General features: G+C 33.9%; 24 protein-coding genes and 1 non-coding gene across 43 annotated transcripts; 19 read left to right on the top strand and 6 right to left on the bottom strand.

Moving 5' to 3' along the window:
- The first annotated feature begins 23,664 nt into the window (after window positions 1-23,664).
- Window positions 23,665-26,431, top strand: LOC146531045 (uncharacterized). The gene has a single exon (XM_085199791.1). The coding sequence runs from the start codon at window positions 23,894-23,896 to the stop codon at window positions 25,958-25,960; it is 2,067 nt and encodes a 688-aa protein (XP_085055917.1). The 5' UTR covers window positions 23,665-23,893; the 3' UTR covers window positions 25,961-26,431.
- Window positions 26,432-28,494: 2,063 nt separating this feature from the next.
- LOC146531044 (small nucleolar RNA U3) lies at window positions 28,495-28,695 on the top strand. The gene has a single exon (XR_014878876.1). It is a non-coding gene; the product is annotated as a small nucleolar RNA U3 (small nucleolar RNA).
- A 3,236-nt stretch (window positions 28,696-31,931) lies between these two features.
- On the top strand, window positions 31,932-34,998 carry LOC146531043 (uncharacterized). The gene is made up of 2 exons (XM_085199795.1): window positions 31,932-32,085; window positions 32,638-34,998. Exons 1-2 carry the CDS (start codon window positions 32,071-32,073, stop codon window positions 34,489-34,491), a joined length of 1,869 nt encoding a protein of 622 aa, XP_085055921.1. The 5' UTR covers window positions 31,932-32,070; the 3' UTR covers window positions 34,492-34,998.
- A 3,493-nt stretch (window positions 34,999-38,491) lies between these two features.
- Window positions 38,492-39,709, top strand: LOC146531042 (uncharacterized). The gene is made up of 2 exons (XM_085199837.1): window positions 38,492-38,625; window positions 39,212-39,709. Exons 1-2 carry the CDS (start codon window positions 38,614-38,616, stop codon window positions 39,566-39,568), a joined length of 369 nt encoding a protein of 122 aa, XP_085055963.1. The 5' UTR covers window positions 38,492-38,613; the 3' UTR covers window positions 39,569-39,709.
- A 5,599-nt stretch (window positions 39,710-45,308) lies between these two features.
- LOC146531041 (uncharacterized) lies at window positions 45,309-47,339 on the top strand. Its single transcript, XM_085199824.1, has 3 exons — window positions 45,309-45,413; window positions 45,882-46,439; window positions 46,978-47,339. The coding sequence occupies exons 1-3, from the start codon at window positions 45,402-45,404 to the stop codon at window positions 47,206-47,208; spliced, it is 801 nt and encodes a 266-aa protein (XP_085055950.1). The 5' UTR covers window positions 45,309-45,401; the 3' UTR covers window positions 47,209-47,339.
- A 5,047-nt stretch (window positions 47,340-52,386) lies between these two features.
- Window positions 52,387-53,856, top strand: LOC146531040 (uncharacterized). The gene is made up of 2 exons (XM_085199842.1): window positions 52,387-52,518; window positions 53,144-53,856. The coding sequence occupies exons 1-2, from the start codon at window positions 52,507-52,509 to the stop codon at window positions 53,375-53,377; spliced, it is 246 nt and encodes an 81-aa protein (XP_085055968.1). The 5' UTR covers window positions 52,387-52,506; the 3' UTR covers window positions 53,378-53,856.
- A 2,802-nt stretch (window positions 53,857-56,658) lies between these two features.
- LOC146531039 (uncharacterized) lies at window positions 56,659-57,663 on the top strand. The gene is made up of 2 exons (XM_085199545.1): window positions 56,659-56,670; window positions 56,782-57,663. Exons 1-2 carry the CDS (start codon window positions 56,659-56,661, stop codon window positions 57,661-57,663), a joined length of 894 nt encoding a protein of 297 aa, XP_085055671.1.
- A 5,215-nt stretch (window positions 57,664-62,878) lies between these two features.
- On the top strand, window positions 62,879-64,074 carry LOC146531038 (uncharacterized). The gene is made up of 2 exons (XM_085199833.1): window positions 62,879-62,934; window positions 63,432-64,074. Exons 1-2 carry the CDS (start codon window positions 62,923-62,925, stop codon window positions 63,930-63,932), a joined length of 513 nt encoding a protein of 170 aa, XP_085055959.1. The 5' UTR covers window positions 62,879-62,922; the 3' UTR covers window positions 63,933-64,074.
- A 1,167-nt stretch (window positions 64,075-65,241) lies between these two features.
- On the bottom strand, window positions 65,242-66,676 carry LOC146531037 (uncharacterized). The gene has a single exon (XM_085199834.1). The coding sequence runs from the start codon at window positions 65,769-65,771 to the stop codon at window positions 65,301-65,303; it is 471 nt and encodes a 156-aa protein (XP_085055960.1). The 5' UTR covers window positions 65,772-66,676; the 3' UTR covers window positions 65,242-65,300.
- Window positions 66,677-68,586: 1,910 nt separating this feature from the next.
- LOC146531036 (uncharacterized) lies at window positions 68,587-69,507 on the top strand. The gene is made up of 2 exons (XM_085199544.1): window positions 68,587-68,598; window positions 68,740-69,507. Exons 1-2 carry the CDS (start codon window positions 68,587-68,589, stop codon window positions 69,409-69,411), a joined length of 684 nt encoding a protein of 227 aa, XP_085055670.1. The 3' UTR covers window positions 69,412-69,507.
- A 2,447-nt stretch (window positions 69,508-71,954) lies between these two features.
- LOC146531035 (uncharacterized) lies at window positions 71,955-73,406 on the top strand. Its single transcript, XM_085199835.1, has 2 exons — window positions 71,955-72,025; window positions 72,873-73,406. The coding sequence occupies exons 1-2, from the start codon at window positions 72,014-72,016 to the stop codon at window positions 73,284-73,286; spliced, it is 426 nt and encodes a 141-aa protein (XP_085055961.1). The 5' UTR covers window positions 71,955-72,013; the 3' UTR covers window positions 73,287-73,406.
- A 9,561-nt stretch (window positions 73,407-82,967) lies between these two features.
- LOC146531034 (uncharacterized) lies at window positions 82,968-84,595 on the top strand. The gene is made up of 3 exons (XM_085199838.1): window positions 82,968-83,088; window positions 83,795-84,019; window positions 84,243-84,595. Exons 1-3 carry the CDS (start codon window positions 83,077-83,079, stop codon window positions 84,360-84,362), a joined length of 357 nt encoding a protein of 118 aa, XP_085055964.1. The 5' UTR covers window positions 82,968-83,076; the 3' UTR covers window positions 84,363-84,595.
- Window positions 84,596-86,097: 1,502 nt separating this feature from the next.
- Window positions 86,098-87,553, top strand: LOC146531033 (uncharacterized). Its single transcript, XM_085199825.1, has 2 exons — window positions 86,098-86,247; window positions 86,470-87,553. The coding sequence occupies exons 1-2, from the start codon at window positions 86,113-86,115 to the stop codon at window positions 87,034-87,036; spliced, it is 702 nt and encodes a 233-aa protein (XP_085055951.1). The 5' UTR covers window positions 86,098-86,112; the 3' UTR covers window positions 87,037-87,553.
- Window positions 87,554-88,408: 855 nt separating this feature from the next.
- Window positions 88,409-94,740, top strand: XRCC1 (DNA repair protein XRCC1). The gene is made up of 11 exons (XM_085199794.1): window positions 88,409-88,581; window positions 88,914-89,024; window positions 89,458-89,544; window positions 90,123-90,290; window positions 90,492-90,675; window positions 91,113-91,496; window positions 91,900-92,065; window positions 92,675-92,883; window positions 93,179-93,522; window positions 93,934-94,047; window positions 94,267-94,740. Exons 1-11 carry the CDS (start codon window positions 88,531-88,533, stop codon window positions 94,423-94,425), a joined length of 1,977 nt encoding a protein of 658 aa, XP_085055920.1. The 5' UTR covers window positions 88,409-88,530; the 3' UTR covers window positions 94,426-94,740.
- Window positions 94,741-95,178: 438 nt separating this feature from the next.
- On the bottom strand, window positions 95,179-98,748 carry eIF3f1 (eukaryotic translation initiation factor 3 subunit f1). Its single transcript, XM_085199822.1, has 6 exons — window positions 98,588-98,748; window positions 98,240-98,386; window positions 97,391-97,614; window positions 96,199-96,324; window positions 95,858-96,010; window positions 95,179-95,397 (listed from the first exon to the last, which is right to left on the bottom strand). Exons 1-6 carry the CDS (start codon window positions 98,694-98,696, stop codon window positions 95,323-95,325), a joined length of 834 nt encoding a protein of 277 aa, XP_085055948.1. The 5' UTR covers window positions 98,697-98,748; the 3' UTR covers window positions 95,179-95,322.
- A 524-nt stretch (window positions 98,749-99,272) lies between these two features.
- Window positions 99,273-100,377, bottom strand: LOC146531030 (bolA-like protein 3). The gene is made up of 3 exons (XM_085199841.1): window positions 100,146-100,377; window positions 99,883-100,032; window positions 99,273-99,524 (listed from the first exon to the last, which is right to left on the bottom strand). The coding sequence occupies exons 1-3, from the start codon at window positions 100,191-100,193 to the stop codon at window positions 99,387-99,389; spliced, it is 336 nt and encodes a 111-aa protein (XP_085055967.1). The 5' UTR covers window positions 100,194-100,377; the 3' UTR covers window positions 99,273-99,386.
- Window positions 100,378-100,570: 193 nt separating this feature from the next.
- LOC146531029 (ribosome biogenesis protein BOP1 homolog) lies at window positions 100,571-108,798 on the top strand. Its single transcript, XM_085199789.1, has 16 exons — window positions 100,571-100,766; window positions 100,841-100,954; window positions 101,079-101,156; window positions 101,249-101,591; window positions 101,952-102,114; window positions 102,596-102,737; window positions 103,131-103,313; window positions 103,714-103,863; window positions 104,265-104,432; window positions 104,766-104,940; window positions 105,229-105,447; window positions 105,868-105,971; window positions 106,422-106,595; window positions 107,892-108,037; window positions 108,222-108,371; window positions 108,595-108,798. Exons 1-16 carry the CDS (start codon window positions 100,689-100,691, stop codon window positions 108,746-108,748), a joined length of 2,541 nt encoding a protein of 846 aa, XP_085055915.1. The 5' UTR covers window positions 100,571-100,688; the 3' UTR covers window positions 108,749-108,798.
- A 25,439-nt stretch (window positions 108,799-134,237) lies between these two features.
- On the top strand, window positions 134,238-148,837 carry LOC146531028 (rho GTPase-activating protein 4-like). Its single transcript, XM_085199787.1, has 15 exons — window positions 134,238-134,396; window positions 137,719-137,902; window positions 139,968-140,146; window positions 140,408-140,604; window positions 140,805-140,933; window positions 141,339-141,584; window positions 141,743-142,027; window positions 142,254-143,101; window positions 143,517-143,590; window positions 143,955-144,012; window positions 144,436-144,466; window positions 146,228-146,283; window positions 146,788-146,913; window positions 147,409-147,587; window positions 147,843-148,837. The coding sequence occupies exons 1-15, from the start codon at window positions 134,330-134,332 to the stop codon at window positions 148,010-148,012; spliced, it is 2,829 nt and encodes a 942-aa protein (XP_085055913.1). The 5' UTR covers window positions 134,238-134,329; the 3' UTR covers window positions 148,013-148,837.
- Window positions 148,838-149,053: 216 nt separating this feature from the next.
- Window positions 149,054-157,844, bottom strand: chn (zinc finger transcriptional factor charlatan). Of its 7 annotated transcripts, none has more exons than XM_085199799.1 (6): window positions 157,668-157,844; window positions 151,420-151,709; window positions 150,872-151,237; window positions 150,170-150,724; window positions 149,751-149,989; window positions 149,054-149,509 (listed from the first exon to the last, which is right to left on the bottom strand). In XM_085199799.1, exons 2-6 carry the CDS (start codon window positions 151,684-151,686, stop codon window positions 149,110-149,112), a joined length of 1,827 nt encoding a protein of 608 aa, XP_085055925.1. In that variant the 5' UTR covers window positions 151,687-151,709; window positions 157,668-157,844; the 3' UTR covers window positions 149,054-149,109. The 7 variants fall into 7 exon arrangements, with proteins under 7 accessions (XP_085055925.1, XP_085055927.1, XP_085055926.1 ...); XM_085199801.1 differs by lacking the exon at window positions 157,668-157,844 and adding an exon at window positions 157,511-157,646; XM_085199800.1 differs by lacking the exon at window positions 157,668-157,844 and adding an exon at window positions 152,368-152,512.
- LOC146531026 (regulator of G-protein signaling 17-like) lies at window positions 152,303-162,989 on the top strand. Of its 6 annotated transcripts, none has more exons than XM_085199830.1 (8): window positions 152,357-152,443; window positions 158,774-159,007; window positions 160,404-160,492; window positions 160,685-160,693; window positions 160,911-161,000; window positions 161,086-161,147; window positions 161,760-161,926; window positions 162,230-162,989. In XM_085199830.1, exons 3-8 carry the CDS (start codon window positions 160,404-160,406, stop codon window positions 162,464-162,466), a joined length of 654 nt encoding a protein of 217 aa, XP_085055956.1. In that variant the 5' UTR covers window positions 152,357-152,443; window positions 158,774-159,007; the 3' UTR covers window positions 162,467-162,989. The 6 variants fall into 6 exon arrangements, with proteins under 6 accessions (XP_085055952.1, XP_085055953.1, XP_085055956.1 ...); XM_085199828.1 differs by lacking the exon at window positions 152,357-152,443 and adding an exon at window positions 157,982-158,133; XM_085199829.1 differs by lacking the exon at window positions 152,357-152,443 and adding an exon at window positions 158,242-158,259.
- An 821-nt stretch (window positions 162,990-163,810) lies between these two features.
- On the bottom strand, window positions 163,811-171,858 carry LOC146531025 (uncharacterized). Its single transcript, XM_085199779.1, has 8 exons — window positions 171,605-171,858; window positions 171,424-171,525; window positions 171,243-171,338; window positions 170,649-170,864; window positions 167,312-169,826; window positions 166,874-167,026; window positions 166,166-166,315; window positions 163,811-165,062 (listed from the first exon to the last, which is right to left on the bottom strand). The coding sequence occupies exons 1-8, from the start codon at window positions 171,677-171,679 to the stop codon at window positions 164,875-164,877; spliced, it is 3,495 nt and encodes a 1,164-aa protein (XP_085055905.1). The 5' UTR covers window positions 171,680-171,858; the 3' UTR covers window positions 163,811-164,874.
- Window positions 171,859-172,059: 201 nt separating this feature from the next.
- On the top strand, window positions 172,060-175,756 carry LOC146531024 (uncharacterized). Its single transcript, XM_085199793.1, has 4 exons — window positions 172,060-173,736; window positions 173,820-173,877; window positions 173,997-174,035; window positions 174,290-175,756. Exons 1-4 carry the CDS (start codon window positions 172,429-172,431, stop codon window positions 174,931-174,933), a joined length of 2,049 nt encoding a protein of 682 aa, XP_085055919.1. The 5' UTR covers window positions 172,060-172,428; the 3' UTR covers window positions 174,934-175,756.
- Window positions 175,754-178,456, bottom strand: Aven (Apoptosis and caspase activation inhibitor). Of its 2 annotated transcripts, XM_085199812.1 has the most exons (6): window positions 178,290-178,456; window positions 178,104-178,207; window positions 177,795-178,000; window positions 176,683-177,454; window positions 176,289-176,411; window positions 175,754-176,203 (listed from the first exon to the last, which is right to left on the bottom strand). In XM_085199812.1, the coding sequence occupies exons 1-5, from the start codon at window positions 178,313-178,315 to the stop codon at window positions 176,317-176,319; spliced, it is 1,203 nt and encodes a 400-aa protein (XP_085055938.1). In that variant the 5' UTR covers window positions 178,316-178,456; the 3' UTR covers window positions 175,754-176,203; window positions 176,289-176,316. The 2 variants fall into 2 exon arrangements, with proteins under 2 accessions (XP_085055938.1, XP_085055937.1); XM_085199811.1 differs by lacking the exon at window positions 175,754-176,203 and having other exon boundaries at window positions 176,257-176,411.
- A 2,232-nt stretch (window positions 178,457-180,688) lies between these two features.
- Window positions 180,689-269,015, top strand: DAAM (disheveled-associated activator of morphogenesis-like protein). Of its 7 annotated transcripts, none has more exons than XM_085199781.1 (21): window positions 212,986-213,170; window positions 218,808-218,987; window positions 234,323-234,478; window positions 244,939-245,067; window positions 258,025-258,192; window positions 258,690-258,908; window positions 259,267-259,407; window positions 259,652-259,880; window positions 260,255-260,482; window positions 260,841-260,971; window positions 261,591-261,740; window positions 262,476-262,631; window positions 262,921-262,995; window positions 263,102-263,422; window positions 263,502-263,641; window positions 263,888-264,049; window positions 264,438-264,617; window positions 264,922-265,045; window positions 265,282-265,524; window positions 265,870-266,052; window positions 266,586-269,015. In XM_085199781.1, exons 2-21 carry the CDS (start codon window positions 218,940-218,942, stop codon window positions 266,886-266,888), a joined length of 3,486 nt encoding a protein of 1,161 aa, XP_085055907.1. In that variant the 5' UTR covers window positions 212,986-213,170; window positions 218,808-218,939; the 3' UTR covers window positions 266,889-269,015. The 7 variants fall into 7 exon arrangements, with proteins under 7 accessions (XP_085055911.1, XP_085055907.1, XP_085055906.1 ...); XM_085199780.1 differs by having other exon boundaries at window positions 218,802-218,987; XM_085199782.1 differs by having other exon boundaries at window positions 212,989-213,128; window positions 218,802-218,987.
- Window positions 269,016-272,158: 3,143 nt separating this feature from the next.
- On the top strand, window positions 272,159-285,687 carry LOC146531021 (uncharacterized). The gene is made up of 12 exons (XM_085199543.1): window positions 272,159-272,302; window positions 278,765-278,846; window positions 278,922-279,107; window positions 279,543-279,669; window positions 279,956-280,038; window positions 280,479-280,609; window positions 280,843-280,925; window positions 283,463-283,522; window positions 283,829-283,870; window positions 284,107-284,303; window positions 284,799-284,934; window positions 285,570-285,687. The coding sequence occupies exons 2-12, from the start codon at window positions 278,772-278,774 to the stop codon at window positions 285,653-285,655; spliced, it is 1,206 nt and encodes a 401-aa protein (XP_085055669.1). The 5' UTR covers window positions 272,159-272,302; window positions 278,765-278,771; the 3' UTR covers window positions 285,656-285,687.
- Window positions 285,688-288,358: the final 2,671 nt, after the last annotated feature.

Below are 288,358 nucleotides of genomic sequence, written 5' to 3'. Positions count from 1 at the left end.
GCAACCGTCGCCTGAAACGAATTCCATTAAGCTAATTACTCTTCATCGTATCGTATTTTCGTAAAAAATGCAATAAATCCATTTATTTAGTTCTTAGGCGGATATAGATTGAAAATTCTTACTGTACATGGAGTATTGATTTAACGGTGTTTAAATATGTAAATACAGTCGTTGCTCAGACAGCTTAAACATATTATTAGCGACCGCCTAAGTCAGGGTTGTCATCAATTTAATTTGTATTTATAAATCATATACTTTTTTGCAGCTTTTAGCAGAGGGAACCTGGTAACGTAGGGTTTAGACACTTAGTTCCCATTTAGAAATTTCGGTTCTTCGCTTTATCTTATACGGTTATTATAATTTATTTATGTTGTTAACATTGCTGTAGTCTAGCTTTTACGTAATAGTAGTATTGGCCAGCCCTAAGAAGGTCGTCTTAAATATACTTAGAAACTAGGACAGGTCTCAAGGATATGCCAAGGAGACACTTAGAATTAGGTAATCAGACCCAGTTACATTTTATAAAAGTTTGAAATAATATAAGCTATATTGTGCAGTAAACGTCGTCGCCGCTAGCTCTACGGGATAGTGTTGGGTTCGAATCCCAAATGGGGATTATGTTTATTTGATCTAAAACTTTTTTCTTGCCACTGTATCTCGCACATAGCAGGGTAGGCAAAGGGAACCTAGTGTTAAGTCACTTCTGTTTCCCACTTTCCGCCGAGTTCTGGTATCACTGTGCGAAAAAAGGAGAACAAGGTCTTTTAAAAAATTTCGTGGGTTCCTTTGCCTGCTATACGGGTGAAATCATGAAACTGCTTGTTTAATGGCTTGGTCAGAACAGAAATAATTCTAGGAAAGATTTCATATGCAAAAAATATTACTTTAGCAACAATGTTATACGAATATCTCTCTTTTATTACTTGTCCCCATGAATCTTGACACTTTCCTTAAGGGGGTTCATAAATTTTTTATTGTCTCCTCAAATATAGATATATCGAGAAACTTGTTAAGGAAGATAATATGTATTTTATGTTCAATAAATACTACCTACTAGAATTTCTTTGTACAGATTATATGTAAAGACGAACTTAAAAATTGTTCTTGCTAACAATGTAATTTGCTTTAGCCTTAACCCTTTAGTTAGGCGAAGGTATTATAAATCATTCATAGATTAATTGTATTTTATGAATGAAAACGGTATGTCAAGATCACTCTCAAGATCCATCTCAAGTTGAGAGAGGTTTATAAATAAGAGCCTTAGTGTCTGACTCAAGATAATTCAAACTTAACTATCCGCCGGATAAATGGTCGTGTAAATGTATTTTTTAATTTTCAGGGTTAATGTTTTGTTTGTAATTTTTTTGGGGTGGGCACAATACTATTCTGAAGTGGGCACGAACCATGGATATATTAAAAGGCTCCTCAGATGACGATTGAAAGGTATACGCAAAAGCATATTTATTAAAAAAAAAATGAATTAAAAATTAAAACACAAGTAAAGCCACATACAAAAAACTAGTCAAAAATCGTTTGAGTTAAACCATTAACCTGTTATATCAATAAGTATTGTCCGCCGGCAGATTCAGTAACGCGGCTAACCGGTGAAAGCTTCGTTTCTCTCAGTGAATGTGCTTAAATAAACTATACACAATTACCTTGTAATCGGAATGCAGTATTTGATAAGTGAATGGGTTTTTTTATTTATCTTTTATTTTTATTTTATTCCTCACGCTGTGCAAGTAGTATGCAGAGGAAACCTAGTAAGAGACTCCGCTGATCCACTTTCCGCCAAATTCTGGAGGCATTGCGTGTTGAGTGGGGGAAATTAACGGCGGACATAGCTTACACCTGATCGAAGACATGAATAAAATAAATATTACATTTTCCCGATTGTTAACGTCTTTATATTGAAAAGATTATTTTTAATAGTTTAGATGTAATTTTTTTTAGTAAGATGAATTCGATAGCTCTATAATCTGTAGAGTTTTGTGGTGTGTGCAGACTAAGTAAGTAAGACATTCCATTCATTTCTATTCTAAATTTAAAGATATATATTATGCATATTCATCAGAGGCCGTCATAGCGCAGCGCTACAGTGTCTAACTGTAAGCACGCCTCTTGTGGGTTCGATTCCCATTTAGGGGAGTGAACTATTTTCGTTTCTCCGCACTGGGGGCAAGACGTGATAGTCACTTAGTGTTTTCTTCTTTGAAATCATAACCGGAATCAGGGCCGTGTCGTCATAAATGCAATGTTATGGCTCCAAATTGTTCTACATATAATTCAAGAAGTTCTTAATAATTTTATTTAATTTTTTTCTAGAAAAAATATTCCACATAAATTGTGGCCACTATATAAATTACTCAATCTTATTAAAAGCAGCGGAATATAATCAACATTCGTGTTGTAAGAAAGAAAAGAGAATCAGGAAGCACAAATTACTTTGAATATTGGAAAGCCAAATATGAATCATCAAATATTTGCCAGAATTTCATCTTGTACTGTTGTGTAACATCTTAGTCATTTATCTGAAAGTTCAAGAGAGTCACTTAAATATAAGCAAAAATTAAATAAAATCAATTTAGTTTCACACCATTTTGCTCCGAATACTGGAGAGAGTAACTCAACGCCGCGCTTTGCCTCGACATCAGCAAAGAAATGAAAATTTAGAATATTTAATTTCCTCGAGTGGGAATCGAACCAATAACCTGCCAGCGTTTGCAGTCACACGCTACTGCCTCTGCGCCACGACTGGCCTCATATAATTTGAAGCTAAAAAGATATTTCGGAAATCATAATAATCTTTGAATAATGTATCATACTCGCCATTATCAATCAATTTCCGCAAAAAAATATTTTAAGTGCTAAATTATGTTTTATAATACGATAAAAATCAAATTACAAGAAATTTAATTTGATAAAAATATTCATTGCTTATAAATTATAACGTAATTTGAATTGACTTGTAAAAGAAAACAATTAACTTTTAAAAAACTTAGCGTTAAAACTTATCTATATATATAAAAGTACTTGTCCTCACTGACTGAGGTAAGACGCACGCACAGCCGTAACCGATGTGCGTAGAAACGTGAAATTTGGGCAAATGTTTACTTTTGTAATCTGGACATCCACTAAGAAGGGATTTTGAAAAATTTTAACCCTAAAGGGGTGAAATAGGGGTTGAAAGTTTGATTGGAAAAATCTTTAAATCGCCACCGATTTTTATAAAATTTGAAATTTAGACTCTTAAAAATATTTCAATGAACACGTTTCGTGGTTTATTAGAGTTCACCCCTAAATAAGCAAGCGAAGCTGCGCGCGTCCGCTAGTCTTGTAATAAGAATAATTTTATGAATGATGGAAATGCTAACAATACAAAAAAGATTTAGCAAGAACTAACTACGTTTGTACTGTTAAAGCTTTGTAAATGTGAAGAAATTAACTAAGTTAGCGTCGTTGAGTTCCGTCACTCACACAATACCTTCAGAATTTGGCGGGAAGTAGGAAACGGAAGTATCTTAATCGTCACTAGGTTCCCCGGGTTCCCTATGCCAATCCAGCTATATGCGTGAAGCTAAAAAAACTAAATTAGTCTTTCTTCTAGATGTAAAAATAATAAAAAAAACCAGAAAATATGTTCTTTTTTTAAAAAAATTAAATAAAAAACATACTTTCACAGATAAACAATCATTTATCGAATCTAAACCAACATTCATTTATAATCACTTTAGAAAATAACAGAGAGAAAAAACCCACTAATTCATTAGAAGCTAGTACTAAATAGAACGGTCTCACGTACTTTTTGCGTCTATTTGTATTATAATTTGTACTAGACATATGAATTACTGTATTTTAAATTATATTTATATAAAAATAGAGTTTAAAGTCCATTGATAATTTTGTATAGCAGTTAAAGCAAGACGAACAGATTGACATGCCTTCTTCACACGTATTTGATAAGTTAATTATTACAGACCGACAGTAAGGCTCTCCGTGTGATCGAACTTTGCTCTACTTTTAATCATTGTTGTAAAGGAAAAGAGGGAAGTATGTTAATCTTTTAAAACAATGGCTAAAATTTAATTATATTTCATGGCATTTGAATATATTGCAGGTTGAATTGAAGACTAGTCGTGGCGCAGAGGCAGAAGCGTGTGAGGGTAATCGCGACAGGTGTGGGTTCCATTCCCGCTCAAGGAAATTAAGTGAGGAATGTAGTGTCTTCAGGTAAAGGTTCACTCTGCCTATCCTGTTACGCGGAATATAGTGACAAGTTAAAAAAATATGTATATTTGGAATACAATATTTATAAAAAAGGTACTTCCCCAGTCTAAATATGCAAAATATACAGATTCGTAATAAACTTAAGTTCTTTTTTAAGGAAAGGTCATTTAGAATATAAGTATTAAATACTATGAAATTGGGTTTATCCATTTAAACGCAATAAGTATTTTTAAGCATAGTGCCAATAATAGGCCGTTCTACCTGATCACAGCGTCTGGCTGTAAACGTGACAGTTGTTGGTTCGATTACAGTTCAAGGAAATGGATTTTTTTCACTCTATTAACAAGATAGACACAATAAGTGGTTCATAGAATTGGCTGAAATTTTACGTATTTATATGTGAATATTGTCTAAAAATTATAATGTCATAAGTTTACGATGACAAAATATTTAATTAGCAAGCGGGCGAAGCCGCGAGCGTTTCGCTAGTATATTATATAAGGAAGTAAAAATAAATTTCACTTAACAAAGACAGGTTCACATCCATCCACAATAGAATAAGGCCTAGGAAATTGAATAGAGGACGTATTAGATTCTGCTCTTGTCTGGTTTGCCCGGTGAATGACCGGTCCAGCAGCCAGCTTAAAATGGACTGGTTTTCTTCATCATATCTATCTATAGAAAGGTCTTTATAAATTGTTCCCATTAGAATACGCTATGGCGTTTTGAGCTGACCTTTATCTTGATAATAATAACACGATATATTATTTAGGTATTACAAATTTAGAAGAAAAACTGTTTTAAGTATTGCTTATATTATACGAAAATTTCATCAAAATCTGTTCGATAACTATTTCTTGAAAATCAATTATAATTATTACTTCCATTTTTTAGTACGCATAGAGAAGCCACGATATTCTCCATAGCAAATGTTGAAATCGAACACATTAGCCACGTCGATAGCTTATACCGATATGATTATCATATAGGGGAAACTGAGTACAATAGTACTACTGTATCAAAAGTAACAAATGCTCTGTAGAATAATGTAATTAAAATTATTGTGAATTGACAGCTTAGATAAAACATAGAGGTCGCCGTGGCGCACGCATACAAACACACAGCACGTATTTAATATCTTAATCCCCTTGCTTTAACGTGTTAACAAACACGCAATATTAAAAAAAAAATGAATTAAACAGTATTTTCACACTAGGTTCCCTCTTCCTACCCTGTGTGGCACAGTGTGAAGCTAACAATAAAACCTGTACTTTAATTTTAGGTTGTTGCACACCGCACTTACCGCGTTTGTTATTTTGGACTCGCTGACACTTTTGTCCCCAGTCTCCCCCAGTGTAAGTGATATATAATAGATTTACAGTCCAGTATTCTAACGGTGGTAATGTGACAGATAACTGAATGCGGTTTTTGCTTTAACAAAGCCATATTGATTTCCACGAACACATTCTATATTGATGTCAGTCTGTGTGGACGCATTCTATGCTAAAGAGGACAATTTAGAGGTTGCCAGATAAATCTTAGTGTTAAGATATGAGGTTCCATTCCTATAAAAAAGGGAAAACTAGGGAACGGAACCCTACTTTTCGCCGAATTCTAGAAACATTGCGTGTTGAATGGCGGTACTCAACGCTGCGCTCTGCCCCGCTGCCAGAGCAGAGAAATGCATATACTAAATTGCCATTTCATTATGTACCAGGTAAATTATTACTAAATTATTAATTATAGGTATTTGAGTTTACTTCATATTTAGATTACAGCTTCGGGTAATAAGGCCGCGAGCCACACTCCATGTTTAGAAGTTTGACAATACTAACTTACAACACAATTTGAAATTCACGATAAAACAATGAACTGGTTGAATTATCTAAATAACTGAACCACACCCTTGTTTAAAATAATATTTGTTGAGCAATATATTTGTAAGAAAAATATATATAAAAGGTGTTTTTTAGGGTTCCGTACCTTAAAAGATTCATTATAGAATATATCATACCGATTTCTTTTAGTGTTTTGCATCTTTATTGAAAGTAGATAGTTAATTTTGTGTAAGGGCACCTCGTTGTCCTGAGAGAACCTTTAAACACTGTGTTTCTCACCTTCCGTCCAATTTTTGTGACATTGCATGTTTATCGACGGAACTTAACGCCGTAAACGAGAAATTATTCCCAATGAAAATCGAATTTACAATTGTCGTGTTTACAGTGCCATTGTGCCACTGCGATCTTAAATATGTATAAAATATTAATAAAAGTATTCATAAAGGTCTAAACACACTCAACACACATGTTGCTCTAACAAAAGGCAGCGTGTGTCGAGCATTAGCATTTCAATGATATACGAGTGTGGTACCTGATGTTTCGGAAAGTTATAAAATATAATAAGCAAGGTTCCTGGGTGGTCCCCAATTAATATGCCAGCTGCAACAGTAATACAACGAAAGTTTATTACTTAGATGACCTAGTAATTAAGGAGTGAAAGGATAATTTTATTTTCCTTATGCATATGTACATATATGTTGTAAAGAAAATTTTGTAAATCATTCCACTTTTATCCTTTTGTTTTTATCGGAACTTAACGCTGTGCCACACCGGCAAGTTCTATAAAGAAAACCGCGCCATAGATTTTTTTTAGTTTAATTTTTTTCTTAGAGTATATAATTGAATTAATTTGAATCAATAATTACTGTGTTCAATTTTTATTTTTCTGCTACGTTGTAAAACATGGTTCGCATTTACAGACAGACTACGCATCACTGCACTACGATAGATAATTATATTCTTCTATATAATTACATCTCAATATATCATTTATATGCAAATTGTAATTTTTTTAGTACTATTGGACATATTGATTTTTTTACTTAAGTAATATATAATCGGAGCATATATATACATTGTTATAATCAATAAAAAATGAGGCCATTATATTATTCGATTTCCACTCTAGGGAATGAAATATTTTCATAGCATTTCTTCGCCCAATAAGTAAAAGCGCGGCGTTGAGTTGCGCCACTCAAAAATCAAGAATGAGTGGAGTGATAAGAAATGAAGTGGTCTTAGCACTACACAGTCTCTCCTTACCTTGCTATACGAGATACAGCGTGAAGCTAAGACAAACAAACCATATAAAAGTTACATTGTATCTTCTCTATATTTGTAGAGCGGTATATTTGTAAGGGACGAGCAAACACCATACAATTATACAGTGGGAACGCGGCACTGCCAGAGGAAATGAGTGTAAACAGGTTCCCATCGGAAGTCTAACCGTATGTAAATCCGGCGATAGGATGGCGTTAATTAAAAAATAAATTTTAAAGTCAGGATGTTAGTAATTTGAAACTTAATTTTTTTTTTGATGTACCTGTTATCGTTTTGACACCGTCGTTTAAGTAATATGAGCAGCCGATATTCTTTAATAAAGCCATATGTTTTTTTTTATGTATCTATAGTTGATCCAGCGCGGTGTTGAGTTACGTCACTCAACACGCAATGTTACGAATTATGGTGAAAGGTGGAGAACGAAAAAATAAAAATATTCTCCCAAATAGTAATTATGTACAATATCATCGTCCCTTTTGTCTATTAAAATAACAAACCTTTATAATGGACACAATTTCTTAAAATAATGTTTTTTTAATCTGTGTCTAATAAAATTATTATTTTATTAAAAATTTTTAAATAGTGAAAATTGGAAAACGAAAGAAAAAATATAATTGCTTCTAATAGAATTCGTATTTTTTCACATAAATATTAATGATGTATATATGAATGAATATAATAAAAAAAAATTAATATATATATTTTCCAGTTTGTCTTAGTAAGGAAAGTGAATAATGGAAAAACAAGAGATAGTTAGGTAATAAAAAAAAACCCGTTATTCTCCTAGCAGTTTTACACGTTTATACATCATGAAGTTAATAGCGAAAGACAAGTTATAATTAAAATTGATTTTACGACTGTTTGAAAAGATTTATTTTTATTACAATCGTAAAAGTTAGTATTCTAGTGTTCTAGAAATGTCTAACGACGTGTCGAAACGTAGCGCGCTCCACCTTGGTCGCCTTATATAGCTCCCGTTAGAGTAAATGTCATAACTATACTAATCAAACTGAGATGGACAGTGTATGTTATATACTAATTACGTACAAATAATATATATTTAAAATTATATTTTAAACGTGATGTTATTCCTATTATTTATTTATTTTTACAAAAAGAAATACGACTATGTGTATAGAAATAACTAAGAACTCTCAGTTATTTCTTTATTAGGCTACTGCAAGGTCCTTTGCATCAAATTACGAAAACATGAACTATATGAACAGCTTAAGTTATATTAGGCTTATGATATTAAATAAAAAAAATTAATATTTAATATTAGGCAAAGCGAGGTGTAGAGTCCCGCCATTCAACACTAATTGCATCCAGAATTCGACGGGAAATGGGAACAGGAGTGTCTTAACAGTAGGATCCCTTGCCTACTTAGATCAGTTTGTGCGTTTTAAACAATGTAATTGCCTCTAGTGAATCTTCAAAAATAATAATTTATAAAATATATTTTATCTTAAAGTTCTTGTAACACATATGGAAGCTGTTATTACATATATTTAGTACGAAACAGCATTCGTTTCAAATCTTTGTGTAATATTTCATCTAACATTACGTACGACTACAAGTAACACTATAATTAAACATTACTATCGCTAGATCTTTAAGTGTCTATAAAAGATAATTTTTTAAGACCGTCTAATAGATGTTGAAAAATATAGCAATTAAAATTTTACAACTGACGATGTAATTCATATAGTTTTACTTTTAAATATGGTTTTGAATTGATATCAGGCGTCATTTTATTGAGACTAAAGTTAAAGGTACATATATTAAGTATCTATACCTATTCGTGAAGAGTATGTATTGAGTCTACAGCTTCACGCTGTATCCCGCAAGCGTGAAGCTAAAGAAAGGGTGAGGCAGATTATATGATACGTTATCATTTTGCTACCTATAATGAAGACCATATAAGAATGATAATATATATTAATATGATTAGGTTAATAAAAGTGACAATTAAAATAAAAATATATCAATACTTTATATAAGTCATGTAATTTAATCATTTTTTAACCGACTTAGAAACATAAACTGTCAATTTGACATGTTTATCAGATTTTCGACATCGGATAATTTTTAAGTATCATTTAAGTTTTTAAAAGAGATTTAGAGTTTTGTAAAGTCTGTAAAAGTTCTTGTAAATAAATAAATAAACCAACTTCACAATTTCTCCCGCACACAGCATGGTAAGCATAGTGTTAAGACACTCCGTTTTCCCCTTTTCGCCGATTCCTGAAGACATTGAAGAAATGAAAATATATATTTAATTTCCTCGAGTAGGGATCGAACCTACAACCAGTCGCCATACAGTCATACTTTGAATCCCTGCGCCACGACTGGCTTCTAGCTCTCTTTAACTGAGCTCACATCGCGTGTTTCTTCATTATTAATACATAATATGTTTTTTTTTCGTATAATCTTGAACAATACGCGAAAGTGACAAGATTATTATAGTAAATGACGGTTGTATGACATTTTATGTTCGCTTCATATGTATTTGTTGAAGTTACTCAGTTTCACATGCAATTCCCATGAGTCGTTAACCCATTATCATAGTCCAAGTAATAGTTTTCCATAACATCTTATGTAAATTTTATATGAGCGAAAGCATATTTTTTGCATTCCGTTGTTAAAAGTAAATTAAAAGAACATGAGAAATTCTCATTTCTGTGTTCATTTATTTTTAAACAGATAGAGATACAAGCGGCCTATAGGTTTGTTTAGTTAATGTGACGTTGGCTTTTCTTTGCACTGATTCCCTCTTATTGGGATCCCCCTTTAAGTAGAAAATGTGAGAATCTAGTGTTAAGACACTCCGTTCTATTAAGACACTTGCGTTAGCCACTTTTCTATGAATTCTCGAGGCGTGGCTTTAATATAATATAACAATTTAAGCGGGCGAAGCCGCGGGCGAGTCGTTCAGTATCGATTCGTTTCGCACCTGTATATAGTTATACTCCTGCTTTTCTAAATTCATAGCATCTAAACATCCATAATTAGTAAGGGCTGGCCCCTAGCAGTAAATATTAACTTCATTCGCATCCATAATTTCCTCTCGCTATAAACAATAGAGTAGACGTAGATAAAAGTAGTGCTGTAAGATTGTAAATTCAACTTTTTGTATCAACAGTTTCACTTGCGGTGAAAGCACTTCATATTCTAGATATTTTTAACTTGTTACGATTAAAGTTTCTAAAAGAATTTTATAGTTACAGTACCTATAAGGCAATATTGGGTTGAGCTTATGAATAAAAACGTCTATTGAACCTGTTGCATATTTTCTATTATAGATGGATATTGAAAAAGTGAAAATAAATAATATTAATGTAGTGATTGTGAATTTGAATTCCATTTTTAGCTCCATACTGTATCCTGCAGGTAGCAGGGTAGACAGGGGGAACCTAGCATTGCATCTTGACCGGCGCAACTTAACGCCGAGCTTTGCCTCGACACCAGAGCGAGGAAATGAAAATATAAACGTAGATAAATATTTCACTTCATCAATGGCTTTAATTAATATTGGTAATATATAGGAGTCATACATACTAATTAATTTTAATGAAATTAATATTTGAGTATAAGCAAAGATATAAATAAGTAATACAAATTAGTAAAACTGGCTGACTAGTATTATTGTAATCTGCTTAAAATCGGTTCAGACAATCCGCTTTGGTAACTATATAATTGGATTTTCATATTGTGTACTGCACGTTTCCATTGTGGGCCTACTAGAGTCTAGGCAAACTATTATTTTTTGTTATAAAAAGTTAAAATTTATATTTCTGTATTTAATTTAATAGTTTTCTTTTTTATATTTTCAATTGTATAGTTAATAATAGTAAGTTCATAACCAAATCTAAATATTTCATTAGAACATTACAAGAACTTCTGCATCCTCAAGTTACATAAAATGTCAGTTGTGTCAGTCAGGAAGATACCATCGGCGAGGACTTCTACAGGAATTCTACAGAGAAATTTAATAGTTGCTCTTATGAATCAGGACTATAATAATAATATCATTTACGTTAAACATGTCATTATAATTATTAAACATTAGATTTTAGAATATTTTAAACAAATAGGTTAAAATAAAAATTTTATCAATTAGGCCATTACACAGTGTCAGTAGTGTCAGTCCTAATGTTGAAATTTTGAGAAAAGTTTTCTTTCATTAAAAAATACAACTCTCACAGATGTCAGTGCCAGTCAGTCAGTCAGTGGACACAATTCAGTTCACAATTCCTTCGTGTGTTTTCCATACAACGTGACATTGGCGAAATGAATTGTGCTCAACTGGCACGCTCGAAACGCCATATATCGAGAAATCAATCACAATTCAGTATTTCGAGTGTTTACTCACATGGTCGCGGTCACGGGGACTGCCATAGACCATGGTGGAGTTATTAAGTGTGTGTGAAATACGTTTTCACACTCTACCGGCTAGTGTGAACTGAATATACCACGTTACTAAGAGCTGTTTATGGTGATTTTGTATTGTTCGTATTGGATAGTGTATAAATCAAAATAAATCAGCTTCACGCTGTATCCCGCATACAGCAGGGTAGGCAAAGAGAACTTAGTGTTAAGACACTCCGTTCCCCACTTTCTGCCGAATTCTGGAGGCACTGCGTGTTGAGTGGCGGAACTCAACGCCGCTTTGCCTTGACACTAGAGCGAAGAAATATAAATGTAAATAAATATTTTATTTCCTCGAATGGGGATCGAACCAACAACCGTCACGTTACAGTCACACACTTGTGCCGCTGCGCCACGACGGCTTTGGATTATAATGGACTAGCGGCCCGCCCGCGGTTTCACCCGCGTGAACTATGTTATTATTAATTTCTGTCTCCATGACTACGTCCTAGTGACGTCTGTGCAAAATTTGAGACTCGTAGCATTTGTAGTAACGAAGTTTCATACAAACTTTTGGCCCCAAAAACAACCTCTTAGAAGTCGAATATTGCAAATTCCCGTCTTAGCGAGCACCGCAACGTCCTATAAGTAACTCGTATGCAAAATTTGAGATTCCTAGCACATGTAGTTTATGAGATTTCGTGATGAGTGAGTGACCTTTCGATTTTATATATATAGATTAATGAAATTTGGGTGGCGAGAATCTTTCTTCACACGTTTCCTTATAATATAGATTTTTTTAACTTCATAGGTATCCCGCACATACCATTATTGTTAGGCACATGAAACTCACTCGCTACCAGAGGCAAGAAATGAAAAAAATAATATATAATAACCATCGAATTTACAGTCTGATGCTGCCTTGCCAAGATTCTGTCAACCACTTTCTATCATATAATAAAAAAAAACATATTTAAAACATACCTATGTCACTTTCCATAGACGCCATCATCAATAATGTTACTTTCAAAGATTACACGTACAAATGATTTAGCATTGCATAGTGATTGATGGATTCATTGAAGCTGGTGATTCCCTTCGCCATCGGTTCATGTCTACATCGATTTTCCTGTTGCGAGTTATTAGATTAAGGCCGTGTGACTGTAAACGCGAAGGTAGTGGGTTCGGTCCCAACTCGCGGAATGAGTTATTATTTATTCATATTTTCCTTTGTTCGCTTTGGTAACGAGGCACAGCTCGACGTTGAATTCCGCCACTCAACACGCAATGCCTCCAAAATTCTGCGGAAAGTGGTGAATGGAGTTTCTTAACTGGAGAATATTAAGTTATATAATACACTAGTTGTCGCGCGCAACTTTGCTTGCGTAGATTTTGAGACCAATAAAGAAAAATTCGTTTTTCCCCGAAAGAAGTTCAAGGAATCCTCTCCTCCTCTTAGTGCCCCCTATATTCACTAACCTACCTATATAACATTTTGAACTTATTAGCTCAGTAATTTCATCTGTGGCTTGTCTGCCAGTTTCTAAGATAATTTCCCTGCTAGAAACAAAAAAGAATACTTTTACTTTATTAGTTAATCTAGAAAGTGTGAACTTAATATAACAAATCTTAAGTCAGATATTTCACAATCTTTATACCAAATTCTAAAATAATTAATTAATCATATTAAAAGTGTATGAAGGCACGTCCATCCATCACATTAGTGCTATTGCTTCATTACTTCAGCTTTCCATAGATCAATACACATTACGGGGACTACCCTGCCCTGGTTGCCCTGAACCATTAGTTACACCGACTATACGATCATCCATCTTGTGAAGAAAGTTTTATATACCTATTCTAGATTACAAAGTAAACGTCGGTATTTATTATTATAATGCATGTTAAGATTTGGTTTATATATTTATTTATTTTACAGGGACAGGGAACCTGGGAACCTAATGTTAGGATACTCTGTTTAAATTAAAATGCTTCTGTTCCCCACACACTATCCACATTTGATTTATGTAATTGCAATGATTTATAAATAATATAAAGTCTATATACCCCTAGTTTTGATTGTGACGCGGCGGTTATGGGTTCGATTTACAGTCGGGGAAATCAATTATTTTCATATCCTCGCTTTGCTAACATGTTAAAGTTAGGCGTTAAGTTCCGCCACTCAGCATATTACGTGCTGAGTGGCTGGTGTGGTTACCGCTAAATGTGCACATTGCTATCTGGGGAAAAAAGAGTAAAACTTTTTTTTTTTACCTCAAAACTATAAAGAACTTGAATATGGTAGCTTCTTCTGGATATAAGTTCAAATCTCAGTCAAGGCAAATATTTGTATTTAATATATGTAAATATTTTATTATTAGTAGTTATTATAGTATTTTATATAGTTTTGGTTTTTATATCTCGATGAATTTTATTTTTATAAAATTCAAATTCAAAATATTCTTTATTCAAATAGACAGTTATTATAAGCACTTTTGAATCGTCGAATGAACATATGAACAAAAAGCTACCACCGGTTCGGAAAGCAGATCTGCTGAGAAGAGCCGGCAAGAAACTCAACAGTTGCTGCTCAACAGCTCAACAGTATACTCAGACCCATAAAGGATTTATTAACTTTTTGGAGGCGAAAACTTGGTGAACAAGCTTATCTTTATTTCTCGTTCCCATCATATATATCATCAGGAGAGGTAGAAAAAGCGCAGTATCGAGACACTGTATTCCATTGTCATGTACAGAAAATGCAGCAACATCTTTTAAAACATGCGTGATACAGAAAAGAGAGAGAGAGAAACTGATTTAATCTTTTTAAAAATATATGATAGAAATTAATTTGAAGGTGTTTTGAAGGTTTAATGCAAGAAAAAGAAAAACTAAAAGGAAAACTAATTTCTTTAAGCAAGCAGTCGGTATACAGTAGCTGCTAATATAATGTTCGTGTTCAATGATCATTGTGTTTATAATTTATCTGGGAATAGCGTGAGGCGGTGGCCGCTTTATTAAAGGTATTATCCGTTAATAAAAACGTTTCCAAGTAAATTACGTAACACAGAAAAATGGTTATTATACTAGTGCTTAATAAACTGTTTTTGATTTTTTTTCAGCTTCACGCTGTATCCCGCATCCCGCTGAATTCTGGAGATATATTTTTTTTTTATGAAAAAAAAGACAAGGCAAACGAGCGTTCGGGTCACCAGATGATGATCATTGCTGCCCACGACCCCGTGCAGCACCAGAGGAGCTACAGGTGCGTTGCCGGTCTTTGAGGTGGAGATAGACGCGCTTTTTGAAGGTACCCATGTTGTACCGACCTGGAAACACTGCCGCGGGTAGGCTATTCCACAGATATTGCGTGTTGAGTGATTTAATTCCCCTGAGTGGAAATCAAATCCACAATCCCCCCTGGCCCCTGCGCCATGACAGCCTCAATATAATAAATATATATTTATATTTTAAATTTTACGTAAGTATTTGTTTTAATCTCATTCATCATATATTTGTGCGGCTGAGTCGTGTTGAGATACAATTATGTTATTTTATAACTCGCTTTTACTTTCACATTTACTTTCTGGTGTAATGATGTTGGAGTGTTTTTGGTTTTTATAGTGCCTTATATGGTTTGGAATTCTGGTCATCTCTCTCCCTACAAATATATATACATACAGGAATTTGTGTCAAGACACTGCATTCTCCACTGTCTGTCTGGTTTCAAGATATTGCATATTGAGGGACGGAACATGACTGATGATTAGGGACACGGCTTTGAACTCATAGTCACTGTCTTAGCAATTAGACCTGTATTATGAATATATCTTAAATCTTAATTCAAATTACAAATACACTATATGTTCTTAGATTATAAGGAAGTAGAGATTAGAAATGTATTTATTATAAAAATCAATTTGAAATAAATTCCTATATATTTCTTTTATACTAAATTAGGCAAAGGTTGCGTTACCAGAGCAACAAAATCAAAATAATTAATTCCCCCAATCGGGAATCGAACCCACAACCGCCACGTTTACTGTCTATTGTCTAAATTCAGCCCCATTCATATAACGTACCATAACCACCGTAACCAGATTAATTTGTAAAACGGCAAACTTTATCTGGGACTGGCGTGTAATTTGTGTAACAGTGCATTTATACGCTTTACATATCGATACTATTAAACACAAACACAAAACACTCTTAAAACTTACAGTATAAAGCATAAAATCCCTTAAAACCATTTCACACGTGTCTAGATATATATTTTCTCTCGTTTTTTCCATTATAATAAGAGAGAGATGGAGAATGTCATCAATATGTATATTTCAGTCAAAATCTCGCGGTTTCCTTGACATAGTTGTGCTTAACTGTACTGTATGTGGTTCCGTGATCTTTATCGTGTAGTCTTACATGTTAAGTATTGATGACATAAAAATATATTTATATACATATTTTAAAATTTGAATTATACAATAATAAATACATTATAAGATATTTATAATTTAATAAATTCTTACTATGTTTATAACAACTTAAAAATTCAATAAAATTTAACCGCAAGGAGCAAGCAAGCAATAGCAAAAAAAGGAAAAATTCCATTAAAATATAAATTGAATTTTCCTGTTATACGCATAAGATATTTTTCTCATATTGTTTATTTTTTGTTAAGTTTTTAAGTTTTTATATGACGCTTCGAGTACTTTGAAATATTTCATAGTAAGTAAAAATGTTCGCGTTGATGTCTTTTATAGGAATACGGAATAGCGTGTCATTTTTCTAAAGAATAACTGGAACTAATGTATACCATCATTAAATATTGCTAAAAACTGGTCTCTTTTAACAAAATCATATTTCAAATAAAACGTGGCCCAACTGAATGTAATAAAATCCTTACTGCTTACAATTTAAATTTAATATGAAGAATTCAAAAATAAAATGTTAATTTATACAGACAAATTACAATAATATTGTTGATTTTAATTCAAGGTTATTACGTCAAACTAACACTAAGTAGGTTTTTCATTAAGAATAACTATTTGCGTTGAACAAAACTATTATCACAATAAAGATGGTAATGTAGAGAAAATAATAAAATTCGTAAATTCAATTATAATTTAATAAAAATTCCTACATTCATTATTTAACGATATTTTTTTTATTTTGTATTAATTTTGATCTTAAATTTCCATTGAAAAACGATTTCTTATTACATTTTTGGCTTGAAAGTTAAAATAATCGATTGAGATAGATTTAGATTGCATCATAGGATAAATTTTTTAACCCAAATCAAAAAAACAAAAAAAAAACAAAAATATTAAATAATTTATTGACTAAACTAAAAAAATAAAAATCTCAGCACTTCTTGCACACCAGCTATGGAGCACGCATCGTATTATTAACTTACTTTCATTAAATGAGAGCGCAGCAATTAACTAGATGTTAGTGTAAGCAAATTGTTATTATGCACGTTATTATTATTTCTAAATAAATTGCAATCTTTCATACGATTTGATATTTCATCATGATTATAGCCGTAGTGGCGCAATGGTACTGCACCTGAGTGTATATGTAATTGTTGTGGGTTCGATTCCCATTCTGAGGAATTAATAAATTTAAAATAAAATAGGGAATAATATATTAATGTCATGTAATTTAATGTCTAAATTGTTAGGCTCTGGTAGAGGAGCTGATGAGCCGCTACCATGCCATTATGTCTTCAGTTAATAAACTGATGACAGTATTTAAGATATTAAACCATCAGAGTTAGGGAGTCCAGTAATACCTTTAACGATATCTGACCATCAGCTAGATAATTAGCTTCTTTTTTAAAAGATTTTTTTTATTGGAAACTAGAGATTGCTTCCATTTAAGGGTACTCTATAAATACTACTGTCTGTGACGGTGAATAACAATATGTTAAATACTAGCAACTTGCTCGTGGCTTCTCCTGCTCAAGCAATGCTATTATTTATTTAGTTAATTGACCGTATGAAATCATAATTCGATGCATTCGTTTCGTGGACACTTACAAATTATTACATTTATATTGTTAATGGGACAAGGAATTTTCAATATCAAAGAAAATGTAAAGAACAAAGCGTATTGTGCCTTTATTCTCCGTATTTTTCAAGTTGCTAGAAATATATAGAGAAAATATTCACAGTTTCCGCTACTAACTCTAATGAACTAGAAACGAGTTGAGTCACTATTTACTTAGACTCACCTGCTAAAACAACGCGTTATGACAACCAAAAGAAATAGTCTGCGTTATGTTTGTTTAAATAATGATTCACACAGTATTCTTATCGCACGATCAATGAATGTAAAACTAACTATGTAAATAAGAAATAATAATATTTGAACTTGAAACGTTGTGGGGAATCTTCGTCATTGACGTGGATATTATGACGTTCACACAGTTTTATTGTGCATAGAAAGCCCGTCGTTGAGTTCGGCCGAAGAGAAATTCTGCGGAAAGTGGGGAACGGAGTTTCTTAACACTATGTTCCCTCTGCCTCGTCTGCTATATAGGGGGATACAGCAAGAAGCTGATTTTTAAAGAACTCAGTACTATGCAGAACTTGAAACATTGTATATTGACTGGCCTAATTCAACATCTTGCCTTGCCTGGCTGGAACCTGAAAATGAATTATCTATCCTAGAAGGAAACCCCTTATCAACTAAATAAAATCGTTAATGACTTAAACCAGGCCAGCATGAAAATTGGATTACATATGAACCTAGAAAAAACAAAAGTTATGACAAACCGCAGTGAAACTCCAATCTTAGTAAATAGCACTCCATAGCATATACCTAGGTAAGCAGATGTCTTTCAGTAAAGAAAGAAACAGTGAAGAAATAAACCGACGAGTAGCAATTACCTGGAACAAGTTCTGGGCACATAAGGAAATACTCAAATCTCAATTTCCTCTGCCAACCAAGAAAATAGTGATGGACACAGCAATATTACCATGCCTCACCTACGGGTGCCAAACTTGGACCTATGACGTCAAAACTAGAAATAAAATTCAGATTACCCAGAGAAGAATGGAAAGAAGCTGCCTAGGTTTAAAATTGAAAGACAAAGTTAAAAACGTCGACATTCGAAGAAAGACGAAAGTATGCAATGCTTTGACTTTTTCGCTGAAGGCAAAATGGAGGTGGGCGGGCCACTTAGCTCGATACCAAGATGACAGGTGGACCCTAAGGTCAGTAAGGTGGTCAGGACCAAGAGGCTCCAGAACGAGAGGCCGACCAAGAGCCAGATGGACAGATGAAATAGTAGCAATAGCGGGTGGAGGTTGGCTAGACACAGCTAAGGATAGAGAATCGTGGCATGCCTTGGAGGAGGCTTTTACCCAATAGGGGTCCATACAATTAAAAACAATTTAAATAATAAATAATTTAAAACGAAACTAAATATAGGAATCTAAAATGTAAATTGTAACAAATTATTTATTGCAACAAACTATTAAATGTAACAAAATGTCAATGTTAAAATTTTTATAAATATGTATCATTGTTATGTAATGGGATTATACTTACAAACAGCTGTTCCATAACAAAATGATGGTAATAATGGTGACTAAATAGAGAACAACTACAAAAGTGGGGAACGGAGTGTCCCAATGCTGAATTCTCAGTATCCCTCTGCCTGCCACCTTTAAATAATAATTTGATAAATCAAAAAAAAGTGTCTAATATTCCACCTTCACCCAATGATTCTTCTATTTCCCACGTTAGTACAAGACATAGAACAATTACGTTCCACATTAAATTCATTAGTTCTTGTGAATGCAGATCGATTGTGATATCTCGTGAGAACTACCGCCAATATACTCGTATATTGCTTGTTATTTATAATTAATTCAATGTCAAGAAATATATTTTATTTGTATTTTAAATGTAAACTAAATGAATGGTTAGGCAAGGGGAACCAAGTGTTAAGACGTGAGTGAGTTAGAACGTGAGCGGAACTTAACGCCGCGCTTTGCATCATTACCAGAGAGGAAATGAAACTATTAAATACGAAAATATTTAATTAAACTATTAATTGCCTTTGAATCGAGGAAATCAAACCTCATTGTGACATATTTATGTAAAAATTTTAAACATATACTTTCAAATTTTTCCCGAAATAATATGAGGGAATCCAATAGTAAAAATTAAAAAATTAAAATAATGAACATTTAATAATTTCTATAAATATTTGAAAAAAAAAACATACGAGTATATGTCAAAGTAATTTTTGGAAATACCTAGTTAAAAAATTAAACATCGTATGTGGGGTACCGGAAGTGACATCGGGCATGAGGGCAACCACCACCTGCCACACATGTCTACTAACTCGAAATGGCTCAACCACCAAAACCTGCGTTGCGTTCGTATGTAGCATAACCATATTTTTGTATAGAACACAGGAATTAAACTTTTGATAGACTTTTAATACATTTTTATTTTCTTCTTTCATTAATTTTTTGTTTCTTCGTTTTTTTGACTTCCAAAGATTACATAATTCACTTTTTAAATTATAGTTCTATGATAAAGAAAAACGAAATCGTACTAGGAGACATCATTCTTTTTTTCCATGATCCATTTTTTAGATACTAAGCGGTTGATGGCGACCTGAGTCGGTATCGAACTCAAAACTACCAGTTACACTTCCTAACTGAATACGTCTGTACAGTTATGTCTACATGCATATTACTATTTAAAGTTTTCATATTTCACCCAAAACAACAACCTATGTATCGCGTGGACAATCTATATCTGCCGAGCCATGAGTTCCACATAAACCGCTCGAGCTCGCTCCCCATTCAGGCGGCGTATCCGTAAAAGGGTCTCCTCCCGATAAAAAAGGTTCCTCTTGCCCCCCATGTGCATGATACAGTGTGAAGCTTTAAAAAACTTTTTAACTTTTTATCCTGTCTTAAAAATCTTCATATGCTTACTAGTGGCATGCTAAGACGACATATGGACTGTACTTAAGAGACGCGTGCGCACGGTTTCGTACCGGAACCGAACGTGTCACGCTAATTAACGACCGTTGTAGCTTCGTGATATGACGTCGTCAAACGGTAAAGCTCATGTTATATTATACTCTATGTAAAAAAAATCTGCTTTACGCTGTATCCCGTACACAGCAGGGTAGGCAGAGGGAACATAGTGTTAAGACACTCCGTTCCCCAGAACTCAACGCCGCGCTTTGCCTCGACACCAGAGCGAAGAAATGGAAATATAAACGTTAATTAATATTTCACTTCCTCGAGTGTGGATTGAACCCTTTACCGTCGCGTTACAGTCACGCCCTTGTGCCGCTGCCACGACGGCCCCTATATTCTATGTAATTATAGATATTTACTATTTCATAGTAAAAAATAAACAATTATCAAATATTTTACGAATTTTGGTTTTGTAAATACATACAGATATAATATTGATAATAGATGTATCTACAGAGATATCTCTTATACATCTCGTTTCTATCGTCCCTTACTATTCTTGACCAGTTCGTTGACAACTTTGAAGTACTCGTACTTGTTTACTTTAAAATTATAAATTTTAGGAATATTTAGTTCGTATGGGACTGTAATTTCAAGCAGATTTAGGTACATGCTATAAAAAACAACGTTAGACAACCTTTCATCATATGTCCATGAGGACTCAGTCAGGTCAACAAACTCTATTATATATAAGCTTTTCTATTCAATACTAACCCTAATCTATTCGAAAACTGTATTGTATTGTATGTTCCTATCACAATTCAAGAAAGTTTCTTTATTCATAATGTGAGGGGAGAGTATTAAAAATAGCTTTACTTTTTCTGCAAAAAATAAATAAATAAAAAATAAATAAAAATAAAAAAATAAAATAAATGCATGACGAAATAATTTTATTTGTGACATATCCTAACGTGTTCTTAAAGCTAAATAAAACTAATTTCGATTGTGTTTTCTCTAAATTTTATAAAAATACAATTGAAAGTAACAATTTTATCTATCAAAATATAATTGCAATTTGTTTAAAAAGAGAAATAGCTATTTTTATTTGTAAGGCGCTTGTTAAATTAATATGAAAACAATTCAATGTAATAATCAGGTTAAGGTATACACGTATTTAGTGCACAAAAACGTGACTTTGCCCTCTTGTCGAATATTATGCGATTAAGTACGGCTTCTGATTACATTTTTTTGGATTCTCTACTTATAGAGACATGATATTATTGTAATGTTATCAACTTTAATATCTACTAGATCATAAATGACTAATTTAATAACAATGTAATATATGAATTGTTGGCTTATATATATTTTATATATTAATATTTCGTACATTTAATAATCAAAAGCGTCTTAGTTTTTTAAAGACATTAATAAAAGTAATACCGTCGCGCGCCCAGTTGCACAAGTGTGTGACAGTAACGCGATGGTGGTGGGTTCGATCCCCACTCGAGGGAATTGATTATTATTTATTAATATTATCATTTCTTCTCTCTGGCACCAAGACAAAAAACTCGGCGTTGAGTTTCGCCTCTCACCTATCAATGTCTGCCAAAATTCAGCGGAAAGTGGGTAACAGAGCTTTTTAACGCTAGGTTCCCTTTGCGTACCCTGCTGTGTGCGGGTTATAGCGTGTATCTGATTTAGTTTGATTTAAAAAAACGTAAAATAATATAATAATATTTGATTCACGACCGATAAGTATCGATACTCGATATATTAAATTTAACCACTGAGTATTTGAAACTTTCCTTTTGTAACATTAGCATCCATTCAATAAGTAAAAGCTGTATAAAATTCTACCTACATCGATCAAAGTAGTGTAATGACACTCCGTCCTGTCAATTTTAAGAGACCCAAAGCCCACAAACGCGTTTACAACTTGCGCCTGCGCCTCGACGGCCTTTAACCTGCGACATAGAAATCTAAGAAAAATAAAACTTACTTTAATATTTTTTCTATTTCGCAGTTAATTTGTTCGAGATTGTTCTAAATGGCACTGAAATATTTAATTATATTTCGAGACAACCTTGTTCCCGCTTAACATTTAGTTATTGACAAGTTCAAGTATCCGAGTATCTCTAAAACAAATCGCATTTGTCGCGGTTTTGATTTAAAATTGACTGCGAAATTGCACCTGCATGAATTATTGATTACCTTTATTAACTTAAAGGTCTTCGCGTTCGTTAAACAATGATAATGGGTTCGATCCCTAGTCAAAAGAAAGAATTATTTTCATTTTCGCTCTGCCACGACAAATGGGTGACGAGTTCTTCCACTTAATACAAAATCTTTACTGACAACATTTTTTAATAAAATTTTTTAATTTAATTTTATTGTTATATTAAAAATTGGTATGAAACGGATTGTAAGTGGAACATCTTTTAAACACCATGCTTTACATAATATGTATAATGTAATTTTAGCAATATTGTTGCGTAGTATAGAAATGTTCAATGCGCCCAGTGGCCATAAGTTTGGTTTCCGTGGAAGAATTAATTACATTTTAACCTAAATAATATTTTGTTAGTTTTCCTGACTCTTCTATAGGTTGGGGGTAAAATATCAATATACTCTACTCTACTAATTATTGTTTATACAAAAGAGGGACATGTCCTTTTGTAAACTTTTTTTGTTTGCTGCTATAAAAGATAGGTACAAGCATTGGCAACGTAGTGTTAAGACATTCTGTACCCCACTTTCTACCGAATTTACTAGAGGGAGGAAATGAAAATATTAAATATTTCATTCTCTCGAGCAGGAATCGAACTCACAACCGTCGCGAGACTTAAATATTTAAATTAATATACAGATACTACAATCTACATATACTTTTATCAGCAATTATGTCAAAGAGAGAATAGATTTACGTCTAACAAAAGAAAAATCGAATTGCTCTTTTTGGTTGTGGCCTAGAATTACGCTTGTCATTTTTATTTATGCAATTATTAATCTACTTTTATAATTATCTTGCACAATACTCATTTAATTTAGCCTTATTGTACACAATGATGGTAACATTATTTGCTTAATAATAATCAAAGGATCGGTTATGAGAAGTTAGCGAATACGAAAGAGGTGGAAGGTGTTTGTTGACGCGTGACGATATTGGGCAACCCCCGGGGCGACAAAAGTGCGCGCACGCCGTCCCGCGCGACACTAGCCCGCGCCATGCCGCGCGCGTTGCTGCTGCTGCTGCCGCTGCTCACGGCCCACGTCGTGGCGCCTGCCGAAGTCTTCGTCATCGCAGACACCGCCAACCAAACTATCACTATAGCTGAAAATGCCAAAGAAACTATTGCAGAAGCTAACAATATAACTCTAGCAAATGACACCTTAACCGACGTTGAAGGAGATGACCACGAACCAGTTGTGAGGAAGAAACGGACTTTCGGAGATGTCGTGTTTAGAGGATTAGCTGATGTTCTCGGTTATAGTGTTGCTCGGAAACCACCCCAAATACAGTTTCCACCACCGCTTGCTCCAGTACCTGGTATAGATGAACCACTTCAAGTAAATATACCAATTGCATTCGTTCCTGTGGCTGCCGCGGCGGCTGCCCCTGCGCCGGCTCCTGCTCCAGCTGCACCACCGTGTGGTGCACCTCGTGCGGCTCCTCAACCATGCAGGGCTCAAGCACCTCCACCACCCCCTCCTCCAAAACCAAAACCACCACCACCATGTCCTAGACCAAGGGCTAATCCCCGACCTAAGCCTCGTCCGACACCACGACCCAAACCACCGCCACCTCCTCCACCACCACCACCATGCGGTAGTCCTCGCGCTAATCCTACGACCCCATCACCATGTGCACCACCACCACCGCCACCACCTAAAGCAGATTTTAACTTGGAAACTATCACATCAAACTTCCGTTTGGATTTTAACTTCAACAGAGCCCCTGCATCGGCTCCTGCTGCTGAAGCTCCAGCAGAGGAGGAACAACCAGTTGAACAAGAACAAGAACAATTTATACCAGTGGCTATTCAGCCACGTGCAGCAAAGTTGCCCCAGGAGTCTCCTCGAACACCTAGAGTTTATCTAGATGCTTTTGTGGTAAGAAATGGAGTGCCACAAAAAGTTCATACTGTTGACGCAAGAAATCTTAATCAGCCACAAGCTGATGATGATTACTTAGCATATGATGAGCAACAGCAACCTCAGCAAGATGATGATTACGAATATGTGGAAGAGTCACAAGATCGCGCAAAAGCTGTTCGAGAATTTGGCGATGCTGTAGGTCGATTTTGGGAACAAAAGCAAAAAAAGCCTAGAAAGAAAATTCCAGTAAATGATTACCGTAATGTGCATTTTGGTGACCGTGAGTTGGCTAATCAGTTACGCAGACGAAGTGATGAACAACTACAGTCCTTGCAAAGAGAACGACCCAACTCTAATCGCATTCCATTACCAGAAACTGACGAAGAAGATGAAATTACTACCACAACTCAAGATCCTCGAAAACGTTTAAAGCCTCGGGTTTTGCCACCAACAGAAAAAAATCCAAACGAAATTGATACTATTACAGTACGAGTGCCACCAATATATAAAGATAAACATCCAAAAAAATTACACCGTGAGCGTCCATATCGGGACGAAGAAAACGATAACGACGAAACGGTATCTGACTATGAAGAGCGAGAATATTTATCTGATTCAGAAACAGATAACACTGAAGAAGCACCTCAAACGGAAAAACCTAAACGCAAGCGGCGTAAGAAACAAAAGCGGAAAACCAGGTCAGCCCCATATGAGGCGTACACGGCTGGGGATTACGACTACTATGGTAAGAAACTGCCCATCTCAAATGAAGAGCAGTATTTTAGAGGCTTAAATATTCCTCCACCAACTAAAGATGCCGATGTGATTCGATTAGAAGAGAGTAAGGATGGTAATGGTCATTTCTTGGATGACCACGAAAGACTTAGAGACGATCCTGAGAGAATTAAAAGGAAAAAGAAGAATAAAAAGGACAAAGAGCGCACAGACGAAAGAGAACGTGCAGATGAATCAGAAAGATCAGACGAAAGAGAACGTTCCCGAGAAGATACCGAACGCTCAGGGGAAAATGAGCGCGCCGATGAACGAGAGCGGACAGACAAATTGAGCCCAAATGCACGTGTAAGGGAGTCTGGCTACCAGAACAATTTCGTGCACGCTACTAATGTACAAGTTGATGATCCTCGGCCTCTTGTTTCGAACGTTAAAAAGAAAGTTACAAACACTAACAAGCCCTAAGACCTAAGCTAGCGCTGCGAGCGAGCACCCGCCATAATCATAGTTATTTATTTAAACAATTATCGAACGTAAACCATTTTGTAACAAAGATACTAGACCTAAGAGTTCCTGTATTCATGTCGAAATAGCGACCTGTGACGTATTAGTTAAGTCCATGTATTCATATTTTTACTATCTTATTATTTTTATACTTAACGATAAGCAAATTGTGCATTAAGTTTCTTAATAAAGCCTTTCGTCAAATCTATTTCATTATTAGTATTGTGGTGGCATCGAATCAATTGCTGGAGCGTGAAATTCGATTTTCACAAGGCGACGGCAACGTGGATTTTGTGGGTGAAGGTCCGCGAGATGAAATAGAAAACGGTGTGATTGCAGGTCGTTGAACCGCGACGTAGATAAATATTGAACAAAGTATATATTAATATCTGAAGGAAAGGTATCAATTATAACATTTCTTTTTAATTTTTATACATGTTATTATTGTTATTATGTGGAATATATTTCAACCGTACCGGAAGTTAAAGAATATGAGACTTATATTGTCTAAGATATCGTAGATGTTACAATATAAAATCAATTCAGGATAACATTCTATAAATATGAAGTAACACTTTAAATGTTAAATTAAATTTAATATTGCGAGGTTTTGCTTACCAATCTCAAGCTATATAATAATAGAATCACGAAATTCTATTTGTCGAATCGAAATCAATCAAAAGAACTAAAGGACAATGAAAGACAACGTGTCAGTGTTACATTGAAAACTGACAGACGTCGAGATGTCTACAAATTACTCAAATAATTTAGAAAAACCTAAACAAAAGATTAACACAAAATTAGGTAACCTACGCTTGGATTTGTTTTGCCCTCGCTTTTTTAACTAAAACAAGAATAGTTACTACACACTATTTTTTTAAATTATAGTTTTTAAACTCAAGAGTGATGGAAATAGCACTTAGAAATCTAAATGCTATTTATTTCCTTCACTTGAAATTTTATTAGCAAGAGTCTTAATTAAAAGGTAAATATTTAAATAATAATGAACATCGTGAAATTATAAAAATTGATTTAATCAATGATAGTTCAAACTTCAGATATGTAAATAAAAATTTGATTTTTGTAATATAAAGATTTGTCGTTTTCACTTTGTATATTATGTAGACTATTTAGACGTCGCGTAACTTAACGACACCGTGTATTGAATTTTGAAAATTAGACAGTAGTACATAATCTTGAAAACTTTCGGTGTTATAATGTTTTATTTCTTAAGAAAATAAAAAAAACTAAATAATACACTACACAAAATAAATCTGTCAATGGCCTGTCGCTTTCTACGTGACCCGTTATTAGTGTAGGTCACGCGTACTCACAATCTAACACGTTTATTGAAAATATAACTTTATTCTATTGCAATAAGGATGAAATTACTATAAGACAGAGTGTATCAAGCGTCAGTAGTTTCGCTATGGAAAGGCCTTGACCGCGGCTAATGCCGAATTTTTTTGTACACGTGTCTCTTTGTAATTCGCAAATAGGTTATCAGAGTCGATAGTCGTTGCAAATTGAACAATAAATTTATAATAATGGATAACGTTTATTTAATATGCCTATAAATATGTATAAGCAGATTTTAATCTAAAAGACAAATCAAATAAGTTTTAGACATTATGAAAAAAAGATATACTTATTATTATTAAATTTACCTAAATTACAGATTTCTTATGTTATATTAGTAACATGATGAATCAATTCTTCTATATAAATAATAAACAAAAAAACAAAGGTTAATCATATACCATATACCTTTTATTAGATTAAATAATTCGGGAGAATGATCACCTCGATCACGCCGTAAGTGGCGAAATCAGTCATCAATCACCTGGAGTCAATGGTGAATGCAGGCCATGCGGAAGTATTTTAGGTTATATAAATCCCGGCCTATAAGGACAGGCTCGACTAGAATGCAGCATGTAAGAGTGCCATATAAATGCTCTGGCCATACTTTTAATATGGGGAACCTTCATACAGATTTGCTTTTTGAGGTTACTCCGAGATAGCGTGATGTTAGTGACCACTGCTCACACCACTGCTGACCGATGTTTAATTGTAGTACTAGTAACAGCGACAAGACCGCCGGATCACCTTCAATAAGCTTCTTCTGCGCCCCCTAGATGGCGTTGTGCTATACATAGTCATTGCTTAATGGACTCTATCATTCTATATCTGCCATACGTCTAGTTGGCATATTGTTTATTATTTATTATACAATAAACGGTAAGAAATAAAATTATTTTATTCTTCAGATAACAATATTTGACGTATAATATAAAAAAGTTCACAAAACTGGTTTCAACAAAACCGGTTTTTCTTTGATATGATAAACAATCTGTTACCTAGATGGCGCTCAAACTTTATTACCAGTTTGGTAATTGGTACGTAAGATGGCAACGTACCATTTTGGACGACTCCTGAATCACGGTGGCAAGATTTTCTCGCGAAGAGTGACGACCAAAATTTTCCAAATTTTCGACAAGACTTTACTTCATAGGATCATTTCTATAGTAAGCTCTTCACGAGATCCACATAACATGTGAGATCGTGCCAGCCGCGATGAGGAGATGTGGCGTGGCGCCCTGAGCGTGAGGCGGGCGCGGCTTCGGCCGACAGCCCTCGATGATCGTTCACTCCACCACTTGTGGTGGAGCGTGGGGCGTTGTCGCTGTCTGAGCGGCTGGTTTTATTGAACCCCTTTAAATTATATTAATAAAGCTATCTAAGATAAAAAGATCATCTACATTGTTTAACTGATGTTGCATTCATTTATAATTGTTTCTTTAACATTTCTTTAACATTTATTCAGCTAATCTTCATCCCTCCATAATATGTTACTTTAATCATTAATAATTATAATAAATTCTTAAAGCTGTCGTGGCGCATCGACACAAGCATGAGATAAGTGATTCTAAAGTCAAGTCGTTTGAGTTAAACCATGCGTGCCACCAATAAACACGCAGTGCCTCGGGAAATTGGGAAACATAAGTGTCGTAATTGGAAAATGGAGTGTCTTAACACTAGGTACTACCCTGCTATATACGGGATAAAGCGTAAAGCTAGAAATATCATATTTTGTGAAAGTTGCAAAGCAGAAACGTACAGTTAGTAATTTGCTTATACTTTTTAGAAAGGCGTTTTAAATAAGAAGGTTTGAAAAAAATTTATAGATTTGTTATAAATACCAAAAAAGTTATATGGAAAACAAGTTTCCACCACTAATAAATCTTACCGGAATTAGATCAAAAAAAATTAATTCATGTGAAAGAATTATTACTATAGAGCAATATTTCTACTTGGAAGCTTTGAGAGCAATATATTTTTTGTAGTTTATTCTGTATGTGGTATATTATGTACGATATAATTTGTACATCATCTTTAATATTCACCTATTGATCACTTGGATTAAATTTGGACAACATTGGCAAACAATAAGAAGCCGTCTCTACATAGAATATATGACATTATTCCCCAATCTCTTTGTTTACGTTTATGATTTGTCAGGTTTCTTTTTTAATCTACAATTTCTCTATATTTTTGTTATTTCTATTTTAAATCCTTAAAAATTTTACTTTCATAGTAGCGAGTTAGAGAATTACTTATTAATTAATTAATATCATTTCTTTATTAACTCTAGCACGTATTTAAAGATCATTTAGCATATTAATTTTTATTGTGCTATATAAGTACCTGTAAAAATATATTAATAACTTGTATGCTGGTATGCTGTTTCTTATAAGGAAGCAGTCATTTGAAAGTGAGAATATATATTTAAATATCCACTATAATACTATAGACTTACAACTTTCAAACTAATAATAGTCATGTAGACTTTAGAGCAATTAATAATATCTACTTGAATTCTTTATGACACTTTTTTAGTATTGCGTTTTGTCTCGCTTATAGCAGGGTAACTGAGAACGTAATTTAACGCCGTAGTTTAATTGTCAGAGCAGGAAAGTAAACTTGTTGATTCTCCCGAATGGAGATCGATCTATTAAATTTACAGTCAGAGTGTCTCATTGCGATATATTTTTGTAATTTGCAATAAATATTTTTTTTGTTATATAACTCTATCGGTATTCGTATTGCTTCAAATGTATTATTTTCCTGTTTTAAATAATAAGTATTCAATAGCCATACCTGTTTAAGTTTTATGCGAAATACATTTTATTTCACAATTATATTAACCACAAAGTTTCAAGTCATATTAACATAGAGTACAGAAGTACAAAAATATATTTGAGAGTATATATTTGAGAACTTATCTACTTTCATTTTCAAAATAATCGAAATCCTAAACAGAAATGAAAACTAACATTATGTTCCAGGTGTACATGCAATGTACATTAGATGAGTCATAATGTGGTTAGGCTAACCAAGCTCCCAATATCTAATATCTTCATCTCTTCGTCTGGTAACGGGTCTCGTAAATTGGATTGGGATTAGAGTATCATAGAATTAGGTTACATGGGTCTGCTCGCCTCGTTCTGTCACCAAAGTAAAAGCATCGCAATTGTGTGATAGAATCACTCCAGACACAATACCTCGGAATTCAGTGAAAAATGGGGCACGGAGTGTCTTAACACAAGCTTCCCTCTGGCTACCCTGCTATACAGCGTAAAGCCGATAAAATAATTATAAACTTACTAGCGACCCGCTCGCGGTTTCACCCGCGTGAACTATGTTATTATTAATTTCTGTCTCCATGACTACGTCCTAGTGACGTCTATGCAAAATTTGAGACTTCTAGCATTTGTAGTAACGAAGTTTTATACAAACTTTCGACCCCAAAAACAACCCCTTGGAAGTCGAATATTGCAAATTCCCGTCTTAGCGAGCACCTACGTCCTATAAGTAACTCCTATGCAAAATTTCAGATTCCTAGCACTTGTAGTTTCTGAGATTTCGTGATGAGTGAGTGACCTTTCGATTTTATATATATAGATTATATATTTTTATAGGTACAATATAGTCTGCTGTATTCCATTGTTTTGTCTCAATAGACACGTATAACAGAATTATTTCTGTGAACAAATGAATGGATAAATATTACCCACCATCAACTTATTCCGTATTACACAACATTACCCCATAAGCGCATAAAACCATTAAATTGTATCAACAGTGATAGCAAAAGCGAAGGAAAGTGATGTTGGAATATTTGGTAACATACTGCGTGAGGACGCATATCAATGAACTGGACAGACAGGGTCGGGTCCCATGAGGAAAAAAGTCCTATGATATTTCCTTTTTTTTAGCGTCTCGCTGTATTCTGAACACAGCAGGGAAAACAGAGAGAACTTAGTGTTAAGTCACTCCGTTCCTCATTTTCCGCCAATTTCTGCAGGCGTAGCGTTATGATTGGCGGAACGCCGCCCTTTGCCTCGGCATTAGGCCACCGGCACCAACGGCACCAACTGCCGTATTGACCCACTTGGGCCTCTGCGCCACGACTGGCCCCATTTTCTGTCTAGTTTGCTTGGAGGATTAAACATTTGAGGAGAAAAAAATATCTGTAAATAATATATATATATATATATATATATATATTGTACTCAATATTCTATTCTATCTATTATATTACTTATTATAGTACTGAAAAAACCTAACTCAATTTCCTTAACATAATTTTTAATAACATAATTTAGAACAACGCTTCTTATTTTAATGTTTGAATACAACCCTGGCGACTCTGGTACAATTTTCTCTCGATTACGTTTCGCGGGCAATTGGTATGCATTGATTCGTATATGTTACAAGAATGACGGCAGCGACCTACGTGATGGCGCTGGACAATGCCAACAACCAAAAACCCACTTTCCCAGTACGATGTAGAGTATAATTTTCATTGTTTTAAATATCATTCTTTAACTCTTCGCTAAGGAACTATCGAAAGCCGCTAGGAGGCGGCGTGTTACGTCCGGATACATTCAGTGAAACCTATACGTTAGTTACATACTAATTTATAATGTTTTAAGTTATAAGTATGGGTGAAAGAGGAAGAGAAGGCTGGTTTCTGATGTTGAGTCGCGCCGACCAGGCGACCGTGCGATATGAAGGTTTCAGCTGTAAGTATTTTTGGATGCGCAGTGTTAGTGTGATATAAAGTGTTGTGTTTGTGATAAGTGTTGAAATAAAAATAGGGTTCTCGTGGTACAGCTGGAGTGTCTGACTGTAGATATAACGGTTGTGGATAAAATATCCATTCGGTAGATTGAGCTAATTTAATTTCTTCGTTGTTGTAACAAGACAAAGCCCGGCGTTGAGTTACGACACTTAACGTCTCGCAAAATTGAGAAATTGAGAGGGGTATCTTTATAGCAGGTTGCCTCTGCCTACCCTGTTATAATCGGAATACAATGTGAAGTTAAAAAAAACACGTATAAATATATTTATTATTTTAGAATAATATTATTTGAAAAATAAACAGGTCAATAAACATACATAATAGCTAACTCTTATGTATTTTAGCATGAGATCCCGTACTCCTATATTATATAAAAAAAATCCACTATTATATACCTTTCTGATATTCATCTCATATATTTGTAACCTTCAATTATAGTATTTCTATTTATGTTGAGAGTTTATAAAAAAACAACTGTGAATGTGTGTTTCAGATTGTCTTAGTGCTATGTGCATGTATGTGGGCAGCCACTGCAGATATTGCTCACGTTAAGGCGGCGAAGGCAAAACTACTTGGACGTCTCGCCGGTAAACATCATAAACGTGGGATCTTATCAGCTGTTCCACCGTTTAAGTTAGGACATGACATACCTCATGTAACCCATTCCGTATTGAAGCCATTAGTTGTTACTTACCCACCTACCGCGGCTGTGGCTGCAGTGAAGATACCTGTACCTAATCCTCACGGACCAAGGTTCCCAGTACCAGTAGGACAAAGAGTACCTGGCTTGCCGCATCCACACTACGGCCTTAAGTTTCCACATACAAAGTTTGTATCAAATTCTGACCACCATTTCCATCACCATCATCATCATTTGGCTCCAAGGCCCATCGTACCAGTTGTTGCCGCTGCTCCTGTTCCTGCGGCTCCCGTCACGCATTTAGCTCCAGTACTTCCTGCACCTCAACCAACTATTGCTGTAGCGCATCCTGCACCTGCACCTGCGCCTCCAGTAATCTTACCAGCACCAGTCTTACCTGCTCATCAGTTACCGGTGGCTCCTGCTCCAGTACCTATTGTTCCAAATCACTTACATCTTAGACCGTTACTGCCAGCAGCTGCATTTCCATTGGCTCCAGCACCGGCGCCTGTACTACCCGCACCTATATTTCCTCTAAGACAACCTATTCCTTATGCTATACGTCCTGGTGGTGCTGTTCAAACTTCTGTTTTTGCTACATACCCGAGATACCCATTTATAAACAGCTATCAGGCACCTCTATTTCCTCTCCAGGCACATCCCGCTCAAGCTTTCCCTCAAGTATTTCCTCCTCATCTCCATGCTTATCAAGGTGCCGTTCAGGGAATTGGTCATCATGAGGTTGTAGAACAACATACTCCTAATGTATTGGTAGAACAACATACTCCTAATTTATTAGTTGAACAACATCCACTTGTACATCCTAATCACTTAGTGCCTCAACCTACGGTTCATGTACATTCTACTCAAGAACTTCAACCGGCTTTCCATATTCATCCAACCCAAGAAACATTTCAACAGCCAGCCTTCCACGTTCACCCTACACAGGAAACATTACATCAACCCGGTGTCCACTTACATCCAACCCAAGAGGCACTACCTCAGCCAGAATTTCATTTACATACAACACAGGAAGTTTTACCGCAACCTGCTCTCCACTTACACCCTACGCAAGAACCTTTGCCACATCCAGGTTTTCATTTGCATCCGACTCAAGAAGCATTACCCCAACCTGGCTTCCATATCCATCCTTCGCAAGTTGTGCCTCATTCTCCTGTGCCCCTGCAGCCCACTCAGCCATCTCTAGAACATGACGGGTGGTCGCCGGTATCAGCCCAACCACATGACTTAGCACCCCAAGATGGTCATTTCCCCCAACAAGAACACCATTTCACACAAGAACAAGGAAATCAAGTTTATGAACATCACACAGAAGATCAATACAATGATTTTCAACATCAATTACAACAGCATATACAGCAACAAATAGAACAGGCACAATACGAACAGAGTTTAAATAATCAACAGCAACCAGCTCAAGAATACGGTGTGCCGCAGCAAGATTTTAATCACCAAAATGATTATTCTCAACATCCTCAAGATTTTTCACAGCATGGCCAGAATTTTGGACAACAGGCTCAAGATTTTGGACATGACTATAATGTAGGACATCCAGGACAAGAATATGGATTGCCACAACAGGGTATTGAGGGGCGCAGCGCAGAAGATGGTGAACAGCAATTCCACAATCACATACCTTTAGGTCTTCAACCGCCACTCGATAGGCCTCTCGAACATTTCCAATAGTTACGCCTATGTTATTATAGTTGGTAAATTAATATTTGTGTTGACTGAGATTATAATATAGATTATTTTCTCTGTTAATTTTATATAAATTGATTATATTTTTGTTTTAATAATTAACAAATAAGTTACATTAACAAAAAATGTTACGTTTAACATTACTTTTTAGGTCAATGGTTAGGGAGTCAAATTATTTTGCATTTATGCGGTGTCACTACCTCGTGGAAAGTTTGTGATAAGTTTATAAAGATACAAGGCTGCCTTTAACTTGAAAGGTTCTTCCGGTGTATATGGCAATATTTATAATATATTAAAACTTAAATAAGAAAACACGCGGGTTACTGGTCGTTAGCTAAACGACTTTAATTATTGTTAATTTTTATATAAGTGATTTTTTTTAAGGATGTACAAATTGCCTGTTAATTTGCGAGTATTTTTAACTTAGCACTAAGTTTATTTATTTATTGTAAAACACTTTTTTATTAAAATAATTAATTGAAAAAACGTTATCTTAATTGAAATCTTATTATCTAAATAATACAACGAAAAATTATAATATTATTAAATCATATTATCAAACTAATACAATAAAAGCTTATTCGAGTGGGTCAACCTTAAGCAACCTAAAGTTTCAGAACTTATATTAAAGTTTATTTAACTACAAAAATACTTTTTTTAGTTTAATGGCGTATCCCACATATAAATTTAAAACTTAAATAGAAATATAACTTTAAAAGATTAATTCATTCATTTCCATAAAAAGAAAAAATTATAAAAAAAGCAAACAACCTAAACAAAAAAGTGAAAAGATATTTTTGTATCTCAAGTTAAACTTGAAGTTAAGCATTCAAGAAGATAAGGCACTAGAAAATCTGGTGCAATAACACTCCGCTCTCATATTTCCGCCAAAATTCAAGGCACTGCGTGTAAAAAAATATTTCATATATCTAAATAAGCTTTTTTATTAAATCTATAATATTCTACCTGTTATTTAATATAGCAAAAGTAATAGTATAACAAAATGACTCACATATATGAATTCTAGTTTATATAGAAAATCTAGGGCCGATTGTGTAAGAGACAGAGCGTATATATAATTAATCACAATCTACAATCAGCGGTTGTCCAGATGTGGGACACACGTGTACAGTATGCACTAGCTATACTAATACAGTACGCTCGATCAGTCGTGGCTACTCAGAAGTTAGGTAATCTGAACTTTTGTACAATGTTCAATAGCTATCCTGCAAAGAGCAGGGTAGGCAGAGAAAACTTAGTGTCTATTCCAAATTTTCCGTTCATCTCAATTGTGTGGTGTGAATATATGTGATATGAAATTTAGCAATTATCATATTGTTCAAAGTTGTCGTAGTCTCGTGGTACAAGGGTGTAACTGAAAAGGCGGTGCTTGTAGGGCAGTGTTTAACACTACGTTCTCCACTTTCTGACCGAGATCAAGATATTGCGTGTTGAGTGGAGAAACGTTATACATTTAGTGTATAGAATAAAATGCAAGCGACATTACTCAGGAGATCGAAAAATCACATACTGAATTGTTTCTGTGAAATATTTATACTTTTTTTCGAGAACAAAACTTTAAAACTATTATAAAATAACTATTACGTATATTAATTTATAGCAGAATGTCTTGCAAATGTGGTTGGGGCAGCTTATGGTGCATGCATTGGTACATTAGCCCATATAAGCGCTAGTCCTTCTAAATATTTCCTTTTAAGTTGTCTGTACCGGAAATTTCTCATTCGTATCTCATGATTTTTTTTAATGTTTTCTACTTAAGTTTGACTAAAAATGGCACCTCATTTCGTTATTTTAAAGACTGGTCTTTAAATTATTGCACCATTTGGTCAAAACGTATTATATTTTTTTTATATTTATATTACCAAAGTCAATGTTAATTTTATCATTTGTAGCACTACCATATGATTTAGCTTAATATTTTGTATCCATTTGCTGATTTGCAAAAGTACTCATACTTTTTGGACTTGTACCGCACCTAGTAGAATAGGCAGAGGGAACCTGGGGTACTTAGCGTCCCCACAACCGTTTTGTATATAGTCGCACTCTGGCGCCTTTACGCCACCACAACGTCAACTCATATTATATTTAGAAAAGTTAGAAAATTTATAGGTAAGGGACTCCAACCCCTATCTCTTTGTAACTGTCTATGGCAATCCAAAATATTTAATACTTATTTTTTCTTATGACATTTGTCTTGCTTTAATGCAAAATAACACTTTAAAATTGTTAATAATATGTAATCACGTCCTTAGTATGGGTATGTCGATAATGTTGCATTTACAATTGGAATTTATGGTGAATGTTCAGTGGAGAATGAAAAAAATTTTTTTCTTTTTCTCTCTAGTACCTACCTATATATAAATACTTCAGATTTAAGCAAAAGTTATGTTTAATATGACTTATTATAAACAACGTTAACTAACTAATTGTCTTTAGAGGCAGTTATAAAATTTGTCTTATAAATTATATAAGTCTACTGACAAGGGTTAATTTTATACCTTTTTGGCACATAACAATTCTAATTGAAACAATATTTTTGAATACTTCGTATAATTTTAACTTTCGTTAAGTAAAGTTTCATCAAAACTACTTAAGGGTTAATTATAAAGGCAAGTAAATATGTTTCAGTATATTATCATTATGTAAAATATATACAGTTTACACGCAAAGTGCGAAGAGATCTTCACAAATGGTCTAATATCGACCATCCAGCTCTATCGTTTGGTCATCGCCTTATCGGAAGTAACAAAATTGGTAATATCATCAAAATTATAGAAAAACATTCAAAATTGTGTTCTTATATGTGCTTTGCAAATTCCAAGATCTATAGAGAATCAGAAACATTTATTGGACCTGGGTTTCGCAATAAGTATAGGTACCGCATCCGCTCTGTCGTAAACGCCATTTGACTTTGGGTGAACTGTGGGAACTTCCTTTGGAGCACGAGTGGCTGTGCAGTGATTGCGGCCGGCCTTTATGATATAGCGGAGAGTGGACAATATGGTGCAGAGTGGTGAATAATGGTGATGATGATGAACTAATGATTTTTTTATTGCGTGGTTGGCAGAGGGATCTTGGGAACCCAGTGTTTAGACTCTCCGTTCCCGTTAAGACATTGTTGCATCAAATAATAGACGTTTAAAAATACAAGATGAAAAGTTTACCAAAATAGGACAAATTAAATTTTAACGCAAATTTATACAATTTCTAGTATATTTCTATTGATCTATTTTCTTTAATCATTATATAAACGCTATAAGCACTTTAGACACCATAATAATTACACGCAAAACGACCGACGGAATAATATATGGTTATTATATATATTTCTCAGTACATGTAACTTAAATGACAGAATTTAAAATGGATACACTTTATGTAACCATATAGGGCTAGTTGTGTAATTTTAGATTAAAATACAATTTAAGTTAAAGCGACTCCAAAAGGTTTTGATATATTGACATCAGTTAATAGACGGTTCTTAGTAGATTTTCCTCAATTTTAACCTCTTTTCCCGTTTTAATGTATTCCGAGATTACGTAACGGAGTACCTTAGCACTTGATTCCTTGTGCTAAAATTTTATACAAGGGATCAAGGGTGTGACTGTAACGCGACAGTTGTGGGTTCTATCCCTATTCTGTTCGAGAGAGAGATTCATTCTGGCTCTAAGGCAAAAAGTTCAGCGGAAAGTGGAAAACGTAGTGTCTCAACACTATGTTCCCGCTGCCTACCCTGCTGTATGCGGAATACAGCGTGAAGCTGATCTTAATTGGCAAATTATCTAAAGATATAACATAAACACGAGATCCAAACCAAATAACAGCCATACGTGTAAGTTGAGTAATAAAAATATTAAGAAATCTTTAATCACACTACGAATGTACTTATCAAAGGCAACCTAGCAAATACCAAACGGAAATGAAATTTCATTCACATCCTGGTGATTCATTCAATAATTTTATGTACTAAATTGTCCCTGAGCTAAGGTCCAGTTATCGTAACTAGAGGGGCGTAGGGCCTATATAAGCGACAGGGCCCGCTAAATACTAAGTCAGTCCGAATCTAGATCGACAACATTTGAAAATATGAAGGCTATAGTAAGTAATGTTTTAGCTAAAAATGTATCATAGTTTAATTTTTTTAGCTTCACGCTGTATCCCGCACACAATTTCACGCTGTATCCCGCACACAGCAAGGTAGGCTAAAAGTAGCTGGAAAGCTGGCGTTAAGATATTCCGTTCCCATTAAGACACTTTGTCCGCACTTTCCACTGGAGGAATTCTAGAGACATTGCGTGTTAAGTGGCGGAACTCAACGCTGGCTTTTTGGCATTATCAGTGTAAAGAAGAAAAATATAAAATATTTCAGTTCCTCAAGTGGGAATCGAATCCACAACCTGTCACGTTTGCAGTCACACGCTTGAGCCTTGTGAGAGGGGGAGAATATAACAGTGGTTCAATTCATAATAATTTAATTAACAATTAAACTACTTAAAATATGAAAAATTCTACTTTTTATATTTTAACATATATTTTGAAAACTTTCAAGATACCATTTTTTTTCCGAATAAATCAAAGCTTTAGCATTAGCTCTTATATAACAACATTATTTTAAAATAGTTTGAAAATTTCACTATTACAGTAGACATCATAATAAACCTAATAAAATAAAATATTGTTTCAGGTCTGTGTACTCCTTTTGGTCGCGGCCGTCTACGGCGCAGAAGAGAAAAAGCAAGAGAAACGTGGCCTGCTAGGTCTCGGGTACGGTGGTGGTCTCTACGGTGGCCACGGTCTGGGTCTATACGGTGGCCACGGGCTGGGACTGTACGGTGGTCACGGTCTTGGTCTGGCCGCTGCTCCTGTCTTGAGCCATAGCGTGGCTGTCCCTGCTCCTGTCATCAGCCATAGCATCGCCGCTCCCATCCTAGACCATGGTCTCATCGGTGGTCACGGTCTGATCGGTGGTCATGGCTTGATTGGTGGCCATGGACTCATCGGGGCACCACTGCTAGGCCTTGGTCATGGCGGCTGGCATTGAGGCTACATTATGTAAATAAAAAAATCAAAATTAATTGTACATCTTGCAAGCACACACGCTGTGTGGGTCTTTCAGTGCCAAATTAGATTTTTTGGGTGTTTATATATTATTAAGGTGAATAAAATTTAAATACATAACAAACAGTTATTTATTATTTATCTTTTACGAACATTTCTCACAGTAGTAGATAATATATATATGGTATAAGAAATATAAACTTGCAAAAATGTCTGTTGAGTGTCGAAACTTAACGTGGATAATGTAAAAAAAATAGTATTTCATCTTTTAATGTGTGGAAGTCAAACTCACAATCACTGGGTTTACAGTCAGATGCTCCAAGTCCCACTGCGCCAAGGCAGTCACTAGTATAATAAAAAGTATGGGAATCCTAAATGACCATGTAATATGATACTAAAATTCTTGCAGGTGTAATAACGAGATTGTGAGATAAATGCCATATTTCAACAGAGCAACGAGTTTTTAAGTAATCTATAATCATAATGTACTGATAGCCTGCAACTTTGTTTATGTTTATTTTAAGATGGAAAATGAAAAGTCCTATATTTTGCGTTTCTGTAGAAAAAACATATAGATAAATGTTTTAAAGTACTGTATCGGCGGTCAGAGTCAACTCGGGCATTTAGAATGTGTCATATGTCATACATACATACATACACTCAGAAAATTCCAATTTTTAAGTAATAGTCAGTATGCATTTAATGGTACAGGCCTTATTTTATTTAAATTTATTTGAAAGTTAAAATACAATTTTGAAATCATTCTATTAGATAAACGATACTATTACAAGATAATGATCCAATTTGGTCAATGCAAGTAAATGGTCTTACAAAATGTTTGAAAAATAAACATAGCTATGATACTAGCGAAATTAGCATTATTTTTTTTTATTTAAACTACTTTTTTAAGAGGCCAGTCGTGGTGAAAGATACAAATGTGTAAAAGTAAACTCGACAGGTTATGGGTTCGATTCCCACTCGAGGAAGTGAATATTTAATATTTTCATTTCTTCGCTCTGATAATGAGCACTTAATATGCCTCTTAAAAAGCCTCCAGAATTCTGCATACAGTAGGAAACAGAGTGTCTTAACCCTAGATTCCCCCTGGTTACCCTGCTATATGCGGGATACAGTATGAAGCTGAAAAAAAATGATTGCCCCCTGTGAGGATATGAGACTATTACCGTCGCACCCACACCCGATGTTTTTATATATAAATGAAGGTCAAAAATCTAAACGTACCTATTGGCTGTTATTAAAAATTCGCTATCGTCTCGTACACATAAACAAACTTTTATTAAAATAAACGACCAATACTAAATATATTTACTATGTTATATTACCTAATAAAATATGGATTATATAAATTTTAACACTTAAAGTACAATGACCTCAGATATTTTCTTTAAAAATACCCGTTAACACAATTTAATAAAAATTCTTACATAAGTATTATTAAGGCCATTGTCGCACAGTAGGACTGTTATCATGATAACTGTAGGTTCGAGTACCACTCGTGTACATTTATTATTTTTACTTACACCCTAAAAAATTGTATGCACCCTAAAAAATGATATTGTTAAAGACCTTAAGAAACATCATTTTTTTTTTTGCAACATGCATGGTGGAAAGTATAAAAACTATTATTATACTACACATTTTGTAGAGTTCAGTAGCTCAAAAGGAGAAAACGGAACCCTAAAGGGACCCTTCGTTGTCCGTCTGTCAGTCTGTCAACACCATTTATTTCAAGATCACGTGGAAAGATCCATAAAAATAATCATTACAAATTTATAATATTATTTCATTTCATATAGAATGAGTGCATACGCCCGTTAAGTTAAGTTTGTCAACTATTTAATTTTTATAGTTTTTTACCATTTGTTATGTCATGAGAGCAAATAAATATAGTCTATAAGCACATTGTAAATAAATTATTTATAAGATTGGAAAATCCAATCCATATAAGACCGCGCCCAACATTAGGTTAACCCTAATAGTACCAGTTAGTTATATAATATAACATAACTGGAACATTAGTTTAGTAAATGCGAAATTGTATTAAAAGAACGAGGTGCGAATTGTTTTTTAAGTAGGCAATTATTATTAAAAATGGTTTTATATCTTTTTATATAAGAAATATATATTTGAGGCCGCTGTAGAGTTGGCACGTATGCCTGTAAGCGCGACGATTGCGAGTTCGGTTCTCGTAAGCAGAATTAATAATCATAAATAATAATAAGTAAGTAGGATTGTGTGGGAGGAGGACTAAGGTAAAGTATTCCACCGAGACTGTGATGCCTCTACCTATCCTGCCACATGCGGGATACAGCGTGCAGTATTGTTTCACGTTATCGATGTTCAGCAAATTACAGAAGGATAGAAATATCCTGGTGTAAATTTAAAACGTGTGATTAGACCAGTAAACACATAATATTGAGATGAAATAGAAACAAAAATAACTCACTGATGGGCTTTATCTGGTTAGTAAAGGAAAGAAATATGAAACATTAAATATTTTATTCCCACGAGAGGGAATCGAAACCTTAACCATTACGCTAACAATCGCACGACGGGCTATTATAACAATACTTAATGTATCTGTAGGTTATATATCTTCTTAGAACTATTTTGGTTCATTCAGTATATCACATCATACTTTAAAATACTATTTTATTCGACCTGGACTTGAACACAACATTTTTAATACAGGTTTAATGCAATAAAACAGCCATCAAGAGGTCATTACATCTCCAATATACAATCTTCTCAATGTATCGTAAAATTAAGGTATTTTGGCAAAAGTCACACAAATTATTTAACCTGTTATGCTAATTGCAAGATTCATGAGTTTCTATAATGATCATATATGTAAATATAGTATATGACTGTTTAAAATATTAATTAATGATCCTCCAATATGACATCAACGATGATTTTTGTAGATCTATGCAAGGTATTTTAGTTCTCGCTTTATACGAAATTTGGAAAACCCAAACAGGTAACAGGATCTTATACATTGGACTAACGACAAGATAAACAGAATATATTTATATTTCTACGATAATGAGGTACTTAAATATTATAATGGCAACTGCCTATTTCTTTTTCTTATTTTTTATATTAGTATATTATAAGTATTTTAACCTATTTTACTATATAGCTCTTTAGAAGGTAGACACTCTCTGTCTATGTCTGTAAAACGATAATATTTTCATTGTAAACAGTCCCTTACATATTGTAATTTTTAAATATTTTTAAAATGTTGTTCAATACTTAGCAAAAGTTACTTATTTAGGAAACGTATAAAAATTAAAATGTAATTATGCATAAATGTAATTAATGCCTACTGACCACTAACACATACGACGAAAATCTTTGCGGCTTGTTACAACTATTGTACTTTTTAATATAAAAGAATTATGTCTAGTTCTACTTTTTAGATTAATTTTTATTATTTACATTTTTTTTATCTTTTATGTAGCAGGATAGATCGAGACAGCTTTTGTGAGCGGATGTTGAGTTAGGCCACATCTCACGTAATGCCTTGGAAATTGAGTGGAAAGTGGGGATAGAGTGTCTTACTCCTAGGTTCCCTTTGCATTGCCAGGGTAGGCATAAGAAAACACGGAAGTAACTAGGAGACTCGTTACGTTATTCAAGTTAATAAAGTTTAATTTGTATAGGTACATAAAACTGAACTTTGAAAATATTTAAAATAATAACATCTTTAATGGTATTTGCTTTTCCTCTATTTATATATCAATAAAATGTTAATGAAACTACATACTTGTCAAAAATATTTAAATAAAAACCTATTAATATTCTAGTAAACGTGTATGTAGAATTATATAGTGTTTTGAAATCTTATATTTTCTTAATAAAATAAGTTTAAGTTATTATACAATATATTATGCTACGTATAAATTAAACTATTTAATAAAAAACCCCATCACTCCAAGATAGCAGTTTGAATTATTTTTTGTTTTGTATACATTAATATTTAAGAGAGGCAAATTTTAAATCACGTCTAAATTCTTCAATAAAGTAGACTTCCAAGAATTTTTTTTACAGCTTCACGCTGTATCCTGTTCATAGCAGAGTGGGCCGAGGGAACCTCAGAACCTAGTTTTAGAACAGTCCATTCTCTTCGAGATACTTCCGTTATCAACTTTCCGCCAAAATCTGAAGGCAATGCGTGTTAAATAACGCGCTCCTGGTTGGGCTCCTTACCAGAGCGGAGAATTAAAAATATTAAATACTAGCTGCCCGCTCGCGGTTACACCCGCGTGAACTATGTTATTATTAATTTCTGTCTCCATGACTACGTCCTAGTGACGTCTCTGCAAAATTTGAGACTCGTAGCATTTGTAGAAACGAAGTTTCATACAAACTTTCTACCCCAAAAACAACCCCTTAGAAGTCGAATATTGTAAATTCCCGTCTTAGCGAGCACCTACGGCCTTTAAGTAACTCCTATGCAAAATTTGAGATTCCTAGCACTCGTAGTTTCTGAGATTTCGTGATGAGTGAGTGACCTTTCGATTTTATATATATAGATTTACCTTTCCTCGATTGGGAATCAAACCCATGACCTATCGTGTTTACGCGACAGGTTGTACTCTAATTTGTACGCTGAGTTCTTTCACCGTAAATGAGCGGAAAATATAGAGGCAAGAAAATAAAGGCAAGTAAATATTTGCCAGAAAATAAAGAAAATATATTGTACAAGAGTGAGCACTTTATTAAAAAGAAGTTAAATAAATTATGTTCCATAATTACCATAAAAGTTTTACCAAAATTGGTATAGCTATTTTAAATTAAAACGATAAACCAAAAATTAAAAAAATATACGCACGTATTCACTCGTTAAAATGATGTTAATGAATGAACATCTATTTATTTATATAATCTCAATTATCCAAGAGTTTCGTGAAAGGGACATTGAAATCACCGAAAAATTTACCAATCAGTATTATATCCTGTTGTATAAATATTTACTTAAATATTTTTGGTTTTTGGTTGGTTTGCTAATTTCTATGTTCACTGATTTCAAAGATATGTGTGAATTATATATAAATAGTAATTGGTTCCGTATCTTAATTTTTTTACTTTTAATTTTTATCCCTATCTACCTAGCAGGGTAGCCAAAGAGCACGAAGCGTTAAACGCTACAATCTCTGCATACTTCTTTTGTCTCCAGTACTTTTATCAACCTCCTCACACGGGTCCTCGGGTGTTCCTCATACTTTTACGTGACTTTCCTCCAGCATTATTGATTTCATATTCTTGAAAGTCATCCGAGATTGTTAATCCAAGTTAAAAATCGACATTCTGGAATTGCGAAAAGTGATTTTAGGTAGTTGATTATGAACTCACTCGAAACGCTAGGATAGCTGATACTGGACGCGGCAGTAAGAGGAGTGTTCTCGAAAACTAGTGAGATGACATATGGGGTTTTTTTAATGGTTTTAGGGGGTTCAATTGAACCCATACCGAGGAATGCCTCATAAAAGACACAAATTAGTGTTTTTTTATTATACGATCGTTTCAATTAATTACGAAGCAAACGTGCATACAATGTTTATAAAAACATTTATTCCTTCAGATTTTATATTAAGAACAAGGAATTCTAAAATAGTCCATTACTCTTAAATAAATGGTTTAAAATCCTGTTCCGTTCGGACGAGATATGATGAGCTTATTATTAGAACTCGGCCTATCTTATATATAAGGTGACCTCGCTAATTTGACGATAGTTGTGAAAGCCCGCGGTCGCATCACTCCATACGTGAACACCACAAAATAATAGCACTATGAAATTCTTGGTGAGTTGCTCAGTATTTTCTATTAGGCATTTCTTATTCATTTATTATTTTTTCATCATGTTATTTTTTTATTTATTTACCCATTAGGATAGTTATAGTTCTTAGTTTACAGTTCTAGGAAATTCTTTAAACAGTGATAATAGACTCCTATGTTTACGACATTATGTGTTTAATAAAATTGTCTAAAAAATAGTTTAAGATAATTTTAGTGTTTCATTTTGTCGCTTTTGAAAGCTATATTATATATATGAGGCATATCTTGAAACTAATTTTAAAATATTACAGTTCAAAGGCAACAAGAATATACTAAAATATATCTATTTTATTCACTTCTAACTTAATGTCGTACTTTGTCTAGTCAAATCTGGAAAATATCTATACTATTAAGCCCATCAGCATAGTGATTGAAACTTACACCAAAATGGTGTATCGATTCAATATATACAATTATTTATTGTCTTTTTTCAGATTATCCTTGCTGTAGTGGCCGCGGTGAGCGCAGGGCCTGTGACCAATGACAAAGACAAGCGCGATAAGCGCAGTTATGAGCTGGCCTACGGTAGCCCAGCCCAATACGAGAATGCAGTCCAATATGGCAACGGAGTCCAATACCAGCCTGCAGTTCAATACTCGAACTTGAAATCAAACTCTGTTCAATCATCCTCATACCAATCCAACAAAGTTGAATCAACCTCCCTGGAACAATCTGTCGTTCGACCAGCTTACCAGGCAGTTCCCCAGCCAGCTTACCAAGCAGTTGCCCAGCCAGCTTACCAAGCAGTTGCCCAACCTGCCTACCAAGCAGTTGCCCAACCTGCTTACCAAGCTGTTGCGCAGCCTGCTTACCAATCCGTATCTTACCAACCGGCAGTGTCCCAGCCCGCTTATCAATCAGTCTCTTACCAGCCAGCAGTATCCCAACCTGCTTATCAATCAGTCTCTTACCAACCTGCTGTAGTCGCCCAACCTGCTTACCAGTCCGTGAGCTACCAACCTGCTAAAGTACACTCATACGTACAACCATCGGTAATTATGTGTTTTAGTTTAAGCCATGTATAATATTTTGATAAGCATTTATTATATTTTGACATTTTTACCAAATATCTTTTGAATTTTGTAAAAAAACTAAATAATTACATATTTACGGTAGACAGCTTTACCGTATCCCGCATATAGCAAGGCAAAGGGAAGCCTAGTGTTAACACACCATTTCCCACTTTCCGCCGAATTCTCGAGGCATTGAGTTTTGGATGCCGCGCTTTGCTTTGTCACCAGAATGAGGAAGTGAAAATATTTATTTTCAGGCACATTCTGCTCAAGCTCCACGCATGAAGTGTATTTCAAAATACGCTGTCGAAATTTTTTTTGATAGAAAAGACATCAACGCTAACACAGTTGTTCTTAAGTTGTTTAAAAACGAACTTATTATAGGATACGCTCACTTTTCTTCACACATTTACACACTTATTATATAAAAAAAAACCATATAATTTAGTCATTATATTTATTTTTAAAGAACCAAAAATGACTTTTGGGTAATAATAAGTATTCTCAAATTTTACAGTACTCCGTCACACCACAAGTGTACAACGTGCAGTCTTCCTACGCCTACCCAGCCCGTCAGGAGTCTTACTACAGGGCACCAGCTTCATACATCCAGTCCTACGCGCCTGCTCAAGTCTACAACTCAGTACCAATCCAGAGCTACCAGGCGGTCCCAGTACGTAGTTACAACGTTGCCCCATTGAACTACCAATCTAAGAGCTACGGAAGTGCTTACAATCCTTGGTGCTAGAAGTTCCTTTCAATATTTAAACGTTGTTGATACCCACCATGTTATAAAAATATAACCCAAAGTGCAAAATAATTTATGAGCTTTAAATATTTGCAGTTTACAACAAAATTAAATAAAATATATTAATATTACTATTTTTTTTAATTGTTTCATGCAATTAGGTATGTATTATATAATTTATACGAATGGTTGCGTGAGTGCGAGTTGTGCACGGCTTCACCCACTTGAATTATACGACTATTTACTTAATATTAACAGATTTGAGCAAAAATATTTAGAAAAAAATGTTAAATTGAATAAAAAGTAGTTTATATGTTGCTCCATAACCTCACTTCAGTGATAGTCCCATATAAATCGGTTTAGCTATTACAGAGATTAGCCCTGACAAACAAAATGACAGACATTTTTTACCTATTCTAATTGACATTTCATTTTTTACCTATTCTAACCCTCGTATACGTAATAGAAACTGATTTTTTAATGTTTATTCCTAAAATGTTAAGTATTTCTGATTGTAAATAAACAACTTTGGAGGGTATATAAAATTATATAAATCCAAAACACAATTTATTGATTTCAATAAAATAAAATAAAATAAAAATATGATTTTAATATCTCATATAATTTTGTCCCATATATTTTTTATAATTTTAGAAAATTTAAATTTCCTAGCTTTATGTTGGCAGAGATAGTTATCTTATTCACAATACATTCTTGAAATAAAAATTGTAACACTCTCGCCCAAGAGATCTGAAGTTCTAACGTTTTTGTATAATTTAATATTAGTAATTAGTAAATTCAAGATTATTCTGAAACTGGGTGCATTTTTTTCTTACTAATCTTATAAAATCTTGAAACTTGTATAGAAAAATCATGTTTACATATGAGGAAGGTCAATGCAAACTAGTACAAAGCAAAGCCAATATAAATCAATAAGTTAATTAATATTATCGGCAAAATAGTACCTAAACATGTCATCTTCCTGTAAATAAATTATATCTACATTAATGCAATACTAATTGCTGACTTTGAACTTTATTTAGTTGTGTTTGTAATCATATTTTTTTATATTTAGCCTATGTCTAGAGTATTCTTTAATTTATTATTTGATTATTCTTTCTTTTTTGATTTGCTACTTAATTGTACATATTATATTACTCAAACAGCAGGACCTAGTATAGAGTGGCGGAACTGAACGCCGCGATATATCTTAAAAATAATTATGTACCCTGAAATAGTAAAAAGCGCAATAGAGCTGAAGCCTAACTTTCTCATGTACTAAAAATTTATTTTATGTTTTAACACCTCGTAAATTATAAGCAATGCATAGCAATATTAAGCAAATTATTTTTTAATACAAAAATACAATATTACTTCACCCGGACCCTTTGACAGTCGGTCGCCGTCAGGTAATTTATCATTCGATACTAATAGACATTATAATTATGATATCACGGAAGTAGTCATCAAGAAATTAAATATATAGTATAGTAACCAGTCGTGGTGCAGGGGTTCACGCGTGATTGTTAACGCGATATATTGTAGGTTCGATTCCCACTCGAAGAAATGAAATACTTAGTCATTTTATTTTTTTCGCTCTGGCGTCGAGGCAAAACGTGGCGTTGAGTACCGCCACCTCACATACAATGCTTCCAGAATTCAGCGGAAAGTGGTTAGCGGAGTGTCTAAGCACTAGGCTCCTCGGTGGGAGAGTCCGACTCCCACTTAATTGTATTTTTTTTTTAAATAGCAATTGCAATTACACTTTGTATGCCATCTTTTGATCATCCATCTTTGTATATTTAATTATACATAAAATAAAAATGTCGGACATTGTATTTTTTTTTCATTTTTTTATAATTTGCAAAAAATAAGTAAACATTAAGTAGTGTCAATCACTACTTATTGTTTTTTTATTTTTTTTGCATATTAACATAACAACTATAATTAATGAAATAATTATATATTTTACAAAACCACTAAAGTAATTATCACATTTAGTTATTTCAAAACTTTTAACATAAGTTGACAATTAACTGTATAGAAACACGTCTTGAGCCTACACTGAAACAAACTTTCAATAAATCTTATAGAAATAAATACGTATACGAAATATGTATATGTAAAGTGTCGTAGCTTTTCAAGAACAATATTTCTGTCACATATTTTAGTTTTCGTTTAACTCTTACTTTTGCATAGACTTTCGATCGTAGTCAATAATGAAAATGTCACCTTATGTCAGAGAGTTTTTATTATATTTAACATTTTGTATCTGTTTTTCTAATATTAAAGGCAAATATTAAAAAATATAAAAAAATAAAAGATGTTTTACTGATAGTGTCAAAAACAAATTTAGATCTTGTATTAATTTTCTTTAGCTCTACGTATTTCACATTTTTGAAGAATCTAGCTAACATTGGAAAAAACTATCGAACGAAAATAAATAAAAGATGAATTAAAAATTAAATTAAATCCGCTTCACGCTGTATCCCTCACTCAGCAGGGTAGGCAGATGACAAATTTCGTAATTATTTATATGCTATTTATATTGTGGAATAATATTATATTTTACTTATAAGTATAAATAAATAAATAATTCATTCATATAACACAATTTAAAATATAATTGGCCAACCTGATTAATGCCGTAGGTGCGTCCTAAAGACTCTATATCGATCTATCTTGAAACACACGCTAGCTATTAACCTATAGAATAGAATACATTCCATCTACAAGCCTATTTCAATTTTATTTTGAAATTTTCACCAATAATAGACAAAGGCTATTTTTATCCCGGAATATAAAATATAAAAGGTAAAATTAAGTAAGTAGATCCTTCATTTTAAAAATCCAGGATAAAAATAATTACTATTAAGTTCTTATCATCATTCCCTCTTTCTTACTACATATGTCGTTCAACAAAGGCTTCATTTCCTTAAGCGGGAATCGAACCCACAACCACATATCTAATAGATGCTACTGACCAATCAATTTATCATACATATAATTACAGTGTGCGTTATATCTTTAACATTTAAGTTTCCTACAATCTTAAAATTCCTTCATATTGTGCCAAAATTATTAGTATAATTTACAGCGTATAAATTATGTTTAAAGTTTATTACGTTCCGTCCTCGAGTAAATTGTTACTTAGACAATATCATAGTTAAATATTTAGAAGAGCCCAAGTCTATAGAATTGTAGTTAAATAAAATAGCTTTTAGAGGTCAGTCGTGGTGCAGGGATACACGTGCGTAATTGTAACGCAACGTTTGTGGGTTCGATCCCTACTAGAAAGTAGTAATGAATGATTAGTCATTAATATATTCATATTTTCGCTCTGGCAACAAGCCCGGCGTTGAGTTGGCCACTCAACACGCAACGCTTCAAAAACATCAGCGGGAAGCGAGAAAAGAAGTGTCTTAACTCTAGGTTCCCTCTGCCTACTCTGCGATATGTTGAATAGAGCGTGAAGCTGTTTTTTTCTGATTATTCGAATAATCAGAACTTACTACGGTACTTAGTACGGAACCAAATATTGCTTTTTATTTAACCAAACAAATAAATATTCCTTTGAAAGAATTTTTAACATATAAACATCTTGGTTAATAAAAAAAAAACAGTCTAATTGATAACCTCCTTTTCTTACAGAAGTCGGTTAAAAAGAATAATGAACATAATTACATTATAAACAAAGTTATAATACTGTAACACAATATATTTTAAATGTTTATTTTTACAAATAACTGACTAATGTATTAGTAGAAATATACTAAAATCCTATTTTACCCAGCCTCACCTAAACCACATTTACGACTATGTTAATGTATATAAATTTTAAAGCTTTACTAAATAACTCTACTTAGAATGTATGTGGAGAACAAAAGTAAACCTTTAGAGCTTGATTCATATTTTATATCGATTTTTCGCTTACTAAAAATTTTAAAATTTTAATTCTGTCAAAATTCCTCTTGTCACATTATTTAAATAAGTTTATTTATTGGTACTATTTACTTATTTACCTCAAAAGAGATATTCAAATCCTGGCTTCCTCTATTCAAATCCTGGCTCTATCATCACACCAACTCGTTGATATTACATTTTATAATGATATTACAAGTGGGTGAAATTCAGTTTCTTAGATTAGTTCTTAGATTTTTGTGCCGGATCAGTCGTGATGCAGTCACAGGCGTGCATCTGTAAACAGGTTGTGGGTTCGATTCCCACTCAAGGAAATGTAATATTCAATAGTAATATTTAAGTAACTAGGTAAAGCGCGGCGTTGAGTTCCGCTACTAAACGCGTAATGCCTCCAGAATTCGGTGGAAAGTGGGGAATGGAAGTGTATTAATGGGAACGGTTCCCAGGTTCCTTCTTCCTAATCTGCTATGTGCGGAATACAGTGACCTGATAAAAAAATTGAAATATTAAAAAAACGAAAACAGGATCAAAAAGAAAAGAAGAAAACACAGGAAACACGCCAAATCAAAAATATAACCTTTAACGCATCTCGTATATGAATAAATGAATTTAGCTATAAATTAAAGACGTGCCAACATTTAAATACACCTCGAGGCCTCGTTATAATTATAATCCATTAACAATATTAATTATTGATTTATGATTTATATACTGAAAAACTATATATTTGATACATTTCATTATTAGAAGATATCTATATGTATAACTAGGCTATAATAATTTTTATTATGATTTTAAATTAGTTATGCTCCACGATATAATTTAAAAGTAGGCATATCTGTAAATCAGATATGCCTGTACTTAGTACCAATCGGTTTTTTTAGATAATGTTTAATTTTTTGCTATGTTAATATTTTTGGGGACAGCTTCGTAGTATATAATATTACTTGCTATGTAACTTTTCTGAATATTCATCTAATCTTAAAATACCAGCTTCTGTCCATACGAGCACAGATAAGTAAATTTAATGAATTATTAAAACAATTTTATGTAAGTTAATTATAGAGTTACATGCACAAAATAAAAGACTATTTTAAATATAATTTTTCATATAAATTTGAAAAAAATAATAATATTCTTTCCTCATTTACGACAATAATATATGTAAATCGGTAAAGTCGTTAAATTCGGCCGCCATTTGTGGGAGAGGCTTACCTCGGAGTAAAACCCCAATAAAATTATGAATTTTTTACCCATTATCTACTATCTATGGCTATGTCTAAATGTGCATGTTATTGTCTGTTAGTATATATAAAGATGCAACTGCGCTAAGACCGCATACTACAGTGTCATCTGGAACCGATCACTGCACTCGAAATGAAATTCCTTGTAAGTTTCTTGTTATTATTATTATTAATAATATTTATTTTAGGCTTAATTGGCTAGTGTTTGGTTTCTAATAGAAGCGGGTTTTATTCTCGTTTTGTTAATTTTTTTATTCATACGTTTGTATATGTTTTTCTTTGTTTAGTAAGTGAATAATCACATAGTAAAGAAAAAAGTAAGATTTTTTTTATTGTTTTTAAATGTAATTAACGCAATTTCAATATATTCCTCCAGTTCTATATTGTAGTTCGAAATTGTTTATTGTATAAGCAGAAATGTTCCGTTTTCCCATAAACTTGAAAGTAATAAAATTATTAGTCAATCCTACATTAATAATAATATGTTTTTAATTGTTAATTACTAAAATAAATAAATATAAATATCGAGCCCATGTAGCTTGATAATAAAAGATTTTTATTTTATTATATTTTTATTATATAATTATAAGAAAATGAAGAAATTATAATTAGAATTAAACCAATACCATTGGATTAGAATTAGTTAATTTTGCCTAATTATTAAAAATGTAAAAATGTGTACTCATAATATATATCATTTTCCTCGTACAGAGAAAATGGAAAAACTGATATGTATATGGAGAGACCTAAAAATATTTTCGCTTTTTCAGATATGCTTGCTAATCCTGGCGGTGGCGCTAAGCGCTGTGTCGGCGGGATACTCTCGTGGTTGGTATCCGAGCTATGGCCATAGTACACCGTACGTATACTCACGCTCGGTCTACCCCAGCTATTACAGTGGCTGGTCTGGCAGTGGTTGGAACAATGGATGGAACAACGGATGGAACGGATGGAATAACGGATGGAACGGATGGAACAAGGGATGGAGGAGTGGCTGGTGGTAAAACGAAATATAAGCAGAATTATTATAATTTGGTTTCGGTTTAATTTTGAAAATCACAAAATTTTCTTGGAGCACGTCTTACCAAATTATATGATAAGACAGTTGAATATTAATTCCTTTTTTGTTATTACATCGACAATAATAAAATCGTTGAATAATCCGATACAAATGTATAATAATTTTGCTTTTTACGAAAGTCTTGAAGAATTTCAAGATACATTTCTGTCCCCAATTATGTACCTTTGGAATTTTTGCTTAATTTTTTACCAAATTTTCTGTTCACTATATTTTACTTAAATCAGTGTCATAATATATTTGCCTTATCAAGTTTGTATAAAATTTAATAATTTTCTTAATTTTAAATGTTAAATTAAACTCGTGATTGCCAATTATGTATCTGTGATAATATTATTCGCTAAGTACAAACAAGTTGTCTTGCAAAATTACTTTTAAATAAAATTATTTTTTTTATATTAGAAACAGTGTTTTATTCTTAAATTCAAAATAGGCTAGCCTAACTTTCAATTATTTTACTAATAATTCCCATAACAGGGTATGCAGAGAGAATCTACTAGTGACAAAACAAATTGTCCTTCACTTTTCACTCGAACTGCATACTATGTATCTCTCTGAGTGAAGAAATAAATGTAATTTTTTTTTTGTAGAATAATGAACGAGATGTGAATATTTGGAAGAGAGTCTATATCATAAAAGACAAAAGATGAGATTAACCAATTTCATGAAAATTAAGAATGAAGGAAAATGTAAACCCTTTTGTAGTTATATTTAGGTACAGCGACGTAGCAGGTTAACATATTATAGTTTACATTTGGCACATTTTTAAACATTTAAATGTTTTAAGGCGGCAGCTTAAAGTTCGGTGGAAAATGGCAAAAGGAAGTGCCTTAATAATGAACGAATTTTCTTAACACAAGGTTCCCCTTTGCCTACCCTGCTATGTGCGGTATGCAGTGTAAAGCTTAAAAAAATAAACCATAAATATAATAACGTTAAAATATGTCTCTTTCAGAAAATTTGATTTTCTTTAGCATAGTTTTACATATAAATGAACTTGCAATCGTTATTTAACTATAAAACTAAAATATACAAGTTAAAAACTTTACAACATTACAATACTTATACAATTTGCAGGTCAAAATGTGACCTAAGCCGTTCAGATTGCTATAAAGTACCGCCCTTCTCTTAACATCGAAACATCTCGATCGTTGAATATAATGTTAAGGAATTTATTATTGATGGCGTTTCATTACATATGATTTATTGTGGATTGAAATCCTACTCAAGTTAATAGGCGTGCTTGTTTTACTAAGACAAAGTGCAGCGTTGAGTTTCGCAACAGCACCCAGTATGATTAGACCGGCGGAAAGTGAGAAATATTTTTTAGATAAAACCCAGTGTTTTGGCACTCGGATCTTCGCGTTGTATATTAACTCGAGCACGAGCATTATATGTTTAATTTGTCTATGAAAGAGAGAAAATAAAAATAACTTTTTCCAGGAGTGGGGATAGAACCCACAACCGTCGCGCGTAACAATAGCCTCTGGTCGTGAAAATCATAACATGACAATAAAATCATTAATTAACCTTATTAAATATACCTGTAGGTAAATCCAATGAAATTTTATCATTATACTCAATCATTAAAGAAAATTAAGACATATTTACTTTAATATTTTTAACTGTGATTTTATTCTCATATTGCATACAGTTTACACAACGTTAAATACCAGTACGAGCTTACTAAACGGCTCGAGCCACAAAATTCAAATATCAGTTTACTTCGTTGCTAAAAACTGATGACTCACATATACATGAGCTGGTTAAATGTCAAGACAGACTATTTTATTTATTATGTATTTGGGACACTTTAATAATGAAATATATATTTTTGTTTATTATATTGATTTATTTATTTAGAGACCAGTTGTAGTGCACAAGTGTGATTTTATATGCGACGAGTTGTAAGTTCGATCCCCACTCGAGGAAATTGAAGATTTATTTTAATTTATATTTTGTGTGTGATGAAATATCACTCTGGTGTCAAGATAAAGGGCGGCGTTGGCTCAAGAATGAGATGAAAAATGAGAATGAGTGAAAAATGAGAATGAGAACGCAGTGTCTTAACACTAGGTTCCCTCTGCCTACCCTGCTGTGAGCGGGATTTACCCATTTTATTTGCTTAAAAGAAATAAGGTCGTCTATTACACATTTAAAGCTACAAAACACTGACCCACTAAAGCACCGATGTTAAAGTAACTAATACCAACATACCACTTGTTGCAGAAATCTATGTTTGTTACAAATTTCGGAGGTGTGAACCGCTGTTGACATTGACACCCGCGGTCGAGATGGTACCTCTACCTATACGAATAAAATTAAAATTAAAAACCAGTTATGTATGGCATTTCATTCATTTCATATTAGACAGTCGAAATTATGTTTTTTTTTGTCTTAACATCATGCTATATCCCGAACACAGCAGCGTAGGCGAACCTAGTGATGGGACACTCCGTGCCCCATCTTCCGTCAAATTCTGCTCACAGCAGGATAGACAAGTGTAACCTAGTATTAAGAGACTCCGTTTTCCGTATGCCGCCAAATTCTGCACACACGTCAATTTTCTGCTGAATTCTGGAAGCGTTACGTTGAGTGGGGAAACGCAACGCCGCACTTTGCCGTGAGACCAGAGAGTATAAATGTATAGAGTTTATAGATAAAGTTTATATTTACATTTCTTCGCTCTGGTGTCGAGGCAAAGCCCGGCGTTTAGTTCTGCCACTCAACACGCAATAACTTCTTAACACTAACACTAGGTTGCCTCTGCCTACCCTGCTGTGTGCGGGATACAGCATGAAGCTGATTTATTATTTTTTAAAACAAAAGAGCCACGTGCGTAGCCGCGTGCTCTCACTGCCAAGATCAGCCACACCCATCGTTTCTTTATCTTATTCAATCAAAATAAAAGTCTACATCCGAGCGCTATTAAAAATATGTGCGGGATACAGCGTGAAGTTAATTTTATTTATTTTTTTTACAATTAACTCACCTTACATCACAGTGCCATAAATAATATGTGTTCATTTGAATCTGACTTTTTAAGGCCTATGAGAAAATTATGAAAAATCATGTATGAATTAGCGTATTCAAAGGTTGACCGAGGACGGACTTGCGACATATTTAAATTTGAATCGCTATATATGGCTAGTTTAACTCTATGGAACATCACTTATCCACTGACTGAACTGAGTTATCTAAGCAACGATGAGGATCTTTGTAAGTATAAAAGATATTTTTTTTTAATTTTTAATTTCATTCTTAATAATTCATTTGTGTATTTCATATTCTGCAATACACTTAGAGAATCTAATTTTTCTTCTTTTTCAGATTATAGTATGTGCTATGATTGCGACGGTAGTGGCTGGAAATGTAAGGGAAAAACGTGGTTACCTGCATGGCCTGCATTCTGATAATAGCTTAGGAAGCTCTTATGCTAGTTCCAGTGGCTATAGCTATTCTGCACCCCCTTCGAGCTACTCTGCCCCAGCAGTTAGCTACTCAGCCCCAGCAGTTAGCTACTCAGCCCCAGCAGTAAGCTACTCTGCCCCAGCAGTAAGCTACTCCGCCCCAGCAATAAGTTATTCTGCTCCAGCAGTAAGCTACTCAGCCCCAGCTGTCAGTTATTCAAGCCCAGCTGTCAGCTATTCAGCTCCTGCAGTCAGTTATTCAGCCCCTGTAAGTCATTCTGCCTCAGCTTTGAGCTTCTCAGCTCCAGCAGCCAGTTACTCGGCCCCAGCTGTAAGTTATTCAGCTCCAGCTATCAGTCACTCAGCTCCAGCTGTTAGTTATGCATCCCCAGTTGTCAGCTACTCAGCACCATCCCTCGGATTAGCGTCTTCTGTCAGTTACTCAGGTTCTGCACATAGCTACTCGCCATCTGTATCTTACTCATCATCTATATCTTCATATGCTCCAGCAAGTGCTAGCTACTCAGCGCCTGCCCTAAGCTACTCAGGACCCTCAGTGAACCTTGCCCCAGCCCTCGCTGCTCCCGCCTCTAAAGTAATAACTGTTAACAAAGTTGTGAACGTAAAGAAAATTGTAAACGTACCCAAAATCGTAAACGTACCCAAAGTCATTACCGTTCCAAAGGTAGTGTCTTACAAGAAAGTCGTTCCAGCTGGTGTTTCATCTGGAATAGGTGGATGTAGTGGATGTGGCGCCCGGTATGCGAGTGCGTACGGCGGTGGATACAACAACGAATGGTAAAACCTATGTCTTAAAGAAATCTAGTCAATTTATTTTCTTATAATATTACTGTTTGAATAAATTTTATTTTCTTTTACATAGTATTTTTATTAATATGTAATAATTTATAGTATGCATTTATTATTTTATTGCTTTTTCTATTGCTATACATAATAGATAAAATAAAAGACTGAACAAATCGTTTAAACATAACTTAAGAAAAAAAAGATTTAAAATTTAAATGAGTTAAATTTTGACAAGTTATCTTGACCTCAATATTAATGTAAGTTTATATTTATTTTGCTTATAAAACAACTTTTATGCATAACTTATACTTAGATATTTTTATATAAATAGTCTAAAATCTAAATATACCTAATTACCTATCCCATATTATGTGGAATACTTCTGATATGAGGATTTTTTCAAAAGAATTTGTTTGTTTTCGTAGTTTCACATTATTTCCCATAAACTGCTAAAACACTCCCCACTCTCCTTCCAATCGAGTAACGGAACTCACACTTACCTTTTTACCAAAACGAGAAAATGAGAATAATTTAATTCATTCAGCTACAAGCTTTGCGCCACGCCGGCCTCTTATTTAACATCATTTTAATTTAATAATTTTGTATATTAAGATAAATTGTAAATTAATGTACAAGACATATAATTAACTTAAATCTTTCTCTTTACGTCGAAATCTAAAGAAATTACTTGTCAGAACAAGGTTGATTCGACAGGTTCACAAGAATTGATTTTTTATATGACATTATTTGATATTAGCCAATAATTGCTATTTACATATATTTGTAGCCAAGTTTTGTACCAAGTTTTGTACAAGTTTTGTATATAGCAGGGTAGGCAGAGGGAATTTGGGAAACTAAAGTTAAGACATTTCAGTTCTCCACTTTCCGCCGAATTATTGAGTCATTGCGTTGTGAGTGGCGGGCTCATCTCCGCGCTTTGCCTCGTTACCAGAGCGAGAAAAATGAAAATATTAAATATTTCTTAATATTTAATTAATAGTAAATAATATTTAAAAAAAAAATGTATATTATAATTGAACTAAAACTTTATTATAATTAAACAAAAAATATAATAAAACTTTTGTCTGTCACAACTTAATATATAATATACGTGTATGTACTGTGTGTTTTCCTAAAAAAATAAAAAAATAAAAAAGATTGCTTTACATAAAAGAACTAAAAACAATCTCGTTTAAACATAGACTTTATACATTCTCGTTGTGCATGTTTGCTATTCAATATTTACTCGGCCCAATCGCTGTTGACTCTTAAATTGTTTAATATCCGTTAAAACGGCCTTGAACCTTCTGGGGTTTGCGAAATTGGTCTCAGATGACGAATGGATTCCCATAAAATAATATGTTGATATTACATAAGTAAGGTTAAGAAGTACTGTGGGAAAATTGGTTCGACCTTTCCTTGTAGTGTTGGTGACTTACAGAGTGTCTCGGCACTAAGTTCTTTTTGCTATTCCGTTATACGTAAAAAATGTGAAACTGAAAATATTAGTATATTAAAAAGGTTTATATTGTTTGTTGAAACTCGTTTACTAACAGTTTTGTAATAAGCATAAGTGTGATTTGCTTGTAAAAAAAATCCAGCTTGGCGTTATTAATTTGCTCTGTTTAATATATTTACAACAGTTAGTGTTTTCTTGATAGTAAACAACGCTTATAAGATGAGCGTTAATAGCCGCAATACACTAATGTGGTTATTATGATAAAAATTGTTCCTTGTACAACTTTGCTAAATGTTATAAATAAATAAATAAAATTATAATTAACTTATTTTAAATTTCCGGCGTTGAGATCCGCCACTCATTACGTAATGTCTCGAAAAGAGATAGACAGAGTGATAAAGAATCACCACCAAAAAACATAGTTCTGCAAAATTTTAATTACTTTATTATAGCAAACACACAAGTTAATTGTATGCTAGCAAACTTAACGCTGACACAATTGCTTCATAAACTACATATCCTTTTAAGAAACTATTTTAACTTTAAAGTATTCTTTCTGAAATTATGTACTTATTTAGCTTACAGGAAGAAGATCTTACAAAATATAAAAACATATTTATTAAATTATAATTACAATTTAATGCGTTGACCATCGAGCAATGCCGGATTTTCGCATTTTACTTTTATTTGTTTTACGTACTAGTAATATCATAAAAATAGCTTAAAATAAGAAATTACTTCCAGGATCATACATAAAAAGAAATTACAGTAATGTACCCATGTAATTTTGTTTAATTCATAGTCTTGTTATGACTTTAAATTTCAAGAAACAAAAACAAGAATAGCCGCTTTTATTCGCATGGCAGGTAGGCAATAAAAGAAAGCAGAAGGAACATAATGTTAAGAATACTCGTTCTACAATTTCCGCTCAATTTTCGAGACATTACGAGTTGAGTGAAACTCTAAAAGGGACAGAGATATAGAAATAAATTAAATATAATTAAAGTATAAACCCAGTTGAAAATATAAAAAAATCACATTTCAAAATATTTAATTTGTCTTTTTGTTGTTGTCCATTACAGTTAAGCAAAGCACTTAATCATTTGCTTGTTGAAAATTATTATACGTTTCAACGGACGGACGTAAAGCAATAAAAATTAATTTAATATAATAGTAGGTATTAACCTTTATACATTTTAATATTCACCAAACAGTATTGAATGGGTAAAAAAAGGTAATTGTACGTCTAAAAGGCGCGGCTCGTTACCGGACTCTTTCGTCACTTGCCAAGTGACACCAGTTATGTGTAAACGCCTTAAGACATCGCCTTTTAGTACTTTTACATATAGTGTCGACCTAAAAGAGACTAAATATAGATTATTTTATTTAATCTTTATAGTTAAAGATATTATTATTATTATTAGATATTATATTATTGTTTATATTGCTTTTTTTGACTTCATGCTATATCTCACACACAGGCAGGCAGGGTAGGCAAAAGGATCCTAGTGTGACAATCGGTTCCCCATTTTCTGCCGAATCCTGGAGGCATTGTGTGTTGAGTGGTAGAACTCAACACTTAAAACATATATTTAATTTAATAATTATTACAGAGAAAAAAAAATAATTTTCTCAAATGGTAATTGAATCCACATCCCGTCGCGGTTACAGTCACACGGTTGTGCTCCTGAACCACAAAGAACCTTATTATTTTATGTAACATTTATAGTTAAATATACATAAATTTAAAAAATACATACATATAATTATTCACATAACACTATATTTATATTGCTTAATTTGGTTTTTCTTCTATTGCTCTATTGCTATAGATATTAAGTAAGCACATGATTCATTTTAGTTGTAATAGATAAAATGAATGGATTGGAATTTCCAATATTGCTCTAGCACTTTAATGTTTACACTATAATATTTACCTTAATACAAATGTAGGCGTGTACACAGCTGAGTAGGCGTAGGGAACCCATGTGATGACACTCCGTTCCCCATTTTCCGCCGAATTCAGGGGGCATTGCATGCTGAATGGCGGAACACAACGCCGTGCTTCGTCTTGACACCAGAGCGAAGAAACTATAAATTTAAATAAATATTTCATTTCTTCGTGTGGAGACCGAACTTACAACCAGTTACAGTCGCGTTTACTGTCACACACTTGGGCCCCCGCGCCACAACTGGCCTCTAGGTATGTATATGAAAGTTAATTTTACCGAGATAGAAAAGTCTATAAATTAATAAGGAGTCTATAAATTAAATAAACGTGAAAATTGTTACTTATGTTACTCAAAGCTATAAGTTAAACTCAATCCCATACTTAAATTCGACGGAAAATTCTTAACATTAGGTTCTCTCTGCCTACACCGATATATGCGGGATACAGCGTGAAGTGAAAAATGCTTCTACTTAAAAAATATCTTGACTTAGCGTAAATAAAAATAATATTCCCATGTGGGAATTGAACTCACGACCATCACGTCAGACGACTATATAACTTAAAAAGATTTCAAATTTGGATTGTTACGACAAAATTTACTTAACCGTGTTATTATATTACTTTTTAATAGTAATATCAACTTTAGTGTTTTTGCATTTCCTAATCTTGAAGGACATAAGATACAATTACTTATATATACATTAAACATTAATAGTATTTTAATATAAAGATATAAAATTGTAACATCATAAATGCAATTTAGTATAAGGTCGAATACTTCTATAATTTCAGAACCTTTTTTGAATGTCACAGTACTTTTACACTGAGACCTCCAGATCTTCTCGAAGCACCTATATAATTTTTACTATAAAAAATGAAATAAATATTATTTCTTAAAACTACCTAATAAGTTAGTTTTTAAATTTGAACACAATATCTCTCAGGAAATGAATTATGTTCGTTTCTTCACTCTGGTATAAAAAGAAGGCTATAAGAATTTTGTTTACTTTTCGTTGTTTCTGTTTTTGTTAACTTTCTAAGCATATATTAATCGAATTTAAATTTAATCACTGTAGATAGCTATATACATAAATCTTATGGTACGAGTATATTTTCCTCTGGAAATGGAAAATATGGAAAGACATTTGCCAGGCCCGACTGATTGGAATATACTACAGATAATTAATATTTAAAAGAAAATTCTCGGTTTTTTTCTGTGACAACATCGGCCCAATTCCCACTAGGGAGAATGTGTTAAACGTTTGTGTGTCCTCTTTTCAAACAAAAGATACTCTTTCACCATATCCATTTAAAGCGGACCAAAAGTGGAACCCGCGATGACACATTTTATAGCTCGCTCTGAGCACGTCACAAATATATGGGAAAAGAAAAGTAAAAAGAAAGATGTTTCCTAATCGCTATACCTATATACCTAAAAATACTAGTATTGCTTTATAATAAAATTAAAAGATAAAAAGATAAAATAAGCAACTTCTCTTTTTTTTGATTTCGGCATTTTAAATTATATACTCAAGGCATATGCAAATTTGAATTTATTACTATTTCATTTACATTTATCCGCCGAGCTTTATTTAAATAAGTTATTTGTCTTTTAATTTGTTAATTGTATTAATAATGTTATTATTTATATTGATTATTAATAATAGGTACAGATTGGGACAATAATAAATAATAAACAGCAAGGATAAAAATGTATTATAGGGCCGCGGAGAGTCGAGGACGAATTGCGTCAGCGCACCGCCGAAATCTGCTGTACTACATATATATGGTGGACAAAATGTACGTACATTAACATTCACATCTCAACAGTCCATACAACCAACATGAAAGCTTTTGTAAGTACTATCTCTGTTAATATATTTTCTATGCTCTATTTTTTACGACTCTCTCTCTTTCTCTCTAATAAACCTAGATTCTAGAACTTTATATAACTAAACTGGCGTAACTTAAATTAGGCTTAGCCTGAATATCCTAATTCTCAATGTAAATTAAACCTGCAACCATCATTTAAAATGTCATACAATTTTCAACTGAGCCACTGCGGTTTTGAGTAATAAATATATAATAATTAAATAAATTATTTATTGGTTTTGGATATTCAGTTAAATATATTAATGATATTGATGATGAATATCATATGACCATATTGAAAAGATAATTGGCTCAAGGTTGATATTTACGAAATCTCTTTAAAAATTATCAGCTTCATTAATAAAGTCAATGAATGAATCCACTTGTATACAAGCTAATAATTAATATTTAACATAATTATTACTATGTCCAAATAGTTCACAAAAAGAAAATATGAAATATTTATTTATTTGTTTCACAGATTATAATCTGCGCCCTTGTGGCTTGCGTTGCCGCTGAGAACGAAAAACGTGAAAAGCGTGGTTTCCTTAGCGGCGGCCACTCTGTTGGACTTGGAGGTTACGTCGGATTTGGGGCACATGGATACAGTGGGAGCTATAGTGGTTACGGCGGACATGGCGGATACGGAGGCGGATACGGTGGATACGGAGGCGGATATGGCGGATATGGCTATTCAGCACCTGCTAAGGTCATTTCAGTAAACAAAGTAGTGAATGCTCACAAAATTGTTGAAGTTCCCCAAATTGTGAAAGTGCGCAAAGTTGTTTCTGTGCCGCAAGTGGTTTCGGTGAAGAAGATCGTGTCTGGGCCTAGCTATGGTGGTGCATATGGGTATGGCGGAGGATACGGATACGGCTCTGGATACAGTTCAGACTATGGTTATGGCCTAGGCCATGGCTCGAGCTACGACTTAGGCCATGGTTCAAGCTATGGCTCAGGATACTCTAGCGGTTGGTGGTAAAAGTGTTTATCTAGTCATTTTAATTAGTGTGTTCTGGTTTTATATTAGTGAATTTATCTTAAGTCGTTTTTAATATGTATGTATTTGTTTATAAATATATAGAAAATGTATATAATGTCAAAATAAATATATTTATGCCGTACATACTTTTTTATTTGCACCACATTAGAATAAATAAACATTATACAAAGAAGATTTGCTTATGTAAGTGAACGTTTTTTTATGTTTACGTTATGTCCAAGCTTATGAACCACATAAGGCATTATGCCCATCACTGATTCAAGGATAATTATATTACATATAAACCGCTCAAGTAACTAGTTCAAGTTCTACTAATTTCAAAATTGTTCAGATCGAAGAGATATAAAAATAGAAAATAGTGTATTCATTATTTCAAAGTAAAGAAAATTGAAACATAATATTAATAAATAAATTAATATTTATTAATTAATATTATATACAAGCATAACGTAAATTCAAGGTTTTTATGACATTAAAGAATTATATGTCGCACAAATGAAAAAATTACAGCTTCAATTAATTAAATGAAAGTTTAAAGTATTTATGAAATAAGAAGTTTAAATATTTCATAATGTCTTCGTGAACTATATGGAATAATTAAGTCACCTTGAAGTCAGTAAATGTAGGTTTAAGTTCTACATATTATTATATTTTTAGGGCTCCGTATCCAAAGCGTACAACGCGACCCTAAGATGCGATACTAAAACTTCTCTGTCGATCTGTCCACCTGTCACCAGGCTGTGTCTCATAAACTGTGATAGACCGTTGAAATTTTCACTAAATTTGTATTTTTGTAGGGGGGCTTTTTTATTATTTGTATAATAATAAAAAATAGAATGAAATTAATATTTAATAGGGCCATAAAGCAAACGTGATTTTTCGCTGTTTTTATAGACAACGGTACGGAGCCCTTGACCGTCTCCGAGAATTGGTGACTGGGGCGTGTCAGTGGTGGCAAATGTCAACGCGAAGTTTACCTTATAGGGGGGAAATGAAAATAATTCTTTTCCCCCAGTGGAATCGAACCTACAACCAAGCGTTTACAGTTAGATGTTGTTCTATGTGCCATGGCCTTGCATATTACTGTATTTTGACAACATGAATATAATTTCACGGTTTATCCCGCATTTAGCAGAGCAAAGAGAAAGGTTTACTAGTGGCAAAAATTTGATAATTAATTAATGTATATGATAAGAGATAACAGAGACAAATCATAATATAAAAAATAAGTATTTTAATTAATATAAATATAACAACATATACACATTAAAAGAATAACAAGGCAAAGAACAAATAACAAGACAAAGAAAAAATAACAATTTAACTAGACAATCAAAATTAAATAGTTCACCACCAGCCATTGGAGTATCCGTTGCCGTATCCGTAGCCAGAGCCATATCCGTACCCGGCGTTGTACAGAGAGCCATATCCGGCTCCATACCCGTAATCGGAAGCGAGTCCTCCGTAGTAGCTGGGCGACACTACTTTGTTGACAGACACTACTTCCGGTACTGACACTACTTTACGTACGTTCACTATTTGCGGTACATTGACTACGCGAGCTGAGTTCACTACTTTCTTGACGGAGACAACTTTAGCGGCGGGGGCGGAGTGGATCAGAGCAGGAGAGCTTACTAGGGAAGGAGAATGAACTAGGGCGGGAGCAGAGAGTGAGGAGAGCCCGTGTGAGTAGTCTCCAACTCCTGCGAGGCCGTTGCTATAGACACCACCGTATGAAAGCGAGTCGAGGGAGTTCAGGCCGTTGAGGAAGCTTCTCTTGTCGCGCTTCTCGCTGCCGGCTGAGGCGCAAGCTACCATAGCGAAGAATACGATCTGAGGAACAAAATTCTGAATTAGTATACATTTTTATAAATGCATTTTAATATTTTTATTTTTAGATTTTCGCTTTGTCCTTAGAAGAATATCCGGAGAGCACAGAGCTTCAAAGACTACTGTAATTACGATATGTTTGTTTTTTATATATTTTTTTTCAAAATACATTTCTTTTAGAAATACTTACATAAGCTCTCATGTTGATCTGTGTATGTTGTTTTAGGTAAATGATACCAGTTATTAGAATAACATCTGATATATATACTGTGTTCAAAATTATTACACAACGAAAATGATTGCATTTTTGATAAACTTTAGATGATGAAATTAGTGCATGTATTTTTTATGGCGTAATCTCATTTTGAATTATTTTCAGTCGATAAAATTCAAGTGCAGTAATCGATAGCTTAAGACTTTTAAACTAGTCTATAGATATGTATAAATATATTTCAAATAAAGATGAATTTGTGTTTTATGTAGATTCAGCTTAACATTTTTTTTTCCAATGCATTACATATAGAACGTCCCAAAAATTAAGCGGGACGTGGGGAACGGACTGTGTAGGAATTGGGTTCCCTCATAATGTGAAGATAAAAAAAATGCGATTTTTTTAACGTTTCTATTTTTTTCTCGTTCCTCTATTAATATTTGCCAACACTTCCTAATCTATCTACGTGACAAATTTAAACTTTCTATGTTCAGTAGTTTCGCTTATACTGTGAAGATTATCTATATATATAAAAGGACTTGTCCTCACTGACTGAGGTAAGACGCACGCACAGCCGTAACCGCTGATAATAGAAACGTGAAATTTGGACAGATGTTTACTTTCATAATCTGGACATCCACTAAGAAGGGATTTTGAAAAATTTTAACCCTAAAGGGGTGAAATAGGGATTAAAAGTTAGTATGGAAAAAAAAAATATCGGCACCTATTCTTATAAAATTTGAAATTCAGACTTTTAAAAGAATTTAATTGAATACGTGTTTCATGGTTTTCTAGAATTCTTTCCGTAAGGGTGCGAATAAGGAGTTGAAAGTTTGTATTGAAAAATCTTTAAATCGCCACGGATTTGTATAAAATTTGAAATTTAGACTCTTAAAAATATTTCATTGAACACATGTTTCGTGGTTTTTTAGAATTCACCCCTAAATACGGAAGCGAAGCTGCGCGCGTCCGCTAGTTATAAATAAGTTAAGTAGGTAATAACGCCCCCTATACGGAACGCCTAGAAAATTTGGCGGAGAGTGTCTAACTGAAGTGTCTTAATCAGTACCGAATGCGTTAGCTTTAGGTTCCTAGGATCCCTCTGCCTATCCTGTTATAAGCGTGATTTAGCCTAAAGCTAAGAAAAGTTGTAAATATTGCTATGAGTACGTATTTATTAAAAATACTCCAACATAACAAGATTTGCAAATAACTACCTACATGCATTTAATTGCTAAATATTATTACATAAAGTGTCATTAAAATAAATAATTTATCAAAATATTGTGCACATTTTTATGTAGATTAATTAATATGTATGATATCACGATTACATAAATAAGTAACAATATTAAATAATATTTACATTTTTTTTCAGCAACAGAGAGAACCTAGTGTTAAGACACTCCATTCGCCACCTTCCACCGAATTTTCGATGAATTGCACGTTGAGTGGCGGAACTCAACGTCTAGCAGGGCTTTTGCCTTTGTAGCAGAGCGAAGAAATGAAAATATTAAATAATGAACTATTCATTTCCCTACATTTATATGGCAACTAAATTTCTTTTTTTTAGGTTCATGTTTTTCCCGCAAAGCAGGGGAACCGAGAAAGCGAATGACACTCCAGTACCGTTTTAAACGCTCTCGTTTTCCACTTTCCGTCGATTGGAGGCATTGTGTTGAGTGGCGGAACTCGACGCTACGCATTAGCTAATTACAAGAGCGAGGAAATTAAAATATTCAATATTAATTTCCTCGAGTGGGAATCGAATCCTGTCGCATTTACACTCACCCGTTTGTGCTTCAGCGCCACGACTGACTTTAACATAGAGTTAAGAGAATATGTTCTCCACTTTTGTCCCAATTCGAGGCATCACGTATTAGGTAGCTCTCTTTATACAAGTACCATACCACCGCGTACCATAACCACGTTCGAAAACATTTATAAAGACATTGGATTCTTTCACCTGAAGAAATATTTAATATTGTCTTGACAAATAAGCAAAAGTGGGAAATAGACTCTATTTCCCACATTTTACCTTGCCTCCGCCTAGCTTGCTGTATATTTGACACAGTTATTGAAATGTCTTATAATTTCTTTAAGAATTGATTTAAGAATTCTTTAAGAAATTATAAGACATTATAAGACAAGCTTCATCATTATCATCATCATCAGCCTGTCCTCGTCCACTGCTGGACATAGCCTCTCCAATAGCACGTCACTGAGCTCGATCTTCAGCTCTTCGCATCCAGCCGTTGCCCGCCACTTTGCGAATATCGTCACCCTATCTAGCTGGAGGACGTCCTACATCTTACAGCTTACTGGTAAAAAACTATAAGAGATGTAAAAAATGTATTGTACATTTTTGAGTGAAACCTCTAAATTAATTTTATAATTAAAAAGCCTTCGCTTTTTAATATTCTATATGCGGGTGTCATAAGATCGTATTTTATAAATAATAATTTAGCGTAATATTCAAAGACATCTATCAAAAACTTGCAAGGACGCTATTGCTCCATCCTTGTCAAATTAGTATATATAACACGAACGACGCTGAGACAAGTATCATTTATCCAAATTCAAAACTACAACATGAAATCATTTGTGAGTATTTCCGAAATTTAATTTTAAAAAATATAATTCTTATTAACGTCAATTTAATTTTAATAACACAAGAAATTAATAATGAAGATAACATCGATTATTAAAATATATATAAAATACATTATAATTTTTCTCTTTTAGATCGTACTCTTCACGGTGGTGGCCTGCGCCTCAGCTGACAGTGAGAAGCGTGACAAAAGAGGCTTCCTAAGCGGCCTGCACCCTGTTGACTCGCTATCATATGGTGGTGCTTACAGCAGCGGACTTGCGGGACTTGGGGACTACTCGCTGGGACTGTCTGCACTTTCTGCCCCCGCTGCCCCCGCCCTGATTCACTCTGCACCCGCCTTAGTAAGCTCTCCCTCCCTGTTGAGCTCCCCCTCCCTATTGAGCTCCCCTTCCCTATTGAGCTCCCCCTCCATATTAAGTTCCTCTGCCCTAGTGCATTCTCCAGCCCTAGTGAGTGCCCCGGCCCTAGCGAGTTCCGCCTCCCTAGTGAGCTCTCCTGCCCTAGTTAGTTCCTCTGCCCTACTGAGCGCTCCGGCCCTAGCCCACTCCGCCCCAGCCGCTAAAGTTGTCTCCGTCAAGAAGGTAGTGAACTCGGCTCGCGTGGTTGACGTGCCACAAGTAGTGAATGTACGTAAGGTAGTGTCAGTACCGGAAATAGTGTCCGTCAATAAGGTAGTGTCGCCCAGCTACTACGGAGGACTCGCTTCCGACTACGGGTATGGAGCCGGATATGGTTCTCTTTACGGTGCCGGGTACGGCTCTAGCTACGGATACGGCAACGGATACTCTAACGGCTGGTGGTGAACAATTAAAAATGTGTAGTCCTGTTGTTTTGTTTTTCTAATTTCCATTCTATTAAGTATGTTATAATTTATTATTAATAAAATGTTTATTTTTAAATTTGTTTTTATTTTCTTACTTTTTCAGCAAATGTAATATGTATAACTTGTTTACTGTAAATTTGTAAATTGCTGTTGAAAATGACGTCTTAAATTCATTTTAAATGTTTACATAAAAAGTATATTTAAGAAAATTTCAAAATAATATGTCCACATTTTTAAAATCAATCTTTAAAGTAAATTAGTTATATATTAGAATTTAAAAAATAAAAGCATATGAAATATCCTAAATCGTATTCCTATAAATATTAATATAATACGTAGATGTAGATGAACGTATTAATGAAAATGCAATAGAACTACCCGCAAAACCATCACAAGATTAAAATCACATAACCGACCTTCTACTTAATACAAATTGATATTGAAAGATTTTTCTTGTGACATAGAAAGTAAAAAACAGCCCATAGCTTTCTCTGAGACATTTTTTAAAACACTAAAACTTTTCTTTAAAACTCTCTCTTTTTTTTAAAAACTCTTCATTTATCTGTCGCATATTAAAGCCGATAAGACACTACAATTTGTGTTAGAACAAAAAAGTATGAACATCTAAATAATTTAAAATATGCTTACTAGGTTTGCTAACATTTTCACAATACTTATATGAATCAACATTTAAAATATATAACTCGGGTCTTTAATCGTACCGGCCGCGCCTAGCTTACTAGCTTAATTGCCAATAGATTATACTCTTAGATATAGCTCACTCTACTTTCTCTAAGCAGTAGTACGTCTTTAGTAAATATTGTACAATAACTATATGTAATAGAATTGTAGATTGTTTTGAAATATATATTAGTTTATATTTTTTGTCAGTTTTATAACTTTATATACCTAAGATGATATGAAAGTGGTTTTTACACAATATTTTTTTGCTTCACGCTATATCCTGCGCACAGCTGGGTAGACCTTTTAACATAATATGAAAACACTCCGTTTCCCATTTTCCACCGAATTCTGGAAGCATCGTGTGTCGAGAACTTCAGAGCACGAAGAACAGTTATATTAAAATTTCACATTAGAAAATAATTAATCATGTAATTCAAGCGGGAGCGACCGTGAGCGGTTTGCTAGTACATTATAAATAATAAAATGGGTCAGTAGGGGTGCAGGGGCACAAGTGTGTGACTGTATATACGCAAATTTGTAGGTTCGATTTCCACTCGAGGATATGAGATATTTCATATTTAATTTTTTTCGCTCTGGTGTCGAGGTAAAGCGCGGCGCTGAGTTCTACCATTCAGCACGTAATGCCTCCACAATACGGCAGGAAGTGGGGAACGGAATATCTCACCACTAGGTTCTCTGTACCTACCCTGCTATCTGCAAATACAGTGTAAAACTAATAAGGAAATAAAATTATTTACATGGTAATATCGTGTTAACTCAACTGACTGGCTAATATGTTTTTATTTGGTCTTCTAACAATAGAACAACTATCTCTGCTTCTCATACTAAAATAGTGCTATTATATTTTTAACATTGTAGAGATGTTTTTACATGGGGATCATTGTAAAAGGAGGCCGAAAAAAAATGAAATATAATTTCTTTGATTAATATATTTGTACTTGCATCGCTTCTCACTTTATTAAGAATTGAACCTGAGACTCTTTGGTATAAATACATTATCTATCTCTATCACAACTGAAGGCAGGTTTGAAGAACGATGAAGATCTATCATCAATTATATATTACAAACATAAGATAACAATTAAATATAGTAATAGTGCCTTCTATGACTCACTGTATCTGTAGCAACACTTGTACGTACGAGTGATTTATATTAAGTAATATTAAAATTGTAGAGCGAGCAAAATTATGAAAAGGCATATTTTTTTGTTGATTTTAAGTGAATGTCTTTATTGACTATGTACGCACGAGAGTTTTTTACGCCGTATCCTCTGTACATAGCAGGGTTGGTAAATGGAACCTGGGAATCTAGTGTTATGACACTCTGTTTCAATTAAAACACTTCCGTTCCCTTGCTTTCCAAAGAAACAGTTGCTGGTTTAAAACCCAGTAAAAAATAAGTGATTCATACTGATTCCTATATGGAAACATTTGTATATATCAATAATGATATATATACGTAGTGACTTATCTCTTATTTCTACCCATTAAATCGAAGAAAATGTTTTTAAATAAATATTTTACTAATACAAATATGTAAATATATACATAAATTATCTACAGCTTATCTTGATCTTTAAACTGCGATCAATGAAAATGAGCAAATAATATGAGTTTATATCAAAAGATGCATAAAAAACGTCCGCCTTAACCTAATAACAGATATTATATACAATAATTGGATCTAAAATCAATAAACATTATAATGTTCATTGCCATTATGAGGCCAGGATGATAATTTACGAGAGGAGCGCGGAAGACCTGCGAGGACGGGGTTACGCCACAACTAGATACACTAACTATATAACACGCGGGGTGCACTGCAAGCATCATTCAGTTGACCGTCTCTTCAGATTAACCGACACTAATCTTCCAATATGAAAGCTTTCGTGAGTATTGGCCTATTTTAATTATATACCTATTTAATTATATAGTGGTGGGCAATTAAAGTACGTTCTTCGGGAGATTGTTCAAATCCTTTTGAATTTTGGAACCTAATACCTATCAGGAGTTTAACTCAGAGAACTTATCAATGTTTTACAGTCAGATATGTTACTACTGCACTATAGCAGCATGTTTTTCTGTTAGAATTTTACAACTGCTTATAATATTGTAAAAGTACAAAGCAATCAATACAATTCAATTTTTTCACGTATGGTTTAAATTATGTGCAGTTTAAAGAATTTGATTAATATATTTAAGATTCAAAATAATTATGAAATTCTATAATTTTATATTATCGATTTCTTTTGTTTTTAAGTTTATGTTAATACAATCTATAGCGGTCCAGATTCCCTCTGGCTACCCTGCTCTGTGCAGAATACAATGTGAAGCTCAAACAATTAAAAAATAATTTAAAAAGTGTGGTACTTTTTTATAGTATAGTACAATAAAACAGACAGACATTACAATATATATTTTTACTGTAGTGCTTAAATATTTTTGTTTCATAGATAGATAATACGAGTATGAGTTTTTATAAGAAGTTTTATAGTTACATACTCGTATAAATATAACAAGAAAAGAAACATACTATTTTATGCAACTGAATAGCAATTTTAGCTTGAAATTCATTTTAAACTTGGACATAATCAATATCTCTAGTACTTTTAAATATTAGATACTATCAAAGAATATGAAGTTTATTTATTGTATTTACTATATCAACATGAATTAAATATGAAATAGCAAATATCTACTCTTAACAAATTGCTAAATAATTTTCCTTTTTAACAGATCGTTTACTGTGCTCTAGTAGCATGCGTTGCTGCTGGAAGTGAGAAACGGGAGAAACGTGGCTTTCTGAGCGGCGCTCACTCTCTAGGAGGGCTTAGTGGTGGATACGGTGGTGGATACAGTGGTGGATACAGTGGCGGACATGGTGGCGGATACAGCGGTGGTCTTGGCGGATATGGAGGATATTCCGGATCTTCAGCCAAAATCGTATCCGTTAACAAAGTCGTTAACGTCCCTCGTGTCATCGATGTGCCCCAAGTTGTGAGTGTACGCAAAGTCGTGTCCGTGCCCCAAGTAGTTTCAGTGAATAAGTTAGTATCTGCCCCAAGTTACAGTGGAATCAGTTCCGGATCTGGTTATGGTGGATACAGCGGTGGCGGTCATGGCTCCAGCTACTCCAGCGGTTGGTGGTGAATGTGATGTCTAATTTATTTTGCACACTGTGATTATATTTTAATTGTCATGTCTTCATTTCGTTTCATCTTAAAATTGTTTATTTAATGCTGAGATAAATATATTTTATATTTTTTTAAATACATTTTTTTTATTTTTGTTCCTATAGATTTTATGAGAAAACTTTTGCTATAAATTATATATATTATATTATTATATATTTAAGAAGTAGGAAAACATATTATGCTTTTTATAATAAAATAAACTGAACGAAAGAGAAATTACGTTTGACGACGCGTTGATGTCTTTTGTACTGCAGGCGTTTCGGTATAACATGTTACTATTTCGTGATTTATTAAAAGGTTTGATATAATGCACAATGACATATAAGTTACTGTATTAATAAGCACATAACGAACCTGTTTTTATTCATATATAAAAACTTTAAATAAATCCCGCGCGATTTTTGTGGGTTCTATTCCTACTCGGAAGAATGAAAATTACACGACTCCGGCGAACTCCGAAAATCCGGCGGAGAGTGGAAAGCTAAAGCCAACACTACGTTCTCAGGTTTCCACCCTCTGCCTCTGCCCATCCTATGATGCTGGAATACAGCATGAAGCAAATAAAAAACTTCGTTGGTCATTTGAAGTGTTTACATTTTTTATTATTTTTTACACATACATTCTTTTAATTAAAATGTTAGGCCATCGTGGTCCAGTGGGACAGCAAGCGCTCTGATTATGGGTTTGAACCACGCTTGTAAGTACATATTAATTTTTTCCATTTCCCCACTACAATGGAAGTTGATTTCGCACATAGATAAAGTGCAGAGTTAAGTTCCGCCATTCAACGGGCCATTGAACTTTAGGATCTCTCTACCTACTGCTATATGCGCCGCAATTTGAAGCTAAAACAGTCAATAATAGATACTTTCTGATGATTTATATATAGTACTAGCGGCCCGCCCGCGGCTTCGCCTGCGTGAACTACTTTATTATTAATTTCTCCATGAGTACCTACGTCCTATAAGTGATGTCCATGCAAAATTTGAGACTCCTAGCATTTGTAGTAACGAAGTTTCATACAAACTTTCAAATCCAAAATCAACCCCTTAGAAGTCGAATATTACAAATTCCCGTCTTAGCGAGCACCTACGTCCTATAAGTAACTCCTATGCAAAATTTCAGATTCCTAGCACATGTAGTTTCTAAGATTTCGTGATGAGTGAGTGACCTTTCGATTTTATATATATAGAAGATAAAATAATTCTTAAAACCCTATTAAAATGTTGCTAATGATATACTGTTAGTATATTTCTATAGTACAGTAGCACTAGTAAGGTGGTACCACCTCAAATTAACTATAAGCAAACGTTGCGCCACCACCGCTCGCTATAGGTGAACTATTTAGTACCTTGACGTCCACACGCAATGATCACCAAGGCTGAGAAATTATTTACTAAATAACATCAAAACAACAATTATGTGTTACTTTAATATGGCTTACTAATTTAGCAAGCGATAGTTGTAGGTTCAAAATACATTCATATATTTTGATCCTAATTTACTTGAGCGCTTCGTGGTTCAGTGGCACAGTCTCTCACTGTGAACGCGACGGTTGTAGATTCGATTCCCACTCAAGAAAATGAATTAATATCATTTTAACTAGTTAAGGTCGTCTACTGGAAGGAATCCTTCCCGAAATTAGGCGGGCGTAGAGATCAGGGTATCGTACGGACTAGGTTCCCTCTACTTACCGTAGGTACTATATATGCAGCATTAATCTACTTTTTTATCAAAATATATATATTAAGTTTATAATTTAAGGTATTTTACTATAATTTCCTCTTCAACCTATAGTGTAATACAGTGTGACTGGAATAAACACAGTTTGTGCAACCGGACGTTAATGATTGATCGCCCTAATTGCTAGTTCATTATAATCTTAATGTTATGTTATTATAAAAAGTGCGTATTTTTATATTTAATATTAAAGACTTTTATTGTATAGTATTTTTTTCTTTTATTATATGGTAAAGAGAGGACAGAGAGTTAAAAATCATATTAAAAAAATGTTTAAAGCTTTCATATTATAAGTGGCTTAGCTTTCACGCTATTTCCTGCATATAACAGTAGGCAGGAGGACCTAGTGTTTATATACTCCGCTCTCCGCTTTCAACTCGAATTTGACTTCTCGAATTTGATTTTTTTGAAACTGCACTTTGAGTTGCAAAACTTAACGTAGCATTTGTTTACGAAGGCGAGAAAATTTATATAAACGAAAAATAATTAATTCCTCCAAAAGATTGAAGAATGGACCAATAATCTTCTCGTTTATCCGCAAACGTCCACTGCACTAAGATGTCTTATATATTTTTTATTGTATTATTATCACGTAAAAACACACTTTTCCTAGCTGCGTCATAATGACGTCGAAATGTAAAACAAACAATATAATATCTCTATAATTAAATAATTTCAGTTAATTGAACAATACTATCGTTATTTTAAATACGATGGAAAATCTCATTTTAATTTCATATCTAAAACAAAATCTATAATCCTTACAGAGGTGAGAAACAGTGTCAAGTGTATTCCGTGTAGGCTTTAATTCCATTGCAATATAGCGAGTGATGAAATTGGTACAAAAACTGCTTGTTAAATAAGATTTGTGCGTGACATCCTGGCAGATTAACATCGTGTGTTTTTTTTTTAATTTTTATGAGATAGTTGCATTTAAAATATAACTATAATTATTACAACTTTGTGACCTTTGTGGCGCAGTGGCAGAAGCGCGTGGTTGTAAATGCGTTGGTTGTGGTTTCGATTCCCATTTGGGGAATTAATGAATGAATATTTCCATTTCTTCGCACTGGTAGTAAACAACGCAATGTCTTCAGAATTCGGCAAAAAAGGAGGGAACGGAGTAGCTGGTAGTCTCTCGAAATAAAGAAATAATAAAATTCTTATATTCTAATTTATTAATAATAAACAGGTTTAAAAATATATGTCATAATTTTTATAAATAACATTTTAAATATATAACAACATTATGAATATAAAGCAATTTGTATTCCTATAGTGGCCTCGATATGAGACGATCAGTCTGGCCTGAGGCATCTATGATATAAACATAACGAATTCATTAATATATTTTATTTGCAAAGTAATAAATATAGGATGTATATATTTAATATTAATAATTCGATGTCGTCGTGGCGCAGCGGCACAAGGATGTGACTGTAAGGCAACCGTTATGGGTTCGAACCTTACTCGAGGAAATGAAGTATTTATTTACATTTATATTTTCATTTGTTCGCTTTGGTGTCCAGAATTCAACAAGTATATCAGTTCAAGATATCACCAGCCTATTGCACCACTACGGACACAAATGCAAGATATTAAAACCCCATAAAACGACTTATTTCTATGTTAACTCCATGCAAGTAAACTACTCTACATAATAGGATTGCTTAGATTTCTAAGCGCGTCTCTTTGATAGCCCACGGTTGCAACAACCACGTACCATGATGATACAGATTAATTCCTTCGTTGTGTCAAATGTTGGTAATCTCGACAAGGACAAGGTGTTTCAGAACTTTCTTATATATTTAGAATTACGAATATACAAGATCCATTTTTAGGGTTCCGTATTTTTTGGGAAAAAAGAAATCCTTATAAGATCATTTTGTTATCCGTCCGTGTCTATCAAGATCCTTTATCTCAAAGATGCTTGGAGACATCGAGTTTAAATTTAAACCATATACCTTATACGGATCCTTAATTTCCTGAAAAATACGTCTTCTACATTTACTAAAAAAAAGATATGGCCGTTTATATCGCAAAAAACACGTATTTCAAATATTCAACACTATAAATTAAATTAAAATTAATATTAAATTTTAGCAGCTAGCATCTACAGGTAGTACCAATTCAGGTAAAAGTACATTACTGAAAATTATACATTTGTGGCTAGTTCCTAAAGGGGGCCGCTAACTAAGCTAAACTTGAATTTCAGAAAAAGCTTACGGCCTCCAATTTTTGTACGGAATCCTGAGTGCGCGAGCCCGACTCGTGATTGTCCGGTTTTTTACTACAATATTTCGCAAAATACGCGTCCAACTCCGCCGTCCGAAAAAATATAGTAACGGCTAATACTATTGCTTCACTTCACTTACTTCACTTCACTCATACACTTCACATTCGTTTTACGCCGTATCGCAGAGAGAATGTAGTGTCAAACACTCCGTTTTGTACTTTCTTATTTTGAATTTAAGACATTGCGTGCAGAAAAGACATTCCATAGTAACAACATATGTATGACGGTAACAACAATAAAAAACTTAAAAATAATAACAGCGAAGAGAACAAAAATGGTGAATTATTATTTTTTATTCCATATTTCAATGAAAACATAGCTTTATAATTCATACAATAAATGATGAAAAAACTTCAAAAACATATTTTATATATAAATTAATAGATTCTATAATAATCGCAGCAAAACAAGAAGGTAAAGGAACTTGTTTTAGATCACGTTACTTTCCCTATTACTTTGCGAATATTGATGTTTGTTGCTCAATCATGCAAAAACGGATTAATGGATATTGATGAAATTTCGTATATTAATAATTTATAAGTTGGTTTAAGATATAATATATATTATTTTTTAAAATAAAATTAATTACCATATATATTTACATACCTATACTAGTTTTTTTCTGCGGCTCTGGCCGTCATTAAATGAATATAACTAAGAATTGTGACAAATTCTAAATGTCCTAGCTAACTCTGATTGCAGGTGTAGAGAGTTACAACAAAATCATTAACGTGATGTAGTATAACCTATAACCATCCTCGATAAATTAACTATCCAACACAAAAAGATTTTCCAATTCAATTTAGTAGTTCCTAAGATTACCACACTCAATCAAACAGACTAGTCAATTGTATAATGAAAACTGTATATTGAGGCCAGTCGTAGGGCAAGGGCAAGCGGGACTGTAAAAGCGACAAGTTTTGGGTTCAATTCCTACTCGAGGAAATGAATCATTTAATATTTTCATTTCTTCGCTATGGTGCCGAGGTAAAGTGCACAATGCCCTCAGAATTTGGCAAAAATTGGGAACAGAGTGTCTTAACACTAGGTTCCCTTTACCTACCCTGCTGTATAAGGATACATAGTGACGCTAAAAAAAGAAAAAACTTTTCATACCAAACACACCTGCGAAGTCGGTCAAGAACAGGTTTTATAAAGAATGAATGAAATAATACTTGCAAAAATTAAATCGAAACGCGAGCGGCGAGCGTGTCGTGTCATCTCTATACGACACGTGAAAACTAAGTAGGTATGGGGAAATTAGTTTGTACGATACAAGTAAACTACATATATGTCGTCATTTTATATCGTTATACATTGTTAAATTAGTAGAGGAAAATAAAATGGCATTTATATTCTACTTATGTTTCTTTAAATGGTTTTTTACTCACGACTTTCTTATGTTCCTATGTTACGGTATATATAATTCATTAAATATATAGTTTATTTAAGGTTGTCGTAAAATGGTGGGATAGTTGGGCTGGTTTGTAAGCGCACTGGTAGTGGATTACTTTACTCGCCTCAATTAAAATAAAGTGCGAGGTTTAATTCCGCAAGTCAGTTTCGGAAATAAACATGTAAAAAAAATTAAATCAGCTTCACGCTGTATCCCGCATATAGAAGTTAGGCAGAGGGAGCCTAGTCCGTTCCCCATATTCCGATGAACTTTTAGAGGCAGGAATGGTGGAGCTAACGCCGCAATTGCCTCAACACCAGAGAAGTTATAATGAAAATAGTCGAACGGGGATTGAACCCACAACCTGTCACGTTTACAGTGTTACACACGTTTTTTGTTGTTCAAGTCGTAATGTTGACTAAAAACCTAGTCAATTTATTAGCAAACTTACTATGTAAGCTACAAAAAAGTTAAACATTTAAATAAATGACATAAGACCTCGTATCATTTATCAGCGGCATTTACAAAAACCAACGTAATTTCATAAAGATTTAATTCCTCAGATTACAAGTGTATGCCAACAATACCGGCGAGTTTAATACTAGGGTATGACCGCCATTAGGCAATGTTACTCTTAGAAGTAGTCTTGTTTTTACTTCTTACGCATGTTTAGGTCGCAAATAATATGTAATAATAGCTTTGGGTAGTCTCGTTTATACATTTATAATGGTATTTGTAATAAAATTGATGTTTATGTCTGTCATTTTACTTACTTTATGTTATTATTATATAGTAATATTTCTTATGTAAAGTAGGTATGTTAAAGTTGCACGCAATAGCTTAAAGATAAAATCTGTAAATTAAAAATAATAAATATGGGCAAAAACCCTATATTTATATTTTAGGTCGATTTCATAATTGCAAAAAATCTACACTACAATATTTATGCAAAAAACTAATAATATATACCTACAGCGTATATGTTTTTAACAAACAATTATATACTACATATACACACAAACAGGCACTCGCACACACGAATACACACACTCGCACATAGTAACACATAATCAATGAAACGATAAATTAATTGCAACAAAATCATCATCAATTAAATAATAAAACTTAATAGAAATCGATTAAAAAAACCAATCAAAAGTTCTTACAACTAGTACACTATCACATATACTCGTACACGTCGTATTAGCTAATTATCGAAGCGATTTTATTACACCCGATATCTGATTAGGACATCGTTGACTCGCTTTTATTACTGTACTTGTGAATTGACCACCGTGGTTTCAATAGATGGTCTTGAATAACATAATTTTAAGAAAACGTTTAATGTAAATTCGTTACTAAATTGTTTTTTTTCTGCTTTGGTATATTCCATGGTATTAAACGCCGCAAAACTCTTTATGCAATAAACAAATCATTACTGTTTATTTTTATAGACCTTCTTTAGCCAAATTGAAACTAGTAAGACACTACGTTTCCAACTTTTTCATTAATTCCCCCTTAGTGTATATCGAATCTACAACCATTGCATTTACTTTCACATGCTGATTACTGCTGTAAGCAGCGCAGGACCTATTGGCGTGGAGATACCTTAGGTAGGCCTATGTCCAATAGTGGGTATTGAAAGGATTATGATGATGATACCTTTATTACCATTTCAATATAATGCACAGTGCGTGCTTGAGTTACGATTTTGTTTAGATTTTGATTGTATTTTTTTAAATAAATTTGAACTACACGCTAATGACGAGTTTCGTTAATAAAGTATATCAAATAAATTCTTACTTCAAAGTATAAGCTTCACGCTCTAACCCGCGGGGTACGCAGAGGGAACCTAGTGTTAAGATAATTTCCCATTCCGCTTAATTATTGTTGTAAAGTAAATTCCCCATTTGAAAAACATATTATGCAACACTATTTCACGCATCTTAATGTAATTAAAAAAGAGTAAATGTGAATGAGATCTATTTTTAGCTTTATTGCCACTATGTAATAAAGCTACCGATTATAATTTCCGTTCAAAATGTGTAAACGAAGCTTTTTTTAAAACATTTAGAACTTTCTTCAATATTACGATTTTATACAAATACGACTTATAATGTCAGGAAAGGGGGAACAGAGTGTCTTAACACTAGGTTCCCTCTGCCTAACCTACTGTGTGTGGGATACAACGCGAAGCTGATTTAATGTTTTATTTATTCTATATTTTTATATGTAAACTTGAGATATTTTATTAAAAAAAAATTTAAAAGAGTATTTTACGATTTCTCCAAAACCATATATCATAATTTACGTCACTTTAATATAGAACATGCCTAATATCAGTTTATTTTGGCAACAGGTATTTAGCAACACTAGCTATGTAACTGCCTCCAAAGACCAGGCTTTATTTCGGCAATAATAATATCAAAGAGCAAGGATGCGTAAATAACATGAATGTGGTTCACATTACGTATACAGTATGTCAGTTATTAATTGGATAATTAGTGGTAAATGCTAAAAAAAACTTGGTATTTTTAAAGTAAAATTAATTTTGATATGTTCGTAGTTATATGTTTAAGGTAACATGATATGTTGGATATTTTGGTCGGTACTAAAATTAAGGAGGAATTCTTCACCAGCAATCACAGTCATCGTAAAATGATCGGAGAAGTGGAGAATGAAAGGTCATCTCTAAGTGTAAAAGTGTAAATGTAAATGTGTAAAATTTTATTTATTTCATTAAATTCGCCAATGATTTAATTGAAGTACTTTTAATAAGTACATGGACTTGTCGGTTCTTGTTAGAATATTTAAAAGAAAATATGTTTTTTTGTCACAAATATTATAATTATCGTAATTACATTTGAAATAATTATTTGTCAAAATAATTATAAGAAAAATACCTATTTTAGTTAAAAAAATATATATATATTTATAATAAAATACTTTCAATATTTCAATTTTACTGCATCTCACAGAAAATAAGAATGATCCATTGTGTAACATAAAGTATTATAATATACATATTTGCAACATTATTACGAACACAAACACTAGCGAGATACTCGAAGAGATAAATTAGCGACGCTTTGTTCTACACTTTGAACATTTAGTGATATTGTTATTGTTGTTATGTTTGCGGAAACCAACGCTGCATATTGATAAGCTAAATTAAATAATTATTATTTTATTTATCATCACGCTGTATCCCGCATACAGCTGGCTACGCAGAGGGAACCTAGTGTTAAGACACTCCGCTCCTCATTTACGTGTTGAGTGGCGGAACTTAACGCCGCGATTTGCCATTATAAATAAAATATATATTATTTATCCTTCTATAACACTTGTTTTCTTTACTATTTAATGCTACAAATTATATGTATGTTAAAATACGTGAAATAGACGAAATCATTTACAATATCTCATTCTTCTAAAACGAAAGTTAGTACTTGTTCTAATTAATAACCATTGCGTACCTAAAGTGTTTGATTGCTTGTATTTGATCCTGATTGCACCACGATGAAGTCATTGAAGTTAAATTTGTAAATTTTATGTAATAAAAGACATTTTTTTAACTAAAACATACTTTAAAAATATTCGTAATTACATTTTTAAAGAGTCGTGTAGAGTCATATATAATGAACGAAATGTATCAAAGACGCCTTCAGAGATAATTGTGGGTTCAATTCCCTCTAAAGGGATAAATTATATTTTCATTATTATTTTCCACACTCTGAAAGGGGTTAACGAGTGTCTTAGTATTAGGTTCCTTCTGCCTACCCTCTGCAATTATGAGGATTAATATTTAATCACTGTTCTGTTTACTTAGCACAGTGTACACTTAACAATACCAGAATACCTATTCCTTACCAAATAGTCCTCCCAGTTGGACTGCTACGAGTTTTCTTCCCAATAAATTTACTAAGTAAAATTGCTGGGAATTTTGAAGCACTACCACCATCTACACCATTCCCATTCCATCATAATTATTATCTTTACCGTAAGACAAAACATGTAACGCGTCGAACGCATCTTTACATTGTTAAGTACTTAAACATACTTATTAATCAATTATAATAATTATTATTTTTATATGAATTTATGATGGCAACACAATCCACATTCAAATCAATAATCCTTCGCTAATACAATAATCTAATATGGCGTATAACAGATCATATAATTAATAATAATAAGAGTGCTTGCGCAAGCACCCGGCGTCGCCCGACCTCGCACGCCCCTATATATACTGAGATACGGCAAAGATACATCACAGTCGACTGTTTCCTCTCAAACAAACAAACAACTATCAAAATGAAAGCCTTCGTAAGTAAATTATAAATCTATTCGTTCGTCCTTTTGAAAATTTTACGGATTTCGCGTTAATTATATCTTTTTCGTTCAATTTGTTATCGATGTTCGGTTTATTAGTTTATTTTTTTTTATTAATTGTATAATTTTTCAGTTTTCACTATAAATTATGTAATTTAACTATAATTTTCTACTATATAAATATCTATAAAAATATATATTTTTTTTAATTTTGATTATGAAAAAAGGCTAGTATTAAAATAAAATTATCCAATTTCCAACAAATAGCTCAATTCTAAATTATATTACTAAAATCATATAAAAAAATATTAAATACAGTAATTATAATGAAACATGTAAATGCGGAATTTATTAATAAATAACCGCTTCCTGAATACTGAAGTGCTCCGACTCTACCTCGTTACGTAGAACGTAATTATCGATTGTCTTTTCAGCACTTTTCATTATTATTTATTAATATAGCAGGAACAGCATATAAAAAGGCACTATATTTAATGTTAGATTTATTACTTCATTACTGTAAATTCGATACATATTTAAAAATTCATTAAAGACCTTAATTATTAATGATTTAAAAAATATGTACTTAAAACTAAAACTTTGTAATTACAATCTCACGTTTTATTTCTAAAATTTTCGTAGTTAAAGAAATACTAAGTATGAAATAATTATAATAATTACTTTTAAACTTACCTTACAGGCTTGCATCGTCCTCTTAGTAGCAGCAGTGTCAGCCGCACCAGAAGGCAAACGCGACAAGCGTGGCTTCCTCCACGGTGGCTTCAGCAGTGGCTATGAACTGGGCCACAGCTCCTACGGCCACAGCTCCCTGGACCTCGGTCTGAGCCATGGCCCCATTGTAGAGCATGTGTACTCCGCCCCAGCCAAGATCGTGTCGGTTAACAAAGTTGTTGAAGTACCCAGAGTGAGTATTAATTATTAAGTAAATTAATTTTGATAGATGAAAGGATCGTGACTATTAAGATATCATAATTTAAAAAATATTAAATGATTTTTCTTTCTTTTTCTCTGTGTCTACCCAAAGAAAAGAACCTGGAGCACTTAAAATTAATTTGTATTTATATAAAAAAAAACATATTAAATCACACATTATACATTTTTTTTTAAATTTTATATTCTCTTTGCAGGTTGTCGAAGTCAAGAAAATCGTCTCAGTACCCAAAGTAGTATCTGTGCCACAAATAGTGAAGGTATCTAAGATCGTGGAAGAACCCCATTACGGACACGTTTCCTCTGGTTGGTGGTGAAGAGTCAATCAGCCTTAGCATAATGTCGGTATTCCACCGCCCTGTGTTAGCTATTTTTCATAATATATTAAAAACAACCTCCAGAACCAGAGCAAATATCTCCGTCAAAAAGAATATAATAGACCAAAATCATTATCTGATGAAACGAGTTTAAGCTAACAAACAAACATGCCGGCTTACGAGGCTTTCTACAACCAAAATTAGTTTTAATAAAATCTATTTTTTTTACTAAATACATTTTTTTATTTAATTTCTATAAAATATCCATAAATATTTATGTATGATATTGATATGTAACCTACTTAATTTAAATTAATCTGTCGATACGTAAGTTATATGCAAAATCTCATTATAATATATTTGTATGTTAACTAGGAACTAATTTGATTATAATTTAAGCGAAATTATGAATTCAGTTCAAGTTCCACGCGCAACTACAACACGCATTGCAAAAGAGCGATCCTCCTCCCAACTTAATAATAAACTGTATAGTCTAGAATTACACTAGTATTGTATAATGCCTTACTTTTCATTTCGTAACTAAGCGCCGTGCTTTGTCTTTATGCCAGAGCGATTAAATACACAAAAAATATTCCCTCAAATGGGACTTGAACCCACAATTGTTACAAATACAGTCACTGTAGGCCTTACTTTTAAATCATTATTTTATATTTCTAAATAGCAATGACCTACAAGTAAAATATAATTCCTCTTTAGATAATTTAAAACGAACGCTTATATTATAAGCTGTTTTAAAGAAATACATAATCTCTTCTGCAATATTTAATCGCCATTGATGAAATCGACAATCGTAATTTTAATTGATTATTTAAATGACGTTAGTATTTTTTATAACTTAACCGTAAACAAATACAATGCTATGATGATGTAAATATTGAAATTTATATTAGACGTATAACATTATCGTACCTTACCTACACGTATTTGGTTGTGCAAATCTATTTTTTTTATATTCTCAAAAGGACACTTAATTAACTCTAATTTTATATTTTGTTAACATAAAAATCAATTTTTACTTGGTCATCGAGTTAAAAAATGTCAAATCGCGGGAAAATTCACACTTCCCGCCATTTTTCCTCTTTTTTTAAAGTAATGACAAAGGCTTAAATTAAAACCCTTTTTAGTAATTGGGTATTTCTAAATACTAAACGAAATAATACTTACCTTTCAAGAATTTTTTTATTCACATCCTATTTTTTTTAATATAATATCTATTTCTTTCATCGCATGAAAGGGAAACGCAACAGTTCCCTTGTCATCCGTAACTAATGACGCTTACGCTCATTATAAACTGCCGCAACGGAAGTTTCGTGGGAAATCGCTATAGCATTGTAATGAAAGTAAAATTCATTAAATTTTTAATAAGCAGGGATTAGCAAAATTAAACAATATTTTTACTGTATAAAAAAACGTACATATTTTGGCCATATAGGTGATTAATTTTTATAGACATAAGTATGGATTTGTCTTTTTATTGAAAAAATCTACAAAAATGATATTTAAATCCGCATCTATTAGATATAAAGCAATCGCTCTTCTTATTGTACTGCTACGTTCGTACCCTGTTAATGCTTAGAAATGCTAATTCAAATTCATTAATCATCCTCAACAATCAACACAATATGGAAATAACAAAATGATTGAATAAAACGTTGCGAAATTACGAGCTGCTAATTAATATCAATAAACCTTCCTTTCATGACGACTAAAGTCGGAATTAAAAAAAATAATGAGGCATGGTCGCGTGAGTACCTGCATGGGTGGACGGTGGTTCAGTGGTCCAGCCCGTCGAAATAGGTCGCATGCGGGCAGTTGTGCGGCTGACGGCGACGTAGCAGCACCATACTACACAATGGATTACCTAGTAAGTACCTTATAGATTTTTTTAATTACAAATTAAAGATAAAGCTAATAAGTATAAGAGAATTGAAGCATTAATTATTATTATTAATTGAAATGGTCCTAATTTAATATTAATAAAATTCATTTGTAGAGATAAACATTTTTATTTTATTATTTGTAACTTACATTAATACTATTAAACTTAAAGTACATTTACATTTTTTTTATTTTTACTTTATTCCAGATTCCAATATTGCTAGTAACATTCTCCACGTGGGGTAATGCCTTCGAACCATTGGCCATCATGATGGAGCGTAGAAGAAACACCTACCCTATATCCACTAACGACTTTTTGGAAGAGTACGAACCATATGCAGTAGCTGCTATTCCAATACACGCTCCAGTTCCTATTTTGCAAGTACTATCCCCTTCTGCGTTTCCGGGGAAATATAGAAAACCTCCCAAGAAGACACAGAGTGTAAGAGATTCACACGCGTATCCTTCCAACGTTGAACAGAGCTACCAAATCTATCAGAATTATATACCAGAACCCTACGCATATGACAATTTATATGAAGACCAACCAAAGTATCCTAAAAACCGGGAACAATACAGGGAACCGTATAGGGAACCGTATAGGGAACCTTACAGGGAACAATACGAAACTGAAACTGCTCCAGTAGTGATTTATGCAAGACCAAACAAAAATGGTGGTTACTCGTATCGTAAGCCCGCGTCGAGTTCATATATACAGCAAAAAGAAAAGGAACCCGTCATTATAAGGATTCATAAATATAGAGTTATTCATTAAATAAACATTAATACTATGTTACTACAAATAGATGTGATAGTATTTATGGTATTATAATGGAAACAGGTATTTTTATTGTATTTTTTTTTTCATATGTTTTCTAATTTATATGTAAATATAATTTCTAAGTTATTTAGATCGAATGTTAATTTTTGATTAACTGTAAGCTATTGTAGATAACTTAGAAAGATAATACAAAAATACTATGTTACATATGCAGCATTTTTTAACTTATTTTAGACGAAGATACCATAGTTATTTATTTATTCAAGCCAAATAATCTATATTAATTTATTTAAACTAATTTTAAATAATAGATACAATTTAGTAAACAGTATTTTTATAATTAGGTTGTAAATTTTTATGTATATACATTTGGAATTGGATAGATCTCTAGAATCTTTAATTTTTAAATAAAATAGCGTAATTTTAATCTAATTTGAATGTTTTCTTTTAAATCTTGTTATATTATTATATGTAATAATTTATTTAAATAAAAATAAATCTTTTCTAATTATTTTAGCAATTTTCTTTTTTTCCAAAATTAATTTAAATATTTCATAGTATTTTTTAATTATTTATTAAAAAAAAAAATTATAACTAAACAACAAACTAATTATAGTAATAAATTACACATTTAGACTTTCGTACTTAATATCGATATGTCGTGTTATTCGGAAGGAGCAAGTGAGCGTAACGTGAAGTGAATATTTGATATAAATCGATTGAACGCACGCCTCGCCGCGTGTCTTGCAACAACTTGTAATATTAATATTAGTTACAAATACTGACCACTTTCAATATATAGGAAACTATAAAATCCTCTATTACGATATATTATATTTATAGAGAATAAATAATAATGCACCAGTCGTAGCGCAAATAATGGATAAATAATTATATATTTTTTATGTGAAATTGAGTAAATACGTAAATGCGACAGGTTGTGGTTGTCACAGTTTCCCCCTTCGAGTAGGAATCGAATCCACAACCTGTCGGGTTTACAGTCACATAAAAATATATATTTCTTCATTAATTTTCGACATTTTCTCTACTTTTTAAAATTAAAACAGTAACAGATAAGTCATAGTAACATTTATAATATTTAAAGATGATATTGAGGAAATCTCATATACAAACAATGTAGCTTACTTCAATTTTACTTTTTGATATGATATTTTTACTATATTAAAATAAACATTTTCTTTTATATTTTTATATCCTTAATTATGTTTTTTTATCATTAAAAGTAATTCGTCATTACAGTTCAGTTCACTTCTTTATTTACGGCGCTTCGAGCGTGCCAGTTGAGGTCGTCATTTCTTTAATTTGCATTTGTATGACGTCTACGGTTTTCATCACATCAATGTCAATGTCAATTATTAAAATGTCAAATCCACTTAAAGATGTTCCTTATTGTTTGTTTTGAAATATTTTGTAACATAAAACATTAAATAAGAAACGAAAGTGTGTGAAGAAAATTTTGTTGTAAAAATGCCTCGAGTCAAAATTGACTATGTAGTCAGTTTCAGCAGCGAGGATCCTGTAAGATTATTTATTTAATAAGAAAATTTATCGCAGCTACATAACCTAAATATTTCTTATTATAATTTTGTTTAAAAAACATATCATTAAAACAAAAAGATTAATGTTTGTAACATACATTCATATTTATATTTAAGTAATATCAAATAAAAATCGTAAGTTAACCATAATCTTTAAATTATTTTGGCATTATATACTTTGTAACTTATATTTACTTAATTTTACGTATTTATTTCAATCTGTAATTTACTTTTTTAATTAAAAAATATTGAACAAATATAAACTAACAAAGTTAAACAAATATTTTAGACTCCAACCAATATTTTTAATAGGATAATCAAGCAAGTAATGTATTGGCTTGGGATGTCAGCAAAAAGAAATGGCTGTGCAACAAAGGCGAGCTTTCCTGTTCCATTGTACTGCAGTTGGTGAAAGCAGTTAAGGTAATTAAGTATAGTAGCAGCAGTTTGTAATACTGAACTATTTTTAAAAAATTGATAGTGAACTTTTATTTTTTTATTTTGACACTTTATCCTGCACGTACCAGGGTAGGCAAAGAGCCCAAGGTCCTTCTCAGTTTTCCACCTAAATTTGTCTCGTCAGAACAGGATATTGAAACTAATTCTCTACCCTGAGTGGGGACCAAACCTATAACTATCATGTCTACTATGAGTGACCATCCCAGAAAGTATTGAATAATGAATGCCTTATTAGTTTGCGGTAACATAGCTTTTGTTTATATTACCTATATATTTAAAAATGTGAAAAGTAAAAACTACAATAATTATGGTAAGAGATACCTATTATAATTGTAATTATAATCAACCATATTAAAATGTTACAAATGATTTTTAATATTAAAACTAATTTATCTAGATAGAATCTGTCAACATAGGAGCACATCATGCAGCTTTGATTGAGGTATTGGTAGGACTATCGGAGAAACCTAATGAACAGTTTCAGGTAATTTATAAAATGGTGATGATTAAATATATTCTCTCTACTAATACTAATACTATAAATTAGACTGAACTAGGTACTATTATAAAAAATGAATTTGAATTTACTATTTACTTAAAACAATGAATAAAATTTTTAACCTAGTGGGCCTTGAACATACCTATTAGAAATTGTCTAACCGTCAACATAAAAAATCATATGTTTCTAAATATTATCCTTAAAGATTAAAAATATTAACTGTATATATTTTTATTTAAACACTGTATCCTGTATACAGCAAGGCAGAGAAGACTTAGTGTTACGGCACTCAATTCCACAAACATCACCTTATTTTCGAAATATTACATGTTGAGTGGCAGACTTCAACACCGCGCTGTCTCGCCAGAATAGGAAATAAAAATAATTCATTCACTGCACCACAAATATCCATGACTATTATAATTAATTCGACGGCTGTGGGTTCGATCCTACACGAGGGAATTAATTATTATTTTCATTTCTTCACTTTGGCACCAGGTGTCTTATCTCTAGATTCCTTCTCGGTTGCACTGCTAATATTATCTCTTGTCATATATTTACAGGTGTTAGTCCCAAACAGTGTTCTATTAACACCAGTGGAATCGCGCCGTGACGACGGTATAGAGAAAGTTAGATCTTTCAGCGGTAATCAGTTATCCAGTGACGCGAAATTAAAGAAGTGGGACCGTATAAGAGTTGTTTGTTCACAGCCTTATAATAAACATTGCAAGGTATTTTTTTTTTAGGTTAATTAGACATTATTTACTAATAAATAAGGTATCGTAACAGTAAAACACATTATTACAATATTTTTATTTACTATTATAAAACTTTGACATGAGTTTGATCAATCAATCCCAGTTCCCATCAATTACTTCGGATATTCAATACTATATTGTAATATAAGCCCTATAATTAATATTTAATTTCAGTTTGGCCTATCATTCATACATATATTTGAGCCAGAGGACACTCACAAACCAACACCTGCGTTACCGTCCACTTCCACTGTACCACAGCGTCTGTTCCAACTGGAAACGTTTTCCTCGGATGAAGAGGAATTTAGACCTGGACAACTTTTTGCTCAATCACAGAAAGAGAAAGTTAATGATACAGGTGATTTTTTTTGTTGTTGTATTAGTTGGTTAGGCAAAAAGAACTGACAATAAAGATTGAAAAAAATATTCTTGACTTTATATTAGCGGTGTAGAATGGTGGAACTTTATATATATTAAGAACAAAAACAAAAATAATTAAATTAAGAAAAGTTAAATTAGTTTAATTGAGGATTCGAATGTATAACCGTCTTATACAATCAAACATATCCTGTGATTATTTAATTTTCCAATGATTGTGGATAAATATTAGTTGTAACAATACTATTCAATAAATATATAAGAAACGGTTCAGAACCAATTTCATAGTTGTAGGTAAATGGAAAGTAGAACTTACAGTGACAAACTTAAGTTTTATAAAAATTACAAATTAATCCTATAAGAGTCCTGTAAAGGTGCCGTTTTTGTGGAATAAAAAAATCTTCATTTTAATTCCAGGTGCACAAATTCGACAAGCTTCTTCCCAAGCACTAAAAAACATTTCAAACACATCAACAAAACTATTAAAAACTCCTATAACTAAAACTGGTAATAAAGACCAAAATCGCGTAAACAACGAATGTACAAGTAGAAAGAAAGAAAGCCTCCTATATAACGAAGAAGATGATGAGCCGCACGCTAAGGTAGACCGTATTGTACAAAAACATAAGGAAAGTAAGGAAAAAGAGGAAAGTCAAAGCCAAGTAAATAAAGATGATAAAGCTAGTAGTAGTTTAATTATAGAAAAGCAAGATGGCAGAAAAAAAACTCCCAACGTAAAAACAAATGATGTATCTAATGCTTTAAACTCTAGTAATAAGAAGAGAAAGAGATCTGATGATGGTAAAGTTTAGGAATTGTTTTTTTTTTCTTTTATTTTATGATTAATATAAATATTACACTTATATGTGCATAAGTCTATTTAATAAGTTTAAGTGATTGTTTACTACTTTTCAATTATTTGTAATTATATATTTTCTAACCTTTTTTTAGCTTCATGTTTGACATTTGTGTACCACACATGGCAGGGCATGCATGGAAACCTGGTGTTAAGACACTTCCCATTCCCATTAAGATATTTTTGATGTCATTTCCCCTGATAAGAATCGAACGCACAACCGTTATTTATCTTGGAGATATTATGCCCAAATAAATATTATCCCCAAAATTCATATGTTATAGTGTACGAATTTCCAATAAATTATATTTCCGTATATAAATCTCTTTCTCTTTTTAATCCAAACAGATCTGACTCCAGGCCCAGTACAAGCTACCATATCAAACATATTATCAGGGGTAGAATTCGCAATAAGCGGTTATGTGAATCCACAGCGTTCAACGCTACGAAATACCGCGATGGCGTTGGGCGCCATATACCGACCTGATTGGCGGCCATCTTGTACGCATCTTATGTGAGTGAAATTGTTTAATTAAATGACATATATGACTAGAGACCACCGTGGTGTAGAGGGAGTTAGGCTTTAAATAAAATAAATCTACAGTCATGTAAAAGTTTGTTCCGGCTATCAAAATGTAACATATTAAAAGTATAAAGTATGGTGTCTTACTAGGTTCTCCCAGGTTATCTTGCCATATCTATACCTTAATTTGAAAACTATCTAACTCCATCTGTGTGAATTTTACAAGAGACGGTAAAAACGATTTTTGCAGACCATTTTTAAAAAATAATATATAGCTATATTGAGCTTTACTGATAGTCCAATCAATGTCTACAAAAACCAAGACAGAACCAAGAAAAGCGCAGGAACAAGAAAGGAACGGACGAGCAAGGTCTGTGGTGCACAGTAACTCAAAAGAAAAAAATATATAATTAAATATACATACTTCTACCAACGTAATTTATTTATTTTAATAAAAGTGGTCTACAAAAATAGCGTTTTAGGTGTCTCTTCTAAAGTCCATGCAGATGGAAATAGCTGGTTAAGATCTCGACAAAACGTAAATTAAAAAAAATGAAATTAATAACAACTAAAAACGCATTTTTTTTGTATTATCCACAGCTGTGCATTCGCAAATACACCAAAACTCAAATCAGTCCGTGCATCAAAAGCATCAACAGTGGCGGTGACTGCGGAGTGGATAGAGATGTGTCACTACCACAGGCGACGGCTGCCCTGGCAGTGGTACGCCACCGAGCCGCAGAGACGAATCACTCCGACGCCCGGCTGGGAGACTAGGGAAAGTGGAGACACTACAAGTGTAGAGGAAGGTGGGGAGAAGTGAACATTGGTATATACCTGATACTATAGTAATTGAATGGACTATATTAATTTAGTGATATAGAAAAATGCATTTAATACAGGTCTGTCTTTTCCATTGGAAATTAAATATTTATGTAAATTTATATTTTCATTTCTTTGCTCTGGTGTCGAAGTAAAGCGTGGCGTTGAATCCCGCCACTCAACACCCACTGCCTCTAGAATTCAGCGTAAAGTGACTTAATGGTAACTAACTGAGTGTATTAACACTTTAAAAGTCTTTACTTAATATTCCTATTTTTTTAGAACTCGACACAGATGATGAAATTGAAAAAGTTTTAAAAAAACAAAAGAAAAAACGCTTTAAATCTCCTTCACCAGAATCTTCCAATGCTAACGTTAATAGAGAAACTGATAATAAATATCAAGATAAGGGAAGTTCCAATAATATATCCTATGATATAAATATTACTCAAGATAACAATAAAAAATCCGAAGATACATCCGACGACGGGAATATATCTCGAGATTCTGACATAGCATTTGTTAAAGATGAAAGAATAAAAGCTAATATAACTATATTTGAAAGTGATTCAGATACTGAGGAAGATACTAAAGGGATGGAAGATGAAGATATTGACGATATTAAGGTTAGTTAGCTTCAGGCTTATTCTTGTAATTTTTGAATTCATTATATATGTAGGTAGAGAGAATCTACTGTCAAGATACTTAGTAACGTATGTTGAGTAGTGGAATTCCACGACGCATTTTGTCTTACCATAGCGGGGAAATGTATGTAATTTATGCTTTAGGATGGGGGCCGAACCCACAGCTATGACGGCCAGATCAGTTGGTACCATACCAGGTTTGTATTAGGTATAAGGAAATTATAATAATTCACACAGGGGAATTGGGAATCGTTCCCACTGCGCCATGACTGCCTCATAAAACAAATCATAACATACGCACGGGCGCCTTGCCCCTTTATATTTATAGTAGTTACAGATGTTTGTGTCTTATCAATGTATGAAAATAATACCTAATAAATATGTTGTTTTTAGGAATTACCAAATTTCTTCGATGGATGCACGTTCCTCATATCTGAATTAGATGACGAATACGACCGCTCCTTGTTGGAGCGGTATGTACGAGCTTATGGCGGCCTCATACTAAAAGTATGTAGCTTTTTCTTTTTATATGCCTTTTTATATGTCTGTTCTGTAACAGTAGTTGCAAATATTATCAAATTAATTTTAGATTGTTATTTCTGTACTCCATTAAAGACATCTTTGAATTGTAATATACTTCATATTTAACTTTAGAGGCTTTTAATACCAAAAAAAAATAATATAAAATTACATACGACCTATCTACTTATATATTTGTGTTAACAGGAATCCGACCTACTAGAAGACACTACAATAGACTATGAAATATGCACTAACAACCTTAAAAGTCACGGGATCGTCCCAAGCTGCCATGTGCGTCCAGAGTGGGTGTGGGACTGTCATAAAGATAGACAACGGCTTCCGACTACAACATTTGAATTATAACACACTAACTTTACCTGCGACTTTACTTCCCCCCTTTTTTTTGAGCTTCACGCTATATTCCTAGTGTTAACACTCCAAACCTCACTTTCCACCGAATTCTTGAGGCATTGAGTGTTGGGTGGCGGAACTGAACGCTGCCTCGACACCAAGGGGAAGAAATGAAAATGTTTAATTTTTCCAATTGGAAATCGGACCCACAATCTTTCTTGTTGATTTGTACTAGCGTTTTTGTAAGGCAAAACTTTTTTTGATTATATTGTTATCTCAATAATATTTTTCTAATAAGATTTGTTAAATAAATGTTTTTAATTCTAACGTTTGTTTCATTTGTACTTTCTAAAATTAACGAAAAATACTATCTACCCAATACAAAGTCATGTGAACTTGTAAGTAAATTAACATTTAATTTCACATTTAGTTTGTGTCCAAGTTAACCATTCACTGCCATCTTTAACAGATTCGACCAAATATTTTTGAATACTATATTATTAGCTCCAACCTTTGCCCAGTTTATAACAGAATAGGAGAGAGAACTTTAGAATATGACAAATATAACTGCATTGACACAGAGGAGAGTAAACACAGGAAACCTTCGGAAGGGCTCCTACAACCCTTCAAAAATCCTGTAATATCAATTTGGACATTGACACAACTCACACTCTCAAGAACGTAAGCTATATTTAGACAATTTATTGGTTCGATTATTCGTAACCTATATAACTAAAATACCAAAAGACGAAATAATAACATAACATTTACTGCACTTTATCTTTATTGTAGACATAAATTATAATCTTATTTCAGTAATAAAAAGTATTTGTGTACAAAATTGAAATTTATGAGTAGTTATGGTTTTATAAAGGTGTTTTCCATACATTATTTTAGAATAATGTATTATTACTGCGATGTAAGTAATGTAAGTTTCTCATTTAACTGCAGTTGGGTCTTGATGAGCTGTGCTAGTGTTACCACCTGTAAGAAAAATATAAATTTTAGTGACAAAATTTATATAAATTTTTTATGTTACTAATTTTTAAAAAAATATTTTTCAGCTCCATACTGCATACATCACATTGCAGGATAGACAAAGGGAGTCTGGAAATCTACTGTTAAAATTAGACCCTCCGTTGTCATTAAGACACTTCCGTTCCACATTTTCCGTCGTACTCTGGTGGCATTGTGTGGAGGGGCGGAACTCGCAACAACGCCGCGTTTAGTCTTTTTACCAGAGGGAAGAAATGATAATATTAATAATTCTATAGTACACATTAGCTTCAAGCAATGACAACCTAATCCCTGATGATACTAAATATTATTTTACTTTAGCTTCACGCCCATGCTATATGTCAAGTACAATCAAACATACCCTTCAAGTTTATAAAATTAATATAGAAGTAACAGTATAGAAGTGTAACAAAAATAATAAAGTTACCATAAGCAAATCCTTAACACTAGAAGCAAAGGAGTCAGCGAATGAATTAGATGCGAGGTCTGGCAACGCACTGACTAATTCCAACAGCTGACGTCCAACCTCATTATTGGGTACGGTACGATCCGCTAACACCTCTTCCACATACTGTACTACCTGTAAAACACAATATCAAAAGATTTGTTCATAAAAAAAATCATGTTAGTAAAATGGTGAAAAAAAATCTTTGCTGTATCTGTACGAGTATTCCGACAAATTTAAACTTCAATATGATTGTGTTTTTTTCTTAACTATAACAATTTAATGATATTTTTTTTCCATATAACTTAATAACTAAAATCTACCTGATCCAATAATCCTGATAGTTTGGAGGCGGCCTCAGCGACCTGCGCTAAGTCCACCATGGGTTGTACTTGACGCGAGCGTCCACCTGGACCCATTGTCTTTTGGCACAGTTGCAAACCTACTATCTGTAAATGAAACAAAGAAAATTATGGTAAACTGGTTAAACACTTTTATGAAAAAAAAATGAAATCAGCGTGACGCTGTATCCCACACACGAACCCACAACCGTCTCGTTACAGTCACGACAGCCTGTCGTGTTATGTTTATTTTACTAATTATTATTAATAAATTTTGAATATATATTTGCAGAATGCAATTCTTAAATAAACATATTATAATAGTATATGTAAATCAACCAAGGTCATACATTTTTTACTTCAAGTAACAAGCATATATTCATGTTTCATCAGACTGCGATGACCCCAAAGGGTTATTATTTTTATTAATAATTGCTAACTAATTTGTTGCCCACAGGTCGTTTGATGACATTTCCTATATTATTTTAGTTTAGCTTCAATTCTTTATATTTAAAGCTAATGAAAATTTTCATATCTGAGTCGCAGTTCCCGAGATTAGTGCACTCAACAATAAAACAAACTTCTTAGGTTTACTTTATCAATTTAGATAACTCATTTACTTAGATTTGTATCAGTACATCTCCAACAATAAGTAATAGTGAAAGTAATATACCAGAATATACATATAATGAAAAAGCAGAAATCTATATATTATCTATATATATAAAATCGAATGGTCACTCACTCATCACGAAATCTGAGAAACTACAAGTGCAAGGAATCTCAAATTTTGCATAGGAGTTACTTATAGGACGTAGGTGCTCACTAAGACGGGAATTTGCAATATTCAAATTCTAAGCGGTTGTTTTTGGGGTTGAAAGTTAGTATGAAACTTCGTTACTACAAATGGTAGAAGTCTCAAATTTTGTATAAACGTCACTTATAGGACGTAGGTACTCATGGAGAATGTAGGTACACAGAAATTAATAATAACGTAGATCACGCAGGCGAAGCCGCGGGCGTGCCGCTAGTATGTTATTAAAACACATCCTACCCTGCAGCCAAGCATGTAAAATTTTATTTAAAAAAATTGATTTCAAAAGTGGTAGTTTAAGTAGGTTATTGGCTTGAGTGTTAAACAATAATAATATGTAACAAAAACAAAAATACATACCTCAGGTTCATAATATGTTAGTCCAACATCAATTGGTGTGAACATGCACCCCTGTTTACCCCGTGGCACTCCCAGAGCTACGCACACATAAGCCCGTAATCCCATTCGAGCCCCAGCAAGGGAAGTGTCTAAAGTGACATGGACAGGTTCACGGCATTCACGAGAGTAATACTCGTGGATTACTGAGGAATGGTTTGTTACTTCATTACCGGTTGCCCACCATCCTGGTAAGTAAAATAATTTTAATAATGTTAATTTTTTTTGTCTGTGAAATATATAGCATATCAGAAGGAACCTAGTTTTTAATATACTGTTCTTCATTTTCAGTGCAATTTTCAATGATAAAAATAATCAAGATGAGGCCAGTCCGCGGTGCAGGAGCACAAAGTGTGACTGTAAAATAGACTGGATGTGGTTCTGATAACCAATCGAGGAAATGTAATATTTATTTAAATTAATATTTTCATTTCTTTGCTCTGAGTGAAAAATGTGTGCATGTTGTGTGTTGAGTTCTGCCACTCAACATGCAATTGCTACAGACTTCAGCGGAAAAATTTCATATTAACCACACTAGGTTTTCAGTTTAAACTCTTGTATAAAACTATTGAAAGTTTTGTATAGTACTTTAATTATAAATTAACACTGTAATGTTAAATAACTTAAATACTTTATTTATGTATTTTAATTAGTTATATTTATGAGAAATTAGAACTTGTTATTTACTCATAAATAACTAATTAAAATACAGCATAAGGTAATTGTTTTAGTGAATTAAGTTTATAATATTTAGAAACCATACAAATAATTAAATTAAGAGCATCAAGTTATTGAGCATGTTAAGGCACTTACCCACAATGTTTTCTGACGCATTAACTCTTCGGTTCAGTTCGTACACATCCATGGCATAATTTAACTCGGCCTCCACTTGGTCGGCATGTTCCTTGTGTGGAACGCAGAAACAATTTGTTACTTCCACCACCCCCTTGTCAGAGGTTCCTGAATATCATAAAACAATTAATTATAATCATTCAAACGATGTACCTTAATCATGATATTTATTTGAATGCTAAATTTCATACAAGTATACTAATTTAAAAAACAACACAATCACAAATATAGAAAAGAAGGTTATCCCTCATGACGTCGGCACTACACTGTAATAACTTTCACACACTAAACATTTTTAATATTATTTACCAAGTAATGTGCCGATAACACGATGTGAATCGGCATTACGACGCTCATATGCATCTACAATTTGAAATAAAACAACAGGATGAATCTTAACAGATAAATTGAGCGCCATGATGGACTGTTTGAAAGATCAAAGACAGTTTGTGTTTTTTATACGTTGTGACAGTGACGCATACGGGCATTTCATAGACAGAGTATAAAATAAAGTACAGATAATTATTTGCATAAATTAAGCATTTCTATAAAAAGTTCTATTTTATGTTTGCAGAAATGATTTTTATTAGTGAGAACGCTAAAGAAATCACTTATTGCAATTAACTTATCGTTAAGCGTTTTAACGTTATCAATGATAAAAGAAAGAAGAAATCTAAGTATTAAAATAATTATAAAAAGTGGAACAATAAATGCTAATAATAATATTATTTTATTTCCATGATTATAATATATATTATATACATACATTTGGCTATATTACAAAATAATTATTTTATTATTTATGATTATTTTAAAAGATTAGATAAGCTGTGATTTTTTTTAAATATATGAATAAAAAATTTCATTGTAATGCATCTTAAAATTTTATTTTACTACATACATGTGTATAAAACAAAATATGTTCCATTGTACAAAAAACAATGACACACTCTTGAAATCTTAGTAATTAAGAATATTTTAAAATAAAATAAAATCACTCAAACAAATTTATATCACAATAAATTCAAAATTTGCTATAAGTTACAAATCTTAAAGGGCAAAGTAATCATATTTTTATTTCCTATGTTCTAATTATGTTCCTTTAAGATCAATCTTTGGTATGTGAGGGTGTAGTGTGGATTCTAATACCATGCATCTCAGCTATCTCACTTTTCAATGATTCAGTTACAAGCCTATGTTGTTTTATTGTTGGTAGACCTACAAATTCCTTTGCTTCTATACTAATCTGTAATAGAATAAGGTGTTATTTAATCAATTTAAATATGTATTAAACTAAACAACTTATTTACATATATTTACTGAAATACAATTTCAAAACTATGAATAGGTTGAGGCTTTTGTTTGCCTTTTAGTGACACAGTGTCTGACTGTAAATGTATTGGTGAGTTCAAAACCAACTGGTGTGAAGAATACTTTATTTTATGTGTTCTAGTAGGACAGAATGAAGCATTTTATATTGAATGCGATTCTGCTACTCAACACAGAATGTTTCAAAATATGGAGTGTCTTGACACTAGATTATTATTAGACGATGTGGAATGCAGTGTGAAACAGAAAACCACAAAAAAACCGTTTAAAAATACCTCAAACATAGCTCCACAACCTCCTGATATGTCGTCTACACTAATATACGTAATGCCCGGTAACGATTTCTTTAACAGTTCTGTTAATTTCTGCTCTCTTGAAACACAATTCTGTTGAAAAGCATTACCATTCCCTCCAACAGCACGACTCTGGAATTTGTCGTTCATTAAATTAATATACAATATTCACTTATAAAACTATTAAGATAAAATAATAGTATAATTTAAGAATGTTTTATGAAAGAAAATATTTTAATATTCACCAATATATTTCTACAAGGTTCTAAAGCTTTAAAGAGTTGTCGAAACATGTTTAATAATTAATAGATTGTTCAGTAACTGTATATAATTTTGAGGTAATGTACTATTAATCTTTCTATTCACTTAACATGTTTATTATTTCTATTAATTCAATGTAACTTCAAATATTTCAAATTTTACATAACATAACCTCAATTCGTAACTTAACAGGGTTTCACTCTACGAAAATTGAATTGACGATTCTGGTGTGCCCACTTGTTTTAAAATAAGGAAATTAAATTTTCATTTTAAAATATCATTTAAAATAATGATTGAGGAATAAATAAGTAGCAAAATTTTAAAATTACAGTTGTAATAATATAAAAAAACCTAATGAAAAATATTTTTTATTCTTTTATGACTATGACATTGAGATATGATTATTGTCAAAATAATTATTAAGTTAAACGCCAAAAACACGTGTTTGTACGCTTAGAAGCCGATGTGTTTTATTAAATCATTTATTACTTATGGAATAGGTTAAATTATAGTTGATAAGTTTAAAAATGCCTCCCTTTAAAGCAGGGTTATTAAAAAGAAAAATTGACTCGAAAAAAACACAAGATAATATAACAGAAGATAAAGTAAGTATTATATTATGTTTCGTGAATTTGCTGCACTCATGCTTTATTATTTACATTCATTTTACGTGACGTAGGACTCAAGTCATGATGAAGCTGAAGATCTGTTGAAAGGGGATGTAGACCAGGGGAATGATGCTACAGACTCTGAGCACGAAGAAGAAGATGTTGATTCAGATGGCGAAAGAGATGTGAGTTGATTCGAAATAATAATAAATAATTATTATATTTAAATGTGTGCCAATATTCCTAAATTTTGACGGATATCCTTACATATTTTTTTATATTATTGACCACATATTTGCATCTTTACAGGAAGTGTTGTTTGACAGTGATGACTCTGCATTAGAAGATGATGATAATCAATCTAACGAATCTTTAGGAGAATCTTCAGTGAGTATGATATTATATTTTTATACATGTTTAATGACTAACTCCAATTTGCACAGCAGCTACAACTACTAATATTTTCTTTCAATTAATAGGATTTAACAGACTCTGAAGATGATGCAAATGAAGGTAGTTCAGAAGAAAGTGAAATTGAAGAAGATGATAGTGAAGCGGAAGAAGAAGATCAAAGCAATGACAGTGGAGCTGAGACGGGGGCCACCCCATCAGCTGGGTCTAGTGATGAATCAACAAAGAAAAATTCACAAGTAAAGACAATAAAACAACAAAATTCTAAAGATGAACTGAAATCGAAACAACAAATACAAACTAAACAAAAGAAAAAAAATAAAAATAAACAAAAGAATCAGCAAAGTAGTGTAGATATTTTGGCCACCAAAATTCAAGAAGCCTCAGTAACAGAACCTGTTCAACAAAAGGGTATGTGAATTATGTTATAATACTTTTTTAGGTGGAAAGACAAACTTGTCAAAACTATATTTTTGTTTTGTTGTATTAAATCTAACATAGTTAGTTAGTTAATAAATTGATAGATTGGATGAGTTGATCAACATGCATAGCTAGTATTTTAATCATAGTTAGTATTATAATAATAATAAAGACCTTTATTATGAAAACAAAGTAATTTTACATATTGATAAATACCAAGTGTGATGTTGAGATCTGTCTCTTGACATTTTATATCTCGGAAATTCGATGGTGCAGAGAATGGAAGTGCCTTAAAACCAGGTTCTGTTATACAGCATAAAACTAAAAATGAACATTTTATATTATTTCCAGATGAATATGACTCTGGAGACACATCAGACGAGGAAGACCGTATAAACACAGCAGGTGAAGTCCCCATGTGGTGGTATGATGAATATCCTCATGTTGGCTACGATCTGGATGGTAGACAAATTATCAAACCACCTCAGAGGGACCAGATTGATGAGTTTCTAAAGTGAGATAGTTGTTTGAATTTGATAGTTGTTAAGTTGAAATTAAATATTGAGGCCCTTGTGGCACTGTGCCACAATATTTGACTGTAAACACGGCGTGTAGGTTTGGTTCCCACTTGGAGGAATAAATTATTTTTCATAGCTCTGGTAACAAGGCAAAGCATTGAGTTCCATCATCCACTGAACGCAATCTATCTAAAATAGTTACAAATTGGGAAATAGTGTCATAACACTAGATTGCATCTGCCTATCTGGCTATATGCGATATACAGCGTGAGCCTATAAAAAATTTATTGCCTTGTATATTGTAACTTAACATACCTCCTCCTCAACATACAGTCTTTAAAATGGGCAGCATTTATAGAATATAATCTTTAAGCTATGCTAATATGGAAGATTCTAAGATAAAATATTCTACTATTTTCTTTTGAACCTGCATTCTTTAATACACAACACTACATGCTCTTTGTTTCTTTAATCCAGAAAAGTGGAAGACCCTGAGTTCTGGCGTACAGTGCGTGACCCTTCAACAGGACAAGACATAATTTTGTCAAGAGAAGACTTACAATTGTTGGAGCGTCTCAAACAGTCGAAAGTTCCTAGTGCTGTGCATGATGAATATGAGGTTAGTTTATTGAAATAGTTTTTTTTTTTATTTTGAGTTATGCTTATATTGATAGTCCGGATAATCGCGAATCCGTATAACTGAAGTCCGGATAATCGAGTTTCTACTGTATATGTATCTATGAATGAATATACAAATAAAGTAATTATATGTTGTTTCATATTGAGATTTTTTTAATAAATCTATGATTTTGTTAGAGATAATATTTTGTATGAACTTGAAACTATTATTTTGTTTTTAAATGTTAGTCAAAGATATCTCTGAACAATGATAAATTCATTACATAACTTTAAATGATTGGTATATGTGAAACCTTACATACTTTTCACATATAATGGTATATGTTGAAGTTAAAAAAAATACAAATACTAAAACACTTTTTTCATATTTCAGCCTTGGGTAGAATGGTTCAGTAGAGAAGTATTAGCAACTCCACTAAGGGCTTTCCCAGAACACAAGAGATCATTCCTTCCATCAAGATCTGAACAAAAACAAATATCTAAAATTGTACATGCATTAAAAATGGGATGGACTAAGACGAGAAAGGAAATTGCTGAAGAGAGAAGGAAGAAGAGGGTAAGTGACTGTATTTTATATTTAAGTATTTTGATTGATTGTAATGGTTGTAAGTTCCAATTTCAGTCAAGGAAATTTTATATTCTATAGTTAGATGTTGGTTTTTACTTTTTACTTCATATTTTTAAAGAGCTTGAATGCTTACAGTACATAATGTGTTGTAGTGTTGTTAATATTTTTAAGAAAGAAAAATATTACTCTAGGCAGTTTTCAAGAGTTGTGTTGATATTCAAATTTTTATGTTTTTTAAATAAGTATTTCCCATTTTGTCTTTTCTAAAATTACTTAATTTTTCGAAATAAGAAAAAAATCCAAAAAAATATTTTATATTAAAATTTTTCTAAAGCTAGGTTAGGCTAACCATATAATATTACATTCCACATACATATATCTGTAACAGGAGCGCAACTTCTACAATCTATGGGGATCGACGGACGACGAGGCGTCCCGCCGCAACGCGCCGCGTGCCATCTCCGCCCCGCGTCGCCCCCTGCCCTCGCACGCCGAGAGCTACAACCCGCCGCCGGAGTACCTGCTGGATAGTAGGGAGGTATGTGAAACTTTAAGAGGTAGTCTACTTTTTTGAGAGAAGTTGAATTAGGTCACTCAACGGGCAATGTCTCTTAAAATAGGTAGTCCTAGCATACGGGATATGTAAATATCAGGCTCTCTCTGCACAGGCGGGATACGTGGATAACGTGGATACAAGCGTGCATCTTAAAAAATCACAACTCCATAATATATGGGTATTGATGAATTGGTCTCGTTATTTTCATTTCATTTTCGGCAGTATAAACTCCATATCGCAATGTCTCGTAAATTAGGCAAAAAGTGAGAAATGAAGAAACGAAAGGACAAACAGAAGTAAAGGAAAAGAAAGGCAAAAAAATAGTAGTAACCTATAATTTTCATAATTTGCATAATCACACTTATATTTACATACCTCCACAGATGAAAGAATGGGAAAGCTTACGAGAGACCCCATGGAAACGTAAATACACATTTTTACCAACGAAGCACGGCAGTCTACGGGAAGTGCCCGCCTACCCTCGTTTTATAAGGGAACGGTTTTTGAGATGTCTAGACTTGTATTTAGCTCCTAGGGCTTTGAAGATGAGAGTAAGAGTCATTTTTTTATTTCTCTTCAAGTATAACTCGTATATTTTTACACAGTAGTTTGCATCAAATAATCAAATACACATTTCTAACTTTAGCTAACCCTTTAATAGTTATTGTAATTTGTTGCTTTATTCAAATTTTTCTTACTCTATTCAACTTAACTCTACTAACAAATTAATGTTTTTGCTTAAGCAGGCTTTGACTTTATTTAGAAATAAGAGAAAACTTTAATGTAATATTGTTTTTTTTTATATGAATATACATTATTAATTATTGTAGTTTGCAACAAAGAACAATAAAATACTAATTAACATACCATCTTTATTTCCCTAGTTAACAATCAACTCAGAAGACCTGGTACCAAAGCTCCCATCTCCTCGGGATCTGCAACCGTTCCCAACCACAGAAGTTATTCAATTCAAGGGTCATACAGCTTTAGTGAGGAGCGTTGACTTTGATCCGACTGGACAATATGTTGTGTCAGGCAGTGATGATGGATGTGTTAAAGGTTAGTTTGATTCATTTTATAGTTTTATATTTGAACTAGTGACCCGCTTTAATTACACTATTATTTATTTATTTTAATGTGAATTGCTTTTCTGTTCTAATAACATTATAATTTTAAAGACAATATCTATACAATAAAAACCTAAGTGTAAGCCAAACCAAACAATTATTTTATTGCAATTTTTCCAAATAAAATATTTAATATCAAATTAACTTCTTTACTTACGAACCAATTTAATAAGATTTTAAATTTCTGGTGTGTATACAAAAATGTCTTGTCAAACTACAGTTTGGGAGACCAGCACCACTCGTTGCCTGCGCACCATACAACTCGGCGACCCCATAACCCGAGTGTCCTGGACTCCAGCGTCAGGCCTCAGCCTGGTGGCGGTAGCCCTCAACCGTCGCCTACTCCTGGTGAACCCTGGCAGCGATATAGGAGCTCATAAAGTGGCTATACGGACTGATGAATTGCTGGCTGAGGCTCCGGCTAAACATGATGTGCAAAGTAGGATTTGAGATTTATTTTAAATATACCTTTGTGGTAGTTATGGGTTTATGTTGTGATGTGTATATTTTTAAAATAATTTCTTTCTCTTTTATTATTTGATAATCACACTTATATTTTAAGAGAATACAATTTTTGAGCAGAGGGAAGCTAATGTTAATACACTATTTCCCACTTGTAAGTGTAAGTATAATATACATATGGACTTCTAAATTTTATACATTGTGGGCTTAAGAGTGTAAACCTGCTAACAGCATATTACAATTTTAAAAATTTATTTGTATTCTGTACTATAAAATAAAATTAAAGTCGATTTTGAAATGTTTTTTACACTACAAATGGAACGCACGTTAAACAACGGATTTAGCATTTCTTCCAAATTAGAATACACAAGTAAAATTAACACTTCTTTGCCTGTAGTGGACGAGCGCACATCGTCGAGCGTGACGTGGGAGGAAGTGGACGCGGCGCAGCACGCCCGCGGTGTACGCATCTCTGTAGCGCACTTCAAACCTGTTACGCATGTTAGTATTAGTTTATATATAATTATATAGATATTATATTGCAAATGGCTGTCACATTATAAAATTTGCTACATGTTGATATTTATGATTACACGACAGGTTGTGGGTTCGATTCTCACTCAAGAAAATGAAATATATTATCATAACTTTGCACTGGTGTTGAGGCAAAGCGTGAGGTTGAATTCCGACATTCAACACGCATTGCCTTTAGAATTGGGCTGAAATTGGAGAGTGGAGCATCTAAATACTGGATTTCCTCTGTCTACTATGTACAGGATGCAGTGTGAAGCTAATAAATTAGAGATAGATAAAGATCAATAACCTAAGGGGGAGGCCCCTTTAACATCCCCAATCCCACTGTCCTATTTCAAAGTTTATCCACTCTCACTTCACTCCCCACGATAAAGTATCGGTTGTGGTATCACTACACCACTTACGCACCTCTCGCAGGTGGCGTGGCACGCGCGCGGCGACTACGTGGCGGCGACGGTGGCGGAGGGCGCGTCGCGGGCGGTGGCGGTGCACCAGCTGTCGCGGCGCCGCAGCCAGCTGCCCTTCCGGCGCGCCAAGGGGCTGGTGCAGTGCGCCGTCTTCCATCCCCACAAGCCGCTGTTGTTTGTTGCTGTGAGTGTTGTGTTGTTAATGTTTGGTATTTTTTGAATTTCAATTTCATGATAGTCTTTGTTATTATTTTGTATGATGTTGTACTTTTGAATATTTTTTTTGTGTTCAGTTTTTTCTTTAGAACTGTATATCTGGTGATTTATGCATAAAATGTCAAATATCATTATTTTATTAAAAAATCTGTGATTAAAAAAAAATGCATGTGAATCAAAACATTTGTACTTTATAAAGTACTAGTGGGCCCGGACGCGGCTACGCCCGCGAAAATATAAGCCTAAATAATTAAAATAAGTTAAAAAATAATAATAAGTGGAGATTTATTATTAGAAAAAATATCTGAGTAACCGAAATGAACAAACAAAAGAAGAAAAAGTAACTAAAGGAAATTCTTAATATTAGAAAAAGTACCTAAAGTTTGCCGTGCGCGCGTACTAAACATTTTTCTATATTAAATAATTATTAATTTTTGCGAACAATATTAAATAAAATCTTAAATTATTAAAATTACGATATATTAAGTGTATAACATCGGTATAGATAACGGAACTGAGATAAATTAATTATAAGCAACAAATAATTACATAAAAAATAATAGTAATTCGAAAATATATAAAAATTTACAAAATCATCAAAGTCATCTGCCCGTTCGCGTCGGTCATACTATACCACTCGTAGGCTAGGTCATTTGGAATCAGTGAAATCTTAATTATTTATTAGAATGTTATACAGTAAACTATAATTTCCATCAAGATAAAATGCTAAAAGTGACTATTATATTTATTTTCATAAGGATGAATATCAAATTATAGAAATCATCTAATTTTTGTTAATGTATACAAATCTATATCTGCGCGCGCCATGTATGCATTAAGCAAACTCACTTTGGGTGGGTGACGTTTTCTTAAAACAACAAACTTTGCAAGCCGTTGCTTAGCAACTCGTAGCGACGATTGTTATTAACATGGCGGAATAAATTGCTTGTCAAATTAATTATTTTAATATATTGGTATATATCGAAAAAAATACAAATATGAGAAAAAAAAAGTATCCTATGTTCATCCCGGGACCCTCAAGTATCTCTATATGAGTATTTTATCACAATTAAATAAGCGGTTTAGCCCTGATTGCGTAAAAGACAGACAGACAGACAGAGTTACTTTCGAATTTATAATATAGGGATGGATTTTGTGTTCTATTTAAAAATACTATTATGATATTTAAACCCACAACCATAACATCTACCCTTTTAACTTTAGCAAGTACCAAATGATCCACATAACACTTTAATACCACCAGACTCAACGAGTAGTCCGCATCTACGACTTAGTAAAGCAAGAACTGACAAGAAAACTTCAAACTGGAGCACAGTGGATCAGCACTATGGCGGTGCACCCTGCTGGAGACAACTTGCTAGTTGCGTCCTACGACAGGAAATTGATATGGTATATATATCTATTTATTAATTATATTATGACGTTTATGAAAAATGGTCTTAGAAGAAAAAGACAATGTAAATTTAAACTTAATGAATGTTTTCAACACAATATGTCATGTGAGAAAAGTGCAAAAAAATAGTGTGACCTAATTTATTGATGGCCCTTAAGAAAAAATTATCTTGTATTCCAGGTTTGATTTAGAGCTATCAGCTCGTCCCTACCAAACACTACGACTCCATGGAAGCGCCGTCCGCTCTCTGGCGTTCCACAAAAGATACCCGCTATTCGCGTCAGCTGGTGACGATAGATACCTTATTGTGTGTCACGGAATGGTTTATAAGTAAGTGTTGAATGGAATTATAAACGTAAGATTTTGATTTTTTTTGTGCGGTCAAACGTGCTACTGTGCTGACGTTTCCCCGTCTCACGCAATGCAGCTAAGGCAGCCTTAACCCTGTTACCGGCAGCAATACTAGTTTTAGAATACGTAGTTTTAGAATATTATGTTACGATTTCTATTACGTTGACTTTTACATTAAAATTATATTAACTTCCTTTCACAGTGATCTTCTACAAAACCCGTTGCTAGTGCCACTCAAGCAATTGTCAGGTCCAGAGCCTCGTGGGGAGTTATGTGTTTTAGATGTGCGCTGGCATCCATCACAGCCGTGGCTTCTCGCGGGCGCTGCAGATACTACTATACGGCTATATGCATAGTCTTACATTTGTAGACAAGTGTTAATTATTAAATAAAATTAAATATATTATTTTTTGTTTTCTTTTTAACAATCATTTTGCCTATCAAAGGAGAAATGTAAAATATGTATAAACAATATAAATGATATAAACTGAACTGAATATATGACATTGTTATTTCTTTAAGTACCATCTTCTGTATCCATTAGGTTAATAAATATAATCATTAAAAAGTGAGTTGTGTATAGATGTGCGCTAGGCTCTCTTTGCAGCCATGGCCTATTATTACCACAAATAGAAATTAGACCTATGAGTGTGCGAAATTTATTAAATTATTACAGTGTTATAAAGACATTTTTAGTAAACTACTTCTAACTCATGGTTTACACTATAAAGAATCTTGTAAAAATTTAGATTTTTAACAAAGTAATCCATACCTATATTATAAATTCGAAAGTAACTCTGTCTGTCTGTCTGTCTGTCTGTCTTTTCCGCAATCAGGGCCAAACCGCTAATTTTATTGTGATAAAATACTCATATAGAGATACTTGAGGGTCCCGGGATGAACATAGGATACTTTTTTTTCTCATATTTGTAATATTTTCGTTATATACCAATATATTAAAATAATTAATTTGACAAGGAATTTATTCCGCCATGTTAATAACAATCGTCGCTACGCGTTGCTAAGCAACAGCTTGCAAAGTTTGCTGTTTTAAGAAAACGTCACCCAAAGTGAGTTTGCTTAATGCATACATGGCGCGCGCTGATATAGATTTGTATACATTAGCAAAAATTAGATGATTTCTATAATTTGATATTCATCCTTATGAAAATAAATATAATAGTCACTTTTAGCATTTCATCTAGATGGAAATTATAGTTTACTGTACAACATTCTAATAAATAATTAAGATGTCACTGATTCCAAATGACCTAGCCTTCGGGCGGCATAATATGAGTATGACCGACGCGAACGGGCAGATGACTTTGATGATTTTGTAAATTTTTATAGATTTTCGAATTACTATTATTTTTTATGTAATTATTTGCTGCTTATAATTAATTTATCTCAGTTCGGTTATCTATACCGATGTTATACACTTAAAATATCGTAATTTTAATAATTTAAGATTTTATTTAATATTGTTCGCAAAAATTAATAATTAGTACGCGCGCACAGCAAACTTTAGGTTTTTTTTTCTAATATTAAGAATTTCCTTTAGTTACTTTTACTTCTTTGGTTTGTTCATTTCGGTTACTCAGATATTTTTTCTAATAATAAATCTCCACTTATTATTATTTTTTAACTTATTTTAATGATTTAGGCTTATATTTTCGCGGGCGTAGCCGCGTCCGGGCCACTAGTTACAAATAAAATTAATCCGATATATTATATTGTGCTTTATTAATTTTGATGTATCCGAACTTTTCAAATTTAGTGAACATTATTAAACATTTTAACGAGTTACTTTATATAATTTTATATATAGGTTTACGTGTTAAAAAAATATTAATTAATTTAATATTTCATTAATTCAAATATAATACATTTTTAACAACATAGAACGTAAAATTTATTCGTCCGTGTATCCGATCGTAAAAGACTCTTAATTCTTGAACTTGATTGGCGAGTCGCGTGTCAGTTGTGAATACATCTGATGCATTTTATCTATAGCAACACTTTCACAAATACGACCACGAGCGAGCTTCACTCTTCTCTTTGTCAATAGTTACGTTTATTTTCCATTTCATTCGTTATCCGTATCGCTCTCGTGTCGGCGTGTGAATTATCCGCCGACGTTTGTTGTTCCTCAAAACGCGCGCTACTTAACTTTTACAAACTGTTTCACAACTTTTCCAACTCATAAATATTTTATAGTCGTGCTCCTATCGTATTTATAACTTTATTTAACAGTGCTTGTTAGTTGTTGATGTTATAATATTATAGTGATTTAGTATGATCGGGTCGTTATTTTTGGTCGAACCGGACGCATTTGAACGGTTCGGGCTACTGATTTTTTGTAATCCTGAATCGTGCAACGTACAATTTTGAAAGTATGGACTGGTGACAGGCGTGAAACAGTATTTCCTGCTTTCGGGAGATGGTTAAATAGATATTGTGTAAAGCTATAGTGTCGTGATCGAGGATGTCGGCGTCGGGGACTACGACGCCGACGGCAACGGAGGCACCAGTGCTGGACGATAGGGACATGGAACCTCGTACCCCTATGAAGCGACTGGGCTCCACAAGGAAATTAGCAGCTTTCAATAGTAAGTACTTTCGAAAAAAATCTTTAATTAGTTATTTCGTAATAAATATTTTACTAACTGAAAAAATGCATAGATTAATTTAATTTGTTGCTAAATTCTAGTTTTCACTATATATTTTTTGGTTTTGCGTCATAATTTTAATAGAAATAGTGTTAAGATTTAAATACTTATAAAGCTCATTTAGCTTTATTATTAAAAAAATTAAATATTTCCTTTATAAATACATGTGTTCCTTAATAAATTTGTCATCAAGTGATAGTTTTACTAATAAAGCTTTTTTATGTTATTTACTTTTATACATAAAATTGAAGCTTTTATCAATGATATAATTGAAAGTTATATAAAATTATCTTTATTTACTTAATAGATAACACACTGTATATATATGTGTTGTAATAATAGCCATCATTATCAAATATCAAAGGTTGGGGCGCTAGAAAACATTCCCCATTTATCCTGGTTCAACAACCTCTTACACCATAAATATTTATGTGAAGATATGGCTGATACTGAAGGAAACATTATTATTTATTGCATACTAAATTTTTACTTGTTTCTAAGTATACTCAATTTTATTTCATGATTTGAAAATAATGATAATTATCCGTACATTTCTGATAATATTAAGCTTTAGTCAACAATGGGTGTCTTGTTATCTTGTTTTTAGGCTGTTACCTTGATTTATCTATAGTAAAACAAATTTACATTATAAATTCTGCTTATATTTTGAATATTTTTAAAAATTATGTTTTTATCAGATCACATTGTACAATCAACCTCGTCAAATATAAACAAATTTTATTATTCTTGATACTATTTTCCAAATGATTAATTCCCTAGATAATAAATAAAAAATATTTAAATTCCTAGATCCCAGACAATGAAGAATTATTTTTTACTCTGCATTGAAAAAAAAAATGTATAAAGAAATAATAATTACATCACTATATAAATAATGAAGTACAAATGAGTAATTAATGTGCAATGTTATTAGTTTGTTATGTATGTTATTGTTGATTCATTTTATTACCTATTAATGTCAACATATTGAACATGAACATATTGTAGTACTATTATTTTATAGTAATGAGGTCAGGCATATGAGCTTATTTAATATAATGATTATAATTATTTAAGCGTTTAAATAGAATTGATTTGTTTCTCTATAATTTTGTCATCCTCATGTTATAAGATTAGTTGATTCTGGAACAGTGTCAGCAATATTGGAGGAAAGTCGGGTAAAAAGCACAAGGATGCAAATGCATGTATGATGCATTGGAGCTCTTTCTGGTCATCTCATGATACCAAATCAAAAGATGAAAGAGCTCCATTCTCTCTTACTACCCTGTAGAGATATTGTGTAAAGTTAAAAAAAATATAATTAATTTGATGAATATCATCAAATAATAATATTTAATAATAACTACGTACATACATAAATTTAGTTATTTTTATACAATAACCTTAGCAATATTATCCAATGATTCAAACATATTGCTTATAATATCAATTCAGATCGAATTTATTGTTAGAATGTGCGTAAATGCTTCGAGATCAAATAAACATTGGAGGTAGCGGGCGATTTTCGCCGTTTGATACTTAGCATCTGGCGCGACGTGTTCACCCCCCGGACCCCGCGCCGCCCCAGAAGAAATCCCTTCTCATTTGTCCTCTTGCTCCTTTGACTCCCTTGCCACCCTACAGACACAGACAGACCGAATGCAAGTTGCAATTTTTATAATTGCACTATTATACTCTTTGCGGGTTGTAAAAAACCCATTTGATTTGATGGAAAATAATGGATTAATAATTCTTTTAGATTTGTGTAGAACATTTAATACAACATTGTCTATGCAATCTCGATATTTTACTTTATAGCTTCGCACGTACGTGTGTTATTTTATCACCAGATTGTATTGGCTTCGCTATAAATATTCTAGACAATGATTCGCACATGATGGTACTTGAATGAATTTAAGAAATAACTATTATTATTAATATACGAATACATACATATCCGCTTGCGCGAGGAAAATTCCGCTGTTTTATGAAGTGCCGGAACGTTCAGAATCAGATGTTTGATCTAATTACAGCCGTTGTGTAGATCCGTTTGGAAAGCGTTTTTACGATATAATTGGTGAAAATAAGTTGTCAGCGGCGTTTAGTTTCGTCACTCAACACCGAATGCAAATGCCTAGAGAATTCAGCAGAAAGTGTCTTAATGGGTAGGGAATCGGAAAAGGTTCCCAGGTTCCCCCTGCCTATCCTGCTATGTGCGGAAAACAGCGTGAAGCTCAATAAATATAGTAAAAAATAATAAAGCTTTAAATTCTACCGTTATTGTTGATGAAAATATGATCTCTGGCATTGCCTTACATTCGGCTGTTACCAAGCTTTTAGGGAGACATATATATAGTTTTCTATAGCGTAATTGGATGTGTATCCCCGCATACGATAACTATATGGTTGAACCTACTTGTAAACTAAAAAAAAGCCCCAACTACCCGCAAAAATGCGAAAAAAAAGCTTGAACAAATAATTAAACACTTCTCCAATTAATTAAAAACTATCCGCGTACCTTTTAATATCTTACAAATAACACGAACAAACACCATTGTGTTTAGTTGCAATGGCAATTTAATATTTCCGCCGTAGAGAGCATTTCCTCCGTGTGCCGTAATGAATAAATGATGTAATGTTACCCTGGCGGAGTCACGCGAGCGAGTGGGCAGCGGCTTCCTCTCGCGTCTTGGTGACAGCGGCAAGTGACGATGATGGCTGAGCTTCTGATAGCTGATAGGCTTGTTTAAGTTCTCTGAGATGCAGATTTTGTTTTAAAAATCTGGTCTGTGTTTTTTAGGGTTCTGTACCACAAAACGATAAAATGGGAGCCTTAAAGGATCATTTTGTTGTTCGTCTGTACGTCGGTCAAGAGCATTTATCTCGAGATCGCGTGGGTCTATCGATCTGAAATTAATACCAAATTCCGGTCTACGGTCCCTTGGAGCAAAAAAAAAATCAAACTTCTAGATCTACGCAATCAAAAGATATGAGCGTCTCGTGTAATGGTTATGCCTCGTTTTAACGACAACAACGAATTAAATTGTTAAGACACTTCAGTTCTCCACCCCACGATTTCTGGAGATATTGTGTGTTAAGTGACAGAACTCAACGCCGCGCTTTGCCACGTAACCAGAGCGAGGAAATGAAAACGTCCAATATTCTTTGCGTTTATTTTCAAAATATTGTTTAATAAATGAGCTCGATTTATTTTCCCCTATTATTTTTCCTTTTGGTCGATTTACCTTCTTATAACACTAGCCTAGTATTATTTTTATTTTTTCTTTACACTTCACCTAGTTAACGAGACTGTCAGAGATAAACCTATGTTAAAAATAGTTTGTTATAAAAAGTAGAAATGTTTTATTATTTTCTTTTATAAATTTCCCAACACTATTCTAACCCATTTCTTGTTGTTTCATTTACTTGAAAATTTGAACTCGTGTTCGGATCCAATGACAATATTCCTAATATTTTCATCATGTATCTGATAGCCTTGTTAAGACGACTAGTGTACCAAGAAAATTAACTGATAATCGTATTTTATAGATATTTTTCAGCTTCAAGCTGTATCCTCCAAATACCAGGGAAGGCAGAGGGAACCTAGCGTTCAGTCACTCCGCTTTCCTCAACTCGGCGCTTTGCTAGTGTGGAAATCGAACTTGCAATCTTTCGCATTTGCCTCTAGGCCACGGCGGCCTTTTTTAACCGACTTCTGTTAGACTAGTGTTGTTTCAGTCAAAACCTCGATACCGCAAATCGCGTGCAGACATGCGTTAGGACAGAGGACAGAGAGGGGCGTCAATAGTTATTACAGAGCGAATTAGATAACATTACAACCGAGATTGTCCTTACCCAATTGAACTCGAGCGTAGGCCCAGACGACGGCGGCCGCGCTCGCGATTATTTTGTTACATTCCTGTTACAGTCGTTATTTAGTTCCTAGATTGCGAAACTGCTTTAGTCTTCTACGAATGATAAACTTATTTCATATTTTTATGTATATGAGACCGGGCGGGGCAGGGCAAGGGCCCAAATTGGGCTTGTAACGGGTATTTCGGTTCGATTCCCACTCGAGGATATGAAATATTTAATATTTTCATTTTCTTCGCTCTGGTGTTGAGGTGTTTAGTTCCACCGCTTAACACGCAATAGGTGTCCTCTAGATTCGGTGGAAAGTGGGTAGTGCAGTCTTAACACTAGGCTCTCTCTGCCTACCCTGCTTGCTACTTGTATGATGCAGCATGAAGGTGATTGATTTGACTACTACGAGCTAATAATTTGCTTTAGATAGAGAAATAGAGAAGAAGAACAGTTAAAAGTAAGAAAAATTACTAGTTTTAAATACTTATATAACCTACTTGGATTCATCATTGATATTATAGCAGACACCTACTTACTGATTTAGTAACAAAATATGCATTAATATTTATGCAAGTTGCATCTACCGATGACTATGGTCTGATTGCGGCGCACTAACGTCGAGTGGTCTGGTCATCTGTCAATATACTAATTGAATCTGTTTGTTTATATTTAACTTTAATATTATGTATTATATTTATATATTTTATATGGAAAATATATGGTTTGAAATATAAACATCTACTTTAACTATTGACATTTTGCTTTTTAATTATATTGAAAATAAGACCATTGATGTATCTAAAATTAGAAGAAAATAATGTTTTACTACAAGCTTTTATCTGTTCTCGTCGCCGTTGAGACATTTGCTCTTGGGGTTAAAAAGAAATAGGTAACAAATTATTACACGTAACAGTTATTTACAGGCAATAGTCTAAATAAACCTAAAAATACAGGTTCCTTGTATTAGGTTCCCAAGTAAAATATTACGGTGAAGATAGAACTGACTGGGTGCTATGGATATCAAAAAACCCATTGGTACCCACATACAGCATTCAAAGCACATTTTCACATGTGAAAATACAAAATTTAATTAGGCATATCATTCTCAATAATATATTTGATATAGTAATTTGTGGTGTTTTTTACTGCCGCGCGATGATTTACATAACGTTGGCGAGCACATGTGGCTTACAAATGTTGGCACTTGTATCGCTTAAACTAATAATTAGCTTGTGCCCCAGTCGCAAAAAATATATGTTTTTTTTAGTAGGAATAGATTATATTTGTCGGGATGAAGCACAGTATGTTTTTAAAATATATGTTTTAATTTGTTAAAATAAGTGTTTAAAACTATTTTCATCTCATTTTGATGAGTAAACAGAATTTTCAGTTACGTATCTTTCCGTTTTTTCTTACTGCTCAAACGATAATATAGAGGCATCCGAATAGGTAGTGCATGCTAATATATTCTCGTTATATATTATACAAAACTCTTCCGGTATATCAAAACACAACACGAAAGACCAATGCACAGACCATTAAAAAGTGCAGAAAGTAGAAATTTTGTTTGTTGGTTCGTTGGGACGTGATCCTGGAGATAGAAGAGGATTTTCCAAGATTCCTATGGATACGGAAAAGACAACAATATTTTTTGTAGTCCACACAAAAATAACTATGAGCGCCCACCCGTTTTAGATATAAATCCACCCTAAATGGATTTTAACCCTACTGTCATTGTGTTCGGCCAGGCACGTCCAAACTAGTACGACCCTACATTAGATATATAATGGATATTTTTAATATAACAAGATTTGATACTAAAAAAAAATATAACATTTAAATATGCTTTAACCATTGATCTATTTTAAATTTAAATTAGTTTGCTAGAAACCACATCCATCTATGTGATATATTTAACGGAGTGTCTTAACTCTTAACACTAGGTTCCTCTGGCTACTCTTGTTGCTCTTGTTGTAGCGTAACTAAAAATACCTATTTACATACATTTAGCATTACCACGCTAATATTATAATTAATTCGCATATTATTCATACAAACCACTCTTTTGTTACAAAAACCTAAAAGAAAAGGCGACCATGGATTCGATAAGTTTCTTTTTAGAATACATTATACATACAAATTGCGGTGATTATTTTCAATGCTGTTTTAAACGACGACGTCTCTATAACCGACTCTGGTACTGGTGTACGTAGCGAATGAATATTCATTGGTTGGTAGCTCGTGCTCTTTAAAAGATTTATAGCAGTTGCTACACTTATTAGAGCACTCTCATTGTCTCTGCATATTATTGCCATATATATGTATATATATGTATATATAAAGGCCTTTCGTTTGTTTGTACTGCAATCTGTTGCGATACTTCCGCGATCTTATTTGTTATTTACATACTTGTGTATAAGTTGCTTGTTGAATATATATATATATGTATTACTTTTTAACCGACTTTTGTAAAAAGTGGAGGTTCTCAATTTGGTTGTATTTTTTTTGTTTGTTCTGAGGTAACTTTCGGTTCAGTTCATGTTCTATGCCATTGTTTTTTAATAAAAATTGATTATTATTGTATAATCTTAATGTTCTTTATACATTTGTTATTTGTATTTAAGAAAATATAATGACACCGTCCTGGTACGGTTCGAGAAATTTATATATAACTTACTAAGTATATCCAATTTTCTACTCTACTGTATTCACTAACTGAACACTCTAAAAAATTTTTATTACAATATGTATTTTGCACTCTTTTGTTCTGTCGATATAATGATAGCTACATTAAAAACGGTGGGATCTTTAACTCAACACTAGTGTTCTCTACATACGACCAGAGTGTGACACGAAATGATTAGGAAATTTATAGTAACTAAACAACAATACTTACAAATAAAGCCTGTTCTAGAATATAAGAGGTAAAAATGTAACGAGTCAATATTTATTAATATTTATGCAGGATACCTGCTAATGTATGTAATATTTAAATTTTGCAAGTATGCAATTAACATTTAAATGGGCAACTGTTTAGTTTCCTGCTGGCTCTTCTCAGCAGAACCGCCTTCGGGGTTAAGACGGGAAATTCTGAAATTGCGAATAAAGATTTTTTTGCACAGGGAACTTGGGAACCTAGTGTTGACACTTCTGTTCCCCACTTTCCGCCAAATAAAGAACAATTCGAAATATAAATTTTTAATTTAAATAAATAATATTGTCTACTCTATGTAGAGAAATTACATAGTTATTTAAAACTAATCCATTGGTCACGAACTTATGTACTTATCACAAAAGAGCCGCTTGAAAAATATTTCTTTTATTTTCTGGTCATGCCCATAGCCGGCTAGAGGCTGATGATACAGATTGAACTTAATACTTTAATGTAAACGCTTTAAACTTAATAATTACTGTAAACGCTCGTTGTAAATCACATTGTCTTTACGTGCTTAATTATAACTATGTTTGTGCTTGTAAAACCAACATAAGATACCTTTTTTCACTCTTCAAGAAATATTATTGTTTTGAATTTTGATAAAGATTCAACAAAAAGGTTAATTTAGGTTCTTGCTGCATCCCGCATATAGCAGGGTAGGCAGAGGGAACCTATCGTACACTTCTTTGACATTACATTTAAATAGCCCAATTCAATGCCACTTTTTTCTTGATGTTTAATAAAAAATGAGAAAAGAATCATCATTTCTGCGAGTGGGAATCGATCCCATAACCGTTTCGTTTATGATCAGAAACTGTGCCACAACGCCCTCAATAATAGAGACTATAAAAAGAACGTGAAATTAAAAGTTTCTTGCTCTACCCACCCGTAGTGGCCTATAACGAAAAAAAATATCTAACAATAAGAACCAGCTATGATTAAAAACTTGACCCAATTCCTCTCAGTTTTTGAATAAAATAGAAAAACCAGCATAAGTGAACATTTTTCTCACAAACGCGTACTCTAGTAGTAATATAGTAGTAGGTAAGTATAATGTAGCGTCGCCTATTCCATTGTGATAAAAATAATGCGAATTATAAAAGAATAGTTTTCTCAAAAGCTGTGACCAATTTTTGATTTGAACTGTTAAAATATTTTTGACATACTTTCTTTTAGTTTTAGTATTTCATTTCAGTACTTTACCATATTGTCATGCTCTTTATACATTAAAAAAAAATCAATTTGCCTAAAACACTAGGTCGAAAAACGCAACTTCAATAGTTTTCAATTTTGTCAAAATTAATATTGTACTGCCGTTAAAATAATTTTATAATTGACGCATATATTTATTAAAAATCATATTTTTTTTCCATATAATAATAGAAGAATTAAAATCAATTAACACCCATTTAAATTTTACACGATTCTATACACGATAGATACACAAAAGTAAATCAAATTGACAACTGTAGATATGTTTTGTACATATTTTAAAAATAAACCTTCCCCTCGTTTAGTAGAAGCCGTAAGATTAGTGTTTATTATTTTCTTATAATGAAAGTGTAAAGAATCAATATTAGTCTTACTCATTTAGAAAGCGTATAAAATTTTTAACGTAGAGGAATATGAACTCGCGCATGTTGGAAACCATCCACTAAAGTGGTGAGATGGCTTTCTTGAAATGTATTTTTCTCTCCTAACTATAGAATAAACACTTTAAAAATGTTAAAAATATTAGGTGTTGTTGTTGATTCCTTGCGGAGTCGCGTGATTCAGCGTGGCGGCGCGGCGCGGCGGTCGCGGCAGCCGTGCTATATATAGCCCGTCTCGCCCGCCTCAGTGGAGCCGACCACCGACGACCGCCCGCCACCGTCCGCCACCGCCACCGCCACCGTCCGCCGTCCGCCGTCCGCCACCCGACTAGAAGCCCACTTGCTTTTTAACTGTTCTACTATGCACTTATTGCTTAAAATGCATAAAGCTTAATGCGTTATAAAGTTGATGCAGTTTTTCCATTTTATTTTATTATCGGTATAAAAAATTATGTAAGTTTAAACTAAAAATTAAACCAGCTTCATGCTGTATCACGCACAGAAGAAACGTAATTTTAGGTCTCTCAGTTTCCCATTTTCCAATGAAAATTATAATATTTAATTTCCTTGAGTAATCATGGAGTGGTGAGAATTAGGGGAGGCCTATGTCCAGCAGTGGACGTTGAAAGGCTGATGGATGGATGGATGGATGAATCATGAATCGAACCAACAACCAGTCGCATTTACAGGCAGACGCTCGTGCCCCTGAACCACGACTTCAAATATGTAGATTGCCATTATAGAAACAATACGTACGATTGTATTTATACTACGCGAAATTTATATGTAATAACGTTTGAAATTAAGGCTCGTGCAAAATTAATTCCGATGACAGGACAGGAATAAGCAATAAGCAATGGCATTAGGAGTGGCGGTGAATACGCGACATCTATAGTACGGTCAACAAGTTGTGGCATTAAGTAAGATTTTTTGAACTTTTACGCAATGGTCACTCTGGAGGAAAGTAATCAAAAGTAAGATAAATCCTAACATCATATCTGCGCAGTCGTATATAGCACAACGGCCACGACTTATTGTGCGTACTTTACAATGCTAATTGTGTTGTATCGAATGAATCAGCGACGGCCTGTTGGTCTCCGTTTGGCTGTTGCGGTGAATGGGACAGCGGGGCTCGCGCCGGCCGCACCCTCGGGCCTCGGGCCTCGGGCCTCGGTGCCGATAATTACTTCATTGTGATTGGTGTACCAGTATTCTGTAATGTTTGATTATTTGTTTGTCCATTTGTTTACTGGTTAATGTTCATATATTGGTAATTAATTTTTGTTCATGAGTAGGTTGTATTACTAAGTTGTTGAAATAAAATATATTTTTAATTTTATATTCCGTCGTGGTGCAGCGTTACGTCTTACTTTTATAATCACATTTGTAGGTTCGATTCCCTCTGGGGGGAATTAATTATTATTTTCATTTCCTCGTTCTGGTAATAAGATTATACGGTATTGGGTTATGCCTAAAAGCTATTCTTTCTGCCTACTCTATCGTTTGTGGGATAGAGCATAAAGCTTATACATATTAACAAAACAATCTACGGTCAAAACTTTTCAAAATTAAACTTTTGAGCAGTTGAAACTACATATCTATATATATAAAATCGAAAAGTCACTCACTCATCACGAAATCTCAGAAACTAGAAGTGCTAGGAATCTCAATTTTTGCATAGGAGTTATTTGTAAGACGTAGGTGCTCGCTAAGACGGGAATTTGCAATATTCGACTTCTAAAGGGTCGTTTTTGCGGTTGAAAGTTTGTATGAAACTTCGTTACTATAAATGCTAGGAGTCTCAAATTTTGAATGTCACTTATAGGACGTAGGTACACATGGAGACAGAAATTAATAATAACGTACTTCACGCAGGCGAAGCCGCGAGTGGGCCGCTAGTATACTATGTAAGCAATATATCCGTAATATATAATAGTATACATAAAAGAACTATAAATATATTTTAATGTAATTCAATTAAAGCTTGTCGTCCAACCTCTTAGTAAATTGCATACCTAAAACGGACCAGACGGAAGCGCCGCATCACACGGGGAACTCACGTACGCACGAACACCCTCGCCTATCCACCTCCACCTCCGCGACGGCGACGGCTACGGCGGTACGTGACGCAGATGCACCCTATAAATAAACGGGTATTGGTAAAGGTGCTATTTTTGTATTGTTTAAATTGATTTTTTTTTAATCCATCAAGTTTTTGGCATTGACCTTTTGGTATATTGTTTGAAATTGCTGATTTTATTGTTTGAACTCTCCATCAGCGTCATCCAATCATCAGCTATCTTTCAACTCCATTATAAGACCAGCTCGATGGTACCATACTATTATACAGTCATCTAATCTACATATAGTTGCCAAGTTTCGTGATGCTACGACAATTTGAAGTTCGTGTAAATGAGATTCTTAGATTTTATTACATTAGCAACCTAATAAGTAAAAGTCTTTAAACAGAAAAGTATATTCTATTGATGGTACATAAATTAAAATGTAACTAAAGGAAATTGTATTTAATCATTATATTTATATATATTAGTATCATTATATATATATATATATATATATATATATATATATATATATATATATATATATATATATATAGAAACAATGTTTATTGATAATAATACTGGTCTTATAAGGTAGTTTAAGTAGCTTTATAACGACTGTAAAGTTGTCCTGTTAGTTCGAGGTGACTCAGTGATAATACCTTTTCGTAATTATTGAGGACAAACTCTTTTTTTATTTAATACCAGTTTAACTTTATTTATTATTATTATAGATTTAAATATAGTTTATTAATACGATAAATCTTAATTAACTCTTATCTTAATCTTGATTTTCGAAGATAGCGTAAATTTTACAGTTTCACCAGCTTTTGCCTTCGGCTTCGCTTCTCCTGTCTAATAGAAATTACTACTAAGAAGAATGTCTCGTATTTCTATTATATTATTTTATGCAGAAGCGCGGCGTTGAGTTCCCCCACTTAACACACAATGCCTCTAGATTTCGGCGGAGACTGGAGAATAGAATTGTCTATGGGATCGGAGTGTCGTAACGTAGGTTCTCATGTTCCCTCTGCCTACCCCGCTACGTTTGAGCTAAAAAAATAGTGAGATTTTAATGTATTTGCTTAATATTATAAATCTCGTAAGCAATAGGTGTGCGATGATCGTGGTAGTTGCGACGGCGACGTATCCGGCGCGCGTCCTCCTCCGCAAGCTAATGAGCGCACATCTCGCCGTCACTTGCCGTCCACTTTACTCGGAATAAGCTGTCGTTAAAAGTGAAATTAAAAAAAAAATCGGCCAAGTGCTAGTATTGTCGTGATCGAAGTGTTCCGTGCCCTTTTTTTTATAAAACAAGTGAAATATCACGTCTTTTGTAGGGGGCTGCCTTAAATATTTCTTTTATTCTAGGTATTTTTTTTTGTATTTGTTGTTATAGCGACGACAGAAATACTATTTCTGTAAAAATTTCAACTGTCTATTACGGTTCACGAGATACACCTGGTGGCAGACGGAAGAACTGACAGCAAAGACGTAGTAATAGGACGTCTTACCCTTCGAGTACGGAACCCTAAATAAACAACAGAGGGAACCTAACATTAAAACATTCCCTTCTCCCACTTTAACACTTGAGTGTCAAAACTCAATACCTCGCTTTGTCTACCTTTCCCCGGGGAAATGAATATAATCTAGACATAATCATTTGCCCGAGTTCAGATAGAATCCACGACCATCCCGTTACACTCCCAAGCTGTCCCGCTATGTCTCAACGACCTCGAAAGTGAAAATATTCACCTTATCGTCCCCGACATAACCTTACACAACAATTACCTCCTCTCCGCCTCTCCTCCACCACAATAATGTCGGTGGCATTACGTGCCAAAAATAATGTAGGGGTCAGTGTAGTGCAGGTCTTGGCGTGTCGGCGAGGTCGCATTGATGACACGTAGTGTTTATTTTATTGGCATAATCAACGAGATGATTCCAATCATTGATGTTGGCAATTTTGGCCAAGATGGTCAGGAGTAGTGGTTTCACTAAGTAGCCCCCTTGGCTTGGAGGTTATTTTAAAGGAATATCGATTTATTGGTGTACATATTATGATGACAAATTCATTAAATTCGTAGTTTATGTGTACTTTTTGAAATATGATAAAAGCTAAAAATGGGATTGTATTTTCTAACTCTAGCTTGAAATATTTATTATGAAAAATCTGCTAGCTCGACCAAGTGTCGTCTTATCGATAACCATATAAGGTGTTTATTGAATCGACGAAACAGTTAATTTATTCATCGTTTTAAAAGTTTTTTTGTGTAATTTTTGTAGTGGATATTTCTATCTAAGTATAAGACAAAAACTATTAATATAAATTAGGTACATCTTAAATTTGATTTACTAGTATATTGATTGATCTAATATCTATTTTTCCCCATCAAAATGCACCGAATTCCAACGATAACAGCTTTGGCGCTGAGATCAAATATGCGACTTTGACTTTGACGCACCAAACGTTGCTACTGCGTCAGCGGGTTGCCCATTGTATGCGTTATTACTTATTCTTATCTAAACAAATAGTGTTTCTCCTACCGTCGATGGTATAACGTTCAAATTTCATTGAATCCAAATGACAATGAAAGAGCAGCTGCAAGAATAGACGGTATAGGGGATCGTATGAAGTCTGTCAATCTTTTTTTTTATACTGCCAGGTACCTATTCTACGGGTACCTCGCAGCTAAATTTATAAATATTTTGTAGTATTTAACCGATTTTTGTAAAAGGAGGAGGTTCTTAATTCGACTGTATTTTGTTGTTTGTTTCTTCAAAACGTTCAACTGGCTGGATTGATTTTGATGACATTTTTATATTTGAAAGCTGGGGCTCGTGTGGTCCAATTTTAATCTGACCCAGTCCTGATAATGTCATCCATGAGAAAATTATATAAGTCTTAAATTTACATAGTATTTGCGCGACAAGTGGACAAATAACTCAATGTCATCCTTTTAGTTTATTCTTTAGAGTCGCTTTTATTATTAAAAATTACGTTTTATTTCTAATTCTTTTTGTTTTATTAAGTAAAACGTCTTGAAACTATTATATAAAATATTGCAATATTCAAGTAATGTTATAATATATTAAATTATATATATACGAGTATATTATGCTTGCATTATATTATGCACTATTTAATTATTGCTTAAAATATGTTACTTAATTTTTTTTACAATGGTCTCTTTATTTTAAAATATATGAGTGTTAAGTTTAGAGGTTTTTAATTTTTTCTATGTTGAGAAATCCTTTTGTTAAGACGAGTTATAACTACTGGCGTACCTATTGAGACATGAGACTATTAAGCCACGAAAGTGGGGCCTCGGGCTACAGCTATTATTCAACAGTAATGATCGTATTACATGCTTGTTGGATTTGGCTGTTTTGAAATTGTATGAGACCTCTATAAAGTATGTACTTGTGTCTAAAGACAGAGACCATTTTGTTTTTTTGTTTTGTGTAGGTCCTCTTTCTCGAGAACTTTTACTTTTATTTTTAAACTGGGGTGGTAGTGTCGACCTCCACCAAAAAATGCTTTTCGCAAATATTTATATTATTTAAATTCAGAATCGTAATCGTAATTAATACTCATACTTAATCGACTGGTTGTGGGATCGATCCCCACTCGATAAAGTGAAATATTTATTTAAATTTATATTTTCATTTCTTCGCTCTAGTGTCTAGGCAAAGCGCGGCGTTGAGTTGTCTCCAGACAATGTCTCCAGAATTCGGCGGAAAGTGGGGAACGGGAGTGTCTTAACACTAGATCCCCCCTGCCTACCCTGCAGTGTGTGACATATAGCGTGAAACTAATTTATTTTATTCAGAATAGGCCCCAAAAACTTTATCCTTTTAGGGAACAAAGCTTCGTCTTCGTATTGTTTCAATGTGCTCTTTACATTTATCTATTTATCTATACTAATATAATAAAGCGGAAGAGTTTGTTTGTTTGTTTGTTTGTTTGTTTGAACGCTAAGATCTCTGGATCTACTGGATCGATTTACTTTGTTTTTGTTTTGTATGAAAGCTGCATTCTCCAGAAGTGCTATAGGCTATATAATATTACATTACACATATATACTAATAAATTAAAATACTTTCTAATTTGACATGCAATTTATTCTGCCATGTTAATAACAACCGTCGCGTCGCGTCGCTACGTAACCGTTACCGCGACATTTTGATATTCATCCTTATGAAAATAAAAATAATAGTCACTTTTATCATTTAATCTAGATTGAAATTATATTTCTATAGAAATTATATTCTTATATTTCAAGCAGGTGTAGCCGCGTCCGGGTCCGCTAGTATTTTATAAACTTACTCTCAAATTAAAATTCGGCGGAACGTGGAGAACACAGTGCCTTAATACTGGGTACCCTTTGCCTACCCTGCTGCAAGCAGGATAGGGCGTCAAACTAAAATTTTCAAGTTTACGTATTATTTCTACATTGCCAATAGCGGGAGATCTGCACGGCGGCCGGTATTATCGATGAGCTGGCGATACTGAATCATATCACAGATATATTGCTTTGTTGAATTCTGCAGTAAATACCTCTCGTTTTCCTGTATCATATGTTTGCTGGCGAGGAATTCATGTTTTACTCTTTTCGGTTAATTCATAGGAATGTCTGAAGTAAATTGAATAAGGAAGTAAGTCGTTTACCATCCTTACTCGGCAGGTGTTCAAGTTGAACCACCCGACTGCGTATAGTAATTATGTTTTTTTTTCGGTTTTATTCTTTATCTTGGATGTTGCAGGCAGCACAGTGTTAAGACATTCCGCTCCCAACTATTCGTCGAATTCTGAAGGCACCAGAGCGAAAAAATGAAAATAATCAATTAAATATTTAATTTCCTCCATTCGGAATCGAATTCACAACCTGTCCTTATTGGCCTCTTTATGTATTGGTATATTGTAATTATTCGCGTTATAATTGTATACCTTCGCGACCAGATTTCCTTAGAGACTGTGTTCAAATTGTGGATGGCTGTGGCGCGACCGGTTTCGCCCGCTACTGCAGCTGTCGGCGTCAGGACTACGCCGCTACTTACATTCTGTGTATTGTTGCCGTTGCGTTTTAAGGATCGACTCGACTCGAGCTATAAATTATGTTATAAAAAACATGTAAGTATTTAACTACCTACATGTTTTTTATAACTTAAAGTAGGGTAGGCAGCGAAAACCTAGTGTCGAGACACACCGTTTTCAGCTTTCCTCTTGAATTTGCGACTGCGTTTTATGTCAATGTCGGATTTCAACGACCGTAACGAAAAAAAAATATTAATTCAGTCCCCCCACTAATTCAGTCCCCCATGGGGAAACGAACCCATACGGAGTTTGCTCAGACATTGCCTCACTACGCCATGATAATGAAAAAAAAAATATGTTAATAGATAACTCAATTGAAATATCGGAATCATTCTGTTTCCAACATAATTTCTTCATTTCCAAGTCATAACTCCTATTGAATGGAGATAACAAAAGATGACTTTGATCGATGCGATGCTATACTGGCTCGATGTCGTTGTCGACTGCGCGCGACGCTGATTAACGATTGTTGTCGTGTTTTTTTCATTTGCCTTCTCTGTTGTGTGTTGTTGTTGTTGTTGTTGTGTTGAGAATGATGTTTTCCTTTCCGGTGGGTATGGGATATACGTTTTTGTACGACGGCGTACGTACGATTGTACGTTAGTAAAATTCTATCTATTTTTGTTTTTTTTTGTTGTTTTACTTATAAGCTTGTCTACTGAAGCAGCCAATAATGATAATTCTCTGTTTGTCTTTAACTATTCAATGTTTTTTTTTAGAAACCGTATAAAAAGTTTTACGTAGCGAGATTTGAACCCACGCCTCTTGGAGACCGTCCAAGCTCTCTGAGCACTAAGCCATACATTCTAATCAAGCTACGATGAAATTATACTACTTATATGAGTGATACAACTTGTTTATTGCTTTTTCTCCATATTTCATATTTTTGCAACTACTGTGGTCTATTAAGATCGGGCATAAGATTCGAACCTATAATCGGTTATAACATTCCCAAACGTCGCCACTCCGCCACGACAGCATCACATCTACGTAACATACTCATTAGAAAGTAGACATAATTTAGATAGATAGATAGATAAAACTCTTTATTGCATACATAAACAAACACATAACTAAATAGTAAGACAGAAGACATAGAGTAGCATGCAAGGGCGACCTTATCACTATTAGTGATCTCTTACAGGTAACCTTAACTAACATAAACTTACGATAGAGCAGGATATAACGGTAGTGCATAAGTAATAAAGAGCGATATGAATACAAATAAATAACATAATAATTTTTGATATATTATACATAGACGATACTTATATTATATATACAAATTATAATATATACAAAAGGGTACATATAATAATTATACATGTTAGATAATTAATAAAATACATATTTTATATATATACACACAATATACATATAGATAATAAATACACACAAATATACATACACTATAAAGTTTTTTGGTGTGCCAAATAATAACGCTTAAGGGATTTTTTATATATACTAATTGATTCTGAATGTCGGATATATCGTGGAAGATCATTCCACAAGATAACACTTTTAACAGTGAAAGATTCCATATAACCTACACTGTTGCAGGTAGGTATCTTTAATTTGTTGTCACATTTGGAGCGAAGATTGAGCTGAAGCGTGGAATCGGTGCCACAGAAAGTGAAGCGCTCTTTAAGGTAACGGGGAGTGTTGGGATGGAAAAGGATAGAATAAAGTGTGCATAGGACGTGGAGAGATCGACGATGCCGGACTGTTAGCCATTGAAGCTTATCACGAAAAGCTGATATATGATCGAATTTTTTCAAACCAAATATATATCTGATGCAGAGATTTTGTAGACGCTCAAGCTTATCTAGATGTTTTTGTGAAAGGTCAAGGTAACAAATGTCGGCATAGTCAATAATAGGAAGAAGAAGGGAAGTGGATAATAATATTTTTGTTTTGATAGGAAGGAAATTTTTCCATCTCTTGAGAGAACCCATCGTCGCAAATATTTTACGACTAACATGTGAAATTTGCGAAGCCCAAGATAAGGTGTTATCCATAATGATACCTAGGTTTTTAATGGAATTACTATAGGAGATAGGAGTACCATCATAAGTAACTGCTGGCAAATGTGTAATACTGAGTTTAGAAATTTGTTTTTGACTACCAATGATAATATACTGAGATTTACTTGTGTTTAAATTTAAGCCATGCGTTTTGCTCCATAGAAATATTGTTTGAAGATTACGATTAATCCGTTCAATAGCTTCTGATAAGGTGTCAATAGGTGACGATACATATATTTGAAGATCATCAGCGTATAGGTGAAAAGGTACAGTGAGTAAATTGGTTAAAGTGTTAATGAATATTGAAAATAGCAAAGGAGACAATACTCCTCCCTGTGGAACTCCTGCTTTAAGGTAACAAGGAATGGAAATCTTATTATCATAACGTATACTTTGTTGGCGATTATGTAGATAGGAGTGGAACCATGTGATGACGTCAGTGGACATATTTAGGTGTTCAAGAGTAGCAAGCAAAATGTCAAAATCCACAGTATTAAATGCATTGGAGAAGTCAAGCAAAACTAGGACAGTGACCTGCTTGTTATCTATTCCAGAACGAACATCATCACATAGTTTAAGCAAGGCGGTGGTAGTACTGTGCCCAGGACGGAAACCAGACTGAAATATACTTAAGTGGTCATTTTTTACTAGAAATTGAGAAACTTGACGATGAACAATACGCTCAAGAACTTTAGAAAGAAAGGGAAGGATAGAAATAGGACGGAAGTGGGAATAAGATGTGGGGTTAGATATTTTGGGTACAGGGATAACGTGAGCAGCTTGCCATGCATTGGGAAAAGAACTAGAGGATAAGGAATAATTATAGATATGACATAGGACTGGAAGGATGACATCAAGGGATAGTACTAGCATTTTGCGACTAATGCCATCACTTCCAATGGCATCCGAGTGTATGGCTTTTATGTTCTTTGTAATATCATCAACAGAGACTTCATCAAACACAAAACCAGTCATAGCTTGCTTAGAATGTAACTTTAGATGGTAAAGCGTATTTGATTTATTCTGAACATTTACAGTTGCCGAGGCGAAATGACTATTAAGACTATCAATATTAATGTTGGGGTTCACATCCTTTGCTTGTCGTCCAATGCCCATAGTCTCAAGGAATCGCCAAACCTTCCCCGAATCACCTACATCTAAAGATTGATAAATATACCTTCGCTGCGCATCTCTACACACCTTGTTACACTCATTACGCAATCGCTTGTATTTTGTCAAATTAGCTTCAGATGAATCGCGCTTGTATTTACCTTTAGCTCTGTTGCGCCTAGTCATTAAGATCTTTATTTCCTGCGTTAGCCAAGGTGCAGGAAGGTGTTTTAGTTTTATAGGTCTTAAGGGGGCATGAACATCAAATAATTCAGTTAAAATGGAATTGAAGATGTTAAGTTTCAAATCCACTGTTGCAGCGGCATAAACACTTTCCCAATCTATTAAATTTAAGTCATAGAGAAATTTAAGTTTGTCAAAATTTTTAAAGTTGCGACGCATGACAACCGTGGGTTTTAATTTTGGTGGTCTGATTTTATAGGAGAGGTAAATGAGATCATGATAGGAAAAAGCTTCGGCGGGGAGTTGGCCATGGAAATGCACATGATCTACAGAGGAAACAATGATCAGGTCTAGGAGTGAAGGAGAACAATGAGGAAAGAAATGAGTAGCATTAGATGAAAGTAGATGTAGGTTTGAGCTAAGAACTATATTTTTTAAAGATTTTGCACGTTTGTCATTTTTAATTAAGCATGTGTTAAAGTCCCCCATAAGTATAGTATGATCTACGGTAGATACATACTTCTCCAATAATATTTCAAATGATTCAAAATAATTAATGTGTAATGATGGATTATAAAAGACACCTAACAGAACTTTTAAGGTACCAAACAGTATTTCAACAAAAATATGCTCAGCCGCTTCCGAGTACTGGGAGTGTGATTTATCTAATATTGTAAAAGGTATATGACTGCGGAGGTATATAGCTACACCACCACCACCTTTGTTTTCTCGGTCATTACGTATCAGATCAGAGAGGAAACCTGGAATAGAGTAGGAAGTGGAAGGAAGACAGGGTTTCAGGAAGGTTTCGGATACCAGTATAGCATGCACATTTTTTACATCAAGAGAGGAAAGAAGGTCGGGATAGTGAGCTGGAATGCTTTGAGAATTTATATGAATGACATTAAAATTTTTAGGAACAGAGGAGAATTTGGAATCCAAGAGCGTGTTTAAAGGCAAGGAAGCACTGTGAAAGCTGTCATCAGAATCCGTAATAGAATCATATATACTATCAGCGTTCAATGAACTATTGGACATATTCAATATTTGGCTCATAATAAATTATTGTTATATATAATCAATATAAATATTACATATAAAGACAAAACAGATAATTATAATAGATATATAAATGTATATAAAAAATAATAATAATAATAACAATTAACATACCTGCTATTATAAACAAACTATAAATTTAAAAAAAAAAAGAAGTCTACACCTACATTTTAGATAATGTGTAAACCAGTCAAATCAATTACATAATATGACATAAAAAAATGTTTACAAGATTTCTAAGCTATAACTATAAAAGAGAAATAACATTGACATTTAACTCAACGTCAAATGACAGCTGTCACTAGATACAGTGTCTTGTGTGATTGTTGTGTTTAATTAGTTATTAAATTATAAGTATACAATAGGGAGGACCAAACTAATTTCAAGTAATACGGATAATTATATTATTTAACAAGAGTAATCAAATGGTGTATCAGCCAAGTCGATTGTTGCTTATTGACACTGGATATTGTGACAAATGCTTATAAAATATGGAAAGTAGTATTTATTTGTAGCTTAAAAGAAATCCTAACTTAAACTAAATTTAAATTCTGTAAAACAAAATAACATAGATTTCTAAGCAAATATATAATTTAAAAACAAGTGAAGCTGTTTTATTTTTACATATATAATAAATTAATACACATATAGTAAAGCAATAGTTTCTTATTTCAATGTTAATATAATAATAATCAATAATCAATTGTGGACTAGGTAAAACAGTAATTACTAATCTCAATGGATAAAGTGATGAAAGTAGTTATTAAAAGTAATAAAAATAACCAAACCAAACTATTGTAACATAACACATTACACAAAAGGCACTAGAAAAATAATTATTCAGTTAAGCAAAATAAATAATGCAATCATTTTTTAACAAGTCTTTTAGATCTCATAGCTAGGGGATTTTGCTTATTGTCTTTATGGATGTTACGAGCACTAGCACCAGTGGATATCAAAGATGTTTGAGAAACCTGCGCAGAACCATTTGCCACTGCATCGAGCTCAGCTACAGTTAAAATTTGGTGACGCTTACCATTTGCATCGACAACAAAGATAGAACCATCCCTTGTCCAGCACTTGGAAACACCAAGTCTTTGTCGGGCAGCCATGAAAACATTATGCCGTTCTTTAGTTAAAAATTCTGATATTGTAATACCAGAACTTTTGAGATTAGACTTTTCAAACCACACTTTATGTCTTTGGGACAGCTCTTTAAATTTAATTAATACTGGCCTTGGTTTATCAGAAGAATTTTTACCCATACGGTGGCATCGGGTTATAGTTTCAAGGGAAAGACCATCCACTTTTAGGCGACTTGATAGTTCATTCACAGTGACTTGAGTTACATCTTCTTTCTTAGATTCTGGAATACCATGTATCAAAAGTATTTTCCTCCTGCTTTTCATCTCCATATTATCCAACTTTTTAGAAAGAAGATTAACTTGCATTTGCAGCGCCTCCAAGGAAGACATCACAAAATTCTTGAACATATTGAATTGTGTAGTCAAGGTAGCTGTGGGGCTGGTGGCTGGTAATGAAGCACTATGTAGGTTTTTTTGAAATTCTGCCATTTGCTGAGTGAAATGTTCCGAAAGTTGAGCCATTGAGTGTTTGATAACCTCCACTTGTGACATTATTGTAGATAGTTTATTTCTTCACTATTCTTAAGAATTATATTATAGGTGCACTTAAAGGAGTATTTGGTAACAGGTATACTAATTTTTACAGCATATTATAGCCTCAAACAACAATTTTCAAATAAATATCTTTCACACAAAGTAACAACGATGTTTACTTTTTATGCGCCTACCCGCGAAAAAAATTTATATTATAATCATTCAGTTTCCTTATGATGTTTATATTTTATAATGCAATTTATTATAGGAAGTTAGTATTAATTACTAGAACAAAAACTGACGTGCCTACTATATAATAAACAAAAAGTATACAGTTTTAATTAAGATGGCCATTATATACGAGTATAATCAAGTTTTTAGTAGTTATAAAAATATTAAATAACTGTTGAGTCGCGTGTCGCTGGTCTTCACCGACTGGCTCCCAAGAGAATGTTGGCGCGTGGGTGGTTCATACTATACGTTTTGTTTTATGGGATACCATAGCCATTTAATGAGATTACATAAATACATTTTTTTATATTTTTTTAAAATAATTTGAATAACCATAAGACACTTACAGCTAAGTAGGTATATGCAGCTTCGCGCTGTATCGCGCACACAGCAGGGTACGCAGATAGAACTTAGTGTTGAGATGCTTTCCGCCACTCAAATTCTGGTGTTGAGTGGCGGAACTTAACGCCGCACTTTGCCTCGACACCAGAGCGTAGAAAAGAAATTGTTAATTTGAATATTTTATTTCCACGTATGGGGATCGAACCCACAACCAGTCACGCTTACAGTGACACACTTGTGTCCCATTGCCACGACTGGCCTTAAGATAGGTAGGTACATGCAAACATAAATATAATAAACGAAGACGTCGATGTTCAGTTTAATCGAAGTAGGAACGTATAATTTATTGGTCGCAAACTAAAGTGTACGCAAGCTGAACGTCACGGAACGGCTTCTCCAGATAAATCATAAATTATTATAATGAGAACGATATCGCCCTTAACCAGCGGTTTCGTTCTGATGCAGCCAGTCTCGACCCCCTCCCCTGCCCTCTCCCGCTTACCCCCAGGCTACCTCCCCCCCCCCTCTCCCCGCGCATCTCGAGTGCATCCTCCCCCGCGCGCCTCGCGCTCGCACGCCGGCGCCCGGTGCATCTGCTCCCCAGCCGACCCAGCCTGAACCTATCCCTTTGTGCATACTGCATTTATTTGTACTACTTAAATATGCATTGTCAATACGTAAAGGTGAAACACAAAGGACCTATTGTTTGTAATTTAACGGCGCTTCTGTTGAAGCTTAATGGGTTTTCTGAGTTTTTTTGAACGCTACCTCTGGTTTTTGAGTATCTTATAGTTTTACAATGAAAATACTGTATGAATAGATACTTATTATATATAATCATCTTTTCGTAACAAAATTATGTCGTTCGTCGTGTTGAAGTGACGTTTAGTCACCGCGGCCAGCAGTTTTCCGTGATTGTTGCCAAATTGTAAAAATATTTTAAAAGTAATCCAGTGCACGCTGGCCAGTATACTAGTTTCTCGTAGCTAGTGGTCCATGATATAGCGCACGGAGGCAGCTCCGAGAGATAAAAGCGCACGCGGAGGCGGAGGCAGAGGGTTGCGAGGGTGAGGGTGCGGGAGGGCGGGAGGTCGCGGAGGCTGCGCGGCGCCCGCGGGCCACAGTCGCCCGTCGACCGCGCGCTCCCCATGTTCCACTGCATCGTGCAGCCGCGCCACGACTGGGGACCGCCCGACCTCGCCAATGCATTCCCCGGTACGTCCTGCTGCACCCTCGAGTGATTTGTGACTAGTGTTTGTTGTATAATAACCTATAACTAGTAACCTACAGGAGCTTCCATATTCAAAAAAAGAAATATTTCCTAAACAATGTTATTGAACTCCCTACATCTTCCCGTTAAAAGTTATCGTCTAATTATAACTGTGCTCTCGGTATGCGGATATAAAGGTTCGGTACGAGCGACACCCGTTGCGTTTCTCATGGAATTTGTGTGATTCTATCATTTTTATTGTGCTTTGCGTGCGAATCGTCGGCTCTCACGCTACTATATATATTTGTACACTATGTTGTTTTTGTGCTGTGCTGTATCGGCGGTACCGGGATAGTACTTCTGTCCTTGTCCAAGTATATCCACGGTCCCTAGGTAAAGTATCGAAAGTGAAAAATTTAAGTGTCTTTTATTGTTGTTTTGAACTACTGATAAGGGATCGATTTCGATTACAACTGTTTTTATTGAAATTTTGAAAAAAACATTTAAAAACTTAGTACTAACTCTTAGTAGTTTATAAGGGAGATAAAAACATAGCGAGTTTTCGCTTTCAATAGTTTACCTAGATACCGTTGATATATTTCTATCCTTTTCCTAGTATATGCACCACCCAGGTACAACAGCAGGTAGTAGATTATAACGTGTTCTAGTGGTGTTGTGAAGTTCAATTCTGACGCGCCAACAGATTTAACGAGCACTATTCACGTATATATGTGGCGTCTGAAACGAATCCTTCGAAGGTCGTTCCCGCATCGGGCCGATGATATTGTTCGTATGACGTTGCTATAGGTATCTTATATGAGAGTGTGTGTGACACATGTGTTGGCTGCTCGAACCGGTGCACTACTGCATGATAAACACGAAATTAAATATTTAATATTTCCATTTCTTCGCTCTGGTCGAGGAACAGTTCGGGGTTGAGTTCGGCCATTCCACACGCAATGCCTTCAGAATTCGGCGGATAGTGAATAGAGTGTCTTAACACTAGGCTGCCCTGCCTACCCTGATGTCTGCGTTATTGAAATTGAAAAAATATTTATGCATATATGAACACTTCTATAGTCTGTAGGCTATTCTCCACATATATAACAATACAATGGTAAGTAAAAGTAAGAGTAATAAAAATAATTGAGATCGGTATAACAGCGTGGCGGGGGTGGACGACTCCCCTCGCCTGCGACTGCGATCCCCTTCGACGTACGACGTGTTCCTCACGCAGCTTGATTTATTACTCATGATATTTCCGGTTCATTTTGTTTTGTTTGTTTCTTTTTTTTGGTTCAAAATCAACCGGTTGAACTTAAACGACTCGAGTTTGTTATTTACTTGTGGTTTGTAACTTGCTTTTCATTGTATTTTTTTTATATTTTTAGAATTTTCTATGCTCTACTAAATAGATTGAGAACTTAGCGAAAGTAGCTCCGCTCTCCACTTTCTTTCAATACTGAACTCTCCATTTTCTTTCTTCCTGAACCTCACGCCCCATAGCTATATGTTGATGTTTATATTGATAATGCTGCTTTGTTGTACTTATCGTCCCGCGAATAACTTTACTAATGGTGTGATTACGCAGTCAGCCCCTCGACGACGAGTGTTCTGGAGCGCAGGGCGACTTGTGGGAACGTTGGCTTGATAGTCCATTGAACTTCCGCCATTTGCACCCAACGATTTTGTTCTTCCGCTTTTAAGCTGATAAATGATTTAAAACTGTTAAACTGTTAACCCAATTCTAAATTAGGTGGGATTTACGATAAATTTTAAAAGAGTAGACCTCTTGTTTAATTATTAAGTATTTATTTAAAAGTACTAAATCTATGTTCTTATTCCTTATGGTAGTACCTAGTTTTAGGACAGTTCCGTTCGCCACTTTCCGCCGAATTCTTCATTTTCTACTATTTAGAATAGTTTATGTATCAAGTCTTAATTATCTCTACAAAAATATTTTTGTCTTTCTGATGGTACTCCATCCCAAAATTAACTTGTTTTCTTATATATTTGATTTTTATTACACCTTTTTTATTGTTATATCGTCGGCATTTTTTAACACCAGACATTTTATTACTCAAAGTAACAGTACAAAATGATTATTAATAATGTGTATTATTTTTTGTGTTGCAAAAATGATATATTATATCTGAAAGTATAAAGAACTAGCGGCCAGTGCAAACCGCAAGTGCACCTGACACATTTAGCCAGATTAATTTTGAAATTTAACGCCTCTAATGTGTTGCTCGCGTTATATTTCTGTTCGTTCCCCTTCGTGTGTCATATTTCAGGACACTTGTTGAAGATATCGTTCAAGTGAACAAATACTTCCCTACTTTTTGGTTTTAAGTTAAGTTATGGAAGTTCATAAGTTGAACTCAATAGGATTATAGTTCAAAAGTTTTAATTATTTATATTGTTACTATTGTTAATATTAAAACTATGAGTAACTGTAATTTTATTATGAGTTTGCCATGTAAATTTATTTAAGGTAAACAAATCGTATTTATTATGTTTGTTGAAAATATATTTAACAAACATAATAAATACGATTTGTAAAAATATTTTCAACAAACATAATAAATACGATTTGTTTTTGTTGCTTTTATTTAAAACAATAGAGATGTTATGTACTAGCAAAGTTTCTGTAGCCATATTTTCGTTTGTGAATCAATTTAATTACCACATTCGGATGTCATTGTTTGTCATCATTATATGAGAGGTACTCTACATAATAATGTAAAAATACTAACTTTAACTCTAATATTTAACTCATTCTAAGAACTTATATTTCTTGTTGGTAAAATCCTACAGTGTATGTTGTTTCCATCAGAACCAGGAAGCATTTAAATATTTCAATATAAATATACCTCTTATTGTTTGTTATTCGAAGTAAAGGCGCATAGGCACAGTAATATGTCTCAACTACGTTACCACTCTGATACAAGAGTCAATCGATGGTGTATAGAATACTATTTTTCTACTTACTTTTTTTAGCTTCACTCTGTAACCCGCAAAGAGCAAGGTAGGCTGAGGGAACCTGAAAATTTATTGCAAAGACACGTTCGTCACTTTCCGCCGACTTCTTGGAGGCATTGCGTATTATCTTCGTTCTGGCAACAAAGCAAAGCGCGGAGTCAAGTTTCGTCACTCTCACACACCCTCTGCCTACTCTGCTATATGCAGAATTCAGCGTAATTTTGTGTCGCCATTTATTAGAGTATCACCTTTAATAAAGCACGTAAAGTTACATAAAGAACGGAGTATCCTATCACTTATTTTTATAGAGAAACGTAAAATTCAAAACACAACTCTCCATTCCAGACATACGCGTCCAGCTCTCGGAGCAGACGCGCGTGCTGGAGGCGCGCGCGGAGGCGGCGGCGGGCGTGGCGGGCGAGCTGCACGACTACTGCCGCCGCCGCGCCGACCTCGAGCACGAGTACTCGCGCGCCCTGGACAAGCTGGCCAGGGCGGCTGCTCAGCGGCACAAGGATCAGAAGCATAAGTAAGTTTTTTGGTTTGGTAATAATAGATTTTTCAGAATATTGAAGAATTCTAAACGTCATATTTAAGAATTACAATAAAGAACATACACTGAAATGAGATGGTTTATTTATTTACTAGCGCTACGCTCGCGACGTCGACCGTGAAATCATAAAAACATTCGTGTAAAGTTAAACTTATTTTATGATAGTAGTATGAGATATGATATTAATTTAGATTTACAACCTAACGCCGTAAAAGACTGAAACGATATCCAACCAAGTTTTAACTTCATTTGTAAATTAGAGAATCTGAATTTTGAAAACAATAATATGTAATTTCCTATGCGTCCTATGTTTAGTAGACGCTTAGCCATCAGCGTATATACCAGGTATGCTCATGTTTCCTTTTTGATTAGAACTCATTGGGGTCAAATAAAAAACGTACAGAGAAAGGTCAAAGGTTGAGGACTGACATACAGGACTACTAAAATAGCTCGATCGAATCATGGACCCTGAGCCAGGAGGCCGTTGTATTTTTATATGGAGTGTGTGAAAATCAATAGCTAGGCAGGGCTAGGCTTGGCATCTCTGTTGCTCGATGCGTTTTATTTTATAAAAAAAACATTAGTAATTAATTACTTCTCGTTTAGGAAATATGGCTTTCACTGCATAGTGGTTATAGGTAAATTATAATATATGCTGCTCGCGGAAATGAATAGAGTTATATATATATATAATACTAGCGGCCCGCCCGCGGCTTCGCCTGCGTGAACTACGTTATTATTAATTTCTGTCTCCATGAGTACCTCCGTCCTATAAGTGACGTTTATGCAAAATTTCAGATTCCTAGCACTTGTAGTTTCTGAGATTTCGTGATGAGTGAATGACCTTTCGATTTTATATATACTTATAGATAAATTTCACACCAGACTTATAAAAAAACGGTGACGTTGAGTTACTTAATGTGCATATTTTTATAATGAACGGAATAATAATTAAGTAAATACATTTTATTAACTGGAAAATGCGATAAAACTATTATCGAATGAATTAAATTTATTTTTATATATTAAAAAATATGTTGACGAATAATACAGCTTCACGCTGTATCCCGCACGTAGCAGGATAGGCAGAGGAAACCTAGTGTTAAGACACTCCCTTTTCCCGCTTTAAAAAAATAAATTTCATTCGTATTTTTATATCTATCAGCTTTTCTTTCTTACATTTATATTAAAGCCCAATAACGGAAGGCGATAGACTACTAAACTAGATTAGAACAAAACTGCTCGCCTTTTCCTTCTCATCGTGTTTGTTCTGACGCAACAGGTGATGCTACTTGCTTTAGTATTGAGTTGTAAATGTAAAGAAAAACTTTAAGAGAAAGGCACGAAAAAATATATTACATTTTATATAATATTTTTAGTTACATTGTATATTTTTGTTGGAATTTTATCACATTTTCTAAGGATTTCTTTAAATCTGTATTATTGAATACAGACTGTATTCGATTCATTATAATAAATTTAATCCTTTAACTGCCTCTTTGGTAATTGAAATTCTTCGAAATCTGTTAAACGGAAATGTAACGATAAGTTTTTAGGAACTAATGAAGATTACAGTTTATCAACATTACAAATTAATGTTAATTTAATTCTGTGATTTTTATAATATTACAATATACTCAATATACGACCAGCTTGCGGCTTCGCCCGCTCCAAATACTTAGATATTTATTTACAAACCAAAGCGTGAACAAAGTTGCTTATCCTCAGACGATCGCGACACAAAAGGCAAGAATGAGGTTTGCGTTTTTTAATTTGCATAATTTCAATACCATATGAAGTGCATCAAATATATTAAATATTTATGCTGTATTGAAAATCCACAAGCACTTTGTAAGGCATAACCCTTACAAATCATGGAAAGGTTTTAAGTACTAACACACATTAACCTGCATTCTTTATTTACCTCAATATTTAATAACGTATACGCGAAGATTGTGGGTTCGATCCCCGCTCGGGTCAACGGTATATAAAAACGATAAATAATTATTATTATATTCATCTCATATTTTGTCATCCGCAGACGTGAACAATGGCCGCTGACGGGCGCGTACGCGTGCTGGCAGGCCGCGCTCGAGAACACGCGCTCGCTGTCGCGCGACCACGCCGCGCTCGCCGACTTGTACGGCGGGCCGCTGGCCGCGCGGCTGCAACGTGCCGCCGACGACGTGCTGAGGCTGCACAGGAAGTGCCGGGATATAGGTGTGTTGAAGTTGTTTTACTTACTAGCGACCCGCGAGCGGGACTTTTTTATTTAAAAGCCAAATCTGTTTGTATCATTATCGAAAAAAATATCAATGAAAGTAAGATTTTTTTTTATCATTTATTTTAATATAAAAGTTCCAATATAGTTATAATATTTTTGGTTATCGCAATTTTTTTACTCTATTTTGAAACTATTTTAACAGATTACTCAACCGTCATTTAAAACTTAAAGCTTTTATATCTACCTGATGTATACAGTGGCAGAGCGTCACGAGGAAGTGGGTGCGGCCCTCGCGGAGGCAGCCGCTGGTGGTAAAGCGCACGCCGCCGCCGCCGCCGACTGGCGAGCAGCGGCGCTCAAACTGCGGCACGCTCATCACGCACGAGCGGCGCTGCTGCAAGCGGACCCGCCTAGACAGAAGAAGATTAAAGCCCTGGATAAGGAGCTGGAGAAGGTTTGTTTACATATGTGCATTAAGGTCATTTTAATTTTATGTATAGCTACCATTACATTATTTTGTAACACATTATAATTGTGACTTTAAGTTCTCTTTAATAGGTGAGCTAAATAAACATAATTATTGAAATTTAAAAAAGCATATGAAGATAAATAATTGTATGTACATAATAATATAAAAATATTGAATATTTGTAGCGAAGAACGCGACATAGTGAGGCGCGTGCCAAGGCGTTGCGGGCGCGCGCCGACTACGTACTGAGCCTGGAGGCGGCCAACGCCACGCTACAGCGATACTACCTGGACGACATCGCTGATATTATGCTCGTGAGATAATTTTCATTTAATAAGTTTTTTTAGTAATTATATGTGGGTTTTATATTGTAGCCATATAAAATAGTTATGATTCATAAATTAGTAGTAATAGGTAAAATATACTGTAAATGCAATGTAATTGGTATAATCTTCATTTGAGAAAATAATTGTTTCCATTTCAATACACATGTCTGCTGTTTAGTAGGTACTGATTAATAGCTGCTTATGGTTGGAAAGTGAGGAATTGAGTGTCTTAACGCTAACTGTTGTGCCCTCTGCCTACTTTGCTACATGTGGTACATATCAAAATTCTCAATAACAACAATATTAATAAAATAGTTATGAAATGAAATAAACAATATACTTCTTTGTTTAATATGATAACAATGATACTAATGAACCGATATGTGCCAACAGTGTACAGAGGTGGGTTTCGAGGCGGTGGTGGGGCGGACAGTGCGCACGGCTAGCGCGGCTGAGAGTGCGCGCGCGCACGCGGCCGTGGCGGCTGCGGGCGCTTTGCTGGCGGCGGCCGACGCGCTGGACGCTCTCGCGGACCGGCAGCGCTTCGTGGCCGCGCACCCCGCCGCCTTCGCGCTGCCCCGCCCCCTGCCCTACGCCGGTGACGCGCCGCCCGTGCAGGACGCCGAGATGCAGGACCTGGTATGTACTACGGCACTGAGCACCTAGCTCCGACCCCCGGCTTCCAATAATCAAAGATGTTTGATGTCTGATGTTTACAGTTTGTGTATTTTAATACAAAACATAAATGACATATGAACTACACACTAAGTATAATCAATATTTATCCAAACCAACAGATAGAAGGCGCAGCCGACGAACGCGACGAAGCAGCCGACGCCGCCTCGCGCGACCTGTCGCAGCGCCTACAACAGCTGGAGACGAGCGCGCGCACACTACGCGCCGAGTGCCGAGAGGCCGCCAAGACACTGGACGCGGCGGAGGCGGAGCTGGTGCGCCAGATGGAGGGCGCCGAGGCGGCCTGGGAGGTCGGTGGCCTCTTCGGTGCTAATGCCGCGCCAGCGCCGGCACAGCCGGCGGAGGACGACGCTCCCAGGCGGGATCAGGAGGATTATTATCTAGCGGTGAGTTGTTCTCTAGTGGACAGATTATAATTAATACAGTATGGTCGCCTCACTAGTGTTTACGCCAAAATTTTGTAAGAATAATGAAATTTAGTTAATAAGGCTTGATTGTTATAAATAATAATAATTTAAATTTTGAATAGATTGTATTTGAGGAAAAAGATATAATATATAACTTTGTATTTCACTCTTTATGAAAATTAAATGATTTGATTGTTATCTCCAGAAATTCCGTTCGTACGTGTCGTGCGCGGGTCGCCTGGCGCGCCTCGAGAGCAAGGCGCAGGCGGTGCGCGAGCGCCTGCTGGGCGGCGCGCTGCCCGCCCCCGCTCCTCGCTCCCCGCCCTCGCCCCCGCGCCGCGCCGCCGCTCGTCGCCGCGGCCACTTCGCGGCGCCCCTCGACGAGCGCCTGCCCGCCGTGCTCACCTCCTGCGTGCGCGTCATCGCCTCCTACGGGCTGCAGCACCAGGGTGTGTTCCGCGTGTCCGGCTCGCAGGTGGAGATGCAGGCGTTGCGCGCCGCCTTCGAGCGCGGCGAGGACCCGCTGGCGGCCGTGCGCGACGCCTCCGATATCAACTCCGTGTGCGGCCTGCTCAAGCTGTACCTGCGCGAGCTGCGCCCGCCGCTGTTGCCGCCGCAACTGCAGGAGCGCCTGCTGCGCGTGGCCGCCCTACGCGACGACGCCGCCTTCGCGCGCCGTTTGCGCGACACCCTCTCCGCGCTGCCGCTGCCTTCGCTGCTGGTGCTGCGCTACCTATTTGCCTTCCTGGCGCACCTCGCTGACCACGCCGAGCGCAACATGATGGACGCCTGGAACCTGGCCATCTGCCTCGGGCCCACGCTGCTGGCAGCGTGGGGCGAGGGCGGCGCGCAAGTGGCGGCGCAGAACCTCGTCAACGAGCTCGTGAAGCGCGCCATCCTGCACCACGCGGAGGTGTTTCCGCAGGACGTGGCGCCGCACGCGCTGTACGTGCGCGTGGAGCCCGGTGACGTCACAGACGCCGCTCAGCACGCGCCCGTCGCCCTGGCGCTGCCACCCGCCCTTGCCGCCAACGGACCGCTCGTTGATTTGGCGTTAGTATTATAATTCACTGATATTATTAATATACGGTATAATTTTTTTTTTCCCTAAGTTCACATTGTACCACGCATATAACAAGGTCGGCAAAAAAACTTACTTTAAACACTCCATTCCCCACTTGCTGCAGATTTTTTGAGACATGGTATGTTGAATGACGTAACTCAGCATCTCACTTTCGCTCAACGTAGATAAATTGAAAAAATAAAAATATAATATAACAATACAGCAGATATTGAAACATCATCGTTTTCAGTCACACCGCATATACCGCATGTCGATACGAAACAACTCTCTTTAACTCAAACACAAGTTTTTATTAAATACTTGGATTCCAACATACAACTTATAAAATATTTAATTAATTATGTTATCTTACTGAAATATAAAATAAATATTTCGTCTGTATAGGTGTGGAGACAGCACGTTAGACGACGATGAAGGGCGCGATCTGTCGCTGTACGAGGACGACGACGACGATGATGGTATGCTGTCAGATTTGTTTTATATTAATATTACATGAAAAATTGTTTAATTTCTAACATATAGAAGCTGCTACGGAATGCTGTATGCAAAGGAATTGTTGTTTTTTAAATCACTCCATTTCCCATCTTTGTGGCGGGACTCGACGCCGCGCTGTCGTCACCATTTGGTAGACGAAGCAAAGAAAGCAATTAACTCCTCCGAGTGGAGCTCGAATCCTCTACCGTCGTGTATAATCAGATGCTGACCTCGCCACGATGCTCTCAACTAATAGTTAAAATTATTATGTTTACATAAAATTATTTAATAGAAACTAAAAATATTTGATGTATAATATATAATTATTTGTTATCGGCCCTACTACAGACGTGGTCAGCGACGGCGACTTGGAGACCGACGTGTGGAGACGCGACCCACCACGCAGGTAAATTATTATAATTATTATTACCTACTATGATTTTTTACTATTGAGTTGTAGGTTAGCAATAGGCCACTCGAGGAAATAAAATATTTCATATTTTCATTTCTTTGTCTGTTGAATAGCGGTAACAAGACAAAACGCGGTGTTTTGTCTTGTTACCAGAGCGAAGAAATAAAAACATAATAATGTTTAATTTCGTCAAGTGGAATCGAACTCACAACCTGTAGCATTTACAGTCGTATTTGTGTCCCTGCGCCACGACTTGCTTCAAATAAATCTACTTAAAATAGATTTCAACGAATTATCTTAGGATTTCTTCAACATTTACTTAGAAAAAATATAATAAATATAAAAATGTATATTCCATTGTAACATTAATATTTTCAATATAAATAAATAATAATACATTTGTTACTACATTTGCAGGTCCTCGAGCAGCGAACGCCGCGCCCCGCAGGTACACGCCTGACGTCCGCCCCGCAGATACCACGATACGCGATATTCATTCGATTCTAGCCATTCTATATCGAGATTTTATTCGAAACACGCTAAAAATAAGAAATAATTATGTTAGTGATATTGTATGTAGGGATGCGAGTGTAACTCGTTAATCGATCAAAAACGATTTCGATGTATCGATATTTATGTCAGATAATTCTTTAAATAAATCTTTATTCATATTTTTTAAAATATATTAAGCATAAATGTTTTTAAAATTTCAATTTTATTCATATTTTTATCACTTATCTGTCTTATTGTTAGTATTTTACGAATTCGACATTTTCATATCACAGGTAGGATGCATGTCTAGTGTTCATATTTTGAGCTTAATTCTCATATATTTTATATATCGGATTTATTATTGTAATAGATTTTATTACTACTATTATTATTATGTATTGGGCACAACTTGTATGGAGAACATATTTTTATGCTACTAACGTTTATATATAAAAAAAAAATATATTTTTTTATAAAATTTAACTTAACTGTTATGGTGTTATTATTAAACTATTAATGCATGTTTTTAATAATATAAGCTACCATTTTTTAAATATTGTTTTCACGCTTCTTAGGAGATGATAATTTTGTTCGATATTCTGACGTCGGGTTGTCGCGAGCGAACGTATGTGACGCGGTGCTTTGTGTTTAGTTAAGCGAGGGATGAGGATTGAGTTACTTTTTTATTACTTTTATAACACAAGTGAAAAATAATTTAGGTTATATTAAATTTGGTTTTAGTTTTTAATAAATTTTCAATGCAAAAAATGATAAAATTGAGATTTCTTATGTTTAATTATTTTCACTTGTGAAATAAAAAGTGATTTGTGAATCCCATCCCTATTTTAAGCGCAACAGTATTATATTAAATGAATAAACAATTTCAACGCTACATTAGTTTGATTTTTTCGCTCGCATGCGCTTGGGCCGCTTCACACGTGCGGAATATAGTATTAAAGTAAACGCTTCATGTGTAGCGGCCTTTATAGTTGGAGTGACATCGATGACAGGTGGGTTTTTGATGTCTATTTTTTTATTTTTAAATGTTTGCTTGTTGGCTGAGGTTGTGGGTTACACAATTTAGAGTAATAATATTATATTTATTATTGCAATTATTTATTTTGTGGTGGTTTTCCTAAATTATTGGCTGTATTTATTTATTGGTAAACTTCGTGCTTTTTTTCATATCTTAGAACTAGATAGTAGGAAAGAATAGTTCAATCTTCACTTTTGGCTATAGTACCTATATTAGAGATTTATACTGGGTAAATATGGTGTTGAGATTTACACTAACTATTTATATGACAAATTATCTATTAGTCAAATATTTTAATTAAGTTGGGGATTACAGTTTCAGCTTATTATTACATAACTCAATTTAATATAACTAAGAAAATCTAGTTAATTACATATGACACAAATAAAGTTGTAAATTCACTGACCTAATAACACTAGTGTATTTTTTAGTATAAAAAAATATTGGAAGCGGTACTTTACTATATCCATTCAGATATTTTTTCCTGGTATTTAAAGCATCAAGATTGTACATTTATTTTTTTATTTATTTACCACAATACAGTAGAAGTAATATTGTTGTTAATTTATTAAAAATTGTATTTGCTAAGATTTCAATTTACAAGCTCCATATTTAATAAATAAATAAGGTGATAATAATTGTATAGTAAAATGTTTATTACATATATAAAATATGTCACAGGCTGGAGTAGAACCTGCCCCTGCGGCCTCCACTGCGCCAACACATGATGCATGCAGGTATCCATTTGTGTACAATATATTTTTTTTTATAATAATTGTTTGTATTGAGTGTTGTAGTAAAGTATTTAGTATAAGAAGTATAAGATTTTTTTGTGCATTAATAAATATATTTTATCTAATTTAATAACATTTTTAAGGAGACGAAATACAAAGTTTTGTGTAAATTGTCACTAAAAAAAATACTTAGTTTTGCCTCATATCGCAAAATGACGGGAATGAAGAGATACCAACACTTTTATGTTATTTTTAACTATTCCTGAATAGAGCTTATTAAGTACTAACGATTTGCTGATCCATTACGGCGCTTCGTCCAACTGTAAACACAATGATGATTGAAGGAAAGAATTTTATTATTTATTTTTATATATGACTGGCAGGACAAAGACACAATGCCCTCAATTTAGGCGAAAAGCGTATAACAAAATGTCTTAAATTAACCTCTCTGCCTATTCTTTCATATGCGATAAGAAATATATATTTAAAAAGTCATTTTACTCACAGCCGTTTAGCAGAAAGCACGCCAGACCTAGTGCTGGACCTGCCAGCGCGCGCGCCCGACGCGGCCGACACGTTCGCGCACAATCGAGATACACTCAAGAAACGGGTCGCGCCGCCTGTGCTACATAGGTATGTCTTAAAACTTTTATTATTTTTTTAAAGGGTTCCGTATCTTAATACAAAAAATTGATCCCGGATCGATTTACTTGGTTGTCCATATGAAATTAATGTCAAATATATAGGTCATAGGACCTGAAAAATGAAGCTTCTAAGAAAACACAAACAAAAGATGCACAAACGCCCTAAACGATTGTGCATCATTTTTACAAAATTGCATTTGTAATTCATAACATGGCTATGTAAACCTAAACATATATATTACTTTCCTATTTTTAAAGGGAACAGGATAATCATGATTATGATTACCCTCTAAATTCGTATTTACTAGTGGCTTGGACTACATATGCGTTTTACAACATCATATTAAAAATCTTTAATATTTTTGATTTTAATTTAAAACTATGTTAGATATAGATTTCCCGAAATTCTAAGGGATCTAGAAAAAGAAAAATCATTATCTTACGTTTGATAATCGTAAAAATAAATATTTGTTTCGTTTTGCAGGCAAACATGTTCAGAAGGCGCAGTGGACACAAAAGCCGAAACAGAAGCTATCACGAGCGGTTCAACACAAAGTAGCAGTTCAAATACGGGAGGGTCAAAGGAGAACGCGGGCGGCAGTCCGGTACCGGCTCGTAATACAATGCGGGTAGCTGCAAAGTTCGCAGAACTAACACTCACAGGTATACCGAACTAATAAAAAGGGAGCAGTGTCTGGGTGTAAACCTGACGGTCGTGGATTCGGTTCACATTAGGGGAATGAGTTGTTTTCAGTTTCTCGCTTTGGCAACGGGAGAAAGAATAGTGTTGATTTCCAACACTTAACACAGAATGGCTTGAAATACGTGAGGAACAGAGTATCTTACCCCCCTTGTCTACCCCTAGTTTTTCCCAAAAATATTTTCCTCGAATTCTTAATTTTTAATTCTTAATAATAGGTGGATCTCTAAAACCGGCGCTGGCAGCTAAGCCTGCGCTGCTCCGGCGCCCAACGCCGCACCCACACGCGCCGCGCGCCACGCTCGCGCCAGTCGCGCCGCCCTCCGTGCCCACCGCGGCGTCCACCGCCGCGCAACCACCGCCTGCGGAGACCGACGCCGCGCCATAACCATCTATATTACTATTAGAGACGGATCACAACAATTTCATGTTTTTAATACTCGTCAGTTGATCGTTTTAATAGGCAGAAAATTAAATAGTTAATGTTTTCAATAATAATTTGATCGTTTTTTATCTACTTATATCAATTTAATTAATTTCATTGCAATTGTTGTATCAAATTTAATATGTTTATAACAATTTTGTATTACACTAAATCAATTGAAATATTTGTGAAAATGTTTTAATAATTTCTATTTTAATAAGACAGAGTCCGCATGTTTTGTAATGAATCGAATGAATGTCAAATATACTCCGGCCGTGTTGAGGCGATTTTAGTAATTGCTGTAGAAATATGGCGTTTTTAGTAATAAGTGTATGTAACCGTGACGAGTCGACGTCGAATATGATTTTCTCCAAACAAATACCAAAAGAAAAGCCATTGTGACATTGGACAACATCTGACTGTAAATGTGATGGTAGTGGGTTCGATTACCGTTCAGGGGAATGATTATATAAGAATAAATTATTTTATTTCTCCGCTCCGATCCAAACAAACGGCGGTATTAAACGCCACTATTTAATACGAATAATTTTGAAAATAAGTGTAAAACCCTCCATCATTCCTGAGATGCGTAAATTTAACAAAATTCCGCCATTTTAAGTAAAAAATTTCAAACTGCACATATCAGAGACACCATATTCGACGCCGATGAACATTTTTTATACGATGATGTAACAAGTACTTTATCATATTATATCTGTATTTATAGTGAGCATAATATTATTTTTGTACGCGCACTCTTATACGCATACAATAAACAGTATTATCTAATGTTTTTGTGTTTTATTTATCTCTTTATTCGTTTTTTTATTTAGTAAACTGGAAAAGAAATTATATATACAAATATAATAGCAGCACTTTAATTTACTTATTAAATCCATAAAATGTTATCTAAAAACTGAAAAAAACGAAAGTCAATGCAAATTTACAAAATGCGTAAAACTACATGATTTATTCCTTCTTCACGCAATGCAAAATAAAACAACATTGTCTTATAGTAGAAGATTTATTAATGTAACAGTGGAGTAAAACAGGTATAGTGTCTAGTAGCGGAGGCAGTGGTCGTGATGCAAAGCGTGGTGCAGCGGCGGGGGCGCGGCGTTCTCCTTGTCTCGAGTGTAGTGCTGAGTTCCACCGAACTCCGCTGGCAATGGTGGGGGCTCGTATTCGTCTCCTGAACCATCAGAGGCTTCGAGATACCCGAACAGTCTTGCTGCACCTGCAGCACGACTCTCCCTGCGGCGGACACCTACTGCTGCATTCGGAACGACAGCGGTGTTTGTCCCCGAAGATGTGGCGCCGCTGCTACCGGCGTTCACTTGCTGTGCTGATGTCACTGTGCCTTGAGTAGGTACAGCGGTGGTGGCGGACTGTGGAGCCCCGCCCGCAAACCCAGCGCGGCCTACTCCGGATGGCACTTTTAGGTTCCGGCTTTCGATGTGACTGTTATTAACATAGAAAATAGAAAGGCTATGAAAATAGAAAAAAAAAATCACTAACAAATTTATCTTAACACCGATATAAGTTCTTACGCTCTAAGAATTGCTTATTTGCATATTATGAAAAAATCATAAATAGTTTATTCCAGTGGATTTATAAGTTATAAGATTTTTATTTATACCTGAATATCCCTCATAGCAAACAAAGTCTTATAAAATGTTGGTTACATCCACACATAACTCACTGTGCGTCGCGCAAGTGTAGCGCCAGCTGCTGCTGGTCGTCGGCCAGGAAAGGGCACTTGGCGCACGCCTTCTTGTTGTGCACCTTGTGCACGTGCGTGGCGAGTCTCTCCGCGCGCGCCGCCTTGTACTCACACAGCGCGCACGCGAACGGCTTCAGGTGCGTGTTGAGGTGCCGCTTCAGGCACCAGTTGTCGACTCCGGACCAGGTGCAGTAGCAGCAGGCGTACCGCCGCTCGCCCTGCACATATTACTATATTATATAACATATCATATAAGTATATCCGCAATAAATCAAGAAATGCTAACTAAAAGATTAAAAGGAACCACTAATAAACTATTATTATGGTACAATAAATACATTGGTCATATGGTTTCGTTCAAGGCTTGTTGTAGAGGGATGTATACGTATATTACGTACTTTACGACGTACAGGGCTGGTAGCGCTGGGCTTGTGTGACGCCGGAGCGGGCGAGTCGGTCTTCCCGAGAGGCGCGCGCTCCAGCTTAACGGGCGCTGTGCGGCAGTCGGCCGTGGGCGCCGGCGTCAGCGCGGGCATGGACGCCTCGGCCGCCTTGCTGGCGCTGGCCACCGCTCCGCCCCCGCCGCCTCCCGCCTGCGCGCCGCAGTACATGGCCGCAGCACCCCCGTTACTGGGGGCCTTGCCGCTCGAACGTCGTATGCGGTTCAGGTCGTACGGCTGATCTCGATGCATTCGAAGGAAATGCTTCTTTACGTGATCCGCACGATTGAACTGTTTTTGACAGAGATAACAATGGAACGGTTTTTCGTCGCGGTGTATGTTCTCGTGGCGCGTGAACAGGTCGCGGCGGTCGGTGGCGTAGGGGCAGGCGTTGCAGGCGTAGCGCTTGCCGCCCTCTCCGCCGCTCTCCGCCTGCGCCGCGCTCGCCTCCCCCACCGCCGTGCTCGCCACCGCGCTTGCGCTCGCGCGCCTCTCCGTGCGGGCCGCCTCCACCTGTTGTTGTCAAATGACTTTGTGTTCAACTTGACTCATGTTCACATATTTCAATAAACATAATTTCTGTATTTGGAAAACAAAATAAATACCTTGTATAATAACCTTTGGAACCTTTCCTTTATTCATGGATTCAAAGACACTCACTTTGTTCTTCAGCCGCTGCAGGTAGCGCGTGAGGTCGTCGAGCGCGGGGTTGTCGCGCAGCAGGTGGTCGGCGGCGGCGGGGTCGGAGTGGTGGTCGCGCGCGAGGTGCTGGCGCACGGCGCGCGCCCAGCCGCTCGCGAACCCGCAGCCCGCCAGCGGGCACTGAAAGGCGCGCGCCTGCGAGTGCGTGCCCAGCCAGTGCTCCGCCACGCGCGCCAGGAACCCCACGCACTCGCAGTCCGTGCACTTGAACAGGCGCTGCGCGGGGTTGTACGCCGCCACGCGGGAGTGCGCCCACGCCAGCGGCTCCTCTGCCGCCGTCCACCTGTCCTCAGCTGTCGGGTCCGTGCGTGGGGTGAAGTTTGCCTGAATATAAAGAATATTTTTTAAAACTGTAGTGTTTTTAAATTATTATTGATTATTTTGAATCAATCAATGTCTAATTTTGCAAAATTTTACATTTTTTATAAATATCATTTATAATAATAGATACAAGCAACATAATAAACTAAATAAGCATAAGTTTATTTCAAAATATTAAATAATACCTGCAATATGCCGGGTGGTGGGAAGCCATTCTGCATGAGAGCGGCGAGTCCCCACGCGGTGATGTGCTCCTCGGGGCGCAGCTCGTCCTCCTGCAGGTCGCGCTCGGCCGCGGGGAACTCGACGCCCACCACGCCGCCCACGCCCACTCCCACTCCCACGCCGACTGTCGCCTCCTCGCCGTACAGCTTTTTTGTTATCTCTTTAAACATATCCTCGCAGTCCATCGTGAGGGATGCGACGCTCCCCACGCCCGCGCCTCCCTCCATGCTCGATTATTATTTTCCGACTTCTGTAAATTTAATTAGGCCCTGATACATCTCTATTATATATAAATTTTTTAATAATAATTAAAAATGAATATATTACTATATTTTTGGAATCATGAAACAAAGGCTTTGGAAAAATGAAAACATCGCGAACTAATGAGTTGAAACTTAATTTAATTCCGCATTACAAGGCGATCGAGTATACATTGATATCTACATCTCGCATTCAACGGCGATCGATCGCGGCGCTACGTAGAGCGGTCCAATCGAAAAAAATATGAGAGAAGTGTCCATCTTGTGCCCGCCAGGCGCTCGACAGAAGCATCGAATACGAACACGGTATATTGAGGAATATTATAGTGATATTCGGGTGCGATATGAGGTCTGGCGGGCACCGAGGGCCCCCACCCCCACTCTGGCGGGTGCAGCGTGGGACTGCGCGTACCTGCGTCGCGGGCGCGGCGTGGGCCTGAGCTGCCGGCCCGGCGGCGGGTGCTCGCCTACTAGCGCCGCCCGCCCCCGCCGGGGGCCGCCCCGCCGCCCCGCCCGCAGCCCCAGCGCTCCTGCGCCGATCGATACGGCACTCGCCGCTCACCGCACAGCACAATCGATCCCGCGACCCAGTGTGGGGTTCCCGCGTCACGAGCGCGGACGACCGCGGCCGCGGGTTGCTTTACTTACCTTTACTTAACGCAGCCGGACCTACCGCTTCGATGTCAGTCACACGAAGCTTTAATGCGTTATGATACTAGCGACGGTAAATTTTTTTTTGCACTAAATATATTGTTTTATAATATATATTTGTTTGTTTTTTTTTACATTTGTTGACGATTATATTTATTTATTTTTTTAAATAATCAAACTGAACTGAAACTACTCTTATGTTCCTGAAATAACTCTTATGTTCTACTTACTTATTTTTTATATTTCGTGAAATTATGAAAGTTGCTTAATTATTTTTATATCTCTACGTAAGATTTATATTCAAAATATTTAAATTTTTATACAATTAAAATATAGAATATCCTATAATTACTTTAATCATATAAATGGCATTTAATCTTCCGCTACGAAATGTCTACAAAACAATGTCATCATGTCATCCGCTACGAACCGTAGCAATCTAACTCATATAAAGCGCCTTCAATATAAATAAACAAAAGGAGACCGTGACTGTTCAGTGATTTTCGTTAATTTAATTAGTTTACACGATGGAAGGTCTAGAGTTCGAATTCAGCATATGTTATTTGACATTTAACTGTGGGGGTCGTAGCGAAGGGTACGTTGGGGAGTGAGTCAGTGCGTCCTCCCCTTGTCTCCCCCGTGGGTTGCGTGAGTCCATAAGCTTATATGAATATTTCATAACAATGAATCAACCCCCGACCTACTACACTAGTGTTTCGTTGATAGTGAAGCCTGGCATACATATTAAGTACCTAGTGGGCATCTATATACATACATACTTTAAGTTTCATAATTATTTATATCCTTGTTTGGAGCTACGTGGGCTTTAATTTGACAAACTATAACATTTATTACTTTATTTAAAACATTTTTTAATCGTATTGGATTTAAAACACGGTGCGATAATATTTCTTGATTATTATTTTAATTTCTTGATAAATAATTTTGTTTTGGACGCCGCGCTTTTCTATAATCAATTATTTTTCTCTTAATATAGAGCAACTTTAAAGTTTAACAAAATTTTCATGAATTGATATTTTTTTCTAGAATCTTTGGAAAACTGATTATAATTTTATTGATTTTTGCCACCAAGCATATACAATACTAGTGGACCCGGACGCGGCTACGCCTGCTTCAACTATAAGAATATTTATTAAATATATTCATGAAATTATTTTCAATTCTCAATAGAATTAGTAAGAAAATATAAGCTCAAATAATCAAAAAGAATAATAAGTAGATACACATTATTAGAAAAAATTATCTGAGTTATTGAAATGAACTAACAAAAGGATTAAAAGTAACTAAAGGATAGGTATTCTTAATATTAGAAAAAGTACCTAAAGTTTTCCGTACGTGCGTACATAGATATCGACTCTACGAAATAACTAAACATTTATCTCTATTAAATAGGATAATTTTAGCGGGCAATATCAAATAAAATAAGAAGAGAATCAAAGTGTATTTTAAATTAATTATAAACAACAAATAAAGTTCGAAAATGTATGAAAATTTATAAAACCGTCAACGTCATCTGCCCGTTCGCGTCGGTCATACTGTGCCGCCCGCTAGGTGGCTAGGTCATTTGGAATCAGTGACATCTCCTTAATTATTTATTAGAATGTTATACAGTAAACTATAATTTCAATCTAGATAAAATGCTAAAAGTGACTTTTATATTTATTTTCATAAGGATGAATATCAAAACGTCGCGGTAGCGGTCGCGTAGCAACGACGGTTGTTATTAACATGGCAGAATAAATTGCATGTCAAATTAGAATGTACTTTAAAATATATTAGTATATATGTGTAATGTAATGTTATATAGCCTATAGCACTTCTGAAGAATGCAGCTTTCATATAAAACAAAAACAATGAAAATCGGACCAGTAGATTCAGAGATCTTAGCGTTCAAACAAACAAACAAACAAACAAACTCTTCCGCTTTATTATATTAGTATAGATACATATATGTTCAATTAACTTAAAAAAAATAGGGGAAAGTTACCACTAGCTTCTACGTACGTACAAGACCAATGCAGATCTAGGGTCCAGTTGGGAAGTAATAGGTCAGTACCAAACAATTACACATTGCAATTCTTTACAGGCCATCTTAGGCCTCCGTGGGGTTGGGGAGTCTGTGCATATACTCTAAATATGATGAAAATGAAACTGGTAAAAACCATAAAAATATAGAATACAAACTATATACATATAAACTACGTAGAATTTAATTATTTTTCAACATCGTAGCAGTATTGTTGCAGGAAGGTAACCGCCTAGCTTCTGACCCAATTACTTCCCACATCGTCGTCTTTATTATTATTTTTTTCATTTATACCTCTGGTTACGAGAATAATAGAAAATGTCATAAAATAGCTACATAATTCAAGATTAGGGCCGGTAGTAGCGCTAGGCCTCAGCGTGTGTCTATAAACGCGACAGGTTATGGGTTCCATTACTATTTGGGGTAATGAAATATTTAATATTTTCATAGCTTTGTTCTGATAACGAGGCAAAGCGCGGCGTTAAGTACCGCGAATAAATACTCAATGCCTCCCGAATTTGGTGGAAAGTGGGAAACGGAAGTATCTTAATGAGAACGGAGTGTCTTATCAAAGGTTATTTGTGCCTAACCTGCTACGTGCGGGATACAAAAAAGAGTACCTACAAGATTATTTACTATACTTTAATCAATGCATTTTAAATACTATGGTGGGTTTTTAAAAAAAAAGTGCAATGAAATTTAAATTTATTTAAATAATAATTTTATGAAATTTAAATCTTTATTGTTAAAATTATTATTTTTTTCGAGAAGAACGAATTAGAAGTTTAAAAGAATGATTTTGAAGTTCAAAGCCGCGAATTGGGTAAGTAAGCAATTAAGTAAAAAGTGTAGATTTATTAATTAGGTGTGCTTTAACTTGGAACTTAGGAGTAAAAAAACTGATATATTTTTATATTTAATATTTCCTACTTGCGTTATCCAAAGCAAGAACGTGCCGTGTTCTACGAAAGATTAAAATCATCTTCCACCATGCCGCAGTATTTTTGTTGACATAGTCGTTGCCATAGATTTGAGTAATAGTTATAGAAAAAAATATTATTTCAATATCATTGGGGTCATCATGGTTTAATGGTTCCATTAGCTTCTTATAGAGGAAATGGTTATGAGTTCCAATTCAGAGGAAATTATTATATTTAAATTATTTTCGTTCTCTATATTTGCTTGGCTTGTATTCCAACAAGGCTTGGATTTACACCACTCAACAAGTAATGTAAAATGATGACCAAACTTTAAGGACAGTAGAAAAAAATATTTATAATAAAAATGTATTATAGTTTTAGGACTCGCTGTGGCTCATTGACATAGACGTGTGAATGTAAACGCAACGGTTCCAGGTTCGATTTCCACTGGGGGGGATGGAGATATTTGATATTTTCATATCCTCGTTCTGGTGACAAGGCGAAGGGCGGCGTTGAGTTCTGCCACTCAACTCACAATGGTTTGAGATTAAGCAGAAAATGCAGAAAGGAGTCTCTTAACACTGGGTTCCCTCTACCCATTATGCTATATGCGTTAAACAGCGTTAAGCTAAAAAATAAAAAATAAATGAGAACTAAATCGATCGATTTTTCAATTTTTGAAAAAAGTATTAAAATAATATTTCCTTGCGCTTTTCCACCCTACATTACTTGTAGGTTACCCCCACAATGCCGTATTTAATTCCGCGTACGGTGACTAACATGTAATTGAAACTTGTCACGAGAAGGGGCAACGGTCAAGGATATTAAAAAATATAAAATGGATATTAATTTTGTTTGGAAAAAGTTGATTGAAAATCTGGAAATAATTTAAAAACCTTTTTTTTATGTAGAGTACAGCAGAGGAAAAAAAAAGAACTGGCGTTTCTTATTATTCCATTATTGAACCGACTGAATATACTCAACGTTACGGCCTTGTCTTATTTAATAAGACCAACTAAATGAAATATAAATATATATTTTTTTTCATTGAAAAATGTTACAAATTAAAAATGAATTGATATCGAATCCACTACTATCGGTTATAGAGCTTAACGCTACTGTGCCACGATTATGTCTTGAATGAATTTAAAATTACCTATAATATTATATTTTTATAAAAGAAACGTATATTCCTTTATACTTTATATAGCTTCACCTTGTAACACGCATATAGCGGGATAGGTAGAGGCAGCCTAGTAATACGAGATATTGCGTGTTTAGTGGTACTCGGCACCTCACTTAGAAAAGACATTCAAATTACAAAAAATTACAAATGTAAGCTAAATTATTGAAAAAAAATTAAATTATGATTTTTTTAAATATTTATACTAATACTATAATTATACGTAAGGTATATTTCATACAAATATCACGACTCTACAGTGCGTGGGTCGGCGGGGTGGTTGGGGTGGTTTCCTGTTAAATTTAATAATGCGAAAGAAACAATCTGAATATTACTTAAGTCAATTTTAACTTATGATTTATAAATTCAGAAATAAATCTAAATGTGTTTTATATAAATTGTATGAAGAGTTCAATTCAAACAATACTTGGATTATATGCTTTGAGAAAAAAAAGGGTTATTATAATTGTTTTTTTTTTTAAGTAAATTTGGTCTTTACATATAATTTTATATATCATATTTAATTTGTGAAATAGAACGTCACTCAGGTTCTATTTAGTGAACAACGGTTGCATCCATTTGCACGTGAAAGTGCAACAGGTTGTTGCTAGACAGAATGCATTTTCAAGGCACTATATCTAGTGTATAGATATAGTTATATATATGTACACTTCATTGTAATTTTTTTTACAAGTATTATAATATCAATTTTTCGTATTGCAACGACTCTACATTAATATATTTTTTATGAAAATAAGTACACAATTTTGTAAAAATAAATAGAAAATGAATTGAGTATAACTATGATAACAATAAGAACTATAAAAACTGCATTTCCATATATATTTCTATTGGTTTATACATAAGAAGAATTTTCCGGAAATGAAACGCAAATACGTTTCCCATTCTTAGATATATGCAAGATGGCGACCGGATATTTTTCTACAGTGCATGGAATCATTTATAAAAATGTACAATATTTTAACATACCAAAATTATGAAACTATTCAGTAGTGTAGTAATTACAGAAATTACATATTATATTTTAGTTTGAAACTGTTCGAATGAATGGTTCATTTTATAAGCTTACTCGAATTTAGGAAAGATACATAAATAAAACGCTAATACACGACAATACGTCCCATACCTATACGCCTACGAGGTACGAACACGCTAGCGTCTCTTGTATATGAATGAAAATGGACTATGACGCACTCGTGCGAAAATCAATATGTATGAGGCAGATAGCGATAGGCGCTCCGCTCGCGGCCACGACGTAACGGTTCATCGACCGACGCGCCACGCACCGGGCGCCGGGCTCCGACCGCGGCTCCGCACTCCGAGCTGCGGCGCGGGCGCGCGGGAACTGGGTCGGCGGCGGCGAGGGCGGCGGAGGGCGGCGCGGGGGCGGCGGAGGGCGGCGCGGGGGCGGTGGAGGGCGGCCGGCCGCGGCGTCAGTCGCGCCCCTGCTGCCCTCGCCGTCCCATGCCGCGCCCGCGCCGCCGCTAGGCCGGCATGGCCGGCGAGCCCGCTGCCGCCGAGCGCCCGGCCGCGCCGCCCTCCACCGCACCGCGCCGCCCTGCTGACGGGCCCGACCACGACGCGGCTCTAGTGTAACCTTCGGAACCATCATTTCCTTTGTATCAGTTGGCGACGAATATATGAATTTTGCTAGCGATGCAGTTTCCTCCTCCCCGCCCGGATGCAGTTTTCAATTTCCGCGGTGTTTTCCGTATTGTGTCAGTATCCGTAGCTTGCAGCGGCCCCGAAGCGCTCCCGGAGCGGCCGCGCCCGTATCGACCGCGCGCCGCCCTAGTGGCGCCCGCCGCGCTCGCCGCAGTAGCAGCACGCGCCGAGCGCCTCAATGGGCGCGCTATTAATACGCGCGACCCTCACCCACTACCCTCTAAACCCTGTTTATTTTCGCGTCCGTCGCCAACCGTTACGGCGCTCCGAGGCGCCCCGCGCCCGGGCGGGCGGCGCGCCCAGCCTGTCCTTGTGACGTTTACATACAAACATTAGATAAATTAGGTCTTCGACCACTCCAACGTCTCTGCACAACAAATTCGTTATTGATCTATTTAAAGCATCCATATTGTACACAAGTCAGTCACATTAAAGAATCGCATCTAGATACCAGAGTAGTAGAGTAGAGCATAATGCTGCTTCTGCCAGCTTTGCCGCGTGGAGTTGTCGAATGCCTGACAGTCTTGCAAGATGTATGGTACTAATAATAATCTATTTACGATTTAGGTGAATATAACGAGATAGTGTTTGTGATACGACCGTCGTCGTCCCCGACTCTAGCACCAGAGACTGCAGTGAATCACAACAAGACTAAAACATTTACTAACGTGAACGCACATAGTTGTAGTTTAATATTGTGTCTAATTTACGTAGTGCACGCGGTGAGTGATGAGTGTAGTGACATGAAGCTCCTGGACCGGGCCTAGAGGAGCAGATCACCTTACCGTAGCGTAGCTGTAGGTACGTGGATGTGAAGGACCCTCTCGCACTCTACCATTATATACATATGTAGCCGTAATACGAAAATATATTTTTTATTTATATTCATTATTATTTGACTTGAATTATAAACAATATGGTTTAATTTGGGATTTGTGTTATTTAAGATATATTTAAATTATAACTAAGCTAAGCTAAAAATGCTAAGATACATAATATAGATATATATTTGTGACAGTATGAAAACATAGTTTTCTCACGTCCTGTTCGAGACAGGCGTGGCCCCCGACTCCCCAGCACCTTATTTTACGACGGAAGAGGAAATCGATGGAAAATGTTACTCTTATATATGAGCAGATTAAATATCCTTTGTGTAATGTATTTTGTGCTCTAGGTATTGTAGGTATTGTTTTCATTATCAAATGCTAAATTATTATTAATTAAGTGAAAGAAAAACGAGTTAAATATTAGTGGCAACTTAGTTTGCATAGGCCATTTTTGAGTACTTATATGAAATTTATAGTAAATTTGAATAAAAAAATAGATATTTAAAAATATATGTTCACGCTCTAGCCATCTAAATGAGAGATTCTGATACCATCATATTCACATCCTGACGTAACTTTTGTTTACAAAAATTTCATAAAGCCGTTTTGAAATGTAGTTTTTTAGTTTAGTGGTGGTGATCAATCGTTAAACTATAATTATATTGTATTTATTCTTTATAGCTTCGTGCTATATCTCGCACATAGCGGGGTAGGTACCGGGAACCTAGTGTTAAAGACAATGTGTTCTCATTAAGAAGACACTTCCGTTCCCCACTTCGCGGAATTTTGAAGGCATTGCTTGTTGAGTAGCGGAGTTCAACGTCGCGCTTTTTTAGTCTATAAAATTTTTATTCTATAAAGTACCTCACACGCCAAGGGGCAGAGAAAGTATTTAAGTAGTGTTATATTGTATGTGGAGAGGAATCCTAAATTTCATGATGATTAAGCAATGACTTAAACCCACTCCACACCCCCAAAGCTGTTGTTACTTTTAGTAGTAGGTAATTTAGTTAAATAATATGTGATGTCACACTATGTATAGGAGTTTCTAAGGGTTTCTAGGGGTCAAAAAAATATGAACTTGATGCTTTACACTGTATCCCACGTATACTCATAGCAACATAGTCAGAGGGAACCTACACTATTAGTAGTGTAGGTTCCCTCTAACTCAACTCGTAATGCTATCATTACGGAGAGACGGAGCTTTTTTATTGTTTCCAGAGCAAGGAAATGAAAATATTAAATAATTAATTTCCCCCGAGTGGGATCAAACTCGCAACCTTTGCGTACACAGTCTCATTCTGTGCCACTGCGACGACCTTAAAAATATAATAATTATTACAATATTAAAAATAGCCGTATTATATTAGATGTGCAGCCTGGCAGCGCTGGCGCGCGGCTGCCGGCCCGCCGCCAAGCCGTGCTGCCTCTGCTGGTGCTGCTGCTGCTCTTGCTCTTGGTCAGTACTAAAATATATGAAATCTATGACTATAAGCTTCATTCGCTTAAATATTCGTTACGAATTAATATATTATACATTTAAAATAAATTAATAAGAAAGTGTACTAACTGTAAATATCATAATATATGGCTATAAAATATCATAACTGAAATATTTAGTGTTTTGAATTTGAAATATCTATTGTTGCAGGGCCAAGTGGTAAGTGATTACAACTGAGCTGCTAGTGACTTGTAAATCTTGGAACATCGAGAATATCTACTTAGCTTCTTTTATTATAACACATTACTTTATAAAAGCACAAGCCAAAAAAAATCTAAATAGTACTTATTTTAGTTACATATATATTATATAAAAAAAATGGTATTAAAAAAATAAATAAAGGAAAATAAGTATTTCAAGGAGACCCTATGTGCAGGCTGGCGGCCCGCAGCTCGGAAGGCGGCCCCGGTAAGAAGCCGCGCGAGCCTGGACCGCACGAACCATTACTACTCGACGGAGACGCACCGTATGTAAAACTATATTTTAACTCATATTCATTTTTATCCTAAAATTCTTTAACAAATATTTAATTTTTCTTTTTATTCCTACAGCCCTACGTTGGAAGAGATTCAAAGTTGGGGCCAATCCTTCGACCGCCTCATGCGTAGTGCAGGTAATTATATCATTTAGCTTCTGTCATCATCATTTAAGGCATCATTTAAGGCTGAGTTCCACCACTCAATGTGCAATGCCTCAAAAATGCGCCAAGACTGGCGTCAATAAAGAGCTGTACCAATATATTGTAAACAATCCCCAATATCTCTTGAAACACCCCTTAATAGCTTATTACAACCGTATATTTATACTAAAATATCTAGCCCGGGAAGCATGGCAACGCTGCACTAGCTTCACACACACTGACACACAACTTTTTTTGTACCTAATCCTGCCAGCCATTTTCAATTTAAATTTCATTAAGATATCTTTAATAGATACCGAGAAGCTAAACTTTAACGTTAAGGGTTGTTACCCCCATAACTCCCCTTCTGTAAGGCTTAGAGACAAAAAATATGGTGTGTCGTTATTTCAAATAAAAAATAATAAAATCATATTAAAGATAATTCATTAGAGGCCAGTGCAGTTTTCCCATGCTTACCTTCTGTAAGTATAGGTACATTGATGCTTATGTTTTCTAAGTACGTAGTAAGTTCACATAAGCGTTTTTAAAACGCAACGAGATAATCTTGAATGAATTAATTATAAGATTTCTATATTATTTTTGCAGCGGGACGCAAGGTGTTCCGTGACTTCCTTCGAGGGGAGTACTCTGAAGAAAATATAATGTTCTGGCTCGCGTGCGAGGAGCTCAAACGAGAGACAAACCCCGAGGCTGTGGAGGAGAAGGCACGCTTTATCTATGAGGACTATATCTCCATACTATCTCCTAAAGAGGTATCTAATATTTATATAGCGAATATATAATTTATATATTCTATACGTTTCTGTGTACAGTAGGTAGAAGAAGAGTTGTGGGTGTATTGAGAATATATGTAGATTTCTTTGCAAAATGGATTTTAAGAATTGTTTTTATTATCAATTATTTTCTTGCCGATATAGTTCGGAAAGCCTAATTTCTAGGCAACAACTACTCACGAGCCACGACACATCGGCCGTACTGTACCTATCTACGTAATTGGTAACTACTGTAATACTTTTCAAGAAATGTTGAGTAAAAGGAGGTCGTGGGTATTACAGGTATCCCTTGACTCCCGCGTGCGCGAGACCGTGAACCGCAACATGGTGGAGCCGACGCCGCACACCTTCGACGAGGCGCAGCTGCAGATCTACACCCTGATGCACCGCGACTCCTACCCGCGCTTCGTCAACTCCCCCCTGTACAAGGCGCTGGCGCACCTGTCGGCCGGCTCCCCCGCACCCGCCTCACCCGCCACGCCCTCCGCTCCCCCTGCCTCCACCGCCGTCCCCAAGTGACGGCGGCCGCGACCGCTCTGTACATAGCCTCCATATACTATAACTAAACGGGTACTAATTTTGTATATAGTTAGGTTAAGCGTAAGAGTAGGTGAGGCGCGCGCGGCCGCGCGGCAACTTCGCTGGTCCACCGCCGCCTGCGCCCCGCTCTCCACCCCTGACTCCCTCTTTCTACCTGCCCCTTTCCCCTCCAGTCCTCCATCACCCCACTCCCTATCCCCCTCCCCCACAGCAAGACGCAAGTTGGCGTCCTTTAGTTAGAAGCAATAAAGGTGGACCAAGTAAGTTTGCCCGAGAGTCAACGAATAAATTTGTTCATGTATATTTGTTTGTGTTTCATTTGTAAAATAATAAAAAGTAATCCTTTCATATAAGTATGTAAGTTCTCATTGTAATACTACGTGAATAAGATATTATCTGTAAATCGCGACGACTTTGTATCTAACTATTAGTATGTAAATATCGTGAACTGTTCAGCACATGTATTTTATCGATTAGGTAAAAATCAAACTTTCTAAAAGTCTATCGGCGTTTTAATTTTAACAACCACACCCCTCTCCCTTTCCCTTTAATTATTTTGTAATTTGATTCAGAAAGGCAGAAAGAACCCGCGAACCTAGTGTTTGGACACTTCGTTCCGAGTAAGACACTTCCAAGTGGAGAAGTTTATTTAAAATATTTAGCATGAGCCTTAGAAATTAAAAGTGTATAAGGAATATCTATGTATCAGTATAGGCCAGTCGCGATGCAGGGGCACAAACTACGACTGTAAAACCGACAGGTTCGATTCCCACTCGAGACGATAGTTTCTCGCTATTAATTACATAGTAACGCTGGCAGATAGAGCCCAATGTTAAGATACATTTACGATAAATCCTTGTGATATTGAATATAACCTTATATCTAACATTTTAATGGTTTTTTGTTCTTCTTAACTTACACGCAATATCTGAAAAAGGCACATAATATCAGCGAATAATTGAAAAATGGTTTACTACACCTCATATTGGCAGTCACTAGTAACTGCTTCAAACTGTCTACATAATAGCAGGTTATGGAATAAGAAGCCTCGTGTCAAGAGTTCAAGATACTTCCCCAATTAAAGCTGGATTCTCGAAATATTGATTGTATCGAAACTCAACGCTGCGATATACCTTGTTACTTACTAGAGCAAGGACAATATTTAATCATACATTCCCCCAGAGGGAGTCGGACCCATACCCCAAGTCTATAGTTAAATTTCTACTAAAATAAACAAATTAATAATATACGTTTAAAAAAGCACAATAATTTTATTGTTTTTCTGTAAGATAACAAGATAATGAAATAGAAAATTAAACACGATTAAAAATTAAATCATTTTTATTATTCAAATTTATTATATGTATAGATAACAAAGTGTGATTTTAATGATACAACATACGGTTTTTTAAGATTATAATGACAACATTTCCATAATTTATAATTATTATTACTGGTTATATTGAAACACTTTATAACTAATATAGAACTTTTAAAAGAAAACCAAATATTACATTACTAATAATAAAATAAATATTATTAGGCGGACACGGACAAATGGATAAAAAATAAAAAAAATCAATATTTTGGGTCGCCAATATTGGTTTTTCTATATTCTATATCTTTGTTGAACAGACAGTGATCAGTTACTATTTTATTCTATGTGTTGATGATAACATATTTAATCATAATTAATAAAATAACAATATTATTTGAGGGGCACAAGTGTGCGTCTGTAAACACGACGGTAGTGCATTTGATTTCCGCTTCAGGTAAGAAAATATTTAATATTTTCTTTTCCTCCCTCCGGTACCGAGGCAAACGTCGTGGAATACACCACTTCGCGACTACACAGCGACACGCAATATCTTAAAAATTCGGCAGAAAGTAGGGAACGGAAGTATATTAATGGGAAACAGTATTAAAAGTATTTAAAAAAATATACATTCTAATTTCCTAGCCTATTTATACACTGTGTGAAAATAAATGAGTAATCAGATTAATATTATAATTATATTTAATGTCACTGGTGTAAATTAATAATTATAATATAAAAGATATTAAAAACAAAAACCTGTTCTACAGCCAATTCCTTTAAGGCAAAACATTATTGAAATTAATATTTTGCAATGTTTAGACCTAATTTTATTTTGTACTTTGATAGTCAAGTCTCTACAATACACTCCACATTTATTTAAGACAAAGTAAAATAACATACATGTATATATATAGTAATGATTATATTATATAAAAAAAAACCCTCAAATAAAAATTAAAATTAAAATTGTAAAACTTACACTAAAATGGTGGTAATAACTTCATATTGTTAATAGAAAAAAAATGAGTGAAACTTTAACAAACAGTAAGAAGATACATATAAAAACATATCAGATTAATCTATTCCTATCTATTTCTAATTTCTGTTTGAGAACGCCTCCTAAAATGAATTCAGTGGAAACAATAATGGCACCTTTTCTCTTTAAAGTCGGCCATAATGATTTATCAGCTGTGGATGAAATACATATCCATAGAGGTCCTTCCTCTTTCCAATTACCGCCTGAACATTGTACTATTACTGGAAGAAAAAAGAATTTATGTATTTTGTTTATCTTCACGCTGTATAAGGCAGATATTAGGGTGGGCAGAGGGAACCTATAAACCTAGCTTTTCCATTTCCTCGCTTTGGTAACAAGGTAAAGCGCGGTGTTTGGCCCTAAACTGAAGAATTCGGTGGACAGAATGGAACAGAAATGTCTAAATAGCGAACAAAGTCTCTTTAAAGACAAGGTGTCTTAGTACCTCTCTCAGGGTTCCTCCAGGTCCAGTAAGTTCTTCCGGTTCCATGGTAGAAGAAGTGGGAACCTCCCTCTGCCTACCCTGATATGCGCGAGATATTTTTATAATATTTATATATAAAATAATAACAAGACAACAACAGTCGAGACGAATATGAGTAACGCGTAGAAGTTCGATTTCCGTTCAGTGATGACTGATATTAGTTATTTTAAAAAAGTATCATTTATTTCGCATATTTAAAAAACCCGTTAAGTTCAATTTTCCAACAAGTAATCTTTCTAAAATTGGTGAAAGGATAAAGCCGAAGAGATGTGCGTCTCTAGTTGCATTATGTTAGTTAAGCATACTAAAAGTTACTTCAGTATCTATATATAACTAGCGGCCCTCTCGCGGTTTCACCCGCGTGAACTATGTTATTATTAATTTCTGTCTCCATGGCTACGTCCTAGTGACGTCTATGCATAATTTGAAACTTCTAGCATTTGTAGTAACGGAGTTTCATACAAACTTTCGACCCCAAAAAAAACCCCTTAGACGTCGAATATTGCAAATTCCCGTCTTAGCTAGCACCTACGTCCTATAAATAACTCCTATGCAAAATTTGAGATTCCTAGCACATGAAGTTTCTGAGATTTCGTGATGAGTGAGTGACCTTTCGATTTTATATATATAGATTACTACATATATGTTTTTGTAAACGCGATTGCTTTGGGATCGATTTCCACTTAGGGGAGAAAATTACTTTTATTTCTTGCGCTGGTAGATATAACGCGACGTTGAGCGGCACTCAACACACAATGTTTCAAACAATGGGCGGTATATGGGGAATGGAGTGTTGAAGTGAGACCCTTTGTGAAATTGAATAAGAATATGAATACTTACATTTCATTTCCTCAGGGTTAGGCATTACATTCGCAGTGGACGATATATTGTAGCCTCTTAAAAAGTTCCTCTTCCCCGTTAATGAATGTTCCAGATTGAATTGAAACCTCTTTTCTGTCACTTCATCTTTTATGAGATATTGCCATGGATCTGGAAATAATGCGAAAACATATAATTGTAGAACTAATAACATGCTTTTGTGCTTCTAGTCTAGTCCACGTTAGTAGTCAAATATTTAACAATTGGCAATTGAGAGATTGACATTATTGTAGATAATTTCACAATATTGTTAGATTTATTGATATTTTCTCGAAAACGATTGTGCTGATGGATCGATTCTCGAGGATTTTCCTTTCTTTATTCTTTTAAGAAGACAAGACGCACTTGCATTTTAAACATAAATATTGAAAAAAAAAAACACCTTCATGCTTTTTCCCACATAGCACTGTAGGCACATAAAACCTAGTGTTAAATCGTCGTTCCCCGCTTTTCGTCCAAGTTCAAGATACTGCGTAATGTGTGGCGGTACTCAACGTCGTACTTTTATTTGTATTTTTACCAGAGCGAAAAAATCAAAATAATTCTCCCGAGCGGGGATCGAAACCACAACCGTTGTATATAATCAGATGCTGATCCACTACGTCCGGACCTAATAGTTATTATTATTAATTATACCGCTAAAACTAAAATAACTCTATTATAACATACCAACAATTGTATTAGTATCAACACAGGCCTGAACCCACGACGGTCCGACGATAGGCTTCCCAAGTCCCAGTGCGCATAGCAGTTTAAATGTCCTCTTTATTTGCATTGTTAGCAACACTGTGCATTTTGATACATCCGTTACTGTCGTTGCACCTGGAAGAGGTTTTGTTTTTTATAACTAGACTCTATAGCAGGGTAGGTAGAGACATCCAAGTGTTAACACTACTTATTTCTACCTATTCCGTTTTTCCTGCGCTCTGTCCAATTTTCGACAAATTGCGTGGCGAGTAGCAAACCTGAACTCTGTGCCTTGTCTTGTTACCAGAGCAGGGAAGCTAAAATAAATGATTCCCCGAGTGGGACCCCACAACTTTAATCAGTCGCTGGCACAACGGCCTCTTGGATTATTACAGTTATAAGCGCATAAAAAGAACTTACCTAAATTCTCCAATTTTATTCTAACTTCATCAGAAGGAAATGCCGTGAACAATACATAATGCGTTTTCACTTTCCTCGCCGGGTTTGATCTCCAAGACGTAACTTTAGATTTCTTTGCACTTGGATATTCAAAGTTTGCAGATCTCTTCAATTTATTCGGTGAATCTATTCCCGATTCAGAAGATACGTTATAAACTGTACTTTGCTCATGCCTGTTCGATATTGTATCAGATTTGTTATTTATTATTGGTTCTTCTGATTTTTTTGAGGTTCTATGCCTTTTACTACGTCGTATTTCTTTTTCGGGTGATTTATTTTCTATATTTTTACTCGATGTATCTTTCTTTTCAATTTTAGTTATTTCACTAGATGACACCGATCTTTTGTTATTTTCGCTAGGTTTTTTAGTGCGACTCTGTGAATTTCTAGTTTTACTACCACTATTTTTCCTTTCATCAATAGATTCCTCGGTTTTTTCTTTTAAGATTTCATTTTTACCTTTAGCTCGCCTACTTCTTCGTGGTTTATCTTCACTTTTTGTATCTTTTTCTATAGATATCGTTTCATCTTTTACTTTATTTTTAACGGTTTTTAATTTATTGTGATTAGATTCATTTTTGTCTTTACTGCTTTTCACGTCGGTGTCATCATCAATAGGTATAACCCCAAATAAGCTATTACAAACCTTTTGTGAAACTTCGTTAGAATTTTTCAACCTTGCTGTTGGTTTTCTAATTCTACTGCTACTTCTTGAAGGCAGTACTTCCGTTTCACTTTTCTTTTTTAAATATATTCTAATATCACTTGAATTTCTGTCTTCCCGTTTTGTTGTGCTCGAAGAGTTTCGATCAGCTTCTTTTTTTATTTTCGATTTATTTACTAATGTATCATTATTTCTGTGTTTGTCTTTAATTCTATTTTCTTTTTTCCCACATGATTTCAATTCAGATTTTTCTATAGATTTTTGTTTACGTACGTTTTTTTCATTAAAAACCTTACTTGAATCACTCAAGCTTGACAAATTTTTTTTTACATTCTCTTCTAAGCCAATACCTTCATCTGACTCTTGGCTGTCCCGTTTTAAATGCTTTTTCTCTGAGGGCGATTTTAAGCTTAATTTCTTACTCGTAATTGTTTTCGCTGTACTTTTTAAATTAACATCAGAAGATGGATCTCTTTGAGAATACAAATCATCAAATAATTGTTGCGTTGCCGCGTAATAATTATCATTATCCTCATTTACAATGTTAGATATGTCGTTTTGCATGATTTTTGATAATTTCTTAACCATCTCCAGTGATGCTTTTGTTTTCTTTACAAGAGGCGATGCACTTGGTCTTTTAAAACTAATTATTTCTTGTGAGTAAATTTGTTGTGTCAAAGCATCTTCGAAACAATCATTTGTTTGTGGATTATCATCTAAAACTTGCGTTGGTAAGTCTGATATATCATCTGTTTTATCTTCAATTACTTGAGTTGGCATATCATAGATCGCTATTGGCTTTTTAAAATTATCTTTAGGCCTATCTTGTTTATTAATAGAAACTTCTTCTAAAACTTGTGTGCACATATCTTCAAAGTTAACGTTGTTATTCGGTTTCACAGTTTCCAATTCATCTTCACAGTCAGTAAGATCATCATCAGGAATTTGATTGTTTACGATTTTGAGGGGTTCAGGTTCGTCTTCACAGTCTGTGATGTCATCGTCGTTTGTTTCAATTTGTATTTTTTGCGTCATAGCTATAAAAATGTCATCTTCGCAGTCAGTACGGTCAACAGTTGCACATTCTGATTTTGAAATATTAGTTAGATTTTCATCTTTAGCACTTTTTATTTGTCCATTGATGTCTTTCACAACTGATTGTGGATCTTCTACATTTATAATGTCTTCTGGTATCACTAATGACTGTGATTCTAAGTTATCATCTGGCGGCGGACTGTCGATTTCGTCAAAAAGAATTATATCGTTAGATACATTTAAATCTTCCTTGGACTGTTCTTTATTCACTGAAGTGGAGTTTACGTCATAATTGTCATTTTCTTTAGATGAAAGTTTTGTCTGTTGAGTCTCCGCATTAAATATATCTTCATTTTCTTTATTATCTGTTAAGAAATTAAGCTGCATATTTTGTTGGTCATCTATCTTTGTTACTTCTGGTAAGTCTACAGGTAATTGAGTCTCCATTTCATGTATTGCAAGTGGCCCATTAGGTTCCACTTGTGTAATTGCATTATATATAGAGTCATTGCTGTCATCTTTATTAATAAAAGGCAATTGCGTTTCTAATTCATGTATGTTTTCTGGTATCGCTGAAGTATTGTGATTGTTAGAAATATTGCACTGAGAAACAAATGATTCAGATTTTTTTGATGATTTCCAGTACACATTGTCTATTTTATTTGCACCTAGTGGCTCAATCGATATTGTTTTCGCAGACATTTTCAAATAAATATTCTTTGGACTTCTAAATGTATTACTTGCTTTTTGTTGAGACCCACCAATAAAAGATTCTTCCTGTAAATGAAATCAAAAATATAATAAATAAAAACAAATTGCTTCATGTTTTATTGCATTAAAATCTGTTAGATTGTTTAAATACTATTGCCGCCTATTATAGAAAAAAACATAGTTCTTTAGCTTCAGCAATTTTGCATTGGGTAGGCAAAGAGAATTTCGAGTCAGCCTTCCGGAACATTATGCCGCGCTTTATTATTTGAATGGATATTTTTCGGTTTTTCCATACAAATGAAAAAAAATCCATTTCATTAGGAGGATTGAACCCACAAGACCGCAACCGCCTTGTAGCATATAGCTATCTTGTAGCATATAAATAACTAAGTAATATAACTGATGATTATTGATTATATTTAAAATTTATGGACTGATTCTATTTAAAACATATTTAAGTTATGGTCTGGTAAAACCAAGAAGCATGTTCAATTTCACTAATTAATAAGGAAGGAGGAATAAGTTTCGGCACCAGTTTCTTTTTGTCTGATATTTTTTATTTTTCAGCTTCACACTTAGCAGAGTAAGCAGAAGGGAACCTATTGTTAAGACAATCCTTTTCTCACAACCTGCCCAAATTTTGAGTAATAGTATTGACATTTATAGTCATATACTGTCCCAGTATTCCAGAAATGCCTAAACTTTCAATTCTCTATGCCTAACACACTAAAAGCATAAAGTTTAAAAGAAAATGCTGTTCTATTCTACTCTTTGATTATGGTGTTCCTTACGTACCAATGGAACACAAATCACTAAAGCAAAATCACATTGTATACAACAAAGGAAATAATTTTACTATAAGAGGAGAATACAAAAGTAAATACTAACCCTATCGCTAGCATCTGGTGATTCAGGAATAGTAGTACATTGGCTATTTATTTTTGATACACATTTATTTTGTACTGGAGTTTCCGGATCGTCAATAGCCTGGGTCATAGGTAAATCATTCTCTTCTTCAAACAATCTAAATACACCAAGAACTTGACCAAATTGCACCATATCTCCATTTTTCAGTGCACTCGGAATATATGGTTGTAATGTTTTCTGAAATTAATTGTTGTTAATTCATATTTTTAAGCAAAGTAAGCAAAAAGAATTCAGTTTTAAAATACTGTTCCTTAAATTGTGCCTTGTGTTGAGAGGTGTGCCTTGATGCGAAGATCTGATATGTTACCAGGAAATAACACATATTCATTTCCCTGAGTGGGAATTGAACCCTCAACTTTTACATTAACAATCAAGCCTCTATAGGCTTAACTAACCACTAACCACTAACTAACTACTATTGGTTAGTTGGCTGCTGCAAATGATGATCAATGCCACAACAGCCTCATATAAAAATAATATACATAATTAAATATCGAATAAAACAAAAAAATGGACAGGAGGTGTTATAGAAATGTGTTTATTAAATTTACTTACACCATTAAGTTTAGTTTTATTAGCGGAATCCAAGTCCATAAGCATAAATTCATGCTTATTTAATACATTGATAACAGCATGATGTCTAGATATTGACTGAAAAGACAATCATTTGTAAGAAATGTATCTATGTACCTTCAAATTCAATTTTATTAGATAGTAAGATTGATTAATTACACACGTTTAAATCTAAAACTATGTTACGAGTATCAGGGTCCCTGCCGATTTTGTTTGGACCTTTTTGCACAGGATATTTTTTCCCACATATTCCTAAAAATCCAATCTAAAAGACAATGAAATATCATTAAAATAAAATATGTTAGAAAATTCAATCATGTTCAATAGTTTATAAACTACATAACCTGTTCTGGAGTAATTTTATCACTATTATTCTGATATAACTCCTGCGTACATTCAAGACGTTGTGTCAGTTCCATTATTTATAATAATATTATTCACTGCACTATCATTTTAATTTAAAAGCAATTCTAAGTTCTTAATCTTTTACCAAAATTCTTTTGGTTTATTGAGATAATATTTTATTTTATTATCATATAATATTTCCCGCAAATATGAACATTAAACATATGCCAAACATTGTCTGTTGTCATTTGTCATTTGCAAAAGCTTTTATATTTTTAACCTGTTTTGTGTTTTATTTTAAGAATAGTATAAGATCGCATTTTACTCTTTGTCAATATTTACCTAATTTTTTGGAGTATTTTACCACTTTACAATAAATATTCATAATATTTTATTATGAAATGATAGATGTTCCAAATAATTAATTATTGATAATCTGGAAGCACTAAGCTGTCAATATATCCCTTGAGCCATGACATTTGTAACTAATTGTTAAATAAATAAAAAATTATGGCTGTTCTTCACATAATAGTATTTTCCAAAATAACAAAGTAAGAACAAATCTGCAATTAGAATTCTAAATTGTATTCTTAATTGTTAGAATATGATATTATATTAAATGTGATTAGCATCTTTTTATGTATTATCAGCAACAAATTCATAAATCAATACCGTGAGCACAATTGCAACCGAATTATTGTAAGTTTGTAGGTGCTTAAAAATTTAACCGGTTGTTTATATGCTAGATATTTAAGTTATAGACTGTAAATCAGTGGAAGTGTTTTATTAGCCCACTATACTATACTTTTTGTAAACTAACCTAATGGATAACCGAAAAGAGTCTTCTGACGGTGAAGATATTCCAAGTGATTTCTTTGATGACTTTAGTAAAGATGAGTTTATTGAAGGTCTTAGTGTGGTCGATACTTGGGACGACGAGGTGAAGAAGGCTTCAGGTTCACGTACGCGAGTTAAAATAGAAAACATTGATAGAAACACGGACCTGCGGGACGTCATCGATCGAGATAAAAGAGGTTATGACTTTTATGAAAATAGGATAAAATGGAAACGAAAAATTCATGATCGTGGCTATCAAAAATTATCACTGGACAGAAAGCGAGAAGGAAGTACCAGTCACCTAGATGACTATATAAAACCTGGTAGTCGACGTGATCCCAGCAAGACAAATGAAGCTATTAAAAAGGACAAGGAAGTAAAAGTTAAAGAGTATTTAGCTAAACATTTAGAATCAAGTGATGACTTGCGGCCTCCAGGAACAGAACTAGATGACTACTTTGAAGAACAGAAATCAGCAGAAGGGAAGAAAATCAAAATAGCAGAAAAAAAGCTTCTCTCCCATTCACCACCACCGAAAAAACATCGACTGTCTCCTGTTAAATATCGACGCGAATCACCAATAAGACGAGAACGACGTGAAACACCACCACCTCATAAATATCATCGTAAGCCCTGGAGTCCTCGTGTACCGCCGTATATTCCCAGGAAGAGCCCTCATCGTGGTCATCGGAATCCTGTCCCATATAAATCCTACCGAAATTATCATCATGGCAGCCCTAGGAGACGTAGTCCTGATATTGTAATACGTCGCGATCGTCGATCCAGGTCGCCATATAGGCGCTCGCACCGACACTCTCGTTCAAGATCTCCAGATCGGAGACACGAAAGAGAAGCTCACAGAAGATCTCATTCAAGATCCCCAAAACACATATCCGCAGCTGATGATTTCCTTTATCCAAAAACCTACACCTTTCCTACTTCTACAGAATATTCTGGCATATCTGAAATGCCTTATCAGGTTACTCCAGCCCCACAGTATGCTGAACCCGCATCAGTTGAGTATCCATACTCAGAGCCCCAGGCTCCAGGGTATTCCTATGCTCCTGGTCCAGCTTACAGTGGTTATGGAGACCCATATGTGTATGAACAAGCTAGTTCAATGGTTATGCCAGTACCTCAACCTGTCCCCGCTCCAATCATGGCATCAGCTGATCCCTCTATGGTAAATCCAATTCAGCAACCCACTATGGTGCCGCCTCCCCAGCAAATGACATCAGCAATGAATAATGCTCCTGATGCTATACAGAGTACTCCTGCTGATGCACTGGCAAAAGTAAAATTACCTATTTCTATTTGTTTTTTTAATTAATTTGTCTCTTTATTTAATTTAATTTACACTAACTCTAAACATTCCAGTTGGTTGCAGATGGCAAGTTATCTCATGAAGACTATTTGAAATTGGCACCAAACAAAGGTATGAATAAATTTGCTACCACATTTTAATTCTACTGACATTCAAAGTGACATACACACATATTATGATATTACATACATATTATGATATTTTTATGGAAATTTATATTATCATTCCAGGTGCGACTCAGGTTATGGATACCCAAGCAAGGGTTGCTGGTGGGTACATTGTGGTTTTTTTTATTTATGGAGTACTTGCCTAATTAGTACTATTATAATACTTGACTATTTGTAATGTTTTTTATAATAAAAATATTTGTTTACTAAGAAATTTCCACTATCAGTGGATTCCATATCATTCCGTTCCCTTTATATCATAAAGGAAATATACATTTCATATAGGTGTTGAACACCAATGTGTTGTAAAACTTTGCACGCTAACACTCAATTATCTTCAAAATTGCACTTTTCAGTGTTGAATCGATGTCACAATGCGATGTCCCGGCTAGGCTGCATCATCCTGCCGAACCGCTTGCTAATAAACAATGTTTTCATTAGCAACGAGCAGAAACAGATTGTATCGAAGTTTTGCTCCCCATTGAAGCGCCAAGCCGTATCAGATTTCTACTTCACAAAATTCAAGACCTCAACGATCGCCCAACATAACAAGCAAATAGTCGACTCCGTCATAGCGGCGTTGGACATGGAGAAATTCGTCGAAAAATCAAAGAAGAAACCTCAAAAGGAAACCAGGGAGATAGCGGTGCAAACGACGCGGCCATTTTGCGAATTGTGTGAAATTCGCGAATCGACTAAGTTTAGTGACGTCGGTACTTCCATAGATCCTGAGCACTTTTCGTCTTCGGTGCATACCCAAGTAGTGGAACAAGATCTGTATAGTTCTAGGTCGGTGTTTAACCCCACGGGCGGGATGGCGGAAGGTGCGAACATGTCGATTGCGCATATGACGCCGGCGCAGTTAGTGTCGCAGCTGGCGGCGCGGGCCAAGACCCTCAAGCAAGCGGAGCCTCCTGCCAACCAATATCGACACGATTCCAGATATGACTACGACGGCAGAGGAGATCAATACAGGAGTTACAGTAATTATCGTTATTAAATGTTGTGTTTAGTCACTTTCATATGAATGTTAATGTAATTGTCTGTGCTATAGTTATGGTGGCCGTGCAATTAGAGCTGCCCAATCTTTATTAAATTTAAAAATAAATCTTTCATAAGCAATTTTATTCTCTTGCTTTTTTGGTGTTGTAGTTTAAGATTTCGGGCGTCGGTAATTTACGTGTAAGTTGTTTTTTTTATCAGCGCCATATGGAATTATTTACTTTAATTAATAGTTTTAGTATTAGATTTTTAGTTCAGTTGTGTTATTGTAACTTTTATCGTCAGCAGTGTACCGAATGTCTTAGTAAAGATATATACTAATTTAGGATAATAATAAAATATTTTTAAACAATGTGGCAGAAAATGTATTTTATCCGTGTGTTAAAACATTAATCGCTCATTTGGCGTGACAATGGCAAATTTGCAAATTTTTAAATATTGCAGGAGACGCAATCGGTTCGTAAAAAGGAAGTCGTGCATGTTTTTTTTTTAAAAAAAGTGCAATTACGTCATTGTTTCGCCGAACTTATGTTTTAATTTCGTAAGATTTTGTGCAATCTGTATTCAATTAAGAAGCAATGTTGCACATTGATTACCGTAAAAAAATAATGTAAATTAAATGAAATTTGGAGAGAAGAATGAAAGGAAGAAACTTCTTTGGACTTGCAGTGAAGACTGAAGAACAATATATTCCAGTTTAAAGGAAATCTAAACTTCTGACTATAAGACTGAAGTAAGCATTGTACCAGGATCCTTAAATTAATACAAAACATCTTTTTATATATTGTCACAAATTAATTTGAATAAACAATTCGAAAGCTTTTTGTGTTTTTATTAGTTCCTAGTTTTTCCTCATAAGAAAATAATATTGAATAATTCGGAAAAATTGAGTGACGCGTTTTCGGCAACTAAGTAGGCACAATGAATCTAATGTTAAGTCACTGTTCACCAATTTTTTTTGGGCAAAAAGTGGGACAGAACAGATCAATAATAATAATTTCACTTTTTGGTACTTTTATCGTGACGAGGTACGAGGAACGCAGGTTGCTTTACACTAGATTCCCTCTGTCTTTGCTTACCTACTATATGCGAAATACAGTGTGAAGCTAAAAAATAAAATTTATTTATGTTGTGTAGCACAACTTGTGGTTGGAGGTAGGTTTGATATTACTTTACATGGCTTTCTTGAATTCCATTTCCACACCATGCTATTTAAGTATTTCATCCAAAACACATAATAAATAATTACTTTTTAAATTTCAGGACATCTAAAAAAACAATGAAAACAGTGCAGAAGTCACATTGATTCAATAAATACTTGTTCATTAAATGTTTGTTTTATTGATAATATACCTATATATACATTATACAGTTATAATATTTATTCATCTAGGAAGTCATCCAGCCATTTTTCAAGATCTTCGGGAGATTCTATTATTGGATTCTTGGGAGCTTCTTTCGTGACTTGTGTATCCACTGAAATAAGAATATAATATTTAAAAAAATATATGTGTGTAGTGTCATTCTAATTAATATATTTTACTATAAAGACGTTTGTGAGTAAAATTCTCTTCTGGTCAACAAATGATTTGACCCTGCTTGACCCTGCCTGGCAAAGTTAAAGCATATTGAGTTCCATTACTCAATATCTTTAAAATAGTATAAAAGGAGTATCTTAACACTAAGTCCTTTCTGTCCTGCATATGCAGGTTTTAGCATGCATCTGAAAATAATAATAAAAACAAACCTTTGGGTGGTTCCACCGTCATAGGTGAAATAGCTTTTTCTGATTGTTTTTCAAGGATAATTGCTTTTTCATGAAGATTTTGTGCTATTTTAGGTTCAATTATTTTTCTTTTATCTAAAATTTCCTTTTCTATGACATCAAAATCATTGTCAACTACATTTGTTTTTATTTTATTATCTATTTCTAAAATTGTTTTATTTTCAACAGCAATTATTTCTTTGTCTTCTGCATTAGGTATTTCCAATAAATTATCCTTAATAACAGGTTCATAATTTGTTTTGGTGTCATTTTCAATATCAAGATTGGAATTTAATATAGGTCTGGTACTGTCATGTTTTTCTTTTTCACACTGTCCTAGATCTATATCTTTAAATTGTTTTAATTTTTCATCGTTAATATCTTTATCTAATATTATATTATTTTCTTTAGCTTTAACAGTCTCTTCAATTTTGTCCTTATTTTCAGATTTTAAAGAATTTAAAATCTTCTCTTGGGTATCTAGTTCAGGTGTTGTGAAATTTTTGTCATTATAATATTTTTGCTTAAATTTCATAGCTCTATGATTCATACTTTGTATTTCGCTTTCATTTAATATGGTCTTGTCAATATTATTTCGTTCAAAAAATGGTATAGTGGAAAGAGCTACATTCAAATTTTCCATATTGATATCAAAATATTTGTCATAAATAGATGGACCTGTGGTAATATCCCAAGATTTTTCATGCTTAAACTGAAAATGTCCACCCACTGATAGCGGAGCTTGGATAAGAGCCTGAAAATCAATTAATATTTAATTAATAGTAACATAATTTTTAATACAACATATTTATGGTATAAATACATTTCTTATTATATTTTAAACTTTATGACACAGTAATAGCAGAGGCAGCATAAATAAGCCTATTCTGCGGACATTATATTACATTATGACTGAATTTGAAATACCATGTGAGTTAGAGGACTCTATGCCTATGGAATGGGTAACTTAAAACCATTTATTTTTCTATCATAGAAGGAAATGAAAATAATACAAATATAATCATAACTCAGAGTGGTCCATTGCACAGATATATGAATGGTATTTCAGTTGTTGGGTAAATTATAAAAGTCACCTCATAATCAGCTCCTAAATTCTCTTGCTCATCAATCTCTTCGTAACTCTCAATTGGCAATTCATATTTGGCCCAATTACTTTGGATCTCTTTTTTCTTATATTTAGAATTAGCCTCTTCAGTTATTTTCAAAATTTCATCTGTTTCCCTTTTTAAACCTTTATAAAACTCCGGTCCAGGAGGTTCATAAGCAGGTTTTTCGGGTTCTGTAAATACAACACAAATATAAAATAAGTAGATATAATTATTTTATATTGAACATAAAGTATTTATATTGTATTGTATTATTTCTAAAAAATATTTCTCCACCTTTGGGTGGTTCTGGGGCCTTCTCAATTTTCTTTTCAATAGGAGCTGGATTTTGTCGACCTCGCCTTCGCCGCTGTTCTTTAGGATCATTTTTTCCTTTTTGTCTGTAAACAAAAGTATTTTATATCAACATACTCATATGTTTTCTGTCATCTTTATTCATATTTTACTATGAATTATACTTACATATTTTTACTTGACTCTTCAGGCATTATGAATATTTTGGTTTTTAGTAGCAAACATCTGTTTACTCCACGCAAACTTCTTCAGCCAAACTATTAGCAAATCGAAGTCACAGAACACATCAACACATCATCGAAGTCAACTCACTATAAAATACGTTTTCAGTGAAACGTCAATGTCAGCAAAATTTGTGTGTTATTATAATGTAAAAATTTACAGATAATATATGTAATGACGTAATAAGGGTTTGAGTTTGGTTTGGGGTAGTCATGAGATAATCTTACATTATCTCTTACTCCTATTAGTAGTACTCTTATTAATTAGTCCATTTATGAAAAAAGAGTTTAAGTTTGTGTTCAACTGATGTTGATACCTCGCAAAAGTATTGGACTTGAAATTATGTTTAATTTGTATATATGAGCTATCTAAATAAATCTCTTTTAAAATACGTGCTAAAAACTTAAAATAATTTCGTATTAGTCGCATCAAACACGTTTAAGTTCTACAGTCAAGAAGACTGAAGAACATAGTGTGCAGAACGCCTGTTACAAAAAGTTCGTATCTCTGTAATGTTATGTTGCTTTTAAATAATATCAGATATAATTATTATACGATTATTCTTCTGGCACAGTGAACAGAGAGTAGAGAGTGCCAGACAGGTATAGTGTATACACAATGATTATAGGTTTGATTCTTGCTCTGGGAGTTGACACAAATTACTGACATTCCCCTTGTGTAAAAATAATAACATGTTATGCATGCTATGCCTCTGCTTACTATAAAAAACGCAACAGGAAGTTTTGATTATCAAATTAATAAAATTTGCATAATAAGCGTGGCAAATTTCTGTCAGTCTGTGCCCACTCCAGGATAGTCTGGTGCTCATCCCAGATTTTTTGCTATTAAAAAGTTGAAATTAAAGTTAATGTACAATACATCATACACTCATTTTCATAGTATTGAAACGTTGGAACAGTTTACGTTCAGTGTTGCAACGGAGACCAATTTTAATAAAATTACATCATATTAAATTTCATTATAAGCAAATATTGAAGATCTTGATTTCAATGTATTACTACTATTTATTAATTATGAACATGTAATATTACCAACGTTATTGTGAATTAAACGCAATGAATTTTATCCTTATAGGTCGATCTACGGCTACGACGAAGAATAATTCTATAGGAATATGATAATGTAAGATTCAATGCACATGCGTAGGTTGACTTCCCAAGCACATCCCTATATCATACCTGCGGCCCACGTAGAGTATTGTTAAATCGTAAATACCGCTGTTTAAATTCAATTTTAAAATAACTGTATCGTATCATCCATTCAATCCCTTAAAATTATTTATTATGGGGTCCTTTAAGAATGCACAGAGATGTATACTATGAAAGCTATATTTTTCGTGTGCCCGTCGCTGAAACATAATAACGACTTGCAGCAGACAGCTTCATTGTTTGTTTATGATAAAAAACAATAAAAAGAGTGCTCTACAAATGGAAGGGAACAAGGACAACAAATCATCCATTGTGAAGGGCATTGTTCTTTGTGTTTTTGATTATGCTTGTTCAATATGTTTAGTGGTAGTCTTATTAAAGGGTAAGCATTTTAAAAATATATATATTTGTTTTTAAACACGTAACTTGTAAGTAATATTGTTCTATTTGTTAAGTAATCTTCGTTTGATATTTTTCCCTCAATAATAAATAAAATACTTCTATCGGTTTTGTTATTATAATTCGTATCGATCTTTATTTTACTTACCTACTGTATAATAAAAAATATATCAAATATTATAAATTACTTAAAGTATCTACTTTACTACCTAATTAATCAGCGTCACGTTGTATCTCGCACACTGCAATGTAGGCAGCGGTAACCTAGTTTTAAGACACTCTGTTCCTCATTTTCTGCCGAATTCTGGAGGTATTGCGTGTTGAGTGGTAGAACTCAACGCCGCGCTGTGCCTCGACACCAGAGCGAAAAAACGGAAATATAAACGTAAATAAATATTTCACTTCCTCCAGTGGGGATCGAACTCACAACCGTCGCGTTACAGTCACACCCTTGTGCCGCTGCGCCACAACGGCCTTAACTTAACTATACCTAATAATATATTAAGATTTAGACAGCCAGAGAATTATAAGATTATTATTGTTATTAATAAATTTGTGAATTCAAAGTCTTAACATATTACAATTCAACATAAGCAACACAAATAAACTTAAAACATACAAACAAAACAAATATAAATTAAAAAGTCTAATAAAAAGGAGGTCCATTATCTAATCTGCTCTATTAATCTGTGCATCACAGGAGCAGGAAGGAAGGAAGGCCGGGAGCGCGGGCGCGCAGGGGTGACGCATGCGCGCGCACGCACAAGGGCGGCAGCGCGCAGTCGCCACGCGCCCGTCCTCCAAACAACATGGCGTGCAAGGACGTATTTGACAACCCTGGAATATATAACCATATTTATAATACCGTGTAGTGCTTAATAAGTGATATATAAAGTGTATTATTATTTGTGAGTGCTTGGAATATACGCTATTGTTTTCAGAAGGTAAGTTTTATTTTAAATAATGTTTGTGATTGAGATTGGTTTTAGATTTGCGGATTGCCGGCGTTAAACCTCTCCCCTATGTGGATTTGGATGCACCCGGAACACACCCTTATTGCTTAATAATGTTGCCCTCGGATTAGCGACCGCAAATTTATCGTTTATCTCGTTCGATAAAGTTTAATTAGTGTTGAGATTATGTGGTTTCACATTATTGGTTTGGAAATGTGAAATATTGTTATGGTGTTTTGAAAAATGTTATCATAAATCGCGGCAAACGAGTCAGAAGAACGTATCTACATATTCTAAATTTTACAGGAGAGCAAAAATATTGTGAATAAGCACCACCTCTATTATTATTTTATAAGATTCTATTTACCGACTTATTAATAGAGGGAATATATTATATTACTCTATTAATTAATAGAGATAAGTTTTTTGCCCTCCTGTAAAATTTAGAAAATGTAGACACGTTCTTCTGACTCTTATGCCGCGAAATTTTAATCATCGCTAGACAAATAACACTTTCATTATTTTTACGTAACTACTATTTCTGTTATTCGAAAAGGAAACTATTAGCTGTCGATCACTTGATTTAGTTAATTTCCACGTATTTTTGTGTAACTACTTTAAATGGTTCCATCATGCAGGAACGCAACGAGTTTTTGTTTACAAATTACTATAAGAAAAAAAATGTTTAATATTCATTTATACATGCGGAATTGAAGTCAACACGCAATTGAACACCGGTCGTACACACATTCGAATCCAGGAAAATAACAATTTATATTTGATTAAGAATTTAGACGCACGCATTTTGCGGTTTCAATTTATGATATCGGACTCTACTGTGACTCTATAAATAATTTGTTTACATATATTATATTTAAATATGTGGTTTATATTGAAATAAAAAATTCAATAAACCTACCTACCTACGAATCTACCTTTTATATTGCAATAATATTAAGGTTTTATATTTTTCCGATTCCGTTTTCATATTGGAAAAAATATCCCATTTGAAAAGATTAGGGCCCTAATCTATATATATAAAATCGAAAGGTCACTCACTCATCACGAAATCTCAGAAACTACATATGCTAGGAATCTCAAATTTTGCATAGAAGTTACTTATAGGACGTAGGTGCTCGCTAAGACGGGAATTTGTAATATTCGATTTTTAAGGGGTTGTTTTTGGGGTTGAAAGTTTGTATGAAACTTCGTTACTACAAATGCTAGGAGTCTCAAATTTTGCATGGACGTCACTCATGGAGACAGAAATTAATAATAACATAGTTCACGCGGGTGAAACCGCGAGCGGGCCGTTAGTAATCTAATAAAGTCTAATCATAACTGTTTCCAAAATGTCGCCAAATAACCGGAAGCATTGAAGCAAATTATTATACATACATATGTTATTTGTTTCCACGTAAAATGTGAGAGATGCGTGAAATAAAAGAACAAAAAGAAAGATTAGTGTCTATTTTTAATGACTCAGATTTCAGAGTCGAATGAATAAGAAGCCTATTCACGTAGGTATCTACTTGAATATTTTTGTATAGGAATATGCTATGTTACATGGAAATACATTTATATATCTGCTTCACTCTGTATCCCGCATGTAGCAGGGTAAGCAGAGGGAGTTTAGTGTTAAAAGACTCCGTTCTCCACTTTCCTCCGAATTTTAGAGGCGTTGAGTGGAGGGTATTAACGCCGCCCTTTGCCTCAGAACCAGCCAATTTTGAATTCATTTTCACGAGCGGGAAACGAACCCACTAATAATCTCACGCTTCGAACACATTTATATTTTCCTCTTCAATATTTCAAAATAATATTATAAATTTCAAATAGTCACTTTGTTTATAGCTAAACGTGATGTATAAAGGATGTCGCACTCGTAAACTATTTGTACTGATATGCATTCAAGGATTATGAATCTATCGTTCGATGACATTTGTGATTGATAAAATGCATTAATAATCGCAATTTTGACGTATTAATCTAATAATTAACTTTTGTATAATATGTCGCTTAAAATAATAACTAATCCCACTTCATACAAATTATCAATATTATATTATAATTCCTAGTTCTTAAACGTTTAACAAATATTATCTAACGAATAAAAAATTAAATTCAATTCAAAATCAGCTTTATGCCGTATTCCGCACACAGCAGGATATGCAGAGGGAACCTAATGTAAGGCACTTCGTTCACCATTTTCCGCTGAATTCTGGAGGCAACCTTATTTTTTCTAAAAATGTATGAATGTACACTATACACTTATTTGTTCCGAGAAAAGGGAGATACTGTTTTACTATTATTGATATGATATATATATATATATATATCAATCGTATTATAATATATATATATATATATAATATATATATATATTATATAATATATAATATATATATATATATATATATAATATATAATATATATATATATATATATAATATATATATATATATAATATATAATATATATATATATATATATATATATATTATAATACGATATTCTTAGACCACCTCAATGTGTGGAACAGTGTCTAAACACTAGCTCTCTGCCTACACTGCTGTGCCGGGTTACAGCGTGAAGCTGACCTTAATATAATGTAATTATAAGTATTGTTTAAAATATTAGATGTTATTTTATCGAACAACTCAATCTTGAATGAATTATCGTTTATGAATCACTATATTTAGTTGAACCAAAATCGTGTGAGTCAGAGAAAATCAGCTTTAGACTAACACTTGCTTAAATATCAATAAAATTTGTACAGTACTGGAGTTTATGTATAGTTTTCGATTTTATAATGTGAGGATAGAAATTAAGTTGTAATTAAATTTTTCACTTTTATTACAATTTATTTGTATACTTAATATCATAAAGCCGAAGAGTTTATTTGGTTGAACTTGCAAATTTAGGGTCTACTACTTATAGGTAATAAATAGGTTGTTGTTTATTAGGTCCTGCTGCAAGTATATAATAAAATAATTTAAGAATCTGGATTTCACGCACTTCTAATTGTTGTATCATCATGAACCTGGCATTTTATGGTCTTGTGATGGATATGGAAGATGGCTGATGGCCTTCGACTGCCTACTAGTAAACATCGAATTTGTGCTTATTACATTCGTCTTATTAATAAGTCCTGTATAAAAAAGGGGAGGGAGGTTTTAGGTATGTTATATAAACTTAGTTATTTCCATGTTCCCAACATACACAATTGTTAGATGTTTTCATTTGACCACGCAGATGAAGCCGCAGGTAAATACTAGTCCCACATGTATATGATTATGAACATTCTTTTCTGCTTTGTAATCTTTTATGCAAATGATAAAGTTAGTAAACATAATTATGTTTTTGTTATTTTTATAATATGTATTTTTTTAAATCATGTGAATGAAATATAAATACTGTGTATTGTTTTTATTTAGCCATTAATTATATTAACAACGTGCCTAGTAGAGTGAATCGCAATCGCAATCGCTGTTATATGATATCACATTATATAACATGTGAAACAGTAAAAAAAAAACCAATAAACTCGAATGACACACAAGAGAAGATTAGCACAAAGGATGCTGAATAGCATCTCAGGTTTATGCAGTCGAAGACATTAATAAACTTGGATGCGTGCCAACTAACGAGACGTCCTTACGGCTTACATAATAGGCACTTGGTAGGTATCCTGTGGGCTCTGGCTGGTGACAATATGGAGTGTGGCTTTGAATATAAACTGTCGTTAAATGAGCTAATTTATCATTAAAGTGTGTTTTAAACTTTAATGAGTTACATCACTATTGATTTTTAATGATGTGAATTGATAATTTATGTGGGTATATCATTGTTTTATCGATAGGTACTACACTGTTATTACTCCATAGATCTCAATATTTGATATTCATTTCAGCTTGATACATACAAACGATCTTGAGACATTTTCTTTACAGACGGAGAGACGGACAGCATAGTGATCTTTTACTGGTTCCTTAAAGGGCTCTTGGGTACGGAACCCTAAGAATGCTTAAATTTCAAACTTATGATAGAATTTTATTTGTTTTTATGTCTGTAGTTATTAATAATTACTTGAAGTGGCTTAGCTAGAATACTATGCAGGCAACGTCGCTACGATACAGTTAAATGGTACACAAAATAATGGCTATCGCTATTGGAAGACTCCCATTTTGGATTAGGCATGTTGCGACATACATTGCGATAGCGTTTGGCACAAATATATACCTAGGACCTAAGTGCACGATACGTACTCGTACTAGCTACGACTTACTTTGAGTTGCTTTAGTAATTATAATTATAATATACTCTTAGTAGTAGAGGTAGGGAGCGGAGTGTATTAACACTCCCTAACTGCTTCCACTGCCTGCCCTGCTTCATGGGAGAATAAGAGAAAAAATAATAATCTACTTAATATGGATTAAATGTGTAATAAAGAATTTCGAGAATATTTTGTTAAAACTACGAAATTTGCCTTGTCATTTCACATATGGTAATTTTTACGAATAAATTAGTAAAAGTAACTTGGTACTTTCGAATACTCCTCAGCTGATAAAGTAATTATAGGGCTGAATGCTCTTTCATTAAAGCTCTCGCGCTTATCGACGGTTGTCCCTGAACTTGTTGTGGTCTAAATGAATGCCTACATCACCGAGTCTGAGACACGTCAGCCCGTCAGGTCTTTGAACCTCGAAATTCCCCTTCGGTGTGGAATATGCTATATTTAGAACCGCACGATCTTACCGAATTGGGAGTCTGTTATTACTTGAAATCTAGGAATTCGTTACGAAATTTCGTATTGTATTTAAAGTGATCAATTTCTTAGGTAAGAACTAGTGAGGATAGTAATATTTATGTAGAATGAACGCCAAATTGTTTTGAATAAATATGCGTTGGGCAGTTACTTATTATTCACCAGCGACTTGCTGACGGCTTCGCCCGCTTGTACTACAATATCTGAAAGACAATATTTATTATTTTAAAGACAATATCCATACACTGAAACCTAAAATTGCAATCAATTCAAAATGCGGAATGCAAATTCACACTGAACACTACGTTCTCTCCGCCTACCCTATTCTATGCATGATGCTGAGAGAAATAAAAAGAGTAATAAATGCTAAATCACAAGTTTAATCAATACAAAAAAATAGGAAAATTTATTTCATATACGCTCTCACCATATTGGATTTGTTATCTGATAGAATGTTCAATATTTTCATAATAAGATACGTGAGCTGTAATACTGATAGTAGTTATACTATGGCTTAGTTGATTTTATCATAGCTAATTATACATTATAATTTGTTTAAGAAGTATGGCTGTGCTAAGTACTAATTATCTTTTTGTCTTGTATAGAATAAATACTGTAAAACTTTATATTTATATATGTACATCATAAGTAATACAAGTCGAGGCCAGTCGTGGCGCAAGGGGCAAGTGTGTGAAACGCCATTAGTTGTGGGTTCGATCCCCACTGGATGAAATGAAATACGAAATATTTTCATTTCTTTGCTCTGATTTAAAGACAAAGTGCGGCGTTCAGTTCTGTCATTCAATACGCCATCCCTCCAGAAATTGGGAAACATGGAACGAAGTGTCTTAGCACTTGTTTCTTTCTGCTTATCCTGAAAAAGAGATTTGAATGTATATTAACTCGCGCATCTCGTCGCGAACTCTTAGCTCGATCTGGTTCTTCAATTGTCAAGACAGCTTTTTATTTGAGGACGTTAATTGTGAACTAAAGTATGGTCTGGGTCAGTGTGGTGTGGTCAGGTTTTTGCAATTCGTTGCCCTTATACTTTCTCGTTGCCTAGGTCGGGATTGGTATCCATAGTTTTTATTTTGCTGTATTGTTTTCTATACTTACTCGTACTTTGTATTTTTATTTTTCATCGTATACAGATAGTTAATGCAAATATTGTTATAGTTATCAATATTACAAGATAATTTGATGTCTTTTTTAAAATATTTTTTTATATTCATAATATATTCCGAGAGTAGGATATGTAATGGGGACCAAATGTCAAGAAACTTAGTTGTCTACTTTACTTAGTTCTGAATTTTTGAGACATTGCGTTTTTTGGCACAACACAATGTCTCATTTTGTCTTGTTACCAGAGTGAGAAAATAAACAATCCATTCCCACCAGTGGGTAACGAACCCACACCCACCATACTTACGTCTCAAAAAAAATCTAAATACAATTATAAAAGTATTGTACAAAAGAAACCCTAAAGGAATTTGAAGCATATTGTTTCCCCATACGGCACGGTAATAGGAAACGGCAAACTCATGTGCATCTAGTATTTCATTCTTGTATCAATTTTCATTACTCGTGTCGAACGAAGTGTGTGAGCATTCTGTTCTCTGTCTCTTTCGGCGTTAGCTAAATTTGCATTTGAAAGAATTATAATCTATTATTATATTATAATCTATTCATTATAACGTCATATGTTAATTTGTTTTTTTTGTTTGTCGCCATTATAATTATGAATGCCTGAGTAGGTGTGTGTGCCATCCACAATTTAGTTACATCCTTTATTATTTCCGTTGACGAATTATTTTGTACTGTTGGATATGGTACCCTCTTCAATGTATGTGCATTTTAAATGAGATCATCGATCAATTTAAGTCTCAGTTTATTTTTATTTAATTCATATACGAGTAGTTTCACGCTCTATCCCTGTATGTAGCAAAGTAGGCAGAGGGATGGAGGATATTCCGTTCCGCTTTCCGCCAAATTCAGTAATACGTTGTATAGATAAGTAAATATCTTTGGACATATAAATTTTAAATAATCTTTATCTGATTCTTCATTCTGGTGTACCTACAGCAAATCGACAAAGATTCATAACACATATGATGAATGAACACTTACACGCCTAGCCACGCCGCACAACAGAACCCACGAAAAATGACAGAAAGTTAATAACCTGATTATAACGGACCAGTCATGCATCTATCAGATAATACAATCAGAATGTTAAACCCATGCTCAAAGTACCGACAAATAATAATCTTCTTTAAACATCCTTTCCCCTAAGCCAAAGATGACTTAGGAGTTTGCTCAGTTGATTGCTCCAAGTGAAGTTTTTATTTGTAAACGTGAAATTTTCACGTTGTGATTAGTCCAGACAAACGAGTGGAGCCCGGTCCGTTAAAACAAATCCAGTTAATCCTTCCTAGAACATGTGAGCGAGCGCTAATTGCGATACAGTACAGTATGGTTGACGAGTCGTGGCATACATGAAGCTAGCTGTAGGTTGCCGTGCAGATTTGATTTCAGAATTTTTCGTAGTTTTGACTATTTTCGTCCCGAATCAATGCGCAAAATTTCCGAGCATCTAATTTCACAGTGGCCACGACTTGTCCACCGTACTGTACTTACGTGTTATATCTGTGAGGAAGCGTCCATATACCCATTATCCTACACGTCTCGCCATAGATTACAAATTTAATACTAAATGTATGTGTCGCAATGTCCACTATACTGTGTGTTTCTCACGTTTCTTGATACATTTTCAATCTAACTCAACGTGCTGTATAGGTACGGCTCTATGTCGCCTCTATGACACTATGATTCTTTGTATCGCTGGCGCCGCTAATACGTCATCATGAGATTTTTTTTTAATTTGTGAATATGATCAATTATTTTTTTTTATTTATTTTATTTTTAGAATAATAATTTTAATTTGTTTTATTTATATGTATTATGAGATTTTTTTGTATTAAGATTTATTTAAAAATTACACATAAAATTCATAGCTAATATAATTTTATTATCTTAATTGAAAACAGTATATAGTAGGCCTGTGTATATGCACGTATATGGAATTGAAATAGAAAACACTCTCCTAAAAAGTAGTGTAACGCAATGATGCATGTTCAGTTTCTTTCACTGAAGCAAAAACAGAAGGAGCAATAAAACGATCAATAGGATAACGTCGCGTTGCTAGAACACATTATATACGATATGTAGGTACGGACTACGGTACGGTAGCGGTACTCTACTGTGCGAGAGCCGAGAGGTGCGCACGCGCATGATTCACTTTTCTTTGGACTAAGAATATAGCACCGGATGGTGTGTTTTGAGTCTTTATGTAATACTTCCTTTATTATTATTATTTGATGTTTTTATAGTGTTATTTTTTTTTATATTATATCGGGAGGGAGTATTTCAGGTTAATTAAAGAGGTAACCGTGGTTTAGTGTAATAGCATCCGACTGGCAGTGTTGAGTTTCGCAAATCACCTTAATAATAACACAAATACACGATATTCACACGAAAATCATGGAAGGAACGGAGTATCTAACGAAATATATTATTTTTAAGCTTTTTTATCTTCTAAAATTATATAGTTTTTATCTTTTTAATTACAGGTTCTTTCAATTTATCCAGGGTTATGATAGATAAAACAAAAATATTATTATAATTATTAATCTTATCAGAGAACTATATGTGCTTACATCATTTGAATACAATTTTTACAATGTCATAATTATTTTTATATATTACTATGTTAGGTAAAATTCTGCTTTAAAATAGTTCGCTAAAGTTAACAAATACGGGATAACACCGTACGGGATAGCACGTAAGTAGTCTTAAAATAAATGTACCGGAACGATGTAAAAGCAATATAACAGCTGTGTGATTCACGCAGCTGCATGTTGCAGGAAGCGCCTGCCTCGTACGCAACTCTCGCTATCGCGGGCGTTGCTGTGTTAAAACTGTATGCCACGATGGTGTACACCTGGCCTGGCCTGGTTGGTGGTTGTTGTGTGTTTGTGTTTACTTTGTGTGTGTTGTGTGTGGGTTGTGTATATTTGGGATTTTGTTGGTAGTTTTGTGTGTTTTCTGTGCATCTGATTGATCTTATGTTGGGGTTTTGTATTGTATTTATGCGTGATCCTATTATTATTATTGTCGTTCATTTATAGTAGGCCATAGGCCATATTACGTCACGCGTATATAAAATGAGGCATACAGAATATTTTGTGATCATTTCTGATTATACATATATGTTATGAACATGTTCCTCGTCGGGCAGTTAGCGTTTTGCTTGATTATTTAAAATATTAATTGCTTAAATATCCAACTCATTGAACTACGTGTCGAGATCGGTCCACTTTAAATGTAAATTAATAATCAGAAGTAATATTTTATTGTAAATAGAAAAAAGAAGCTGGAGGACGGAGCTACAGAAGTAATAAATTTCATATATATTAAATTAAAAACCATTTTATTTAGTCTTCTAGGTGTCATTCTAAGGTGGTTTTTATTGGCAATTTGCGCCTGCCACTTTACGATAGTCAATCTTACTTGTGCTCTTTGCTTTGTTAAAAACAATTGGGTATGTTTTTGCTGTCTATGATTATATTAATTTATGTAAATTTAATGTACTAGTTATATTAATTTATTGATTATTTATATTTTCTACTAATACTTGTAATTACATACATTAACTTGAGTTCGTCGTGACCGTCGTCGGCAGAATTAATTATTTTCACTTCTTTGATCGGATATGAAGACAAAGAGATGAGAGAAACGAGTTCTGCCACTCAAAACACTAAATATTATATAAATATTATTTTTTACAACAACAAGTTACAATGATTAACAAGTTAAAGTGAACGATAAGTAGAAAACAGAAGGTACAATTTGAACGGTTAATTTTGGATTCTCACTTGATGGGAGTAGATGGAATGGAAGTTATCATCAATCATGTTTGTCTCTTATGTATTAAACAATTGTTTGTTGTATAACTTCCAATTTTTCTATTTGTGTAATAAACCCTATGAATGTTTAAAGTTGTATTTTTTTATAACATATTAATGTACCTGCGTATCTGCACAGCATTTCGTGAGGTCTATATAAATATATTCAGCAGGTATTTACGCATGCAAAATAATTAAAATTCTATAACGGTATCCCTATTCAGTTGATCTAGATATATTAGAATTAAGTTTAACATGATGTCTCTTACTTTTTTAAGTTTCTTTTCTTATTATCTCGTTTCTTATACGACTTATTCCCAATTGTCATTACAACAATTATTATATTTACTGTATTTATACAGCGATAATTGTCAACTCCCAATACATTATTAAAAGAGAAACTGGCGTACCTTTTCTTTTGAAAGTGATTTTATTGTTATATTTTTATAACAGAAGGAAGCAATGTAATTTGGAGAAAGGGGACCAATGGCTCGGCTATAGAATAACAATCAGTTTAACGTCCTCGTACGATACGAGCTAGAGCCGCTAGTGCGGTGCCGAGTATCGATTTTATTACTCGAGCACATGATACGTATTAATATTAATGGCGTAATCGATGATAAGATCATCATAGATTAGCTATAATATGTGCAGTGAAAGTTGCTCGTAAAACATTGTACTGGCGTGCAATCTACATTAGATATCGATTTAACTGAAAACTTTGTATGGTAACGATAATTTTATCTTAATTATTATGGGAGGTGATATAAATGGGGGTGAAAGTTAAGTATATTATGTTTTTAAATAAAAAAAAATACAATATTATTGCTACTTTATAATAAAAAAAATGGAATTATTTGCAAAATGTCTTATATTTTGCTTTATTTTTTATGGTCGTCCTATCGTGATTAAATAAATGTAAAAAAAAACCCTATTTTTTATCGATAGATCGACAACACTGATAATAAACACGGCCACGCATCGAAAGCACAAGATGCAAAACGAGCGAAGGCCAGCCACTACGTGCCCATCGAATGGGGGTCACCGACGATACGGATGTCGAATGCGGGTTTATATTCCAGTGATATTTGTATGTGAAATAATAGAACCTGACATATTATTTGTGTGGAATGGAATTAATAAATAAACTAAATTAGAGGATGTCGTATCGTACAATCACAACGTGTAAGCGAGATGATTGTGGATTCGATTATTACTCGCGGTAATGGTACCTAGACAATGCGCGTTGAGTTCGACATTATAACACAATATCTTAAAAATTGGGCAAAATTTGAAAGACGCAGACGGATGAACGGAGTGTTTTAACACTAGATTATCTTTGCCCATCCTGCTGTATGCGTGATTAATGGGCCTTTCTTTAATAATAGTGCTTTATCTATGAAACCCTTGCTTTCTTGTTTCTTTATAGAGTTTTTTTAGTTCTATGTAGGTACTAAAGAATTACAACTCATTCATGTAATATGTATATGTCTGTATGTAGTTGTGACGTCTGGATGGCGTCTGTCGCTCACTGTAATTAGCCACATTTGTGTAATGAGAAGAATTCTTTGGAAAATGCGGCAGTAATAAAAAGCGGTAAACTATCATACATACTCGTACTAAGTATTTTAAGTACACTTTACATCACGATGATTTTCTTTATATTTTCCATGCTTTGCAAGTTTGACTGGGAGAAACTAGAGTAAACTTTGAACAAATCCGGAATTTTTTCTTATTTTTTCTATAGTTTTCAGGCTAGGTACAAAAATATATATAGAGGCCCCCTTCACATCTGCTAGCTGAGTGCTATGATATTTCAAATAATAAATTTTATAAGTCTGAATCATAGCTAACTTATATAATATATATAATAACAAAACATTAGACTTATCTACCTATCCTAAATTATCAACGACGACGGGGCCAATGCACAAATAATAGCGAAAAGTTAAATCTTAAATGTTATAGTTAAGATATAAGTGCGGTAAATAACCTTGCTATTAACTTATTTTATTATCTTTCTTCTTTACACTACATTTTCCACCTGTTTGTTATGTAATACATTTATTTTGTTATTATTAAAAAATGTTGCTATGACCATTAGTAGAAAACAAAACTACAATTATTGACTTTTAAAATTCCTCCGAATGGTATCCTACCGCATTACTTAACACTCAATGCCTCAATAATTGTATTATTATAAATTTCTATAATTGTATTTCGAATATCTCATTACCGCATACACAATACACAATCAAACGTAACTTCCACAGCAATGGTAACACCTAACTTGACTCTCACATTCTCCAGAAACAGAAACATAGCGTGGCGGCGTACATACCTCGCGAGGGCGTAATTAGCGAGAACAACAAAGCCCGCCGAGCTTTCTACTAATTCTAGAGCCTGGAGCTTGCGGAAGCTCTTTACATGGCATTGTGGTTACTTAGTATTACTTATAACTTACTGTGCTTGGGAAAATTATTTATGTACAAATGTTTTTTTGGATTGATGAGGTTTTGACCACTGTTGAACAATTTTTTTTCAGCTTCCCGCTTCATCAAGGTAGGCAAAGGGAACCCGGGAGCTTAGTGGTGGATCACTCTGTTATCAGTAAGATATTTCCGTTTTCCACATTTTCGAATTTTGGAGGCGTTGCGTGTTGAGTGTAGCAACTCTACGCTTTGTGCTGTTACTAGAGCGAGGAAGTGAAAATATTATTAAATATTTCATTTCCTCGAGTGGTAATCGAATTTACAACTCGTCGCATTTAATTATTTATTCACTACTTGTTTACATCTCCTAATTTAAATAAACCATCACAAAAAAGGAAATCAGCTCAATTAAAATGATTGTGCGTAATCAGAGAGTTAAAAGTGCAAATTTATTATCGTAAAAAGTTTAATTACGTTTATTTTGATGTATTTTTTTTTATTTTACGTTTATTTAAATATCACTTATATTTGCCTTATTTTTGTAATTGAAGAAGGCCAGCGGAGTGTTTCGATACACACAATGGGGAACAATGGGTGATTAGGAGCGACGCGGTGTTCTCAACTTACAAGGTCACCCATTGATTTGTTACACCCACTACCTAATGTTTTGAGTATCGGATAAATTGTATACCTGTATGATATTATATAGGTATACTTTTAGTTTTAGTGAATGGCATATTATTACGAAAGTTGTAATAATAATATCTACTTATAATTTTAAATTTTCATACATCTTTGTATGGTCGGCAGAGAGAACGTAGTGACATATCATTTTGTTTCTTTCTCAAGGAGACATTGGCTGGCTTTATTCAATTATAGTAATTAAGTAGATGCAAAAATTGAAACAGACACACTCTTCCTATTGCGTTTGAATATAAATATATTAAAAATTTTGTTTCATTCTCAGGATTTCGTTCTGTTGCTTAAGCTATTGAATCCACTTTCTCATTTCTTTGATAAGTCCACGATATATTATGTGAATATAATATATTTTTTAATATAAACATTGTATTTTTAACGTTCGTTAAGATTTTAATATAATTTATTATTTCGCCTCGTTTGCGCATTATCATTTTTTGATACTAATTTATAATCATAATAATGTACTTTTTCGTTGACCATTTGTTTTATTTTTTTTATCTTAATCTTTATTTATGTCTTGATTCAATTGGGAAATAAAGATATCTTAAAAAAATACTGCTTATCTTATTTAACCTCTTTATCGAATATTTGAATATCGTTTCGAGCGTTTTTAAGCTTTTTTAAGCTTTAAGCTTAACCTTTAAGCTTTTTACACTACGTATTTATCTCAAACCTAGTAAGCTTGGCATAGATAAACTGCCGTTCTCCACTTTGAATTACCACAGCGGAGAAATAAAAAAAATAACAATGGACAAAAACAATATTTGCAAGTAGCTTTTTAAATATAAGACATTTTGAAAAGTAGAAACGTCACTTGTTACATACAAATTCAAAGTACCGTATACCGTCAAACAGATACTGATTGCCGGCGAGGGCCCTCGTGCCCAGACTGCGCGTCTGCCCTCCTCGTTAACGGTCTGGGCACGTGTGAACCCTATTCGACGGGAGTGTAGTGCCGCTTTGTATATTAGTGTCTGTATAAGTATAGATAAGGTGTGTTAGATGTTATTTAGGTTCACGGTGTATCCTGCATATGGTAGTGTAGGTAAAGGGAACCTCGAACCCTAGAGCTAAGACACTCCGTTTCCATTAAGACATTTCGGCGGATCATAACGCAAAGAAATAAAAAAAAATTTTTGACTGTGTTAAAATAAATATTAGTCCTTTGTATGACTAATTAATTATGTTTACAGAACAATCACAAACACGTGGCGTGACAATGACACTTTAGCGGCAGTGACGCTTTTATCGGCCGTAATAATTTATAAATAAAAGCAACCCCTTCAATAAATCAAGGCCAGTCGTGACGCAGTGGCACAAGCGTGTGACTATATAAATGACAGGTTGTGTGGGTTCGATTTCCACTCGAGGAAATGAAATATTGAATATTTTTATTTCTACACTCTGGTGTCGAGGCAAAACGCGTTATTGAGTTCCGCCACTTAACTAGAAATCAACGAAAAGTGAAGAGCGGAGTGTCTTAACACTAGGTTCCCACTGCCTACCCTGCTAGGCGTGAAGCTAAGTCCTTTGTTTTACTAATTAATTATGTATTCAGAACAGTCACAGATACGTGGCGTGACAATAACACTTTTAGTGGCAGTGCAGTGACACTTTTATCGGCCGTAATAATTTGAATATGGAATCAACCCCTTCAATAAAATGCACCAACGGTGTATGTTTTTACAGTAAACGCTATACAAATGAGGGCCCTCGTGTCCAGACATTGTCTACACATTTCGTTATTACTGTAAGCACGCGTGAACTCGAGTTGAGTGCACTAAAGTGACAGCTTTATGCAAATGTCACCGCCGAAAATGGGGAAAAATGTGGAGAGTCTTAGGGATTGTAAACATTGAGATAGTTATTTTTTCGGTGTGAGAAACATTGTTGTGGAGTACTTTAGAGGCGATGGTTAAAATAATAGGGAGGTTCACTTGCGTTATTATACAAGCACATCACTTATATTATAGTATAACCATATATCACTTATATTATAGTATACCATAAAGAATACAGCAGTAGCTTATAAATCAATGAGATTTTTTTTATCTTTACACTGTATCCCGCACATAGCAGGGTAGGCACAGGAAACCTGGGAACCTAATGTTTAGACAATCCGTTCCCATTAAGACACTTCTATTTCTCACACACAGCCTTGTAAAATGTACTGTACTATGAAATAAAACGACTAGATTGTTCACAAGGTCGATTAAAAGGAATAATAATAAAGTGCTGTTAAATTTATGTCAATTTTATTTGTTCCTATGTAATTTATCACTTCGCCCATGTGTAAGCCTCGGGCGGCACTTTCGAGCAAGGTCTGAACGGTAAAACATAAAATTATTTTAAATGTTCACATATGATAAATAGTGTATGTAGATTGCTACAAATATTTCAAAATTTATTTCGTATTTCTGTGTATATCTAAAGATAATTTAAGTAGGACGAAAATATTGAAATGATTTATTTCTTGGCTTGAAGAGTAGGTAGAGAGAACCTATGAAGTTAGTGTTAAGACAGTTACTTATTCCGATACTTTCGTTGTTGTCCCCTAGTGGGAATCCTACTACAGCCTTCAATTACTACCCAAATTAGTCTTTAATATATGATTCATTTTACGTATTAAATTAAATTATTTTTGAAATAATTTTCTTTGTCAAGTAACTATAAGATAGCGTATTAATATTTGCCTGTTGTAAAAAGTGAAGAATTATGACTAATTGGTCAAACAAATGCAGATTGAGGACGAGGTGTGGTCAAGTTGTATAATGACGTAAACTTGGAGTAAGGAGTGGTAATTTGAGTATTTATATTGTTCCATTGACATATTGTCCTTCTTGTGACAGATTTTTCTTGTTTTAGACAGTGTTCAAATCGGCTGATTTCTACTTTTATATTAGAATTTTTGAGAGATAGTTATATTTGCCATTAATAATCTATTGACTTTCTATGACAGTATTGCCATTTAAATATTATTTAATCAGGTTAACTAATAGCAAGCTGAAGCATACGATTGGGTCGTAAGCACCAGGTACTGTTCCGAGCTCCTCTCTGGCTTGATGATTTATATATTATATAATTTATAATTAGAGAGTGCAGGTGTTTGTTGTTTTAAAATTGACAAATCGATATTATAATAAAGTCTTTCCTTTTTTTTCTAAATAACTATTGTAAGTGCCCATAGTAGCTCTGACCGCAGTTGTAATGCGATTACTAAAACGATTAATGTCTGCCTATGTATAGGCTTCGTCGACAAATAACAACCATCCAAAACAAAAAGATTTTTTCTATAAGAAGAAGTAGTTCCTGTGATTAACACGTTCAAGCAAACCAACAAACTAAAAAAAAATATAGCCGAATTGATAACCTCCTTTACTTACAGAAGTCGGTTAAAAAGCTTTATAATATTAAGTATAGAAATATACATAAAATTATATAAGTAAGCTCTTCACTCTCTGTACATACCTGATATTATACAATATGCTGTCCTGTTTTTTATACAGCATAATATATTCATCGTATGCTAATATCAATTATATCGTTTGATATTTATGTCAATTTATCAATCAAACGGTTATTCGAGCTGGGCGTGCTTAAATGATAATTCAATAGTTTTTGCCTCCATTCATGCTTCGACGCTTCCGTGTGCTTTTTTTTCGTCTGCATTTGTTAATATTATCGAAGACAAAAAATATTATGTGATTTTTAATATTTATTTTAATATCCATAGGTCAGTATGTTTCATAATTTAAATTTGTACCTATTAATATATTTTATCTATGTACTAGTGTCTGTATGTATTATGATTTAGATTTTTACATGTCTTACTTAGTGTATACGCTATATACATTTTCACGTTAATGGCTTTGATTTTTCGAGATATTATTATTGTAAATACTGTAATTTTTCTATTTAAAATTATTTTTAGCTGTTATTTATTTTTTATTATTTTGCATGTTTTTTTTTTCTGTAGTAATGGTAATTATTTAGTTAACTAATTATAACATCCGATACATGTTATTATGGTTATATAACATAAACATAATTGTCACTTGCAAATTTATATAAAGGCATTTAACCGCATTCTTAAGTACATTTTAATATTTTTAAGTCTAAACGGTGCGTTATAATTCTAGTAATATTCATATTTTGTCGCGAAAACCGTAATTTAGGTTAAAATTGATAGTTATTCGTTAATTTGCTAATTAAGCGGCACCCACCGGCCGGGCGACATTCCTCACGCAGATAAGGCTAATATTTATCATTACCAGAGTGGATAATGATATATAAGGCGAGCTTAATTTTTGTAAGAAAACTTATGCACGCGACTGCAAATATCGAATGTAAATATTTACTTGTTTTTACGTCTTTTAAACTGATTTCTGTAAGGCGGTTATCAATTCGATTGTTTTTTTTGTTACCTCAGAAATTTGGATTGGGTGAATTATTTTTGATGATTCTTATTTTATTTGAAAGCTGGTGCTTCCCGTGTCGCTCCGTTTCAATTTGGTCTAGTTCTGACAATGTTAACCACGAAAAAATTTTGGTTGAGTTTTTTTGTTAAAACTTATACTCATCCATAACACAGATTAGTATAATAAAAGAAAGCGTAATTTCCTTAACCAGATATATCGGCGATAATTGAAATAAAAACTTATGATTCTCTTCGTGCACAGGCACAGCGTTTGTCAGTGAATGGGATCGTTGTGGGTTCGATTCCAAAGTAAAACGGGAGAATTAATTGTTTTCAATTTCTCATTTCGGTAGCAATGTCTTGAAAATTAACTTAAAACGCGCACCTACGGACAACTACGGACAGAAGATTAGGTTGATTTTTATTTGGGTAGTGTAGTCAGAGGGAGTTCTGCTCCCATTAAGACTTTCATTTCCTAATTTCTCTACTTTCGGGAGGCATTGCACGTTCAGCGGCGGAGCTCAACGCCGCAGTCTTCCAATAAGGTGTCACACAAACATTCTCATAATAAATATTGAATTATTATTTAAACTGCCGCTAATTGGTACACTACAAGCATATCTCCTTAATACGTTTTCCTTCCACTCTACACAAGAGTGCACTTAACGAAGTGCCATTGCTTGCTAACCCATAACCGATGCATATTTAACTATGTTAGGTATTCTCAAAGGAAACGACTCAAAAGAAAGTGGTACGGACATGTCGACGTCATTTGTTTTGTTTTGTTTTTCTTTAAATAATTGGGTAGGTAGAGTAGGACATTTTTAGTGTCGATTGTAATTAGCAAAAGGGAGTGTTGTTTTTTTATTTTTGTTTTATTATGCTTTTTGTTTTTTGGGTTTTTTTTTAAGGTTCTGTTATTATAAACGGAGAGAAGCGATGAGTTTTATACGAGCATTCAATTAGAAATAAAAGCGGAGAACGAAAAGTTATGACTCTAGGTTGTCTCTTACTATCCCCTATACCTATGTAGGATTTTGCAACAAATATCAAAAACATCTATTATGCTTTATAATAACATTCATATAACGTTTTTATTCTCTACTCTACGTCTACTCTATAAGTTTTCTTTTAATTCAAATTTGTAATTTTGTAAATTTGTTGTAATATTGATATCATTTTGTAAATTTGTTGAGTGATAAGTGTGTGTGTTCTAATATGGTGACGGCGATGGCGACTATACAAGTCGCTATTAATAAAAAAAATCCTATATTATTATGTAAAACAATAAAAATAGTAACAAGTTAAATTAGTAATAATTAAGCAATATAATATTAAATTGTTCACAACAGTGATTGGTTATCGCACGTTCTAAATAAAAGTAGCATGACCAAATAACGCTGCCGTTGGATTTCCTTGTTCGTAATAGCGAATAATTTACGGAATTGGTTTGTTTTTTACGTACGTACATATTATAAATAACATACACGAAGTGGAACGGAGTGTCCTTAACACTAGGTTCCCTCTGCCTACCCTGCTGTGTGCGGGATAAAGCGTGAAGCTGATTTTGGACCATTATTTGCAGTTAAACCGCAACCGCAATACGCAAAGTCCATACATTACAAAAGCGCCGTCAAAACACCATTAAATTGATGGTAGCAAGACCATATATATCAGTACAATGATTCAAGTAATGGCGACAAATTTTTCGTTTTTATCCACCGTCTGACAGAAACCGGTATACGACATTCGCATGTAATCGGTTACGCGGAATCTGCGGAGTTGCGGACCGTCTTCGCCTTCGTTGTCTTCAATGTTATTAATAGTAACGCGTGGTGGTTATTCAATCCAACAGGTTTATTGTATGACTAATATACTGTGAAAGTTTCGTTTTATTAGCCTTAAAACTGATAAAATTCTTTTATTCTTTTGTTGTTGTTTTCTGTGTGTGCATAAGCGATTTTTTTTATGTTCTTTTGTTATATAAAATTTTGTGTATTCTTTCGATTGGCCTCATGTTTGTTGTTTGTATAATTGTTATTTCATTTTTTTTAAATTAATTTATATCTTAGCACAGCTACTTTTTTTGTAATATAGTTTGGTCGTCGTTCGTTGAATATTTTATGCAAACCACGCTGTAGGTAGGTCTTCTCGTAGGAAATCTTTATATCCTTATGTTTCCTTACAAAAAATATCTTATTTTAATTATTATTATTATCAAAATTTGCATGATGTAATTTCCCCAAAAAATTTCACGTTAGGTGCCTTTTTTTTGTACATAATATAGTACCTATTTTAAGCACTTGTCACATTATTTGCATTGCATTGTTTTATTTTACTGTATTTAAAAAATTGATTTCTTTAATTTGCTCTGGTGTCGAGGCTTCTAAAATTCAGCGGAAAGTAGAGAACGAAAATGTCTTAATAGGAATGGAGTATTAACACTAGGTTCCCAAGTTAGGGTACAGCGTATAGCTGAAAAAATATTTAAAAAAAAAAAGAGTCAGTAGTAGATATCAATCAACTATCGCAATTAACACTATAATTATAGTCAGATGTGAAATACTGATTATATTGACGGAAATGAATATGATATGTTGTCAATAAAACTTATTCCGCATGAATGGCCTGTTATTAAAACAAACAGTATTTGTACTTACATATTGTATGCGTATTGAGTATTGGCCGCTATGATTATTATGTTTATAGAACTCCACGCGCTTTTACGCATAGCAGAGTAGGTAGAGCCATTCTGTCCAATTCTGTGAGATATTGCATGTTAAGTGGCGGACCTCAACGCCGTGATTTGTCTACTTTGGTTTCTCACATTTTATATTGATTACTGGAGTGTCGCAGATTTATCTTTCATTTTAAATTCTATTGATGGATACACTATGTTAAAGTATATTTATAAATATGTAGTATGTATTTAATATATTCCCATTTATATGTATTATTAGTAAAATATTGTAATTTTTTAGGTACTAAATAATACCGCAAATTAATATTTTGTAATTATTGTTAACATTGCAAGTATGCGTATATATACGAATGAACAATCAAACGGACACCCACGTCAGCACTTCGAGTGCTATATGGAAAGTTAGAGATGACCTCTTAACACAATTATAATCAGTGTATTCGACAGGTTGTTCCATTGGTTATTTTAGTTTGAGATATCGGTGATGGTGTCTATTCTTGTACGTACTTTACGGTGAGGTGCGTTGCCGTAAAATTTATTTTATATTTAATTTATATGGGTTTCTATATAGATAATCTTAAGATAAACATACATATCTTTTATTTGTTTATCTTTGTGAACGAATGTATACTTTGCGCCTACAAAAAATAAAGAGAAATTATAAACGTATTAAAAAATATCAAGAAAATAAAATTAAATAATTAGAAAACTTTAAGACTGTAAGCCATTATCCGCGGTTCTATGAAATACGGAATCTATATAATTATAAATAGTTTTGCCTAATCTGTAGAATTAATTATAATCAAATATGAAATAGTCAAACAAGTGTTCAAGCGAGCGTGGCCCGCCATGGACCGTACTTCCAATCGGATTACACGTAAATTATTGCAATATTCAAATCTATGTAAATGCTACAATTTAACAAATTAGTTACAACAGCTTAGCTGGAAGGCTGTAGATACGTGGTTAGTGAAACAGGCATGTCATTATGAGTTTGTTTAATTCACGTATTATATCGAGTTTGCCTATATTTAGTAGGTATTCTTGCGGCTTCGTCGGCGCTGGTAATCTTATATGGGATATGACGGGTTCTAAATTGAGATTACTTTATATTTATGAACTGATTACGATAAAAAAAAAGGAAAAATGTTAAGGGAAGTTTGCCAAAATACAATAGTGAAAACAGCAATCGGTTAAACGTGCATAAAATCATATCCATAATTTTCAAAAACAGCAATAGTTTTGGGGGTGGTATTGCATTGAATGCCCCCATTTTTTCATATTTCTTCCATGTAGGTACAGACAATGAAAAATTACATATTTATTATAGAATATGTTTGGAGTATGAACCTGGAATCCCTTGCATTTATGCGCTTTTCAGTTGCAACATCATCATCGTATCGCTTTTTACTTTTTTTTGAAATATGCTTTTCCCATAAAATATTGACTTTCTTAAACTGCCTTCTCTTCCGTGTTCTGGTAGAGTCATCAGTTGTAAAACGTATCACATATTTGTCTAACTTTCAACGGCTATAGCTATTGTAGCGTCACTCAACGAGACAGTTCGTTTGTTTGTCATCGCTCCCAGTATGGCTTCTAATCTATTTTTATAGCTGTTTAAATGTATGCTTTCTAATTCTTACTTTACTAAATAGTGAGTATGTAAATGTACGTAGTAATAATTATTGTTAACGTCAGATTTTTGTGATATTTAATGTCAAATATTATTGTAGTAAGTAAGTGTAATAAGATGAGTGTAGAGTTTTATTTTGTAGGGGAAGGCAGTATCTTAGCTGGATCTCTTTTTAACACACATTCTCCTATTGTGTGTTCTCCAATCAACAAGAATTATAACTGGCACGCCTTAAACACGGCAAAAAAAAAACAAAAAATAGATTAGTCTTATTAACGTACCTACATAAGATGATACTTATAAAAGATCAGCCACCTTAACTACGTTAACGAATTCTATCCTACTATTATTATAAATGTGAAAGTTTGTAACGATGGATGGGTATTTCTACTTTTACGTAAAAACTACTGAACGAATTTAAATGAAATTTTACAGTAATATAGGTTGTACTTCGGAATAGCACATAGGCTTCAACTTTTGTAAAGATTTAACAATAATTTTAAGCGAGCGAAGCCGCGTATTTTCCGCTAGTATTAACTTTTCGTCTTATAAGATTTGAAGTTATTCTTCATTGAGTTATATGACATGATAAGAAGATTATAGTCATTTTAGGACGGGCATATAGACAAAAATAAGCAAATATAGGTACCGTAAGAATTATCTGTATACCTACTGCTATAGCCAGTGATTGGTTAGCGGTTTCGTATTTACACACGGCTCAACATCTGTCTCCGAATTGAAAAGGCCCACTCCTTATTTATATTATCCTAAAATAGTATACGGAAGACGGGAAAGGAGGGTATCCAAATATATATTCTGTTGAAAGTATTTTGGGCGGACTTGTTCCATAAGATTAACTAAATCTTTTTTAATTATCTTTTCAGATTATTAATGATGTTTGAATGTTTGTTTTATTTTTCCTTTCTGATATTTTTAGCCTCACGTCTAAACCGAGATAGCCGGAGAGTTCAAAGCGGTATTGGTACGGTATTCGCAAAAAATGTGCATTCATTGCATTGCAAGTGCATACACATTTTGGTTCGAGATATATGTGCATATAAATATTTCAAAATGCATTATTATATATATATATATATGCATTTTGAAATATTTATATATATATATATATATATATATATATATATATATATATATATATATATATATATATATAATATGCTTATAATGATATAAACAAATATGAAAGAAACAAAACACTTATAGTTTTTTAAGCAAAAATCAAAAGTAATCTACCGTTCACAATGGAACAAACGAAATATATAATGACGTGTGTGTATGCTTAGACGATATTTTCTAGTCAATTTAATACAACCTGGATGCTCATGGCGCTGCTCCGCTTGCCGTCGTTGCGTGCTGCATCTTGCATCATTTTACTTTTTATTTGGGGTAAATATATATAACTATATTATGATTTATTGCTATTAAATAGATTGAGGCCAGTCGTGGCCCATGAGCATAGAATGTTACTGTAAACGCGACGGTTGTGGGTTCGATTCCGAATCTGGATAATGAAATATTTATTTTTTTTATTTTCCTCGCTCTCGTAACGAGGAAAGTCGTGTTAGGTTCCGTCGTTTAACATTCAATGCTTAGAGAATTCGACGGAAAGTGGGGAACGGAAGTGTCCTAATGGGAACGGGGTGTCTTAGACTCAATTTTTTAATCGTTAAAGTTGTACAAGATAGATGGAGACTTTGGACACTAGAGATTTCTTAAAGTAATTTTATATGGAAACTTTTTGTTTGATTAGTAGGTACGATACGTGTAATGTGACTAATAACTAAGTTCTACTACGTCAGACGTCTCAACTAGTATGTGAGAGCGTCATGACCAGGAAATTACTTGTCACCTTTGTCGACATTCTATAAACTCACTAATAGCCGTGATGGTTGCTTTTTAATATTACTTTGTTTGGATTTCTTAAGGTTCACTATTTTATATATTGTTTTAATGGCAAGTTATTTTTTTTAATTATTTATTTTATACATCTTATTGTTATTGCTTTAGTCGTCGCCGGAATGTCACATTTTTAGGGTTTCGTATCTTTTAAGAAAATAGGAACCCTTATAAGATCACTTTATCTCTGGGATACTTGGAGATATTAAGTTGAAATTAAACCATATAGGTACTCAGATCTACGGTCCCTTGATTTCCCAAAAAAAAAAAGACATTTCTACATTTACATTAAAAAAGATGTGGTCAATTATATGGCAAAAAATGCGTATTTCGACACTATAAAGGAAATCAAAATTCATAATAAGATCGAGACCTCTAATTTCTGTACAGAACCCGGTGGGCGAGCCCGACTCGCGCTTGTTCGGTTTTTATTTCTCAATGAATACAATCGGTTTGTTGAATCCTTCCTATTACGGTATTGTTCAAATTAATTTTTATACAATGACCCAATCATTATATTTTATTACAGTACATACATGTTTCTCTACACTAAATCTATATGAAAATACATATAGCGGGATCGGAAGAGAAGGCAGAGTCACTCTAGTCTCCCCTTTCGAGACATTGTGTATAGAATGGCGGAGTTCAACGCCGAACTTTATCTTTCTTTAGAGTTTAGACCAATCCTTTATTCTCCTATGTTGGTGCTGTAAATTTTAGACTAAAATCCTTTTTTTTCCATTTCTTACTTATTATACAATGTGATATAATGTAATAATTTCACATCAATGTACCTACCGTCATTTATTTCAAGCAACGTAAGTCATTATTATTAAATTTCATACAAACGTATCATCTTTCACAATGGTAAGTAATATGTTTTTATTAATACCAATCAATATTATTTTTTAAATAGGCCCATTGTCCACCACCATTCCCAGAAAGCCTTGCTTCGTTTTGAATTCAACGGATTCAACGACCGTAGTCGGTTCGTGACTCTGGCAATATTTTCCAATTTTTCACGGTCCCCCACTTTTTTAAATCGCTTTTATAAGTCGAGTTTATTATATTAACATATATAAATAACGTGTCGTGTCGGCACGTTCTGTGGTCCATCTTAGATTATTTTGGGAATGCGGAAATAATGGAACTAATTGGAATTAATTTTAATTTGTTATAGGCTTAGAACATGGTTAGAAGTGTCTAGAAACGGAGTGTCTTAACACTATGTTCCCAGATTCCCTCTGCTATGTATCGTATATAACGGGAAAGTAAAAATAATATTAAATATATATTAAATAGTATGCCTATTACGAAGCAGACCCTCGCGTGTACGACGGTCACATAGCGCTCGCCATACTTGCTTCAATTAGGTTAGATGGTTTCACGCTTAATGCATTTGACGCGTACTGCAACCTGCCAAGTAGGGCTCGTAACCCTAGAAAGTATACGTTGTTAATTATGTTTGTTTGTATATTTATTTTTAAATTGTAACTTTAGATTTAGTCTTGAGTTTTTTAAGTTGAATAAGTATGTTATAACCAAAAAAGTATATAATTTGCTCTTAGATATAGCAATGTAGATAATTTCGGGGATTTTGACACTTAAATGATTTTGGCGTTGAGTCGTTTAACACGTAATGTCTCTATTCTATTCTACATTATAATCTCTGTATGAGTTAAATCATACAAAAGATGGTTGTGACGGACCTCCTTGTCTATCTCCCACCGTTCGGTAGTAATGAAAGTGTTTAAGTAATATAACGAGGCCAGTCGTGGCGCAGGGGCACAAGTGTGTGACTGTAAACGCGACTGGGTGTGGGTTCGATGCCCACTTGAAGAAGTTAAATACCTATTAATTAAAATTTTCATTTGTTTCCTGTGGTATCGAGACAAAGCGCGGTGTTGAATTCCGCCTCTCAACACGGAATACCTCCAGAATTCGGCAAAAAATGTGGGACTGTATGTCTTAATTCTAGGTTCCCTCTGCTTACCCTCCTGTGCGCGAAAGTAACGAAAAATAACTATTGTAGAAAACTAAAATAAGTTCCTGTCGGATTCAAAGTAATTCCTATAGTATTTTGTAACAGCGGCAATTATTATGAAATCTCGGTCACGCATTTTGAGGTTGTTTACCCCATTTTGATATTACGGGGAAGCACGACTTTGGTAGACGATGATGAGGATGTTTTTGTTTTTTTTTTATTATTGGACTTTGTGGCAGTTTGTGGTTATTTGGAAATAAAGTGCTTTATTTCGTATATTCTTTTAGTTTTCTTTTAGGGTATCCTTATAAGTTACTTGAGTTATTGTTTTTCATTGTTGAAAGTTGTAAGAACGTATTTTTCTCTTTGGTAATATATTTTTATATCATAAAGCCTCAAATAGGATTAGACTAAAAACTGAATAGGAGTTAGGCATATGTAACATTACTTAGTTTATACTTTAAATTGCAAAATGACATTTTATTTAATTAATTTATTTATTCTAATTCAACTTTTGCTTGTGATAATATATTTTTTAAATAAATTGCAAAACTAAACATTTTTATAGTGTCGTACATAAATATCATCAGCATCTATAATTGTCTGACTTTTAAATATCCTTGCATTCGTTAACCCTTTTGGGTCTTGTAATTTAGTTAAAAGCTATAAATTTTACTTGCCTTGATTTCTATATGGTGCGTCGAACCTAGTGGTGTAGATAGCGAATAATATGCTAATACAGGGTGAGTCATATTGAACTTTCCGGTTTTGGAAGGACGTTGCACGAAGAAGGGAAGGAGTAGAAGGGTGGGGATGGTGTCATTAGACGCGCCATGACATGCAGTTTTAGTGTGAGCAATGGCTTGGTCGGGACAACATCGTGCGTTCGTAGTTGAAGAGTTTATTAAAAATGGCGGCTCCGTGATCACAACACAGCGTGCGTTCCGTTTACATTTTGCTATTGGTCGACGTGATCCCATTCCCACTGGACCAACAATCAGAAATTGGGTATCAAATTTTAGAGCAACATCATCAGCATTAAAAACAAGACCACAAGGCCGAATTAGGACGTCAACGTCAGCGGAAAACGTGGATAGAGTGCGGGCTTCAATTCAACAATCCCCTCGGCGTTCTGTTCGGAAACATGCCGCTTCACTAGGATTATCTTTCAGTAGTGTCCGCAGAATACTGCATAGAGACCTTAAATTTCACCCATACAAGATTCAGGTAGTGCAAGAATTAACAGTTAGAGACTTAGACACACGAACAAATTTATGCCGCGACATTCAGAGCAGATCCCCCGCACTGCTGTTTTGATCTTCAGTGATGAGGCACATTTTCACCTCGCCGGAACTGTCAACAAACAGAATTTTCGATACTGGGCTGAGAATAACCCACGAAACCTACACGAACGACCACTTCACAGCCCTCGAGTGACAGTGTGGTGCGCTATTGCAGAGTTTGGTGTGTGGGGTCCCTATTTTTTTGAAGAAGATGGTCAAGTCGTCACAGTTACCTCTGCTCGGTATTGCGACATGCTTGAAACTTTTCTGAAACCGAAATTGGAGGAATTAACGCAGAATCATGACAACGATAACATCTGGTTCCAACAAGATGGTGCTACAGCCCATACATCCAGGCGTTCAATGGAAATCCTGCGACAAATGTTTCCCGGTCATCTCATTTCTTTGCGAGGTGACGTTGGGTGGCCGCCGAGATCACCTGATTTAACCCCCTGCGATTTCTTTCTCTGGGGTTACCTGAAGGAAAAGGTGTACACGCATCGTCCCCGAACCATCGATGAACTGAAGGCTGCAATCACGGTAGAAATCAATGCTATTCCGCTGAATATGACTCGACGAGTAATGGACAACTTCCGGGAAAGGCTTCAGCAGTGTGTGGTCAATGGAGGTAGACATTTACAGGATATCATTTTTAAAACCAACTAAATTAAAACTGCATGTTATGTGCTTTCAAACAATAAAATAATTTTTACTGCATGTCGCTTTGTTTTTAATACACACCTTATTGAAATCGGAAAGTTCAATATGACTCACCCTGTACATTTACCTGCTTAAGATAGCATAAATTTTGTGGGCCCTTTTATTTATTTGTCGACAGATAATAAAAGTAAAGTAAAATTGATAAAAAAATAAGTGAAGGGATCAAGTCAGTTGTAAGTACTATACATGTAATTTGTATAATGTTCGAAAATGTCAATATAATTATGTCTATATTATTTTATCTTCACGCTTTATCCCGCATATCGCTGGATGGGCAGAGAGAACAATGTCAAGACATTACTGAAAGGATTACTTTTGATAGCAAATGTTGAGTGACAAATCCTCGTGCCGCCTTTCGTCTTACCAGACATGGAAATTAATAAAAAATCCCCCCATGCGCAAATTGAACCTACAACGTCAGACACCGTTCCACTGCGCCAAGACGGACTCATTGTCGATATGATTTATCTATATTTACTATAAACTTTTCACTATTACGCGCGATAAGGTCAAAGAAGAATCGCAACTCTTAATAAAAATTGTTAACCGTGAAAATTGTTTGACCGACAAAATTTTCAACTTTCTTGGTGTCCAAGAATGTGAAAGGTTTTTGCTCTTATTCAATAGACTTGTTGTGTCTAGGAAACCTTTACGTTTTGAAGTTTTTTACCCTGTTAGAAAACATTACCAACAATGGCCGATAAAGAAGCAGGTGTTCGATAGTGATTGATCGAGACTTTAGATGGATTGCTCGTTCGTTCGTTCGTTTTAGCTATAGATTGGTGAAAGTGATTCGATAATATTTTAGAGAAGCGTATTACTTACTATTTTTTATATAAATATAATGATCTATTTATATTAAATGTCATAATTATATATTTAGTTGTTTCTTTGGTATGATTTATGAAGCGTTGTAATTTAAATCTATTCGTGCATATTCGTAACAGATTAGACATAAAAAATACTTTTAAAAATATTAGAACAGGTACTTGCATAGAGATAGTGGTGGAGGCGTTCCCCACGTGCCGCTGAATTCTGGAGGCATTCCTGTTAATTGGCGGAGCTCAACGACGCGCTTTGCCTCGTTATGAAATGAAAAGAATATCATTTCTTCGATTGGGAATCGAACCCACAACCTGTCGCGTTTACAGTCGTACACTTGTGCCGCTGCGCCAAGGCTGGCCTCTTATCTTAACGTAAGGCGTTTAGCATAATAATATTATATCCGATAACATACATTATATGTGGAAGCCTCAAATGCCATTACTAACACTTCATTGACTTCTCGATGGTAATGAGCATTTCTCGGGATTACAACAAGCGATCGTCCAACTAGAAGTAATCTGTTATCGCATACATATATTAATATATGTAGTAATATATGTCATACAAATTATATAGATAATAGATATGTATATACATTATTACTACTATATTCATTTAGCAAATATGTTAAAATTTAAATAAGTACAGAATTCTTATTTAAATTTTAATTCACAGCTTAATATTTTATATCGTCGAGTGGGAATCGAATCGACAAACTGTCGTGCTAACATTCGCACGCATGCCCCCTTATGTTGAGCATATATTATATTAGTTTTATATTATAAAATGATAGAGCGATTTTCGATAAACTAATAAAGCCGTCCTTTGATCAGCCAACTCTGACAAAGTGTAAAAGCGCATGACGTTTTTTTAATTTTATTTTATATTTTGCTTTTTTTATGCATATTAGCCCCTTTATCTATGTCGCAGCAATATTAGCGATATTATGTACATTTATAAATATATTGTTAGGTTCTTTCTGCCCAGTGTGTTCTTAGGATATATCAGGGCCCTAGGACACACAAGAATTTGGGATCCTGGGTACACAAGGAATTTGAAAGTTGAAAAATTACAACGAGGCTTAAAAGACCGGTGTTGAGTTCCGCCACTCAGCACGCAATGCCTCCACATTTCGGTGAAAAGTAGGGGGAACAGGAGTGAATTAAACCGGGTTGGAGTGTCATGTCAACACTTAGTTTCCCAGGTTCCCTCTGCCTGCCCTGCTCAGTGCGGGATACAGAAACGGAACGGGTGAAAAAAATATTAAAATAGAGTTAAAGCATACAAAATACGTAACAATTAAATTATGAATTAATCTAGAAAACCGAGCCTAATGAAGTCATTTATTTGCATTGCAAACCTACTTACTGAGCCGCGCGAATTAAAACGAAGGTGATCTTTTAAGTGCTTTGTTTTGAAACATTTTACGATTGTTGTTTTAAGGAATCATTCAACGTTACTATGCAAAAGAAACAAAATGTTATGATAGCGACTATAATAAAATATAAATATAAAATATCTGCAGGTTCTTTGTTAATAATATGACTGATTAATAAATAAGCTTGTTATGGTTATAGGCTCGCTGTATGTAGTGGATTCAATTCGGTATATGCATTTTTTTATAATAGAATGGCACTTATAGTACGATATTTAGGAGCCAGTTTTGGCGCAAAGGCACCATTGTGTCAACAGGACCAGGACAAAATGAAATGTATAATATTTTCATTTCTTCGCTCTGGTGTTGAGGATAAGCGCGGTGTTGACTTCCGCCACTCAACACTCACCGACACACCCTACCTGTAAATGCGGATTGCTATCGGGTCTTCTAAAATAAAATTTCCAATATCGAAATTTATGTGATTATATTAATATCAATTAAAAGGCGACAGTACTGATTTATCTTCATTTTTTATAGACTATGTTTACAAAATTATTTAATTTTTTCCTTTTTCTTAAACTCTGTTTCAACATTTTACGACTATTACGAAAATACCTTAAAGTTTGGTAATATTTTTGACAGTTCAACTTGGATGTTATTTATTTGAGGTCAAAAACATTAGAGTCATATGTTCTAGCATGTTAGAGTCATCAGTAATTAGTTTGTTACAGAAACACCATTGGAATGCTGCTTGGAATGACTGTTTTAAGTTTAAGTTGACAGCATTGATTAAGCAATACCTGTAAAAGGATTTCATCATTAATTTTATTAAAGGCACAGAGTCTAATTGTAAACGCGAACAGAGTGTCTTAACTCTCTGCTTATCATGGCATATACGCTAAAGAAAGCTAAAGAAAATCGATTATTTTAAAAATATTTTGCATTGCGTAGACGTCTATAATATTTAAGCTTATCGTAGCAAAAGAACACGTTGGTTATCGATGTTTTGTCGAAATGAAATCTTTACGTGACCGAAATGTGGAGATCGGACATTTTTTATGGTTGTTCTACATGTAAAACGAAAAATAATTTAGAGAAAAAGGATACGGACTCAAAGTCTGTAGAATCAACTTAAAAAAACACTAAATAACCTTAATGCGAAAGATACGTACAGATAAAAACATATTTATACCTAACGTATTTATTTATAAGTGAAATATTTTGATCTTGATATAAAACCCCATAGAAAAGGACTAAGTAGGTACTTGTTTAAGAAAGGAAAGCTTACGGACAACTTTCAGTACAAGCTGTGAACGAACTATCTACTGAGGAAATATCTCTTATATATTTGACACCGTTGCCTTGTTTAAATTATATAAATATTTAAATCTATTTAATCATTATTTTATACTCGAAATGATTCTAATGCCCTAAAGTAATATATTATTTTAAATCTTCACTTAAAAGAAATAAAAGAAAATAAAGTCAGGTTTACGCAGAAAAAGTTAAAAAAAGAATAAGATTTCTTTTAAGTGCCCCTCGTGTCCCAGGAGCTCAAGTGTGTGATTGTAACGCAATCGTTATAGGTTCCATACCCACTCGAGTTGAATTGAATTATTATTTATTAATATTTTCGTTTTTTCGTTCAGATACAAAACTCGGCTTAGTTTTGCCACTCAACACGCAATGCCTCGAGAATTCGACGGAAAATGGGGGTACGGAGTGTCTAAACACTGGGTTCCCTCTGCTTATCCTATTGTCGCGCGATCGTAAAATAAAACAATTATTTTACTACCGCGCGCCTCTGTAGCTCAACGGCCGTGACTCTTATCGTTGATAGATGAATCTCGTTCGGTCGTATCTTGATTGAAAGTGACAACTGCTCATTTCCCAAAATAGGTAAATGTTGATGTAGTAGAACGTTTTTTTTATGTATTTAAATTTATGTTAAATGATTTTTATAATTTTAAAATGTTTACATTTTTATTATTAATGTGTTTTGTTTTAAAACAACACAAATCTAAAGTATGTGTATGTTCTAAAATATTTCTTGTCAACTAGTAATTTTTATGTATTTATTTACATTTATACATATATAAAGAGTAAAATATATAATATTACATTCTATTAATTGTACAGCTTTAACTAAGCTTCTGACATGCAATTGAAGCTTTTTTTCTTGCGCCGTCATTTGTAAGTCTACACTATACAAGCCTACTAGGGATATTTAAAACTGATTACGTTAAGGACAATCGTTAGACTATTATTCAATTTTCCGCTTTGCATTCTAACTACGTCTCATATCGGTAAGGTAGTGTTTATTTTCTAATTTTTCTCTGCCATACCGCTGCCTTACTAGGTCTTGTACGTACTGTCGCCGCGAAGCCTCGAGCACCTTCAGTCACCTGCCGCGTACTGTGCGAAACGCGCGCCTCCGAACGAACGGACGAAAGTATTTTGTTTCTTTTTTATATATACATATATACTTATATGTAATAGCAGTGAGGTGCCAGTGTTTTGTGATCGATTTATTTTATGAGGTCTCGATTTTTATTATTAGGATTGTTTTTTTCAATGCACAGGTAATATTAATAAATATATGTATGAGTTAAAAAAAAGAATTACTGATTTGAGGTCTTTTAGTTTTAATTTTTTTTTATAATTGTAATTGTAAAAACCGATAATAATTATTGGAAATGGCATAAAAAATTGAAGTTAACCTAGAATTAAATGTCTGTTCAAGTTGGTGAGTTGGTGACCTTTCCAGTAAGAGAGGAAAGCGTAGCGATTAATATTAATATAATTATTGTTGTTTTGCGTAGCGTTCGATCTTGAATATGTTTATTTATTCCAATGTAAATTGATTCTGCGACCATTATTTATCTCAATCGTGAATACACTACTATAGAATTTTAAGTAATTTCATATTGTAATTTCGCTTTCTTCGCTCTATTTACTTAAATTATAAAAATTCGATTCTAATTAATCGTTTTTAAATCGTTCATTAAATATTATATTAATAATCTGTGGCGTAGTTAATTAGACATTACTATTTTTTATGACAAAAATATTTTAAAATTGAGGGTATATTAGTTTTATTACTAAATGACCTACGCAAATTTGAAGTTATATTCAATGAGCTTTTATGGGTGCGTCTCGACTGTTTTTTTACCAGATATTAGTAATTTTAACGTAAATGCGATTTTTTTTATGTGTAAAAGTGTTTAATGATCGTTTAAAGAAGATAATTTAATGGTAGGTTTCTTATTATTTATTCTCGTGTAATTTATTCCTGTGTATACTTTTATTTAACCTAGTTGTATGAGTTCTTGTATTTGTACTGTAGTTGTTATATTTTAGAATTGGATGTATGATATACACACGTACGTACTCGTAAGTAGTCTGGTTAGCGTTGCTTGACTTCCTATATTTATCATTAACTTATCGGAAAAGTAATTTATTCGCTAATTTCGTCGATTCACAAGTTACGACACACGTTGCATGAAACAGGGTACATAATAATTTTCATATGCACGGTATTTCCTTAACAAGTGCAGTGTTTTTTTTAAAATTTAAATATGAAAAATATTATTTATTTATATATAATCTACTTTTGATAAAAGTAAGATAATATTTTAGAATTATAATGATAATTTTCTAATACCCTGTAGTGTTTGTGCGTTCAATTCTCTTAATCTACCCTTCAATTTGAGAAAGTTGTACCGAGATATCTAAAACAATACTAACATAACAATATTTACAGTTTAGTAATAGATATTATAAGATTATTATAAAATGAAAATTATTGTTTTTTTATGATACTTATACGTACATTACACAGTAGACAGAGAAAACGCCTTTTTTTCAGTTTTCCATACGAATTCGAACATTGTGCTATAAGAAGCAGAACTTCACGCCGCCTGCGCTATGTTTATTAGGTAATACGTAGTTTTAACGTTTACAAGGAATTATAAAATTATAAGTGTTGATGAGATGCAATACGGCAATTTTATTCTTCATTTTACACATCAGTTCCTATATTACAACGTTTGTCACAGCCCACATGCACTGTGTGACGTGAAAATTGCACTCTAATATTGCTTTTATGATAAAATGTATGTGGTATTGCACACCCGAGTAAATCATTTTTGATATTATGCTTATGAAATGCTGGTATAATTTAGGATAATCTTGCTCGGGCAGATTGTGATGTTTTTGCAGCTTCACGCAGTATCCTGCGTGTTGTAGTTTGTAGGGTAAGCAGAGTGTTAAGACACTACGCTCCCAACTCAACGCCGCGCTTTGCTTCGATACCAGAGCCAAAGAATGGAAATATTTAATAAGTTATTTCCTAGAGTCAAACCCACAACCTATCGCGCTTACAGTCACACGCTTTTACTTCTGCGCCACAACTGGCCTCAAGATGTGGTGCCAGCCAGTGGTAGCTTCCTGTAGGACTTACGGTAACTCGAAGACTTGACTGCTTCCTATGGTCTAATTAAATTATTATTTTGATTTATTGAATTTTAATAGAATTATGTTATGAATTATTTTTAATATTGTTTATTTTTTATAATCAAATGTTTCTTATAGAATATTAAAATATTAAAGTTAGTTATTAAGTTTTTAATAGTTACAAAACGTAAAGCAAGAGAAACTGATAGCGTTTAATTTATTTTTCGTAAATTAACTAATTACTATAGGTGTCGTTTCAAATATTTTTGTGAAGGTCATATTTTATAAGTATTAAGTTACAAAAACTGGTAGTGGTTGCAACATTTGATCTGGTGGTGGTGGTGGTGGTGTAACTGGTGTTAGACACAAGAAAATTGTTCTTGCCGCGAGAAATTTTTGTTTCTCCATCCTGCTATTGTACCTACTGTTGGTCAATAAATATTACAATTACTAAATCGCAGCATTTGAATATTATGAAGTTTTATGTTGTTTATGTATATCTTATAGGGACTTGGATATTTTATTTTGGTTTTTTTTATTTAATTTTTCATATCCTCGAGTGGGAATCGAACCCATAACCTGTCGTGTTGTCAATGGCCACGAGTCACCTCTAAACCTTAATTAATTTATATAACGGTGAAAGGCTTTTATCAAAATATGTATGTGAAAAAAATATGAATTAGGTAAAAGGCGTGAGATGAGACTATAGGGAGTGTTACATCACTTGTTTTGTATGTAAATTACTTTTGTGATGTTTTGTATTATCAATTATTAAAGGAAAGTTGTAGTATTTTTATATATCTATTACCTACACATTTAAATTATATAACTCTATAGATAGTTTGAAGCAATTCGCTTACACCTATAGCTAAAAAAAGTGAAGTTACATCAAAATTACGCAAACAGGTGAAAAAAAATTATGTAAACACCCATGCCGGTTTTTTTTAATAAACACAATTGTATTTTTTTGTGAAAGCTATCTTCTAATAATTATTTATTTGAATGTCACGAAATGGCGTTCCTATCGTAAAATTCTATTCTCTATTTCAACCTATTGTTGAGTTTGAGTCTTACGTATATAGATTTACAGGTGTGTGGGCTGTGATATAATAAGAGTGCTCTCGTTTTCAATGGAATGTGAACACGTGGAAAGTTAGAATTGTAGGCGCCGATACGATTTATATCGATTTTATTATATTTGAATAGTGGACGATTTAATTTCGACTTGTTAGTACAGGTGTTTTTGAATTAATTGGGTTCGGTTTTTTTATTATTATTTTTATTATAATGTATGTATGAGTGAGTCATTTTGAAAATATTATTTGTATTGTTTTGTAGATTTTTTTATGTCATAAATGGAATATGGGAATATTTTTTTGGGACTTGGCTTTTGCTTAATATTGAAGCTATGATCACTCGATAGAGGCTAGTCGTGGCACAGAACAAGTGTATGATTGTAATCTCGACTTCTTGTGGATTCGATGCCCACTCGAGAAAATTATATATTAATTTAAATTTATATTTCCATTTCTGCACTTCTGCATTTCCGCGCATAGCGCAGTGTTGAGTTCCGCCACTCAACACGCAACGCCTCCATACTTTGGCGGAAAATGGGGATCGGAGTGTTTTAACACTTTGGGTTCTACTGCGTACTTTCTATGCATTAATCTATTTATCAAATTATATTATAACCACTAACCAGTCTAATGTCTATACCTGATACTCTATAGTCCATAATGTATGGCCTGACGTCAGCTTAATCATAGAAAACTGACCGCCACGAAAGTGGTTTAGCTTGGTTGTGACGTTTACACCTTGCTTTTCACTTGACCTCGGGACCTTTCATCAATATTCATCAAGCGTGTTGATGGCTCATCAAGACAACAAACGTTAGGTTAGTTAACGGTTACAGTTGTGGTTGTGAACTTTTACGTGTGGAATTGTTGTAGACATCAAGGAATCTATTTTTTTCTATATGAAATAATTAATTTTATTGTTCATTATTTATTTGATAATTATTATTTTTCTGCTTCTTCTTCTTCTTCGTCGTTTTCTTCATTACTATTTACTTAATTATTATTTACTAGTGTAATAATCAAAATCATTGTGTAGCCTTTAGCCTTTAGCAAAACGTTTATGGCAAACAAAACGAAAAATAAAACAATTAAACTTGTGATTTCACCAGCGCCATTTAGAAAATATGCAAATGTTTTGGTACGATATCATATAACGTCTGTTTGTGTACGTTTATTGATTGAACTGGTATTTAATTTTTAACAACATAGCTTTTTAAAGAATTTACACAGGTTATTTGTAGGTACTATAAAAATTGGTTTAAGCCGAGTTATTATTGTTTGAAAGTAAAATATCTAACGATTTATTTATTATGTATTATTATGGCAACCTCGATATTTTCTCGGTGAATTCCGCATATAGGAGATTAGGAAAAGGTAACCTACTGCTTCCATAGATACTCCATCCTCCACTTGCTCCGTTGCTTTTTGAGCGACAGAACTTAACGCCGAACTCAGTATATAATAGTATGATAATTAAAATGTAATTCAAAAGTCAATAAATTGGCCAACAGTTTGTCTGTCGTAACATAATAACAGTAATAAAACATTTAAATGAACAATTAGACTTCAATACCGGTCATTAGCATGTGGTCCACGCTCGCACCTCGACGCCAACATTCCGAGATACCTGTGTCGTAATGTCATTAAAAACTTAATTATACCTTAATTTAATTGTATTGGTTTCAATACTATTACATTAGAGTTAAAATTAAATCTAATATATCAGCTTTACGCTACATTCCGCACACAGCATGGTAGGCAGGGAACCTAGTGTTAAGACACTACGTTTTAAATTTCCGCCGAATTCCGAAGGCATTGCTGGTTGAATGGCAGAGCTCAACGCTGCGCTTTCTTCGACACCAGAGCGAAGAAACGAAAATATAAATTTAAATAAATATTACATTTCCTCGAGTAAGAATTGAATCCACAACTAGTCGCTTTTACGGTCACTCTTAATGCTACCGGGCCACGACTGGCCTCAATTAAAAACTATTAGAATTGCTATTTGCTATTGGAGTAATTGATTGGTTTTAGTGAAATTTTCACTTTATACTTGTTTGTTGTTAATTTTAGATACTTATTTGTTATGGTAGGTCGTTAAGTTAATAAAGTTTTAGTTTGGTTTTTTTATATTAATATATTCTTATATCTTTGTTGGCTTACTACGGATTATTAGAGATTATTAATGTGAATACGTGTTATCTTACGTTTGATTGATAGATTCGTTTAAGTTTATTGAGTACATTGATATTTTTTGTCTCGTGTTTCCTCCAGTATTCTGCAAATGTATAAATGTATATACCTTTTATATAAAATAGTTACTAAAAATATTAGTGGTACAGTCGGTTACATAAAAATATGTCATGTTATATTGCCTATAGGATAGCCCTCTCTGATAAATGGACGACCCAGCATAAAAATATTTTTTTAATTTGAATCAGTAGGTACTTCATTAATTTAGTGCGTTTAACCATACAAACTATTCTGCGTTATAGTGTTAAGAATAGATACTTAGATATTATAAATATAATTAATAGATTCAAATAACAATTATTCTTAACATGAAATGTCATCAGCTCGAATCTTTGTTTTCGTACTTAATTTCATATCTACTTAATTGTTCAATTAAGAACAATGCTTGTTTTATTAAAAACTAAATATAAAAATCTTGACCTCCAAAAGTAACAGATCAAAGGAAAGATGGAAACATCTAAATTTTTACAATGAAAAGACTTGTGATAACAATATTAAGATAATATTTTAATCTGTGACGGCTCGTGTGCGTGTATTGAATAAGAGGTTTTATACGACGACGTCAGTATGTGCAGCAAGGATCAGATAAACCATATTCTTGGAAAAATCAATGTGGTAAGTTTGTTTTATTATAATATTTTGTAAGTTATTTATCTTAAACTAGTCGTTGCCTGCGGACTTTAGGATGAAAAGTCCCGTTCGCTCCACTACGCTCCCCATCATTTCTGGGGTGGCAAGCGTAGGAATAAATGGAAGGAGGTGTCCCTTTCCTACGCTTATGATAATAAGTCCAATATCTAACTTGGCACGCTCAGAACGCCATAATCAATGAAAAGAACAAAATAAAAATAGTGTGTACTTCTCTCTGTCTCTAGTGACGACAATTCGTTATCTCTCAGTAAGTATAGGAGGAGTTTAATACCTATACTTATGTTATGTATGTATTAAAGGGAAAACTTAGATAATATTCTTGCAGTAATTCTACGAATTTATGATTTTATATGAGATAAATTACATTGTAATTCAACACATTGCAGATATACAGAGTATGTTCCGAATCAATACAAAACTATACTGTTAATTAACTATTGCAAATATTTTAATTACCTTTTACCTTTTTCTGATATTGGTTAAATTAAAACGTCGCTTATAAAATAAATTATTTATTCGTCAATAAATTTATTAATGCAATGTAAATATATTTGAAATCACAAATTTATATTAAGAAATAGTGTAATTTGGTAACCTTAATACATTTGAAATTTGAATCAATGTTGCTTATTGCGCAACACACTGACAAACTAGAAAATGGTTTAGTAAATTGTGTCATTGCCTATAAATATTTATTACTGCGCGATACCGTTTTTTTTATATTGTAGCTAATTAAGGAGGAGTTGTAAGTTAAGGGGAAGCTCGTAGCCTAATGTTGAGACACTCCTGTACTCCCTTTGCGTCGAATTTTGTATGCAAAATATGAAATATTTAATTTCCTCGAGTGGGAATCAAACCCATAATCTGTCGAGCATCCAATCACTTGCTTGTAATTTGTGCTCCTGCGATACGACGGGCCTCTATTTATTTATAGTAAATTTACTTTATAAAATGATATGAAATGATAAATTATATCAGTTGTCGCATTGAATCATTTCGATTTAAGAACATATTGAAAAAAGACTAGTATTACTTGAAATTTTACATTTCAACACTTTTGAAGGTGAAATATTTTTGTAAATCATCATAAATGCACCTTTCCAAAATATCAAGTACTTATTAACCGCCATAATATACGTACCTAAATACAATTTATGACAATTTGTCGAAAGCGACTTCGGCCACTTAAAAGTCATACGAAGGCAGGAATTCGGGCAAGTGGTGACTCCTTGTAAAATACGGCTATCGTAAAAGATTCACATACAAATTAAATTATCTTTATTTCATCGTGACGTTTGACTTTCAAAATTTCTTCCGCATTGAAGTTCTTGTAACCTTCCGTCAGTTAAAGATTTGAATCAACTGCAAAAACAACTTTTACTTTATATTCTTACATCTTATTAAGAAAGGTCATTAGCGTGTGGTTTGATGGGCCCGTTTCACCCGGGGTCATCTCATTCCATTATAGTATTATGATTGTTTCACTTTTACTATAGCTAATCTTGACTTTCTTTGATTTAGTCTGTCATAGACAAAAGACTTTTGTATGTTTATACCTATATACCTATTCTATATATTTAATTTGTTTTTCGTTACTTAGTATACTATATTTAATATTTATTACTGTATATTTAATATTTATTACTGTAAATAAAATTGTATACAATGTACACAAATTTACATAGAAGTAAATATCTCCGGAACGGTAGATAGTAGATAAGGTTGATAACTTTGTTTGACGGTCACATGATTATCATTATTTTATCGCTTGTTTTTATTTGAACATTCCTATGAAGAAACTGCATCTTCCTGTATGAACAACATGTTTGGATATGAAAAATGTCATATAAAATAAATTGTCTGAAATAATAAAGGCTACGTATTCTACATTTTTGTTTTATCTTTACCATTTCTAGCATGAGGCTGAAGTGCGACTGTAAGCGCGACAGCTATGGGGCGATACGCGGAAAAATGAAATATTTAATATTTTGATTTCCTCGTTCTCATAATCAGGCAGAGCGCGGCCACGCGGTTGAATTCCACCACTCATCACATAATGCCTGTGTGTTATTTAGTCTTTTCTTAATATTTTCCTTTTCTTAGTAGCATACTTAAAAAAATTTAACAGCTTAAAAATTTATTTACCCGAGAATTTTTAACCATGATGAGACTATTAACATATTTTATAATAGATATATAACATATTGCAACATTAATCTGTTTTTCTCTAATCGACGATGACCACTCTAGAATGTTTGCCTCCGTTCACCATCACGACTGACCTTTGTGATTCTTCTTATTTTATATGCGTTTTTATTACGATCTATTGCCTAATATTACCTACTACACAGCTTGAGTGATGATTAATTAAATATTTATAGGCCTTTTTCATCATATTATATATACATATTTATATGATATACATGAATTTTTTTTAATGGTAATTTAGTTTTAAGGCCAGTCGTGACTGTAAACGTGACAGGTTGTGAGCTGGATTCTTACTCGAGGAAATGGAACATTTACTATTTTCATTTTCCTCGCTCCGGTACTGAGGGAAAGCGCAGCTTTGAGTCTAACGTTGAGCGCCACTCAACTCGCAATGCCTCCAGATTTCGACGGAAAATGGGGGACGGAGTGTTTTAACACTAGTTTAGTATTTAGTTACATACGCTTCTGTCAATAAATTTTAACTTTTTAGTGTCTTCAGATTAGGTAAATGATATATATAATGATATATAAATGATATTTTTTTTTATATATTGAAAAATACATATCTTATAGGTCCTGCCATGGAAAGAAGAAGTCAGGAAGTTTACTTTTTCTCCGACGATATAGAATAATTTATAATAATTCGAAATAGAAAAAGGACAGTATCCTTCAATAGTGCATACATGGAATTACTTTGCACATTTATTATTTCAGGGTTGATAAAGAGTAAATTATCATGTATCTATTAGATTATAAGAAAGTACTGGTTCGTATTAAACATATTTTTAGACTGTATTCTTCGTTAGGTATTTTTGTGTTCAAATCCAGCAATTAATAAATTTTGAGAATAGTGTACTAACAGTTATTTAAAAATAGATGATTAACAAATAGTTAGGGATATTCTGTCTTTAAATAACTTTACGAAAATACATTTATATGTCGGTATATGAAGCCCTAGACGAGTTTAATACTTTTTTGTTTCAATTTTTTCGCCTTACATGGCAACCCTGCGAAGCACTCACGCATTCTCGATGGCCTATCTTTATACTCGCTCCACTTGTTCTGGCTTCCGCATGCTTTGTAACTTGTCACCGAAGCTGTTTGTTTGAATAATGACCAGTGTTAGTGTTCGTCTGGTTTGTATGAGACATTCAGACATTGATGTTCTAATTTGTAATGTTTTAATAGGTATAGCTAAGTGGTTTTATTAAATGATATTAACTTATGTATTTTTTTTAATAAGCTTTTTTAAAATATTTTTTTAAACTTCACCTTGTATCCCGTACATAGTAGTGTAGGCAAGAGGAACCTGGCATTGGCACTTAGTGTTCAAACAGTCAGTCCCTATTATGGCACTTCCTTTCCTCACTTCCCGTCGAATTCTGAAGGCATTGCATGTTTTATGGCGGAATTCGCTGCTGTTGCCCTGTTACAAGAGCAAGGAAATGAAAATATAAAATATTTCAATTCCTGTGGGAGTGAGAATCAAACCCACAATCGCCGTGATGACAATCACACGCTTGCGCTACTGCTCCACGATGTACGTAGGTATATAATGTTTATCAGAATTATAATATACAATTTGTCTCTTGGTTCGAGGTGTTTTACGTCGCATATTAAAGTGTCAAAGGCCGCAATCATATCGATCCATTACGCCTGTCGTCCTGTGGTTGTCCTTAAAATTTTGATTTATTATAGAATTAAGTTTAAAGGCGTTTGTAGTAGAAATAATATTTTTTTTTTATAACTTTTATTCGGACAACTAATTACATTTAAAATCGGATTATATATTGTTAGTTTATAGTTCATATTATGGCAATTAAACGATTTCTTTTTTGTATGTAATATTGTCTTGGTTTTATTTTTTAAAGTCGTATTATTCTTAGGTAGGTAAGTTTTAACTAAAGTCAGTCGTCTTTAGCCGGTGCTATAAATTTTATTACAGTATATATTTTTTAAAATGTATGTAGGTATACATACATATAAGTATATTATATTTTTATGTAAACAGTGTATTGATAGGTATATTTGTTTATCATTCTGTCAGCAGCTTATCTTCCTTTACATGAGATATAATTTCTTTGTTTACATTTGGGGTAGACTCGTGGCGCCACAGTCAACTCCCCCTGATATTTGTTTCTATTGTATCAAAATCTATTGATTTTTATGTTTCTCCTTATGGGAGTTGTATAGAAATATCAATGACTCCCGTAGTAATATGCAATTGTTATTGTAATTTCTCATAGGCTCTTATTGTATTTCCTGAATCTATATATTTTATTTTACACTTATGCTCATTTTTAATGAGATCTGACATTGAGTTTTAATAACTAATACTCTCTCAGCGTAAATTGATATGCCTATATTATACCAATGATTGATGTGTTAATTAACGGTCCAGTTAACGAGAGGTTGCGGCAACCTTCGTCTGTGAACGTACTGTTTTGGGCATTTCCTTCGGCAACCAGGGTTACTATGTGCCTTAGAGATGTTATCTGTGCTGCATTAATGTAAGCTGGTGCAATTTTGTTGTTACGAGCTCAGTTATATAAAATATATTCTAATTAGATGGTTGCTGTATCTAATATAGTTAATTCTTAAATTATAGTTGGCTTTTGATTTTTTTTGTTGCATAATTAGTGTGTAGAAAAGCAGTGGAGTAGATGTAGAGAAGGTTAGCGTTAGGGCATTTCGTTCTCCGTTTTCTATGTTAATTTTAGTTTTTTGCATTTTGAGTGGCGGAGCTTAACGCTGCGCTTCGTTTTGCCAGAACAGGAAAATAATAATTAAACATTTGTCCTTGTGGAAGTCGAACCCGTAACTTTAATTTGTGTACAGTCAGATGCTGCGCTGCTGCGCCAAGATAGCCACAGATTATTTACTTATTTTATTTCGCGTAAAAACATCAAGCTTAGACTGTGTAGAGACCTTTTTAGTTCTCAAAGCGATGATTACAGTAGTTAAGTAAGATTAGAAAGAGTCATGGGAACAAACTGCAAAGCAACAAAAGTGAGTACGGATCGCGTAATTGTCGTAATCATTACGACTGCACAACTAATGGCGGTGATGTATGTGATCATTCTCATAATGTAATATACCTATTAAAGATAAGCGACTAGCGACTTGCGGCTTCGCCCGCTATGAATGAACAGACAATTTATAATAAGCCGGATTTATAACGGATGAATTTTATATACATTTATGGATATCGCACGTCTGTTCGAGACGTCGAGATATGCCTAATGATTGTAGTTGAAAGTGAGCTATCAAGTTTTATATCCTCAGCGGAGTATAGAAATTACACAGGTATATCCAATGTCCCATATACATACCCCGGTGTTGGTGCAGGATGGTATGTTTATTTGTTTCCTTTTTATTAAGTTTTTGTGCTATTAAAATTTACCTTTTATGGTTCCGTAGCTCAAGTTTCCTCTTGTCCGAACAGTGAAAGTTTTCGTATATGCCTCGACGTCATTCCATATATTACTTTTGTTTCTTATTTATACTTATATCTAAAATTAGGTTGACAGTAAAAAAAGCTTTTAAAAATAGTAACTTAGTTTTGTTAACTCTTATAGTTTGCGCTTAATACATATTGGAATGCTTGTGAAGCCCATCTTAGGTGTACCTATGTGCTATAGGTTAGTTTAAACTCTTTTTTTGTACGTGACCGAAAGTAACTTGTAGTGTCGTATGAGGAAAAAGTTTTCCCTAATAGGCCTGGTCGGCAGGCTTTAGTTTGTTGGGTAGCGAAACTTAACGCCGCACCATTTTATGCCAGAGCACGGGAAATTTCAATAAATAATTCCCCCTAGTTGGCATCGAACCTGGGAACATTACATTTACAGTCAGATGCTGAGTTATACTGTGTCACATTTGCTTTATCTAATACTATAAGTAACTAATCTATTATTTATTTAATACTGATTAATTCTAACATTCACTAATAAATTTTATATTGTCCAACGCTTTGTGTAAACTAGGTCGCTTTAAGTTTACCTAGGCAAATATCGATTGTAGGGGTACCTAATAATTAAAATTCAACATTTCAGTTCAATGAACACGCACAATACTGTTATTTAGTTTGGTTTGGTTTTAATATAACGGTGTTATTGTTATTTTTGAGCTTTTTTTACGTATTTCTCTGTCTCTGTCTTTGTTCTTTTTTAATTTTTTCGTAAGCTGGACAGAACCTTAAGAAGGAATAAATGTGTCTGTTTATTTTGTAGTAAATAATTTACATTATATGTAGGTAGGTACATGACGATTCTACGTGGGTATCTCGTATAAAAGTTATATATTGAACGATTCTTATTTTTTTTCTCTTTTGTCCACAACAAACGTACGTAACTATACAAAGCTTATCATTGTTTACAAACGTAATTGTCGTACTGTTTCACAAATCTCCCAAAATTATTTTTGTCTTACATAAAGTGGCGTGCGAAGATCTACCGTCGCTTTAGAGTTACAACAAGTGTTAATACTTAACTATTAATTGTATAAGTAAGCAATATTTTTTAATAAATCTCATATACATAGTTGTTCGAATATTTAGCAAACCTCATTTTAGTTCGATCTAGAGTCAATCAATATGTCACTCAGAGTATAAGCAAATAAAATAAAAAAATTACCAAACAAACCCAACCCAAAAATTTACTACTACCTTGTCTTGGAAAAGTGCTTGTAGCCTAAATTGCTAATCCGGTTTTGATCGAACATCACCTCCGAAATGAACAAGGCTTTTAAGAAACAACCACACTGATATTGGTTCATTCATTCAGGAGCTATGATGCCACAAACAGACACACAAAAAGACAGATACAGGATACACACATTTCTTCAATCGTCGTGAGTTTTTTTTGAAACATAGGTGTGAAGGTTAATTTACTGAATGAGTCAGGGTTTAACAGAGGTCACTAGATGTTTACAAATATAACAATCAATGAGGATAGGAAATTGTTTACTTGAGGTTTTTTTTGCCAGGGCTTTTTTTTAAAGTTGATGTGTATTTGCGTTCGCGTTTATGTTAATGCTAAAAATTTGTATGGAAGCACAATGTTTCTCTTAAAATATAGCTAATCTGTTTTGCCATATATCGCAGTCTAGGCAGAGAAAATGAAAGTAATTAATTCTCTCGAGTGAGAATCGAACCTTTGACTATCGCGTTAACAATAGCGACGCTTCACCGTAACTGGCCTAAAATTAATTAGCTTATTAACAAATTTTAATATTATAGGCATAAGAATGGACTAAGAAGAAACAAAGTATTGCTTAGTGTGTAGTATTTTGCCTGAAAGTAGGAATGTGTTTTAGATTATCATAATTCGTAATTTTTTTATTAGTCATAAAAGTGTAAAAAGAAATGAAAAAAAATGTTATTTTCTTTTTTAATTTGATATATTTAATATACATTTAAGTATACATAAGCTTGACCTACTCTCAAATATTTAAAATACGCAAATGAAGGTTCTTATTCTACTCGCTTAATTTTAATATTCCGCTTGCATTTACAACTAGTAGGTCGTTTACAATTACTGTGCGGCATTCATTTTGCTACAATAAAGTTACCGTAGTATTTATTGTTAAATATAAATAAAATTTTCTATTTAAATTAATTTATTATGAACCATCCATTCAATAAAAGTAGTGTTATAGGTTTTTCGTGTTTGTTGTCTGAGGCATCGTAGATCCTAAACGAAAAGAATGGTTATGTTTCGTTTTTTTTTGTAAAGCTGACATGATATTGCATATTCGTAATGTAAGTTGAACATATCAAATGTAAGTTAAGGTTTTGTACATAAAATTGAAACGTGCTTTGAAGCTTTTGACGGGGTTAAAGTAACAAATATCCTTATATTTTGAAATAGGTATATCCTTATTTAGATTCCTTCCCCAGTCTTCAACTTACTTACTTACGTTATTATTTTACGTTACTTTATCTAAGAAGGCAAGATGTCTATACTTTATAGTATTCCCGGTAATAGTATTTGAAACGAGAATCATCACGTATAAACGATTACCTACATAATGGACTAGAGGTAAGATCTCACATATCTATTACATTATTTTTTTTATGTTTTAAACATCAGTACTAGTGACTAGAGACTTTTACTTGTAAAAGAAATGTATATGAAACTTTATTTAAAAGCGCCATCAAAGTATTTAGTTTTAAATGTCAAGTGAAGAGAAAATAGGACGGGCCCGTCACCGGACATGTAATAATGTCAATTAGTTGGATAATAGGGGTCGAGATGTTACGTAACTCTCCGCTACCTACCTACCGTGTCTATAGGTAGATGCGGTAGCCGCTTCCGGTATGATCGTAACAATTGATTGGATCGATGTGAGGTAGGTAGGCGTTGTTTGTATTGTTTTTTTTTTTCGTTTTGTGTGTAATTGTCTAATTGAAGGGTAATTGCTTGGTTGTGTTTTTTTTATTGGAAGTTATAGTTGATTTGGTTAATTGTAATTTATTTTTTTATTGTGGATAGTTAGGGTCGTTTATTATCAGAACATGGCGTTGAGTTACGCCACTCATTATTCATTGTTTCGAAGTCGTGTTGTAAATGAGGAATGCAGTGATTTAACACTAGATTTTATTTGGAGGATAGGTCGTGAATGTTAACAACAGAGTGTACGACAGATATATTTCAACGTAATATCAAAATTCATATAAAATTGTAAATAAAATGCATAAAAAAATGTACTTTAACATAAATCAAAGGCTCTTATAGTGAATCTAAAGAAACTACTACTATCGGTATTTCGTCTCACAATGTTGCCGCATGAATAATGCAGGCATCCCATTGTTTTACTTTCAATGCGGCGTGTTCGTCCATTTATCACTGTTTGCGTGATGAATTCAGTGTTTCGATTTAGCCGGATTCGTGGTTTACATTTCCTCGATCTATTTGTTTATTTTGTTTTTATGTAGGTTTGGCGGCGTTAAGTTCCGCCACGCAACACGCAATGCTTCTAGAATTCGGCGGAAAGTAGGGAACCTGGGGCTGTGTTTTAATGAGAATGGAATATTTTAATACTAGGTTTCCTCTGGCTGCCATGCTATGTGCGGAATAAAGCGGGAAGCTAAAATGTTGCATAATAAGTATTTAAATCATTTTGCAAAATGCAAGAAACAATATGATGATACATCATAATTTCTAAAATATATTTTTTTATTAAATTATCTCGTTAATACTTTTCAAATGCATATAATTTAAAATGCAGACTTTCAAATAAAATGTCCTTATTCCAATAATCAATATTCACGAACCTAATCAATTTTAATGGCAACACTAATACTATAGGCTGTAGTAAATCGACAGATAATTTATTGTGGAGATGCCTTAACTGTAAAATAATTCTAAAAGTAATTACATTTCGGTGTCCAGGTGTCAATGGTGTCAAGGGTACATTAGAGAATATAATTACAATAACTATATGAGTACATCATCAAAGCGATTGTTTTTCGAAGACTTCTTGAATAAGTAAATGGTTTTAATGTGGATGCTTGTACTTTGATAAAAGCCGATGGCTAAACGTGATTTAATTGTGAATTGTTCTATAGGTACCTTTAATGATGTGCTGTTTTTGTATAGGTATATTTGTTAAGTTAGTGTTGAATATAGATGAGCAAGCAGAGGGAACCTGGAAACCTAGTGTTAATACACTCCGTTCCCATTATGGCGCTTCCCCACTTACTGCTTAAATTTTGGAGGCATTGCGTCTTGATTGATGGAACTCAACGATGGGCTTTGCCTCGTTACCATAACAAGGAAAATGAACATATTAAATATTTAATTTCTTCGAGTGGGAATGCAACCCACAACGTTTCGCGTTTACAGACGGACGCTTGTACAAGCGCCACGACTGCCTATGAGAATACGTTCAAGCTATATTTCGTGTTTAATCATTGTTCTAATGATATTAGAATTATAATGCAAATGTACTTTCACCGGATCGCTCCTGCGATTGAACTGTTTACGTGATATACATAGCGATGGTGATCTCGTTCGACATCCTCTATTTTATTGTTAAAACTATGTAAAATAAATTATTCAGATCACAATTTTCTGCTTATTTATTGAGAATTTGTGAGGAATGGATCTAATGTTGCCTCATTTTCGTACTCATATCTTTATAAATTATCAGAACGTATAAGAACTACCTTCAATGGTTGCCTTTGACGTCTACGAGTATACGCCTATATGACTTGACATTGATATATTTTTGCGTATAACTGCTGCAATTTAGTTAAAGTTCATCTGTTCTTATAATTATTATAATTTGTTAGACTTATTGTTTTCTAAAAATCAATAGGCTAATCAATCACTAATATTTGCATAGCATACCTAATATTTTACACATAATTACTTATTTCTGATATACCTACAGTACGTGTTAATAATGAAAAAAACCACACAGTCCGTCCGAGAAGTTAATTACAATTAACTTTTGCTATCTCTATGTTAATTAATTGTTTCCATACCACCCGAGGTACGAGCCTAGCGTAATGGTTCAATTTCACTTTCACACCAGCTCATCTCCTATGGCTACGTGCCCGCCATAGCGATGCCGACCCCCTGACCGACTGCCGCACCAGCTCTCGGTCAGAAGAAAGTGCTCACCCATTGTTCGTGTGTCGGGCGATATTAGCGCTTTCCACGCTCAATATTCTGTTTTATTGATTATAAATATTGTTGTATATTATTTATTATTATTATTGATTTTTGTGTTTGTATGTGTTTTTGTTTAGTATGGTATTTTTTTTTGTTGAAAGAAACAAAGGTTTTGATTTGGAGAATCTATGTGTCGGTAACGGTAGATGGGTACGGTCAGTAAAGTGGATTTTTTTTTCAACTTCACTTCAAGTTCACTGTATTCCTCACATTCCGCCGTTTTTTTAGGCACTGCGTGGAGTAGTGAAACTCAACGCCGCATTTTGCGTTGGTATCATAGCGCAGAAAATAAATAATATTAATAAATAATAATTAATTCCCCTAAGTGGGAATCGAACCCGCAACTTCACGTTTATATTCAGACGCTTGTGTTTATGCCTTGTATGTGTTGTTGTGGTTTAATATGGTAAGTAATGTTTTTGTTGAAAGAAACAACTCGACGAATATGTACGTTGGTTTTGATTGATTGCTTCTAACTATGTATTGATAACGGTATAATGACGGTGGGTATGGTCAGTGGTCAGTGAAGTGGAATGTGAATATATGGAATCGTATGTGGATTTTTTATTATATGTTAAAATGGTTATACTATAAAAACATGTATGTTTGTATATTCTTCTTATTTGCTTGTATTGTTTTTGTGTACTGTATATTTATTAGTGGAACTATGGTTGCGTGGTGAGTGGCGGAACTTAACGCCGTCCTTTGCCTCGACACCAGAGCGAAGAAAATGGAAATGTTATATTTTATTGGTATATATTATTATGTAAACTGCCTCGAAATAGTAGTTACTTTTATAAATAACTTAATTAAACGTGATAACATTAACTTAATTTACAAATAAGATTCGTGAGGGTTTATGTCTACACTGTAATAAAATAATTCGTACCAAAACGTCAATTGGCTTAAAAGGATGAAATTGCCTAATCTATTTAAAACGACTTCTTAATTAGATTGTGTTTCACGCTTGTTAATAACACTTAAAATCAAAAGAGGGAGTGAGTGGGAGGGGAAGGGGGGGGGGGAGTACCCTATGCGGGCGGAGAGCGGTGAGTGTCGACAGCTGTTTCCCGGCGTTCCATTTAAAGTTCACGGTCGTCGGTGATCGACTTGATAGGTGTATATGTCTCGATTCGATTTGCCGTACCTACTTGCAATACTCGCCTATTGATATGGATATTTTTGTATGCTATGTAGAAATGGCAATTTGTAAGGCCGTAAGGTTGCAAATGCGTGTATAATTCGATTTATATATGTAGGTATAATATATTACAATCGTTTATATATCGTTGTAAATTTATTGCTTTTTACGTAGGATTGGGATTTGTTAGGCTTTTGCATAAATATGGTAATAGTTGCGATATAGGTAATTGTGGCACCAGTCGTGGCGAAGAGGGGCAGGCGTGTGGTATTTTGTAGGTTCGATTCTCATTCTGATTTTATATTTTAATGGCTTCGCTCTGGTGTTGAGGAAAAGCGTGGCGTTGAGTTCTCTCCACACGCAGTGCCTCCTAAATTCGGAGGAATGTGGGGAGCGGAGTGTCTTAACACTAGGCTCCCCCTGCCTATCCTGGTACATGCAGGGATATTGCGTGAAGGTATATGCACAAAGAATTAACAAAAAAAAATAACATTCGAGTCTTATAGACAAAACATGTTATTAACCTTTTACGTCACCCACTCGATTTCTACACGTTAAAACAGCATTTCATGTAAACGACCTAAGGTGGAAACGCCATCAGCACTCGCCAATCATCCGTTCCGATCTCCCGCAATACTTAACTAAATGTCGAACAAAGTTCAAGCGAACAATAGGTACGTTTAGTTGTTACAAAATATCTCCTATACCTACATAACTACGGCTGAGCCATGGTTCTAGAGTCGGAATTGAGTCGGGAATTTTTAAGGTCATATTACCCAATATATTAGTTTTGGTTTAGTTTTTTGTTGTAATAGTACCTACCTAATATTTATTAGTAAGTAAGTAGTCTAATATAATATGAGCCTATGAGGCCAGTTGTGGCGTAGGGGCACAAGCGTGTGACTGTAAAAGCGGTAGTTAGTGGATTTGATTTTCACTCGAATAAATAGAAATATTTAATATTTTCATTCGTTTGTTCTGGTGTCGAGGCGAAGCGCGGCGTTAAGTTCCGCCACTAAACACTCAATCCCTCTGTAATTCGGCGGAAAGTGGAGAATGGAGTGTCTCAAAACTATGTTCCTCTGCCTACCCTGCTGTGTGCTGGTTACAACGTGAAGCTGATTTAATATCTATTGGTAATAGTAGAATATAATATGTATTTATGCATGGCTATGTCTTCCTATGTTTCGTTAAAGCTTAAAATTTATGATGTATCTAAAATTATGATTAATGATAAAAAATTCACATCATTAACATATTTCGGCACATTTTTTATAATGATGTGATATCATTAACATTTCCTCAATGTAATTTGCGTTATGAATTTTTAAACAGATTTAAATTAAAATACTCATATAAGTGATAAGTAGCAATAAAAGTCGGTGAATAGGGTCATGTGTGATTATAATTTGAATGAAAGAAATTAATTTCTAGTAGTATGTAGATGTTTTATAGGTTTTTTTTTGCTTTTCGCTGCATCCCGCATGGAGCGGGGTAAGCAGACCTGGGAACCTGGGAACTTTAGTTTCTCATTTTCCGCCGAATTCTCGAGGCGTTGCTTGTTGAGTGACGAAACTCATCGTCTCGCTTTACCTCGATATTAGAGCGAGGAAATGAAAGTATTAAATATTCCATATCCTTGAATGGGACTCAAACTCAGTATCTGTCACGTTCGTCGCGCCACTGTGGCGTCTTACATTATATTATTCTTTACTACTTTGTAGCTTTCCTTCTAGTCAAAAATAAAACTGATCGATTACGTGAGTGTAAGAAAGTCCATCTCAAAAAATTTCCTTTTTTTTGACAGCCGTTATTTGTATTCAAAATATCGAATTTTTAAATTATTCACAACAAGACGAGAGAAACTGTTTGCTTTTGTATTTTTAGTTTCTTAACACATGATTTGCAATATTTTTTTTATCAACTTGTAATTATTCCTTAGAACTATTTAACTAATAAATGGGTGGGAGTGGGAGAGGGCTTCTCTCTGTTCCTCGCAGAAATGAAATATTGAATATTTTCATTTTCACCCTCTTAACACGCAATGCCTCAAGAATTCAGCAGGAAATGGGGAACAGAGTGTCTAAATCTTCCCTGCGCCTACACTGATATATGTGGGATACATCTTGTGACATAAAAAAAGAAACTGATCTATACTACACTAAAATCTCGTAAACTAAGTAATTATTTGAAAGCTGATTTTAATATTATCCCCCTTGGATATATGTACATATAATAAGATTCCTTTTCCGATACAGGTAATGGTAACATTTGCATTTACATTCAAATTTAAATCATTCGCCATTAACTCGTTCACTTTATTATTTACTTTACTAACTAACGTATTTACGACGCTATAGAAAGTAAATAAGTATACGTACTTATGATTGATGAAAGTATGTATTTCTATTGGCGCTAATCATCGTGCAATATAAAATCGATGGAAGCAATAGTGTGTAAAATATATTCCAGAGTGTAATAGCTCTCTCACGAATAATAGTGTTATTACTTAGGATTTCTTAAGCGAATGCAAATGAATACTTTTTAAGTGGTTTTAAAATATGCATATGGCCTTTGATTTTGTTCAGTCTAAATTAAGAAAGAAAACATTAATAGAATGCGATATAAATAAAGATATTTAATTTATATCGAGTAAAGAGTAACGAAAATCATCATTTTACGGACCACGTCCAGTGGCCAAGTCCCCTACCAGGTTGACAGGCTATCACCGGAAGCCCCTGGATTACGATGATGATCAAATATATTTTTTTATTATTGATTCTGTGTATTATAATACAACCTTGACTGCAGATTTATAAATTCTTGTCGATATTCACATAACATTTAGTAATATAATTTCAATTTACATGAAATATCTATATTAGGGGTTAAGAGCTATTCAGTAGTAAATGTCAATGCTAATGAATTAGCTTCGTAATCTTAACGATATTGCAGATGTTCCACTGCAACCTTTTCTTATATAATACTATGAAATACGCAGTTTTGATAAATAAAATAAACACTTTACAAAGATGTATTTTATTGTAGTCTATAACATACATACCTACTCTTCTTCTTCTTCTATCGCGTTCTATTGTTCTCTTTATTTAGGGGACTATATTATATTAAATGTTTGTTGCGTTTATTTATACTCCTTGTGTAAAAGCACATAAAAGTGCTTCTCCAAGCTTTATCAATCTTGATAATAATTAAAAGGATATTGCAAGATGGCTGCCTCAGTTATTTATAAGATATTTTCCTTTCGTTATCAGGGTCTCCCATCTTGGTCGCGCGGGCTGGAGGCGGCGGAGGCGGCGCGCGCGCGCCTCGTGCGCTGGGCGTGCGGCGACGCGCCCGACGCGGACCCGCCGCGCAAGAAGATGCCGCACGCGCTGCGCCGCAGGTGGCCCATGTGCCCCTGCTTACAAGTGAGTTCATTTATTTGTTATAAGATTGTACTAAAATGGTAGCAGAAACTAAGTTAAATGGAACAGCCTCCAGAATTCTGCAGAAAGTGGAGGTTCTTAACACTAGCTTCCCTCTGTCAACCCTGCTGTGTGCGGGATATAGCTTCGTGCTGAGTTTTTTTTAATATTTGTATTTAAATTATAATTCAGAATTTATAACGAATTCCACTAATTTATGTAAAAACGATTAAATTTTTAATATATTTAACGCGCTTGGAACATCAATGCCTGTCTTCTATCGCCTTATTTTATATCGGCCATTAATCTTATTTTAATGCACCATTTTGCCATTTGTTGTGGCATTTCAGAGTATTTCTTAAGCTCTTGGTCCATACTAATAAGATATTTAAATGATTGTTTGTTGCAATATCTATCTATCTACTTGGTTGTTGCTTTGTTGGAAACAACAATAAACTCACAGATTACATTTCATAGTAAAATGATTGTTGTCTCTCCTAATATTTAATCTTTTTGATATTGTATGTATCTATAATCAATTTGTATAAATTGAATAGTACCACTACTAGCATTCTTTGTGTGATTTTTTAAATTTGGATCATTGATATTCTAATAATAGTTTAAATTCGACAAGACTATTGTATTATTTCTCGTATTGATCTATATGTGTGTGTATATGAAATGTGAGGTATGTGGGTTCGATTTCCACCTGGGGGAAGTTTTTTTTTTCATTACCTTGCTTTGGTAAGATGACAAAGAGCAGCGCCTGGTTCCGTCACTCAACAAATGTCGCTGCAATGTGTCGATAATTAGACGGTGAGTGAACGCAGTGAGTGAGTGTCTTAACACTACACAGATACAGCGTGAATGTAAAAAAATATATTTTATTAGTGAAGCATAATTTTATTATAACGTTACTTATGTATTATTATAAAATACTCATTACCTAGATAAAGGAAATGCATAAAGATAAAAAAAGTTGCATCACAAAGTGCAATTAGAGCAAAACAACAACCAATGCAAACTCCAACAGCGTATAAATTATACTGCTACTAGCATAATAGCTCGTGACTTTCACGCTTTGCACATCCCTTAAGTAATAGCCCTCGTTACTTCTCATTCATAATAGCTAGTAAATAAATGGTCATTTGTACATTCAGTCTTCGGCTTCCTTCTCTATAAATTAGTTTGTACTGCCTTTTGTTGTTTAACTGAGATGTTTTTCTCACGTTAATAATATTTGTAATTTATGCTCTGGTGGGTTGGTTGGTTGGGATTGTTTATGTGTTTTTTAACCCTGGCTATGATGGAGTTGTATATTTTTGTTAAAATAGAAAATTTTATTTAGATTTTAAAATAATTAGGTATTTGTTAAAATTTTATTTTAAGTAAAATTTCTAGGGTGGGCACCAAACTATTCTGAGGTGAACACGGATCACCCGTCTCCACCCCCTTCCTATGCCCACGCTAATACGGAAGAGTTTTATTCAATTTAATTATTTATTTAAATAAGTACCTACAAATATTTCAATTAAACAGCATAAATAAAATATATATAGATTTGCTGGCGGTATGCATGATTATTGTTGCGGAACGTATTATATGTCCCACAGATCACGTAACTCTATACCGGATATCAGATTCCTTTGGGTCGCAGGTTCGATACATGTGCCACTTTCACCGCATCGCTAGTTTGTACTGTCTACTGTCTAGCTAATCGTTGTATTAGGATTTTATAGTATTATTTTATCTTTAATGATGATCAGTAACTAGGTGCACGTAATCAATGTAAAATATATTTACTATCTCGCATATGATAGAGTCTAGAAGTCAGAAGACATGTAGTTCAGACATTTTTTTCCCCATTTTCTACTCGATATCGCTAGAGACGGACCTCAACGTCTCGTTTGTCTTGTTGCCAGAGCCAAGAAATAAAAATAATAGATTTTCCTGAATGGGAATCGTGGGAATCCTACTTCTGCTGTGTATCTATCTCTATCTGTGTTTCTGTATCACAATACACATATTTATATTTAACAAAAAAATCAGCTTCCCTCTATATCCCGCACACAGCAGGGTATGCAGAGGGAACCCTAGTGTTAAGACACTCCGTTCCCCACTTTCTGCCGAATTCCAAAGGCATTGCGTGTTGAGTGGCAGAATTCAACGCCGCAATTTAACAATGAGTTATTAAGAAAGTTTATAATTATTCAGTCTTTTGATGTAACCACTAGCTACCATTATAAATAATGGTCGCAATTAGGCCAGCATATATACATATATATTATAATATAGTATTATTCAACGAGAATTATAAACGGTATACAAGATTGTTCTTGATCGAGATAGCAATTACATCTACACGTTTGTATCGCGTGAGGTGTTAGGATGCTATAATTTGGATCAATGATTTGCTGGTCGTCTAGTGTTTGCTGGTGCGTGTTATTGTAAAAACTGTTTCGAGCTAGGTGTTTTGTCGTTTTTTTCTGTGCTAGGACGTAAATTGATAGTCATCATATATTTATAACTGTATTCCCTTCAGACAAACAGGTCAAAAAATGATCTATTTTTTCGGTATACATTAGTTATCTTAATTTAACTAAATATTTCTTATAATTTTAGTGTGTCATTTACAGAGGTAATCTTTCCGCGTATCTTTCGATCGATCGGCACTACTGCCATGTATAAATAGTAACATACATGTGTGTATGTACACATGTTAAATGCTGATAGGGATCATGTTGACAAAATAATTATGTAGTGATTGATCACTATGAAGTTTTGAGGAAAATTACACCTAGATAATATAAAAAAATACCTTAGCGAAATCACTTTTTAATAATAAATCTAAAGTTGTAACGAAAAAGGTAGAAAAGGTAGACAAAAAGAATTATCGATACATTTTTTACAAACTTTTTTAGGAAGTAGGCGGCGGAGGTGGAGGATACACTAGGATATGAAATAATGTAAAGCCTTATATTTCATGAGTATCCTGTCTTTAAAAAACAATATTAAAAAATGTTCAGAATTAGAGTTCGTCATACCTTTTTGTTTAGTCTATCTTAGTATTAGTAATAGACTATACTTGGCTGGTTAATGAAAGTATTTTGGAAATAAAACGTCCATTGAATGTATGAATAGCTAGATAGAGTTCACACTTGCTTATTCTATACCTTTTACCTGCGGCTTCGCCTCCCGTGATCAATTTGAATTAAATAGGAGTTGTGTATCCCATAACACAAGTTTTAAGAATCCGCGTAGGCGCGTCTGTTGTGGGTTCGATTCTCACTGAGGGAAATAAATTATTATTTATTCATATTTTTATCAATCAATGACTAGAAAAATCGTCGGAAAGTAGTGAATGGAGAGCCAACACACACTAGATTCTCTCTGCCTACCCTGCTATAAGCGGGATACTGCGTGAAGACTAAAAAAATTCCCTGCCTTCCTCACTGACAATTGACGGACTACTATATTATAGTATAACACAAAAATATTTTTTTCAATTCGCATAATTAATTGCAGAGATTAGCGAAACAAACTCTTCTAATATTATAAACTATTTATTTATATCTTAAATAGAAGCTTGAAATGCGAAAATTGTCGAGCTCTCTATCTCATGATCAGTCGAAATAAACAAGCTTTATCGAACAAGCTGTTAGTTAGTATTGGAAAGCCGGCGGTGATATTGGTTAAGAGTATACGGTATTTATGTTTCCAGATAACTGAGTGATGGCCCGTTGCGTGCGCACGCGTCGTTTTTATAATAATCGCTTTAGTTTATCATTTTGTGGTGTGGTGGGTGCTTTATTGTGGATGCCCCATTGTTTATAGTAATGTTCTTGGTGTTATTTTTTTAAAATTTTAATCAATATTTTTTAAGCGGTTGTAAATAGAAAGTATTTTTTTTATTAATTCTATTTTTTAATCATCATCCATCGTGTTTCAGCCACACCCTTGTGCTGCTGTGCCATGATGGCGTCATTATACATGTTCGTATGCTAAATACCCATGACCTCCAGGAAGTAACGAGACTTGATCTTCGTTAATTTTAATTAAGAACAATAATACTATGGTCGATGTCATGGCAAACGTGTAATTTGAATGAATGAAACAATTTTGAGTTAGTTACTTTATTACAGACTAGTTATTACGTGCGGCTTCGTCCGTGTTGTTAAATGGAAATAACTAAAAGTTGTATACTACGGTATGAATAAGGTGCAGTGTGCATCGAAACATTAAGCGTAATGTTATTTTAATATTACCTATAGTTCTCCTCAATAAAGTTAATTTACTAAAAAATCTATGCAAATCAGTTCCTGAGGTTACCGCATTTAACCAAACATACTATTGTTTTTTAAAGAAATAAATTATTATAACTTTTATAAAGTGTTTGAGAATGTTTATTCGCAAGCCACTCTGCACCGAGTATGTAGATTACAGCTTATAAATAGCTTTACGAGTATTATGGTGTGTTATTGGGTCACCTATAGCTTGTGGTATGTTAGTGTTACTTAGGACGTATGTATGTATTCATTGCGGCTTACTTACATCATGTACGTATGTATGCAGAATTGGCATAGATGCATTCGTTTACAGTTTTTATTAATTTTATTTGGTATATTCGATGTTTACTTTTCTTCAGCTTCACGCTGTATCCCTCATGCTATCATGGTAGGTAGAGGGAACTTAGTGTTAAGTCACTTTGTTCCCTACTTTCTCTTAAATTTTAGAGGTATTGCGTAACTCAACGCCGCGATTTGGCTGGCTGATAACAGTTTGAAAAAGTCACCTTTTAAATAATTTAAGTTTTTTACTGTTCTGAATCACAATAACGTTTTCCTTAATGCACTAATTATACACATTTAAATATAAATTCAAACATAAAATGTTCAAATGTGATGTTTTTATTAGACCCGCTATAGATATCGCTTCCAATTCCAAACCTACGCGGAGGAAGTCGTGGGCCGAAACTAGTTTTAATTAATACCCTACCTATTCATATTAGTTTTCAAAGGCACTGTCAAATTATAACAATTGCCACCATTAACGTCAATGGGCAATCTGATTAAATAAATATATTATTGTTCATTGCGTTTTGTGTTTGAATCAAAATATGAGTGGCATTTAACTTGACCTTTTGTTCTGATCAATGGATGTTCTTCACTCGTAAAACTTTCAATTTTGAAATTCAATTCGGTAAGCTACATTGAATAATTGAAGCCACCTCGGCGTAGTTCAGGTATGTTTGAGATGTTGGTATCTTGAAATTCCTTTTGGTGTATTTGGTATTTCTGATAAGGCAAATATGATTTGTTGTAAGCAATATTAGCTATAGTTGTGTAGAAGCCTTCAATTCCTATTTTTTGAGAGAAATAATTAGTTTCATTTCCTCTCTGATAACGCTCGATGTTGAGTTTAGTCGGGCGGGGAGTGGAGAACGATTCGCTTGACACTAGTTTCTCTCAGTCTATCTTGCCGTACGGGATAAGGAGTGAATCTAATAATAATATAATATGCTTTCCATATTTAACGACCAATGCCTACAAATGACTCACAAAACTTATCATACATGTCTGTCTCAGCATTCCAAACTTACAATATGTCTACAATAAATGATAATTTAATTGTTAATCGAATTAGAGCGAGACAATACGTACGAATGGAGGTACTAATTACTATAGACGGACGGACGGACGGACGGACCGACTGAGACACGTTACTGTGGGGAGAGGCGTGGGTCGCGTGTGCAGTGGTTTGGGTTGTTCTATATTATAAACGCATATTATAAGTGTAGGTTCTTTTGGTGGGTTTTGTGTAATTTTTTGTAGTTATTATTGTATGTTAGTATGTGTATTTAAAGCTGTGATGTCGTGAAGTGCTATAAACTTCGGCAAAATAAATCTTGGAACTAGGATTTTTAACTAAAATAGTGCTAAGCTGAAATAGGACGCTGAGATGTTTTCGAGGAAAAGGAAAACTAAACATAACGCTTCCTTAAAGAGACGGTGCTCCATTAAGCCAAACGTGAGTAAAATATACGTATGTTCATATTTCTTAGAAGACTTTATTATTTTAATATGTCCAAAGAAAACTTAATTAGAGTTAAAAGTGGTCGTTCCTTTGAGAACTTTGTTTTTGTACTGTGTATTGTGCTTCGTAATTAATCAAGATGTGTTTGGAATTTTTAATTTATATTTTAAATGTCCTTACAATTGTTTTAACATTGGTATGTTTTGTTGTATTAATATTATAATGATGTAAATTTTTAAATTAAGTTTTTTAAATTCATTTAAAAATTATTTGAAATAAGCAGTAAGATGAGAATGGAGAGTCTTAGTAGGTTTTCCATCCCCATATTCATCTGTAAAGATGTGTGAAGTTATAAGAATTATGAAAAAGAAATCTATAATGGTAGTCGTAAATTTTAACGAATGTAAAAATAAAAGCGTTTATTTTATAGTCTTAAATAAACTTATACTCTCCGAGTCTCGGGACAACCTCGGTGAAGTCATCGACGAATATACTGAATCGTCTTCTTATTATATCTTAAAGATCAGGGCTGACAACATTAATATTTGCAAACATTGATATTTTATGCCTATTTGTTTTAAAATTTTATTATGCATCTTAAAATATACAAGCATTATTAGAAATATTTAAATGGGATAAAAGTAAAATATTTCCTTTTGGTTAACATTCCTTTTAATATTGTTAGTATAAAATATCCGTGTTCAGTGATCTTATTTTGTCAGACGAAGCCGTAGAAATTCTGTAGTAAGAAAAGTGAAGATTAAAAATGGCACATTAGTTCATTCGATATGTAAATGAGTATTAAATTTTATTACGTTTATTATGGTGGTTGAGTTTAACTTTAACGTTTAACCTGGTTGCAGGTTAATGATCGTTATGTATACAAATAATTACAGCTAAAAAATTTCTAATTAAATTTGTTAATAAGGCATTTACGAGTTAATAAGCATCCTATACATTTATATGGTTACTAAGGATTTTTTTTTGTCAGAGGGTTGTTTTTTGGCTTATGCGTAACCCCACATGAAGCAGGTGAAACGAGAGGAAACCTAGTCGGCCGCCAATTCAGGAACTAAACATTATTTTAAATACAATAATTCCCTCGAGTGGACATCGAACCCATAACAATCGTGATCACAGTCAGACCCTGTCCCATTGCGCTACAATGGCCTTTCTGATTATATGATTCACTTTTAAATATAAACATAATCCTTCAATTATTATTATCACAACACAACAATATTCTCTTCCTTATATAAATATTTGATAATTAAATCCTACAATATTCCATTGTTTGTTATACAAATAAGTATAAAACTGTTTTTGTTCGATGCTCCGTAATTATGTTTACGTACTGAGTGAGCGATTCAATTATAATGTTGATATTAATTGTATCATTTTTAATTGATACATTCTTTTACAATTGACATTATTTGCAAATCGATCATTGTACATATGTGAATGTTTAACATTTTTCATACAAAAGCTCGTGTACAATTATGATACTAGTCGTCGCCTGTAGCTTTGCTTGCGTAGACTTTTAAGATTAGCTTCACGCTGTATATAACATTGCATAGCAAATGAGGTACGTAGTGTCTTAACACTAGCCGATAAGCTTTCTTTTTTTTTTGTTCTTCATTATTAGAAAACCCTAAATGATAATAATTAAATTTATCACAAGAATATTTTTTTTTACTCAACATTTTTATCTTTCATATTTCGTTGTCGTATTTTTCCATACACGTTAAGTGCATCTTATCTCCAACGAAAACATTGTATATATATAATAAATTAATTAATTATGCAAATATATACCTACTTGAGAGTTGAGTGACGTTTTACTTGGGAATTACACAAGGTGTTTTGTGATAAAACAACACTTTTATTAAATTTCCGTCTTAATTTTTTTTATTTTTATTACTTTAAAATTAAAAAAGTGTAATTTCGTAATCAAAATGTTTATGCGGACTTATTTTTACTTATAATTTGCATAAACTTTTCTTATGCAACGCACAGGATATTATAAAAATATAATTTTACGTAATGTTTATTTTAGAATTAAATATTTTTTATAGGTATATATGTATTTATATAAGTGTAGGTACTTTAAGACTTTTATTAAAAACTAGCGACCCGCTCGCGGTTTCACCCGCGGGAACTATTTTATTATTAATTTCTGTCTCCATGACTACGTCCTAGTGACGTCCATGCAAAATTTGAGACTCCTAGCATTTGTAGTAACGAAGTTTCATACAAACTTTCGACCCCAAAAACAACCCCTTAGAAGTCGAATATTGTAAATTCCCGTCTTAGCGAGCACCTACGCCCTATAAATAACATCGATGCAAAATTTGAGGTTCCTAGCACATGTAGATTCTGAGATTTCGTGATGAGTGAGTGACCTTTCGATTTTATATATATATAGATAACCTTACACAGAAATATATACTTTTTTCATGTGCGTAACACTTTTATATGCTTTCTATTCCTAAATCTGTTAAAATAACCTTCTGTCAGCAGATTCTCTACATCTAGTTCTACAGATAAGGAACGTACAGTATTGTGTAACGATAAAAAAATCTTTCAAAGAAGGAAATGAAATATTTAATAATTACATTTCCTTCGCTCTGGTAAGGAGGCAAAGCCCGGCGTTGAATTCCAGGACAAAACAAGCAAGCCAGAATTCAGAAGAAAATGCTAATGGCGTGTCTTAACACTAGGTTCTCTCTGCCTACCACGTGCTTGATACAACATGAAGCTATAAAACGCACTATTTTAGTCATAAATGTTGTCTCAGCCCTACAACACTGAATGAATCCGCGAGACGCACACGTGACGGCAGGAGAGATGCGTCAGGCGCCACCCTGATTCAACAGTGTGACTCATGCGTGCAATTGTGAGCCTACCCTCGTGCTGTATTGTTTACATTAGTGGAAATTATAGTTCTTTTTTTATAATAATGTGTTTGTTTGTTGAAGAGTTTGTTGATCACATTATCTAGGGAACCGATACGTTTAAAAAAACATTTTTCGTGATGCGTGACGTGATATTTTTTAGTAGGAGTCGTTGTTATTAGTATTGTGCCTTCGGTTTTTTTAATGGAATGTCTATCCTTTACCTGGATAAAATATATTTTTAATATCTATTAACTAACATTAGTTAGTTATGTCATAGATATTTGCGTGTAGAATTTAGATATGAATATTATATATGCTTTATTTTTAATACGTACGTATGATGTTTTTTTAAACATTTTATATTTAAAGTTATTGTATTGTGCCAACCAAAATAAAACATCGCCAGCTTGTCACATCAGAATTGAATACGTCTGCAAAAAATATTGAGATTGAGTACATTTTAATTGCAAATTAAAGTTAAAATGCTAATAACATTGACTGCCGTCCGTAAAAGGCGTGTTCTTCACAATCGACGAGGAAGCTTATGATATGGATATATTTAAAAAAAATATATACAGCTGATTTAAAGCCGCTACTCACGTATTGAATGGCAGTATTGTTTAATTATTCTGTCAAGTGTCTTTTTGGTTCCCTTCGATTCTTTTTTTTTTCTTTTTTATAAACTTGTATTTTTAACCGAATAAAGTAAAAGGAGGTTTACAGTTTGACATGTGCGGAAGTGTATTTTGTATGTAATATTTTTGATATTATTGGATATTATTGTAGTAGGATGATCTATTTGAGCTTCCAAATAACAAATATATGTGATTTGAAGTCGGTATCATTTTAATTATGATTTATTTTTGTTTTTTATACGATTCAGAAAAAAGAGAGAGAGAAGTAACGAGTCATACATGTCATAAATATTTAATAATTCTCACGTCAATTGAAAATGTCAAGCTGCTACATAATATTTTAATTTTTAAATATTAAGCAGAACAGTTCGTCCGTTAGTTTTTATTTAGGTAATATTGCGCGTACTACAATTTTCTTTTTATCCTATTTTTTATAAACTCGGAAAATCCAGGAAATGTTTTTCATAAATCTCGCTCGTGGTTTAAAAATGCGAACCCAAATTAAAATTATGGAGCAATTGCATTGCTTGTGTTTTTATTTTCCTGGCGACGATATTAATTTTTACTTCTTGTGGTCTCGTGCTCCACAGTTATAAATTAGTACATTAGTGTATTTTAACAAAAAACTTTATTATTAGTATATTAAAACGAAGGTCGTTGGTGCATTGATATAGCGTTTTGGATTCGTTCCTCACTCAAAATTTGGGTGTTAAGTTGCGAATAGCGTATATAACACTAGGTTCCCTCTCTCTAAGCTACCTTGTTACTCGCTTTTAGATAGCTTTTTTTAATACAATTCGAAGTAAAAAATACTTGCTAAGAAACACAGAGTTTAAAAATATGAAAAATACGTAGATATTTCAAATATAATAATAACACCAAATAACATTTGTTCCAGAATGACGAGCCACCCGAGATCACGTACTGCGTGGTGGGCGGCGAGGGCGGGCTCGCGCTGCAAGCGGTCACCCCCACGCACCCCATGCCGCCGCAAGATGAACTCGACGCGAAGTTTGCTGAGCTTGTGGTGAGTAATATATGTATTTTTTAAGGGTTATTTACGAAGAATTTGAAGCGCCTCTTAGGCGGTGTGCAAGAAGCAGGTTCAAATACTGCTACGTACAAGTTTGTAAACGCGAAAGCATGCGACCTCTATTTCCACTCCAGGAAATTAAATATTTTATATTTTCATGTCGTGGTGTTCTGCAACTCAATACGCATTGCCAAAAATGGGCATCGGAAGTGTCGTAATGGGAACGGAGAGCTTAAACAATAGGTTCTCAGGTTCTCTCTGTCTACTCTGAAAAAAATATAGTTATTTCTACACATATAGCGTTAACAAGAAGGTGTGCATTAAAATTATAACCTGCGTATAAAATGGAGGTCGATAATCTAATTTTACGATCTATTAGATACGGGCGGTGTATTAGTATGGGCTATAATTTTTTTTATGAGTTTTGAATAAATCAACGTTCTTTACCTTCTCAAAGGATCTTTGTATTTAATATTCATATTTATTGCGATAACTATACTTAAGGCCAGCCTCTCGATGAAATGAAATATATATAAAATATCAAATCAGCTTCACGCTGTATCCCGCACATAGCAGGGTAGGCAGACTGAACTTAGTGTTAAGACACTCCGTTCCCCACTTTCTTTGGAATTTTGCGTGGCATTCGTGGCGCAGGGATACAAGTATGTGAAATGACTGGCGTTGATTTTCTCCACTCAACACGTAATGTGAAGCAAAGAATTCGCTGAAAGTGGGAAACGGAAATGTCTTGGTGGGAACGGAGTGTCTCAACACTAGGATCCCTCTGCCTGCCCAGCTGCCTGCGGTAGTTAATGTAGTAACTCCCTATCTTACTAAGGACTTGAGGAAAAAGTAGAAAAAAATATGATGGAAAATAACTTGCTGAGTGTAACGCCAGTAATTACTTATTATCATTATGTAAACAATAACTAATTGATTTTTAAACACTTTTAAGTATCTGTCATAATTGAGTTCTTTTTCCCTCGCCTCTTCCTTCTAAACAGCAACTATCAAGTAACCAAGTATTTTTTCAATTTCAAACAATAGTTCATTAGATTAGAGCGTTCAAACAAACAAATTCGTTTTATAATATTAGTACAGAAGTATATATGTAGTATATCCTAATTTCTAACAGTTACGGTAACAACGTCAACGCCGTTATTTATGTTTTCCGCTCGCGATCTTTGCTTAAATAGTTTTATTGTTAGACTGACTTAGGTATCTATCTATATTCATCTAATACAAATTTCACGATCTTGACATTTATAAGAGTTATGTACTGTAGCATTTAAAATGTATTATTATACTGTTCCTATTTGGTGCTATCGCGAGGCGACGCAGGGTTGATTCTGGGATCGATTTCCACTCGAGGAAATGAAAATTTTAAATTTTCTTTTTCTCGCTGTGGTAACGAGGCAAATCCGCTATAATAATAACAGGTGATATCCGCTACTCTACAATGTTTTGAATATTGGATATTTTGGGTAAAGTAAAAAAAAAAACAAATATTGTAAAAAAATATTATAATAATAAATAATTAAATTAACAAACTGAAAGCGCTAATGATACGAAATATGATAACGAAAGCTACTTACTTTGAAATCATTTGCGTACCTACTTAAAAAAAGTAACTTTCAGTTTTTTCCATTAGCACAAACTTAATGGGCGTGTTTTTAGAAAGAAAAAGGTAAATCTGATATCTTAATTTACTTCCAAAGCCATAAAATTCTTAATTAATAAGTAATTTACAAATTTGATATAAAAACAAAATTGATTACTCTTATAGTAATCTAGCTTGTAATTGACACTAGTAATAAATTCATATTTTAAACTTAAACAAACTGTTTGCGTAATCTACTAACTACCATTTCGTAATACTTCCGAAGCGATGTACCCATTCTATAGATATTATTGATTGGACCTACATACATACATAACGTGTAAAACTAGTTTTGTTTGTTATTATAATTAAAAAATCTTTTGGCCGTAGATCAATTAAGATGTTGGCAGCTCGTAAGATCTACAATTTATGTATTGACACTATATTTCTTATATTAATGGTTTAGGTCTTTTTTATTTTATAGGTGAAGGCAACACTTTAACTGGACTCTTTTTGACATGCATTCTTCTATTGTGTAATATAATCTCTTTTTTACCGTACAATCTCCTTTGTGTGTTTTCCATATAACGTGACATTGGCGAAGTGAATAGTGCTCAACTGGCACGCTCGAAGCGCCATAAATAAAGAACCGAACCGACCGATGGTTTAGTTTAGGAGTTCAATTAAAAGATGACTAATTTCGGTTATTTTACAAGGAACTTGGTGATAGGATTTGTATACAAACATTAGGATGTAATTTTAAACTTAGTAATAAAATCATTAATTTTTTCTTCGTTCGTTTACATTGAGAATATTTGTTATTTTTTTTTAAATATGACTACAAATTATTACGATAGACAAAGCAATAACAGTAAAATTAATAAATTATAAATTGCCGCAATGGGAACAGAGTGTCTTAACACTAGGTTCGCCAATTCCCTATGCCTATCCTGCTAGTGCAGAATACAGCGTCTGAGTTTACATACTCTATCTCTATTAGTAGTTAATGTCGCCCTTAATATTTCTCACATTATAAAACGTCTCGCAAGTTTTCTCCGCACCGATTATTCTATCTTAGCAGTTTTACTATCACTAATTAACACGTAAATTTCAATGAAAGCCCTACAATACATGTTATACAAACATTAGAGATAGCTCCGGTGTAAATGCAATTTCACTTCTAAGGGAAAACTGGTCATAGGTAGGTAAGTACTCGGCGCCAAATAAATTGAAATAGGTACATGTCTAATTGGATGGTTGATACTTTCGCGGACTGGAATAGGTGAAACTGTTGGGTGGTTGTGGTTGAAGCTTTTATCTAATGAAGGATTTTTTTACTTTATTATATTATTAAAGTTAAACTTTTGTTAAGTCTAGTTAAATAATTCTTTTTAGGGTACCGTACTTTTTAAGGAAAAAAGGAAACCTTATAATATCACTTTGTTATCCGTCTGTCTGTCTGTCGTAACACGATAATTTTTCGGCGCCAGACATAAACATCTATGTAATCATTGTATGACAGTAATTGGGTGATTATACAAAATAACAACCCCAATCATCACAGACAAGTCTGCCACAATCACACAACACGATATTAGAACTGACCACTATCAACTAAGTTTGCAAATCGATACAGATTGCCCATACGCCATCAGCTCTTACATAAGAAAGAAAGTAGCGCGATTTTGACAGGTCTGTGAGATAGACGCGATAACAGATTATATTTCATATGGAACTAGTGATGTGACGTAATACTACTAGTGCGGCTTTCGCCAAATGTTTTGTCCGATTTAATCCTTTATTTATTGATCTGTGTAGTGCCAGTGGTGGTACTAGAGGAGTCTTTGTTTGATTTGTTTATTATGTAACTATGGGAGGAAATGGAAATAGAGTTGTATTCGAAAATGGATGTTATGTTTAGATTTATATTTATACTGTGATATTTACTATCGACAAGTAACGTAAATTAAAAATATATATATATAGGTACTAGCGGCCCGCTCGCGGCTTCGCCTGCGTGAACTACGTTATTATTAATTTCTGTCTCCATGAGTACCTACGTCCTATAAGTGACGTCCTTGCAAAATTTGACACTCCTAGCATTTGTAGTAACGAAGTTTCATACAAACTTTCAACCCCAAAAACAACCCCTTGGAAGTCGAATATTGCAAATTCCCGTCTTAGTGAGCACCTACGTCCTATAAGTAACTCCTATGCAAAATTTGAGATTCCTAGCACATGTAGTTTCTGAGATTTCGTGATGAGTGAGTGACCTTTCAATTTTATAAATATAGATTAGGTATAGTCTAGGCGTGTGAACAATCCACCTGGTCTTTTCTATTCCTACGTCCATGAGTATAAGTACTTACATACTACATATATTTGTACTTTATAATGTACTAGCGACCCTATTGCGGCTTCGCCCGCTTTTACTACTGGATTATTCATATAATGTATGTTTGCAAAGCACTTAAGATAATGTGAAAATTAATTAAACCCTAATGCAACCTGCATTTTCGTAGTTCCAATAAGGATTTTCCAATTGTTTTACACAGCAAGGATTTTTTAGTAGGTACCGTAATTTTATATCTGTGATACTAATCTTTTCAAGTACTTATTAAAATATATTTAAATGACTATTTTTAGATAGTTAAATGACATTAAATAATACATTCAACTCGAATTATCCAATACGTGCAAACGCATCTAAATCTTCGTTGCTATAAAGGCAGGCGGGTTTTTTTTTTCGAGCTTGTGGTTAATGCTGAAGAGGGTATTCAGTCCCTGATGAAAAGCAAGCACTACGTGGCTGCCTGTGACGAAAATTAAATAGAATGCATCGGCCGGCAATTGAACCCGGGCTGCCCGCGTGGCAGGCGAGCATTCTACCACTGAACCACCGATGCGTGTAAGGCAGGCGGGCGCGGCGGACTCGCTTGTATAAGCATAACGACGCGAGGCGCGTTTCGCAGCAAGGATTTTTTGATATTGTAACAACTTCTAAAGTACTTATTAAAATGAATAACAGAAAAAACAGTTTTGATCTACATTAAATGGCCAACGTAACGAATATACTTATTTATATGCTGAGAGTAAGGGATAAGTGAAACTTGACTCGATACAGCTGATGTGTGAACGGCGTGATGTGTCAATAATTAAATGCGTTTTTCTCTAAAACTATTCGCAATTTCGAAATAGTTTAAAAAGCAAATTTTATCTTCGTTTAACGTAGAAATTTAATAAAGTATTTTAAAGGATAAGGATTAATACCATTATGGAGAAATATCCCTCACAATAAAAAATATATTGAAATTACTATTTTTAGACAGAAATATGATCACTACACGTTATTCTTAAAAGATACGAATATGCCATCGCGGACTTTTTTGTAGATCTTATTAAGAGGAACAATACTCCAGTACATTTTTTTCATGTAGTATTTACCATTAAAGCAGCGCATGCACCAAAGTGTCTCAGCGGGTAGGACTTTATACACATTTATCGTATTTATGTTAATTTACATAAGAATGTACAAATAATAAACTATATATAAACCTTCCCTGAGAAATACTCGACCTAATGGTGAAAACCGCATCCAAATCCGTTGGGTGGTTTAGAAGAAGAAGAGTTAGAAAGTTCAGACAGACACAAAAAGCGACTTTGTTTTATAAGATATAGGATGTATTTGTATGTGAAAGAATAAGTTCTTGTAACTTCACTGGTACGCACAAAGCATCACATTAATATGTGTACCGCGTTGAACCTATGACCTTTGTCCTTGCAGTCAGGATCTGCAGTAATGCAGGAGATAAAATTTCAAATATTAATCTTCGATGTAATACATGTCTCACCGAACTGCATGAAATGTGACGCTCATGTATATACATTCAATACACGCATTTAGAAGTTATGGTGGATTTACTTTCCGAAAATTACTTTAGTTTTTAAATTACGTTTAGTATTTTCTTTTCCTGGCTCTTGTAACGAGGAAAAGCGGGGCCCTTCCTACGCCCATACTTATGTTGTATTTAAGCATATGCCATTTTGAACTATCATGCTGTAATATCACTCACATACTATAATATTACTCTTTTTATACAACTAACACATACACGTAACATTAATTTTGGACAAATTTACACATTAGTCTAATCACGCGACGCTCTCAATAACGATGTCTATTAAATAAGATTAGCTCACATTCGATACAGAACGGATAAGTGATGTAATGAGAATGATTCACTTTCACTGTCCGTGTGATAGTGATGGTGATAGATTGCTTGTTTGCGTGTGATGGTGATAGTCTGATATGGTTATTAAACAAAGGTACTGGTCGGCTTTAGTTGTCGCTTCTACTGTTCTTTGTCATTTTAATAAATATATGGGCAGATAGGGGGAGATAAGAGTATCTTTACTTTATTTTTTGTCTCCCATTTAAGACGTGGTGGAACTCAATCTCTTATTTTATTTTAACACAAAAGGGTAATGAAAATAATTATTTTTCCCAAAGGGATTGAGCCAGTGGAGGTATCTAAGTTTGTAGTTTAATTTTTTTTAAATATTATATTGTAGGTATGGTAAGCATAATAGTTAAAAAAACAATAATTAAAAAAAAAGAGATTTATCCTTCCGTAGTTTTACTAAATTGGTGTCTTGACTGTAGACAAAGAAAGAAATTCTTTAAACTGAAATTAGATTTCATATTTTTTGTATCCGATTTTGTATTCAACTCCGGTACTTACCTATTAGTGTTCAATTCAATAGAGCGAGTAGACGTTGATTTAAGAATTCTAGCCATAGTGGTTAATTCCATTCGCGAACAGATTGCGGTTAAGCAGCAATTACTGGTGCAGTATTGTTGGTGTTAAATATAGGTTATTAGATCTGTTCAATAATGTCCGTATACTAACTACCTTATTATTTAAAAGTTGGTTAAGTGCCATTCTCTCTGCTTAGCTCGCTAAATGCGTAATTCTAAAAAATATGTACTTATTATACATATATTGTTATATTTTAATTATGTTCATATTTCACTCATACAAGATATTTTTACTCTAAACATTTAATAAAACTGTAACTCGTCCCTATCTGTTTATGGAATACACTTAAGAGTAATACTACTTAGGCTTATTTAAAATTCAAAATATTCTTTATTCAAATAGACTGTTATAAGAACTTTTAAACTTAGTAATAAAATAAAATTTCGAATAAATCATTATTTAATTCTACGTAAAAATTGTAGATCTAACATCATGCAACTTGGAGTGGCAAAGCCAGTTCAAGCTAGTAATCATTATGTAATTTTGTTTTAAATACTTAAATCAAAATATATTTTTATTATGTATGTCTGTATGTATGTAGTAATAAATGTACAAATATTTATTTGCCAAAATTGCATCGGTCGACATCTCTTCGACTTGTTAATTCGTGTTCTATAAGGTGTATGTATCTTCACAGTTTTCAATAAATTCTCCACTTTATAGGTATCTATGTAATATGTATTTAATGTCAAAACTTTCTCCGCCTCCTGACAGTGATGGGCAGTCGCTCTTGAAGTTATAAATGGTTTCTCTTAATTTAATTAAAGTTCTCGAGTTTTCACTTTGATTATTGTTTAATATATAATCTTGGGCCGGTCGAGTAGTAGAGAATATAAATTTACTAATAATATAAATATGTTTAAAAGAAAACACCGTAAAACCAACGTGGTATAGGTATGTACCTATCACTGTTTACGTGATGGTTGTGGGTTCGATCTCACTGGGGGCAATTAATTATTTTCATTTCTACGTTCTGGGATATTCATAGATTGTTAATTCAGTCGTTTGACTTTGATTCTAGTTTTACTAAAATTGGACATCCATGTATGGCATGAGAGGTTCCCCTCACGTGGCCTTACAACGAATTGAATTAATCGGTTGAGAATCTCCCGTAGTCCGCATCGACTAAGGAAAACGATTACAACATGCAATCCCTACGATATTCCATTCGGCATGAAAGAAATTCTCCCACACCCGTATACGTACTGCAACGATCAATAAAAGTGAGTTCTAAGGGGGCTTTGACTCAAATTCTGTCGGATAGCGGAGAATGGCGAGTCTTGACGGAAAAAAAAGAGAATCTAAAAAAAAACATTCTTCTGTAATATATTACCATATCCACATATTTGTAATGCACAAAGTAGATTGCATAATTAAGTAATTTGTGCAATACTGTTATGGCTCTGGTACCTCAGCTCGGGCTCTAGTAACTCGAGCTCGACCGCAACCCGCGCTCCATGTCGTGCTGCGGTCGGCAGTTACGGCACGCGGTGTGGTGCCTTTCAACGTTATTTCTAAATGATTTGCTTCGATATCTTTATTATATGAGCTAATAATTATTGGGTCAAAATGTCGTTGTGGGTATTTGATGATTAAAATTTGGTAGATTACCATGGTTTTTGGTTTTTTTATGCTCATTGCTTATTGAAAAGTGCGTGGACAGATCTTTAGTAAATACTTTTAATAATTAATAATTAATAATATAGACTATTATTAGGTACAAGTATAATATATAATTTCACATTATATCAAAATTAATAAGTATATAACACTAAAAGCAAACATGGAAAATAATATGCAAAGGTAAAAAATAAAAGTAACTAGAAATATTTCATTAAATATTTCCAACTCTTTTGTTATATAAATAAATAATATTTATATTATTGTTTCTTATTATATTTAATCTGATACAATTAAATATGCCAGTCAGTGCCACAATTTAAGATAATAAAATCGCAAATAAAATGGCCACAAGCAACCTTGACACAGCGGTAGAGTCACGATTTGCATTCATTATGAACCTCGTCCATCCCCGTCACCCATATTTAATTAAGATACCACTAGCTTTTTATATAGATAGCTTTGAATACCTACGCTACTGCAACGTTTGAACAGGTAGAATTAATATATAGGTACTCTGTTTTAGCTTTTCACGGTATCCCGCATATAGTAGAGTAGGCAGAGGGAACGTAATGTTAAAATAGGTATTGTGTATTGAATGGCGGATATTAACGCCGCGCTTTATGTCTTGTTACTAGAGCGAAGAAATTAAGATATTAAATAATAAATACTAAAATATTTTTTCAATTGGAACCAGTAGTTTTTGAGATTAGCACGTTCAAACAAATCAACTCTTCAGCTTTATAATCTAGAGAAGCGTGAGGATAACAGGTAATATCAAAATAATGCAGAAGGAAAACATTTAAGATTTAAAATAGAGAAAATACCTAGTATGTAATCTAAGAATTGGTATATTCGTTTGAAGGAAATGTAGAGAAATAATGTCTCAATTAATTCTACTTTCAACTTTTGCTAAAAATATAAGATAGGCGTGTCTAGTGTCTACAAGTAAGGTCGTTTACCTCGAAAGCTTTACTAAAAGCTATGAAGCCCTACTGTGTAATCCGATTAGATATACTCGTACATACAAATCCTGGCATTTGTTCATTATATGTTTATCATCATTAAAGAATAATTTTCAGATAATAACTGAAATTTTCACTTTAAATTGAAAAAAAAAAAAAATTTGGTTTTCTTCTTTAATTGTAAACGCCTAATAAACTTACGTATTTTTAATACATTATTTTCAATCGAAACAGCACACAGTATAGAAGAAACTCGTGAAAGTACAAAATAAATAAATATTATAACACAAATGGTAGAAAATAAGTAACATTTCCATTTTCTACAAGTATTTAGGTGTACATATTTACTTGTAATACAGCCGTCAGGTGATAATCAGTAATCAGGCTAAGCTTTCACCCAGTATTTATCGAAGCTTTAAGAGAACTTTACGAGTGGCAATTACTTGCAAATTCATTAACTATTTTATTATGCGAAAATCTAGATAATCTATTTAAATTACTTTTCATACGTTGATTTTAAACGTTTGTCTAACTGAAATTTATTTTAGAACTTTTGAATTTAAAGTTTTTTTTTGTTTTAGCTTAATAAGTAAACGAATACAGTTTTTTTTAACTAAGTGTATATTAGAGTTACACACTTTTTTCTTGCATATTGCTACAATAGTTTCTCTGTTAATTGGTTTTTTGCGTAACTTCAATTTCAGAAGTAGATCTGATATTTTCACACTTTTACTAAACGTCGAACCAATGTTAATTATGGAAAGTACCTACTCGAAAGTTAGGTACAAATTAACTCAGTTCAGGAACTAAACTTTAAAATTGTAGGTATATAAATTATTATTAGCAAAATTTTCGCTTAATTTAAGTATTGATTATTAGGTTAACTTATTTAAAAAAAATATTTTTTTTTCATTTTTGATAAGAATCTTTTGCCCTTACGTATACTGGTTTTTTCGAGTTAATTTTTATGAGTACGAACGCAGTGACCTGTAACGTCGTGAGATATGAGATGATGAGGTAATTACGGTTATTATACTAAACGTCGCCCTGACATGGCTCTATTTAGTAAATTTACTAACATTAACACATTTATAAAATTCCTAAAGATGTTTGTTCTGAATGTCGCAGTTGATATTTTTGTAGAATATATATTTTTTAGTTTTACGTTGTACCTCGTTCATAGTAAGGTGGGAGAACCTTGGAACCTGGAACCGGATGTTAAGGCACTCCGTTTCCATCAAGACTTCCGTTACCCACCACCTCTACCACCTCCTGGGGACAATGCGTGTTGACTCCAGAATTCAGAAAAAGGAGTGTCTCAACACTAGGTTCCTTCTGCCTACTCTGCTGTGTGTGAGATACAGCGTGAACCTTAAAAAAAGGAGTCGTATAGAATCACCAACTCAACATAATAACAATGGGTGGCATTGTGCGGGCGACTCTAGGCGTCTAGTTTTCATGGGCGTGATAGAGCCTTGACATTCCTTATTGACAGCCGCTCTGACACTCCTCGCCGTAAAAGGACCGTTTGTATGTTGATACATCTATATTATTTTGGATTTAATAGATGAACTGAATTTTTGATTTTATATTTCTTTCGTGAGTAAGATATAGTTAGAGAGTGAGAGAGTTAGAGAGAGATAGTTTCACAGCCAGAGTAGGAAGAGGTAACTCGGGAACCTAGAATTAAGACACTGCAGTTCCTGTAATATTTAGACTTTGACATTTAAAAATACAATCACCGATCATCAGTCAGATATACCTATCTCAACTATGATATGAAAGTACTTTTAAAATGTTAAATCCAAATAATGTTTTATAAGTAAGTATATAGTAATACTATTACATGTTAGGTCACTTAAAAACTTATTTATTTGGTTGCGACACACACTCAGATGTAGATATAACGAAAGCGAACGCCGCCTGGTGATCGTCCGTTATGTCATAGACTCATAGATTAGTTCTGATGACTTGTGCATTTTTTTTTTATTTTGCCATCAAATGTAGCTTACTTTTGAACGAGAGAGAACGAACGAGAGAGAAAAGAACGTTTGAGATCGAACTTGATGTGGAGATTTTCATTTATGAATGAAAACGGTATCTCAAGATAGATCTCGGATTTGAGACTGATTTATTAATACGCGCCTAAAACTCTTTGATTTCTTTGATTAAAAAAAACAGACTTTCAGCTTCGTAATACTCAAGTGTACACTACAGGTAAAACTAACTAGTTCTGTTGTTTGTTCTTTTCTCTTTGTGCTCGTATTATATATTTGTTTAATCATAATATTAATGACATTATATGATAATATTTCGTTATTTGTATTCAAAATATTGACTAGAAATATTAGATTACTTCCAAATTTATTTTTTCTTGAAAATATGTTTGTTATATTAAACTTTTCTGCGTTATCTTATTAAAGTTAGCAGTTGTAAAACAAGAGATGAAACGCATCTCATTTAATCACCACTGGAGAGATCTTTATCCAATAGTGAATAAAAACGGACTGATGATAGTGATAGTGATTGATAGTGATTATGTCGGTCATTATGTCGTTATAATATAATAAGGCGCAACCAAAAAATATTTGCTTATATATTGCGTCAACTTTCTAAGTTAACATCGTATTTGCATCTATAAGTCAAGTCCAGTTAGAGTAAGTACGTAGTACTTCTATTTTTTTTAATTTCATGCTGTATCCCGCAAGTTGCAGGGTAGGCAAAGGGAACCTGGGACCTAGTGCTAAGACTCAACGGGCAGACATTTTTGTTCCTCACCTTCCACCGAATTTTGGTGCATTACGTGGCGCAACTTAACGCCACCCTTTGAATTCACAACCTGTGGCGTATATGTCCCACGCCTGTGATCCTGTGCCACGACTGGCCTCAACTGGTACCAACATAGTACCTATAAGATAAAATATAAATTATAAAAACGAATAAACATTTTTTTGAATTGAATTGAATTCTTGATATATGGCGTTTCGAGCGTGCCAGTTGAGCACAATTCATTTCGCCAATGTCACGTTGTATGGAAAACACACGGAGGAAATTGACCGGTAATAAAAAAGATAAATATACAAAATTATAGAATACATGTAAAAAAAGAGAGATCCAGTGTAAGTACAGCCTTCAAACATTTTTTTTTAATATTTAATACATATGACATTTAATGTCATTAAAACATGACATTAATGTCATTAAAACCGTAGTTCTTAAAAATAAATACTCTGCAGTATTTTAAAATCAATTCTGGCAGTTTTCAGTTCAATTTGCTTTCGATTTTGGAGAATTTGTGTGAAGGTCTTCAAGGGCCTCAGATCCGGTCGAATTAGAATTTTTCATCTTATTTAAATGTTCCAAATAACCAAATACGTTATAAAATTACATGTAATTAGTTTGTGTGGACGTAAGAAGACATTATTTCTTAACAAGATAAATCTATATAAGGCTCGTGCAATCCAACCGACTTTCCGTATAGTTATTTCCATTTACATGTTTCTGTTTTTTGCACCGCCGGAACATGGTATTAAATATCAAAGACCCAATTTGCCTGTAATGGTAAGGCATCTTGTTGTGTGCCTTAGTATGTACAATGTTTATAGTTGCTTCTATTTCCATGATGTGGTTCCTGTTGAAAGTGTTGTTTTTCTATATGTTATTCTAATACAAATTGTATTATATATATAATAAATTGAATTTAATGAAATGTTTTTACTACTGACAAGACCGAAAAACCTAGCGAAAAGTCACTCCATTGCCCACACCAATTCCTAAGAAACTCAAGCTGATTTTTGTCTTGTTACAAAAGCGGTAAAATTAAAGTAATTAATTTCCCCAGGTGGATATCGAACTCACAACAGCCTTAACCAAAAATTTGTGTTAGAATTTTTTATCTGTTTCGCTTAATTAAAATAAAGTAACACCAGGTTTTTTGGGATTACAGGAGGAACTAGACCTAACAGCAATAAATAAAGCTGCGATGATGGATCTGCCGGCGGCGAAGAAGTGGCAAATATACTGCAGCCGGAGGCCGCCACCAGGTCAAGCGCCACCACTCGCGACCGCCCCACAAGTTGAAGATTATATCAAAGCTTTGAATGAAATTGCTGATGTAGGTATTTTTTGAGAAATATAGTATAGAGAAATAGAGTTTTGATTAAAATTTTTCAAAATCGTGTTTGCCTCATTCCATCCAAAGATTTGGCAGCCTGCAGTGCCAACTAGGTCATTGGTTCAAAGCTTACTAGGACTCTTGGCATCGCTGCGTTTATGACTTTATCTGCATTAATGTTATGAGTTAAAATTGCAAATGCAGCACAATATTTTTTCTTTATGTTACTTAAACTTTTATAGTTGTCTTTTATGTATTTTACTAGCATTTTTATAGCTTTCAGCATGTATTAGTATAGACAGAGAGGAGATAGTGTCAACGTACTCTTTTCTCTATTTTGTGACTGAATCCATGCATTGTGTGTTTATTGATGTTTTTCCCGAGTAAAAATGTGAATGGAACCCACAATCACAACACACACAATTTCCAGGAGTCCACAATTGGCTCAATAAATAAATAATTTTATGATAATAAAAAATAACAAAATATTTTTTCAGGCTTTTGCATCATCAGAATCAGTGACGCCCACGGAAGCGCTAGCTCTGGTAGACGGTCTTAAGACGGCTCTTAGGACGAGGGCACACAGCTTTGTCCTCCGCTTCATAAAGCAAGGTGGTCTCGCGGCGTTACTTGAGAGCTTGCAACGGGCGCCGAGAGACGATGCTGTTACAAGGCATAACCTTATAGCGGGGATTAAGGCGCTTATGAATAATTCTGTAAGTGGTTCCTATTATGTTTTTATATAAATGTTAAACATTGATGGGACGACAACAATAGTTGTCGCTTATCAATTGTAGAATATTTAATATTTAAAAAGATGAGTATAACTCATACCTTAATGTGCTTACAACTCATTGTAGATTGGTATACATTGAGTTACAAAATTACAATATAGTTGAATTTTTTGAACATCAAATAGTTTACCATCGGTTTACTAAAGTTATGCCTCAAACCTGAGCCGCGCCAGAAACTCAGCCGGATTGTTCAGATTTATGAATATTTATATGATATTTATTTCAATTTCTAAAATAATTTATTTCATAATAAATTTTATACTGTTTCTTATACTTTCAGACGGGTCGAGCTCACGTACTAGCACATCCAACCAGCATAGACCTAATAGCGCAATCTATGGACACGGAAAATGTTAAGACTAAAGTGGCCGCCTTGGAGATACTAGGAGCGGTTTGTCTTGTGCCAGGAGGACATAAAAAGGTATATTTTATTGATTAACATTTTTAAAGTGTTAGGAAAGAAAAATACTAATTGAATTAAATGGCGGAAATCAACGCCGCGCTTTGACTCGTTGCTAGAGCGAGGAAATGCAAATATTAAATAATTCATTTCATACTTTTTAATATCCACTCAAGGGAGTGGGAATTTCGTTGAGATGATGTGAAATGAACTTAATGATGATGATGTCAAATGTCTCTAAACATTGATTTTATATCTCCCATAGGTTTTGGAAGCCATGATCCACTATCAAAAATACGCCGGAGAACGAGCTCGTTTCCAAGGCATCGTAAACGAATTAGACCGTAGCACAGGAGCCTATAGAGATGACTTGGGCTTAAAAACGGCCATAATGTCTTTTGTAAATGCCGTCTTAAATTATGGACCGGGCGAGGAGAGTCTGGAGTTTAGGCTACATTTGAGATATGAACTGCTCATGCTTGGTATACAGCCTGGTGAGTTATTTTGGTGGTTTTTTTTAAATAATATAGTAAGAACTACAAGAAACAAATAAAAGTACTTTTGTATTTTTTATTATTCAGTCTAGTAATATTTGTACAAAGTGATTTATACTAGATTTACGCATCATCACTAAAGCTGTCTTTGAAAGTGAGCTAATGAGATAAACTTTCTTACATAAAAAAGTTGTTATATGCAGCTATTCTTATTTTTTTTAATAAACGTTTTAATTTTTTATAATAATAACATCGTTTATTTTTGGATTTACAATTGGTAGATCATGTTTGCTGATAGTTGTAACTTTTAAATTATTATGGACATTTTTTTATCGAGACATTTCTAATGAATAATATTCTTTATTAAATTACAGTGATCGAGAAACTTCGAAAATACGAAAACGAGACGCTCGATAGGCACATTGAGTTCTTCGAGATGGTGCGCAATGAAGATGAGAGGGAACTTGCCAGGAGGTTCGATAAGCAACACGTGGATACTAAGAGTGCGGCGGCTATGTTTGAATTGTTGAGGCGGAAGTTGAGTCATACAGCTGCTTATCCACATTTGTTGTCTCTCTTGGAGCATCTCTTGTTATTGCCGTGTAAGTGTTTTTTATTTATTTTTTTACTTTGCCACTCAACAAGTAATGTTTGAGTCTGAAGAGCACAAGGGTGTGACTGTAACGCGACGGTTGTGTATTGTGGGTTCGATTCCCACTCGAGGGAATGAATTATTATATATTTTAATTTCCTCGCTCTCGCAATAAAGTGCAGCGTAGAGTTCCGCTATTCAACATACAATGCTCCGAGAACCCGGCGGGAAGTAAAGAATGATACGGAGTATCTTAACGCTAAATATAAAAAGGTGTATTATAAAAACAATTTATAAAAACGCTTAAGTACTCTTTCTTACACGTTTCTCACACATTCATATATATTTTTGAAATTTTCTGTTCCCAGTGGAATACAACCCGCACTCGCAGCACTGGCTGCTACTAGACCGTGTGGTGCAACAGGTGGTACTGCAGCAGCCGTCCCGCGCGCACAGCGACCGCGACAGCGCCACCGACACCAGCTCTGACACCGCCAAGGTTATTTACACTTCAATATTTATTATTTGTTAACGCGTTAACGACGGTTGTGGGTTCGATTCCCACCTGGAGCAAAAGGCGGCGTTGAGCTCTGCAACTCAAAAGCTATACACCTCACCTTCAGAGTTCTGCGGAAAGTGAGAAACGGAATGTCTTAATACTAGGTTCCCAGAATCCCCTTTGTTCACCTCAATATGTGCGGGATACACTATAAAGCTACAATTTTAAAACAACACAACTAACAATACAATTATATGATTTTAACTTCACGCTTTATTCCGCTATGTATAAAACATGCTAAATAATATAATTGTATCCAAATTTTGGAATATTTCAATATTAAAGTTACTTAAAATATATTTTTTGTTAAGACGCAAGATTCTGTAATTATTTCCTCGCTCAGGTAAGAAGACAACGCAAGGCGTTGAGTTGGCTGAGCTGAGCTACTGGCCACACTTTATCTTACTTTTAATGATTTTATACTTTTAAAATGAATAATACGCAAAAGTTCGAAAAACCTACCTTCAAGGCTGCTATGAGGCATCAGCTGTTCTGGAAATGTGAGAAACAGCGTGAATATATAAAAAAAAATGTAAATAAGGTTTTTTTTGTACTCCAGGTGTACGATCCAGATGTGGCACCATTAGAAATAAATGTAGGAGAAATAGTTCACTTGTTAGCTAAAGAAGAAGAATTAGTAGCAGCGAGAAATAAAGCGGACAATTTGGAGAGAGAAAATGTCGACTTGGCCACCGAACTGGCTAAGAAGGTATAAAAATATATTTTGTTTTAATAAAGCCTATGACGTTTGTGACGATTTAATTTTATTTCGTATAGGGTGAAAAATAAATGTATTTTTTCGTTTTTTTAATATTTAATTAGGAAGGTTTCTTGTTTGGATTAAACTGTCGAATGTCGTTTATACAGGTTGTTTGGAAAAGTAATATATAGATATATATATTTTCAATTTTAATTATTTTCTTTAATGTATTTTTAGATTAAATCGTCAAAAATGTTAATATTTTGAGGGAAGCGGTGTCTTGAAACCATTTTAACTTGATATCATTTCGTGTAATTCTATAATGCCATCCCATTGGCTTCCTAAAGGCCCGGGGATAAAGGTTATATTTGCATGTCATTATATCGTTGTGGTTATTAAAGTTAATGTAATTCTATAAGACATTGATTAACATTTTCATCTTAATTTTAATTAAAATATACATTTAATTTTAACTGTGAGCGAAATTTATTCGAAATTATTATTTGAAATTGAAAATGTAATAAACAGATAAATCAAAATTTACTAAAACGTAAAACTAATTTGTTTTGGATTTCTTTGCTTTAAATTTATTTTATTTTACGTACCAAACCGTTTTTCGCTCGACAATATCGATTTATCTATGAAATGTGGTTTTTAATACTTAATTACACCGTAAATACATAGAAATTGGCATATTACCAATCGCTCACAGTACTTAAACCATCCGCACTAACTAACTAACAGGAGAAACAAGTAGACCAGCACACGCAGGAAAGGGAAGAGTTAGAGGGAGTGGTCTCCCGACTCAAGGAGAGATTAGAGAGAGAGACAGCAGCTCACATGGAGTGTACGGAGAGAGCTCGAGCCTCAGCGTGTAGGGCTCATCAGTTGGAACAACAGGTAAGAGATTATAGTACTATCTTTTGTTATACGAGTATGTTTAAATATCTATAATTTTATTATATTGTGGCCGCCCTGGAGTATATATTTAGTCTGTATGTATTTTTGTACTTTATACACTCGGAAACAAAAATCAAATCTGCGCAAACATGTGCAGCTAACTAACTTCATGGCAGCCGTGACACAGCGACCGTACTGTACACCGATATGTAACGTAACGTTATCTTTAAAAACCGTATTAATTATGATATAACTTTTTTTGTCATTAAAACATTGATACGTTTTGCAGTTAAACCAGGAGCGTGCTGAACGTGTTAGATTCGAAAAATTGGTTAGTGAAGGAAGCATACCTGATGACGCTAAGGTACGTTAGTCTTAACTGAGTTCGCGACCGTTGCATTTATAATCAGACGCTGTGAGCCACGAAGGCCTCTTAAATTATATAATTTTCGTTACTTTATAAATTTCAGGTCAGCAACCTAAAGAGCGCAGTAATAGAAACATGCTCGGCCCCTCCTCCACCTCCGCCTCCCTCGTTGTGCCCTCCTGCTCCTCTCCCACCACCAGCCCCCCTAGCTCCCCCTGCTCCCCTCGCACCACAACCACCCAGACCCAAAAAGAATGTACCAACCCCCGGAAACCCCCTAAAGAGCTTCAATTGGAGTAAACTACCCGATACTAAGCTACACGGAACGATATGGCAGGAACTGGATGACACCAAATTGTACAATGCGATCGATTTGCACGGTATTGATAAGATGTTTTGTGCTTATCAGAAGAATGGGGTTCAGGTGAGTGACTATCCAGTAAGATGTGATACATAATACAAATTATTATTATTATATTAAAATTAATGTTAATATATTTTAGAACGAAGGCTCCGTAGAAGATTTAAGACAATTAGGTTCAAAGCCTAGAACTAAGATCTTATCGGTAATAGACGGTCGTCGCGCTCAAAATTGTACTATACTGCTTTCCAAATTGAAAATGTCTGATGAGGAGATTTGTAGGTGAGTTATGGTTTTATCTTCTTATTTTTTTCTTTCACGCTGTATCCCGCATATCAGGAAAGGCAGGGAGAACCTAATGTTAAGTCACTCCTTTCTCCGGTTTCTGCCTGAATTTGTATATTTACTTTTTTTTCATTGTCCGAATATTATAGTGTCCGAATTTTCATATTTATACATTGAACGTTGCTTATTTTTCCCTAGAATATTCAATGGTTTCAAGAAATATAAATAAAACTCCTCTTTCAGAGCAATCCTCCGAATGGACAGTGGTGAACAGCTTCCCCTGGACATGGTGGAACAACTCCTCAAATTCACTCCGAGTGCTGAAGAAGCAGCTTTACTGGAGGAGCACCAGGACGAGCTGGACAGCATGGCTAGAGCTGATAGGTTCCTTTATGAGATATCTAAGTGAGTCATTGTATTCCGTATTTCTAGAGGTTTTTTTGAAAAATCACAATGAACCTAGACATAGATATTGGTATTAATATAAATGTTGCTCCATAATTAGGAAAGAAAAATATTCTTATTAGAAAATATGTAAAGATCTCGCAGGTTCAACCCGCAGGCTCCAGTGGCGGGACTCAACGCCACGCTTTACCTGGCCAGAACGAAAAAATGAAATGATTAAATATTCCATTCAAGTGAGAATCCAAAACAAACCAGTCGTTCACAGTCACATGCTTGTGCCCCTACGCCACGAGTGGGCTTATATATTTTCTACTTATTTAAATTATAAAGTAACTACATACATAGTAGGAAATAGATAATACATATAAATTTGCTTCATTATCCACAGGATCCCGCACTACTCTCAACGTGTACGTACATTATTATTCAAGAAGAAGTTCTCAGTGGCCATATCAGAAGCTAGGAGTCGAGCCTCTGTCGTACTACGAGCGGCTCGAGACATGACACGGTCAAGGCGACTTCGTTCGTTACTCGAGATTGTACTGGCTTTGGGCAATTATATGAATCGGTGAGTTAATTTGTAGCAATTATATGAACCAGTGAGTTTTATTATATAATTAGCTTTTAATTAAGGAGTTTTAGGTGATTATATAAATTGCTACTAATTCGTATCTGTTCAGATTAAATTTCTGTCTTCAAATATTGTCTGTCAGAGATTGCTACTTGCAATAAAAAAGTCCTTTCATTATATTATATGTATATTGTATATGATAGCAAAAAAATATATTTTTACGATATTATATTATCTGTTGAAGAAAAATGAACATAATCAACATATTTATTAAGGTAAATGCATGTTTTTCTCGTTCCAGTGGTGCTCGTGGAAATGCATCAGGTTTTCGATTGTCTTCTCTTAACAAACTCGCTGATACTAAGTCTAGTGTGACACGCAACACGACTCTGTTGCATTACCTTGTTGAACTGTTGGAGACTCAGGTATGTCGTATAGTATTTTTTAGCTTCACGCTATACAAAAAAAATATCAAAATATTCCTTATTCAAATAGACTGTTATAAGCACTTTTGAATCGTCGAATGAACATATAAGCAAAAAGCTAATTAAAAATAATAAAGTGTACATGAAAATGTACGATTTAATAGTATTTATAGTTAGCGTTCGCGACTTTTCAAAGATCGGGTAAAAACCCCTGTTTTTGTCTATTCTAATTCCAGTTCAAAGACATCCTCCTCCTGGAAGAAGATCTACCACACGTACGCGCAGCTGGCAAGGTATGCGTCGACCAGTTAGAAAAGGACGTCACCGCCCTGAGGAATGGTCTCCGGGAAGTATCCCGGGAGCTGGACTACCACGCGTCTCTACCAGCCCCTGGACAGAATGATGCCTTTGTGCCCGTCATGAGGGAGTTCCACGCGCATGCTGTGTGCTCCTTTACACAGTTGGAGGATTTGTTCCAGGTTAGTTTGCTTCTAACGTTAATTATTTCACACTTAGGAAACAAGCAAAAAGTCACAGTAAGTTCATTACTCTTAATGTTTTAAATTACTGGGAACTTAGTGTTTTTTTTTGGTGTGTCCAAAAGTACCTTAGTTGCTTAGTAATTTCCGATTCAATTTTGAATATATGACTATTATAGCATTCTAGTAGGATGATATCGCAATCTACGAAGAAAGTCAAATTCTATCTTATCTAATGGGTTGCCAAACTTGTTGTACTGTTTATATATGCGCAATGATGTATCGACACAATAAATTGTTATTATTAAATTAATGATAACCATTGATGCTATAAATCTTAAACAGGATATGAAGAGTCGCCTGGAGGCGTGCGCGCACGCGTTCGGCGAGGAGGCGTCGGCGTCCCCCGAGCAGCTGTTCGGTGCGCTCGACGCCTTCCTCGCGCAGCTGTGCGAGGCGCGCGCCGAGTGCGACGCGGCTCGACGCCGCCGCGACGAGGAAGAACGCCGCACGCGACACGAGCAGGAGGTGACAATCGTTGTTTTATATGTTACAGTACAGTCATGGCGTAGGGGGACAAGTGTTCTGCAAAATCGACTGGTTGTGGGTTCGATCCCCACTCGAGGAGAACGGAGTGTCTTAACTACTACACTCTGTGTGCGGGATATAGCGTGAAGCTGATGTGTTTTAAACAGTATATTTGAAAATGCACCTGTTGCTACTCTGGTGTTACACGGAGTCGTGGGCGGCGATGATCACTTACCATTAGCTGCCCCGTACACTCGTTTGCTTTGTCTTTTTCCTTAAAAAATAATAAGTTGACGAGTCGTGGCCGCCTTGAAGTGAAATGTAGATCGCTGTTCGACAGTTTTGTTCTCGAGTGAACATTGCGCAACGACTTGTCGACTGTATTGTATATATTATGATCTGTTATATTTAATTCATAAGTTAAGAATGTTTCTAATATAACAACACACACTGCTATATGCTGCGATATTTTTAACTGTAGAATAGATTATTAATTATCAATATAACTTAAGTCAAAGTATATTTAATTACAGCTCAAAAAACGTACAATGGAGAGAAAACAAGGTTCCAGCCTCCTAGGTTCAGTAGGAAAATCCCTAGGGAAATCAAATAGCACAGATTGCAATGGCCACTCTGAGAATAATTCTCGAGACGGTACCCTCACAAACGGGCAGAAAGGGGAATTCGATGATCTAATCTCCGCTCTGCGTACTGGAGACGTATTTGGTGATGACGTGGCTAAGTTTAAAAGGTCGAGAAAAACTACTAAGAAAGGCAGAGATTCACCTCCGAGAGGTATTTGTAGGGAGGATTCTAGGGAAAGGCAGAAGAATTGAGAATAACTTATTGATTTTTGGTTTGATTGTGTGATAAATTATGAATGAAATTGTTTTGGGGGTCATGGAAATGTGTTATAAAGTGGACCTAATATCAACATTTTGATTTTTGATATGTTATGTTATAGTTCAAAATACTTTCCCCCTACAGAGATACCAACGACATAAATATATTGATAGTAACAATCGTATAAGAATTACGATGCAGCTTGATGAAACCCGCTCAGTGGTGAGAGTGCTTGTATGGAAAAAAAAGAGATGCGGATACAAATGTTGCTACTTTCCAATTTTTATGTTTTCTAACAAAGTAATTCTAATGAAATTGAAGTTAATGTCCTCATTTTGAAGTCAGAGTTGATTGAATAAGTTCATTCTCATATTTTGATGGGTTCTCAAAACGTGTTTTGGTTTAATTAAAACAAATATACACAGGGAGCGTAATATTATAGCACTATCCTAAATAACTTTTTTAATAAAAGTGTGTATAAGAAAGAGGCGAAAATAACTTTGACGTTAGTTTGTTTGTATGCATTATAACGATTGCGAATGATTATAATTATTATTATCATATATTTATAAGATATTGCTCAAGTAAATGTAGCTTTTATTAGAACAGTACATTTCTTAACAATAATTGTTTTTTTTTGTCTCATAGTATTTGATATTTATATAGAAGTCTATAGTTACTATTGATAGTAAGCTATTAACAGTTTTTACACAAATATCGATTTTATATATAATTGTATCATTCGCAATCGTAATCTTTTTCCATACAAAATATATCGATATAGTCATATAAAGTGATATTTTCCAGTTTTCGACGTAGATTGTAATTAATCGAGTCACAAATGTAGCGAAATTGTAGATTGTGCCAATATTTGGTTTCTTTATAAAAAATATATATGTGAAAATAATGTAGACATTATGTTTATTTAACTTTAGTTTATTGTTTAATATAGATGCTTGTATAGACTTAAAGGTCCGCGTGTAAAAAGCTTTTAATAATAATTAATATATGGAGTTATAAAGAAATCTTATATTTGGCGTAAGTGACGTCATCAATAAAATTGATTTTTTTTTCCTTAATATCGATTTGCAATATTTTCTTTTATCGTCTTATTTATTTTAAATTTATTAGTGTATAATGATTTGATTATTATATATTTTTATTTTACATATTTCGCCTAATTCTGTCAACTTTTATTGGCATAATATTTGAATTGGACTAAAATTAAGACTGCATGTTATTTAATTTAGAATTGTATTGTGATTGACCGTAGGCTACATCCTCGGAGATGTATTTTACGATAGCATCTTTTTCGATATCGATATTTAGCCGATTGAAACATATCGATAAATTTTCATTAATTTTAATATTTTTTTTAACTTAACTTCGACGACCAGATTTATCTGTGATCCGACGAATGGGGCGAAAGACAAAATAAACTTAAATTATTTATTGATTTCTAAATTTCATTAAGTGTTATTGAAACAATAAGCTGAACAAAGTAAACTGAAATTTGACCAAGTTTTTGCTTTTATTTTGGAATAGTATACTTGAACACTAGACTCTTTCTCTTCTCTCTTTCTGCATACAAAATAACAACTTCGAAAAATAAGCGACATTCTATTATATTTATGTTTGAACTTTTCTTTCCCACATATACAAATTACATACATATGCTGAATAAATATATAATCATTCGTATCATATTGGAATTGTTTTTATATCTCGCATACAAACGAATAGAATAGGAATTGATATCTAAGCCTAAGTATTCATAACATTTTGGACTTTTTATTATTATTAATAACGCCATATTTGGCATTTCTATGAATATACAGTTTTTTGTAATTTTACATAAACACTTTCATGTAATTTGATCTGATTTTTATTCCTCATTTTCTAATGAACATTTTTAGAAGATTAGTTTTCTGTTTATTTTGTAAATAATATATTTTAATTCGATGCAATTTGTTACCGCTACGGTGTTTAATAATTTATTCTACAGTACGTATAGATGTTTGTCTGTAAATTTTATTGTTTTGTTCAGTATTGCTTAAGCGTATAGTATATTATATTGTCATACCTTAATAGATACTATTTAAATAAAACTTTGGAACTGATGTCTTTTTTTTTATTTTATACCCATATATCCCAAAACCCTACCAATACTAATAACATATTAGAAACATCCCCGATTTCGAGGCCGAAGAGGAGGTGATAAACGTGACAGGTGGGTTTGATTCCCACTCAAGGAAATTAAATATTTGATGGCAAGGCTAAGCGCGTCTTTGAATTCCCTCACTCAACACGCAATGCCTCCAAAATTCGGCGGAAAATGAGGATCGGAGGGTGTACAAATTAGGTTCCTTCTGCCTACCCTGTTATGTGCTTGATACAGCATGACGATGAAAGATAATTTTGAAAAGATTTTTCTTGAAAAAAATTAAGTAATAGTAGTAACAAATTACCTAAAAACTTTAGTACATATTTTGTAAAAAATAAATCTAGATATAATATTTAAGTGGAGTCAGGACCCTCTATGTGACAAATAGACAATATATATTATATATAACTAATATGCTATTCCAATACACCAGGATGCCTCCAGCATATGCCGAGGTTATAGAAGAATACCTTTGGCTCCCGTAGCTCCAGTGTGTGACGGTCGAGGACGAGCACCATCACTTTTTAGTGGGTAGCGTGGACAACCAAAATTTGCTGGTACATTAATACATCATAACCCGCTCGACTCGGGCCGAAAACCCGCAAAAGGGTTTCCTCACGATAAAAAGAAACAAGGTTCCAGCACTAATTTTGCGTCTAGATAAAACTTTATTCATACAAAGCTAGACAATTATAATTAAAAAATATAATATACAGTAGTTAGTTGTACATTCACAATTATTCAGTTGTAACATTTATAAAAGCGTCGGTAATGATGGCGGACTTCGTTAGCCGGACCGACTCTCTAATGACCGAAAGAGTCCTCTTACATTCTAAAATATGAAATGAATTTTGTAATTTTATATTGCCCTGGGATTTATTTTTGGGTCTATTTTGGATTAGACAAAATGAATGAATGTATTATGATCAGCGGGAACCTAGTGTTAATAGAGGAAAATAGTACAAGCGGGTGACTTCCCACTATTCCCACTATTTCCATTTGCTCTGGTAAAAAGACAAACGGAAAGTGGCCAACGAAAGTGATTTAAACAACTAGGATCCTTCTGCTTAGTCTGAAATGTGCGGGATACAGCGTGAAGCTAAAATAATAATAATACAATTTCAGATTTTTTATTATTACTATAAAAAACAACATTCAAGAATAAATAGAAAGTGAAACAGACTAAAAGCTTCAATAGTTTTTTAAATTAATATAAACACGAAAATAAACACGGATTTTTATAAAACAGAAAAACCTACTAAGCCTCGAAAGTGTCAACAGCGACAGTTCAACATAGATAATTTAAAATCGATATCAAACTTTGGAAGCTCCTCAAAGCTCTAGCTAATACAAAAGTTCTATCAGGCCTAGGAAATTTACTGCGGATAAGTACTGTGTTTATATTTCGTTTTATCCATAGCTTTGCAGTATTTTTTAGGTTATATCTTAAAGTTCTTATCCCTATGGACATCGTTATAAAAGATATTATATTAAACTACAATACTAATCTAGTATTAAAATTAAAGTAACAAGTAACTTTATTAAGATAAATATTTAATTTTAACAATCTGAGAGTTGTGAAGCTTAATAAAAATATATTACATTTAGAAATTACTTCTATTTCTTGTACCTTTTTCTGTTTTTACATAATTTTATTGCTAATTTATATTTTTAATTTGGCAAATAAAAAAGTATTACTATTAAAATTTACTAAATTTGATTATAGAAGCAGTGGATGGAGGAGAGAACCAAACACACATGTATCGTAGAGTAAGCACAGTTTCTATTGCGTAATACTAATATCATATGTTAAACATATGTATGTACTATGTACTCATATGTAGTCTATGGGAATATCATCAAATTACTATAAACTAGCTATTACAAACAAATTGTGCTATAAATTTTTAAGTCTTACATACAAGGGAGTAGCTTCCTACGGAAAATGTGTATTCAGCAGAAATGAAAATATTCATTTCCTCGTTTTGGTAATAAACCAAAGAGCGGCGTTAAGTTTTCTTCTTACATGTGGAATACAGCGTGAAGCTGTAAGAAAAATCATCTAATAAAAATGAAACTAAAATATAAATTTTTCTATTTTGTATAAATTCCATGCAAAATTACTATTAATTTGTTTAAGCAAAATGCATTTCACAATAATATGCACTTCCACGTTTTGACAGATTTAGAAGTTGATTACATTTAAACTGTAGTTGAAGGCCAAGTGCAAGAACTTGCGTTGCATCTGGGATGTGTCGTATTAACACGGTGATGGCGCTCGATATTAGTTTAATATTTTAGATGTTTCTCTGCTTTGTACTTGACTAGATCTCACCTGCGGTTTCGCCCGAGTGTTCAAATGGACATACATTTAGTTGTGTTGGACTCATTCTAAAATGTCAAACTGACCCTGAAATGACTTCTTCTGAAAACTGCATCTTAAGATCGAACTCAGAGTTGAGAACGGTTTTATAAATTCGGGCCTAAGTACCAGAAGTAACTCTGACCTCAGGTGTAGTGTTACATTGAAACGGTTAACGTGATGTACGTACTTAAAATAAAATAAATCAGATTCACGCTGTATCCCGCATACAGCAGGATAGACAGAGGAAACCTAGTGTTAAGACACTACATTCTCCACTTTAAACCGAATTCTGGAGGCATTGCGTGTTGAGTGGCAGAACTTAACGTGACAATTGCCTAGACACCAGAGCGAAGAAATGGAAATATAAATTTAAATAAATATTTAATCTCCTCGAGTGGGGATCGAACCCACAACCAGTCGGTTTTACACTCACATTCACTTCTGCTAGTTTCCTTTTCTATTGCTGGTAAATGTAGTTACGCAATCCGTACACACGGGAGGCAAGTGCCCTACGGATAAGCGATAGGTACTGTGGAACAAGCAGTTGAATCCAATTCAACCACTAAAACCCATCGGAAACCCACCCCACGAATATGAAACGTCCCAGGATCGCTTGCGCATACTAACTACGATGCCTCAGTGGATGGCCCGCCCTCCTATTGCGGGCCACCGTCGCCTATGATAATAGTATGATATTTTATAATAACAAGCGGAAATAGGCACTAAGGCTTGTGCTATATAATAAGTATATCGACAAGATTTTTGCTTAAAGGTTTTCCCACAAACAAAACAAGTTACACTATAGGAGCCTCCACGCTCGGTCGGTCCTCACTCAGTTCGTGTTTACAAGTTCCGTTAGCTGCACGTCTATAGTAAAAGTAAGTTTATTTATATCCCATGTTATTTCTCAATAGTAATTATAAAGAAAAATACTTTTGTTTCATTTTTATAGTTATATAGTTTTTTTTATTATTTAAGTAGTACATAGTTTCATTATAAGGCAGAAAGTTAGGTTCGAAGTTGTATATTATAGAATATAGATACTCGTATATGGATGGCGTCTCAGTGCAAGGAATCGTTGACGAGTCGATTTCACAAATGCTTGTTGGTATTTGTGAAATTAGCTGTAAATAATAAACTAATACTAATATATTAATAATATTACTATTATTTATTTCTTACTTTGTTTAATATTTATGAACTACCTGCGTGAAATTATTGTTATAAAGGTTTATCAAAATCGGTTCAGTAGTTTTTGCGTGAGAATGGAATAAACATCCATCCTTATAAACTTTAATATTTATAATATTAATAGGATGTTCATATAAATAAAGTTTTTCGTTCATTTAAAAATATAGGTCGATTTCAAAAATACCTTGTACCCTTATAATGCAAATTGTATATAGTGAGGAAAGTCGTGGCGCAGACGCACAAAGTGTGTATATTTCCGTACTCAACTTACAATGCCTCCAGAATTCGATGGAAAGTGGAGAACGTAGTGTCTTAACACTAGGTTCCCTCTGCCTACCCAGCTGTGACCGGGATACAGCGTGAAGATGATGTTTAGATATAGATCAGTTTAACACTAATTGTTATCTCTAAATGCGCTTATACCCACTATAAATTTTGTGTTATAATATTGCGAAATAAAACAATAATGATATTTTTTTCTTGAGGCACGTTTTTGTTAAGATATTCGATACTACATTCCGTCTTATTTATAAATACAAATAAGAATTTTTTGTATTAAATAGTGTACTAAAACTACCTTCACAGAAAAAACCTTTATCCCGCACACAGAATAGTAGGCTGAGCGAACGTCGTGTAAAGCCAATCCCCCATTTGCGTGTTAAGTGGTGGAAGTCATCCCATTAAATATTTCATTTTCTCGAGTGGGAATCAAATCCACAACCTGTCACGAGCCACGACCAATATCATCAGCTGTAAGAGTATCTTTAATTCTCAGATACAAGACTGCCGGTACAAAGAAATCTATATTTATAATATTTAGATATAACAGTTCATAGGTTATCTATGTTAACGCGTGATTATTGTAATTGTGCATGTTTCGTTTTCACATGGCCATATGTTTGTCGTGGTGCTGAGGGGCTTCTTAATGTAACACGTGGTGGTAGTGGGTTCGATTCCCAGTCAACTAAATGGTTAGTTATATATAAACGATTGTTATTTCTGAGGATCATCAGGTAGTATTTTTTATGTTGCTATATTACCTCAGCCCATTTGGTTGTGCGAGATAAAGGTGTAAATTAAAACAATATGCTTAGTTAACTTAATATTATAAAGTTAAAAATATTAAATATATATTTTTTACTAATTTTTATAATTAGAGTGAAGTGATGAGTTGTGACTCATCACAAGTGTTGACTATATCAAGTAAGAGCGAAATTTTAATAAAAATTACCCTCACTATTTTTTTTAAATGATTCTAAACATAGAATGATTCTAAACATTGAATAACAATTCATTTAGTTAAAAAAATACTGTTTTACTTATAAAAAAATATCAGTTGCTTCATCTTATACGGTAGGACACTGTTATAACTACTATAGCACAACTATTACGAATATAACACAGTTCCATTTTCATTTAAAATTGATTGATTTATTATTTTCGGCGTCAAGACGACAGAATGTGGGTGGAAAGAATTTTTTTTTGACGTTTATCACCATACAACAGTTAGCAACGGAGTGTCTTAACACTATATTTAATTTGGTTATTTATACGCTACAAAACAATAGCGGAAAATAATTTCACAATTGCATTTGTAATGAATAAATCTAGGGCGTGCTTACAAATATTATTTATAAATAATATTAATTGCCGTTGTCACTCTTTTACTGTTTACATTTACATTGTGCAATAATGCGATAACGGAGGCTTCAAATACCGTTAAGGAAAAGATTCATATTATATTATATACACATATATACAGGATGTAACGATTGCGACGGATTGGCAGTTGTCTGTGGCTAGAGGGCCTCAATACCTATCCATTTCACTAATTTTTGCCAATTTTTTCAAGAATAAGATTTTTTAAAAAAAAAATCACAAATTCTCAGATATCTAGCGAACCGAACGGTCACGTTACATGCTGTATACTCATATATTTTTTGTATCCTGTTATACAAAGAGCGGCAATGCCAAAAACTACCTTTTAAAAGTAAATAAAAGCCATAACATAAATCATAGAATTAGTGTCCTCTCGCGGGGAAAAAACGAAAGAGTTCATTCACTCTACACGCAAAGTTTTAACCACCAAAAAGGAGATGTATCGTGAGTTTAAAAAAATCATATTTTTTCTTAGCTATTTGCTTAAAATATTACTAAATACTAAAACTGTACTGGTTCAAGCTATATCTACGTATGGTCATATTACGTCATTCCATTCTCACATGTTGCTAAACACTGAGGGAACAATTTCAATCCAGTTTGTTTACATTATAAGGTATTTAATGTTTATATTTAAGCTCGGCTATAGATAGCTTTATTTTTATGACAGCAGGGTAGGTGGAGAGTATTTAGTGTCAAGAACCTCCATTTTCCGCTTTCCGCTAGAATTCGAGAATAAATGGCAGAATTCAATTCCGTGTTCAGTCTTGCTAGACCGAGAGAAATGAAAATAATTTATTTCTTCGAATAGGAATCGAACTCACTATTATTGTAATGTGTGTTCTCATAGAGCTATATTCAATGAACTTTCGTTATAGAAATTCCATTGAGCAATAAAACGAAACTTTGGCTTTTCCTTGTCTCAGTATAAGGTATAGTTTCTAAGGGGGTCCTTATTATTATTACAATAACGTTGGATTTCTAATGAATTATCGATAATATAGGTTTAAATTAATTTAAACTGGTATATTACTGCGTAAAAAAGCTTAACAAAAATTATGAATACCTATACCTGCGTAATTTTAACTTACTAATTTCATTTTCGCTACAAAAATTGTGGTTGTAAGTGTAAAATGCAATTGATAAGAGTTTACACGAATAAAGCAGAGTGCAGGTTCATATTTAGTTTCAATCAGTTGTTAAATAATTTGAAAGTTTTTCATTTATTAAACTGTAACCTAACAAAAGATATTTTTTTAAATAAGAAGGATTGCGAGTTAACTGCGCCACAATAGCTCGTGAGATACCACCTTCATTAGGTCCACGATCGTAATGACGTAATCTTATGTGAATCTGATCTGAGAAGCAGTTGTTGAAGTTTATATTTTGCATCCTAGGAATATTTATTTTCATATATTTGGCTTAATCTAAGCTTTTTTGCTGCTGCAGCTTTATGCTGTATCCAATTGTAGCAGGCTAGGCAGAGGCAGCGTAGTAGACATACACACTCCCTCCCCATTTCCATCTATTTCTGGAGGAATTGCGTGTTGAGTGGCTGAATTTAACGCCGAGCTTTGCCTTGATAATAAAGCGAAGAAACGAAAATATTAAATATTTAATTTCCTTGAGTGGCAATCAAAGGTGCGTAAAATTCAATTTGAATTCAAATTTTAAATACGATCTTCTTTAAAAAGACCTTTGTTTTGTTTTTGAATCGTCGAACGAACATTAAGCTACCACTGGCTGGAAGGCACTTCTGCTTAGAAGACCCAGCGAGAAACTCAATAGTTGCTCTTTTCAATATTAATAACACAATTTCCATCATCATAGATTCATCACCATAGGTAGATGAAACTTGTGTTAAGACACTGCATTATCTACTTTCCGCCGAGTTTTCGTGACGTTGAGTGTTGGGTGGCAGAACCCAACGTCGCGCTTTTGCTTTGGTGCCAGAGCGAATAACGAATGTATTAATATTAATTCCATATAATTTTATTCGTTAAACATTCCTGAGCAGTGTATTTTGTTAGGTTTTAGTATTGTTAAAAATACTATAATCTATGCAGTAATTAAGGAATTGCATTAAACATAAAGAATAATAGTTATTTTTTCTTATCTTAATATAGCTTTCATTTAAATATATCTCTTTGTCTCATATCGTTTATTTACATAACCTGTATTTAATATGGGGTTGGCGGTGAAAACCTAACGACTTTTATGTTTTGGTCTTTCCATTCATTTGAATACTTAGGATTTTGGGGGAATCTAAAGTTTACCTTGCCCACTGATATTTTATTGAGGATATTACATAAAATTTCCCTAGCAGTTTTCGTCTACAAACAAATTAATTATTTATATTTTTCTAAACTTACGCTATTCCCGCATGTAGCAGGGTAGACACAAGGAGCGTTGAGTACTCAACACGCAATGCTTCCAAACTTCAACGGAAAGTGGGGAACGGAGTATCTTAACACTAGGCTTCCTGTTACATGCGGGATACAGCGTGAAATTTACAAAAAAAATATTTCCTTTAGCGAGTGTTAAAACCATTGCCACCTCGTCGATATTCAGACATGGTCTCTATATATATATATGTATTATGTTTGTATATAACTTTTATTGTTGATGGATTTTTTGCGGTATGCCATGGACCGGTTTTTGACTCGAGGACCAAAATTTGTATGAACTCTGCAAGGTTAAGCTTGGTGTTTTTACAATATCAATTCGTTATAGTTTGTATAAGTTGATTTAGAAACATATTTATTACATTTAATATTGAAAAGAATGGTGTCTTTGCAATATAAGCGCTATCAATCTAGTGTTATAAATTCTTATTCCACTTGACGTAAGGTTTATATTAGAAAATATTTATATTATTGTTTTTTTTTAATTATTTTTTTGATATGGTATTTCTTTAATGTGTTTATTTGTTTCACTATTGATTTAGATTATACTTATTTTTATGTTTATGTGGTATTTCCTGGGTGGACAATTATGACATTGGCAAATAGTGATAACGTGCTCTATAAATAAAGAAAGAAATCTAAATATGGAAATTTTTATTTATAAAAATCTAAATATTCTTTATATAGTTAGGCCATTATAAGCAATTTTAAAATTATCAAGTACATAGAAATATCGGTAGCGTCATTCCTACAGGAAGCCACAATAGGTATTTTTTTATTATAGATAAAAAATATATTTTGTATTAAGCATTAACAACTTATTTTTAACTTATTTTTTGTTTTAGTACAAATATAAGAACAGAAGTTCAATAATAATTATAACTTAAAAATAAATATGTGTTTGTATATGATTTATAGAGTTACCCTTTGCTCATTGTTTAGAGGGCAAGGATATAAAGAAACCACCTTTATATAATATTTATGCAATGTGGATATCAACAAAAGTTGGTGAAGGCGTTGGAACCAGCTCGAATATTTAATTTGATATTGTAAGGAATGAAGATGGTTTTCCTCATGTATAACAAAACATGAAACTAATGATATACTGTTATTTATATATAAATAACATGGATTTTCTATATGTTAATTTGCAAATAATTGTGATTAATTTGTACTGTAATAACAGGTTTTCAATAAGGATAATAATATTAATAAAACATTGCGTAAGCATATCGAGAAATATTTTCACGATTTTCCATGATTTATTAAGTACATATGTATAAATCTAAGGCAATCGTGGCATAGGCTTAGTTTTTATATGTATGTCTTTTTAGGTCTAGAGTCAAAGTTCATAGATTTAAAAAAATAGTATAAGTTAATATATAAAAAAATAATCGTTATAATAAAAACAAAAATGTTATACATGTTACTCTTTAATGAGTTTATATTTAGTTTATTAAAATCTCTTATTACTTTCTAGAAGTAGAAGGATAGGTAGTAAGTACATAGTGTTAAGACACTTCGTCTCTATTTTCCGCCCTTTTCCGAGACATTGCGTATGGGGCGACGGCTGACGACGACAGCGGGACGGGAGCAGGAAAATGAAAATAATTAATTCCATCGAATGGATATTGAACTCGTAATCATCGTTACAGTTAACTAATGCGCCACTGCAACTTGTTGGCGCATTATGCATGTTTCGATACATACATCATGTTGTTATTTTAATAATTAAATAATAAATAATGAATAATCTATTAATTATATCTAAACAGGATTCAAGTCTAAGACGTGAATATTTGTTATTATGATAATTTGTAATAATTATATGTTATATTTGTTATTTTATGGTTGTATATCTCTTTTTCATAAGTCGGCAACTAGATCTTAGTATGAAATTACCTCTTTCTGGATTCTTCTATAATCCTCTACCACAGTTCATCTAAGTAGGGTAAAGAAAAGAAAAATATTTTGTATATATGAACTTTTTCATATACAGAAGTGTAGTACTGCTTATTTGTGCTACGATACAGTTGTTTTATGTTATTTTAAACTATAACTATAATTTATTTATTATTGTTTCAGAATAAAAATGGTTTTCTTTGATAAATGCTGTTTTTGCGTGCCGCTGAAGCCAGGCTGCTTCGTGATAGCGTACCTGAATTTAGTAAGACTAGCAACCACTAATATATTTATTTATCAATTGTATAAAAAACGTACATAAATTGAACTCTTATTTCAGATTGGATCCATTCTTGGAATGATTTTGTCAATATATACGACAATGACTGGGGCTAAGTTTCGGGATTCTCCCAAACTAAAGGAGTCAGAGCTGGGTTTCATGCTGCTTTGCATAGGTTCAGTGCTCATCATCTTCTTTGTCCTTTCATTAGCTTTCGCCATAGTCCTACTGGTTGGACTTCATAAGGTACATATGGTTTTTCACTTGTTGTTACTTTACGCTTTATCCCGTATATAGCGGGGTAGACAGAGGGAAATCGAAAAACTGAGGCTGAAGTTCCGTTTCCCCACACATGGCACATTTTCTTTAAATTTTTAATTTATTTAAAAGATATTGCGGCGAAATTCAACGCCGCGCTTAGCCTTGTCATCAAGATTTGGAAATTTACTTTACGAGTATTTGATACCAACAATATGTTACGAGAAGTGTCCTGTTGTGGATTCGATTCCCACTCGTGGAAATTAAATATCTGAATTCAACACGTAATGTTATCAGCATTTGACTAAAAGTTTGTCTTAACACTAGATTAGGTTAAGTTAGGTTTCCAAGTTCCCTCTGCCTCCTATGTTCCCTATCCTCTACGTGGTGGAATTATATTTTAATCATATTTTCACATTTCAGAACAAGCCGAAACATGTTAAGGCATATCTAACATACTGTTTGGTATTCCTCATCATCTACGCCATTTTGCTTATCGTAAGGCTGGTAACCGGCTTGGGTGGAGCGATCGAAGGAGTAGTTAACTTGCGTAAGTAAAGATATATAATTATATAAAAATATTTTCCCAGGTACGCTCTGCCTACCCTACCATGTGCGGGATAGAGGCGTTAAGCTAAAAAAAATAAACGAGAGAAAAAAGCTAAAGCACGGCGTTGAGTTTCGCAACCCAACGCATTGTCTCATACTCTAGGTTCTTTCTGTTTACCGTGCCTGACTTAAAACAGACGTAAACCCAATTATTATCCTACGAATGTTTCCTTATTCTATAACATAATTATAAAATTTAAATTTATATATTTTGTCTCTTTTTCCAGTTGTCAGTGTATACTTCCTTCTTGTTATGAAAAGTTATCACCAAACAATGTTAGAAGACAAGCCTGATAGAGTACAAAAAGTTTAAGCGTTTGCGTTTCCACATATAAATATAGATTTAAGTTAATTTAAAATTAATAACATTTAAGAAATGTATCTTAATTTTTTCCATTTTGTATTTTGTAATAAAAAAACTTTAATGGTGTTCTAGATTCATTTATTTGTTAGAGGAGAGTGGAAGGTTTTGTTGATCATATCTACATATTTGCTATTATATATTAACATAATAAAACATATATATGATAAGTAACCTATTTACAATATTTTAATGGGTATCTGGATGATTTTTTAATATGGAACCTGGTAGAGGGCAGTGCAGTCGGCATGCACTATAAGCACAATTAAAACAATAAGAAAGAAAGAAAATTAAAAAAAATAGAAATTCATTAAAATATATAACAATATCTCAAACTATTATATCTATAACAATAAAAATATAATATTGTTAGAAATAATGACCATAAGGACGACTCTAATTACTGGCACTTTTTAAGGCTGTCAACGACGACCGAAAGAGGAAGATCGCTAACGTCACTCTGCCCGATGAATTCTTTAGAACCGGATATTGTTATTGGACTGCTAGATAAATCCCTTGAGTTGTTTAATAATTATTTGAAGCCTTGTTTTAATTCATTATCTTTCCCACTTTATTTAATATTTCCAATAGTTTCTTACAATATCTATGTTAGTATGGGTAGATAAAGCAAAGGATATAGGTAATAGAGATTTATGCTGTTTTTACCCCATATAGTATGAATTATAATTTCAATACAATACGATAAACTTCATTACAAATAAAAATTCACGAAAATTTTATATAAATTAACAGATACGACATGTACAATAAGGCGGCCCGCTTAAAGCGATCTCTTCCTGGCAACCTTTGGTCGTTGGAGTTGAATAAAACAGATGGTGGGCGGTGCATTAAATTGCAGGATATTATTTTATAATAATAAAATAAAATAAAATAAACATATAAATAAGTATTTATACAATACACATAATTCATAACATATACTCGTATATTTACTACATATACGTTAATAGTTATATATTAATAAGCAATAAAAATCACATATAAATAAATCTACACATTTTTAGTCATATTTTGATGCTTTAAGCACAAAAGCTTCTTAATTAAATATTCAAATAGTAATTTTTAAGTGAAGTTTTAAATTTTTGTTGACTTTTGGCATTTCTGATATCAATTGGTAAGGAATTCCATAGTTGGGTAGCCTTAATAGTTAATGAGTTAGACAGAAATAAAGAAGAGTAAAGATATTTCAAGCAATAGAGAAAATAAAGCTATATTGGTGAAGAATGCTGAATACCAAAATTCAAAATAATATTACAATTTAAATGTCCTTCCCAAACATCTCTGTTTACTGGAGAGGCTGTTGAAAATGAATGTTATTATATCTGATACTCTTGTAGTATTGCTTATAATCTCGATTTAAAAACTATCAAAAATATCCTCTAAGGCTTGTGCTATATAATAAGTATATCGACAGGATTTTTGCTTAAGGGTTTTCCCACAAACAAAACAAGTTACACTATACGAGCCTCCACGCTCGGTCGGTCCTCACTCAGTTCGTGTTTACAAGTTCCGTTATCTGCACGTCTACAGTAAAAGTAAGTTTATTTATATCCCATGTTATTTCACAATGGTAATTATAAAGAAAAATACTTTTGTTTCATTATAAAAAGTAGGTTTTTTGGTTATTTTAATAGTACATAATTTAAATATGAGACAGAAAGTTAGGTTGCAGGTTATACTTTGTTTATTTGACTTTGACTTTTGACTTTCCTGATACATATATTGAAGGCGTCTCAGCGAAAGGAATAGTTGACGAGTCGGTTTCACAAATACTTGTTATTTATATGCGAAATCTTCTATGAATAATATTAGCTCAACTCATTTACTTATATATTTATTTATTAGTTTGTTGTGTATTTATAAATTAATTATACGAAATCTACATATTTAACTAAGTTATGGCTTATGTGTTATTCTGATGTAAAAACTATAGTTGTAAAGTTTTATCTCAATCAGTTTAGTAGTTTTTACGTGAAAAGAAGACAAGCATCCATCCTCATAAGTCTTGACATTTATAGTTTTAGTAGGATGTACTTACGTATAAGTAATAATGTATAGGCATAGGTAGGTCGCATTTCAAACTTACCTTGTACCCGTATATTAAAAAAACGTATACATCTAAAGTCAGTTTAACACTAATTGTTATCTCTGCGTGACAACTATAAGACAACTATAAGACTTGTGTTAATATAATGTAAAATATTTCATTACCTCGAATGGAAATCGAACCGACAACCTATCATATTTATAGTGAAACGCTTGTTTAAAATTTCCACTCGAAAATGCACAAGACAAATCTCATGCAGTTTCCTCGTCTTGAGTTATTGATATAATGAATGTTGTATCGAATATCTTAAATTCAAAGAGTTAGAATCAGCTCTCTGTGAATGGAAATACCAGTTACAGACAGGCGGCTCGATGAGTGTTGCGAAAACCCAATATATGGTCTGTAACCAACTTAGCAAACTGCAACACCCCCTTATCATTATGGACAAGTAGTCACTAGGGGTGATACCATCGCATCGCAGCTGCTTGGCTAAAATAACTATATAAATAAACTAGGCCCGCCCGCGGCTTCGCCTGCGTGAACTACGTTATTATTAATTTCTGTCACCATGAGTACCTACGTCCTATAAGTGACGACCATGCAAAATTTGAGACTCCTCGCATTTGTAGTAACAAAGTTTCATACAAACTTTCAACCCCAAAAACAAACCCCTTAGAAGTCAAATATTGCAAATCCCCGTCTTAGCGAGCACCTACGTCCTATAAGTAACTCCTATGCAAAATTTGAGATTCCTAGCACTTGTAGTTTCTGAGATTTCGTGATGAGTGAGTGACCTTTCGATTTTATATATATAGATTACTGGTGTTATCTGTGACCGGAGGATGCCCGTTAAGCTTAAGGGCCTTGTATATAATACGTGTTGAGTGGTGGAACTTAACGCTGCGCTTTGCCTCTATACAAGAGAGAAACATAAATTTAAATAAATATTGCAACTTCTCGATTGGGAATCGAACCCACAACCAATCGGGTTTATAGTCATGCATTGTGCCCCAGGGCCACGACTGGCCTCATACCATAATGTGATTAGAAGAGATTACTTTTTTTTGGCTTTTTCAGCTTCATAGTATATTCCGTTTACTGCTAACTAATGCGCTTCTATGACTTGTTGGCGCATTCTTATGACTACTTACTCTACTTGTTGACTGAGTAGGATAACTTCTTCTTAATATCAAGTATATTAAGAAGAAGTAGAAGCACTGCTAATTTGCTGTAATTTTATTTTATATTACACTAAAGATATACTTTTATTTCTTTTATTTCAGAATAAAAATGGTTTTATTTAAGAAATGCTGCTGTTGCTGGTCACTGGAGAAAGGATGCTTGATATTAGCGTTCGTCAATTTAGTAAGACTAGCAACCACTAATATATTTATTTACTTAATGTGTACAAATCGATTTTTGCGAAGATTTTTTTTTTAATCTGCAATTTACATGGAAGCTTAGCCTTAACGTTGACAATTATCACCCCCGTATGATCTACATTCCTAATTCCGTTACTTTAGCCAGAGCTAGAGCCTCACTCGTCAGAGGCTCTGCAAAGATACTGCTGCAAATGCCAACATAGGATTTTAGCTAAAGAGGCCGCTTGGCTTCATTTCGTACACATTCCAACAACACATGATAAATATCTTCTATATTATTATATTTCAGGCATTTTTCCATATTTTACACTGCTTGAACGACGGATAGCGAGTAAGTTCCTTCCTAAATAATCTTAAATAAATAAAGCCCGCGTTTGACACAATTCCATTACTTTTATAGTCTTTTTTTGATCTACATCTACCCACATTTACACAAGTACGCTAACAATATTTAATAAAATAATAATTATATCTATTTATTAATTAAAATGTATATATCCGTTTCTTCGCTTTCTTTTTTATTTATTTTATCTATCTATTTATATAAAAAAAATATATAAATTAAAGTATTGTTTCAGGTTGGATCAATCTTTGGATTAATTTACTCAGTATCACTGATATTAACTGGGGTTAGATACCAGGCTTCTCCCGACAGAAAGGTGGCAGCGTCAGGTTTCAATTTGGTTTGGTTAAGTTCAGTGCTCTTCTCCTACTTTGTCCTTTCATTCATTTTCGCCGTCATTCTAATGGTTGGACTTAACAAGGTACGTATGCTTTTTAGTTTCGCGCTTTATCCCGCATATAGCGGGGTAGACAGAGGGAAAAAGAAAAACTTGAGAGGCTCCGTTTTCCCCATACGGCACAGTTTCTTTTAATTTTTCTTTTTATTTAAGGAATATTGCGAATTTCATATAGGTAATCAACGTCAAACTTTGTCGGGAATCTAACATTAATACACTTCCACGACTGTAAGCACGATAGGTTCTGGGTTCGATTCCCGCTCGAGAAAATGAAAGGCAAGGCAAAGCGTGGTGTTATGATCCTCCAATCAACACGTAATGTTTCAGAATTTGACGGAAAGTGACGAACGAAGTGTCTTAATGTGAACGGAGTGCCTTAATGCTAGGTTAGTTTAAGTTAGATTCCCAGTTTCCCGCTGCTCCTGAAAAAAAAAATTGATTGCATGTATAAATATTGTACATAAGTACATACTCGTATGCACAATAGATTTATATTTTAAACATATTTTCACATTTCAGAGAAATCCGAAACTTATTAAGGCATATCTAATATACTGTACGGTGTCCCTCATCATCTACGCTATTTTGCTTGTCGTCAGGCTGGCAACCGACTCGAGTAAAGTGGATAAAGTGATAGAAGGAGTAATTAACTTGCGTAAGTAAAAATATTTTTAAGACATCTTCTATTTTTGCCTGAAAGTAAATGCGATGAACAAAGGGTCCATCATCACTCAAGGCTGTCGTGGCATAGGAGGTATAAGCGTGCGACTGTAAATACGACGGTTGTGAGTTATCTACTCAGGGGAATGAATTATGAGTAAGATTGTCTTTTATTCGCTCTGGTAACGAGGCAAAGCGCGGCGTTGATTTCCGCCACTCAACACGCAATGCCCCAAAAATTTGGCGGAAAGTGGGATATGGAGTGTCTTATCAGTTCCCAGGTATTCTCTGTCTACCTTGCTATGTGCGGTAAGCTAAGAAAAATAAACAGGAGTAAAATTGAGCAAAATTGAGCATTGAGCTAAAGCGTTGCGTTGCGAAGCTCAACGCTTTAGCTCAATGAGCACTATACACTCAGGTGAAAAGTGGAGAAACGAGTGCCTTTCACTACGTTCTCTCTGTTAACCGTGCTATGCCAGATAAGGCCTAATATAAAACTGGATAGGATTCAATTTTACTCCATTCTAGACCTAAACCCAATTATTGTCCTACGAATACTTCATTAATTTATACCATAAATTATGTAAGTATAAGATTTTAATTTATATATGTTTTTGTCTCTTTTTCCAGTTGTCAGTATTTACTACCTTCTTGTTATAAAAAGTCATCACCAGACACTATTAGAAGAGAAGTCTGCCAGCGAAAATTCCTCATAGATTTAAGTTAATTTAAAATTAATTATATTTAACAAATGCATTTAATTTTTTTTTAATTTATAATAAAAAACTCAAAAATTTTAATGATTTGGAATGTGGAAGATTTTGTTGATCATATTTATATATTTGCTATAGATTATCGTAATAAAACATATATTGATAAGATAACCTACCTTTAACGGGTATATGGATGATTTTTAAATATAGATAGTTGGACCCGGTAGATGTACTGTAAGCAAGCACCGTCAAAACTATAAGGAATCAGAAATTAATTTTAATCAAAACAACAATACCTAAAACAATAATATCTATAGCAATAAAAATATAATATCAATATTATTAGATAAACGGATAGCGGTGATAGAGGAGGGTAATACTAACAATTTTTACCCCAAATAGCCACATATACCTTGTAGCTCTACCGTTTCAGATATATTGGACATTCAAAATAATATCTATTTAAATAGCACATGCGCAACCAAATGTTTGAAGGAAATTATTTTGCGTGTTTTTTGCACCGACTATTGGTGTTTTTGTATTCCCTAATTTATGCATTATTTAGTTATGTAACAGAAGCCGCCTGAAGTTTCTTATTAATTGACAATGTTTTAAAACATAAACATTTTCAAAAGCTGTAATTTCCAATTGATGGTGTTGGAAAATATTTTTGTGGCACTCCTAAGCTCCTCAAGCTAATGCTACAACAACTTTACACCGAATCCTTTAATTATAAAATTAATTCTGTTTAAAGATCCTTATTCTCATTACGACGATGTCATTTACATGAGAAATTAAATAAAAGAAATATTATATAATATAAAAAGGCATTAGTGAACAAAGCTGATAGTAAAAATAAAATGTAAATATAAAGTTAACATAAAACTGTAAATATTTGGTAAAAATAAAATGTAAATATAAAGTTAACATAAAAATGTAAATATTTGGTAAAAATAAACTGTAAATATAAAGTTAACATAAAAATGTAAATATTAGGTAAAAATAAAATGTGAATAAAAGTTAACATATAAGTAAGAGTAAAATTACTAATAAAATCATACAAAACAAAACAAAACCGTCATCCAATGGATCCAAATCCAAACCCCATTTACGCCCGTTGCCCAGCCATCATTCACCTCTTAAGAAGAGCACGGCCAAGCACGGACGCGCGAAGCCCGGACCTAAACTCATCAAACGACTTACAATTTCTAATCGCTTGCGGTAAACCATTAAATAGCATCACTCCCTGAAAAGTTATTAGTTTGCTCCCATATTTAGTACGTGTCTTTTGTAATATCAAATTATGCGCTCGTCTGTGATGTCGGTTCTGATTGCCTTTGATCTCGAACGAAATCTCCGTGTGAACACTTCCATCTAAAGATTTTTCGAATGAGTATACATGTAGTGTAGTTGTGTAACTGTTTTATATTCATTAATTTAGTGTTTTTGTATAGTGTTTCTGTAGGTGTTAAATGTGGATAGTTAAAAAGTGATTTGATAATTTTATTTTGTGATGTTTGTATGCGTTGTATATTACATTTCGAAGCCGTTCCCCATATTTCGATTAGATACAAGAGATGTGATTTTACCAGTGAGTTATATATCATTAGCCGTACTCGATGTGGAAGACATCGAGCGATTGTTTTAAGTATGTACATGAGACTAGAAAGTTTGTTACATATATATTCAACCTGTGGATTCCAACTAAGGTGCGAGTCAAGCCATATCCCAAGGTATTTTTCTTTATTCTTTTCTAGCAATGGAATGTTATTAATAGTTAGAGGCATATGATGTGGAATTTTTTTATTTTTTGATTTGAAAAACATATAACAGGTCTTTTCAGTGTTAATGGTTAGTAGGTTGCTTTGAAACCATGTATATAAAATGTCTAGATCTTGTTGTGCCCGAGATAAGATATTTTAATTATAAAATCTTTCTTAATTTTTTACTTTTTAGTCTGCTTTTTGAAGTCGGTTTGTTTTTTGTTAAAAAGTAATTAGTATAAAGGTAACGTTACGGACAGACACTACAGATTTAAATAAATAAAACAAAAATTAAAATGCATACAATATGTTTATTAAAATTCTGTAAAATGACACAATCGTGTACAAATTATCAGATATTACATAACAATGATTAGAATTGGAAGCTAGTCTTTTAAAATAGTTATAATTAGATTTTCTTTAGACATTCCTTTCATCATTCTCGAGACCTAAATACCTCAGAATATTTTAAGCTAAATGCTTTATTCCGTACCAATACAGTAGACAAGAAAAACAGGAGCTAGGTAGACAAGGAAAACTTAAAGTCAAAATATTATTTTCTCTACTTTCTCCGGATTTGAAATATTGCGTGTTGTATAGCGGAACTGAAAGCCTCAGTTTGTCTTGTCAGAGCAAGCAAGGGAACGGTATTAATTTGTTCGCTTGGGGATCGAACCCAAAACTATCGTATATTCACGTTATCCCACTGCACTACGATGGTACTATGTTCAATTTCTAAGCATTCAAAGTCTAGAAATATTTAAATTTAATTAATAATATTTTAAGATTTTAATAAAAAATATAACTGTACAAAACCTTTCCTTAAAATAAGATACAAATTTAAGAGATGTACAAGATATAAATAAGAGTATATATTTGGTCTTCTACATAATATTAAGTATATAATTAAACTTGCTCGCTTTTAAAACCGAACGTTTTAATT

Source organism: Heliconius melpomene, chromosome 16 (genome assembly GCF_056956725.1).
Source record: "Heliconius melpomene rosina isolate 202511_hmr_F chromosome 16, ASM5695672v1, whole genome shotgun sequence".
Classification (NCBI taxonomy): Eukaryota; Metazoa; Arthropoda; class Insecta; order Lepidoptera; family Nymphalidae; genus Heliconius; species Heliconius melpomene.
This window is presented reverse-complemented; position numbering and strand designations above follow the sequence as displayed.

Excerpts from the sequence above, each read along its gene's own strand:
- LOC146531045 (XM_085199791.1), top strand. The coding sequence starts at position 23,894 with ATGCCGCGCGCGTTGCTGCTGCTGCTGCCGCTGCTCACGGCCCACGTC.
- LOC146531041 (XM_085199824.1), top strand. Across the intron at positions 46,440-46,977 it reads ACTCATACGTACAACCATCG|TACTCCGTCACACCACAAGT; the intron begins GTAATTATGTGT and ends CAAATTTTACAG.
- LOC146531037 (XM_085199834.1), bottom strand. The coding sequence starts at position 65,771 with ATGGTAGCTTGCGCCTCAGCCGGCAGCGAGAAGCGCGACAAGAGAAGC.
- LOC146531034 (XM_085199838.1), top strand. Across the intron at positions 84,020-84,242 it reads AAGTTGTTGAAGTACCCAGA|GTTGTCGAAGTCAAGAAAAT; the intron begins GTGAGTATTAAT and ends TTCTCTTTGCAG.
- LOC146531033 (XM_085199825.1), top strand. The coding sequence starts at position 86,113 with ATGAGGCATGGTCGCGTGAGTACCTGCATGGGTGGACGGTGGTTCAGT. Across the intron at positions 86,248-86,469 it reads ACTACACAATGGATTACCTA|ATTCCAATATTGCTAGTAAC; the intron begins GTAAGTACCTTA and ends ACTTTATTCCAG.
- XRCC1 (XM_085199794.1), top strand. The coding sequence starts at position 88,531 with ATGCCTCGAGTCAAAATTGACTATGTAGTCAGTTTCAGCAGCGAGGAT. Across the intron at positions 89,025-89,457 it reads AGTTGGTGAAAGCAGTTAAG|ATAGAATCTGTCAACATAGG; the intron begins GTAATTAAGTAT and ends TAATTTATCTAG. Across the intron at positions 94,048-94,266 it reads ATGGCGGCCTCATACTAAAA|GAATCCGACCTACTAGAAGA; the intron begins GTATGTAGCTTT and ends TTGTGTTAACAG.
- eIF3f1 (XM_085199822.1), bottom strand. The coding sequence starts at position 98,696 with ATGGCGCTCAATTTATCTGTTAAGATTCATCCTGTTGTTTTATTTCAA. Across the intron at positions 97,615-98,239 it reads TGCGTCAGAAAACATTGTGG|GATGGTGGGCAACCGGTAAT; the intron begins GTAAGTGCCTTA and ends TTTACTTACCAG. Across the intron at positions 96,325-97,390 it reads TAACATATTATGAACCTGAG|ATAGTAGGTTTGCAACTGTG; the intron begins GTATGTATTTTT and ends TTTCATTTACAG.
- LOC146531030 (XM_085199841.1), bottom strand. The coding sequence starts at position 100,193 with ATGTTTCGACAACTCTTTAAAGCTTTAGAACCTTGTAGAAATATATTG. Across the intron at positions 100,033-100,145 it reads AACCTTGTAGAAATATATTG|AGTCGTGCTGTTGGAGGGAA; the intron begins GTGAATATTAAA and ends GACAAATTCCAG. Across the intron at positions 99,525-99,882 it reads GTTGTGGAGCTATGTTTGAG|ATTAGTATAGAAGCAAAGGA; the intron begins GTATTTTTAAAC and ends ATTCTATTACAG.
- LOC146531029 (XM_085199789.1), top strand. The coding sequence starts at position 100,689 with ATGCCTCCCTTTAAAGCAGGGTTATTAAAAAGAAAAATTGACTCGAAA. Across the intron at positions 105,448-105,867 it reads GGCTAAACATGATGTGCAAA|TGGACGAGCGCACATCGTCG; the intron begins GTAGGATTTGAG and ends CTTTGCCTGTAG. Across the intron at positions 108,372-108,594 it reads TGTCACGGAATGGTTTATAA|TGATCTTCTACAAAACCCGT; the intron begins GTAAGTGTTGAA and ends TTCCTTTCACAG.
- LOC146531028 (XM_085199787.1), top strand. The coding sequence starts at position 134,330 with ATGTTCCACTGCATCGTGCAGCCGCGCCACGACTGGGGACCGCCCGAC. Across the intron at positions 140,605-140,804 it reads TGGATAAGGAGCTGGAGAAG|CGAAGAACGCGACATAGTGA; the intron begins GTTTGTTTACAT and ends GAATATTTGTAG. Across the intron at positions 142,028-142,253 it reads AGGAGGATTATTATCTAGCG|AAATTCCGTTCGTACGTGTC; the intron begins GTGAGTTGTTCT and ends TGTTATCTCCAG.
- chn (XM_085199799.1), bottom strand. The coding sequence starts at position 151,686 with ATGGAGGGAGGCGCGGGCGTGGGGAGCGTCGCATCCCTCACGATGGAC. Across the intron at positions 150,725-150,871 it reads TGCAGCGGCTGAAGAACAAA|GTGGAGGCGGCCCGCACGGA; the intron begins GTGAGTGTCTTT and ends TGACAACAACAG. Across the intron at positions 149,510-149,750 it reads CTACACTTGCGCGACGCACA|TCACATCGAAAGCCGGAACC; the intron begins GTGAGTTATGTG and ends TGTTAATAACAG.
- LOC146531026 (XM_085199826.1), top strand. Across the intron at positions 161,148-161,759 it reads CCGCCTCATGCGTAGTGCAG|CGGGACGCAAGGTGTTCCGT; the intron begins GTAATTATATCA and ends TTATTTTTGCAG. Across the intron at positions 161,927-162,229 it reads CCATACTATCTCCTAAAGAG|GTATCCCTTGACTCCCGCGT; the intron begins GTATCTAATATT and ends TGGGTATTACAG.
- LOC146531025 (XM_085199779.1), bottom strand. The coding sequence starts at position 171,679 with ATGGAACTGACACAACGTCTTGAATGTACGCAGGAGTTATATCAGAAT. Across the intron at positions 171,526-171,604 it reads ATAAAATTACTCCAGAACAG|ATTGGATTTTTAGGAATATG; the intron begins GTTATGTAGTTT and ends ATTGTCTTTTAG. Across the intron at positions 171,339-171,423 it reads ACATAGTTTTAGATTTAAAC|TCAATATCTAGACATCATGC; the intron begins GTGTGTAATTAA and ends TTGTCTTTTCAG.
- LOC146531024 (XM_085199793.1), top strand. The coding sequence starts at position 172,429 with ATGGATAACCGAAAAGAGTCTTCTGACGGTGAAGATATTCCAAGTGAT. Across the intron at positions 173,737-173,819 it reads CTGCTGATGCACTGGCAAAA|TTGGTTGCAGATGGCAAGTT; the intron begins GTAAAATTACCT and ends TAAACATTCCAG. Across the intron at positions 173,878-173,996 it reads GAAATTGGCACCAAACAAAG|GTGCGACTCAGGTTATGGAT; the intron begins GTATGAATAAAT and ends TTATCATTCCAG.
- Aven (XM_085199812.1), bottom strand. The coding sequence starts at position 178,315 with ATGCCTGAAGAGTCAAGTAAAAATAT. Across the intron at positions 177,455-177,794 it reads ATTTAGGAGCTGATTATGAG|GCTCTTATCCAAGCTCCGCT; the intron begins GTGACTTTTATA and ends ATTGATTTTCAG. Across the intron at positions 176,412-176,682 it reads GACGGTGGAACCACCCAAAG|TGGATACACAAGTCACGAAA; the intron begins GTTTGTTTTTAT and ends TTCTTATTTCAG.
- DAAM (XM_085199781.1), top strand. The coding sequence starts at position 218,940 with ATGTGCAGCAAGGATCAGATAAACCATATTCTTGGAAAAATCAATGTG. Across the intron at positions 263,642-263,887 it reads TCTGATGAGGAGATTTGTAG|AGCAATCCTCCGAATGGACA; the intron begins GTGAGTTATGGT and ends CTCCTCTTTCAG. Across the intron at positions 265,046-265,281 it reads TTGAACTGTTGGAGACTCAG|TTCAAAGACATCCTCCTCCT; the intron begins GTATGTCGTATA and ends TTCTAATTCCAG.
- LOC146531021 (XM_085199543.1), top strand. The coding sequence starts at position 278,772 with ATGGTTTTCTTTGATAAATGCTGTTTTTGCGTGCCGCTGAAGCCAGGC. Across the intron at positions 279,108-279,542 it reads TACTGGTTGGACTTCATAAG|AACAAGCCGAAACATGTTAA; the intron begins GTACATATGGTT and ends TTCACATTTCAG. Across the intron at positions 280,610-280,842 it reads CTGCTAGATAAATCCCTTGA|ATACGACATGTACAATAAGG; the intron begins GTTGTTTAATAA and ends ATAAATTAACAG.